This window comes from Pezoporus flaviventris, unplaced genomic scaffold, assembly GCF_033815535.1.
Source record: "Pezoporus flaviventris isolate CSIRO_AGI_PZ_B2104156 unplaced genomic scaffold, CSIRO_AGI_Pfla_v1 ptg000025l, whole genome shotgun sequence".
In the NCBI taxonomy this organism is placed as follows: domain Eukaryota; kingdom Metazoa; phylum Chordata; class Aves; order Psittaciformes; family Psittacidae; genus Pezoporus; species Pezoporus flaviventris.
Window position 1 is genome coordinate 5,934,667 of NW_026892573.1, and position 247,027 is coordinate 6,181,693.

General features: G+C 42.2%; 6 protein-coding genes, 2 long non-coding RNA genes and 2 other non-coding genes across 12 annotated transcripts; 5 read left to right on the forward strand and 5 right to left on the reverse strand.

The window, feature by feature from the left end:
- The first annotated feature begins 270 nt into the window (after nucleotides 1-270).
- GTF2F2 (general transcription factor IIF subunit 2) lies at nucleotides 271-96,820 on the forward strand. Of its 2 annotated transcripts, XM_061457328.1 has the most exons (9): nucleotides 280-527; nucleotides 10,317-10,390; nucleotides 10,859-10,877; nucleotides 12,613-12,757; nucleotides 20,537-20,575; nucleotides 49,883-49,964; nucleotides 83,526-83,625; nucleotides 88,851-88,994; nucleotides 95,958-96,820. In XM_061457328.1, the coding sequence occupies exons 1-9, from the start codon at nucleotides 462-464 to the stop codon at nucleotides 96,075-96,077; spliced, it is 789 nt and encodes a 262-aa protein (XP_061313312.1). In that variant the 5' UTR covers nucleotides 280-461; the 3' UTR covers nucleotides 96,078-96,820. The 2 variants fall into 2 exon arrangements, with proteins under 2 accessions (XP_061313313.1, XP_061313312.1); XM_061457329.1 differs by lacking the exon at nucleotides 20,537-20,575 and having other exon boundaries at nucleotides 271-527.
- KCTD4 (potassium channel tetramerization domain containing 4) lies at nucleotides 39,243-40,933 on the reverse strand. The gene has a single exon (XM_061457330.1). The coding sequence runs from the start codon at nucleotides 40,752-40,754 to the stop codon at nucleotides 39,981-39,983; it is 774 nt and encodes a 257-aa protein (XP_061313314.1). The 5' UTR covers nucleotides 40,755-40,933; the 3' UTR covers nucleotides 39,243-39,980.
- A 7,648-nt stretch (nucleotides 96,821-104,468) lies between the features above and the next one.
- On the reverse strand, nucleotides 104,469-104,604 carry LOC133271789 (small nucleolar RNA SNORA31). Its single transcript, XR_009744259.1, has one exon. It is a non-coding gene; the product is annotated as a small nucleolar RNA SNORA31 (small nucleolar RNA).
- Nucleotides 104,605-105,289: 685 nt separating this feature from the next.
- TPT1 (tumor protein, translationally-controlled 1) lies at nucleotides 105,290-110,403 on the reverse strand. The gene is made up of 6 exons (XM_061457331.1): nucleotides 110,233-110,403; nucleotides 109,809-109,882; nucleotides 109,221-109,411; nucleotides 108,378-108,483; nucleotides 106,915-107,031; nucleotides 105,290-105,517 (listed from the first exon to the last, which is right to left on the reverse strand). Exons 1-6 carry the CDS (start codon nucleotides 110,258-110,260, stop codon nucleotides 105,515-105,517), a joined length of 519 nt encoding a protein of 172 aa, XP_061313315.1. The 5' UTR covers nucleotides 110,261-110,403; the 3' UTR covers nucleotides 105,290-105,514.
- LOC133271788 (small nucleolar RNA SNORA31) lies at nucleotides 105,577-105,706 on the reverse strand. Its single transcript, XR_009744258.1, has one exon. It is a non-coding gene; the product is annotated as a small nucleolar RNA SNORA31 (small nucleolar RNA).
- A 3,763-nt stretch (nucleotides 110,404-114,166) lies between the features above and the next one.
- Nucleotides 114,167-116,744, forward strand: LOC133271745 (uncharacterized). The gene is made up of 2 exons (XR_009744229.1): nucleotides 114,167-114,443; nucleotides 114,474-116,744. It is a non-coding gene; the product is annotated as an uncharacterized LOC133271745 (long non-coding RNA).
- Nucleotides 116,745-134,422: 17,678 nt separating this feature from the next.
- On the forward strand, nucleotides 134,423-146,118 carry SLC25A30 (solute carrier family 25 member 30). 2 transcript variants are annotated; one of them, XM_061457334.1, is made up of 10 exons: nucleotides 134,423-134,444; nucleotides 137,415-137,493; nucleotides 138,535-138,682; nucleotides 139,375-139,469; nucleotides 139,742-139,827; nucleotides 140,759-140,858; nucleotides 142,553-142,673; nucleotides 143,213-143,351; nucleotides 144,250-144,330; nucleotides 145,090-146,118. In XM_061457334.1, the coding sequence occupies exons 2-10, from the start codon at nucleotides 137,430-137,432 to the stop codon at nucleotides 145,126-145,128; spliced, it is 873 nt and encodes a 290-aa protein (XP_061313318.1). In that variant the 5' UTR covers nucleotides 134,423-134,444; nucleotides 137,415-137,429; the 3' UTR covers nucleotides 145,129-146,118. The 2 variants fall into 2 exon arrangements, with proteins under 2 accessions (XP_061313318.1, XP_061313317.1); XM_061457333.1 differs by lacking the exon at nucleotides 134,423-134,444 and adding an exon at nucleotides 134,462-134,570 and having other exon boundaries at nucleotides 137,394-137,493.
- Nucleotides 146,119-147,654: 1,536 nt separating this feature from the next.
- COG3 (component of oligomeric golgi complex 3) lies at nucleotides 147,655-180,920 on the forward strand. The gene is made up of 23 exons (XM_061457344.1): nucleotides 147,655-147,842; nucleotides 150,559-150,705; nucleotides 151,243-151,304; nucleotides 153,006-153,171; nucleotides 153,957-154,031; nucleotides 154,153-154,245; nucleotides 154,536-154,661; nucleotides 156,983-157,063; nucleotides 157,272-157,315; nucleotides 157,518-157,644; nucleotides 158,089-158,180; nucleotides 160,610-160,749; nucleotides 161,992-162,152; nucleotides 164,495-164,600; nucleotides 167,512-167,636; nucleotides 169,239-169,328; nucleotides 171,178-171,298; nucleotides 173,505-173,593; nucleotides 173,693-173,827; nucleotides 175,001-175,076; nucleotides 176,689-176,816; nucleotides 177,698-177,796; nucleotides 178,775-180,920. Exons 1-23 carry the CDS (start codon nucleotides 147,681-147,683, stop codon nucleotides 178,802-178,804), a joined length of 2,475 nt encoding a protein of 824 aa, XP_061313328.1. The 5' UTR covers nucleotides 147,655-147,680; the 3' UTR covers nucleotides 178,805-180,920.
- A 19,287-nt stretch (nucleotides 180,921-200,207) lies between these two features.
- Nucleotides 200,208-212,202, reverse strand: LOC133271390 (uncharacterized). The gene is made up of 3 exons (XR_009744120.1): nucleotides 212,072-212,202; nucleotides 203,348-203,761; nucleotides 200,208-200,626 (listed from the first exon to the last, which is right to left on the reverse strand). It is a non-coding gene; the product is annotated as an uncharacterized LOC133271390 (long non-coding RNA).
- Nucleotides 212,203-226,159: 13,957 nt separating this feature from the next.
- On the forward strand, nucleotides 226,160-230,430 carry CBY2 (chibby family member 2). Its single transcript, XM_061458175.1, has 2 exons — nucleotides 226,160-226,698; nucleotides 229,148-230,430. The coding sequence occupies exon 2, from the start codon at nucleotides 229,263-229,265 to the stop codon at nucleotides 230,346-230,348; it is 1,086 nt and encodes a 361-aa protein (XP_061314159.1). The 5' UTR covers nucleotides 226,160-226,698; nucleotides 229,148-229,262; the 3' UTR covers nucleotides 230,349-230,430.
- The last annotated feature ends 16,597 nt before the right edge of the window (nucleotides 230,431-247,027 follow it).

The following is a 247,027-nucleotide window of genomic DNA, read 5'->3' on the forward strand; positions in this document are numbered from 1 at the left end:
TCCTTACTTTTGTGACACCTGGGGACACTGTGACGCTCTGACCCCTTTTCCCGGAGCCACTCCCATAGCGCCATTTCCTGCCCACAGGGAAGAGCACTGTTACGGTGGTGTCTTCCTCTCCAGGCTGCTCCTCCCGTTTCTGTAGAACGTGTTGCTGCCATTCTCCAGCATGTTCAGATAACCCTTCCTGTAAAGGGGGGGGCTGTAAGAGGGCTGGGGGCAGTAGATTTTGTCGCCGACATGTCGAGGCCCTCCTTGCCGGCGACCGCGCCGGGGCGGGGACTCAAACAGGAGCCCCACCTCTCTGCCGCCGTGCTCCGCGAGCCGAGGAGGTTTGTTCGCCGCAGGCCACCGTCTGCCGGGGGTGAGCTGCCGGGTGGGTACAGCGGCCGCAGGAGCCGGAAGAGCTGGTCGCGTGTATCGCCCGCGAGCCCCGTCCTGCGCCTTATCCCGGCCCTGCCATGAGCGAGAAGGGCGAGCTGGACCTCACCGGGGCCAAGCAGAACACCGGCATGTGGCTGGTGAAGGTGAGAAGCCGCCGGTGCAACCCTAGGCCCGGCCTGGCGCGGCCTGTGGCGACTGAGCCTGTCTCACCCCCCACACACTGTGCTCGGGCTGCGGCTGGCGGGTCCCACGGAAGAGGCCGGGTAGCAGCGCGGAGTTGGGCCGTGCCATGCCTGGGGCGCGACAGGAGCTGGGCTTGCCCGTGTGAGGCTTCCCTGGGGCTGAGTTGCCCCGTTTCCCGCCTGGTGGGCGAGGGACTGGGCGAGTAGCGGGACGCGGCGTCTTCCTGGGCAGCTGCCGGGGTACGCAGATTCACAGGATGGTTTGGGTTGGAAGGGGCCTTGAAGATCAACTAGTTCCAACCCCCCTGCCTTGGGAAAGGATACATCCCAATAACATGGATTTCCCCAGGGAAGAGTGGGCTACCTTTGGGCTGTCCTTGGCTTGGGCTTTAGTAGGGGTAATAAAAATGGTACTAGTTTTCCTAAAACTCTCGGAGTTGGTGAAAGTTTGAGTGCTCCCAAATTCACATTTCGGTTAAACAAACAAACAAAAATACCCCAAAGAAAATAAACGCCTTTGTCTCATCACTACAGCTCACCTCGTGCTAAAGAAGTACAGCTATAGCAAAGGTGCTATGAAAAGGTACAAAAGTCAAAGCACCTATCTGGTGCAAGGCCATGCTTGCAGCTACTGACAGCTTGTCAGCTCTCCTGCGTGGAGGGACTTTCTATCAGGATGTCTTGGCCCCTTCTGCTGGACACAGCAAGCACTGGTTCAGAAAAGAGGAGACTTAACAGCTGAGGGTGGGGAAATATGTGCCCTATCTCCCTTCTTGTCCTCTGTAGATTTGCCCCTATTTTTCTAGTCCTGTGTTTGCTGTGTCTGAGGAGAAGCAGTAGTCTCCTCCTCTTCCTGTTTTGGGGATATAAGGAACAAGCTCAGACCATCAACTTGAAAGACTGTGGGGACATGGTAGTACTCAGCTACTGGTCCAGGGTAGTGAAGGGCTGTGACACAATCATATATCAGCTACCAGAATATCTTATTGTGGCCCGTGGAAATGGTGGGCAGTTTCTGACTTGCTTTGCTCTCTAAAAGTTCTGGTTGTGGGTGGGTCGTTACATCTGGCTTCCTCTTTTGTACTGACACCTGAATGTCTGGTTTTGTAAAACCATAATGAGCACTCCATGGTGCTCTAATTGTAACAGCTTATCTAGGACAGTAAAAATGAAAGCTGACAGCAGAAAGCTGCAGAAGTATATCGAGACATACCAAGTGACAGGATGATAAATGGCAGATGAAATTCAGAGTAGAAAAGTGTAATCTGGTGTGCACAGAGAAAAACTATCCTAATTATACATACACAGCAATTAGTTCTCAGCTGGTTGCTGTCATTCAGAAGGAGGTTTAGGATTTCAGTAGATGTGGATAACCCCTAAGAATGTTGTGTCAGATGAGCAGATTCAACATTAGGCATGATTGCAAAAGATACAGAGAACAAAAGAGAAAATATTGCGCTACCGTGTTTCCTGTATCTTGAATATTGTGTGTAGTTCTGATCTTATCTTCCCCGTTGTGGAAGTTATAAAGTGGACATCTATAACCTGTATAGAAGCAGTACAGAGAAGTGCACCTGGGATGAGCTGAAGAACAAGGAACGGTGGCTATGGAGGAAACTCCTATATATGTTGTTACCTATCAGGCTGGCAAGATGATTGATGTGGAAAGCTTACAGAGGTCTGAAGGCATGAGTAGTGTCACAGGTGAATGAGGAAGAAGTGAGTAGGGAAGAGTCAGCTCGAACACAAGACTTAGGGGTGTGTCAGTTCATCTGATGGGACTCAAAGCGGTACCATTTTGCACAATATGTAGTTAAATTTTGGAAGCTGTGAATGTCAAAACTGCAGAAGCTCAGAAAGCCATTAGACAAATTCAGACAGGAAAATCATATTGAGAGATTAAAAGTAAATATGTGTCCGTACTCCAAGGTTTCCGAGTAAAAGATCCTATAAATTAGAAGAGCATGTTGGAGAAATACCTTTTCTTCTTATGTTCTCCTCTTCTGTGAAGCACCCACTGTTGACTGCATTTGGAGGCAGAGCCCTGAACTTGCTTGTCTTTTAGGCTGATACAGTTGGTGTTTCTTGAAGCAAGACAGGAATTTTTAGGCACGTCTGTGTTTATGGTTGATGCCACTCAGCACAGAGCCTGGGAAAGCTGGTCTAAAAGGGACACTTAAATATTGCTCTTCCAAGTAAGTGTTAATCTAATCCTTCATGCGCATGATCTGAATTTATAATTTGTCTGCCGCTTGTATAATAATGATGATAAAAAAATATTACAAAGTTGCTAATGTTAATAGCCGTAGCAAGGGATGTGTAGGGTTTTATCTTTTGAATTCCTTCAGACCTGAACTTGGAAACAACCGTCCTTGTTACTAGGACTTTCAACACATGCAGAGGCATGACAGTGTGTAGCACCTGTACTTTTTTTTCTTCTTCTTTATAAGGTAATAAGGCTGAAATTATCCTTTGTCTGAGGGAGAGAGCATCAATTCTGCTGGAATAAAAAATCTATCTTATTTAATTTCCTTTTAGCATATATTGTGCCAGCACAGGAAATATTCCAGAGAGGCTACTTAACAGGCAATAAAAAATGTAGTGATGAGTCTTTTAGAAGCATAAGCAGTAAAAAGAGGTACCAGCAATTGCGTTGCTTTAGTACAAACCCAGAAAGCAGCACAAATATTTTTTCTGTGTTTTCAGTGAAAGCTAAGATAAGGAAATATTATAAGATCTGTTGGTTATGTACTTGTGATAAAGCGAAGCCCATTTAGTGTTAGCCATTAGAATTGGTTGTTTGTTTTTTTTTTATTCCCTGTGTGGTGGTTTGGGTTCTTTCTTTATTTATTTAATCTGCTGCATTGATCTATATTTAGAAAGATGATATTTTTATATAATTTTTTTGTGGGGATGTTCAAAGGAAAATGAATACATAGATAACTGACATCAGCCTTACTCAGTTTCTGATGTACATACTACGTATGGATCGCTATATAGAGAAAGAACTGATTAAATTTTGCACAGAAAATTGGAAGTGTTTTTTTTTACAGAGAGGGCCTGCTTTGCGTTTTTTGTTCCAAAGGCAGATAGAAAGCTATGAATAAGCTGAAAGATGCATGGAGCAGGGGCCCTCGTGTCATACCCTACCTGCAGGGTGCCTGGTGTACTGGAGCCCAGGTGTTTGTGTGATATGAATAGCAAGTAGAAAGCAGAAGTGTGAAGAGGTCTTGGAGTGATGCTATTTGGTACGTCATATTTCTTCTCGTGATTAAATTGTATGGGTTTCTGAGAGAAGAGTGTTCTTACCTACAAATCTCATAATAAAAGCCTTGAAAATGTTTAATAGTCTTTTAGTATGTGAGGTGCTCTGTCCACAAGGAAGTCTTTCTGTGGGTATATATTCTTCAAAATCCTGCTGTGGGATCTTTGAATATTCTTTCTGCTCTTTCTGTGAAAGCTGGTCACCCTTGTTTTCTGTATGTTCTTTCAAGGAGTATTAAGAGCTTGAAACCCAACTGTTCTCCAGATGTTAAGCTTCTATTATGCTTATAAATGAGTGGCAAATTAAGATATCTGCAGTGTGTAAGACTAGTCATTCCTGTGATTGTTTGCGCCTCTAGTGTGGTTTTGAGAGAGCCATCTGGTTTTAGCAGAAGTATCTCTGTATAGATGTAATCCTTTGATCACAGTCCTTCATATCCCTTTTTCTTCCCCTGCATAGCCCTTGACTGCAGGTAGGCCAGGAGAGACATTATTAATTGCATTCTTTGATACCATTTCCCATGCAGCTGAAAGAAATAGGACTGATCTGCAACCTCTTAATCTGAAAAAAATCCCTGTCTGACTACATTATTAGTCATAGTCAGGGATTTGGGTGTCTTGAACACGAGACCCAAGTTTGTAGACCAGGTCTACTGCGGGCTGGTGGAGCTGCTCTGATGAAGGGAAAGAGTGGTTTTGGTAGAAGGCTTGCCAGACTGGTCAAGGATACTTTAAACTAGATGTGCTGGGTGGGGGGGGGCTTCATTCCATCCCAACGCACCCAGTCAGTTGCCAGCACCTATAATAAATGCTTGGAGCAATGTAGAGATATTCCAGCCGCTCCATCCAATGAGCCGGCTTCAGTTGGAGCTCGGCTCAGATGCCTCTATACAAACACCCATAGCATGGGGAACAAACAAATGGAATTAGAGATGTGGGCACATCTGCAGGGGTATGATATAACAGGCATCATAGAAACATGGTGGGATGGCTCCTATGATTGGAGTGCTGGAGTGAAAGATTACAGGCTCTTTAGAAAAGACAGGTTTGGCAAGCGGGAGGGGGAGTTGCCCTTTATGTGAGGGGTAGGCTGGAGAGTATGGAATTCTGTCTGGGGACAGGTGAGCAGTTAACAGAGAGTTTGTGGGTCAGGGTTAAAGGGAGAACAGCCATGGGAGACATTACTGTGGGGATCTGTTACAGACCGTCTGACCAAGGAGAACCTGCGGATGAAGCACTCCATAGACAGATAGGAAGAGCCTCACACTCACAGGCCCTTGTTCTCATGGATGACTTCAACCACCCTGACATCTCTTGGAGGGATGGTACGGCCCAGCACAAGCAATCCAGGAGGTTCCTTGATTGAGTGGAAGACAACTTCCTTCTGCAAGTAATAGAGGAGCCGACAAGGAGAGGTGCCCATGCTTGACCTTGTGCTCACCAACAGGGAAGGGCTCATTGGAAATGTGATGTTCCAGGGCAGCCTTGGATGCAGCGATCATGAGATGGTCGAATTTGAGATCCTCAGGACAGTGAGAAGGGTGTGCAGCAAGCTCACTGCCCTGGACTTCAAAAGAGCAGACTTTGGCCTCTTCAGGAACCTACTTCAGAAGGTTCCATGGGATACAGCCGTAGAGGGCAGGGGGGCCCAAGACTGTTGGTTGATATTCAAGGATCACCTGCTGCAAGCTCAGGAGTGTTGCATCCCAACTAGAAGGAAGTGCAGCAGGAGGGCCCGGAGACCTCCTTGGGTGGATAAGGAACTGCTGAGGAAAATTTGAAGGAAAAAAGAGGCTTATAAAAAGTGGAAGCAAGGACAGGTGGCCTGGAAGGAGTACAAGGATGTTGTCTGGGAAGCTGGGGACCAGGTTAGGAAAGCTAAGGCCCAGTTAGAATTAAACTTCGCTAGGGATGTTAAGGATAACAGGAAGGGATTCTATAGGTATATAGCAAATAAAAGACAGACTAGGGACAACGTAGGCCCCCTCCGGAAGCTATCAGGAGAACTGGCTACCCTGGATTTGGAGAAGGCTGAGGTTCTTAATGACTTCTTTGCCTTGGTCTTCACTGGCAAAGGCTCTGACCACACTACCCAAGTCTTGGAAGGCAGACACAGGGACTGTGAGAATGAAGACCTTGCACCCACTGTAGGAGAGGATCTGGTTCATAACCATCTTAAAAACCTGAATGTACACAAGTCCATGGGACCTGATGAAATCCATTCGTGGGTCCTGAAGGAGCTGGTGAATGAAGTTGCTAAGCCACTGTCCCTCATATTTGAAAAATCATGGCAGTCAAGTGAAGTTCCCGATGCCTGGAAAAAGGGAAATATAACCCCCATTTTCAAGAAGGGGAAAATGGATGACCTGAGGAATTACAGACCACTCAGTCTCACCTCTGTGCCTGGCAAAATCTTGGAGCAGATTCTCCTGGAAGGCATGCTAAGGCACATGAAAAACAACAAGGTGCTTGGTGACAGCCAGCATGGCTTCACTAAGGGGAAATCCTGCCTGACCAATCTGGTGGGCTTCTATGATGGCACTGTGGAACTGATGGACAGGGGTAGAGCAGTTAATGTCATCTACCTGGACTTGTGCAAAGCATTTGTCACTGTCCCACACAACATCCTTGTCTCTAAATTGGAGTGACATCAATTTGATGGATGGACCATCAGCAAGTTTGTCCGATGACACCAAGCTGTGTGGTTCGGTTGATACGCTGGAGGGAAGGAATGCCATCCAGAGGGACCTTGACACACTTGTGAGGTGGGCTGATGCCAACCTCATGAAGTTTAACCATGCCAAGTGCAAGGTCCTGCACCTGGGTGGGAGCAATCCCAGGCACAGCTACAGGTTGGGCAGAGAAGAGATTCAGAGCAGCCCTGCGGAGAAGGACTTGGGGGTCCTGGTTGATGAGAAACTGAACATGAGCTGACTTCAGTGTGCACTTGCAGCCCAGAAAGCCAACCGTATCCTGGGCTGCATCAAAAGGAGCGTGACCAGCAGGTCAGAGGAGGTGATCCTGCCCTTGTGAGACCTCACTTGGGAGTATTGTGTGCAGTTCTGGTGTCCTCAAGATAAAAAGGACATGGAACTGTTGGAACAAGTCCAGAGGAGGGCCACGAGGATGATCAGGGGACTGGAGCACCTCCCCTATGAAGATAGACTGAGAAAACTTGGGCTTCTCTTCTCCAGGCTGAACAGCCCCAACTTTCTCAGCCTGGAGAAGAGAAGGGTGCGTGGAGACCTCATAGCAGCCTTCCAGTATCTGACGGGGGCTATAGAGATGCTGGGGATGGACTATTCATTAGGGACTGTAGTGACAGGACAAGGGCTAACAGGTTAAAACTTAAACAGGGGAAGTTTAGATTGGATATAAGGAAGAAGTTCTTTACTGTAAGGGTGGTGAGGCACTGGAATGGGTTTCCCAGGGAGGTTGTGAATGCTTCATCCCTGGCAGTGTTCAAGGCCAGGTTGGATGAAGCCTTGGGTGGCATGGTTTAGTGTGAGGTGTCCCTGCCCATGGCAGGGGGTTTGAACTACATGATCTTAAGGTCTTTTCCAACCCTAACTATTCTATGATTCTAAGTCAGTGATTTTAATAGCATGCGAGTCCTTCAGTCCTTGTCCACTCATATTTGGTGTGTGTCTACCTGGCAATATAAATTAGATAGAGATTAGGTGCGAGCACATAGTACTATTTCTATTGAGTCAGTTGGAGCACATGTCATAGCATTTATCTTGGCTTTAGAAAGAAAACGATATCTGATCTGGCATGAATCCAATAGAAAATCCACTGTAGAAAATTATCACTTTGAAACCTGTGGGGAAAAAAAATCTTTGTTGATTGATTGTGCCAATTCATGGATTTCTGTTGTGCATTTGTGGTGTATTTGACCCAGTGTTAGGACTTTATGGATACCTGGACTGACATTAAGTTTGGCTGAGCAGATGGAGGACCTCCGGATTTTTCTAGCTATTCCACAGCACTTCATAGGGTACTGTGAGACCAAAAAAAGTGCTAAGCACTGGTACTGTGATGCTTTCTGAGGTTGTTTTTTTTTTTTTGAAGAACAGGTAAATGTAAGTTGCTGTTTGTCAGCGAGTTCTTGGAACAGGCTCTTTGCCTTCTGAGCTGTGCAGTGGAGCTTAGCTTATTTTTTTCTCAATACAAGACTATGATGTGCCTCTTTGCTATTTGAAACAGCAAATGCCACAGGCATAGCTTAGTACTTTCTCACTGTCTGTGTCTCACACCATTTTTCTGTGTGGGCACAGATGTTTTCAGTAGCTGTGGACTGTGTGAGCCAGAATAAACTTTTCTGTACCAGTAAAGAACATTGCTGCAAAATTACAGATTGTAAATTTGTCCTGATGTGTCATGAGCATATGAAGAAAAAAGTTAGAAAGTTCCTGTCTGGAATACTGTAGTATGTGGCGTTGGAACAGTAAATGTTTTTTCTTTTAACAAGTCACTGTTTTGCTAGGCACTGAGACTACTGTAGGTCTTTAAGATGATCTCACAACAACTGCTGCATCTTTATTAGAAAGAAAGAGGTTAGAAAGAAAGAATAGTAGTTTCTCTTAGGCTGCGTTCAGCTCTTTCCTTTAGAAAACAATCTAGGTTTCATATCACTTGAACGTGTTACATTTAAACTAGATGTGAGATTGTCCCGTATTGCCTCAGGTCTGTATTCCATCCCTTAATGGGCCGGAGTACTTCTACGTCTAATAGCTTGTGTGTATGGGAAAAACTGCTCCAGTCTCACATTGTGCTAATATGTCATGTCCAGTCTTTATAAACAGCCATCATAGAAAAGACAGCCAGAATTGCTGAACGGTGGAGATGGGGAAACTGTGATCTGCAAATCCATGTGATCTGCAAAACACTGCACTCTGTGCTTATAACTGATTGAGCTGTCTTCTTGCAAGGAAAGGTAGACAGGGCTACAACTTGATGGCATGCAGTGAAGGGCAGTAGATAGACAAGTTCCTCATTGCTCTGAGGATAAACTACTTGAGGCTTGAGGTGTCTCACTAGGGCTGGATGCGTGGACATATGAGCTGAGTTGGGACCTCCTCTCTGGGCAGGCCACCTTTTGAACTGTGCACTCATACAAGTATTGAGGTTTATAGGTGTTCATCAGCAATAGCACCTTATATCAGAACAAACACTTATCATTTGATTTCACAGATAAATGTCATTTTTAAACTTGTCTGTAAGGAGAACCAGGGTAACTCTGTTGAGCATGGGACACATTCTTCAGGCATTACTCTGTCCAGAAAAAAGAAATGCTGTTGCTGCTGCACAGAGCCGTGCATGCATCATCACATCTGGGACACATGTGGGAGTCTGTAGAGCATGAGCATACATGGGCATACGGCATGGCGGCAGCAGCAAGGTGCTGAGGCTGGCTGTGGAAGTGCACTGGCTCTCGGGGTGCACTTTACGTGGCAATAGTTAGCTGGTACATTTTTGGCCAGAGATTGAAGAGGTAGGCTGTGATTTCACCTAACAGTACATTGATGGGAAAAGAAGAGAAATGGGTCCACTTGAAAAGACAGCTTCCAGCTTATTGGTTGGTAAAGGAGGTGCCTGTACTGTCCATTATGAGCCCCGGTCACCCAATGCTACAGACACCAAAACCTTTGTAACTGAAGGAATTTGTGTGGTGTTATGTCCTTGCAGCTTGGACAGCTTTTATTTCTTGAATGTATGAGGTTAAGCAGGGCTGCTTGTTCCTGTCCCTGCACTGACCTCTGCTTTGTGCAGCCATATCCTGGCCTGCATCAAAAGGAGCATGACTAGCGGGTTGAAGGAGATGATCCTGCCCCTCTGCTCTCATGAGACTCCACCTGGAGTACTGTTTGCAGTTCTGGTGTCCTCAACATAAGAAGCACATGGAGCTGTTGAAGCAAGTCCAGATGAGGGCCACATTGATGATCAGGGGCTGGAGCACCTCTCTTCTGGAGACAGGCTGAGAAATTTGGGCTTGTTCAGCCTGGAGAAGAGAAGGCTCTGCGGAGACCTTAGAGCAGCTCCAGTACCTAAAGGGGGCCTCAGGAAACCTGGAGAGGGACTTTTAACAAGAGCCTGTAGTGACAGGGCAAGGTGGAATGGCTTTAGCATGAAAGAGGGTAGATTTAGATTAGATATAATGAAGAAATTCTTCTTGAGGCACTGGAACAGGTTGGCAAGAGAAGCTGTGGCTGCCCCGTCCCTGACAGTGTTCAAAGCCAGGTTGGATGGGGCTTTGAGCAACCTCGTCTAGTTGAAGATGTCCCTGCTCCTTGCAGGGGAATTGGACTAGATGAGCTTTAAGGTGCCTTTCAACTTAACCTATCCTGTGATTCTGTATTGTCTACTATATTTGGTTCATATTGTAATCTGAAGTGGTCAAGGTAAAAGCATTTAAATATATACACATACACACTTCATACAGAATTTTAAAATCTGCTTTTTTTGAGATCTGTCTTCTTTTCTTAGGTCCCCAAATACTTGTCACAGCAGTGGAATAAGGCTTCAGGAAGAGGTGAAGTGGGAAAACTAAGGATTGCCAAGTAAGCCTTTACGGTACCTTTACTGCTTGCATTTTATAGAAGTTACCTGTGGCAAAGTAGATTATGTTGCATCTTTTATAATACATAACTCTGTTTCTTGCAAATACTGTGCATGTTTCTCTGATACCTGAATGGTACCTGCTTGTGTAGTGATTATGAAAATAAATTATATGAAATTATAGTGGGGAGTGGTTATGTGGTGTTTGATTTCTTAAACTCAAGAAATATGCGCAACTAGCTGGAGAATGTTCTTTAACTTACATGTGCTATTTTGCTGCTTCTGTTCTCACCTGCTGACTTTTCCCATTTATTCTTGGGCATCAGCATGACAAAAATAAAAGAATACTAAGCAGCTCAGGAGCAAAGATGAGTAACAGAACTAGAATTTGAATTTGCTTTTTTATCAGGGAAGCTAAACTTGTGGAATTAGATTATGGAAACTAAAACATTAAATATTTTCTTTTGCAGAAATCAAGGAAGAACAGAAGTAAGTAATAATTGAATACAGAGGCTGTGAATGTGTTACATTTTGAATTCTGAAAATTTGTTTAGAACATGCTAGTTTCTATTCAGTTTATTCATGCTGATTTTCTATTTTATGATTAGAACATGCTGGTCACATATTTTTTGCTACACCTGTAATGACGCATTGTGCCAGAGAATCAGGAGGTGCAAATTCTACACATATGAGCTCTGTTCCTGGATTTTTTTTGGTCTCTCTTCTCTAAGTTTGTTTACCCATCTGTAGCAGCAGTCTTATATCACCCTTCTCTAAACATTTTGAGATGTGTTAGTGCAGAAGGCTGTCAGAACTAAGAAGGATGACAGTAAAGCAAATGAAGTTGAGATGGAAGGTTTGCAATTTCAGAAGGTATTCTATTATATATTTGGAATTTGGTCCTACTAAATATAAAGCAAATTGAAGATTGTTCTGCATGCAAAGGTAACTGCTTTTATTAGCAGCCTCAGTGAATGAGAGTAACTTCCTGTATCCTTTATAGGAGGTATGGGAAGTTTCATTAGTTAGAATTACTTCAAATGCCACATAGGCCTCTAACTGCATTGGAAGAAGCTGTGGACAAAAAAAATGGCAGGGAAGCAAGCTGCATTTGCTGTTTGATTACCTGGCCAAATTCTTTTCAGAATGAGTGGAGAGAATTCTACTGGAGGTTTGGATGTTTGGTTGGTCTCTTCTATGCTAGAATATGAGCCAACCTTCCTGATTCAGTGAGCTCCACACCAAAATCTTGATGAGAGCCACAGAGCTCATTTTGCAGTCCGTGTAGAGCCATGGGGTGAAGAACCCCATGAGAAGAGGTGGCTTCCTAGGGACTCTGTTGCTGCATGGCAGAATGGGGCTATAGCAGAACTTATGGGAAAAGTACATAGCCAGCCAGAAATAGCCCCCTTTTTCTCTTATAGCAGTTTCTCCCATGTGAGAATCATAGAATGGTTTGGGTTGGAAGGGACCTTAAAGATCATCCAGTTCCAACCCCTCTGCCATGGGCAGGGACACCTTCCACTAGACCAGGCTGCACAAAGCTCCATCCAACCTGGCCTTGAACACTGCCAGGGATGGGGCAGCCACAGCTTCTCTGGGCAACCTGTGCTGGCACCTCACCACCCTCACAGGGAAGAATTTTTTCCTAATATCCAGTCTAAGTCTACCCTCTTTAAATTTAAAGCCATTCTACCTTCAGGTGTCTTGCTGTGTCCTGCAGCTAAAGATTCTGGCTACCCAGTCCCTCCAGTACTCCTCAGCTCCTGTATTGGGCATACAATGTAAACAATAGTAAAAGAACTGTATTTAAGCCTCTGCATGTGATTCAGGAGTCCTCAGACTAATGACACTTGCGGTACATTAGCAATTTTTTTGGAACTCAGCTGTCTCTGTGAAACATTTTAAAGCACTTGTACTGAACAGTGTCTGGAAACCTATCATACTTTACATTTTAATAAGTAAAATCAAATTGTTCTCTGATTTCAGGAGGAAGTAATTTACAATTTTTTTAAAAGATGAGTAGATTTTAGTAAGTATATGAAAGCTTTGAATTCTGTGTTTCAATAAGAGATCAATATAGTAAGACTCTTATCCCACTTGTTATGTTTTTGCAATTAAAATGTGCTATACTACTCGGGTTTTCTTTCTTTTTGTTTCCCATAACTTGTAAAGCTGAGTAATTGAGTCTGTTTAGTAACACTGTGGTAATTGTGACTGTTAGGTGTCATTTACTTTGAATGAAGAGCTTGCAAGTATCAATGATATTGGAGGAAAACCTGCTTCAGTCAGTGCACCAAGGGAGCATCCATTTCTTTTGCAAAGTGTGGGAGGACAGACCTTAACAGTGTTCACAGAAACTTCAGTAGGTAAGTTAGAATTCAGCTTATTTGTTACAGTTCCAGTATGTTCTGTGATTCTGTGACAGGGTCATGTTACACTGTACAGTAGGTTTAGCAGACTGCCTTGTGTGTAGTTCTTGTGTGCTGTAAGATTTTCTACTGAAATTACATGGTTGTGTTCTGGATGTTCTGAGACAGAAAGAAGGTGTCTGCAGAGCATATCTCATTGTCTGCAAAAGGTATCTCTTAAGTTTCAAGCACTTAAGTTATGGTGTCCCTAGAAGACAAATAATAGTAATACTTTCTGCTACTTCTGTCTTCTGTGGGGCAGAAAGCTACAACATGACAACCTTCTGATTTTTTGATGTCCATAGGCTGGCAAATAATTGCTGTAACGGCAGTGTGACATTTTATCAGATAAATGGGGGAAGGAGAATTGTAACTCACAGGACAGAGCTAGAATACTTAGTAAGATTGACCACCTCCTTTTAAAAATCCATTTAAAGATTTAATGGCTGAGCACTGAGATATTAAACTACAAATAGTTTGGCTGTCTCAGTTGTGTTTAGAAAGCCGAGCTCTTGCATATTTAGAAATGCAAGCTTTTATGCTACAACTCAGGCACTTTTCATTTGTTATCATCCCTTTACCTGAAACTAATGTAATTGTGTTACTGGTTTCTCACTTAAAAAAAATTTGTATTTTAGAGTGCGCGACTTGCAGCACTAAGAATACTGGAGTTTATAATTCATAGATTACAAATGTGAAAAGATACAGGGAGCAAGTTTTCAAGAATGTAGCAAACAGTGCCTCATCTTTTTCCAGTTCTCTGTGCCTTAACCTCAGAATGCTTGACAAGGGAAAGAGATTTTAGGTGTGAGGATGTATTTAACATTATTTGGTGACTTTTGCATGTTTGATGCAAATCTCATGGGGTTTTGATTTCCAGGACACCTTTTGATACAAAATACTGCTTCAAAAACCTCTGATGATAACTTAATCTGCAGTGGGTGCATATGCTTAACTAGAATGTGGAATATTTGTCATCAGTTAGAATGAAAGTCATTAGAATGTTATGACAAGAAGTTGCCCATTTATTTCTGGTTTACCATCTGTAATACCAGTGTCTCAAAAACTTTAGGTACTTAGAACCTGTCCAATCTTTATGTAATCAACTAAAAATTTTGCATTTCTTAGCAACTAGAAAAAGTTATTCAAGGACCATGGATCTTTTGAGTAGAAGTTATTATATTAATTGGGAACAAAGGGTAGTTACTGACATTAGAAATGTTTGGAATGAAGCACGGAACAAGCATATACCCTGTCAAAATTGTTTTTGCTTGAGGTTAGCAAGCATCACATGCAGTCAGTGAGTTTTCATGAAACTTGCTTAAATGCAAAATGCCTAAAATGTGTTGCTGTTGTATTAAAGCTGGCATTGGCAGCACAATCGAAAATAAACTTTAATGTGCTTTTCTTGCGTGACTCTTTTTGGTTGTAAAGATGAGTATGACACAGGTACTCCAAATTCGTCAAATTTCTTGCAGACACCATGTTCCTGCAGCCACACTCTTGTGTTTAAATGTGTATTGGCAATATGTTTTGAGCTCCAAAGCCAATTTCAACAAGTTTTGTAGTGAATTATGGCTAGTGTGAAGAATCTGGTGTCTGAAGAGTGAAACAAAACTATATGGCTATCCCAACTGAAATAAAGTCTGCTGCCCTGTTTGATGCCAGAAAGTCCACATGGAAAAAAACACTATAATTATATCAAGCATGCAAAAAAAGACTCAATAAAAACTTGCACATCTTTGTACATCAGTCAATCCACAGTAAGAAGGAGTCACAGGAAATTGAAATTCATTAATTCTTACGTTCACAGACAAGTATTTTTTTTCAAATTAAAATTAGTGTATTTTTGTGAAAGGCATTTGTAATCTGGTTCCATTTTCTTTTGCAAAGTGCACCATGTTACAATATCAAGATGCCAATTTGAACTGTGGGCCAAAGATTAAGCTGTTTTGGAACTGCAGATGGCATGGCTAGTGCTGCATCTGGAAGGATGTGTTTGAGGGATTATGCAAATGAAATATGAATAAAAAAAGTGCTTCATGCACTGCTGACCTCAGTCAATACCCTTCTGGAGGACTGAACCTAAAATGGAGCAAATGGCGTAAATCAGTTGGGTTTCTCCCGTAAAGGGTCTCTTTGGTGGTGGGTTTGTTGGATTGGTTTTGGTTTGGTTTTTTTCTTCCCTTTTTTTTTTTTGAGCACATTAAAAGCCCTAAGATCTATTCAGTGTGCTCTTCTCTAATCCTGGGATCCTTGTGTTATAGTGGCCATCTTTTTTTGATGCTGTTTCAGAAAATGAGTGAGGGCTAACAAAGCTGCCTCTGAAATATTTTGTAATCTTGGAAGATGCTGCAGGGAGTTTACATATTCTGGATAATTGAGCACTTCACATTGACTCGTCAGGTCACTTAGAGCAGGCAAAAGAGATCAGATTTGACAAGCAGTTTAATTTTTCCTGCATGATGTAATTTCTAGACTTCTGAATGTATTTTCTGTGGGTTTTGTTTTGTCTTAGCTGAACTTGCTTCTAATACCTGTTGTAGTTGAAAGAAGTCCTTTCGCTCTTACATCGTAAACCTCTTAACCTCTGGTGGTCCTGTATTAGTTAATGGACAGCAGCAGTCTCTTTTGAGGTGCCATTTGTTGTGTCCGAAGTGTAATGAATTGCAGTTTCTTGGTCTTCTGCAGTGTGTAGTAGATCTAGGCTAATATAAAGCTGGGTAAAGTGGATTCCATCCCAGATACTATTAAAAATCTGGTCTATGCTGGCTTTTGTACGTGGTGCACTTTCTGTTTAGACTAGCTGTGGGGTTTCTCCTGTTTCTGTTTCTCTTTTGAAATAGCTCTAATGAATAATACAGAGTACAGTACACTCCAAAAGTAGTAATTGCAAAATAACTGTCTACTTCCTTTGCAAGGCTGTTTGCACATGTGAGACATTTTTGTTGTCTTCATTGCTGGGCAAATGACTAAGACCTGCCATGGTGTTCCCGAGCATCAGTTTAGCAAAGCTGGTGGGAAGTGTGGCTTCTGCAGAGGCATCCAAAGCGCAGTTGTCTCTTGCTGTCTAGGTCTTGCTGTCTAGGCTGGTTTCAGTATTATTTCAGCATTAAATATGAACTACATTCTGTTCCATAAACATCACCATATGTACATCAACAGTTGCTATGCAACAATGCTATTTGTGCTTCTAGTCATTTTGTCTTATCTTTGTCATCCGCTATCATAGCTGTAATTTTTTGGGTGGGAGGAAAGCAGAGCATTTTGCATATATTTCAATATGTTGTATTGAAGAAAATGAATTTTTCTTATGTGTATGTAGCTAAGAACTACCTAGGGGCCTGATACAGGATATGTTTGGTTAAAATTGTGTTTTTTTTCTGAGCTTCCTACTGGCAGACACCCTGGCATAAGGAAGTGCTATAATTTGACAGTTTCATTCTTGGTTGAAGGAATGGGAACATGCTTTTGTTAAACATTTAACAGGAAACTTTTCTGATTGTGGTTATAAATTAATTCCCTTACTGTTTTAATTGCCTGTTGCTTAATTTTTCTGCCAGCAGGTAGTTTTGGATTACTGGGTCTAAATATAAATAAAAAATGCAGCTATGTTACAGATAATGGTACAAGTTTCTTACTGAGCTAGTTCTTAGACAAAATGTGCTACTAATGTGACTTGGGAAAACACAGACCTTGGCAGGCAATTGCATCTCTAGCTGTAAAGGACTGATGGGTGGAGAGGAAGGTTTTACACTGTAGGCACAAATAAAGTATAAGCTATTTCTGTAAAGTTGGGTGAGATGACTCATTTTATTGAAGTTTTGAATATATTTTCACAACTCCCACTTCATAAGTGGGATTGCCTTAATGCCTCTTTCAGTGACTTTAAATTCCTTCATGCTCATTCCATCGTGTGGAAAGCACAAAATGTTCAGAGAATTCCATTGACAGAATGACTAGCAGGCCTTTGTTTCTGAGCAGCATTCATGCATGGATTGTTTCACTGTTTCATGCTTCACAGAGGATGGCTATCTCTTAACATTGCATCCTTCTCCGGTTTTCTGAGCCTTCTCTTTCAGAATCTCAACTCATGAAATTCAAATATTTTTGTATTCTTGTTCAGTAATACACATAACTCTGCCTGTATATCTTAGAACAGCTCCTTTATTCCCATACTCTTTGAATCTTCTTGCCTTGTTTTGGGTTGATTTTTTTTTTTTTTTCCTTTATACAGCTTCTCATATATGAAAGATCCTTTTCTGAGTTTGTTTATCAATCACACCTACTGTGTAATGTGCAATGTGCAATTGTATTTCAGGGAAAATGAATATTTGGAGGGTTTTATTCTGTATTTTGTATATTTGTATTTTGAAATATCAGATATCATATTTGTATTTTGAAATATCAGCCATTTAAAGAAATGTGAAATGAAGAAACACTAAATAAAATCCCAGAAGGATGTTTCCTTCATTAAAGCAGTTACTCCTTTAATTACATTTAACTATTTCCAGTAAAATATGTAGTGCTCAGAATCTTGATGCTGTGTAATGTTACTTCCAATCGTATTAGATGAATGTTTGACTTCTGAAATTCCTCATCAAACTGCTATTTAGGAAATAAACATCCCTCCTTCATTATTCTGTCATCTTAGCTCTGCCTGCTGAGGGGTTTTGGTATATACCTCTCTATATCAGCAGAACTTTCCAGGTGTCTCTGTTTGTTCAGGCTGTCCCTTAAGCACACATTCCACTTCCAAAATGCTCTGGGGTCTTACTTAATGCTTGTTTGTTCCTTTATGTACTTCAGTCTCTTATGGACTGTTAGCAAAGGAAAACTTAACAGCAGCCTCATGATCAAAAGAAAGAGAAGCAACAGCAGCCTTTCAGATCTCTGGCATTTATGCAGATTTCCAAATATTTCTGAAGATCATAAAGAAGATGCAACCCATGATCAGAAAAGCAGAGTATGACTCAAGCTAATCTAATTACAGACAGCGTTTTGATGGGGCAAAATTCCATATATATTATTGTGACATATGGTCCATTTAGAAAACAACTGAGACTGCTTGGATCATCTTTCTCCTCCATCTCTAAAAGATTGAAATTATATTTATTTACTTCATATGGGTGTTGCGAGGTTTAACAAATTACTGCAAAGTGCGTTCAGCTGGCTGGCAGGGGTAAGCTAATTTTCTTTTCATTTTTGTTATTAAAGATATAGGCTGTTAATTCTTGTACAAATTTAAACAATTGAGATTGGATGCACAAAATATATGGTATGTTAGAATGGGCTCAGTGTGGTAGGAATAGAATTGGCTTTCTGCCTAATTCACCTCCTTAAAATTTCTTTATTTCTTTAAGTCTCACTGATTGTGATAAATTCCCTCCCCCCCCCAAGAAAAAACAACCCAACCCTACAAGCAACAACAAAAAATATCCCAACCAACTTGCTGACATTTATCTGTGAATCTTGCATGTTGTGGAGGAGGCTGAGCAGCTGTAATCTGCATTGAGAAAATATATTTAATAGGCAATAGTACAACTTCCTTCACTTTCTTCATTGTATTAGTACAGAGAAGATTTTTAAAGCAGAGACTTTTTTGTTACGATTGTGACCTAGTCATAACAAGACCAAATTGTCCAATGATGAGGAAAAAACCACCACTTTTTTGCAAGGCTTAATTTTTGTCTGTTTTTTTTGTCTCTGCTCCTCTTGAGGGCAGATTCTGTTGATACCAATGAGCAAGCACATGCACTCCCCCTGTAGACATGATATACATTTATTTTTATTTGAATCAGAGATGCTGTTAGCAATTTTGAAGTATGATGTCTTATGCCGTAGCTTTGGTTAGGCAGCTAGTCTTTCACTGAAGCAGAATTAAAAAGAAACAGTTTTGAATCCAGCTGCTTCTTACATTTCAGTTCAGTCAGTATCTTAGTGTGTTTGCATATTCTTCATTATGTCCTCTTTGCTTCTTGTGTGTGTACTAAATGTTTCCTTGATTAAGTTGCAACTCAGTTAGGATATTGGTTAGGTAATAACATTATGCTTTAAGTGTGCTAAATGCACACAAAAAATTATGTCAGTGAAAAGATACATGTTTTTCTCTACACAGGCTATCCTGCATGTGTGTCTGAATGTTGGCAGGCATCTTAACTTGCTTTGTGAATCCTCATGGGTGGGAAGAGGCCATATAATGATGTTTTCTTGTTGAGAAAGCATGTTGCCTTCAGCTACTAAGACAGCTACTGGTAAAGAAAGAAGGATCTGTGAGATACTGCTTTTTCTGTTTGCATTAGTCCTCAGGCTGTCAGCCATCTCAATGAGAAAACAGGGCTACCAGCCGTGAAAGCCAGAGAATCAGTGGCATGAAAAAGGTTTTGTAAAATATTTCGTGTTTTCAGTTCTGTTAATACCCAGCTTGTATATGGCAGAAATGATCAAATGAACTGAACTCAAAAATTACTCTCTGAGTTAGAGCAGTAATTCACTCTTGCCTGTAAGTAAATAGTCTGTAATGATAGCTGTGACATGTCTGAGTTGAAAGCTAAGGATAAGTATATTTCACCATTTTTAAACTGTATTTCAGATAAGTGAAAGTGTTCTTCTTTATTCTCTACCTTAGAAGATGTGTAAAAAGGAGAAATACAGGAAGAGTAGTCAAATTTCAGATTGACAGATTTATGTAGGGGTTTAATTTCATAGGGCTTGGTAAGTGTTAGAACTCAGTTTACCAAAATATATCCACCGGCTGCCATTTCTTGAAATGTGAGATTGGAATTTCATGCAGAAAACTGTTTCTGATTCTGACTCTGCCATTCACCCGAGTGATCATCTTTTGGCAAGTCATTTTTCAACGCTTGTGTCTCTTTTTTTTCTTCAATGCATACTTATATTCTCTGCCCTGTGAAACAGGAGATGCTTTTGATTATGTGGGTTTATTTCCTAACCTGCTGGGCTATAGTACCATTTGAGGTCAAATGATAAGAAAGAGAATCATAGGATCACAGAATGGTTTGGCTTAGAAGGGACCGTATGATCTTCCACTTCGAACCCCCCTGACATGGGCAGGGACACCTTCCACTAGACCAGCTTGCTCAAAGCCCCGTCCGACCTGGCCTTGAGCACTACCAGGGATGGGGCAGCCACAGATTCTCTGGGCAACCTGTGCCAGTTCCTCAACACCCTCACAATAAAGGATTTCTTCCTGATGTCTAATCTAAATTTACCCTCTTTAGTTTAAAAAACCTATCACTACATGCCCTTGTAAGGGAAAGATTGAAGAATACTTATCTGCAGAAAGGGTAGAGAAGAGGTTGGTCAAGTTAAAAAATTCACCAGTGCCAATTAAGAGCATTCTTTTGCAGAACTTTGATTTTTTTTATTTTTTAAATACCCCAAAATAATGTTGATCTGTCCAGAGTGTGATAAATGGATACTATCCATTGCTTAAGCATAACCCTACTACTGATTTTGTATAAATGTGTAACTTCATTCTTGAATGAGGTGTAATAGAGTTCTCTCATTGAAGTTGTGAATTTGCGTGCTAAAGATGTTTATTTTTTTGTTCCCGTTGGCAAATTATCCTTCAGAAAACAAATTTATAAACATCAGTCAAACCTAGTGATTGTGATTTTATCATCATTTACCTTTCTTTGCTTTGCAACCCACTTTGTCATTTCACATAATCAACATAGAAACATTTCCTTTTTTGTTCATTTGTTCTTTCTCCAGAAAGCCAACCAGAAGAAAAATCTGAAAGCAGCAGCACTGGTGAGTATGGACACTTTCTTTGCAACACTTGAGAAATTAATTATGACTGCAGCTTTTCAGTTCTACTTTTCAAGAAAAAGGAGTCTTTTTTTTTGTTATATTTGTAGGGTAGAATACCATAAAATTGAAACATGACTTCATAAACTGATCATCTGCTGTGACTAAATGCTTAAATTACTTATTTTATTTAAACGAAGGGGAATATAATGATGAGGGAGAGATTTAGAAATGTAATGTTCTTTCGAATGTTATATTATTTTCTTTATTCCTCAACTTTTTTATTTTTTCTAGGTTCATTGACTCTGTTTTTAAGTTTGAATTCTTTCCTCTCAATTGGAAAGTCTGGCAAATTTCCAGATCTTTTATTATTTGATCTTAATTGCACAGGCTGAGCAGGCAGAAAAAAAAAAAAGATAGTGTTCTAGTATTGTACTTTATTCAGTTTTTCTAATAAAAATGAAATTCTTGTGAAAGACTTGTCAGTTCTTCGGAAAGAATCAAAAATGGTTAGTTCCCTGATATTGCCTTCCAGTTACATATTAGTCAGTCCAATGATATCTTTGGTAGAGTTAAAAATTCTAAGGGTGTTTCTCAAACTGCCGTTGCTAGAGTAAAAGTGTTGGGATTTTTACACAGCTCAGAGTAGTAAATAAAAGTATTGCCCTTTGATTGGTATTTTTGTGTAAAATGGGCAACATGCTTATTTCATGTAGGATAGCAGCCTTAGGAATCTAAATATTTTATTTCAGGTCCGTGCAGGCTTCCTTTATAGCCACTGAAGGACATCGTTCCAGAAAGTCTTATTCTAACGTAGGTATATCTGAGTGCAATTCCTCAGCAGCTGGAGCAAAGCTCTCTTTGAGGCTCTGTGTTCCTAGCTCGCTGCTCCCTTCTCTTCTGCTAAATCCTTTGGGTTTGCATTACTGAAATTCCCCGGTAGGTACACAACAGCATGAGAATCTTACAGTGTCAAGTAGTATTTAACAAAAATCCCCTTTTCTGCTTTTATTAAAAAGGTGTTTCAAAAATAACATTAACGTACTAGCGCAAGTAAATGCCAGTGTTAGGAAGAGCCTGTGAACCTGGGAAACTAGGCACAGCTAACACAAAATATATAGACAAATCTCAGTTTTGTTAGTAGAAGGATTACCTCTGATGCACGCATATTAAGTAGTATTGAAAGTGGGCTGGCACTCGTAAGTGGTAATGGCAGAGGCAGCAGATGGACTGGGAAGAGTCTCATGCCTTTCTTAAAAAGCAGTTCCTAAGCAGAAGAGTAATGCTGGTGGGTTTTCAAAATGTCTTCTTGAAAGTAGTTTTTTGGACACTTTAACATGGAGATACCTGTTTTTTTAATATTTTTTATTTGAATTTCATTTCAGCATCAGATATTGTCAAAAGTGTATACTTTGTGTCTGCGAAGAGTAGGGTTTGGGTTTTGTTTTATTTAGGATGGAATTCTGTATAATATTGAGATTCATTTTATTACACTGGCTTAAACATAGCAAAACACTGGTGTTAGAACTGTTATAGCCTGTAAACTTGTACTGAATCCACAGTGTGTTTTATAGCTTGCCATTTTCCCAATTACTTATTAAAATCTGGTCACTGGTTATATGTTAATCATGGTGCAGTTTTAGGGTTATATAGGGCTATTTCTAGAGATTAGCTTTTATCCCACTTGAAACCTGAGACTCACTGCTGTGGGATGTCTCAGATAAAACAGATCTTGAGAGATTAACTGCTAAAATGAATCAGAATTTTGACACTTACATTGCATTTCTCTGATGTCCCTTAGTTGTAGGGGCACACCCTGGTTTTGCTTTGCTTGTGGAGTTTTTATTCTGTTTGGGTTTGCATTTGAATGATTGTCTGCTCTTCACTCTTGGTGTCTCTTTGTTCTGCAAATACTGTGTAAGATGGTCACGTGTTTAGTTGTTTGTATTTTTGCTTCGGTCAGAAGAATGAGTTACTGTATGCTGGAGTCTATTTAAATGTGCTGACAAGATTAGTGCTAAACCCATTTGATGGAATCTGGCTGGTTGTGGATTCAGTTTCTGAGTAAATGGTAGGTGGTTACACTGCAGCATTTAAAGGAGGAGTCTTGGCCATCAACTGCACTTCTTTGCCTATTCTTTTTTTTTTCTGAAAATCATCATGAAACTCAGATGACATTTTCCAAACTGCCTTTCAAGTAATTCAGGTTATGGAGTGCTCCATTTTGCTGTTAATCTACTTTATTTTGGACTGCATAAGTACTTTGAGGCAAAGATGGTATCTTTTATGCATTTATGTAGCATTTAAGTATAAGAACACCCAGGTAACTGCTTTTGGGTATTACTATAATAAAAGTATGTAAGGTTTATGTGTAGTTTGGTAGTAGATAAAGGAGGTAAATGAGGTAAATAACAATCAGAAATCCTTTGATTTACATGCTTAAGAAGTTCCCCGACACTTTTGCATTGGTACTATAAATCTTCAGAATTTTTTATGTTGTGAATTGTTAGTATTAAATGTGACTAAATCAGATTTATTGTCACAATGGTTGTAAACCACTTACTGAAATGTGAGATAGTACCAGCACTGCTATTCTACTTGATACCATTTGGAGAGAAATGACGTGATCCTGGGTCAGTCCAAAGGTTGGCTAGCTGGTATCTTGTCCTTGGTGGTGGTGAATAGCAGATGCCTTGGGAAGAGTATAAGAATGATGTGAAAACATAGTGATACTTCCCCAGAATACTTCTTCTAGCCTTTAATGATTCACAGTTCAGAGAGATCCAGAGCCAGGGGTGATAGTGTTTTATTTAACAGGTCCTCATGGATTTTCCTTCTGTGAAATATCCCTGTTTGTTGAGCCCATGTAAACCTGAAGTATCCATAATATCTTGAATGATGCTATGGTTGTGGTCAAAATATTCAGGAATTAAGATAAACGTGGAACAAATTTACTGAAACTAAGTTTGAGCTCCTTTCGCATTGTTTTAGGTCACTTTTTCCATACAGATATCCTATTTGATTAGTGCTTATGATGAGCAGTGCTTGGTGATTCAGCCAGTATTCTTTAGTGCCTGAAGGCTGGTTTCTGTCAGATAGGAAAGGAGTGTAGCAAATTGCGCACTCAGCTAATGGAAAAGAGAAATGAGAATTGGCTTTGCTTGTTCCTATATGATAATGAGCAAGTGATTTAAACTAAAATATGTATAAGTAGTTCCTGTTTGCATATGGCTTTGCTTGCACCTGCCTCTAGGTGCTACTGGAGGTGACAGAAGTTGTGAACACCAGTCATTTGTGACAGTTAAAGTGTGACATGCTCCTCATCTCTCCCCAAATAAAAATACCCAGAAGCTGCTGTCGTGAGTCTGTGTAGTGTGTTAAGAATGATGTAAAGAAATGCCTTCTCACGTAAGAGCAAATGTAACTAGGTACTGTCCTTGTGCAAGTGCGTAAGTGAAAGTTGCACAGGCAGCAATTGATTATGTTACCTAACCTTTGAGAATGTAGTTTTGAAAGCACAGCATTGCTTTTGGGCGGGAGGGAGATGTGTGAGGAGGTATTATCCAGGTCTGTACGCAATGTACAGATGCACTTTCTTCTTTAAGAATGTGTGTGTCAGGCAGTGTTATGTGCAACCTCCTAGTTGAAATTCCTGAACCTTCTTCAAGCGAATTGAACTCCTGGTGAATCCAGATTTCATCTCTTGAAGTCTCTAATGTAAGTTTATAGCAAATACTGGCCTTCACTTCTTAATGTGCCTTAGGACAAGGTGTTAGTCTTTTCTTTTCCCTAAAGCTGCCAGTGAGTAGTACAAGTGCCTTCTAGTGAAGGGAGAGGCAGCACTGGAATAATTTCTGAATTTACTTTTATTAAAAGGAATAAATTATCTGAGCTGCTGCAGACAGTACAGTGTGAATCTAGTATTAAAATGTTGCCAGTTGTTAATGTGCACTTGCAGAGACAAATATACACTTGAATTGTCCTTAGATGACACTTGCTTCATTTTTTGATGTTGCAATCAGGTTGTTGTTTGTACATGTATCAGAATATTTGAAATTCAATGTAAGCACGTTGATAAACACTGAACTGCAAGCGGCAAAATCAGTGATTTTTTGTTAAAGGGACAGAGTTCTTACATTAGAACACAGGACTGTGTAAAGCTGCTAAGTGCACATTTGATTTTCTTTAAAGCAGTTAACATACTAATTTTACTTCAGAAGTGAAATTCTAACTGAAAAATTATCAGGAGGGATAAACCAGTAATTCTTAATTTAAACACTAGCTTGCAACTCAGTGTTGAAGATAACTTATTTATGCAATCTGCCATTTTCAAGCCACAGAAAGACTTTTGTCTTGAAATTATAATTTGTTTTGTTGGCAAGTAAATGCAACAAAGCTTAAAGTACAAGCTTCCTAGTAGTTTTCCAGGAGCCATAATGAGTAATGAGACTCCATTTGTAGCTGGTAAAACACACAAAGAAGCAACAGTTCCTGCTTTAAGGTATATGTACTCATTGTCTATCATGCTGGTTATAATATATATAATATATATATATATAAAGAATCATGGAGTCATAGAATGGTTTGGGTTGGAAGAGACCTTAAAGATCGTCTAGTTCCAACCCCCCTGCCATATATGACAAATATATATAATACATATATATATTAGATATACTGGTTATAATAAATATGGTGGAGAAACAGGGAAGGTGCACTGGTAGAACAGCAAAAAGGATATGGATTTAATGTAGGTCAACACTAACTGGAGTTAAATTTTTTAAGAACTTGCCTTTGTGTGGCCTTCGTGTTCTTAAATACTGGCTATTTATTTTAGTATACTGTAGGAATATTCTAACATTTATATTTGCCTGAGTGGCACTGATGTATGCATTGTCATGCAGCCTCTATCCTGAGAACAGTCCCCAATATAAATCAGTGGGAGTCAATCCCAGAAACCTGTGCTGTCCGTTAGTGATGTCTATGTCCAGCTTGTCGAAGTACTGTACTAAGCAGAAGCGTGCTGTTGGCTCATATCAGAGTTCTTGGTCTTCCCTTCTGGCTCTTGAGAGATCCCATGAATTTCAGCTGTGCCTGGCATCACAGATCATGACTCCGCAAATGGGTTTGTGTTTGTCTTCTGTGAGCTGATTATCGCAGCTCACCCACCTGCTAGTATGATCACATCCGATGGGTTCAGACCTTTGTAGTATTGCAAATTAGAACCTTGAGTGATGGATCAAAGGGGCAGAGGGAGATCAAATGCTTGCTGCATTGGCCCGTGCAAAGCTGGCATGTAGCTGATGTAAAACTAGCAGGAGGCATTTTCAAAGTAAATAAAAAGGTGGTTCTGCATTCAGGATATAATTGAGCTATTGAATTCTTTGCCACAAGATGTGGATGTGTAGGTGGTATTTGCTAAAGGCTTACGTGACTGACCTTAGGGAAATCAAAGAAAATCCGTGAAAGGGTACTAAGCTTGAGAGGACATCTGATTTAAGAGATCCCAATCCACAAAAGCCTAGTGAACACTGGGATGCGTACCCAGTGGAAGAATCATACATGGCTGCGCTGTCCTTAGGCTTCTTCATAGATAATTTGCTTTTGGCCACTTTGCTGGAGTCATGATGCTGAGCAAAGCAGACCTTTAGTCTGATCCAGTACTGTTACTCTCAGGCTCTGCTTCCCTCTGTTACACAGCTTGCATCAGGGATAGTTGAAGTATCTTTTTTTAACCATGGAAGTAACTTTTTGAGAGGGAAGGCAATGAAGGCAAAGAGCAACTCTTCTAATGTTGTGTGTATTCATTTTCTTCTGCCTTTGCTAGCTGCAGCTGCGAGAGCACTGGAGGCTTTAGCACAGTTGACTTGAGCTTTCTGTATGCTTGCGTATGGAAACAATCTACCAGAGCTCATTTTGTGTTCTTCCTCAGTTATAAGGCTTTTCCAGCCCCAGCATCATGCCAACGGCCATGGTGATAACAGGAGCTGGAATGGTGTGTAGCTGTGCCACAGCATATTGTCTTACTCATGGAGATTGTCTTAGGGATTTCTGTATGCTGTGAGTAAACTCTAAAGTCATCATCTGTGCTTGGCAGAAAAGTCATACAGAGATGGACTTTTATCATCATGTGAGAACGTATAAAAGAGACTGCATGTTAGATTTCTGCCCTATTGGGAAAGAACATTATTTGCTGTTCATTTTAGAAAATGTTTTGGAAGTACCACAAGACCTGGCAATACTGCAGGCCTTAGATAAAGTTAGTATTGATAACACTCTTAACCCACGAGTACCTTTTTCTCTCTTTAGCTGATTCTTACCAGCTTGGCTTCCAGGCTCCTCTGAAATTACCAGTTTCAGCACTGATAAAATGTACTACTTTGTCTCTAATACTTGCCAAAGGCTTTATTTAAGTAGTAGAGAGGTAATAAATGATTGGGTTTGGTGTTAGAGTTGCTTCTGTTTACATTTTTTTAATGCTTAGCCTGTTCATTGCTAGTTTGTTTGCTTAATTTTTCTTCCTAATTAAAAGAGTCTGTACCCACCTCTGACCTGTGCTTTTTTTCCTTTATCTGTTCACTATGGTACAACATCAAGAGCCTCCTTTGAGACAACAAGCAGCTTTCTGTGGAGCTGTGACAGTAGATCTGTAGCTCAATGTTTTCTATTAACAATTTTTTAAAAATGGGAATTTCTCTGACTTCTGCTGCAAAAAAGAAAATTGTCTTTCTGAAACCTGACATATGAGAAGCCAAAAGAGAATTTTATATTATTTATTTTCTTAATTTGTTTTAATGTAGTGCTTTCAGGATAATTAGATGTTACTTGTGTTATACACCCGCAGTGTTGCACTGTGTTGGCATCTGCCTTCTCCATGTCGTGGTTTAAACCCTAGTCAGGCAGCTTGTTCACTCCCAGTGAGTGGTGAAGGCCTGGAAGCAATTGAGGGCCCCCCCCCCCCGGGGCTCTCCCCTTCCCCGCTCCGGAGGAACGGGGAGGAGGATCGAAAGAGTGCAACTCCCATGGGTTGAGACAAGAACAGTCCAGCAACCAATGTACAACACAAATCACCACCGCTACCACCAACGACAACAATGATAAGGGAAAATAACAAGGGAAGAGAATACGATACCACCGGCCAAGAAGCGAGTCCCACCCGGAAGCCCGTGTCCTTCCGGGTAACTCCCAGTTACCCCCCACCCCGGCCATGACGTGCTGTGGTATGGAATACCTCTTTGGCTAGCCTGGGTCAGGTGTCCTGTCTCTGCTTCCTCACAGCTTCCCCTCCTCCCTGGCAGAGCATGAGCCTCACAAAGTCCTTGGTCAGGGTAAACATCACTTAGCAACAACCGAAAACATCGGTATCACCAGCACTGTTCCCAGGCTGGAAGTCAAAACACAGTGCTACACCAGCTACCAAGAAGGAGAAACATGACTGCTACTGCTGAACCCAGGACATTATCCACCCCTTATTCCATACCATTCACGTCGTGCTCAGATCCCACATTTTCAATACACCATCGCTCTCCCACATATATACATCCATATACACAAAGACCAAGAGAAAAAAAATCATTTTCTTAGTACATGGACCAATCCCTATAATACTGCCAAGTCCATTCGGTCCATGATGTCAGGTTCCATCTCTTGTAACAATCTTTCAGGGCAGGAAAGGCTGTGTGCAGTATTGGATCGTTGCCTGCTGATGCTGGTCGTTTCTTTACTGTGGAACTCATCTGGTTCTATCAAAGTCCATTCTCTGTTGGGATGATGGTTGGAGGAAAGTCAGGGCTATTCACTGGTGACCTGGAGACATCTAGTTGATGGGCTATAAAAGTATTACACAGCAGGCAACAGCATACAATTAAGTTCATTGGCTGTTTTCCCCTAAAATCAAAACCCCTTGAGGTATACATCAGACTTCCCCATCTTCCCGCATTACCCACCAAGTATATCCAGGTCCCTGAGCAAAAGCAATCCCACGAGTGGGTTTACATTTACCTGAAGCAGGAATAACCCAGACTGTCTTCCCCAGCAAATTCTTCATATGCACCACGGGAACTTTGTCCCCCTCTACAATATATAAAAGTTCTGACTGGGCTGGGCCAGCCCTGTTGACAGGTGCTCTGGTGTTGACCAACCAGGTGGCCTTTGATAAGTGTGTATCCCAATGCTTGAAAGTTCCCCCACCCATTGCTCTCAGTGTATTTTTTAACAGCCCATTGTACCGTTCGATTTTCCCAGAGGCTGGTGCATGGTAGGGGATGTGATATACCCACTCAATGCCATGCTCTTTGGCCCAAATATCTATAAGGTTATTCCGGAAATGAGTCCCATTGTCTGACTCAATTCTCTCTGGGGTGCCGTGTCGCCACAAAATCTGTTTCTCAAGGCCCAGGATGGTGTTCCAGGCAGTGGCATGGGGCACAGCGTATGTTTCCAGCCACCCGGTGGTTGCTTCCACCATGGTAAGCACATGGCGCTTGTCTTGGCGGGTTGTCGGCAGTGTGATATAGTCAATCTGCCAGGCCTCCCCATATTTATACTTCAGCCATCGTCCTCCATACCAAAGAGGCTTTAACCGCTTGGCTTGTTTAATTGCAGCACGTGTTTCACACTCATGAATAACCTGGGCAATAGTGTCCATTGTTAAGTCCACCTCTCGATCACGGGACCATCTGTATGTTGCATCTCTGCCCTGATGGCCTGAAGTGTCATGGGCTCACCGGGCCAAAAATAATTCACCTTTATGTTGCCAATCTAAGTCCATCCGAGCCACTTCAATCTTAGCCGCTTTATCCACTTGTTGGTTGTTCTGGTGTTCCTCAGTGGCCCGACTCTTGGGTACATGGGCATCTACATGACGTACCTTCACCACCAGGTTCTGCACCCGGGCAGCAATATCTTTCCACAGTGCAGCAGCCCAGATGGGTTTACCTCTGCGTTGCCAGTTGCTCTGCTTCCATTGCTTCAACCACCCCCACAGGGCATTTGCCACCATCCATGAGTCAGTATAGAGATAAAGTACTGGCCACTTTTCTCGTTCAGCAATGTCCAGGGCCAGCTGGATGGCTTTCACCTTGGCAAATTGACTCGATTCACCCTCTCCTTCAGCAGTTTCTGCAACTTGTCGTCCAGGACTCCATACAGCTGCCTTCCAGCTGCTTCCTACAGCTGCCTACCCATCAGTAAACAAGGCATACTGCTTTTCACTTTCTGACAGTTTATTATATGGTGGGGCCTCTTCAGCACGCATCACCTCCTCCTCTGGTGACATTCCGAAATCTTTGCCCTCTGGCCAGTCCCTGATGACTTCTAGAATGCCTGGACGACTGGGATTTCCTATTCGAGTTCGTTGTGTAATTAGTGCAGCCCATTTACTCCATGTAGCATCAGTTGCATGATGTGTAGAGGAGACCCTGCCTTTGAACATCCAGCCCAGCACGGGCAACCGGGGTGCGAGGAGGAGCTGTGCTTCAGTGCCAATCACTTCCGAAGCAGCTCGAACCCCTTTATAGGCTGCCAGTATCTCTTTCTCAGTTGGGGTATAGCTGGCCTCAGATCCTTTGTATCCCCGACTCCAAAAGCCAAAGGGTCGACCTCGAGTCTCCCCTGGAGCTTTCTGCCAGAGGCTCCAGGTAGGACCGTTCTCCCCAGCTGCAGTGTACAGTACATTTTTTACATCTAGCCCGGTCCGGACAGGTCCAAGGGCTACTGCATGAACTATCTCGCGTTTAATTTGCTCAAAGGCTTGTTGCTGCTCAGGGCCCCATTTAAAATCATTCTTCTTCCGGGTCACATGATAGAGAGGGCTTACAATCGAACTGTAATTTGGGATGTGCATTCTCCAGAACCCCACTGCACCCAAGAAAGCTTGCGTTTCTTTCTTATTAGTTGGTGGAGACATTGCTGTTATCTTGTTGATCACATCTGTGGGGATCTGTCTACGTCCATCTTGCCATTTTATTCCCCAAAATTGAATCTCCTGTGCAGGTCCCTTGACCTTACTCCGTTTTATGGCAAAACCGGCTTTCAGCAGGATTTGGATTATTTTTCTCCCTTTCTGAAAGACTTCTTCGGCTGTATCGCCCCACACAATAATGTCATCAATGTATTGCAGGTGTTCTGGAGCTTGCCCCTGTTCCAGTGCAGTCTGGATCAGTCCATGGCAAATGGTAGGGCTGTGTTTCCACCCCTGGGGCAGTCGGTTCCAAGTGAACTGGACACCTCTCCAAGTAAAAGCAAACTGTGGCCTGCACTCTGCTGCCAAAGGAATTGAGAAAAATGCATTGGCAGTATCAATCGTGGCATACCACTTGGCTGCCTTTGACTCTAGTTCATACTGAAGTTCTAGCATGTCCGGTACGGCAGCACTCAATGGTGGTGTGACTTCATTCAGGCTACGATAGTCTACTGTTAGTCTCCATTCTCCATTAGACTTTCACACTGGCCATATGGGGCTATTAAAGGGTGAGCGGGTCCTGCTGATCACCCCCTGACTCTCCAGTCTACGGATCAGCTGATGGATGGGAATCAGGGAGTCTTGGTTGGTGCGATATTGCCGCTGGTGCACTGTTGTGATCGCAATTGGCACTTGTTGTTCTTCGACTTTCAGCAACCCCACAACGAAAGGATCCTCTGAGAGACCAGGCAAGGTGGACAGCTGCTCACTTTCCTCAGTCTCCAAAGCAGCAATACCAAAAGCCCATCGGTACCCTTTTGGGTCTCTGAAGTACCCTCTTTTGAGGTAGTCTATGCTGAGGATGCATGGAGCCTCAGGACTAGTCACAATAGGGTGCTTTTGCCATTCCCTCCTAGTCAGGCTCATTTCAGCCTCCAGCACAGTCAACTCTTGGGATCCTCCTGTCACTCCAGAAATATAGATGGGTTCCACCCCTTGACAGCTTGATGGCATCAGGGTACACTGTGCACCGGTATCTACTAGAGCCTTATACTTCTGTGGGACTGATGTGCCAGGCCATCTGATCCACACAGTCCAGTAAATCCGATTGTCCCCTACGTCCACCTGGCTGGAGGCAGGGCCCCTCTAATGGTCGTCACAGCGTTGGACACTTAAGTCGTGGTGAAAGGGATTATTCTTTGTTATCACAGGAGCTGGAGTAAAATCAGCTCTTCCACTCCATCTGGGAACCTGCTCACCAGAGACTGAAGCCATAGCTCTCATGGGATGATCAGTCTTGGCCCTTGCTCCCCTCTTCAATTCACTCACCCATTCCTCCAAAGTTGACGTAGGTTTTCCATCCCACTTTGTCATGTCTTCTCCGTGATCATGCAGGTAAAACCATAGGGTAGCCTGTGGCGTATACCTCCTTTATCTTCTCTCTTGAACAATAGGACGCCTTTTGTTAATAGCTGAGACGTGTGTTGGTACATGTGAGGAGCTGGATAAATCAGATAGATCGTCCCTCAATTGTTCGAGGTCCTGGGGCAGTTTTTCCACAACTGAGATGATGGAAGGGGTGAGATTGTCTTCGAACTCTCAGAGTTTATGAACCATTTCATCCACTGTTAGTGGTACTATGTCATTCCAGGTTACTGTTGCCAATGAATGGGCATATGATGATGGTGCATTCCGTGTAAGTTTTCGCCACATGTGTCGTGTACATTCAACTTCATCTGGATCTATGGGTATATCCTCGTTATTTGGCTTGATGTGATAGATCATCTCTACGATGGCCGATTCCCTCAGAGACTGGATGCCTTTGCCTATAGTAGTCCACTTGGCCGAACGACTCATAACATCGTCCTTTTATGGAAACCTTTCTTTCACAGCTGTCAAGAGCCGCCTCCAAAGGCTGAGGGACTTTTTCTCTCTTGCAATTGCTTTGTTAATTCCCCCTTCTCTAGCAAGTGATCCCAGCTACTTGGCTTCTGTACCTTCTAGTTCGTGACCATCGGCCCCATTGTCCCAGCATCGGAGTAACCAGGTGATGATGTGCTCCCCTGGTTGACGGGTAAAATCTTTTCACATATTCCATAGCTCAGTTGAGGTTCGAGGTCGAGAAGTTACCTCTTTTTCTTCTTCGTCATGTGATGACTGGGAGGGTAAAAGGATGTCTCCTTCACAGGTTGAGCACCTGAGAAGGAGAAAAAATATGTGTAATTGCTAAGCACTCCTATTATATACCTCCCAAAGTATAAAGATGGTGACCACACTGGGAACATAAGCCAGATCAGTTTCATGATCAATGATTCTATTGTATTACAAGTCATTACCATAAAGTACAATGAGACAAAAACCTTAGCCCAAGCCCCACACTTGAAAAACACTAATACAGCAAATACCAGATGGAAGTAAGGTATGATATATTGAAACTGTGAGATCAAGAGGAACAACCTTGAGAGCCAATAAATCAGCATTGTGACGAGTGACTATTAATCTGGTCAGATCTGTTGTTATCTCAACCCCATCTCTGCTTCCTCACAGCTTCCCCTCCTCCCTGGCAGAGCATGAGCCTCACAAAGTCCTTGGTCAGGGTAAACATCACTTAGCAACAACCAAAAACATCGGTATCACCAGCACTGTTCCCAGGCTAGAAGTCAAAACACAGTGCTGCACCAGCTACCATGAAGGAGAAACACGACTGCTACTGCTGAACCCAGGACGCTCCATAAACCCAAGGCCCTCAGGTGGCGGTTATTGACACAGAGTTCCTCCGCCTTCCTCGTCATCATCTCACAGTGCTCAGATATTGTAGACTCTCTCCCCACACTGCTTCCTCCCCATCCTTGCTGCTTGGGGAATCCAGCCCTGCAAGCTTCTCTGAGTATAAGGCCCACAGCTTTAGGAAGACCCTTGGATCCTCATCTTCCTGGGGCATTTCTGTAGCAAGAACGCTTGGGCTTTTAAATCTCAATTCTCAGCTCTCTGGTGTGCTTCTGTGGCTGGTGAAGTGCCACCCCTTTACAGAAGACATCGAATCTCCCTTCAGGTGATGTAAGCAAGAAAGCCTGCCACCTCTTTTTGGCCCAGTTTTCCACATCTGGAACAAAGCTGCTGTTGAAGGCTTGGGTTGGGGTGGTGTCAAAAGGCAAAAAATGATGCATCCTAGGAAAGAGTAGAGATCTAATTTTTCAGGTAACTGAGATAAAACCATAGAATGGTTTGGGTTGGAAGGGACCTTAAGGATCATTGATTTCCAGCCCCCCTGCCACGGACAGGGACACCTTCCACTAGCCCAGGTTGCTCAAAGCCCTGTCCAACCTGGCCTTGAGCTTTGCCAGGAATGGAGCAGCCACAATTCCTCTGAGCAAGCTGTGTCCCAGTCTATCACCACCTCACAGTGAAGAATTTCTTCCTTATATCTAATCTAAATCTATTCTTTTTCAGTTTAAAGCATTCTCAGTTAAAGCCTAACCCTTGTCCTGTCACTACATGCCCTTGTAAAAAGTCCCTCTCCAGATTTCTTGTAGGTCCCTATATAATAAAAATATGTATATACAATAGCATATTTACATATATTAATAAATATGTATGTAGCAATATAAAATATTATCTATGGTATGTAATTTATATTTACATAATATTTATATATAATATGTATAATGCTTTAGGTGGAACTAGTGGAATCACCCTTTACTGTCCACAAAGCTGGTGGGTTCACGAACTCTCTGTAAACCAAGGTCCTGTCCCCCAAAGTCATTTATGTTTCACCAGTGAACAAGGCAATACCATAGTCATTTTTAATGTTATCAGAAGTTTACATACCTTCAGGATGGCTAAATTTATAACAGTCATCATCTAACTACTTGGTTTTGAAACCTTAACATGTTGAGCTTGCATGTCATTGTGTGCTAATAGTGTTTTAAATGAGTAGCTGCTGTGTACAGCTGTAATTATTGTACCCGCTTTGTGAATGATTTTGTGTCTGAAGTCAAAGAGCAGTATTCTCTTCTGAAGCTTAAAATGAACAAGTGTGGCATTAAGTGATAATGGCAATGATGTTGAACTGTTACCAGCAGAGATGGAAACAGCTTTTTGGGAGACTGTTGCTTTAGCTGTGTGTGGTACTCCTACTAAACACATTTTTAGGAAAAGACATCCACTGTCTAGTTCCACAGGATATTATGCAATTTCCCTCAGAAAGAAAGAGAGCTGTGCTTTCTTTTCCCGAGTGCTTGCTCATCTGCATTCTTCAGGTGTCATCATACATCTCCCTCCTACTTTCCCCAGTCCTTGCTGTGCTGCTTCTTTTCTGGCATTTTATTGCGAATGATGATGGTTTATAGCAGCAGTGTTCTGCAACGGTGTTCTTTGTGATATACCAGCAGAGAGGACTTGGAGAACGTCTATTTCAAAAGTAATTAAAACGCATAATGTTCATTTTCTGATCTTAAGTTTCTTGTGCCATATCGATGGCTTTTGTCTCAACCTTGTGAATTACGCAAGCCTATCTCTTCATATGAAAACACCTTCAGGTTTATAACTAGTAGTCTCTTCCCTGTCAATAGTAATTTCTGTCCTTTGTTGCAGGACAGGAGACAAAATAAGGGTTAGGCAATAATTATTTATCAAAGATGAAACAGTTCTAGCTGAAGAAAATAATACTTATTTTGTCATAGACCCAAGTTAACTTGTCCCCTTCGTCCCCAAGCCTGATTCATAAGTCAGCAGAATCAGGGCAACATGACACTTCTACCCAAATAAATTCATGGATGAGGCACTGCCATTATTAAATTGTAGTATTTGTTGCCTGCCCTTATTCTGCTTGTATACTAATGGGGAGAGGAGGAGGAAGATCATTTTCTTCAGCTGTTCTCATCTTACTGAATAGAAACCTTGTAATGCTTGTAAGAGGTGAAAATAACAGTACCACTGATTGCTGCAAATGATGATGTAATTTTTTTCCCCTTTAAGATCTAGAAAAATATTACCTACTGTAGAAAAGAAGTGACCAATTGCCACTTATACAGTCGTATTAAGTACAAATGTAAAAAGGCAATTAAAAATAAGACATGAGTGAAAATGTCAGTAACGCAATTACGACGCTGTGAAACACTGGTCAGTGGGTGAGCAGGTACTGAAGGTGTAGCTGGAGCTATAATTTGACCTTGTGCAGCCTGCATGTTTCACAGCATCAGTGCTACCTCCAGAAACCACATCTGGCTCTAGAAGTCATTGGGCAGTAAATGGCTGGAGACTGAGGAAGTACTTCAAGGGAATATCTTATATATTTTTTTTTCCTGGGTTTATCTTCTTACCTAGGCATCCCTAACAAAGCACAGTAACGTGTCTAGTGAAAGGGAGAGGTATGGTGAAAGAAAAGTGAAAAGTAGTTGTATGGTGGGGTAGAGGGAAACAAGATAAGGGGAAGGATGTGAGGGTCAAAGGATCAGAAATGGTGGTTCTACTCAGAGATGTGGGGGATCAGGGCATGGAAACAGTTCACAGTCACCAGGGGACGCTGGGCTAGACAGACCTTAGTCTGATGTAGTGCATCAACTCTTAGGTTTTGTCCTTATGTAGAAATAAACCAAATAGTTGGTACCTACGCCAGCGTACTGCCAAGTGTGATAGAAGAGCAGCTGACTTCTCCTCCACTGATGGAAAAGGTGGGTTTCCAAGTGTGGGTGTTTTAGTCAGTTTGTCATTTACCTGTATTTTTTCAAGGAATTCATAGGGGCAAGGATATTCTTTTTGTACTGCATGGGGGTCAGTCCTGCCTTCAGCTCCCTCTGTTCTTTCTGCTTGGTGGCTCCTTTTCTCAACCAAGAAAATGGTCAGGGAAGCAAATGGAGCTGCCCAAGCCTGGGAGCAGGTTAAAGTGCCTCCTTGGGGAAGGGGAAGGAATTTTTTATTGAAGATCATCAGAGAAATTATGGAAATTGTCATTCCTTGCTGATACTTGTAGGACTCTTCTGCTAGGTTCATTGTGATCCAAGTCTTAATGAGAGAAGGAAGAATAGAAGTACTTTGTATGCACATCATATTTGAAGTAAAGTTGTTCCGATAACTGTTAGTATTTCTGACTTAAGCACTTGGCTGTGAACTGTTCTTATTGTCATAGTATTAGTGCCTTTTTCTGATACACCCTACAATGGTGGAACACAAATAGCCACCTGAGTGACTGAACATATGCAAAGTATATTTATGTTATATTTAGTATATTTACAGAGTAAAAAGCAAATGTTATTCATAGTATGGAGGTTTTATGTGGTCATTTTGGTCATACATGAAAGCAACACACCTCCGTGCCCTGGTTTGAAAAACTACTGAAGTTTTTAGCTAGCTTGAAGTGGTATGGTGTGATTCATCATGGTTGTGGCTTTGTTCAGTGTGAACAGGGAAGAGAATGATTTTTTTTTACCCCTATTTTCCTTCTGTTTCTGCTGTGTGAATCAAACAGCAGAGTGAGGTGCCTTTGATCAGGGATGGCATGTAAAACTCTCAAACCCTGACACTTGTAGAAATGTATGAGTGCTCATGAAAATGGGAAGACAAGATTGAAGTTAGTGTTATAGCAGATGACTTTACCTGTGTGCCATAGATGTCAGGGTTATTCACACAGAAATAAAAAAAAATAAATCAGTGAAAAGTACTTTAAGGTAATGAATCATTCAGTTTTAAGTAACAAAAATAAAACAACACAGGAATTTATTTTTACTAATGCTTAGAAAACACTGTAACCTGGAACAATTACAAGTACATTTTTCACTTGGGGAAAAAAAAATGGTATCAAGTTCTCTTTCTTTTTCATAGGCTTAAGAAGGAAGCCGGTTCTCTGAGCCAAAGCCTGGCAAATAAAGATTTTCCCGTAAATCGTTGGAGAATAGCTATAGAATATTCTTAAAAGATGTTTCAGATTGTTTGAATTTTACCTGCAATTATGAGCTTGTGAATAGCTTATATTCCAAAAGCATTTTCTACAATAAATGCAGTACAATCAAATTCTCTACTGCTTTTTCATGAGTTAAGAGAGGAAATACCGGTAATGCTTTCGGATACTAAAGTGCTAACAGTTCCTTGATGTTTGCCATCCTAAGAGCCCAACTGAAAGGCAGGCAACCACAATATATTTTACTTAACATGTATTACTTATTTGAAAAAAACCCTGATTTTTGCAATTTTTTTTTTTTTGTACTTTTCAACTGTAATGATCTTTTAAATCTCAATCAAAGATCCGTTAAAAGTGAAAGTGATAACCAAAAGTGTTTAAGTGAAAATGGATGATTTGACATCCTAGGAGCAACAGCCTCCTCCAGACATTGTGCTTCTGCAGGCTGTGTACTTGACAGCGCTGGGAACATGCTTCTTTAAAACTTACAAATAACTTATGGACCTTTTTTAGATTGTCTTGCCACTTTTTTTCTTGCTTATGTAGACAGTTGTGTCCACAAAGGGCTTTTCATGTAATTGTTCCACGTTATAGTGTTTCTATCTCTTGACGTAGAATATCAGCAGGATTTTGGATTTCTTTAAGGGAATTTTCACATTTACTTTTCACAGAATTCCCACAGATTCTTGTATGTACAAGGTTAGTGGTTAATAAGGAATTTTTTGAAGATACCAATTTGAAAATAACTTGCAGGAAGCAAAGGAGGGGGGCTGACACATGGTGATGGTGTATGTGAAGAACTGTATTTTACTATGTCTTTTGTTTGTAGGTAGTTAATGAAATAGAACAAACTCAGAGAAGTTTTGGGATACATGAACAGCTCTAGAGCTCATATGCTTGAAATGTGGAGATTTTTAAACAGTTCAGTTTGAAAAAGTTCTACTTGGAACCACATCTTTTATGGTCTGTAACATGGGGACTGCATAGAAAAGTTTGTTGTTTCTAAACAGTGGGTTCATTCTGATGGAGTATTCTGGAAAGGATTTCTCCATTTGATAAAATCATATTGTAATGTTTCGGTCACTGCTGCCTGGTCTGGAGATACACTGTCCCTCTCTCAATTCATCTCTGTAAGGGACCTAGTTAATGACACGCATTAAATGTTACAAGTGAAATAGTATTTAATGTTGAAGGATAAGCAGACTTTGCATTTACATTCCCAGTCACTACTACTAAGGGTGGATTTGTTCCCCCTAAAAGCTGAAATGATACTGTTCTCAGCCTATTTTGTGTTAGCTATTTTCCTCGGTTGTCACTTCTTGCATGGAGTGTACTGCATTTTGTTGACATTCTTACTATGTCATTTATTTCTATAAAAGTTGATGTTTTGGGAAAGTTGGGGAACTGGTTGTTTTTTTTTTTCTTTTATAAAATTTCACTTGAATTTTGGGTTCATATGAGCTGGAATAACAGTTGGATTCAGTGATGAACAAAGCTTAAATTTAGAGTTAGTGCAGCTTCTTTCTGCCTCTTGTGATGATTTTTCAGTCTGCTTTTGCAGAGTGGCTGGTTTGTAACACTTGCAGTTAAATTAGATATAGTTGTTTCATAGAAGATAGTAAAGCTTTGTTTGAAATATAAATGAAAAGATTTGATAAATAGTGGAGATGGGGAGAAAGAAGGTACTTATTCTGTTACTTAGAGTGTAATGCCAGCAGGTGGTCTATTGAAAGCTAGTAGTACTATTTGCTTTTAGTAAGCCATTGTGGAAAGCAAGGGGTCTGTTACTCGACTGTCCGTACAAGCACAAGTGATTGGTAGGAAATAGTGACTTCAGCAGTATAGGATGTCATTACTGGAAACCTGTTACATGAAACTTTATGTCAAATATTTTTATTAGACATTTGAGATGTATATATAATTAGAAAATTTAACATTCTGTGCAGATTCAACTCATTTCCAGTAATAGAATGAATTCCCCCCTCCTTACATTATTTTGTTGGTTTACATGCTTTGGCAATTTTTATTAATGTAATAACACAGCCGTAAGTTTAGTTTTAAGTGAATTGAGAAATCATTTAACTTTAAAATCAAGTTGGTTAATCTTAAACCCTTTTTTGCAAATTCAGTACAATAGATTAGCATAAAGACTAATGAACATTTAAAATAATTTATTCCAGTTAAAATCCACTCTGAATTTGTTGTAAGCAAAACATATTTTAAGCCTGCTTATTATATGAAAATGCTTTCACTACTTGCTGTTCAGCAGAGCAGTTAGGTGTATGCATGTTAATCACCCAAGTACACAAAGATTCAGCTAGAGACTGGTTGAAAGACAGCATCCAGAAAACATGTATTACAAACAGCATAAAGCATTCAGTCTGTGTTTACAATGTTTAGCAGATAATTTTATTAAAGTCAGACATAACATTTTCTTTCAGCTTAAGTAAGCCAGAGATGGATGTCATTGTGAGATTTACATACCATTAGCTCACAGCAATTGATCAGCAGCCAGCTCTGTGGTACAAGGCTAGTTAGATATATTATCGTGATGCCAGGAGGCTGCAGGTCACGGAGGCTTACTGGCTGCATGCTCGTTTCCTTTGGTTTTGTGATTACTTGATAAAATGAAGTGCATCGCTGTGAACAATTGACCCTTTCGAACAATCCAGACTGGTCAGCAATCTGAATCCACATTTTAAAGCTGTCATTATAGCCTCAAACTTAAGAGTTTCCAGGGTGCAGACAAAGGTGTTGTCCTCCTTCAGTACCAGCCGTGTACCGTTCTCAGACTTTATGAAGTACTTGAATTGAATAATATTTGAAGATACAGAAAACTCCTCTGGAAATCCATCCAGCCTGCTTTTGGACACCAGTACAATTCTGGATTTTATTTTTGCAATGAAATCAGGAGCATTACAAAAGATTCTAAGTCCTTGTGAACGGTCGTGGCTGTCAGTTATTTCCAGGAAAGTAGTCTCCCGAGATGCTAGCTGTTCCTTCTCCCACTTTGATTTCACTGCATCCGAGAGTACCTTAAGCTGGAAAAAATCCGCTTCTTGTGCCAAAAGTTGATTTTCTCGAAATCCTTCTGGTAGAAGAAGTTCTCCATTTCGTAGGAAGTTGAGAATGTGTCTGAAAAGGAGTCCATCTCTGTCTATGAAGTAATGACCATCTGCATCAAACGGGCACATTATTTTACCATTTATGATCCCTTCCAGAAAAGAATCTGGATACTTGGTTAGTGTCTGTTTTTGTGTGATGTATAGATAGCCACCAACATTCAGAGTAATCAGAGACGTTTTATAGTCCTTGTCTTGCTCAGAGCCTTCGGAGTTGCTGTGTTTTTCTTCGCATTCATTTTCTCTTCTGCTTATTTTTCTCTCCATTATCAAAGCAAGGACAAAAAGCCAGCTATCTTGCTTTGTTCTTGTCAGCTTGAAAAAAGAATTTTTTTTTCTTTTTAAAAAAGCACCTTTATTAAGCTCCGGCACGATGTTGGAATGGAAATGCTGCTAGCATTGCTCCGACTGTCAGCTCAGCTTTGCAGTAGGTGGCGTATCAGCTGTGTATGCAGGGAGATATCAGGAATATGACTGTAAAGGAGAATTTGCATTTAACTATATAAGGGACGAATGATATCACAACTGTTTGTCTCTCTCTTTCTTTAAGAAGTTCACATAGTCTCAGGGGTTATTCACAGAAATGCACACTACTATTCTAAATGGCACCTTATTTTTAATATTTAAGATACATTTGTAGTATTAGCTGGCCAAATCATCTTTAGTACTTGCAGTGTTAAACAGATAGCTTCATTTATGTTTCAAAGGTTTTAATTTTCACAAAGCCTCTTTTCACATTTGTTTTGGTCCTGATTACAGTACCTGATGCATACAGCAGGACAGTATGTAAAGGAGAGGTGTCCCTGTCTGTAGAAGGGCGGGGGGGGGTCATCTATGAAGTGCATGGACATACACATTCCTCCTTTATCAGACATGTGCTCAGTGGTAAGATTTTTTCACAGAAAATACTCTGGAAGTTATGCTGAGGACTTGTTGGTCTGACTGGTTTAAGTTTGTAGTGAAATCTTCCATTTGCAGTCGATGGGAGTATCTGCACCAGCAAAGAACTGCAGCCTGATGAGGTTGTGCTTTATCCTTCTCTGTGCCATAGATAAAAATTGGTTTAGAGAGGGATTTACTCTTTATATTGGTGATGTTTTTTAAGTCACCAAGGCTATCTAGCATCAGTTTGTTCTTTCTCAATAGAAATAACTCAGCTGCCCTGCGGAACAAAGGGTTAGTGTGCCTGAAGATAGCTTTGAACATCAGATAACATTAGAGCTTAGCAACACTTGGTACAGGGAGGGGGGAAACATCGGCAGAGCACGCTTGAATCAAATTGCTGTTTTCTCTCCATGATCTGTGCTCTGAGCTTACTCTCTGCCTCTTGGAACAAGGTTTCCTTTAAACATTTGCAGCTTGGAGCAGGAAAGGGAAAGCTCCTTGCACATCTCTGTGTGCTTCCTTGTGGAGGGGGCAGGAGCTGCAGCATGTGTTCCCCAGCACGGGTGGAGCGAACATTTACCTTGGGCTGGACCTGGAGAGGTCCCACCGTTTTCAAGATGTATTTGTCACAGGTAGATGTTTCCTGTTTTGTGCAATTAGCAGTGAAAAGTGAGATTATTCTTCTGTAAATTCATCTGCTGTATTACGAAATACTCCTCCTGCTCCCACTGTCTGTAAGCCTGTTTATCAATACTGTAGAGTCATCACTGTAATATTTTATTAATTGATAACTGAAGATAGTAAAAATAAATGCACTTTTTTTATTTGCTGTTCTCCCTGCCCAGGGTATCCCTAGTACTGGTATGCAAAATTTTTCTGCTGCTGTATGTGGTATATTAAGCAGATATTATTCATTAGGTGTGATTTATCAGGAATTAGTCATGGTTTTAATTTTAACTCTTTGCTGTCATTGGTATGTTTAGTGTAACTTCAGTCAAAGACATTTCAGGCAGCTTCCGATGTTTCTGAGGATTTTTTCCTCAAAATTAACTCCTTTCACAATTATTGAGTGTATAAATGAGAAAATGAAAAAGCCAATTAGTTTCAAGTGTGATTTTTTGTTGGTTTTTTTTTTTTTTCACCATTATAGGAGGCATCCGTTCAAATTTAATTTACTGTCAAGTAATGGAAAATTCAGTTGATGTGCTTAGACTGTGCACAGTTACATATCTTAGTGGCTGTTAAACCCTAAAAGAATGATTTCTGTGGTGCTTTCATCTTGCACTGTGATCTTGAAATACTTTGAAGCTGAGCTAGGAATGTCCTGGCCCAAGTATATAGGGATTTCCAAGGAGAGACATGACATTTTTCATGGCCAGCTAAGCTGTCTACATTTTAAGAGACACCAGTTACAGAATCCTTAGTTTTCATGCTCATCATCTTCTCAGCGTTCTAACACTTGCAGTTGAAATTTTCCACTTTTGTGAACGAGTAAGCGTTCTTTGAAAGTTCATGTAAAATTTTAGTGGTTTGTATGATAAAATATTCAAAATCAATTTGATGTGGAAAACACTCTGTGGAGATCATGAATATTTACATTTAAACCTTTGAAACTTGAAAAATGTTAGAGCTGCTGTAAAATTTTCATCAGCACCAACCCATGTAACTTCCTTCACTGCAGCTGACAGTCATCAGTAGCACAGAATTAAAGCCTGGCATATCTTTGAGAAAATTTTCCACTTTTTGTGCTATACTACAAGACTTTTCCAAAGAGCCCTCATTCTTCCTGTGTACTTAGTGATACATATGGTATTGTGCCGTGTATAGTTTTAGTGGGGTGGTTCGTATAGCTCACTGTTCTCTGAAGGTGTAGCTGTGTCTAGAGGAACTGGATGTCCCTTTTTTCTGGCCTATTGTCCATGCACTGGAAGATCATTCAAAAGTTCATTTTGGTAAAGGTATGCGAGTATTTTTGTTAAAGTTAAAGACTTTGATCGTTCTTGTGCTCTGAGGGTCTCTGTGTTGTGTACCAGGCATGTGATAGCTGAGATATGCCCTGTACATCCCCGCTCTTCTTGATTCCCGCTTAGAGACAGAGCAACTTGCTGCTGTGTGCTGTCTCATACTTTGAGCGAACTGTCTGTTTCTGCCCTATCCAGCTGAAGTATCCTGCTTGCCACTGTTGGTAGCTAGCAATCCTGAAGTAACTGATGCTTCCCAAATTGTTGGTGTCACCTGTATGATGCAATGGCTATTCAAGCAAGGAATAGCGCTGGAATCCAGCAACTGAAAGGATATCATTTTGATTCCAGAATGAGTCATAAAATATACTTAGCACTCTTGCACACACTTACGAGACTGGCTGTAGTAGTACTCTTCCATTTCCAAGTTACAGCCTTTAGGCTGTGCCAGAGAGGACAGTCATCCAGAGAAGCTGTGGCTGCTCCATCCCTGGCAGCGTTCAAGGCCAGGTTGGATGGGGCTTTGAGTAGCCTGGTCCAGTGGAAGGTGACCCTACCCATGGCAAAGCGGTTGGAACTGGATGAGCTTTAAGGTCCTTTCCAACCCAAACCATCCTGTGATTCTAGGATTCTTCTTGGTCAGGCAAGCTGTGCTGGAGACAGTGAAAATGCAGTGCTGGTGTCTATCAGCTACACAGGAGAACAAGTCCAAGAAGGAGTGGGCTAAGCATCTGCCCCTCATTCTGTCCTACATGTTTCCTTTTGGAAAGTAACCTCACTCCTCCTCAACTTTCATCCCCTTCTTGTACCTCCTGCTCTGGAAGCTTAAGTACGCCATGGAGCTGAGGATTCAGGACTGGAGCACAGCACAGGAAAGTTGGTGCTTTACCAGTGTTTCAGCTTACTCATATGTCCAAATAGCATCAGCTTCACTGAGAGTCCTGTCAGTGGAAATGACCTCGGTTACAGAAAACAGCTACTTTTATTTATTACAGTATTAAAGGGTATGAGGAGAAATCTCAGGTATAAGAGGTAGAGAATTTTTGAAGTGTATTAGGAAGCTGTGCTAATGCAATCTGTTGGGGTTATTGAGGTAATTTGCTAGTCATAACAGAAAATTTGCCAGGTTATTGGACAATTAAGCCACTCAATAGTTACTGTCACACAGTGTTGGTAGCATAGGCATTTTCCTTCTAATAATAACTTCAGGATGTTGATTAACAGCTAGTGAAGACAAACTCTACACACTAAGTAAAATTGAAGATTTTCAAATCAGCAAGTCTGAAGAATTTGCGTTCAAGAGATTTAAAAGAGCCATCTAAGAAACTCTTATCAACAGTTGCCGCTGAGGTTTTTAACAATTTTTGAGCACTGCAGTCCTACAAGACTGAAAAAGCAAAAGACGTGCCAGTATTTGAGAGGTGAGTTGGGTGGGCCAGGTATTTAAAAACTAGGAGGGACTGTACAAAAACCAATAAAACATCAGACTTGGAAGTCAATCAGTTAAAAAATTAAAAGAGAGTAATATAATCATAGAATCATAGAATAGTTAGGGTTGGAAAGGACCTTAAGATCATCCAGTTCCAACCCCCTGCCACGGGCAGGGACACCTCACACTAAACCATGCCACCCAACGCTCTGTCCGACCTGGCCTTGAACACCACCAGTGATACTGTGGGTGGAGGTAGAATGATTGTGCCAAAATTTTTTCCCCTTTTCTTGATTGCAGTTTGTTCGGCAAAGCAGGTGATGCTTTTCTCTGTTAAATCTCTCACTATGTCTCATTTGTCATTTCAAATTAGAATACATACTGTATTAGTTTGCCTTTCATCTAACTGTACAGAAAATCTCTGCAGGCTTTAAACTGGCAAATGTTAGGCAAAGAATTACCATTAAAATGTTGCTGTGATTTGGTCCTTGGTCCTATTTATTTTTAGTCAGTGATCAAGGAGATAGTTCCTGATAAGTCTGGAGATGATGCAGGCTGAGGATGTAATCAGAAGGAGATACGTTGCTGACATACAACCATTTCACAGAATCATAGAATGGTTTGGGTTGAAAAGGACCTCAAGATCATCTAGTTCCAATCCCTCTGCCACGGGCAGGGATGCCTCACACTAAACCATGTCACCCAAGGCTTGGATAGTTGGGTTAGGATCATGTTTTAATATGACCAAATATAAGGTCAGGTCTACAGGAATACACTGTAGACACGCTTGCAGTACATGCGTTTGCAGGATGGTTAGGGCAGAGGCTCTGAACGTACAACTGAACGTGAGGTCATTGTTGTGAGCAGTGGTCAGTAGAACAAGTGTACTGTGTATCTTTGGATGCCTGAATAAGGGAGTGACAAGTGAAGACCAGGTGATCCTGTTCTCCAGCTGCTTAGGTACCAGGGAAAGAATGTCTGAGAAGGGCATCAGCTTCGAGGCTGCCCTTTGAATGGCTGAAAGGCGCCATAAAATGCCTCTGGTCTGGAAGATCAGAGCTGAAGTCTAGTGTAGGAAAGGTCTGCTTCTTGTCCAGCCATTACATGCAATAGCCAGGGAAGGTGCAGAGTAGTGTAAGTGGGCAGCAGGAACTACTGGGGCTTCTGACTTGGATGCTGGGAAGCACAGCCCAACTTCCACCTACCGAGGAGCTGGAGTCACACATGCCTATATCCTGTACTTTCTTCCAGTTTTTCCTGCTGCCTGGGAATTGTGTGTCCTGAGGCAGGTCTTCATCTCCTCCTTTGTGAGCAGCTGGCACTGCTCACAAAGAGCAGGAGCTGGTAAACTCCAGATACTGTCTCACAGGCTGTTTATTCTGGCTGTGAGAGACAATGTCTCAGGAGAGACATTAGTGAACTGAACTTTCTCAGGCCAATAAGAATGATTAAGAAGCTGAAAAATAGACCTCATGGAAGATTTAAAAAAACGCTATTTTAATTAGGCTTGATAAAGGTGGATATTCCACAAGTGCTTGGATGGGAAGAAATGCTTTCATAGCCGGCTCTTCAACTTTGCAGTCGATGGTCCAACAAGGCCTAGTGGCTCGAAGTTGGAGCTGGGTGCAGCAGACTAGAAAACTCATTAAAATCTCCAAGCCAGTCCATCTCTCTCTAAACTCCTCAAGCTGTAACCAAACACAAAAAAAACCCATCACAACGCCTGTTAAACTTTTTCTGCACAATTTCAGTAAATTTCTCCATTGCCTCTTTATTAAGGTTACCTTAAGCCTTTTAACTAAGTTCTGTTCATTTGGTGATGATTGTCACCAGGATTTGAAGCTGGAATTAGCATTTTCCTGACACATCTCCCTATCCCTGTTGCAGCTGTGGTCATGCAACAAGTGAAGACAGACCTAAGTTTCTGAACTTGAGTTTGGTGTGTGAGAACTAATTAGACTGGAAAGGGAGTAATGTCCATGTTCCCCATCTACAGTCACTCATCCAGAGGTTTGCATGCATCATTGCAGATTTATTCTGGTAAGCTCTCTGGATGTGTTAAAATGCCCAAGAGAGTCCAAGGAAAGTGGGACATAAACCTCGGCTTTTGGAGCATGGATGAGCTTTGACAGCAGACTAGCTTAGCTGCAAGATGTTCTTGGGAGACTGTGGACAGCCTTGTACTGTCAAGTGACTGGAACATTAAAAGCCAAATCTGGATCAGTAGTAATTAAAAGAGGGTATTAGTCAAAGACATCAAAGATGAGATATTACTAAGAGTAAGCATGTTTAATTGGCACGTTCATTTCCTAAATATGGTGTGGGAGCTGTCTGGTTCACTGATCCTGACTCTTAAAAATAACTTGAAAATTAAGCAAGGTGCAGAAACTCACAGCAGCAAGTTGGTGTTCAACAGCTGGCCTGGGTGGCTGAGGTGGTTAGAGGCTAGTTAGCCTTGAACCTGTACCACAGAAACTAGTGGGAAAATTGTCATGGAGTTCAAGAGGTAGAACAGATCAGAAATATAATGAATGCTGTCAAACATGGCTTTATATAAAGTTTTTTTTGTCAAACAGACTGAATTTTGTTTATTTTGGAGATCATGAGTTTAAAGTAACATCATGTTTGCAGCTTGTTTAGCATTTTGTAGTATTGCACATAATTTAGAATCTTGTGACATTCTGATTTATGTCTAAAAGAAAAATAGCAAGCACAGAACAAGATTAAAAACTGGCTGACAGTTATCAGAAACTAATTATGAGTAGGAGGCCACTTGGGCTGCAGTTTGAAGGGCTTCCTCCAAGATTAGCAAAAGGACAGTGTCCTTTAGTGTCACAGTTGACTCAAATTCTGGACAGGCAGTGAAAAACTGTGACAGGACTTGCATGGTGTGACTGGGATCCTTAATTCACAGAATCTGTTTAAAGACAATGCATTTTAACCAAGCCAAAGGCAATTATATACCTAGGAACAGGGAATGCAGTGCCCACGGGTAAAATGTGAGGCTTAGAGAAAACCTGAAATACTTGTGTTAGCAGTAAAATAGCCAGTCAGCTCTGTCAGTACCCAGATTGATTTTTAGAGACTAATTGATCTTTACCCAGTTTTAGCCGTGTAAACATGAAGCACAGTTATGGGACATAGACAGACCCACCACAAAAAGAATCCCCAAAACTACAAAAGCCCTACCAGTGCAGGGCAGATCATTGAATCTTAAGAGATGAGACCAATTTTTCCTCTGACAGTCTCCAGTCCTCCCTCTCTCAGCTGAATTCAGATATTTTGCTGAATAATCTTGAGATGGCTGACGTGAAATAAGAAAAATGCCAGCTCCTTTATCTGTTATTTTACCTCTGTATATGGTTATGGTAAGATCAGTACAATAGTGTTGTATCTTCTGGTGTCTTTATTCTGAAACCATCATTGCAAGGTCGAACAAGGTACAGAAAAGACAAAAGATCCAAAACTGGTTTAAATGTGGTGAAAATGCTTTGTGGTGAGATAATGCAGGAGCTTAAATTACTCCATTTATTGAAGAGAAGATTGAGAAGTGACTTGATTACAGTTTGTAAGTACTTTCAAAGGGAGATAACACCAGGTACTAAAAGGCTGTTTAGCACAGTATAGAAAGCCATAAGAAGAATCAACTGCTAGAAGCTGAAGTCAAATTCATATTAGAAATTAAGCAGCAATATTTGTACCACTTTCAGCCACAAATAAGGTTCTGTACGTAAGAAAGAGGATAACATTTATCTATCTGTAATACACAGGAAGTCAGGCAAATTTGCTAAGTTTGCCTTTCCTGACCATAAACTTTAGGAATCAGCAAAAGGTTTAATCCAGAACTACCTGGAGTGTGGCATTCTTACTCTTTTCAAGGCTTTAATTTAAATCAAACTAAGAAATTTTAGGTTAAATAATTTTAAAATACATGCTTTTGAAGTAATCACTCTCTGCGTTATTCAAGGAGAGCAGACTTTGATTTCCAGATGTAGTAATATTTCAGTCTATAAGTTAATGTTAAAATTAGTGGTGTCCCAGCATGCCTTGTGTTACTTTGATTCAACACTTCTAAGCATTTTTTAGCTTCTGTGACATTGCCAGCTGAAGGTGACAAGTGACAGTGTAGTACCCTACACTGATAGCACGATGAGACTCTGTTGGAAAGATATTTTAAATAGTGAGAGATAATCAAGCCATTAAAACTCATCCTTTCGTGTTTTCAGGGCTGTTCCAGAGGTGTTGGTTTAACAGATATTGCACTGGCTATGGCCAAAAGCAATGGATAAATTGCCACACACACGTACTCTGCACTAGAACATCATAATAGAAAAGCAGGTGTTTGACCACCATCGCTTCTCTCTTCCTTTCTACATGAAGTTGCTTCTAATTTTTAGGGTTTTCCACCTTTACAGGGTAGGCTGGTACTATTGTACCACTCTATTAGTCATCTTTGCTTTAGGTGTTCACATTGAATTACAGAGTGACTGTGTTACAGTGAATGTACAGAGAGCAGTATTAAATAAAACTTAGTATGTGCTCTCTGCAAGTTTTTATTTCTTTTCTCCAAGTGTTAGCATATGCAGTATAATTATTCTATTGCATTGTGTTCCTTTAGTGAACAGTTTGGGGTGTTTTTTATTGCAATAAGGTGAAAATAAGTTACTCTTTTTTTGAGGATAAGAACAAAATTAGTCCTTATGATATCTTCCACTGATTTTGGATACTTTGATGATTGGGTTCTCGTTATAGGTCATGTTTTTCATGGTCACTGACTGTATTCAATGCACATTTCCCAAAAACAGTTCCTAGGTAATCTGAGTGCATCAGTCTGAAGAAAGGAGGACCACACATCGCTCATTTCAGACTTGGTCTTTGTGATTCATTCTTAATATGTAAAACATCTGATGGCAAAATAAGGAAGTCTACAGGATACCAGCTGTGCAAGCATATTGCTTCAGTGTGTAAATAGCAGAGATTTTAGAACTTAATTTGAGGTTTGAGAACTTATGATTACATTATATTTACTAAATTCTTAATTAGTGAAAAATAATCCAAATGTTGACGTGTTGGTGAATCTTATTTTAATGTCCAGGTTTACTTTGTTTTTTTCATTCTAGATAAACTTGCCTTGGAAGGAATAGTGGTGCAACGTGCTGAATGCAGACCTGCAGCTAGTGAAAATTATATGAAACTGAAAAGGTAGGAGTGCTCTATGACAAATGGATATGTGATATCTGACTTGGATGCTTTTATTATTACCTTACTAGCGATGGATGACTTTAGTATTATCATGGCCTTACATAGGATTTATACAGGGTCAGAACTGTTCTTGCTTTTGGGGTGGGTTTGCGGTAGGGAGGGTATGAAGGCTGACGTGGGGCTTATACCTCCCTCTGGTATTGTCTGATGGGATGGTGTAGTGTTCTGCATTCCATCATGTGCAAATCTCTTAGTAGAGCACACATTGTGCTTTTTAGTACGTGAACCTGTGAATGTATAGCTGTCTTCAAATGAGATTGAAGCTGAATTTCCTGAGGACTTAAAGGTTTGCATTGGTCTGGTCAGGACATGCTTCTTGAGTATGAGTTTCTGTGTGGATTATCCAAATCTAATTCTACGTAATACTGTGCTATACTAGGAAAAACGCACCTCTGGAAGTATATTTAAAATGCCCCAAATAGGAAAGAATTCAGGGAGAAGTGCTAGACCTAAACTGGCATACTTGCTAGAAAAGGTAATGGCTGAAAATGTCAGAAATGGGATGGAAATCACAAGATATACATTTAACAGAATCATTTAGTAACTTTCGAAAATTTAATCTGATACATCCAGAATTTACTATGTGATTCATATATCATATGGATAATGAACTTGATGATGTTCTATAGTAATATATCAGAATTAGAATTTAATTGTGCATGGTATTAAATGCATATATAAATATTTTAAGCATGTGGGTTTTCATTAAATCACTCTTTTATATTGTGAATGTGTTGTCATTAGAGAAATACAAAGCAGGATATTTCAGGAAGAGCATTAGTTTATGTGACTAGTTTATGACTAGAATCGTCAAAAGAAATGCAGAAAAGGCAAAGTGATGTTTTCCCCCAGTTTCTGATCTGTTTTCTGTATATCATATGCTACATTTACAGTATCTTAGGTTTTATTAACCTCCTCTGTCATCTAAACTGCTCCAGTATTTCCTTATTTCATCTATTCAATTCCAAGACTTTATGTTCTAGCTATTGGCAAATCAGTACCATAAGTTTGCTCCTGTACAGTGAACTGCTTCATTTCAGACTGAGCTCTGTGATTGCTATAATGATTTTTGTCATCAGTGTGAAATGGAGTATGAAGCAAATGTGATGTTACTAGGAAAAGCCTCATTTCAATCTGGCAATTTTAAATTTGTACAAATATAGTCTGTGGAATGTATTTGCTTCATAATTATTTTAATCACAGGTTGCTTGATCCAAGTGCTTGTTTGCATTTTGTAGTTTTCTATTAGTTGATCAGATAAACTTCTGGTAAGGCCACAGCAGGAGACCAAAACAAAACTGATAGCTTTAATGACGCACTACCCAAACTTTGATCTTTTTTCAGCATTCTTTCTGTCACACACACATGCATGCAGCCTCTCCTCGTCTTTGATTTTGTGATGTTCAACTCCTACAGGAGCAACAAAGATACAGACATGAAAGCAGGTCTTGTGTTTGGAAGCAGCGGCAGCTGAAACCTGATGCTACTGTTGTTTTTTCGTTACTGTAGAAAAATTGTCAGGCTGTGTATGACTAGTTTCTAACATTCCATGTTGTTAAAAATTTTTTGCCTTTTACCAAAAAGTTGGGTTTTTTTTTAATCTTCTCTGGTGGGAACCAGCATGGGATTTAGCAGATCCAGCAGTCACAGGCTCAGGAGAAATTGGTTTATGTCCAAATAACATCTCTGGTATTTGAGTAGTAGGATCTAACTCTTCTTTTCACTCCCTTTACTCTCTCCCACCCTCAACATGCCACAGTCTGTATTTGTGCTTAGAAAAAAAAAGTGACAACACTGGAGATAAACCATTTAAGTTATAGAACTGTGTTATATTAAACCATTTTTATTCATTTTTCTGTTTACTGTTGTGCTTTACATGAGAGAGACTCTTCAAAGGGTGGAATTGGTAATATTGATTAAACAGCTAGTCTGTTGTGTAGGCTTTAAGTGCTACAGTAGTAAGTTGAGTTGGGTAGGAAATAAAATTAAAAGATAAATGCAATTGCTTCAAACTTTGAAGATCCAGAAAATGAAGTTAAGCTGCACACTCCAATAACTGTCATCATTTGTCTTCTGAGAGCTAGCAGTGACCAAAAGGGATTATATACCTTCCTGGTATTAAATGCAGATATGGATCCTGTCTGTTTTACTGTCTGCGTCTGGGCCAAGGATACCAGCTGATGGGTGCGTGGCGTGGCATTTGATTTCCATGCTGCTCTTCAGAGTTTCAGTGAGAGGACAAAGTGATGGTCTTGTGATGGGGCTGCCAGCCGTTAGGTGGGAGATATGTGTGACGTGGGGGTTTCAGGGTGGGTAATGAAAGTACAGGATTTGGTGACGTGTATGCGTGAAAGTGTTATAGAATATAGCAGACGGGAGGGGTTTCTCCCAGGGAGCAGCTTTTTATTTGGTTACAGGAGGTTGTAGATGGCTGATGTAGAACACTTTGAATACAAGGCATAAATGTGTGCCTGCAGATAACTAATCAGAAAGGTAAAACAAAAGTGATGTGACCTTCCCTTGGTATTTTCCATTTTGGAAGTTTTGTTGTTGGCAGGTTTATTTATCTTTTTCCATTTTCCTGACCTTCAAGTTATGTAAGGGGAATAAATACCACTAAACACCTGCTATCCTTCACTAGGAAAGCTCCATCCTATTGAATTTCCTGGAATTTTTTATTAACAATGAATTTGTTCCTTGTAGCACCTTAATGAATAGTTATACATTTGCTGGTGATGCTGGTGATGCAATTGCGGCTAGCTGGAAAATAATGTGTGGTTTCCAAGCACCTGTCCTAATTTGTGTCTTGTAGGAGTGGATCTCATGGTCCCCCTTAAAAATACTGGGATTGTGTGGTGAAAAAAATAGGCAGACTGTTCCCAGCTGCAGACTGTTTGACTATATGGTGGTCACAGAAAATACTGCTCCTACACTGCTCTTTCTGGTTGATACTTCCCCCCTAGCCCCATAAAGCCTGGCAGATGAAGGAAGATGGTGACATGTGAACTGTTGTAGCAGAGGGTGTGTGTCACAGATGTGACACACATGCATGTCACATGCATGGCTCATTGTACAGCGCATACTGTATTTGCACCAGTCTTGTGCCCTCACCATCTGAGTCACCTTAAGTATGCATCCTTTCCCTTCTGCCAGGCTGCCCTAGGTAGGCTTCATGGACACCACAGCCAGTCCTACCCGAACTAGACTATTTTCCTCATCTTACTTTAGTCAGCTTTCCACCATGAGGAGTCATTATATGTCAATTAATTTTGTTTTTCTGAGGCTCAGGAGACTTTTGTTTCCATTACGTTCATTCTGTGATGCCAGTGTTTAACCAACTTGGAGTTAATGACTCCCTGAAGAGAGAGGTCCACCGAGACGCTTGTCTGCACTGGGAAGGGAGAGAGAAGTTCCCCAAGCATTTGGCATTGTCTCTGGCTCCAGATGATTCAGAGGAGATGAGAATGAGATTTTGATACTTCCAAGGGCCTTTTGCTATGCACAGAAGATGGAAAATGGGGTCCTGGTATGCACCCCGTCTCACATTCTCTCTGCCAAATTACCTGTTTCCATCCTTGTACTGGTCCTCATATCTGTACTCTTCATCTCTCTGACGATAGCAAACCCTCTTCTTCCCCAATTCTTTCTCAGTCCCCCTTTCCCATGTTCTAGAGTAATAAATGAACTTTGAGAACTCACATTTCTTTACAGACATATTATATGGAGGCCACTAGAAGTCCTGACACTTGGTAGTCTGGGCCAAGCAAGTGAAATTTAATTAGGGCAGATGAGTTGCTCATCTTCTCTAAAATACTGTAAGAGTATTGACTGACAGCTCAGTATATTGCTAGAAATGAGCATTATGCCAGGATTGTTGGAGCAATCCCAGGCACAGCTACAGGTTGGGCGGAGAAGAGATTCAGAGCAGCCCTGCGGAGAAGGACTTGGGGGTGTTGGTTGATGAGAAAATGAACATGAGCCGGCAGTGTGCGCTTGCAGCCCAGAAAGCCAACCGTATCCTGGGCTGTATTAAAAGGAGCATGACCAGCAGGTCGAAGGAGATGATCCTGCCCCTCTACTCTGCTCTTGTGAGACCTCACCTGGAGTATTGTGTGCATTTCTGGTGTCCTCAACATAAAAAGGACATGGAACTGTTGGAACAAGTCCAGAGGAGGGCCACGAGGATGATCAGGGGACTGGAGCACCTCCTGTATGAAGACAGGCTGAGGAAGTTGGAGCTGTTCAGCCTGGAGAAGAGAAGGCTGCGTGGAGACCTCATAGCAGCCTTTGAGTATCGGAAGGGGGCCTATAGGGATGCTGGGGAGGGACTCTTCCTTAGGGACTGTAGTGACAGGACAAAGGGTAACAGGTTAAAACTTAAACAGGGGAAGTTTAGGTTGGATATAAGGAGGAAATTCTTTCCTGTTAGGGTGGTGAGGCACTGGAATGGGTTGCCCAGGGAGGCTGTGAATGCTCCATCCCTGGCAGTGTTCAAGGCCAGGTTGGACAGAGCCTTGGGTGATATTATTTAGTGTAGGGTGTCCCTGCCCACGGCAGGGGGTTGGAACTAGATGATCTTAAGTTCCTTTCCAACACTAACAATTCTATGATTCTATGATTTTTACCAAATACGCCCTACTAGCAAAAGAAAATTAATAATTTGACCAGCATGCCACTTCACATATATTCTTGTAGATATGCTTGGTTGCCTGTGAATTCCCTTTTAGAATGAGTATATATGCCTATATTAGTGCCTTTGCTGCAGAAGCGGGCACACTGCTTAAGTGCTATTCAGTTTATTTGAAGTGGGAGGCCATTTTTTACACAAAGCTGAGATTGCACCTGCCTGTCAGTCAGTGAAACCTTGATTTTTCAAGTATCGAAGACCAATTTCTTTTTCTTGAAGTAAGATTCAGCATAATACAAAAAGACGTTCCCTAGGATGTTTTGTGGGTAACTCATCCTTAAGTACAAAAAAAGATACTCTTTTCCATGTATTCGTAGATTTCCAATCCCAACTGTTCCTGGACAATAATGTGCAATTTGTAGAAAATTGTCTAATGATCATCTTCGTAAGGGTTAAGCTGTATTGGTAGGAGTTGTATTTTATATTTGCCTTATATTCCTGGACACCCACCATTTTTATGAATCAAGCAAATCACATTCTACTTGTGAAGAACAGGACTGCCAAATAGCAGGCACACTAGTGTTTAAGTTTCTTTGTCCATTTTTGGTCCATTTTTCACATTATTTGAAGAGAGTAACGGAGAAGAGCAAGAGAGAAAAATAAGGTTAAAGTGAGATGAGTTCAGCAGCACAGAAGGGTGGCTATTTCCCATTTCAGAGGTCAGGAGAGTTGCTTCTGTTGATTTGCGACCAAACCAACTTTGTGACCTTAGGCTCTTTTCTCTGTCTCTTGTCCTTTCCATTTTGTCTGTCATCTTTTACTGTTCTTACAAGTGCTATTCTGAGACTGGATTTTAATAGGTCTTTTGTAATACCATACTTTCTTGTTCAGTGATATGAAAATGTCCTGATTTTGGTCCCTGCTTCCAGCCATTATAATAATGCTAATAAATAAGGAATAACCTACTGGTCGTAATGCAGTGGATATTTTATCATGTTTCTCTTAAACCTGCAGCTCCATGCAGAAGGTCAACATGTCCTTTTTACCCTCCTGTTATTTTCAGCTTCTAGTAGCCAGGTGTATATGGGCCACTTTGGGGAGGGGAAAGAGGCGTGATACATTCTTCTTTTTGCAATATATTTTTGCAATGTACTATCATATGAATCACAATAGTTATGGAAACTGCTGCTCTCTTAAATTGTGGGAGAGATCATTGATCTGATCGTTTGTTCTTAGATTTCTTCCTTTTGCAAATGCCTGGAGACAGAGGACGTAAAAAAGTGGGCTTCCTTGCTGGCTGATTTATTATTCTCCTTTTATTTACCTTAAAATGTCTTTGTTACAGCATGGCGTGAAATTTGACTCCTTTCTGTCTTCTAAATATCCTTCTGTCTTTTAAATACCATAATTTCCAGGTGACAGGCACAGAATCGCAGAGTGCTTGAGGTGGGAAGGGGCCTCTGGAGGTCATCTGGTCCAACCCCTTGCTCACGAAGGGACACCTAGAACTGGTTGCCCAAGACTGTGTCCAGAGACCCCTGCATTTCTCTTGAATTGAAATCATGTGATAGGGTGCTGATGGGATGCTATCATGGTTCTTGATAGTGGCCCTACTGAATGTGTTCTGTGCCTCTAAGAAAAGTACATTGTTGAGAGGAGCCTAACATGAAGGTCATCTTCAGAAAGAAGAAAGATTCTTAAGGATACATATTTAAGAAGAGTTTATGGCAGATACTGCACAGATTTTTCTTTGTACGCTGGGGAAGGAAATCAGTAGTCATAGTTGGGAGTTCTCGTGGTCCTGTTTCATTAACACAGAGTTCATGAAACATTATTCCTCTTCTGCTGTTTACGCTGCTCCTTTTCCCCTGCCATCAGAGGTGTTGCATTGAATAATGTATCCAGTTTGCCTTTGTGGTAATGAGCCAAAAAGCATCCATTTACTTCTTACGTGCTGAAAGGGGCAAGGCTAAAAATAGTCGCCCTGGAATACATTTAGGTTTCAGTCATAGTCAGTTTTTTTAGGCTGGAAAAAGCCTCATTTGGAACCGGTACTCAGCACCTGAAGTTCTGCGTACTTGTATTTGCAGTAAATTGAAATGTCAGTGGCACAGTTCCCTTCTCTTGAAACCAAAGTCTTTGGTGTCATACAATGCTGGAGGTCTTTTTACCTTACTGGTACTAGGACTACAATAATTATAAAAATGGCTCTGCTGCTAAGGTGCTTTCCAAATGTCAATGAGGGGCTTGTTTAGTACTTAGGGATATCCTTCCTGTTCCCAGGGCAGCACCAATTACTTACTTTCCATCTTCTTTTCCCATCTGTAGTATGAAAGTCACACTATAATGGGTGAAAATCTCTGAAAGAGAGTGCAGTTTAAACTATCATGACTTACCTTGTGTTACTAGGCATACTAACCTTCTGTTCTTTTCATTTACCACTATATCTGACTCTGTCAATGAAGGCAGGATAACTACCTGGTATAAAAAAGGCCGTTTCTACATTGGTGTCAGAGTTTGGATGTAAATCTTCCATTTTCCGTGTTGCAGAGCAGAGCTCACCGAAACTTATGGATCTATTCCTGGCCACCATGCTAGATGCTGTAGTACTGCCGGTGTTCTGAGTTCTGCAAAACTGCTTTGGCAACTACCAGGCTGACGAGCTCAAATTTACACAATATGCAGAATGTCAGCACCACAGCACATCTTCTATTTTTAAGCAACTTTGTTCACATACTACTGATGGTATTTGCAGTTTCTGAGAGATCAGTAGATCAGTATTGTCCAGCAGTTACCCTGCTGCCAAGGAGCTCCAAAAATTGTATGATATCATTGACTGCAAAAAGTTATCCTTGTGTAAAAACAAAGATTAGAATAGTCAGATGGCAAGGTCTGGTGGTGACATTCTCTAAATATATCAGATGTTCATAGCACATAGTGAAGCACTGCAACCATCAGTTAGTATTCAGATGTGATACTGAATGTTTTCCAAAGAGAGGATATTGTGCAGCTACCTGCCAGTGCTTGAGTTTGGGACATTTTTTAAATGGCTTGGGAGCTGAATTCTGAAGAACACCATAAAATGAAAAAGAACAGTAAGTTACATTTTTTGAAGAGAAAGGTATAATGTAGGATCCTTGTGTTTAAGTCATCTAGAATCCTTAAACTCACTTTCTTTCACCTTGAATTACGCGGAAAGAAAATGAGACTGCAAGTATCAGAGACTAACAGATTATACGAAGTTGCAAATACAGTGAAGGAAGTGTAAGATCCTAGGGGGTTTATTTACATTTCAAATCAAGTGCAAATCATTTTCAGTAGTATTTTTCACAAAAGCTTTTCTGCAGAATGTTACTTTCCACAGCTTGAAAGAAGCAGAAATGGGTACAGAGAAACACTGCCTAAAATATTTCTTATGTACTTTCATGTGCATGCACAAATTTAACAATACTGAAAAAATTATGGTTTTCAACTTCCTTGTATTTTCCATGCCTGCTTTTAAATACAGACACATCTGCTTATGGCCTTAACAAAATATATGCTGCTATTTTAATTCGGTTACTATCACAAGGCCAACATGGCTTTGGGAGAATGAGATGGTGTCCCTTTGAAATGGTATTCTATCAGCAAAATGTGACTTAAATGTCAATGTCCACTCAGTTCCTTCCTTCCCTGCTGCCCATGTAGAAAGTTGAAACTGAGCAGATTTCTGACAACTACCCAAAATCATTAAGGTTTAGGGTCTGTGTTACTTCAGTTTACAATTTTGTTTGAGTTTGTTCTTGTGTAATGTGGTTGTCTTCTGTAGCATGCACATGTATAGGATAATATGCAAGGTCCTGCACCTGGGTCAGGGCAATTCGCAGTATCAGACTAGGTGATGAATTGGTCAAGAGCAGCCCTGTTGAGAAGGACTTGAGGAAATTGGTAGCCGAAAAAGTGGACATGACCTGGCAATGTGTGCTTGCAGCCCAGAAAGCCAGTCATATCCTGGGCTGCGTCAAAAGAAGCATGACCAGCAAGTTGAGGAAGGTGATTCTCCCCCTCTACTCTGCTCTGGTGAAACCCCACCTGCACTGCTGCATTCAGCTCTGGGGATCCCATCGTAAGAAGGACATGGAGCTGTTGGAGCAAGTCCAGAAGGAGGCCACAGAGATCAGAGGGCTGGAGCACCCCTCCTATGAAGACAGGTTGAAAGACTCGGGGTTGTTCGGTCTGAAGAAGAGAAGGCTCTGGGAAGACCTTATTGTGGCCTTTCAATATATAAAAGGGGCCTTTTAGAAGAAAAGACTTTCAGAAAGAAAAAGACTTTTTACCCAAGGCCTGTAGTGACAGGAAGAGGATAAATGGTTTTAAACTGAAAAAGGTTAGGTCTAGAGTGGACTTCAGGTGGAAATGTTTTACAATGAGGGCGGTGAGACACTGGCACAGGTTTCCCAGAGAAGCTGTGGATGCCCCATCCCTGGCAGTGTTCAAGGCCAGGTTGGACGGGGCTTTGAGTAATCTGGTCTAGTGGAAGGTGTCCCTGACCATGGAAGGGGGTTGGAACTGGATGAGCTTTAAGGCCCCTTCCAACCAAAACCATCCTGGGACTCTGTGGAAGTAATACATGGATATAAGACTGGACAACCAGTTTCATGCCTAAGGCAAGGAACTGATTTGTTCCCATGCAGTGAAAGCAGAGATGCCACGTTGCACAGGAGTTTTGGATATCTGTTTTTCCTTGGAGGCAACTGTTCCAGGTGGCTGTTCTGTGCTTTCCCAAATCCCCCCAAAAAGCCTGAAATGTCCAAATACAAATTTAAAATGGATAGTGTGGCATCTGAGAGTTATCAGCTCCTCCTGTTTCAGGAACTTGCAAACCATGAGTTTGGAAGGAAGGTATTGCGTAAAATGAAACTGAGAGAGATTATATGTTGTGTTCATTGTGAAATGAAAGTTTCCAGTTGAGTGTATGTAACACAGGAAGGCCACTAAATAGACAGAAAATGGAAAGGTGTGCTTATCTTCACCCAAGTTTCTGACCCACTGAAACACCGAAAAGTTCTGCACTAAAAGTGATTCTGCAGAACTGAATTATTATCCTGATGATATCCATATACATCATATCAGTATATATTGATGTATGTCACCTGCCCTATCAAAGTTTTCATTTTTTTCTCTTTGGAATCCATTGTCTTTTCTAAGGCGGCGTAATGTAGCTGTCTACAGACATTTCTAGTTGTGCCATCTCTGAACAATTTAGAAACCACTGTGTGCACGGGCCAGAACTTTCATTTACAAGGTGGAGGAAGGCAATAGTGAAACCTGCACCTGCAGACTGACCGAAGTGGGGAAGTTTTGGAGGGCAGACTGATCTTTTTCAGTTGCTCACTCTGTGTCTTTTCTGCCCCACACTTTTCCTTCTCTCATCCAGCGTTTTTACCTCACTGAAACTTTTAAGTGTGCCAGATGCTCCTACTGTTGCCAAGCACTGTTGAAGATTTGCTTACAGGAATTTAGGGTTGCCCTTTCTGACTCAGATGAAACTGTGAGTGAGTTTATCCAGGGGTCGTCTTCCTCAGCAGTTTTAAAATATAAAGCAGTTTAATTCTGTGTTCAAATATACAATGTATTCTATTGACAGTTTACATTTGATTTTACAAATAACTAATGCCAGGGATGGCAAACTTCCACCTTCATTAATGTATTAATCTGTCCTGGCAAATGTTTCACAGAATTCATTCTACTGCAAATCCAAAAACACCTGCCAGAAGTTAACAGGTACAGCACTATCTCACAGGTCCTGAACATGCTGAAACTGAGAGAAGTGTGGATAGACTGGGTTCTAACCACAGTTAATGCCAACAAAGTGTTTGCTTCAGTATTTTTGCAGGAATATCTGGCTAACCCATTTTTTAGTGCTAGTGGCAGAACCAGGAGGAACTGTATACTGTGAATTTTAATACAAATTTGAATTTGACCTTGACATGCTTGAGTTTAAGCTTAAGAGGGGAAGTTCAGGTTAGATATAAGGACAAAGTTCTTTACTGTGAGGGTGGTGAGGCACTGGCAAAGGTTGCCCAAGGAAGTGGTAAATGCTTCGTCCCTGACAGTTTTCAAGGCCAGGTTGATCAGAGCCTTGGGCAACGTGGTCTAGTGTGTAGAAATCCCTGACCATGGCAGGGGAGTTGGAACTGGATGATCTTAAGGTCCTTTCCAACAAAAAACATTCTATGATTCTATAAATTACTGTCCTGCTGTCCTGTCAGATGTGTGTATGTGCCTGAGTGCTGACTGAGACCTTGCCAAGGAGGAAGATAAGGAAGAAATAGTAATGAATTAGGAAAAGAAACAGCTCTCCAAAGAGCTTTCCTATGCTCCTTCTGCTCTTGGACTGTATTCAATCCTTGGGCTTTGCATAACACTCCCATGAACAGGCATAGTGAAGTCTGGGATTTTGCAGAGTCCATTTCTGTGAATAACATGAGGCTCTGGCTTCATGATTCCAGTATGCTCTCCAGTGGAGACACATTGGCTTCTATCCTTCTGCAGAATTGTTTATTAACCATGTTAGCTCAGGTTAGAATAAGTTAGGAATGTGACAACAGCCAGGTTGGATGGGACTCTGAGCAACCTTGTCCAGTGAAAGGTTAGAACTAGATGATCTTTAAGGCTCCTTCCAAGCCAAACCATTCTGTGATTCTGTGAAGACTCTAAATGTCAAAATATTGGCTATCATGAGTGCTTAACTTTTTGTGAACCCAGGCTCCTGTTAATCCGTAGACCATCATGACCATGACGATGCAATAGATTTAAAAGCAGTGGGAGGTGAAAAAATAAGTTGCAAAGTTGGTTTTTGAGGGGAACACAAAAAAAGGTTTAGTTGGGAATAGATGCAATGAGACACACTTTCTGGCTGTTAAGCTCATTTTTAAAAGTTCCTGTGTCATATCTGAAAGAAAGAAAAGAAAGGTTCCTAGCTTTCCAACAGCATTAACTATAGCTGTTTCTGAGGTTAAAGAAAGTCCTATGTTCAAAACCTGTTACAGGGCTGAACATTACCTGTATCGTAGTTCATTTCATTTTTCTAACTGGAAAACAGACAGGAGAAACAGGAGCACAAATATATCCAGGGCCAGATTTCTTTATGTATAAAAGGGGAAGAAAATCCCAGCTTTCTGGAATATATTTTGAATTGAGAAGTCATCTTGAAAGAGAAATTTCAGTGTATCTGATTGTAGGCAGGGAGTATAAAAACGTGTGATAAAAATAGCAGACTGTATGGTATGTGGATGCATACCTGGAGATGTACATGGTAATATCTGAAAGAGAAATATGCTTTAGGTTTGTATTTCTATAATAAATTTCAAAATAAAGACATAAAATATGATTTTCAAATTATATTTCAAATCATCCCTTTATTTTGAATTCTAATTTCAACTCAGACATTGGCTCCTGTTCTCACCTTTGGGAGCTGCTTAAAAAAATCAAGATCATTTAAGTACTTTGCAATTGGTGGCACATGTTGGAAAGGAACTTTTCAACAAAGTCCCTGAAAAGCAGGTATTCATGCTCTGTAGGAAAATGCAGGGAACCAGGACTGCATCCTAAAAGTCTCAAACTGATTAAAATGGTTAGAGCACTAAGAAATAGCTGTATTGCAGAAATGGCCTTTCAGTTGACAAGAGGTTAATTGATCAAAATCATTATTTTAAAAACAAGTGGATGTTTTCATAAAGCACTACTATGGGTATAGCATATTGAGGATTTTCATGCACAGTTCTTTTGGTATCAGAAGCAAAAGATACATTTTGTAGACTGACAAAGCATACAACTTCATGAGGTTAATTTGTTTATACTGTGTAAAATAAACTGCCCTTTGAGTCAGTATGGTAAACCAACTAGGAAAAACATTGATACTTTCATTTAGCACTGTTTAGTGGTTCTTTTACTGTGCCTAATGTCTTCAGAAAAACACATTTCAAATGTGCTCTTAAGTGTCAGTTGATCTTTGTTATTATCAGCATGATGCAGGAGCAGCATCTGTCTATGGGAATGCAAGTTATGATAAAATACAGCTAATTAAATCCCTGGAGGATTTATAGTCACACATGCTGTGAAACTGAATCATAGAAAGTTGGGTCTGTTCAGCCTGGAGAAGAGAAGGCTGCGTGGTGACCTTATAGCAGCCTTCCAGTATCTGAAGGGGGCCTGTAGGGATGCTGGAGAGTGACTCTTCATTAGGGACTGTAGTGATAGGACAACGGGTAATGGATTCAAACTTAAACAGGGGAAGTTCAGGTTAGATATAAGGAAGAAAGTTCTTTATTGTGAGGGTGGTGAGGCACTGGAACAGGTTGCCCAGCAAAGTGGTAAATGCTCCATCCCTTGCAGTGTTCAAGGCCAGGCTGGACAGAGCCTTGGGCTACATGGTCTAGTGTGAGGAGTCACTGCCCATGGCAGGGGGGTTGGAACTATTTGATCTTAAGGTCCTTTCCAACTCAAACCATTCTGTGATTCTATGATTCTAAATATTTCCTGTTAAATTGCAGCAGGATTAAAGTGTCTGCTTTAATATCTGTGCACCCAAACCCTTTTTCCCTGTATTTTTACCACAAATGTAAAGTAATGTGAAATACACTCTATTACTGCACTATCGACCAGGAGAGATACTCGGGGTAATTTGGAGAGAAACACCTACAGCATAGTTATGGTGCTGCGTAATGGAGTAGGAGTAATGGTGTAGGTTTTATAAATTGACACCTGAATCACCACATATGAGTAGATTATTAAACCTTAAATTTTATTGCTGTTTCTTTTTTTTTTTTAACTCTTTTTAGCTCATTTTTATATTAGAAGACAAATATTCAATGTAGTATCCTCTTGCCATGGTTTAAGCCCAGAAAGTGGCAAAGTGGAGGATAGGATAAAGTTTTGGGGAAATAAATAGGATTGTATTTTTATCCCAGTGTATGTACTAGGATTTCATCTGTATGAAGGAGAGCAAGATTTGTGAAGGCTTCTTGAAAAGCAGCTGTGTGGCCTAAACAGGGCACAGTCATTCATCTGATGAGAGAAAAGCAAACAAATCATAAACCTCAAACAGGTAAAATAAGCATTTCTTTTAATACAATAAAAAAAAAAACAAATCTAAAACTGTATGTAAGGAGTCACAGGTAGAGTGTTACTAGCTTTAGTGAATCCAAGCTGGTATGTTTTAGCTGTAGGTGCACAAATTAGGAAATAAAATGGCATACATGTTTTACTTGTGGTTTTATTTCTCTGAAAGGGTCGGTAAATTCAAATGAACTTACACACCTCAGAGACTTCTTGGACCCTGAACATCTGGGTGATGAGGCTGGAACTAGGCCCTTGAAAACAATATCCTCTCTTGTAGAGGAGTACAACCAAATTAAACGTATTGTTTAGTGATGTGTTGCAGTCTGTACATGGGCAGCTGTACAATTGCTGCTGTTACAGAGATAAACATGAGTAATGAAAATCAGGAAGTGCCTAATTATGCGTGAAGTAATTTGGAGTTACATAGATGATGGGCAGATCAATTTCGGAAACTAATGAGTGAAGCACAAGTGTCCTATATATCATCCAGAGAAGAAGCGGATTTATAAGCATATTTACTCAAATGTTGCATATGCTGTTATATTAATAAAAGAACAAACATAAGAGTTCAGGTCTGGGATTTAGGAAGCCTGGTGAATGCAAAGTAGAGATGTCCAGAACTTGCTAGAAAGAAGTGTGAAAGTTCTTGCAAAGTTCAGAAGGACCTATGACCTGGTTGGAAGGAAGGGAAACATCTAGTTACACTGTCAGCTTTGATGTTTAAGTGGGCCTTTAGATATATATAAAAAGTGACTGATGTACAAGACATTTATTTGGCCATTTAAAACCGAAAAGGCAAAAATTAATGTTTTAAATTTATGATGCACTACATCAACCAAATGGTTATTAGAGCTGTTAGGGCCTGATCCCTAAATCCTACCAAATGCAAGGAATGCAAGAATCAAGTGCAGCAGGTATTAAATCCAGCCCTTTAGTGCTGGTGCAGAATCCTATGTCTCAGCTATATTTTGTTGTCATACGCTACTTGGTTTTGTTTTTCTCACTGGCCTACCTCTACTGTCTAAGCAAAATACTGCTGTAATGGTGGGGTTTTATTTTTCTTGAAACAAAAGGCAAGGTTGAGGCCACCCACCCTGTATCACTGCCTTCAGAAAGATTAAGTGTTGCTTTGTCACCCAAGAGCTCTTTGGATAACCTGGCTTCTCATACTGGCTTGACAGTTGCATCTCTTCTCTTTATTAATCACTGTGAACACAAGCAAGTGGCCTGGACTTAGTTACTGTCTGAATGAAATGAATTAAACCTGGCTTTGTCTTCAGTTCTGAGTGTGAATTGAAGGTCCCTTGTGAAACGAATTGAGGCTAAAAAGTGTTATCCGCACTGAGCTCTCAGGTACCAGGCAGTTAGCACACACTTCCTTTTTTAGTTCTGTTAAGGCAAATCCGTAGTTTTCATTCAAAGTATAGGCATCTTTGTTACTTTAAAAAAATAATGTTTTGCTTTGATGTTGTTCAGAATGTTAAAGTAAAGAAAAAAAATGTTGAAGGTTTGACAGGATGCAGAAGTACTTCCAGTTCATTGCAGTATTAATAAAGAAGGGAGAGAAAAGTCAGGTTTAAAGGATTTAGCTATAGCAAGGCCAGCTGACAAGAGAATCATCTTGTTCATACATAGCTTCTGGCTGCAGTAGATAGGAGCTTTTTGGAAACAACTCTGTCAAAGTAAATGACTCAAAACAAGCATCTCGGAGCCCATCTCCAAGGAAGACAAAGCTGTAGACTTTTTTTTTTAAATAAACAAGATTACAAGAGAGAAATACTTGACTCCATCGATAGTTTCTGCTGCTCATTGAAATAGCCTCGAGGATGCCCTGGTTTGACTTTTGGATGGAGATTGAAGTACAATAGCATATTCCCTATCTCCACCTGAAATGGACATGTTTCTCCTAAGAACCCCCAGTTTATGAACAGAACTCTATCTGATGTACCTAATCTTCTGTGTGGAGTACAGAAGATTAGTGTCTTATGGCTGTCTGTTTGCCTCTCCTTTCTGCTTGCTGATTTTATGTTCTCCCCCATATTGCACCTTTACACCTTTTTGGAGAAATCTTTTATTTATGTAATTTTAGCTTCCTCATTGTATTAAAAAAAAACAACTCTTCCAAAAAACCTTCCGATTTTTTATGATATTTTTCTGCCTACATTTTTGTGCTTCATTTTCTCTCGCTTTAGGAGATAGGCCTGTCTGAATGTCTGTACAGGTGCTTAGGGTTCCCTACTTGAGACTGTCCTCATCAGGTGATGACTATGTTACTTTATCCTACTAAAATGTAGTAATTCTCAAACTTGTTTTTTGCTTTATTTTATTTCTTCTAGTTCTTTTTGTCATGGGTGTAAATGCCCAGCTTTCTCATGGATGTCCATCATGAACAAGTAATTTAATTTATCTGCAGTTTCATTGGGCAGCAGGAATAAATGTTTCACTTTGTAGCTCTTCTGCCTCTTTTTGGCTCAACTACTTAGCTTGCATGTTATTCCGAAGTGGTACCTCTGTGTTTATTTGCATGCTGTGGGCATGGCCCAGTGGAGTTTGTTAATACTCTGTGTAATATGCCCATATCCAGGAGTCATGACAGGCTTTGCATTTAGATCATCAATTTTCAGCTGAATTTTCAAGCAGGGAAATAGACACATGAAGAAGCTGACTAGTCCAGATTTGGCAAGTGAACTGATGGTGGTGTTCTGATGTCCTGACAGAAATTCATTCTGTAGCATGGTCACTTCCCAGCTTCAGGCAAAAACCAGGTTCATCTTATTTTTCTTACAAGATCTTTCTTCCCTCCAGGAGTCTGAAGTCAAAAGCCTTGCTTTTGAAATAATACTTGGCACAGAAAGTCTTCCTTTCAATTTTCTTTCTCTCTCTTAGACTTACTTCCCACAATAGGATTGAAACAATATATGCCTTTGTGTCCTTGTATTGGATCCCATCCTTCTGTTAAGAGGTACCTTTGAGCAGAAGCTAATTAAATCTACCACCCATTTTGAATGACATTAAAATCCTTTTTTTTCCTTCCCCCCCCCCCATCTACTGTAGCTGTTTATGACATTTGATTACTGGCCCCGTAATTAACATTTCTCAGGACTGTCATTTCAAGTGAGTGAGCAGAAATCACAACAATGTCTGATATGTGTTCTCTTTCTCAATTGTCAATTTTATTGAGTTGCAGCAAGCGTTTAGCACATGCAAATCTTCCAGCTATGTCTTACAGACCTGCTTGTAGCTATGCTGTAGTTACAAAGGAGAGACTACATGGCTGCTCACTTTTGGTGTGCAATAGAGGGCACACCTCATACCTTGCATTGCTTGAGGGGAGGGGAGAGTGCACTGTCCCTTCAGTTTTCCTGCTAAATTCAGCACATTTTGCCCGTGCTGTGGTACACATAATGTTACTTTTGATGCATTCTACATGTTTTATGCCTGAATTTAAGACTGTCTTTGGTGGTTCAGAGCAAAAACTGTCTCATCCAATGTGAGATAGAAATAATAAGTGGCTTAGAGAGAAGACTGTTAGAATGTGCTTCCTCAGCACAATCCTTGAGTCTCCAGCAGTTCATACCTCAAGGACTTTTGGGTTGTCCTGGTGTTTAAAAGCCATCAATACAGTTATTTTTTTAGGAATTTATCCTTTAGCATCCATAGTATCCTGCAAGAAGTTCCGTCACTTATTTACAAGTTGTGTGAAGAATACCTTTCCTGTGGTGTTCTGAGTTTTCCTATCTTACAGATTTAATGTGTGCTAGTTCTGGTATTCAAACCATACAATTGTTCTTTGTTTGTTGTCTTGCTGGACCAAATGATACTGTAGACCTCAGTTATGTCTTCATCTTGTCATTTTTTGCTTTTCCAGCCCTGAAGAGTCCTCCACTCTGTTTTCTCTTACAACATAGCTTGTTCCATACCTGTACAAATTTATACTAGGGCATATTAATGCCCCAATAGTTCGTTTCTTTGACTGTCCTTTCAAAAAAGACTGTCATACCTTATGAAATACTGTTTCATTAGTTGCAATATCTTACTGGCCTGGAAATAATCATCATTGCTACTGAGGATAATAAGAAAACTAGAATAATAATGCTAAAATCTCATCCTGGCTTCTCAAGTGTTTATCTCAGGTTCTTTTTTGTGATCCCGGTATATCAGATGAGCGTCTAACCATTGTGTCAGCCTGACGTTTTAGCTGCTTATGAGAAGACGTCTTGAGTATGAGCTGTCAGCGTTTCTGAAGTCATCTGGCCGGCTGCCCTGATGGTGGGTGGCATGAGGAGTCAGCTGGCCTGGGGATGCAGGGCTCTGACATTCCTGGGCAATTCACACAGCTGCCCTGCCAGAGACAAGGCACCATGTAGATGCTCTGGCAGCCCCTGGGCTGGAGTCTGGGGTAGCTTTTGTCATTTTTGTCACCACAGCAAACCATGGAAATGACAGGAGTTGCACTGATTTCAGTCAGCAGCTGCTGAGGATACTGGGAAGGCATATTTTGTTTTGGGAACATCATGTTTGGGTTTCCAAAACAAAATTTTGAAGCATTCCTGTTCCATGAAAACTTTAAATGTTGGCTTACCTCCTGATTCAAGGGTTTTTTCTTTCTTGAGAACACAAAAGGCGTGTAATAAAAATTCAGATTTCTGGCCATCTCTGCTTAGGCTCCAGCTGGAAGATTATTTCTCTTGTTTCCTACATGTTATTAGTAAGAAATCTTATTACATCTACGCTTTTTGCGTTTGTATTTCTCTCATCACTGCAATGACTGTTAGTGTCCCAGTGTGCTGCTTAAATTTTCTTTTGCCTAATTTGCTTGCTTTATTTCATTGCACAGCCTTCAAATAACCTGCTTCTCTGTTACACCCTTGACATCCTTGACATAAATGACAGTGCTTCTCAGTCATTCCATAGACTAAGCTATCGCTATTTGTCTTACAGTCTTCTGATTACAGAGTAAATATGCAGTTATGGAAAATACACATTCTCTAATGTATATTAGTAGAAGCAGATGGTGCAATCTGCTCATCGATGGAATTCAGTTTCTAAAACTGATTTAATCTGGTTTGGAGCAAATATCACTCCAGTACCGTCTGTCATGGAACATGTGCTAAGGGAGAAGTCCCATTTCAGGTTGTTTGTATTTAATTGCAGTAAGGTGTTTATTTCATGTGTTACACAGGGTATCACATACCAGAACACCTACTGTAAAGACATGTTGTTTCAGTGCATAAAACTACATTCTTTGTTATTTGACATTTTCATATATTACTATTTTTTATTACCCTGTCTGCATTACAAAGCTGTGTACTGCCAGTCCCTTTGGCAAACCTAGTTTTCATGCAGCCATTAATAAAATTTGCACTGGAGTAGAAAGGGTGGTGAATTATTTTCTCAGTTTTTGATGTGGAGAGGAATTAGAAATTAATTATAACAGTGTTTTGCATAAGTTGGCATTTTTCCCATTGTGAAAAATAAGTTTCCTATTTTCTTCAGAATGGAGGATTTTCCGAAATAGTCAAGGCCAGAAAAGCTGTTTGTGTTCTGCTTCTGCTAAGCCAGAGGCAGGAAAGAATACAGTGTGTAGAATGTTGTCTTCTTCAGCTCTGACAGATCCTGTAACCTCTAAAGCAGGAGCTACTTAGACTGAAATGGTTAACTGCTGTAGGAGTCTTGAGGCTTGGTATAGCTGAAGAAACGTACTAGCAGAGACAGCTTTCTTCTCCCCAGTTACACAAGCACAAAATGTTTGTGGCTCTAGATACAGGTGTTGCAAGCAATAAGGATGGGAAAGTGGTAGGTAATTTCATTCCGTTTCCTTCTGCACTGAAGGATGTGGGAGTCCTCCAAAATCTTGCAGAGTTAATAAAGGGTGTGATGAAACAAGTAAGTCTGAACAGTATTGCAGAAATAACATGATACAAAAGCATCCATTTGGAAGAAACCTTTACAATTCCTTACCTTTCTATGTAATTGCCTGACTGTTCTCTGCATTTTGAGAATTAAATATTTGCTACAGCTGCTTCTTTCTTTGAAGTGATTCTTTTTCCCTGTTCTTTTCTCTAGAGTGCCCTCAGCTCCTCTGAACTTAGGGCTAGAATTTAAAAATTGATCTCCCACACAATTTCAACACTGTCCACCAGCTCTAAAACTGTCAAATATCACTATTTTAACAATAAATGGTTTGCTTCCTGGTTCCCCTGGAGATGCTTATAGCTTTATTTTTGTACAAAGCCAGTAATTATACACAAGAAAAATTAATACACATTCTTCAAGGTGATAGTATTGTGGGGAAAGAAGGGAATTTAATACAAGACATGAGTGGGGAAAATAAAAACTGCCTTTTTGTAAAGCATTAAATATATGTGATATACCACAAGCATTCCTAAAAATATACCATGTATGCCACTGAAGAGAGGACAAATACCCAGCAGTTCACATTGTTCTGATCTGATCTGTATTTACTGCTGCATATTCTCTGCAGTATATATATGTAGTACAGAGTACTTCTCACATCAGTGTTAGAAGTTTTTAAAACATCTAGAGCTCTCAAAATCTCTAATCCCAAGGTAACTTTTTATAAAATTACACATTTATTAGTGCTTCTAAGTGTGGTGCCCTGACCTTGGTTTTGGCCATCAGATGCCCGCACAGCTGTTCTCACTCCCTGGCCTACCGAGGGCAGGGGGAGAAAATAAGACGGAAGAACTCATGGGTTGAGGTAAAGGCAGTTTAATGAAAGAAAACAAAGGTTGTGTGTGGAAGCAGAGCCAAAATGAAGGAGATGTATGCTCTACTTCCCATCAGAAGGCGATGTCCAGACACTTTGTGGGAAGCAGGGCCTCAAGATGCATAGCAGCTGCTTCGGAACACATGTGCCTCAATAATGAATACCCCTTTCCGCCTTTCTCTTAGCTTTTATTGCTGAGCACAACATCGTATGGTGTGGGATATCCCCTTGGTCAACCGGGGTCAGCAGTCCCAGCAGCATCCCCTCCCAACCTCTTTCCCACCCTCAGCCTAACAGCCTTTGTGGGGTGTTGGAGAGACAGCCTTGGTTGTCTGCTGGTTCTTGCTCATCAGCAGCCAACACGAGTGCATTACCAACACACTCCTAGCCGCTATCATAGAAATCAAAGAATCACAGAATGTTTTGAATTGGAAGGGACCTTAAAGACAATGTAATTCCAACCCCCTGCCATGGGCAGGGACACTTTCCACTAGACCATGTTGCTCCAACCCCCATCCAACCTGGCCTTGAACACTACCAGGGATGGGGCATCCACAGCTTCTCTGGGCAGCCTGTGCCAGTGCCTCACCACCCTCACAGGAAAGAATTTCTTGCTAATGTCTAATCTAAATCTACCTATCTACATTAAAGCTATTCCCTCTTGTCCTATCCCTACATGTCCTTGTAAAAAGTCCCTCTCGAGATTTCTTGCAGGCCCCCTTTAGGTACTGGAAGGGTGCTGAAAGGTCTCCCCAGAGCCTTCTCCAGGCTGAACAAGTTCAACTCTCTCAGCCTGTCTCCATAGGAGAGGTGCTCCAACCCTCTGAGCATCTGCATGGTCTCCTCTGCGTGGCCCCAGCCTTCTTTTCTATGTGGGCTGCTGTGGGGAGCATCCCAGCCAGACTTCGTATACTTAAGTTTTTGGTTTTCACACTGCTATTTGATATGTATGTGCACACTGAATTAAAAATTATGCAAGTTTTTGAAAACAGTTCTCTTTTCTCAGTAATAATAATTTCACAGTATATCGTACTTCATGTTTGAATTACTGACTAACAAATCCAGTTCCATGGGGGTTTATGACCAACCAATAAAACTGGTGTGGAACATTTCTTATTGTATATATATTTTTTTAATTGCAGCCTTAGGTGCAGAAAAACTGCACAGAGCAGGCTTTAAAATATAATAGTCCTGAAGCTTCTTTCAAGACTTCATGGGTCTTTTTTCTGCGGAGGATGTATTCAACCAAATTACACCTGCATGGAGTCTGCTTTCACACAGATCTTATGGACAAACCCAATTATCCAGCTTCCTGTTAGGGAAGCTAGACAACATTTGTGCTTCAGCCATTAACTGGTTGGAGAACTTTTCATGCCAGGCAAATCTATAATCAAATCTTTGAGGGGGTGTTATTTAATAACAGAATAGGTATGGCTGCACAAAGTCCGGGTCAGTTTCTTTGTGTTCACAAATAACAGGCACTCCTCTGAAAATCTCTAATTAAGAGGAGAATAGTAATGTGGCAGAGCTCAGAAGTGTATGGAGCTAAGTTTATTTCTTAACAAATAAGCTCCCTAGGGAGTGTTCAGAAGATAGTATTCTGAGCTACCAAGCTCATGTTGTTGTTTTCTCCAAAACAAAGACGGAGTTAGCTTTTAAATTCTATTTTTAAAATGCAGAATGAAATCTTACATTTTCTGGGCTCAGTTGCCTCAAAACCTTCTTGTGCCTCGTGGTCATCAGTGCATTTTTAAAAGAAAGATACTTTGTTATAACTTTTATAATTTTTGGTTTAAGGCGGTAGCAGAGCTCAAAGCTGACTCTTAAGCCACAGCCTCCAGATCCTGAAGGTATTTTCAAAGTACCGAGTGATAGGTCTTATCAGGGGCTAACCTGTGGCTGTGATGAGAACCATTCACACTGAAGATGATGCACAGAAGCCATGTAAGGCTTTTTAAGAAAATGACATTCATGTTTGCCCTCTGCAGCAGGGTTTCAAAGACCGGACCTTGGGGAAGGTGACTGGAGTGAGGCTGAGCGATGCAGGGCTGGTGTAAAACCATCCTTCACACAGCCTGGTGAGCGGGAGCAGAGGTCTGCAGCGGGTGGCCCCACGGTGGCTCTTCCTTCCCTGTTGCCATCACCTCCCGGCCTCAGAGCAGCCTGGCAGCTCCCACCCCTATTGCTGCTTCCTGGGCTCCCTCCACACGGCTGCTTTCTGCCTCTGGCCTCTCTGTGCTCTGCTTATTAGGGCATGGTCCCTGCTCCAGTGCCTGAGGGATGTCATAACAGCAGTTCTCAGGCGGAGGTGGGTAGGTACGTGGTGCATCTGGAGAGGGAGCTGGGGAAGCACTTGTTTTGCAAAATAAGAGGAGGTAAAGTGTAATTATTTTGAACAAATGCAGCAGAGCATCAGTGCTGTACAACTAGCAAAGAAGACACAGTTGGCCGAACGAATGATGATCAGACTTCATAAAAAAGCAATCTGTTTTCTGCTTTAACTGATACATCTTTCAGTCTGCTCTTCGGTTGCATTGCATTTTTTTTTTCCTGCAGCTTGCAGGAGAAACTGTTAAGTTTTCCAGTGGGAGGATAAACAAGACTGCTTTTTCTCATGGACTAGGGAGAAAAACAGGTTTCTTTCTCTAATGCTGATTTTGTTTGGATTAAGCACATTTTCAGAGTTCAGTTAAAACCAACTTGGTTCCCTTTGCTTGCAGGGAAGAGTGTTGGGTGGATTAAATCAGCAGTTGAATATGAGCTAATTCAGCTGTTTAGTGCAAGCATATGGTTAACCTATTTAACAGTAGCTGAAATGTACAAGATTGCCTTGTAAGCTATTGATGACAGTATACAGTTATTAATACATTGACCCATAGGCATGCACATAGCATGCCTATGACGGTTTCATTTCAGTACCCTTTGCAGCAGTTCCTCACTGGTTGATTACAAGTTTATTTTAACAAAAGGAGGTGAATGTCCTCAAAAAGGCGTTGTGCTATCTGGCATTTTAGTTCTGCAGTCTAAGGAAAGAATAGGCCGAGAAAAACTCATTGAACTTGAGGAATTGAGCCAGCTAGGTTTTCTAGGGAAGCAATCCAAATGTTTCCCAGATTGCCACAAACTGTTAAATTGTGTACAGTAAACTTAAACTGGAAGATGCCCAATGAAGCCAGATGCCATGGCTGTTTGCAGAGCTGTCAGGGGAGTGGCGAGGTATCTGGGAAGTGGAGTTGTAGGAAGGGGGGCACGTAGTCAGATGCAGAGTGCTGTCAGCTGTGACTCCCTGAAGACATTTTTCAGGAGAAGAGGAGAAGAGGTTCAGATTGAGGAGACTTAGCTGAGGTGCTGTAGCCTTTGGGTTTAGGTTTTTTTTCATTTAAGCACTTGTAGCCAACAGTCTGCCTCTTTCTTTCCAGTGTCTCTTTAGCTGTGAGCAGTTTCATTGCAAAGTTAATTGACTGAGCTTGTAAATCATCCACCTTTTTACCAGTAATTGAAGACATAGGCCTTTCAGGGCATGGTAAAGATGTAGCTTTTTCGTCTAGCAGACTTCTTCCTAAAATTCTCCTTTCTTGTTCCAATTAGCAAATTGTTAAACCCTTTCTAGATCTGCTGACACTGTCAAGAAGCGATTGGCTTTGTGTTGCCTGGACTCGCAAGTCCCCGTTATTTATATCATTGGTTTCAAAGCAGAAACAAGCACTGCAGATTAGTTTTGGCAGGAAAATGAAGATTATGCGATTTGGAGACCAAGTCTGTCTGTTTTACTTTTAGAAATAAGTAATAGTTGCAAATTTTAAATTCCTCTTCTAAAATCTAAATTGAAATAGTGTCTTACATAAAGCTGTTATGGAGAATTTGGGGGATTGAGAAAAAGGGGAGCAGGAAAGGAAACTGCATCTTTGAAAATGGAAATGTGAAAGGAGGCTTTATCTTTAAAAACATGATATAAAGGCATAAACATACAGTGATTCTTCATTATTTTTGTTCTTTTGGATCATGACAGGATGTTTTTCTATAAATGATAGAATCACAGAATGGTTTGGGTTGGAAAGGATCTTAAGATCATCTAGTTCCAACCCCCCTGCCATGGGCAGGGACACCTCCCCGAAGATGGTGTAATGTAGCAAAATTGAAATTATATCACTGGGTACTCTTCAGGTGGTAATTCACAGGAGAAAAATTTTGACTATCATTTCATGATAATGATGGTAAATTCTGTCTTTGAAACAGATAAATACCTGAAAGTAACTTCATTTTTAAAGATATTTATCTTGGTTTTTACGCTAGGGTGTCAGATTTTTTCATCCATCTTATCTCCTCAGGCATCCAAGTATAATATTGTTACTAACTGGTTTACAATACCAATGAAAATATTCAAGTTTTTCTTAAACAGGAAACAGTTTATAGCAGCAAGTTCCCAAGTACAGGTACATACACTTTCAAACACATTTGTATTGGTATTGGTTGGAGAGTGGGCAGCCCAGGGTAGTCAGGACAGACCCAAAATGTAGAATGTGGTGGTCCTCAAAGTTTGGATAAGAATGGGACTCCAGACTGCGTAATTTTCAGGAAGGTGTACTTGGTGGTGTAACAGGGTACAGGACTTGACCTTAAACACATTTTATCCCAGGTTTCTGTTCAAAAATCTCAGGGCCACAGGTGTCATTTTGTCACCTAGATCAAAACTCAAAGTGCTTGGCACTTGCAGGGTTTAACCCTTTCCTCCATGCTGTCAATTTTAGCAGACTGTATTTTGTTAATGATGTTTCATACTTATACATACTTTACTTATGTATTGGTTGGTTGATTTTGATTGTTGACAATTTAGAATAAACTTCCCTTTTAATAAGAGGCAAGAAATTTCCAAACACCTGGCTGCAAAGGAAGAAAAAGTCTTGAGCCAGATAAAACTATTCTATGATTCCTTACACTTTTGCCTTAATAATAATGAGTTCACATCTTAATAATGTTTTTGCCCGTATTTAAGCTCACTTGTATATTTTCAAAAAGTCTCACCCCCCCCGAAACCACGCAGTCTTTATTTTCTTTTCCAGCTTACCGTCTAAACCATCTACTAGGATAAGAAAGGGAGAATTGATGTTGTCAAGTTGTTTCTTGAAGAATCTTGTTTGATAGGAATAACAAAAATAGGTGTACATGCATAGTTAAAATTGTATGTGATCCTTTTGAAGAGAGTACCTCTGGGTTTAATTTAGGATGATAATCTTCATGTTAAAATTAAAGGGATGGGCTTTTTCTGTCCTCCTTAGATCACTAATGAGTCACTTTTCCTAGAGCTCCAGTCTTCACCCTCTCTAGTATTAGTAATGGGCTTGTGAGATTTCTCGTTCTTCCCTCGAAGCAAGGAATCGCTTTCCTTGGTTATTCATTCCTAGTGATATTTAAGACACAGACATCTGTGTATGTTGTGCAGCCTGTTGTACAGATGATGTTGAATGGTTAGCTCAGAGGTAGAGAGGTCTGTAGATTTTGGCGTACATGTTAGGCTGAACAAACCCAAAGGAAAGCTAAGACTTTTTAACCCAGTTTTTTCCCTTTCTTGCTGTTTTTCTGGAGTATGTTCACCGCAATCCTCCCTATCCAGCCCATTATGTCATGCTTCTCTTCCAGCCTCTGTGTCTCTTCCGTATCTTCTTCCACGTGAGACTGATGTGTGTCATGTAGATGTCATGCTCTCTTCAGAGCTCTTTCTGAAATTTCACCTGTGTTCCCATTTCTTCTGTCATGCTGCTTATTTCTTCTGCTTGGCCAGCACTGTCACTCTGCCAGTCTTATGCCTCATCTCATACCTGTGCTCGAGGTAGCACACACGCTCAGGACAACACAAATCCAAGTTTTACTTCACCTTAGTTTTAAACCTTTCTGTCACTGGAATGAACCACAAGTATAAACACCCTGGTATAAAAAGGTACTGTGTCCTGCCGTTTTATCCACTTAGAAATTAGGATGCGGTGCCCCATATAGAGTAATAGAGCAGGCATAGATGCACTTGTAACCCTGGCTTAGTTCTAAGAGAAGAGTGTCCCCTCTAGTTCTGCTTTTGTTTGTTCTTGATCTTTTTGCTTGTGTTGGGCTGAAAAATGAGCAGAACAGAGCCATTCATGGTGTGACTGTTAATAAGAAAATGTTGAAAGTATGGTAGGAATCAATAATGGAGGGTTTGTTTCCCCCTTGGTCACTAATTGATTGAATGTGATAGCCACAGGATAGAAAGGACTGCAAAATCCTGACATTAGCAACAACTACAGAGCTGCAGATCTCTCTGCTCTTCCAGAGGACACGAATTGTAGTAAGAAATGTTCATTTCTTTAATGAACAAGAAGTTACAGGGCAAGAGGAAACAGCCTCAAGCTGAAGCAGGAGAGGGTACTAGGAAAAAGTTCTTCACCAAAAGAGTTGTGTAGCATTGGAACAGGCTGCCCAGGGAAGTTGTTGAAGTATTTAAAAGACATGTAGGTGTGGTGCTTAGGCACATGGTTTAGTGGTGGATTTGGCAGTGCTTCATTAACAGTTGACATCAATAATCTTAAAGGTAATTTTCAACCTAAACTATTTTATGATTTGGTGATTCTATGACTAACTGCGCAAGGTCTTTCCGTTGACTCACAGCATGATAGCAGTAGAAGGGCCTTTTCACCCAGCTACAGGGTGATGCTGGGTTGACCCAAGTCCTTCTGGAAGAACAAGGAGAGTGCAGAGGCTGCTTTGCTTCTCAAGGGTAAATCGGTATCTGCACCCTTAAGGATATATGGTCAGGGACTCTTTTTCATCAGTATCAGACACTTTTAGAGGAAGTATCTATAGACACATGTGAGCTTGTTTAAAAATATATGCAATGTCAAGCAGATCTCATAAATTTCTTCATGGTAATTGCACTAGAGCATCACTTAAAATGTTTAAAGTTGAGATCACATAATAAACTTACTCAGTTATATCACTCCTAGAATGCAAAAGTCAGTCTTGCTTTATCTTTACATTATTTATCCTCAGAACCTCAGCCCAGAAGGTTTTTAATCATTTGCAGTGCTAAATTCAGAGAGGAAAAATGGGGGGCTTAGTGGTTTTATTCAATTATTTCCATTTTAGCAAACCAGAAAATAAAATGCATAAGAAATTGTTACTTATTGTTGATTTCCTATTCATGTCATCTCATCTTCTGTGCTGGAGAAAGGTATGTAGAATTGGAGTCTTCAGTTATGACTATGGTGCCTATCTCAATATTAGACACAAAATTATCTTATATTCATATGATTCATTGCTCAGCCTTCAACATATGTAGTTGAAGATGTCAACTTCAGAAAAACCTAATAGATTTCCTCAACATATAATAATTGCAGCACTTTTCTTGTAATGCCAGGATTTCAGGACTTAAAATTAGTTATAAATCATATTCTATATTAATAATCTGAAACATTTTGTTATTTAACACTGACAAATGCACTTCTTAATGCCACTTTCATTCAGCTTATCCTCTTCTCTGTCTGCCTGTCTAGTCTTTATAAATGGGGACAGGCTCACTTTGCTTTGACTGGGTGTGTGTGCTGGAGTAACAGTGTCTGAAGGAGAACAGTAAGTTCGTCTGCGCAACAGGCTGCAGTCATCTGCCTCCATTTAACACGAGACAGTAGGACTTCTTACAGTGAAACACAACACGCTGAACTGGCATGTTGCTAATTCTCATCTTTTAGAATATATGACAGATTGTCTAACAACAGATTGTCACCATTATTATTAGATAATGTATTTTTACTCATGTGGACATTCTGGTAATGTCCTGTGTTGTCTGTGGTTGGGCACTGCCATGGGGTTGTTTTAGCAGGATGTGCTAAAGTTCCCATTGTTCTCACAGAATTACAAAAACATTAAGTTTCAGCAGTCTCGTGGGTGTTTTCATCTCTTGCCCATCATCTGTTCACTTTTTCTATTACTAATACTCTTGCCTGGAAGAAGAGTCAGAAAAGATGCTACGTGAACCTCCGCAAGTCACAGTAGTCCAAACGAACATGAGAGAAGTAGGTGTGGAGCAATATTATTGCATTTATTTTATTAGCTTGTTTTGGATGAGATTTTGCAGGGTGTAGGTACATCTCATCATGTTTGGGATGTTTGGCAATATAAAAAAGCAAACAAAAAACTTGGTTGGCCATATCGGGTATCATGAAACTTCATGTAATGCAGCTCCAGTGTCTAGTTCAAGTGCAGAATTAGTGAGTAAAGGACTAAGAGAGCATTAGTCCTTTGTTTTCACTCCCCTGGGCTGGGAAACCCTGCAAGGAGTCAGAACAACTGCAGAACTGCGCAGAGCTGGAGAGCTTTGGGCAATGGGCTTGCTCTCTTCTAGTGCATCTCTGTTGCATGATACTGCACAGGGAGAAGCAAACCAACTTTTCCTTCATTGCAACAGTAGGGTTGGCTCCTTACTTGCTAGTACCGCGTGTAAACACAGCCAAGCACAGAAGGCCAAGCACACTGAAAACTTTTCAGTCCTGTGCATAGAACAATTTCTTTAGAAATGTCAAGTCCTAGCAGCATTTCTGATTAATAGCTGCTTCTGGTCTTTGCAACATTTGTTTTGTGGCAGAAGATTAATCACAGGAAATCATCTATTCTAAAGGTCTTTGGTTTATTTTTTATTTCTGGAAGATACATATATTTAAAAGCCTCTCCTGAGGCTTTTTCTCAGTTTCTTCTCCTAGGAATGTACATATTGCCTTCATCTGTCTCCCTTTATGAGCCTGCTGCATGTTGACAAGTTCTATAAAATTATTTCCAGCCTGTTTGAATGTTTTTTGCCCGTCTTCAGCTGGAGGCACAATGACAAATCAGAGTTGCAGTATAAAATGTATTTTGCTGGGCATGACTGTGGTGAATTCAATGCCTTGCTGGTAACTCACTGTATTTCAAGGCGGAAGAGCTATATTTGATCTTGGGGGTGGAAGAGAAAACCAGTGTACAGGCTGGTGGCTGCTGTCACTAATTTATTGGCAGTTTGAGGGAAAAAAAACAAACTGCATTTTCTTTTTATCTTTAGGCCAGATATTAGCATGAATTATGGCACTAGCTATTTCAACAAGAGTTCAGTGGAAAATCTAACTCTTTGGAGAGTTGTGTGTAGTTCTGAGCCATAACTAAGGCTTTTAACTGTCACACTCCTGCAAATCATAATAAATGGTAATAGGTAAAAAGCCACTGCTCCTTTAAATCAGTGTCACCAGTGACTCAGAATATCTATTGATTTTTTTCTCTTTATTCCTACCAACAGTTTCAATTAAGATTCACTCTGAGAAAACCCTGTATAAAACACTTCATAATATTTTGGTTTAATACTGCCTTTTGAATTCTGTGTAAGAAATGAACATTTAGAGGTAACTATTAAACACATTAAATCATTGATCTAAAAGGCTAGTATAATGCCCGATTCATAGCTTTTGTTATAAATGTTTGAGTGTATAATTACTAGGCTGTATAAATATATATTTCATCAACTTTTTTTCAAACAACAGCTATACAAATTTTAAAAGTCAATTATATTCACTCAGACATAATACTTTCTGAATGCAGGAGAATTACAGCATGGTTTGGGGAAAAAAGAAAGGGAAAAAAACCAAAACAAAACCACACGATATTTTTCCTTGCAAATAGTGTCTGTACCAACAAATCATGTGGACAAAATGATTACAGGCTATTTGTCTTTACTCTTTGTAATGCAGTAAGCAAATTTCAGTGCTTCAGCCGTACATGAACCATTTGCTAATTTGGGGTCTCTACCGCATTTATAGCACATTTGTCAGGCCCTTTACCTCTATGTGTGTGTTTTGGGGAGGCTGTCTCCAGATGGGCAGCAGCTGTCATTCCCCATAGGATTGTGTGACCATATTCTGCATGGAAGCCCAGTGGAAAGAAGGCAGCCTGGGTCTTTGTCATTCTCCAGGAGATCTTGAAAGCTGCAGAAAAAGAAACGTGAAGGGCAACCATTAGGGAGAAGAGCAAGATGCATGTGTACAATAAATGCATATTAATAAAAAGGTTTGCCTCCTGAGTCACCGTGCTTCCCATTTAGATTTCCATAGTGGCATGTGGCAGCTGCATTAATTGCTTGCATTAAAAGTAATACTGGGAATATAATACATTTTTAGCAGACTGTGTTTTCTAGAGACCACGTGAAATTTGTGAGTTGTGATTTGGAAACCTCTGGCAAGAAATCTTGAGGTACAACACTGACATATCTGAAATTTCTTTCAGAGATACGTACATTTGTAGCCAGTACCTTTGTTGGTTCGTACATGTAGATCTTTCTGAAGTCCTCTGCCATTTCAGAAACAAACTTAGATTGTCCATTTCCATTTTCACTTGGCAGGCTTCCATCCTGCTTCCTAAGCAGGCCGGTTGTTCTTGGCTTTCAAGATGGTGTGCTGGGGAGCTTCACATGTTAAACATGATTTCTTTGCCATCAACCTTTGGAGGCCTCTGAGAAGTGCATTAGTTGTCCTACACATTCAGTTTTATACCAGTCTGGAAATTAGCAGGTTAAAATAAAAAAGCTGGAACGCACATCCTGCATGGCAAGTGAAAAATGTTAAGAAATAAATTGCTGGTGTTCTTTTATGCAAAGAAGGATTAATTTCTGGAAGAGGCACTAAAACGGGGGTTGAAATTTCCTGTATTGTAATTTTAAAATGCCGGAACAGGACGAGACCTTCACCACTGAGTGGTGTTTGAAGTTCATGATAAGCTAAAGAGCCATCAATTGTTCGCATACTTAAAAATCTGATTTATTAAGGAGCTGGAGGGCATTTGACACCACAATTCTAAGGCTTTTCCCTCTGAGGACAGTCTGAGGTGTTCAGTTCAGGTGTTTCAGTGTTCTGGCGTTTCAGTGTTGAAGGGCCAATGTTCTTTGGCTGTTTTCCTGAAGAAATGGAGGATATTGTGAATCTGTATTGTAAAAGAGTAATGAATATAAAGCCTGGTGCAAGGAGGATCTAATCCTGCAGAAATACCACCACTGAAATCCTAGTGCTCCCCAAAATCTTGAGACCACCCGATGTATCTGAATATTGTTAGGAACCTTGTCTATTCCTACATGTGCTACAGGTGTAATAAGAAGGAAAAGCTTCACAAACCAAATAGCTAAATCTGGTCCAGGTGAAGGTGGTGCAGTGGCGTTGGAGGGGAAAGGAGCCCCTTCTGGAGCCACTGTCTCATGAACAGGAGCAATATCAGTAAGTAGGTTGGGCAGGAAATCTCCTTTACAGAAAGGAAAAATGTGAGAGGAGAGAAGTGAGATGAAAAATAGCAACAGTGGGGGAGAGGAGGGAGTGGAAAACTCCCCCGGTCAAAACAGTAGGAAAACTGGTGAAGAACTGCAAGAAAATATAATATTTTTTTTTAAATTTAAATATTTTAAAAGCCATTGAGACAAAAAAAATAAAATCAATGAAGTGAAGAAAAAGACTGACTTGGAGAAAAGGGACTGATTTAACTTTAGGCTGAGCCTCTTTGTGAAACATGAGTTTAGAAGACCTTTGGAAACCAGATCAATGAAATCTTTAAAATCATTTAATTATATTGAAGGCCAGAAGATAAACACTCATGATAAAAACTTCCACTTTTATTTGCCAGAACAGGAGTAAGACTTGTTCGCTGCTCTTTTACCTTCTCATTGATTTTCCTTCAAGCAAAGGAAAAACATGCTACATTTGGACAGAGGAAGACATTGATGTACCTTCTGCTGATTTAGAAATGTAGAATGCAAGGCAATGGTCACTTAAGGGCAATTAAAACCATAGAACAAATGATAAGTCTACACAGATTCAAGAGGAAGCAAGTTTGTGTGTGAGATGAAACTGCCAGCAGCTGTCCAGCAGTGCTGGCAATGAAGTATAATTAATTGGCTTTATTTCCAGTTGCTGCAACTAAAGAATTTATTTCTTCATTTACTGCTTACTTCAAATGCAATTTATTTAGTTTGTTCAGGTGTTAAACCAGAGCATGCTGAATTTAAATGTAGCTTTTGGGGTGCATTATATTTTTACAGAAAGACAAAAAACAAGCTTTTTTGTCTCAAACACTGTTTTTTAAGTACTGCCTTGTTTAGCGAAAATTGATTTTTCTGCCTGGAAGAGACACTTCTGGAAACACAGTAACTACACTGATGGTAGCATATTAATTGCATGTACCATAAAACTATATTCTCTGAAGGGACTTTGTCCTGTACCTTTCTAAACCTTGGTTTCTTGCATCTTCATTTCAAGTATTAGTTCTTGGAGTGCTAAACCTGAAGTAAACAGAGCACTCCTTCTACATGATCATGGATAAACTTTAAATTACATACAGGTGAGCTTGACAAAATGCGTTCAACCTGTGACCTTCTCAGAGTCTTTCCCAAAGAGGACTGAAGGTCACCTATTGTTAACTCTATGACTGAGACTTGATTGTACGTTGGTTTGAACCTGGGTGGATTTCCCTATCTTCATGGTTTTAAAAGTGCTCGTAAAACAGTAATTTGTGCTTTGTACTATATTTGTACTATAATGCCAGAAGAAAGGCCAAGATATTTTACATTAAAATATCAAAGAGAAGGTCATGGAGTCTGGTCTTTATTGTGCTCCGTGAGTCAGCAGGGATGGATCAAAAGCTGGTTCAGCCCTCAGCTGAGTCAGCTGGGCGATTCTGGGTTCATTTGGGTTGGATTAGATCTTTTTTAAGAGTAAGGGCTTCTCTTCCACCTGAGTGTTAGACTCTTGGACTGAAATTTGTGTTCAGACATGGTCACAGCTGCTTGGTTTTCAGCATTTCGGTATCCTCTATAATACATAGTGTCCTAATAATTCACAGTGTGCTCGAGCAAAAACAGTAGGAAAAACTTAATTCAAGAGAGTGCATCTGTTTTGCCTTATGATTTGTTTGCATCTGACCTTTGATAAGGGCTGGTTCATACTTGCAGATTTTTAGAATTATTGAGTGTGTTCCTGTCTAAACTTCTTATCAATTCTGTTTTTCTTCTCTTTTGCAGGTTACAGATAGAAGAATCTTCTAAACCTGTAAGGCTGTCACAGCAACTGGACAAAGCTGTAACCACAAACTATAAACCGGTGGCTAATCATCAATATAATGTAAATAGCTTTCAGCGTTTTCCCTTCTTCTCTTCGGGAGGAGTCTGGCTCAGGACTCACTGTTGGCCACTGTGTTTGGAAACACTCCCGTGTTATCTGGTTTCTCCCTGATTTGGTCTTCTGGGGATCTTCTTTCTGTCTCAAGACCAGTATCACCACTGGGGCTAAGGTCTGTCAATTCTGACAGTCCCATGTTACCAGATGGAGGGCAGACCAGCTTTACCTAAGCCTTTTCTAGTGACTTTATTACATTCTTCCTCTAGTGTTTGTTTTTTTAAAATGTAATTTTAAAGTTTGGGGATAAAAGGCAGTTCTGGCTCTGTGCTATGAGATGTGGAAGCACTCCTTTGAGCCAAATAAAATACCATACGGAGGTGGGTAAAAGGCTTGAAAAGAATCATTAGTTCCCAGTCCTTCGGAGGAACTGACAAGTAAGAAAGAGTAACAGCTGATAATTTTTCACAGTTTCATACCTTCACAGTACGTGTTATTAGCATCATTGGCTCTGTCAATATTACACCCACACTGCTGTTTCAGATCAGTTGATGTACATACAAACTATAATGTCCTTTTTCTTAAAGATCCTCTTTGAGTAATTTGTAAGTATGCATATATAATCCCTGTTACTGTTGAATGGGGGAAATGTTAAGTCATTCTGAAAACGAGTCACTCTCTTAGTCATTTAAACTTTTATGCTTTTTATTAAGATTTTATTTACATAAAACAAATGACAATACGCAGGATGATATTTAAGCATTATTCTGAAAGGCAGTCTGTTTCCACAGAACCCAAAATAATTGTTTCTTCCTCATGGGACTGTTTTGTAGTAGTTACTGTTCAGAGCCTGATCTATACATAGATGATCATACCAATACAACTATTTCAGCTAAGGGAATGACATTTAACCAAAATAGTCACACTGGTATATCCTGCTATGCAAATGCAATTTTATACGAGACTGTTACTCTCCTCCTTTCATTCTGGAAGAAGCCACAGTGATGTACAGCTTCTTTTTTTAGTGGGATATTATGTCATTTCCCTGACACTAGCATAATTACAACAGCATGACTTCAACCTGGAGATAATATTTCAATTTTCATTCCAGTTACAAACTGCTGTCATTGTATTATTACAGAAATCTAAGTCTTGTGTGAGCTTTAGGGGGTATAAGCAGGATGTAACCATGCTTCTTAAAAGTTAGGGTGCTCTTCTGTCCTAATTATAATGTTTTTATTGGCTACGTAGCTGTCCATGCTAATGGCTATCTGTTGACAGTGTGTTTACTTTTCATATCTAACTTAAAGGAGTTCTAGTGGGAAAAATCTAGTAGGAATTACTTGTACTTGAATCACTCTTGGCCTTGCCTTGACTCTAAAGGGCCAGGCACGACTACTCTCTACACCACCTTCTTTTTCATTGAGTCTTTTATTAAGGTTCGGGTTAGATGGCTGAAGGGGTGTCCAACCGGGAGAACAAGTCCATGAACTTTTTAAACCTCTTGGTTAATTTTTTTTTTCCTGCTGTTTTCAAGAAGCAGTTGCTTTCTTAACACTGGCTGCACTGCTGGTAATCGTATGACATGGTGGGGACAAGACTTCTCACAAGGAAGAAGAAAATATGTACAAACTACCACACATACTGATACATTCAGTCGTCTTCTGGGGAGCTTCTGAGGAAAAAATTAGTGTCTACTAAGTAAGAAAGAAAAGAGTAACATTTCCTGAACGAAGATGATAGAATACTAAATGGGGCTTAAGCTTATGTACCCATAAATGAACATACAACAGGAAGGAAGAGGGAAATAAAATACATGTAGATGGGAAATAGTAATAGCTTGCCTGAATACAAGGATGGGGAAAATGATTTCTTTTTTTCCCCAATAAATTGTAATAAGCCTACCATTTTATTGGAAGAAATTGCAATGCCAGTACAATATATGCCAGGATTGTAGCCTAGCTTTTCTTCTCTGGGAAAGTGATATGGAACTTCATTTTCTTTGTATGTGTAACTATTGCACATATATAAGTTTATAAGGTTGCGGTGTTGATATTCTTGCAGCTGGAATCCTTCTGCAACTGAATTCTTGTTTCTAATACAGCAGAAAAGTACTTTAGTGGTGCTGGTTACCCCTTCAGAGGCTTCTTTGTGCTTTTCCCCTCTTCCCACTCTCCCATACTGTAGAGGTTAGTATCTGTGCACCAGGAGATGGGAAAACCTTTCAGACTTATTTCGGGTGAAACTTCAGACTTAGTCTCACTTTTATATCACCTTTGTACTAGCTGTCTACCAAAGCAGTGTAGTACATCAGCTTCAGCATTAATGATACCTTCAGGAAGGCAATTTTGGCAGCTTTTCAGCAAGCTTAGCAACATCCTGGGAAGGTAAACAAAGAGAAATTGATTCCTGTATGAAGTCTTGCAGGGATAAACTCACAAATGCTGCACTCAACAGCCAGTTCTAAAATGGTCCTTCCTTGAAATCAAATCGTATTTAGATGCTTTTTATATTTAAAAACCCCGCAAATTTAAAGAAATCTTACTATGTACATGTGTTCGGTAATACAAGTCTCAAAAAGTGCTTTAAGCCTCCTGCATAAAACATCCTGATTGCTCATAACAAGTTCCAATGCAGCCTTTCATTTTTTTTCATTCCTGTTTTCTTTGCAGCATAGGCATAAGACAAAAAGAAGAAAACAGCAACATATACCATGCTTTTTTTCACTTCACAATGTGCTCCATGTTTTTTATGCAGCAGTGGGAGCTGTTGCTGGAGTTCAAGGAAAATGCTGGAGTGTTTTCTAATTAAAATATGGGCAACAGGGACACCAGCTGCAAATAACTTTTCAGCAAAGGGAGGGTTTGATATTCAAGTGTTTTTCTGTGGACTGATTTTATACATTAATCACAGAATGGTTTGGATTGGAAGCTACCTTAAAGCTCATTCAGTTCCAACCCCCCTACGACAGGCAGGGACACCTTCCACTAGACCAGGTTGCTCCAAGCCCTGTCCAGCCTGACCTTGAACGCTTCCAGGGATGGAGCAGCCACAGCTTCTCTGGGCAACCTGTGCCAGTGCCTCAACACCCTCACAGCAAAGGTTTTTTTCCTGATATCTAATCTAGAGCTACCCTCTTTAGTTTGAAACATTTCCCCCCCCGTTCTACCACTACATACCTTTATAAAAAGTGCCTCTCCAGCTTTGTTGTCATTCATTAATTCTTAATTAATTAATAATAGTAAAATATCCACATTACATTTGTACAGGGAATACAGACACTCTTCTTTGATTTACTGTACCTTGTCCAGAGAATGTAAAATGGAAGCTCCTGCTGGCAAGAGTGTGCTGAGGCACTAAAATAGGAGAGAAAGAATGCTGGGCCTTGCAATTTACTAGGGAAAAAAAAAAAGATTGTGTTTTGGTTAAATAGGCCACTTGATGTTATTTTCTGGGAGACTGTTATTTGTGTAATTAGGATTTTATACCTGGTCATGAAATAGTCCTGTCAGAGACCTAACCTCTGGGAGAGAATGTTGAGAATTTCCTTCTTGTTACTTTGCTCCTTTGTGTGGGAAGCATCCATTTTAAAGCAATTTTTTTCTCCTCATGGAGGGAGTTGTACTAGTAGCTAGTTGCTAGCTAAGCGCGTTTTCACTGTATGTCATTTGAAGAGGTACAAACTGTACTGTGGATTTTTTGTTGTTGTTCACAGAGATTGTCTTGAGAGTCTGGGTTTGTGTGGAGAGGTTGTATTTTTTATGACATACATACAGCTGGAAAAGCACACAAGTATTTCGTTGCCCAAGCCCATCTGAGGTTTTAAGCAGAAACAGAGAACTTCAGGCTACAAGTTGGGAACAGTTGCTCTGCATTCAGTTTAATGAGGTACATCTGTTTCAGGATTTGAACGAGAAGGTTGACTGGCCAGAGAGCTGTGAGGAATGGCAAAGGTGGTAATGGTCTTTAGCCATTTTGGGACAGATACCAAGATACAGGCTATTTTCACCGAGAGGGTAGGAGGGAGTTAGCTGGGAAGGAAACATAGGAAAAAAAAAATTGTGCCAAAAAGCTAATCTCTCTTATTAAAAATAAGATTTTTAGTATCCAGTAGAACTGTGATTTTCATTTCTAGGCTTCTTCTCTGAAGGTCTTCCTTCTGAGGATCAGGTTTGAGACGTGAGAGGCAGAACAACTCCCATACAAAATTATCTCACAGCCAGGCTTGTGTCCCTTACTGGTCACGAGGATCTTTTCTGCTGTACATTGTGCCTCTTCAGATTCACCCACACAGTGTGTCTGAAAGCACTTGATGGTTACATGAATTATATTGCCTTCTGGGTCACCTTTGTTGGTTCCAAGGAGCTTGATGGTTTTCTGGTATTGAGGGTGGTATTGGGGGTGGATGGGGTGATGTGATGGGAGATGTTGGTGATTGGGATTTGTTTGGGATGTGCTGGCCTGTGCAAATCTTGCTTCTGATGATTAATCTGAGGAAATGTTGGAAGTATTTTTGGAGGCAGTCTTGTGCAAACTGTAGTAGTTCAGTACTTTTTAATACTCATTCTGAAGTAGGGTGATGTGTGGCAACAAGAGGCCTCTGCTTGAAATAGGTTTTTTCAGAGCACTGTTTAACTTTGCATGTGCTGCTCAGGTTTCTCTTGAAGGGATACCATCTGCATGCTCAAGTGTGTCTTCAGTTGATGAAGTTTGGTTTTATATTGGTGGAGTGATTGCCTTGAATGCTGTTCCTGGAGCAGATGGCACAGTGTCCAAGGGCTGTTTGAGCATCCTTTGTGCAGGTGGTTGTTGTGATAGCCATGCTGGTCTGTGGGCTTTCTAGAGAATGTCATTTTGTAGGTTTGAAATTTGTCATTAAACTGCAGAAGCTGATACCAACAGAGGTGGAGTGAAAATACCATCTCAGGATGTATTCCTGTACTAATACTAATTCTCTCTCCAGGTTTGGGCACATGGTGCAGGCTGTGTTACTGAAGCTGGTTAAGGCAGAGATACCTATCTGAAAAGCTTAATTGTGCTGAGGACAAAATGCTTAGTTTTATGTTCAGAAAAGAACATTTGAATGCTCAGGAGAAAATTTTCCAGACGAAAAGCACTGAGTCATTGAACAGTGTTTTATGAAATAGGTTTTTTATGCCTTAATGTTCAGCACTGAGAATTAGACAGTGTTACATATGAATGTCTTTAAAGATGTGTTTTCCATTTGATAGATTGAGTATGAGAAGAAGAAGAAAGAAGATGGAAAACGGGCTCGAGCTGATAAACAACAAGTGTTGGACATGCTTTTTTCAGCTTTTGAGAAACATCAGTATTACAACATTAAAGACCTGGTGGACATAACCAAACAGCCAGTGGTATGTACTAGCTGTCTTGTAATATAACCATTTTCAGTAGTTCCTATTGTGTATATTTTCCATATCCAGAAAATAGTTTACTATGTATGCCTTTGAAACAGCTCTCTAAAACATAAATCATCGAGTTTTAAGTTCACCATCATAAGACTCTGTAGGAGTTGCAGTGAGTATGCTTTTTCTTGACGGAGGTGGTTTAGACAACCTAAATGGTTGCTTTAATACTAGAAACGAATTTCTGCACTGCTCTGAATGTCTCCCATGCTACTCCTGTCCTCACTGAAGTAACAGCCTCATTCTGTTACGGTTGGCAGTAAAGGGTGTGAGTGGTCAGCCCTTCCTTCAGTTTCTGAACTTTATCTTGGCATAGCAACAGGGGTTACTCTTTCTCTGTGGTTCTAGAAAACTGTGTTCCATGTGACTAGTATTAAATGCGCTCATTGTCCCTGTTAGGAGCTCAGGCATCATGTCAGCCGGCACTCCCAAAATCACTTTGTTTCTTTCACAAACAGAATAATTTTTAGACTAAGAGTTATGGGGTTGATACATGGGATTTATTTTGATTTTTTAAAAACATTTCTGATGTTTGTTTCCACAAACAGGAAAAGCTTGAAGACGTGTTTACGTGCTGGTTTTGTTATCCTGCAATATCTGACAGCCTCTTCATCTATGAACACTAACTTCCCAGTTCTTTCTCCCCTTCCCCCTTCTTGAGCAGACCAGGCAGGAGATGGGGGAGACAGTGACATGTGAAGTATGTTTGGTGCTTTTGATGTTTTTCACTGCTAACTTTGATGCCTGTCCTAAATTCAGCTGCAGTTTCCAGAAAACTTAAAGGGACTTAACTATGCTTGAGTCTAAATGCAACAATTTCAAAAGTTCTTAGGGCTAAGGCAGAAGAAGGAACAGTGACAACTGGATTATGGGAAAAAATATTCCTCTGTAAAAGAGGGGGAAAATGGAGATGTTTACTAGTTTTGTCACTTCACATTTAGTATGAAGTGGACCTGTATCAGAGTGTATCAGAGGATTTGTATAAGGTGCACAATCTGTTTGGTTAAGAAGCTGCACGAAGATGTTAACCCAATTCAAACACAGCAGGTTCATGGTGTTCCAGTACCTTGGGAGAAACTACCTGGATAATGTATTCGTGTCTTCTATGTCATTCATTTATCTAATGAGTCAACTCTTATCTGTGTGGCCAGAAGGTGTTTGGATCACGGGAGCTGAGAAGGAAGAAGGAATAGGAGGAAGATGTGGAGAGAGGGGCAAGAAAATGTATAGCTTTTTTATTTTTCTAAGAGATAGGTGTGACAGTCACTATGTTGATCACTTTGAATGTAAGACTCATAGAATAAAATCATAGAATTGTTAGGGTTGGAAAGGACCTTAAGATCATCTAGTTCCAACCCCCCTGCCGTGGGCAGGGACACCTCACACTAAACCATGTTACCCAAGGCTCTGTCCAGCCTGGCCTTGAACACTGCCAGGGATGGAGCATTCACAACCTCCCTGGGCAGCCTATTCCAATGCCTCACCACACTAACAGGAAAGAATTTCCTTCTTGCATCCAATCTAAACTTCCCCTGTTTAAGTTTTAATCCGTTACCCCTTGTCCTATCACTACAGTAAGTAGGTGCAGATTTATCCTGTTATCCCACCTAGCATGACTTCAGCTTGAAATAGTCACCCACAACTACCATTTAAGCCACGGGAGAACAAATGTTTTCTTCTTCCTGTGATGTGATTTACCTCTTAAATGTACCTGTCTCTGCATCAGCTCAGAGAAGCCTGTGCTTCTAACACAGATTTCTTCATTAAGCACCAAAAGTTGGGCAACATTAATCCCAATTTTTGTCTCAGTCGCTGCCCCAAAGATTAGATTTATAGGGTAGCTATTAAATTAGATACATAGAGCAAAATACCTCACATGAATTCTTCTATTACACTTGCAATGAATTTCTATGCTTATCTATGTATCTCCGCTGTCATCATATTTCCTGAATATATTCTGCCTGTAGTATAGTGGATCTGTGCTGGTACTTTCATCTCAGCAAATCTAGCCTTTTTGTTTTTTCTTTTTTTTAATCATTTTAGTAATAAAGACGTATTAGTAATAAAGACATATTTAGTAATAAAGACATATTAAAAGGAAATTGGAGACTAATTTGACCCAACATCACATGTGATTTGGGCTATATTTTTGCATCTGTGTTTCTTGAGTCTCTCTGTTGATGGCTAGAAGTTCTGTAGGGCTCCGGAGATTAATCAGACCATTAAGCCCCCCCTCCACTGAGTGCCATCTCAGTTTTGAGCTGTGTGTGGGAGTTAAGGGGTTTGTGTTCATTACCAGCCAGGTTTTTGACATAGGTGTTGGTGCCTATCCAGCTTCCACAGACCCTCTGAGAAAATAAAGGACCCAAATTTTCTTCCTGATGCCTTTCTTCAGCCAGTATGGTGATAAATTCAGAACTATCTTTCAGTGCATCATCTACCCCACATCTAAAGCTATCCTAATTTCCCGTCTGCGTTCCCATTAAAAACTTGTGTAGGGAATTGCTAATAGCATCCATTTCCATTTAAAAATACTGTCCCTCTGTTCCTGCCACTTAGCTGCTGTTTGCTCTGTGTGTGTGCACCACTGGTGCTGCCGACTGCAACCTCTTGTGTGCAGCTATGGGGATTTTATCTGAAAATGAAGTATCCATTCCTAATGCCCACTGTGACTTTATTGTTTGCAGAGAGCTATAGCTGACAAAAAAAAAGCCAAATGCCAGCAGGTGAACAGGCATCCGTTCCCCACACTGTACAGAGGCTGGCTGTTAATTAATCTCTACTGAATGCTCACTGCATTATTTTCTGTCATACTCTCTAAGATTGTCTGGGTATGTAATTTCTCCTCCAAGTTTCTAAATGTTGCAGTTATTTTCAGACATGAGGGAAAAAGTGCTGCTGCTGTCTCCTTGGCTCCCATTAAAATGAAGTTGTAGGTGCTTACCTCACTGCTCGATAATATTTAAAACACATTTGTCTAAGGGAATTAACATCCTTATTAGTGACGGAACAAATAAATAAGGTTGTTTTTCTTACATAATGGTAAATGTAAATAGTAAATGAAACCCTTGCTGCAGAGTATGTTGCATGTTACATGGGAAATTGGTGCCATCTTTATTTTGCGATCGTGAAATCACAAAGCGAGCCTAATCTGAACACAAACTGTTATTATATTTGGGAAACCTGGGTTTATTTGTTTTACTTTCTAATGAAAAATAAGAACTTGCAGTAGTAGTCAAATCTGTTGCCACCTACCCAGATGTAAATACTGAGTGATCCCTGGAAATAGTGCAGTAATTCTAGATTTGGACTTGATGGCTGAGAACATAACATGCTTTTTGTGTCAGCAATCAAGTGTTTGTGAAGAATGGAACCAGTGGTCTGATGTGAACTGTATTTTTCAAAATGGGGCAGATTGTTTGCGGCTTTTTTCTTGTGTTTCAGCTTTAAGTAATGGCTGTCCCAAATACAGTGGGGGTTTTTCCCTCAGAGTTTCAGAAGGGTTTTCAGAGCTCGGAGGTTAACTCCTCTCTCAGAAATTTTTGTCACCTAATTCTATAATAACATTTCCCTTTCTATGTAAAGAAATCATGAGGGAAGGGAAGATGCCTTAAATGTACAAACAGCTTGGATAGAGATTAGCTTCTGTGTTAGAATTATATCAACGTATTGGATCCCTTTCAGAGAGAAACTGTGGGCCCCTGGTTAGCACTCACCAGGCTCTAAAATTCAATATTTGGCTTTACTGGAGGAAGTGGAGGATATTTCTTGATGATATAGCATCAGACTGAGTAGTCTTAGTTTCTCCAAAATGTATAGGCCAACCTGGCACAGCACAGACCCAGGTGGAGGGTCCTGGTTTATGGAAAGAGAAGAGATCCCACAGGAAAATCGTAACATCCTCCAAACTCATCTCATCAAGCCACTTGCTCTCAAGTTCGGTACAGTACAGCAGGTTTATCTCTGATTTTTAATTGTCTAAAAGCTCCAACAGTTCCATCTTATGTGTGCACACAGAGTGATTTTTCGGGTTAACACTCTCTGCTGCCCTCCTAAAACCACTGCTGCTTGTTTCCCCCACAGCAGAGATGGCCAGCAGGAGATCCTCAGCTGGTGCAGTTCACAGACCGGGCTTGGAGTGCTCTCACTTGTGGCACAGATTTTAACCTCACTATTCACTTTAGGTTGGTTTTGTTCCGTTTTGTTAGGCTGCGGATTCAGAACTCTTGGAAGTTTTGTTCAGAGAGAAGCAGAAGTGCCTGGGGAATTGGGCCTGAAACCCAGTTGAAATTAAAAGTGATCTTTGTATAACTGGGTGTGCGATTTGGAGGTGTGAGCAACTAGTGAGAGTGAACACTGCTATCACCCAAAGATATTGCCACTGAACAGCAGGAGCCATGAACCGTGCAGCCGTAGCAGTTTCATTCTGCCTGAGCCCTGCAGCATCGTCATGCCTTGTGACCCAGCTTCCCAGATGCAGACTAGGTCTTTACACCAGCAACTGCATATCAATGTACTAAGGAACTAAGCGCAATTACACTTTTCCCAACTCTCGTTAATCTGTCTGTGTGGTCTGGAGCAGAATTTAACCTTGAATCTGGGTGTTCCTTCCACCCCCTCACCATCTTTAGAAGTGTCTGTCAGTGACACTACTGAAAGCTCCACAACCTCCATGGTCAGCCTGTTCCAGCGCTCTACCACCTGCAACGTAAAGAAGTTCTTCCTCACGTTGAGGTGAAGCTTCTTGTGTTTTAGTTCATGGCCATTGCTCCTTGTCCTGCCATTGGGCACCACTGAAAAGAGTACAGCACCATCCTCCTAGCGCCTGCCTTTGAGATATTTATATGCATTAATGAGATCCCCTCTCAGTTTGCTCTTCTCTAAACAAGCCAGTCTCCCTCAATCTTTCCTCATAAGAGAGATGCTCCAGACCCCTCATCATCCCTGTGGCCCTTTCCAGTAACTCCTTGTCTTTCTTGTACTGAGGAGCCCAGCACTGGACACAGTACTCCAGATGTGGCCTCACCGGGGTTGAGCAGAGGGGTAGGATGCCCTCCCTCACCCTGCTGGCCACACTGTTTTTCACCTGCTTTCATCACCTTTAAAAGATGCGTTGCACAACAGCAGTGTCATCAGACAGAAATGTTTGCGCACCAATTGCTGTCGTAGCGGGCACATTCATGAGTAATGACAGCATCTCTGCGCTAGTCGAGACGTGGGAAGCTGTGTTGAGCTGTACATTGTTCTCCTGCTGCCACCTGCTGGGGTCTGCCTTGTGCACCCTCGGAGACTGACGAGCCATCCCCGCAGTGCAAAATGAACTACTCCTGCGCGCAGCCGCTCTGCTCCAAGAAAAGAGCCTGAGAAACTGCTTTGTATGTGCAGTCTGATGGGGTCAGCTTTCTTCTTGACAAAGACCCCTCGTTGCTTTGATAGGTTTTCAGGGAGAATTCTGCTCCATGAGTCCACCTGGAGTCTTGTCATTAGTGTGGGATCTGGGGTTTTGCTGCTTTGTCAGTTTTTGACGTGTACTTGGAGAGCGAGTAATGATCAGTTTCTCTAAAAGAGACTTAGAGACTGTCTGAGAATGGGAAATAAATTAAAAGCCCAATTTTCCCACTTAGCAAAAAATAGGCAGAGTGTGAGGAAGAGACTGGGCAATCAGCCTTCCCTTTTTTCTTGTATCATCAACAAATACTTGCTTTTTTTGATGAGTTGAAGACGTTGCTATTTGAGCTTAGTGGGAGTGTAGATACAAAAGATACAAGGGTTCCAGTAACCCCAGGTCAATGTACGCACTCAAAAGAGGATTAAATTGCTCAGAGTAAAGCAATTATGAATGTAATGTGGGGATTCTTAAGCTGTGTCTGCAGTTGCCATGGCAATCTACTTGCATCAGTCGCCATTAATATTTAAACAAACAAGCAGGCAAACGGCTCTTTAAAATATGAAACAAATTACGGGTGTTTATTATAAAGGGTCAAGGAGGGTGCTATTAGCGAGCTGTCTGCTGCTGAAGGTTATACTGCTGGTGTAACTTGGGCTTTAATTCTCTCCCTAGCCTTAATATTTGAATATATTAGAAAGTTCTTTGGCACCTACTCAGCTCTCCTCTAAATCTTACCTAGTAAAATGCTTCAGGCTTTGCACAAAGGCATGAAAACCAACAGCTCCTGGCTTTGGTGGGGTCTCAGTAAGGCAGGGAGTTTCAAGATAATTCCAACCAAAGCAAGACAGAAAGCCAAGAGCTTGGAGGGATCCAAGCAGGAGGAAGATGTGTGAGATAACTTTGAGCAGCTTCCAGTACCGAAAATGGCTACAGGAAATCTGGAGAGGGACATTTTACAAGGGCATGCAGTGACAGGACAAGGGGGAATGGCTTTAAGCTGATAGACAGTAGAGTTAGATTAGATATAAGGAAGAAATTCTTCCCCATGAAGGTGGTACGGCACTGGCACAGGTTGCCCAGAGAAGCTGTGGCTGCCCCATCCCTGGCAGTGTTCAAGGCCAGGCTGGACGGTGCTTGGAGCAACCTGGTCGAGGGGAAGGTGTCCCTGACCATGGCAGGGTTTTGGAACTGGATGACTCTTAAGATCCCTTCCAATTCAAACCATTCTGTGATTCTATAACCTCAGTATTGCCTTCCCAGAGGCACGGAGAGCTTCATTTCAGCAGCCTGTGGAGCATCCACCTAGGGAGTACCTGCCTCTCTGTGCCCCAGCAGGTCTGTTGCTGCCAGGCGGTTGAAGCCTCAATCATTATCACACAAGTTTGTGCCCATCAGCCCACCTTGCTGCCCAGTGACATTTGATGATTATGAACCAAGTCGGTGTGATGGAGCAGATCATGAGATGCTCTGTAGGAGCCGTGGTGATTGCCTGCCTGTATAATGTGGATTTTTTTTCCTTTCAGATCTACTTGAAAGAAATTTTAAGAGAAATAGGCATCTACAATGTGAAGGGGACCCACAAAAACACATGGGAGCTGAAGCCAGAATACAGGCACTACCAAGGAGAAGACAAGAGTGATTAACAATGGCATTTACGAAGCAAGAGTGAATTAGAATGGTTGCACTGAGGGAACTGTGGTGGGTTTACAGGCAGGACTGAGCACAGCAGTTCTGCAGGTTAAATCAATGGCAGATGATACTTTGTTATTTTCCATAGCTTTGTTGGTTTTGTTTTTTTTTCTCCCAAGGGATATTTCTTGTATGTTTCTACAAGTGTTTTTTGTTTTGACAGGAAAAAAATATTTCTAGAATAAACTTGGTTTAGATTTATCTTTATTAGAAATCCTTTGAGTTCTGATCTTACTTTTTCCTGGTAGCTTTGTGGATTTTCCGAGCCTCAGTGACTTTGAAGGAAACTGTAGTAGAATAACCTGTAAGTTTGTGTGTTTGCATTCCAGCAGAACTACCTTCCCTTCTGCTGGGATCTGTCAGGGCTTTGTCTGCAAAGCTGCAAAGGTACACAACCCTTTGTGCGCTGTTTGGGTGGGTTGGACATGATGCTCCTGTTGGGATCAGCCTTTAGGAAGAACAGCCACAGCTGCGGTGCTCATCACAGTCTTAGACTTCATGGGAACAAATGAACACAGCTAAATGAGAAGGCTGTTTGATAGCCAGGTCAGTGACTCCTCCAGGTGATTACTGAGAAAAAAAAGTGAAACGTCTGTCTAATAAGTAAGTTCATCAAGGAATAGATTTCTGTTTGGTTTTGATGATGTTACACGTTTTATGTTGAAGCATATCAATAAAAGCATTGTTTTAACTTGTACCACACAATGTTCTACATTATTAACTGAACACAAGCTCTGGTAGTATAGGTATGACAGTTTTTATTGCTGGCTTTGCCACTGGGTTACTATGTGTTTTGGGCAAGATGGCTTGAGGTATTTGTGTCTCTGTTCCCCCATTTTCGGAATGCATGTTGCAGGGGTTGTCTGTTCAGCATCCTTTTCGGGAAGGAGCAGGGAGGCAGATGGGATGGGACTAGTTCATTTGATCCTCAAAGCTTTTAAGTTTAAAAAAGAAAAAAAGGCAAAGAAAACAGTGGAAACCCCTTGTTGATACACCTGTAAATGAAGCAGAAGGTGAGGTTTTACAGCACAACTTTCACATTCCCTCAGGTCCTTCAGGTGCGTGCATCCCTTCAGCACACACTAATAAAACAATCAGTCTGCATGAAAAGCTAACAGTCCATTACTGGTCCACTTGGAAGCAATTAAAGGTTTGGAGCACGGTTAGATGCCTTTAGAGGTCTGTGAAACAACCTTGATCCTTATGCACAAGTCACACATTATTGCTCAATTCACTTTTCTCTAGTATTGCTTGTGTGTGTATATATCTCTCCACAGGAACACTTCCTGCTGGTGCTCAGCTTCCTGTGGCATGGAGCAACCAGTTCCTAGAAGGTGGACTGTAGGAGGTGGACCGCTGAGAGTTTTGGAAGAGCAGGCCACGTTCCATGGATGTGTGCGTGCTTTCATAACTCATTGACTCAGTTCTCCTCAGGTTCTCCAAGCAGGACCCAGCTTGATAATGGCTGCAGGAGATACCTGAGGATGCCAAGAGGAACCCAGGAAGTCAGCCTTCACGTCTTGCTACGGTATGTGATGTACCCCCCAGCAACAGCCAAAGCCTGCACACACTGCTGTCCTCCTCATGCTGTTCAGGTCCTCTGGAGACTTGCATTCACAATCATGTTGGATGAGGACTTCTGCTTTCCATGTGCTGGGCTCCTCTGTTGGATTCATATCCTGTTTGAGCAGCTAAGGTACCTAAAAAATCTAGGTCAGCTTCTCCCTTACGTTGCTCCTCATGTGGTCTTCTAAAACCATGCAGGGCACGCAATCCTGATATAGTAATGTTGTAATTCAGTGCTGCAGGCAAAAATAACCGTGCTGTTTCAGAGGGAAAAGGCTGCCTTTAGAGGGATCCCAGCAGGATTAGCTTAGCAGGAATGTAGTTTTGGTTTTATTTGAGTTTACTGCTTCACAATTTGTGTTCAGTTGAGAGGGACCTAATCAGTCAGTGTGAAATGGCAGAAGATATAAGCGGAGTAGGTATTTTATTGATCTGCAGAGTGCCTTTGGACAGGGTAAACAGGCTCTACTTAGGAGCACTGGAAAGCGTGCAGAGCATGCTGGGGTTTATGGGTTTTACAAAAGACTGATTTTTTATGGGCATCATTACAAATATGGAGAGTGCTAGAAGTAAATGAGTTTTCAACCAACAAGCAACAGAAGGGTTGGGGAAAGCCAAGGTGCTCTGGTGTGTTTGGAGCCTTCTCTGGACTAGCACCAGGTTTCAAGATAAAATGGGGAACAGTGAGGAAACTGTATTTCACAAATGGAACTAGGGAATGCTATACTAGGATAAACTAATAAAAGCTATCCAGTGGACAGTCCAGCAACCAGGCAGCTCCTGAAGCACTCTTTTACCTGCCTCCTTAATTTAAAGGCTTTCTAGCTTGTTGGGGTGTGACTGGAATTTTAGCTCCAAAAGCAGCCACTAAATCCATGTGGCATGAGGGAAGGGTACAACTGAGCCCCCATAGATGCTGACCTAGGAACTGAAGATGCTCTCCTGTGCCAACATCAGGACCTGTGCTGTGTGTTCAAGCACACTGCTGGTTCCTGCCTTTTGGGAGCACATAGTAAGTGTGGAGGTGGAGTTGTTAGCTGCTGTTGGTAGGTCATCATCCAGCCTGCAGCCACGCCGAGGTCTTGCAGCACAAACCACCCTAGACAGAAGCAGCAGGGTAAACCCGCTGGTGTGAGCCCCATATTCTCCCTTCTGTGGTAACTCACGGCACTGTGGGACTAGTCAAATTTCATGCAAGGTTACAGTCACGATTGAGCATCTGGGGCAGCCTCATTTGGATCCAACACTTACCAACCAACAAAACCTCTCCAGCTCTGCTCCGCTGCTTGTGCAAGGGGTCCTTAGCAAGTGCTGTTGGCAGGATAGCAGGATTGCCATCTGCCAAAAGGGAGGAGGAGGAGGCTCATAGGCATTCAAGTCTGATTCCCCGGCCCCCACATTTGGATTAATTTAAACCCTGAACTCACAGCAGTGATGAACACTGATTCCCTGCTGGTCTTCCCATGTGCTGCTGTCTGTCCGCTTGTTCTTGAATATCAGTGGTCAAAACATCAGTCCACGTGTGAGTCCCATAGGCACGAGCAGAATTATCAGTGTGCTACATGCCATTAAATGAGACTAAAAGCCTACTCTCTAGCACCAGTACTTGGCACTGGTGAGGCCGCACCTCGAGTACTGTGTTCAGTTCTGGGCCCCTCACGAGACATTGAGGTGCTGGAGCTGGCCCAGAGAAGGGCAATGAAGGTGGTGCAGGGCCTGGAACACAAGTGCAATGAGGAACAACTGAGGGACCTGGGGTATTTGGTCTGGAGAAGGCTCAGGGAGACCTTATCATTCTACAGCTGCCTGAAAGGTTGTAGTGGGGTGAGGTCAGTCTCTTCTCCCATGTGACAAATGATAGAACAAGAGGTAATGGCCTCAGGCTGTGCCAGGGAAGGTTTAGACTGGGTATTAGGAACAATTTCTTCACTGAAAGGTTGCTCAGGCATTGGAACAGGCTGCCAAGGGCAGTGGTGGAGTCACAGTCCCTCAAAGTGTTCAGAAACTGTGTAGATGAGGCCTTTAGTGACATGGTTTAGTGATGGACTTGGCAGTCCTGAGGTAACAGTTGGACTTGATCTTAAAGGTCTTTTCCAACCCAGGCGATTCTGTGATTCTCCCAAATGCCCATTTGTGTAATGAGAAACTTCATACGAGGTAAGCCTAGGTGGTGCTGGCATGGACATGAGCTGTGAGGCAACCATGGCACAGCCACCCCAGTCGAGACATTGCTAGCTGCCATTGTCCCAATGAATGCTCCCTAAAAGCCATCCATGCTTTGAGTCAGCTGCGCGTTGTCTTCACCAGCTGCTTGGAGTTGGCTCCAGCTGAAGGTACCTCCTGCGTGCATCAGCTGAGCCCACCCACATCCTCATGTCTCTGTTCCAGGATGGCATTTTCATTACTGGCTATGTTTACTGACTCCTGACAAATCATTCTTCTCACTAACACAGAGCTGAGCTGTTGCTCTGGGCTCACCTGGATGGTGGCTCTGCTTCCAAGAGCTGTGGTTGGGTACAACCTGTCCCATTCCTCACATCAGCAAGAGGACTGGAGGACTTTCTTGGTTCTCCTAACTCAAACTGAGTGTGGGTACCAGGCTGCAGGGCCAGCCTTCTTAGGGAGTGTTTAATTATTCCCACAGGGATGACAAACTGAAATAGGAAAGATCAAAAAAGGCTCTTTCCTGAAGAGCTCAGCACCTACTGCTGCAGCAAGTGTCTTAAGGTTCACACCTCTTGTCTGGCTCAAGGTCAAACTCTTCCACCTTCAAATCTCAACAATCTCAAAACCTTTTCGAGCTCACTGCATTGGAACAAAGAATTGAAGTGCAGCCACCTGAGAGGGGCTTTCTGCTCCTGACAGTGTTACACAGGGGTCTGGGCTTCTGCAGATAATGAGTTTGCAACTACAGGCAAATAAATAGAAGGGAGAAGCTGCTGTAGTTTGTTTTCAATCTTGAAAGGAAAAGAATGACTGTTCCTTTTCCCCTCTATCCCATTAATTAGTTTTACCTCTGGAGCTCATTCATGAGTGGGATTTCTATAGGGACATGAGCACCTCCAGGAGGCAGGGGAAGCTTCCAGCAGCTCCAAGACAGGTAACAAAGTACCAAGCACAAGAGTAACAGGCAAGGGCAAAGGCTTGATTAAAAGCAATGAAGGAAGTGATGTAGGGTCCTTCCTCAGCCTCCTGGACCTATGTCTGCATCCATCCAACTGCTTCCACCAGTGCACTGGGGGTGAGAAATGAGACTGACCCAGCCTGGGCTTCACACATCTAAGTTTCTCCAGAGAGGCTCACATAAAAGCCAGCACGGATTCCTGAAAAGCCTCCCTTTGCCACCCAGCCAAGCCTGGAAGAAGCTATTTACAGGAAGAGACTATATATAGTCCAGCAATGGGAGAGGCTGCAAGCAGCAAGGGCTCTATCCATGCAGGGTCCACCAGCACAAGCACCCCCAGCCACATCTCCCTCCTGTGTGTCCTTCCCAAAGACTGCAGTAACCAAGGTGGCCATGAACACAAACCCCTTCTACTCATGTGCAGCTGCAACTTGCCTGTTCAGCTTAATACTCAGGTGGGTTTATGGGGGTCTGAAGACTTTAAGCCCCACCACAACAGATGAACTGGATGTGCTGCCAGATGGCTGCTGGGCCAGGGCAGCCCAAACCAATGGGTAAAGGGCTGCACTGACCCCTTAAATGCCTTTTTGTGGGCAGCTTGACCATATGGCTGCAGGAGGCTAAGAATCATCAAACCCTGACTCAACTGGAGGGGCCAAAGGTGCCCAGCTCAGGTACAGGCACTGCTGTAAGAAAAGGAAATGAACCTCAGCCCCTGAACTAGCCTATTCCAGTAGCAGCAGCAGTGTTTTGCCTGCTGTACATCCAGTGAGCAGGGAGGGAACATCCAGCTTCACATGGCCTTTTTTCAACTACACTTATTACAAAGAATTTGGGAAGTTAATCCTTAAATCCTTTCTGGACATATGATTTTTTGGACATTCCCTATAAAAATCCGGCAGCTGTATTGCTTTGGCAGTGCTGCCAGCCTGCGCACACCTTGCCGAGGAAAGGGGCTACGCTCTGAAATGCCAGCTCTGCTTCTTCGTGCTGCTGCTGCTGGTGGTAGTAGCAGACCAGGAAGCGAATCCCAGCTGTTGGCCCCCTGGACAGCAGGAGGCTGCAGAGAAACTATTGCTCAGCATTTTTCTCACCATATTCAGCCACTACCTCATCAGTGAGGCTGATATAGCCCTTTTTAGACTATTTTCATGCTCTTGGTTTGCTTTTCCTTTCTGCCGTAAGCAGGTGATGAATGCAGCTCTAATGGCTAGAAACACACATCAGCTATGCACATCCTCAACAACATCCTCCTACTCCTGCATAAGACACTTCCAGGTCACCAGCATTTGCTGGCCCGCAGCCCTGGCCACAGCCACTTGGCTGTGATCTTTCCTTAATAGCTCCCAACTACAACCAAAAGGCAGCCAAGGTGCAGGGGCCACAAACCAGCACAATTGTGCTCCTAGCAATGGATTTTGGGTGGTTTATGGCAGACTTCCAGCCTGGGCAAGGCTTTTTTTTAAGCCCTATCAAGACATTTATCTCTGAGCTAAATGAACACCTTGTTTAAATGCTGTTCTCCTATTGCGGGCCAGCAGCGATGAGATGTACTTGCTGGCTGGTGCAGGGTGAAACATCTCGGTTCACAAAAGCAGCTGCATCTGGGAAAGCACAGCCTAAGGTGGAGTGGAGGCACCTCACCTGCTCCAAGCCAGCAGCAGCAGGTCTGTTCCGTACATCTATTCATGTAGGACCTTCCCTCTACAGGTTCTCTTTCCTTGTGCCAAAGCTGAGGGCTGCAAAAGGCTCCAGAACTGCCACCCACCTGGTTTTAAAGCTGTCACAGAATCATAGAATGGTTTGGGTTGGAAGGGACCTTAAAGCTCACCCAGTTCCAACTCCCTGCCATGGGCAGGGACACCTTCCACTAGACCAGATGGCTCAAGGCACTGTCCAGCCTGGCCTTGAACACTGACAGGGATGAAGTCCTTCAGTTCAGGCTGAACTGAAGCACCAGGGTAACTTCTTACGATGCAGCATTTTCATCAATTCAGTAACTCCAAAGCTGTAGCATTACAGCAGCATGAAGCTTTGCCTTCTCCAGTAACTTTAGCTTTTCAGTACCCAGAAAACAGCTGCATGAAGAGGCACCAGAAGAAGGGGAACTGGGTTGCAAGGAAACACACCAGCTTCATTTCCACCTCAGAGCTGTAGTACAGACTGTTGACAAGTGTATTTACCAGCCACAGACCTCCCACTTCACAGCACATAGCAACTCCCACAAGGCATCGGATCTCAGTGTTCCCTCACCCTGCCTTGACTGTGGGCAGCTGCCACAGCAGCACAACCCAGACCACTGCTTGTCACCCCCACGGTTTGTCTCTGCCATCAAGGGTAGTTAAACCTCTCCTCCCTGCTGCCTGGCAGGCTTGGCACCCGAGCAGTGAGACTTGTCCATTTCCCTGGGAAACTGAAGGCAGCGGTGCACTGTTGGGAAGCATAGCCAGCAGCAAAACCACTTCTCTTGCAGCTCACTGGAGGGATGAACAAAAACACCTCCTGTATCTCAAGAGCCTCTGAAGTGACTTTCCTACAACAGGAGAGAAGAGAGACTTGCCATCATATGCTCCACCCTGTAGAAAAGCATGAGACTATGACCTACGCATTTGTACACACCAGTTCAACATCCCAATTAGCCAGGAGTAGCAATGATGGCTCACAATGTGCCCTAGGCCATTCAACCCAACAGCAAGGCTGTGCTCAGCATGCTTTTAAACCACCTGTTTTTCAAAGCACCTCCTCATTCGTACTCAACTGTCACACAACAATTTGCTTCAGGCTTGTTCCCTGTGGATCCCATCCTCACCAGTCAAGCCAGGGCAAAAGCCCTTTCCATTCCCACATGCCAGCTCCCTCCACTCAGTTTTGGATGTTTTAACTCACTGGAAATGGGAGCCAGGGATATTAGGGGTTGCATAGCAAGACCAGAGGCTGCATGGCCACGCAAGCACTGCCCTGCTGACACTAACTGTACTCCACTGAGAAGCAGAAGTCTCAGACTAAGCAAGTACTTGCTCTCCCCTTCAAGGCTCACAGCTTTTAACAGAACATAAGAGAACATCCTCACCTGGCCCCACTAAAAAACCCTCTGCAAGGAAAGAGAGTACGCTCAGTGATTTTATTTAGGCTGTGAACCTGCCTTTCGACCCCATAGGGTGAAGGCAGAGGAGCATCATTTTACATTGCTCGGATGACACCATTACTGTACCTCAGCCAGAAGTGCAGCTGGTCCAAGCCCCCTTCTTGGGAAGGTGAAAGATATGTAAATGAAGTTCCCACACAACTAAAATAGGGAGTATGTAAACTAGACAGGAACCTCTGAGATAAGTAGGCCACTCTCCCCTCCCTCCTCCACAGCCAGTATCTCACTCCTCCCAGCCTGCTGCTTCATCTGTCTCACCCCCTGCAGAAACCTAGCTCTGGCCAAACCTGACAAAAGGCAGCAAAGATGCCAAAACTCGGCAGTGGAAGCCTAAGAACTCACAGATGAACAGGTGGCAACCAGGTCATGCCCTCCCCTTTTGGCACCTTAACCTGTACCTCTGCCTCCACCACAGCAGAAAATCATGGGTGATTTGCAGCCCAAGGCAATATCCCTGTGCTGTCAGCAGCAACATAACCCCCCCAGCCCCATCTGGGGCTCTGCAAAGGCGTTTGTGTTCCTTTATTCAATCCAGGCTGCCACAAGTTCAGACAGGCAGAAAGCGCAAGGAACCTGTTACTGTCGCATCTCAGCAAGAACCAGAGAAGCAACCGCTGTTTGCTCCAGGTCTGTCAAACAGATGCACTTCCTAATGGGGAACACAGCAGGAACACCAAGTTATCAACACTCAGCTAAGTCTCAAGCCCAGACACACCTGCTGTGTACAAGCTACGACAGGGCCAGGCCATTCCAACATTTCTCTCACCAGTAAGTACAGAACACCCCAAAAATCCTGCAGTTTGGGAGTTCTCATTAATCTGCTCCTGAACAGCTGTCAGATACACAGGAGCCAATACCACAGCCAGCCTGCATTGGAAAACCCTCTCCTCACAGTGTTCCCAGTACCTGGGCTCAGAGGGAGTGCTAGTGTTAAACTCCTGCTCCATCCGTCCTCCTACTTTGATCCTGAAGTCGTACTACAGCTGAAAACAGACTCAAACATCCTTGTCTGACAAAGCAGCTCAACAGCACACATTCCATTCTTGGGTTTTGTTATTAATTTGGTATCTCTTCCAGAGGTCTCTGCAATCATGAAAGATGAAGGGGATCCACTCCATCATGATGACATTTCCTGGGCTTTGCCCGATTGACCTTAGCCTGCTCTTGCAGTCCAGTATCACAGGTAGAAGCTGCCTGAAGTCTGTCGTCAAGCCATAGTGTGCCAGGACCAGACTACGCTACTGACAGTACCAAATCCTGGAACACCTTGCTGCAACCTCTCCTGCAAGTCACCCTAAGAAACACATTAGACCAAAAGCCATCACCTAGAATGGATTTAAATGAGTTTTATTTTAGACAATCTACATGACAGATGTTTGTTGGGTTTTTTTCTTTAAAACAATGCCTCCACTCCAAATCAGGGTCAAAATAAGTGAATAAAGCTCAAGATGACATCAGTCCAGTTAGACATTGCCAATTCCTGGTGTTGTGCCGATGAAGAAGAAACAGCAGCCAGCTATGAAGACAGGTGATCCAAAACCATACTGTTTGATTTGTTACTGAAACAAGAGTAGCAGATGTTAGTTCAAGGTCACGACAGTAAGTTTCTATAACTTACTTGTGTATTCCCTAATTCAATCTGAGCTGCCATAGGCTGGCAGGCAGAAAGCGCAAGGAAGTTATTTTCGCATCATAGTGCAAACCAGAGAGCAACAGGAAAAGTGCTCGTGGTCTATCAGAGGATGCTGATCATTCTTCTGATCACACAGAGCAACTGGCAGCTGCTGAGCAAGCCAGACAGGATACTCATTCATACCCTTTTTGCTTGACACACCAAGTTTCAGGTTTCCTTTCAACTAAGGGCATATCCTAAACAAGTACTAAAGCTTACAATGTACATACTGCCTCTTACAAGAGCTGTACCAAGAAGCTGTCATAGGGTTTTTTTTGCCTCCCACTAGAACACCCTGCTACTATTTCTTTTACTCCATCCTGAAGGAGATGGAGATACCCAATTTACACATCCAAAAGGTCTGCCCAAGTAGGGGAGATGAACACAAGCTTCTGCATTGAAGAGGCACCTTCCAGGTGACCTAGGCCTGTTCCAGAGTGCAGAACAGGTATTATCTCCCCTCAGGCAGGCTGCAGGAGGTGGTGTGTCTGTTCTGGCCAATAAAAGCATTCCTTTAGTTGGGCTTGTGTTCCACACTACGAGTTGGTTCATCTTTACATGACCTGCACACCAGGAAGCCTCTAGGAGGCTTTACAGATAAATTTAGCTGGCTATAAACAGACTTCATGAGGCCACAATGACTGGGCAAAGCAAGCAGCTACCCCCCACTACCAGTCTACAGCAAATTCCATGGCACTCCAAATAAGCCTAAAAATTCAAGTGTTGTGATCCAAGGACTGTTTTGCTGCAACCACATTCCAACAAAGTCATTAAAGATAAAGCAGACAACAGGAGATGTCTGAGCTCAAACAGCTGGAGATTCCAGACAGTATAAGGTGAAGTACTTGATTATTACCATGTTCCCGAATTCAGGGCAATTTTTAAACACAGTTCTTGCATAACAAAAAGTGGCACCAGAATAAGCAAGAGGGAACCTGATCAAATAAGATATTTCACAATTAACACCCTGTCGTGGTGCATTTCAGAGAACATTGTCTTTAAATCACATAGTTACATCTCAGAAAGGCAATTCTTTCTGCATTTCTTAGCCATGAAGTCACCATGAATCACTGCAGTGAAACTACTTCCCATTCGGTGTAACTGAATAGCACGAGGGAAGTCTCAGGCACTGTGCGTAACACAAAGCACCAATTAGGCTGTACTGACTTCAACCTTTAAAGTTTAAGCTGGCAGCTACTGTTCAACTTTAACAAGGACACAAGAGAACAAGTGGTGCACTGAAAGAACTAATCATGTGGTTGGGCACATTCACCCAGTACTTACACATTTCTCAATTTCTAAGCCATCCTTAAAGAAAATCATATATGGGGTCACACCATCCTCACGGAAATCCAGGAGAGCCACCATACCATCTGGATTCATGTTCTCTCCTACAAAGAACTTCAAAGAAACGCATTACTGAGACATTTAATGAGCTATTACCAGGAGAAAGTGCCTTTTTACACAAGAAAGCTATAACATCTCCAAGTTCAATTTAAAACTCCCCCTCACCAGCTGCAGGGATTTTGCTTTCTGCAGCTTATCCATTTTAGTGCCACCTAGGTACCTCAGCATTCAGCACACCAGGGGGAAGGGATGCCATTCAGAGGTACCTTGACAGGCTTGAGGTGGGCCAGTGTGAACTTCATGAAGTTCAACAAGGCCAAGTGCAAGATCCTGCACCTGGGTCAGGGCAACCCCAGGCACAAATACAGGATGGGGGAAGCTGGATTGAGAGCAGCCTAAGAAGGACTTGATTGAGGGTGTTGATAAGCTCAACATGACTCAACATGCATTTGAGGCCCAAAAAGCTTCTGTATGAGGGCTGCATCAAAAGGCACGTGACCAGCAGGTCAAAGGAGGTGACTCTACCCTTCCACTCTGCTCTTGTAAAACCTCTCCTGCAGTGCTGAGTTCAGATCTGAGGCTCCCAGCACAAGAGGGAGACAGACCTGCTCAAGCAAGTCCAGAGGAGGGCCACACAAATGATCAGAGGGCTGTTAACACCTCTCTTGTGAAGACAGGCCGAGTTGGGCTTGTTCAGCCTGGAGAAGGTCTCCAGGGAGATATAAGAGCAGCTTTCAAGTACACAGAGGGAGTACAAGAAAGCCTGAAGACTTTTTACAAGGCAATTTTGTGACAGGACAAGGGGGAATGGCTTTAAACTGAAAGAGGTAGAACTAATTAGATATTAGGAAGACATTCTTCACTGTGAGGGTGATCAAGGCAGTAGAACACATTGCCAAGAGAAGCTGTGGTTGTCCCCCATTCCTGGTAGTGTTCAAGGCCAGGTTGGACAGGGCTCAGAGCAACCTGCTCTAGGGGAAGATGCCCCTCCCCATGGCAGGCAGGTTGGAACTAGATGATCTTTAAGTACCCTTTTAACCCAAACATTCTACCATTCTATAGTTTTACCACACTGTTATAAAGAGCAGAGTAAGACACAGCAGGTGCCAAAATTATACATCTTTCAAGTCTTAAAACTCCTCGGCTCCTAGATGGTGCTAGCTACAAATGCAGTTCTCTACAAGCATTGCAAACTGAAATGAAATACCTGAACACCCCAAGAAATTCTATGCTATTTCTTTTCTCTGACTCTCAAGAGTCTCTAATACCCCCAAAGAAGGGCAAGTTACATGTCCTGACTCCCAGAGTCCTCAAAATTCTCAACAAGCTAGTTCAGCCAATGAACCAACCACAGCTTGTATCACTGCCACACTACTGTAGGGATACATAAGTTTCATTACCTGGTAGTTTTTGAAATTCGCAAGGATGTGTTTGATTTGCTCTGCAGCCCCTGTCATGAAAGGCTTTACTCTCTCTGGCTTGTGTTCCTCAAGTCTGGCTTTGATTCTGGAAAAAAAAAAATAAATCTGAAAACATGTTCTAGTTTAATAACTCCACTGAACAGCATCACATCATAGCAGAAAGATTTGTTAGCAGTCAAACTGTCTGATTTTGCTGCTTTTCCCCCACCCACTCTTAAAGCCCCAAAATTTTAACTTAACTTTGTTAGTCAATTAGCAGAACCGTGCCTGACACTTGTATCAAGTTCATTTTACTTCCAAGCTAACAGTAGACAAAAAAAAATAGCAAACCATTTTCACAGCACAAACAGTACTCTCTCTCAGCATCACAGCCTTTTCTCCTTTAGTACTAACCCACTGAACCATAAGCAACAGAAGTTACACCTTGAATTAGCAAAAGTTCCATTCACATGTTATTTATGGGCATTTAAACTGCCAAGTTACAAATACTTCAGTAAGCTCTTCTTCACCACCTCACCCCCTTCCACATGAACACCTGGTACTGATAAATCCAAAAGAAAACAGTAAGATTACAAATAACATTCAAAGCACATGACGGGTCCTGTACATCAGCCAAGATAAACTCAGATATTCCACTATCAATTCTTTAGAGCTCCGGTTTTGCCAAATATTAAGACATTATTCAAGTTCACAGCAAGTTTGGTACCTGTATCAGAACTAAGAACTAACACCTACAAGAACAAAGTTCAACACTGTTTTCAAAATCTCAGCAACCTAAAACTTCTGCAATCACGTTTAAAGAAAAAGCCTGCTGACACTTACGCTTTCATGTAATCCTTGATGTACTTCTTGTAGGATTCTTTTGTAAAGCTGGTTTCTTGCAGGTGGTGGTTTATCACTATATCAACACCAGTTATGACCGTGGCTTCTGTTCCATCTCCCTCAGGACCTTCAGCAGAGGCATTGCCACCAATTAGAGAGTCATCAATTTGACCCTCTGTCCTGGTGACCATCTAGATTTAGAGACATCAAAAAACTTAACGGCTCTGCAAAAATCTTAACGCTACCGCTCTTACACATCTATGACCTGACAGCAGGGCATGACTTCAGAGCCACAGTTAAATGCAAGGAACCTGACTGCAGCCCAAGCACAGGCTTTTTAAGCCAGGCTCCTCTCCCAGCACCTGACATTCACTACACCACCAGCACTGAACTTTCACACAGCAACCGTGGTAGCAGCCGTCTCTGTCCCAGCCACAGGCACCAGGCCGGGCCGTGCTCCCCCCGCTTAGGGCCCCTCGCAGGGAAGCCAAACCCTCTCCCCAGCCCCAGGCTGGCTCTGAGTCACCGCGGCGAGGCCTGCCTTCCCTCCCCGCCATAGTCCTTTCCTGAGGTGGACAAGCTACTCACCTTCCCCTCCACTTCCAGGCACAGGCCGTTCGCCACCTCCCGGATCTTGTAGATGTCCGAGAACATCTCGTCCTCTGCGGGGGGACGGACACACACAGGCGGGCGCCGCCGCGTCAGCTTCCGCCCTTCGCGTCCCCGCAGCCGCCTCCCCTCACTGCCCTTTCGGGCCCCGCTCCGGCTGCCCGTCACCCCCATCCGGACCCAGCGCTCCAGCCCGTGCCGCACGGCCTCGGCCCGGACTGTACATTAACCCCCCCTCCCCCGCGATCGCCGGCGCGGCTCCCCTCAGTGCACATGCGCGGCACCGGCAGGCCCAGCAGCTGGGCGCAGGCCGCGGCCAGCCGCTTCTCCCCTCCCGCCAGAGCAACCTCCCGCCCTGCCGGCCCGCCCGGCCCCCTCCCCGGCGCGGGGCCGCCGCCCTTACGGCTAATGCAGTCCCGGTAGATGATCATGGCGGCGGCAGGCGCAGCGGCGGCGCGGTCTCTGCGCAGCGACCCGAGATCGGGCGGGAGCTCGGCGGAAAGGGCCGAGTCAGCGCCTGCCGCAGCTCATATAGCGGGCACGGCACGGCGCGTCACCGCGCACGCGCGCTCCGCCAGCTCCGCCCCGCGCGGCGCCCCCGCGCGGCTGTTTGAGGGGGAGGCGGTTGGTGGCCGTGATGGGGCGGCCCGCGGCGTGTCGGGCGGGTGTGCGTGTGTGATGGGGGTCGGTAGCGCAAACCGCCCCCCCGAGCCACAGCCGTGCCGGCGGGAGGCCTGAGTGCCCGTGCTGACGGGGCTAGGGGAGCTGCAGTGGAAGGCCAGCGCCTCTTTGCCCTCAGGTGAGGCTTGCCCTCAGGTGAGGCCGGGCTGTCGATGTAGCGGCCTGTGTTCCTTGAGTGGCAGTCTGCTAGGTCGCTGTACCCTGCTTCCTCAGATTTCTGAGTGCTCCACTGACCTGGGCATGAATCGCAGAGTCAGCTAGGTTGGAAAAGACCTTTAAGATCATCAAGTCCACCTGTTACCCCAGGACTGCCAAGGCCACCACTAAACCATGTCACTAAGGGCCTTGTCTACATGGTTTGTGAGCACTTAAAGGGATGGTGATTCCACCACTGCCCTGGGCAGCCTGTTCCAATGCCTGACCTGAAAAATTCAGTGAAGAATTTTCTCCTAATCTCCAGTCTTAAACCTCCTCAGGTGCAACTTGAGGCCGTTACCTCTTGTCCTGTGTCATGGTTTAAACCCAGTCAAGCAATTCGTTCGCTCACTCCCCCCCCTTCTTGCCCTCCCCCTGCTCCCGGAGGGACGGAGAGGAGAGTCAAAAAGAATGCAACTCCCACGGGTTGAGATAAGAACAGTTTAGTAACTAAGGTATAACACAAATCACTACTGCTACCACCAATGATAATAATGATAAAGGAAATGGGAAGAGAATACAACACCTCACCACCAGCCAACCAATAATTCACTCCCCAAGCCTGACCAAGCACCGACCCATACCTCTTCCAACCCTGCAGTCTCCCAGCTCTTCCGGCTAACTCCCAGTTACATCCTGGGCATGACGTGCTGTGGTATGGAATACCTCTTTGGTCAGTTTGGGTCAGGTGTCCTGTCTCTGCTTCCTCCTGGCTTCCCTCCTCCCTGGCAGAGCATGAGGTCACAAAGTCCTTGGCCAAACCAAAACATTGCTGTCAGCTCTGTTCCCAGGCTGAAAGTCAAAACACTGCACTGCACCAGCTACCAAGAAGGAGAAAAATGACTGCTACTGCTGAACCCAGGACATCCTGTCACTTGTTACTTGGGGAAAAGAGACCAGCCATCTCCTCACTCCATCCTTTCAGGTAGTTGTAGAGGTTCCCCATGAGACTTCTCCAGACTAAACCTCCCCAGTTCCCTCAGCCGTTCCTCATCATACTTGGGCACCAGACCCTTCATCAGCTTCGTTGCCCTTCTCTGGATCTGCTCCAGCACCTCAATGTCTTTCTCGTGGTAAGAACTGAACACAGGATTTGAGGTGCAGCCTCAGCAGTGCTGGGTACAGGTGGTGATCCCTGCTGGCTCTTCAGCTCTGGCATAAGCTCAGTTTTGAAGAAGAACCACTCTGAGCCTTTCTCAGACACCTGGAGAAGAGCTGCTGTGAGTCGCCCGCAGAGCTGGGGGTGGCACAGTGTCATCACCACTTACGTATTCCAATATGGCATTTCTTAAAATGGGTAAAACAGGTGATGTTCGGAAAAACCTGTGATGCTCCCTCTGTTCACAGCCTGATGAGGTATCGGCTGGCCTGACTGCCTTCTCCTGTGGTCTCCATCATCGGTAATGACTTAACTGCAGTGGGGCTGTCCTCACTGCTGAGGAGCTTGACGCCTTGTGAGGGTTGTGACAGGTACTAAATGCTGTGCCTTCTCCAAATAAATGATTTATTTTTAATAGGCAAATAATTAAGAAGCTCTTAGACTCTTCCTGTTATTACTGCCTCAGACTAATGAAGTTGGGTATGTTTGGAGACACCATTTGTATGCTTGTGAAAGGACTGGTTGGGACAGGTATATTTTTCATTACTTTTGCAAAGATAGAATCATAGAATGGTTTGAGTTGGAAAGGACTTTAAAGATAATCCATTTCCAACCCACCTTCCACAGGCAGTGACACCTTCCACTAGATCAGTTTGCTCAAAGCCCCATCCAACCTAACCTTGAACACTTCCAGGGATGAAGCATCCACAGCTTCTTTGGACAACCTGTACCAGTGCCTCACCACTCTCACAGTGAAGAAATTTCACTTATTTACAACGACTTAAAAATAAGAGAGATTAAGCCCAGCAGTCAGGGTCAAGATGAAAGGCAGAAGCACAGTAATACCTAGGCCTCTTTTCCTCCACTTGCACATACTTCACTGCAGCAGCCTGACACAATTGAAATAAATGTAGACCTCCCTTGAACCCTTATTCTTAGGGGACATGACAAAATACTTTCTAAAGACATTATGGTACCTAAAATGCTTAATGTTTCTAATGATCCTGGACTTGACAGAGACACTAGGGCACAGGGTACAATTCCCTGTCCCTCATCCTCCTCAGGCAGTAAATTACACAAGGCTTTCTTTGTGCTCACCTTTTATCTCCTCCTCCCCTGCTATCTCTTCCTTTGCTCCAGATATCAGTGCCCCCCCTTTTTTTTCTCAAGATCATCTAGCTGCTTACATAATCTTGATTAAATTTATCAGTCATTCTCTGCTGGTTTTCACCTTCAAGAAAAACCTTCCCCTACTGTTGCTATCTCAGACCTGAAGAAGGGACTTCTGCTCAAAAGCTTATCTGTTTTTTTTTCTAGTAGCAGCTAGCTTGATAAGAGCCCCTCTTTATACAAACCACATATCTTTAGCAGTGGGTTGAGTGACAGGGGAACATTTGGCTCCTTCTCATAGTGTAATATGCAGCTAAAAACATCCATTTAGTAGGTGTGCTTCAGTTTGGTTTTCATTTGAAGAGATTGTTCTAGAAAAAGGGATCTTCCTATAGTATCGAAACCTCTTACAAATTCAGCGGTTGGCCCTGTCTACTGGAGTCAGGGTAGAAACCCTTTGCACAAGTGATGAGACAGATGGACCTTCAGGTTGCTTTGCCTGTAGGTCTCTATTCAGAGTTGTGGCTGTGAAGTAGGAGGTATTACTTAAAAATGCGTCAGTTAAATAGGTCAAGGCTCCTGTGTGAACATCAATTTGACGTGAAGTTATGCTAAATCAATATCAAGTGGAAAAAAACCTTTAAATGAGACCAGAAGTGTTGACATGACAAGGTTTTCATCCTTTTAACCTGAGTGGCTTTTAAAATTGATTCAAACTCAGACAGCTCTGAATAAATCCCAGGACTAAATTAGTGATACTTTAATTGGTGTAGGTTTTGCAAGAAGCACTTTACTGAGGTACCAGTGCTAAAAATTTCCTGTGATGCCATATTAAGAGATAATTCTGTCATGTGCTGATATTAAAAATGCCTTCCTCCCCCTCCCCAAAATCAGCATCATTTGAAGAAACCCTGAGTGTTCCACACCTGCTTTCTGTGTCTGTGCAGGCAGCCCCTTCAAACATCTCTCATATCCAGGCAAGGTTAACACATTCCACAGTATTAGGATAAAAAGGTAGTCCCTCTGCAGCAGGGTATTTTTAGGTGGGAAATGACAGGTTATCCTGACAGTGTACTTCATCTTTGGAGACATGTGAATCCCCAAGCACTGATGAAAGTCCTGTGTTTTTATAGATGGGGTTTTTAATATCACTTGAGGTGGATTTTCTAGGCAGGTGTCCGCAGTCTCAGGAGAATCCTTTCTCATGGAAGACACAGGTCATTGTGAAGTATTGCAGTGTTACTCTCACCAAATATTAGCAACTGGGCATGATACAACTTTGTGTCTTGGATTCAAATGGCAGATGACAGCTGATACTTCACTGTTCTTTCTCTAAGTGAGCAGTACGTTTTCAGCTCATTGTGACCACTCCCACTGAGCTGTATCAAAAGGGAGGAGATCCTGCCTGCAGCCAAGTCTCCAGCCAGGTGCAGTCAGTGGAAGGAAATGAGAGGTGGGGCTTGGCTATGACCTAAGGGACATTCTTCTAACCTTTGTAAAAGGCTGCGAAAGTCACAGTGTATATAAGTGTATAGATATATTTATCTATATTTATATAGATATATATATCTATTTATCTCTATCTATATATATTTTAATCTATGTATCTCTATAGATAGATCCTGGTAGAGAGAAACTGGAAAATAGAAGTCTAAACAACCAAGTGAGACCTGGCACTGTAGAGAGGCCTGGCAGGGCAGCCTGGCAGTGCCCAGTGCCCTCTTCCCCAGTGCATCTCCTGACTCTTGCACTGGGAGAGAAGATGCACAACAAGCCTGTGATCAGCTTGTGTCTTCACAAATCTGGCTGGAATTTATGACTGAAACAGGAGCTGGGACTTCGTAGCCCTGCCTTCCACATATCCAGATGGAAACTGTAGTTCTAACTGCTTTTGTTCAAGTTCTTTCCCCACGGGGGTTAAGGGCACTAAAGAGGTCCTAAACCTTCTTATTATTAGGTTACACAATATAGCCAGCCTTTCAGTCCCTGGCAATCCTTGGAGATTTTTGGATGTTCAGCCAAAAGTCATTATTTGGATCTACACTGGCAGTGTACTAAGACAGAGTCCCAGATTACAAGATTGGTACTTGAAAGAACTGAACTTTGAGCATCAGTGTAGTTTATCAGGTCTGATCTATTCACAAATAGAATATGTCAGACTGGAATAGATAGATAAACAAATCCCCAAAGAATCACTTTTTAGGATATGAGAAAGGTCTTCAGCTCAGCAACAACCCCTCCTGCACTCAGAAGAAATGCAGGTGTTGTTACACTGACGTTACAGTATTTGCATTTCTTTCTGGTTCAGCTGGGTCCCTGAAAATCCTCTGCTGCTTCCTTGGCTATACACCCATAGCCCAGTTTTAGGCTGCTGGCTGCACTTCTTCAAACAGACAGAGAGGTCACTGCACAGCTACGAAAAGCCTTTTCGTCTGTGGCATTACACGCATCACTCCAGCTTACCTGAAACTCTGCCCGTGGGGGTGGATGTGTGAGGGCGTGCACTGCATATACCAGGGGATGCTGAGCTGATGCTATGCTCCATATGGGCGCTCTGATGTTATGCTCTTGAGTGCAGAGAGATGTCATCAGCTACAGACGCAGGACAGAGATCTGGGCAGCAGTTCTGCAGAAAACATCTGGGGTACTGGCAGATCCAAAGCTGAACCAGAATCACAGAACTATGGAATCATAGAATCTTTCAGGTTGGAGAAGACCTATAAGATTGTGAAGTCCAACTATAAACGTAGCACTGCCAAGCCCACCACTAAACCAAGTCCCTAAGCGCCACAACTGCATGTCTTTTAAATACCCCCAAGGGATGAGGACTCCACCACTTCCCACTGCCCACTTCCCTGGGCAGCCTGTTCCAATGCCTGACAACCCTTTCAGTGAAAGAATTCTTCCTGATATCACCTGTCTTACCTATTTTAAGAAAAGCCCATGCCATATTGGAATATATGTGGTGATGTTACATACAAGAAACTTCTGCTGTCTTAAAGATGTGAGGGGTTGAGCTCTATTCCATGCTGCTAATACCTCCTGGAGAGCTGACTCCACCTTTAGCAGCACACTTTGGAAAAGATACGGACTAATCAGCAGGGGTTCAGAAAAGCAACAGGAATAAGTAGAAGCAATATGATTTGGTTTATTTTGCTGTAAGAGAGTTTTAGGTAAGGCATTGGAAATGCTTCCCAGTACTGTCAATAGAGAAACAAGGAGTAGGCTATCTACCTAGTTCTCTGTCCCTGCAGGTTTTTGAGAACAGTCCAGAAACCTGCTCAGGTGAGGTCAGAAAACATGCTAGATCTACCATGAATGACATGGGTAACAGCTGATCCCACTCCACAACAGAGAGACAGACTGCCTCTAGACCCTTTCCAGCCCTCTTCTGTCTCACCCAGTGATTCTTAGATGAATTATGTGCTGTCATTTACACCTGTTTAGGCAATTGGTTATACAGTTTGGATAAAAATAATGTTCTTATATCACTATGAAGAATGAAAAAGAGGGCTTGGAAAAGGGAAATTGTCAGAAAGGAATGTGTTTGTTGTCCTGCATGGCAAGATGGGCCTGCATGGAAGCTTTAATCCTGGTAGAGCCCCTGCTTTAGTCCTATTTAAACACAACACAGTACAGTCCTTTGACTATGACTAGAGATATACTGCAGAAAGGGTTTCTTACATGCCACACCTAAGGGGAAGGATTTGACTACTTGTGCTTGCTGGGACACTTCTTGGTCTTCAGGCAGTAAACCTGGATGTCTCTTCAGAGAGATCTGCTCTTACAGCAGTTGATTTAGAAACTTACCCACAAACATAACGCTGCTCCCCCAAAAAACATAACCCCAAAACATATAATCCTGCTCCCTCCCCCCAGTATGTCAGCACCAGCCTGGCTGTTTCAGCTGCTTTGCAAAGAATGAGGGTGGAATTCATCCTATTTAACCTCCGCAGCAGAGATGGCTCACCACTAGATCCTTTTGCTAAGTGAGCTGAATCCAAGTTCTTACAAAGTAGCAAGGCCTGTTACTTAAGGGAAGGCAAGCTGGGTGTGTAGATGGAGGCAAGGCAGCAGTGCCCTCTCCAGCAAAGTCTCAGTCCCATGGTGCTCCAGTGAGGCCAGTGGAGCGGAAGGTCCAAAGTCGAGCCAGGGCTGGGATATGCAAGACACAGGGCCAGGCATAGCACAGCTGCAGCACGTAAAGCAGATGGGGAATGAGGAATGGGCCTGAGCGCAAACACAGCTGCTGAGATGTGAGGAAAGATGGCCCCACTGAGGCTGCTTCCAGCTCTGTCCCACACAGCTGCTGGTTGTATTGCAGTCTGGGCCAAGGTTACAACTTCTATGCACAGACACCCTTCTGAAGCTGAACAGCTTTTTTTTTTTTTTCTGAGGCAAACTAACCTCTGTGTTTGATTTTTCTCTTTGAAGACACTGAGCTGAACTGTAACCTCAGTTAACTTAGCAACACCTACACAAAAGACTCAAAGAAGACTAGACCTCTGTGTTTTCCCTCCAGATGTAACTCCACTCATTGGGGTGCCAGTGACATACGGAGATATCCCACTAGATGGCGGGACAGGAGCCGGTGGATGGCAAGCCAGGCTCCACTTGTCTTGGTAGGAGGTTTTTCCATTGGTGTTGGTGCCATGCTGTATCACCTGGAATGCCCTAGGACCAGCACACTTGATCTTTGGCCTGTAACTGATACAACCTCTCTGGGCTCCTGGCCAGTTGGATGCTGCACACAAATACCATCCTCTTTAGATAATTAGCATCCCCATGCGATGATCTTGGCTCTGTTGAGATTTTAACCATTAGAAGGGCTAATCCTGCCATGCTAAACTCACTCAGCTGCCATTTTGCAAACTGGCATTTGCTTCATGAATGTTTTGAAGCCTGAAATTGAGTTCTGCCATTTTAATGCATCACTGCATGCTTTTTAGTTCATTGTTATGCGGTGTAAGCTCTCAGTCTTGTCAATAGAGAAATAGTCATCAGAGCACGGGGCATGTTAATGGTGTTATTCCTAAAATTCTGGCACTGTATTTGCCAGCAGGTAATAAATAATGAACACAGTTACAACTATAAAGCAAACCCTGTTGCAGGTGTTCCAGAAAATGGCAGGAATGGCATTATAAGGAAATAGGTAGATCAACCTTTTGGTCTCCCAGTTGTGCAAAGCATCACTTTAAAATACTGTAGAGGAAAGGAGGCAACAGGACTGGAAGAATTTTGGAAAACAGTTTCCTAAATGGCAATCCATTAACTTGAGTTCTTAACACTTGTCAGCTGCAAAAATAAACCTGCCATTATTTTCAAAGATCCCAAGACAGATTGGTTATTTATTCTTTTCTGATAAGAATTTTGTGTCTATCATATTCCCCCAGTCTGTGAAAATCAAAAGGGACAGAGGATATGTTAGAGCGTTTGGAGGTATCACCCAGCTTCTGAGTGATTTAGAATTGCTCTGGCTTATATTAGTTTAGCAGCTGTGAAATGAAAGTTTTAATGGAAGGATGGTAGAAGAAGCTGTTTGATAATTGTCCCCCACAAACATGCTCTGAGAAGAAAATGCTGATCTGTTTATCTGTCTGTAGGTGGCTGATAATCTCAGACACTTCAAGATTAGGGTTGGAAGGGACCTTGAGAGGTCAATCAGTCTTCTTTCAGCATGGGGATTAGTTAGACATGCACCACTCCAGAGAGATGTTTGCCTACCTTGTTTTTCAGATCTCCTGATAGTGGAGATTTCCATCTTCCCCTGCAAAGCAAACACTTACTGAAAAAGGGGCTGGGGGATGGGTTCTCCCATTCCCCTGTATTATAAATAAAGGATGGATCATAACCTGTATTAAAGTGGATTTAGGGGTCTGTCTGTTGCTCAGATCATTATGGAGCTCAGTCTGGCTCATTCTACATGGACACTTGGCTGCACAGTTCCCATATGTATAAAAAAAATTTCTGTATTAGTTGTCAGCACTTTCACACAGGATGAAGAGGATGTTGCTCCTCACTGTTTGATTCCTTCGCTTGGGCCAATGGGCACATGGAAATCTATCTGCAGGGCCATGATACTGTAGGTAGAGAGGAGAAACAGAGGAGCCAGCCCATCTCATGTGTTTCTACCAGGAAGCTTTACATATGAAAGAAGCTTAGCAGTTTAGCTAATGGATACAATTTAGGGCACAGTTGCCTGAAGTGGTAATAGATACTTCTGTGAAAACAGAAGAGCAGTCCTCAGTGTTGATCACAGGACTAAACTATTACTGAAATGTTAAGAAAGAAATAGAGAATAAAACCAGAAATAGAGAGTAAAACCAGAAACATCCCTGCCATATATATGTCTGCATACACAAGCAGAGAGTAAATACATATACATATACATACACATACACACACATTTTGTATATAACTGCTGTATGCCTGAATATCAAATGCCATGTGCTGTTCTGGCCTCCCAGTGTTATAAAAGTAGTAACAGTACCAAGAAGAGAGGCAAAGAGCAAAATAATAAACTGTAACAGGACACAGCAGCTTTAAAAAGAGATAGCTGGGCTGGTGGGTATGATGGCAGTCTTTGAAATTAACAGTGACGCTGAGAAAGTTAAAAATGTCAATTATTCACTGCCTCTCAGCTATAGTTCTCAGGAGCTATGGGAACATCAATAAAACGATGAGGTTGCAGGTTCAGAAGAGGCAAATGAAGGTTCCTTTTAACATCCTGGGTATAGCTGTATTGTGGAACTTGTTCGAGGATGCCATGAATGCCAACATTTTAGACTATTGCAAAAGCAATTAGAAAGAGTCATGGAAAAAAATGCAGAAAGAGCTATTAAGCACTTCTAGCTTATGAAGAAGTGCTTCAGGCAAGGACTGCTAAAAACCAGGAAATTTAACACTGAAATGTTACCTTCCTATGCATAGATTTGTAGGTTTGTGGGATAAAGGGTTTGGAAGAGATCTCCCATATCCTTGAATCCCCTTTATTAATGTATCAATCACATGCAGCCTCAGGGAGAGATGTTCCTAGGAAGGAAGACGGAGAAAGAAGATCATGAGGAGGCTAGGGAATAATTTCTGGCAGTTTCTCTGCCCTGAAATAACCCTTGGCGAGCTATGGGGCCATGCTGAGGTGAGGAAGTACCACTGCCCACTCTGCCTCTCCAGCTCCAGCTATCCTAATTGCAGCAGCTGCTGCCCTGAGGATTTTTCCTCGTCTAATTCTGCTGTCTCATAGTTCTGACCTGGTTTTGACATTTGAAAGAGCAAGTGAAATCCTCGTGTCAGGCGGTTTAGCTGCTGTCAGTTTCCTTACTATTTAATGGCCGAGCCCAAATGCCCAGCCAAGGTGGTGTTGCATATCCCTGGGTAAGCGAAGGATTATGGAGGTACTGCAAGGTCAGGCTGTTTTGTTTCTGCTATGCCAAGAAATCAGTCCACCCTGTGCAGTCTTCTGGGCAGCCTCAGGCCCCCTCCATCTGTCTTATTTTTGAGATGTTCTGCAGTATGGTTCAGTCCTGTGTTCCTCTACCCGTGGCTCACTGGGCATTAAATGGTAACAAATTTCCCACCTAGGACATCCTGACATATGTGTACACCTCAACCCACAAACATTGATATGTGTGCAAGCAAACGAAGTGCATCAAGAGATGGAAAAGACATATATGTACATCCAAAGTTGAGCGTGCGTATTTTGATGTTGTAAATGAAGACCACAGTAGCCACAATGTGCACAGAGGGGCAGCCACAACATCTCAGGGCAACCTGTGCCAGTGTCTCACCACCCTCGCAGTGAAGAATTTCTTCCTAATATCTAATCTAAATCTACCGTTTTTCAGTTTAAATCTGCTGCTCCTTCTCTTTGCCACTACAGGCCCTGGTGAAAAGTCTCTCTCTCTTTCTTATAAGCCCCCTTTAGGCACTGGAAGCTGCTCTGAGGTCTCTCCAGAGCCTTCTCTTTTTCAGGCTGAACAACCCCAACTTTCTCAGCCTGTTTCCACAGGAGAGGTGCTCCAGCCCCCTGAGCATCTTTGTGGCCTCCTCTGGATTCACTCCAACAGGTCCAGGTTCCTCTTGTGTTGGGTCTTCAGAGCTGAGCACAGTACTGCTGTGGGGCAATCACAAGAGAAAGTAGAGGGGGAGAATTACCTCCCTTGACCTGATGGATTTTCCTAAAAGGTTGTGCCACTCTTCGATTTTCAAGAGTTCAACAGCTTGTGTGGGAACACAGTATGCACCTGGGACACAGCACATCAATTCCTGTGGGCCAGAACTGGCATTCACGGTCACTCTTCTCTACAGCAGCAGTCAGTGCGTAACCCTCCTGTCACAGATTCTCCATGCATGAAATGAGGCTACTGATGTTTATCTACCTACTGTGAGTGCTGGTGGAACAAATCGTTATTACTCTATGGTGAAACCAGGAAGAAACCCCACTGAATTAATTAATATATACAGGCGTAACTGGAGAAAAGAAGGAGGCTTGGGGGCATCTGCTCTTGCAGCACAAAGCAAATGATTCTTCACTGAGAATGGCATGAATATGGAAACTATGCAACAGATGCACTGTGCTGAACAAATGTATGTAAATGATTCTGCTTGTCTATTTGGTGTACTTCCTCACTATTCATGAGAGGTTTTGTGCTGAACGTCCACAAGAAAAGCTGAAGAGTTGGTTTTGGTTCCAGTGAGTGTTGCAGACATGTGTCAAGAGCATGCAAGGTATGGTGTGCTAGTGCTGCCTGGAGCTGTGGTCGGCCCCTAAATGTCAGGATAGAATTTGGCCTCTGCTTTCAAACTCCTCTGCAGCAAGACAAAGGGGTCAAGCCCCAGCCAGGGACCTAAGAGCAATGCCATGGAAACTGGGCCAGTTTTTTTCTATTAATCTGAGCTCATTACTCACTCCTTTGGATTTCTGCTGGCAGCCAGTGCTATTTAAAGACATGGCTTTTGTGCACAGCCTATACTCACATGCATCATATAATAAACACAGTCAGAAAAAAAGCAAATTCTCCGTTTGTTCATTGAACAGTTTTGCTGATGATGATCACGAAATGCACCATTTCAGATTCTGCATGCAGTCCTGATTTATAAGCGCTAAATTTGGGCTTCCATCTTTGGGGTTCAGTCCCTTTATTCATAACATGTACCTGCGGGCAGAAACTCTGACCACACAGAAGTACCTTGCAGACTTATGACTAATAGCTCAGAAGGGCAATATTTGGGATGAGATCCTTGATGAAGAAGGCTGAGTATTACAAAGCATGTAAGAATTGCAGCCTGTGCTCACAGTTGCAGAGACACAAACAGCAAGAGGCACTGCTCCAGCCACTTCTCATTACCAGTGCAATTTCATTTGTATTCAGGATTTTGAAGCCCTTTATTTGCCCTTTTACACCATTAATATGAAGGACCTACTACCTTAAAAACTGTAACTTGGAATAGCTATGGATTTACCAGGAGGCACAAAAGGGAGAAAGACAGGTTTGTGCTGTCCCCCCAGTATCTCAACTATACTGTTATCATCCATGTATCTATCTCAAAGAATTAAACATTATATTAACAGACAATGTCATCTACAATGTTAACACTAAGTAATAAGAAGTATTTTTTATATGAAAACTATGTGAGACTGCATATCCTGCACCCATGGACTTGCATATATAACTCTTGGAGAATGTACTAGTGGTCAGATAGCTTTAGCCTTTTAATTGTAACTTTAGTCTTTGAGAGGTGGTGAGCTTGTGACTATATGTGCTCACGTTCTGTCTGACACAGTAGTAATATTATCATAGTATCAAAGAATCATTTAGGTTGGAAAAGACTTTTAAAATCATGGAGCCCAACTGTTACCCCAGGACTGTGAAGCCCATCTCTAAACCATGTCACTGAGAGCAAATTGATTTCCCATCATGATCTTCAGAGTCACACCTTATGGCTGCTCCCTTATAGTAGCACCACGCCATATAGCTGCTGCCCCTACCCTTCATGGCCACCCCTCCTCTCCCCTTAAGATCTCCCCCAAGATCTCCCCTCTTGCCCACGCCTCACAGCCCATGGTTGCCCCTGGTCTCACCTCACGGCTCTCACCGCTCATGGCTGCCCCTCCTGTCCCCTCACAATTTCCCCTCCTGTCCCCTCACAATTTCCCCTCCTGTCCCCTCACAATCTCTCCTCATGACTGTCCCACCTCTCCCCTCACAGTCTCCTCTCATCCCTCATGGCTGCCTCTCCTATCCCCTCATAATCTCCCCTCACAACTCATGATTGCTGCACCTCTTCCCTCATGATCTTCCCTCATGGCTGCCCGTGCTCTCCCCACACAATCTTTCTTCACCCTTCATGCCCACCCCTGCTCTCCCCTCATGATCTCCCCTCACACCTCATGGCTGCCCCTGCTCTCCCCTCAGGATCTCCCCTCATCCCTCATGGCTGCCTCTCCTGTCACCCTCACAATCTTCCCTCACCCCTTGTGGCCACCCCTGCTCTCTCCCCAGGATGTCCCCTCATCTCTCATGGCTGCTTGTTCTGTCCCCTCACAACCTCCCCTCACACCTCTTGACTGCTCCATCTCTCCCACCATGACCTTCACTCATGGCGGCCCCTGCTCTCCCCTCACACCTCAAGACCGCCCCTGTTCTCCCCTCACAATCTTCACTCAGCCCTCATGGCTACCTCTCTTGTCCCCTCAGGATCTCCCCTGACACCTCATGACCACCCCACCTCTCCCTTCATGATCTTCCCTCGTGGCCACCCCTGCTCTCCCCTCACAATCTCCTCTCACCCCTCATGAACATTTATCAGAAATCTTTCCTAGTAATGAACCCAATTCTCTCTGTCTCTCCCTGCTTCCTTTGGTTCTGTATTTCATTCTATAATAACCTACAAGAACCTGCTAAACATCTCTCAGTCCTTGGAGCTGCATTTACCATCCCACCAGGATACTTAACACCAGCAGAGAATCCTGAACAAGATTTTCAACAGCACCTGTGCGGCGAGGAGACAGATTTATGAATATTAAGATGACTGTAGTTGCTACATTTTTTTATTATGTAGTTTCCAAGACAAGAGCTGTGAGTCACAATGCAATGTTTCACTTTCTGTGTGCTGGCAATTGACACTATGGCTTCATTTTGACTTAGTTGAAACACAGTTTTTTATGTTACTAGTGTACAGTGAGAAGAAATTAAGCCAAACAGTGAAGATTTACAAAATTTTAGATGTAATCCTTTTATGATTTCCCACTTATTTTTCAATGCTTGCTCTTCAAGGAAGTGCATTTGAACATTTTTAAGCTAAGAAGAAGAATGGTCTGAATTATTATTGTGTATGAGCATAGTTGGCGTAATATTTTAGCCGACGCATCATCATTATTGCCACTGTTATTATGAATTAACATGTTGAATATCTGTACTGTATTAGGGTACAGTAAGTTTGCATTCCTCAGGCAAGCTTTATGTTTACAAATGCTTGTGATTAATTTATAGTTAGTATAAAATACAGCACTATAGTTACTATAAAATACAGCAAAATACATTGCCAACAGTCATGATGCATTTGCTACAGGACCTTATGGATTCTCTACAAATGTATAAACAACTTTAATTTGCACTACTCTTCCTTGTTTTCTTGTGGTCACACATTTATTTTGTAAGTGCTGTACGTTCTTCTCTTTGCACTGCTTGCAGTAACTCAGACATGAATCCATTAATGCAATTACAGGAGTGTGAAGCAGAAGACTTACTTTTTAATACACCAGCACTGAGTGACCCCACAGTCAGGTCATGCTGCTTGCACTGGCTCCTGTCTGTGGTCAGGAGAGGTCTCTGGAGCTGGTTTTGGAACCTGGCACAGACTCACTCTGTCACGCGCTACTGGGGGGAAAGTTCAGACGTTCAAATCTGGGCTCAAAACACAGGCAGTGAGAGCTGAGATGCAGTTCTGGGAGAGGGGATTTATTACATATTTTGACCTGTTCCACAGAGCTCCTGACTGCCCTTTTGCCTTTTAAATTTCATGTTTGCAAGCATCAATTCAGGTATGAAGTAAGGTTGGGAATGGGGTGGCAAGTATCTCTATCTGTGGCTTTCAGTGATGGCAAACATATCCGTTTGAGATTTTAAAACTGAGGTACACTGGAGTCAAGATGGACCAGTGCATTAATATGAATAAAACCAGACAGTCTTCATTATCAAAAGTTTCTTCCCCTCTACTCTGCTCTCGTGAGACCTCACTTGCAGTATTGTGTACAGTTCTGGTGTCCTTAACATAAAAAGGACATGGAACTGTTGGAACAAGTCCAGAGGAGGGCCATGAGGATGATCAGGGGACTGGAGCACTTCTCGTATGAAGATAGGCTGAGAAAGTTGGGGCTGTTCAGCCTGGAGAAGAGAAGGCTGCGTGGAGACCTCATAGCAGCCTTCCAGTATCTGAAGGGGGCCTATAGGGATGCTGGGGAGGGACTCTTCATTTGGGACTGTAGTGATAGGACAAGGGGTAAAGGGTTAAAACTTACACAGGGGAAGTTTAGATTGGATATAAGGAAGAAATTCTTTACTATAAGGGTGGTGAGGCACTGGAATGGGTTCCCCAGGGAAGCTGTGAATGCTCCATCCCTGGCAGTGTTCAAGGTCAGGCTGGACAAAGCCTTGGGTGACATGGTTTAGTGTGAGGTGTCCCTGCCCATGGCAGGGGGGTTGGAACTTGGTGATTTTAAGGTCCCTTCCAACCCTAATTATTCTATGATTCTATGATCAAAAATTCAAAGTGACGACTATTATGCTTTGCCACCTTTGAGTCCTCACCCCAATAGGCACAGTCAGCTAAAATCAGCAGAGCAAAACCTATATGACCTCAGAGCAGTGTTTGAACATACACCTCTATATTTACAGTGTGATACTTAATGTTGGTGTCTCTGCATGTCTTTAGGTTTAAAGTGCGCTAGAAAGGATCATCAGCTCTATAAATTCAGCTGCATCTTTTGCAGCAGCACCTTAAGTGCAAGTACATGTGAAGTGTTTTAACATTACCTTGTCTAGCCTAATATTTCAAGATATGAGGTTAGACCCTTGGTTTAGGATGAGCAGTTCTTGGCATCCTGACAAAATCTGCCAGACATATTTTGAGCTTGATTTTCATTCAAAACTATTTTTGCCTTCAAATCTTATGCCCTGAGACCTTCACAAAATAATAATCAGTCTCCCACCACTGCTCTCTGAAATCTGAAAGCTCTGCCTTTCCAAGCATTTTCTCAGTGCACTCCTCACAAAGCTAAGAGAGATCAGCTAAAACTTTGAGGTAAACCTAGGTCCATTTAATAAACCTATCACTCATTAACATTTACATTGCTAGTTGCTTCAGGGCATTTGAAGTAAATGAAGCAGGGAAAATAGAGGACGAAATGAATGTCAGTGAGAAGCTCTAGGCCCAATGCCGTTGCCACTAGTCAACAAATGGCAAATGCCTCCAAACCCGACAAATGTGCTCTAGGGTTGCTAAAACTGTTGGGAGAAAGAGCACTGGATGTTGTGACCTCTCTGAACAATTGTTTTCTGGAGAACTGATATATTTTGCAGTGGACTTAGAGGAATTAAGAAAAAACAAAACGCAACACAAATCTGTCCAGCTGAGCTTTCTGGGTAAACTTATTTTGCTGAGGAATGTTATTTATGAAAATGCAAAAATGCTCTTGTTGTTTCTAACGCAAAGCAGCAAAATAAAATACAGCTTTGATCATAAAATCCCAATTTTTATTTCTCCTGCTATGAGATGTGCTGCACTTGTGACAGTGTGCCAAGTATTCTGCTCCTAATGCTGTGTTCCTGCAACACGTAAAGGAAATCTCGAAGGTCTCACTGCTGCTGCAGCTCTGAATCGTATCACAGTTGGTAGGGGATCACAGCATAGCACAGAGCTCCTGCAGAGCCTATGCGGGCTTAAGTAAACCCTTAGAACAGTATTTGTGGCAGGTACCCAGAAGCCAATGTCTGGCTAAAGCTTAGAGGGCTTTTCAGAAACAACTCTTCTGACGCTTGACACACATCTAGGTGTGTTAGCATTTAGATCAGAAAGACTGACACATAGCTATGTGTTAACATGGCCAGATGAGAGGGCAGCTCAGTCTGGGATCTATACCCTTCTGCAGTGGTGATGAAGGCAGTGGTTAAACTTAAGATCTCTTTTGCTGATTAGAGACTTGCTGAGCTAATTGGATGAGCTCTGTTCAGATAAACCAGATGGAGCTGCAGGAGTCTGCACACCACTGTGATTTCTCCCCACCTAGTATTTAACCACACAATTTAAATGCCTCTACGATGTGCCAGGTATTACAGAGAGAGTAAGATCATCTCTATCATATACTTCATTTCTCTTTCCACCTCTCCTGTTCCTTTCAGGTGCTGTACACTTCTTGATCAAAAGCCATCTTCTGGAGTTTCCCTGCTTCTGGAACTGCTTCTGTACTCCAAGATTTTAGAAATACAGAACATCCTGTTTATAATTGCCAAAATTCAGTGTTACAATGGAGTTTGCAGTGACAACATCAGAATCAACATCAGTGTTGTCATCTGCATATTACTGAGAAGCATTTGAAATGAAGTTGTATAGCCTCTCTAGTTACCACATTTTCAAACATATACACCTATTACAGACGCCTTTCAGGTGGAGACCATAGTTTCAGATATAAAAATAATAAAAACAGTGGATATATGTCTTCTGGAACCATATATATATATATATATATATATATACAGCTTCTAAAATCCAAGATGTTTCAGAATTACAAGAGCTGGGTTAGTTTCCTGTAAGATTTACAGATATTACAAACCTTCAAAGTTTTAACTCCGTCCAGGGTGAAGTATATAATCTACTGCTAAGTCCTACTCTTCAAACAGCCTGAAGGATGGCCATGCTGGGTCTTCTGATGTGTGACTGTGCAGTGCTGTGGTCTTCCAGGGTGCCTTAATACCTCCTCCAGGAAATTCAGCTCAACCTCCAGCCACTTTCCTTGGAATGTTTTGGCTGTCAGACTGATGAAGGCATCAGAAGTAGCTTTCACCAGAAGCAATTTCCTCTGGAACAAGCTACGTAAATGCCTTAATCCTCATGTCAACTATTACAGAACTGGCAGACCATCTGTTTTGAAAAGATCACTTATTCTTTTCACTTACAAAAAAGCTCTTGTCATTTCAGACAGTCTAGCACCAGTAAAAGCTTCTGCACAGTTTAGACATGCTTGTCCTGCTCATGTCTTATCTCAGCCTTCATTTGCACTATCTTCTCGCATCCATCTATGTCACTCTTAATTGCTTTTTTGCTTGTATTCTCTGTCTTCTTGCTGGCTTTGCACTTGAAATGAAAAGTTATTAAAATTATAGGCTGTGTTTTTGATTCTATAGGACTGGATTCTCCATGGCCTTATAGCTGAAACAAGGCCAACCCATCTCCTACATGAATTAGGCTCTGCATTTTTAGCTGTACTGTAGGAGTCCATGTGAAGTCCTTAGATGAGGTTTTACACATGGTCCAGCTGGTAGCCTTCAAGTATCTGAGCAGTTTCTGTGCCATGACCTTGAAGAAGGCTGGAAAATGTTGTTAGTGCATTGCGTGATGTCCAGGGAAGTCCACCTCCTCCTCACACTGCAAGCCAGACAGGAGGCCAGAGGTGTTAGCGTGGCATCTGTAAAGAAAGAGGCTAAACACACACACAGACACACACTGCTTTCACAATTAGTTCTACTTTATTTGCTCAAGCATGGTAATATATAGCATACAGATACAAGTCAAGCCATGAAGCCAAACAGCAACTACATCATTCCCAGTGACCATTTTCTGTCACTATAAATTCCATTCTATAAACAATCACCCCCCAGGCTATTTCCCAGCCTGATCTTGCACACAAACACTCCCTGGCTTACTCAAAACTCAGGTGCACTATCAGCAATTCTTCACCTTCTTCTTTGATTAACCACATAGGAGGAACAGGATGGCTTGCAGTTCCCACAGTTAGGAAGTGGCATTAAAGGCAGGATACATACTGCAACCCCTCAAATGCATTTGCTGTTCTAGGTAATTGTGTCTAAGTCTTGTGGAACGTTGAGTCATTCTAATAGTTTGAGGTTTCCAAAGGGAACCCACTGCACTGCTTCCATTACACTGGTGCTGGTGCCAATCTGAAGCCAGTTCAGTTCCATCAGTTGGCAAAAGCCTAGATTTTGATGGGCGCCTTCTGTAAACTTAGTGAGTTGAACCTGCTTGCGAGTCAGATTAGAGTTATCACCAGTGTGAGCAAAGGGCCAGAACCATGTCTAGGAATGGGAACGGGATGTTGGAATGTAAGTGAGCATCCTCCTTGCTGGCAATGATCTGCTACACTGGTGCTGCCATGTTGCAGAATACTTTTATTGCAGCTGTAAGGCGCATAGCTGTGGTCACTGCTGCTGCGACCTAAGGCACGAGTCCAAAAGCCAGCATGCAGTAAACCCTGTGTGGGGAAGGATGACTATGGGAAATGGAGGGAGGTGTTTGGACACATCAGCTGTCACGTTTCTGTAGAAGCTCAGGGTGTCTATCACTGCAGTGTGTGCCTGTCCAGCCCCTGAACCATCTCTGCTTTCCCACTCTATTAGGCTTTGTGAGTGGAGATGCAAGCTCCCACCTGCGGCTGCTGCTTTGCAGTGTCAGCAAGGAATCCCACTGCACACTAAATATACTGACTTGTCCAAGATATGTTTTTCATGACAGTTGTACATATGTCCTTTGTGTCAAGGACAAAATCCTACAGCTGTTTCCCCCTGCTGTGCAGAATAACCCATCTTGCTCAAGGTTAACAGCAATCAGCTCATCTTGGCCAAACACAGTGTTAATTCTGGGACCCTGGTGTTGTCATGCCCGTGAGTCAGCAGGTTTGCAAAGCAAGGAAATACTTCTTCAGAAAGCACCCTGTCTTTTCAAAACCTTTTAATTTCAAAAAACTTTGTGATGATACTTAAATGTTAATTTTACAAAATTTTGTAATGTACGTTTTTAAATTGAAAAGGAAGGAAATGGCATTCAAATCCTGCTAGGAAAAGCTGGGTTACCCAAAGCCAGACTGTGGTAAACAGAAGAAAAGATGGATTATTTGGGTAATAATTTCATGCAAAGTATTCTATAGGTACTGTGGGAAAATGATCAGAATTTAGGAATCAGGAAAGAGAACAGTGAGGCTCCTTTAAAAACAACAGCGCTGAAATTTTGAATTTTCCTACATAGGTATGTCTGTGTTTTGATCAACCTGAATCCTGTCCTTGAAGGACATGGGCTTGGGTCACCTGCCACCCCATGTCACTGTCCATTGTCTTGTATGAGTCACATTTCTCTTGCTGTAGAACTATTTCAACTGCAACTCTGCTTTCGTAGGACAGTCAAGTGTAAATATGTATTTCCCCCAGCAGGTATTTCCCACTGCCAATCAAGGGGTGTACTTAAAGTGGTAGAAACCATACCATACATACCATGTTCTTTGGCGTCACACTGACCTCTCTGTCCTTCATTCAACACTGAATAATCTCCTCTTGTGAAAAAGGTTAGGTCATATCTTACACCACGTGCTGCCTGTTTTTTAGTTGGGCATAGAAACATGTTTGCTTTTCCTTGAGTTGCACCTACTAGCATTCACATTGGCATCGCTTCTTGCAGCTGCTACTTGGTTAGCTGCAGTGCCATGTTGGACAAAAGCTTCTGTGAAGCAATTGTACCTGATTTTTATTTGGCAAGTGATCAGAGGACAACAGCCAACTTCTCAGATCACCTGTTGAGGCTGGAAAGTGTTCTATAGTAGTGAAAGGCCTTCTGTAGCACTTTCCTATCTGAGAACGGCTTTTCGTTTGTTCATTCAAATAACATCAACACCATGACATATATAGGGATTATTATCTCTGTAGAGAGTATCAGAAATGAACAGAAATCAATTTCCCAGGAACTGCGGGAAGATTGCAACACTTCCAGAAAATTTTGCCTGAATTACAGGTTTACATTTATTAGAATTGTCTTGCTGGGAACTCATGCTGTGTAACTCTCTTATCCACTCAAAGCCTGGAACTGTTCTCAGTTCCTTCACCCTCAAAGCCAGGAGCTGTCCTCCGTTCCTTCACCTTTTACACATTATAAACAAATAACATGGTCCTTTTATACCCACAGAACTAGGATATGATAAAGACCTTTGGCTCTTGCCAAGGCCAGAGCCCAAATCAGATTACCAGAAAACATTAACAAAAAGGCTACAAAATAACATTTACTGTTATTCCTGCATTGGTTGCTTTCTCATTGAACTCTGCACAGCAGAGTCTGTTACCAAGGCAGAAACTTCAGTCTTGATGATTATCTTTTAAAAAATAAACAAGCCTAGTTCTCTCGCTCTTTCCTTGCAGATTGTGTTCTGTATCCCAAGCCTTATTCTCCTAACTCCACAGCCCGCCTGAAATGCATCACAAGTAGGTGGATATGGCTGCAGCTGAGGCTTTACCCCTGGCAAACATGATGGAGGAACTATTTGATATGTCTTGTAATTTTACACATGCCAATAGCATGTTGAGTGTTTATTTTCTTCCAACAAAGTCATCTGCCGTATGACTGGGTGTCAGATTAACTCCTTCTCAGACAGAAAGTGCAAACACCAAAGATGAGAAAGCTGTGGCGGGGCAGGAGGGGATTGGCTCCCATGTGGCAGACTTGCTTTCATCATGCAGCCAATAGATATGAACAAAGCTAATTAATTGTGTGACTAACAATCATGAAAGTTTCTGAGGGACAAAGGAAACTCTCCAGTGGTTACAACTAGTTTCAGAACAACAAGGAAGTTTGAATAATGCCCATAACCATCTGGGTCACTTCACTAACCATTCATTTAAGCAGCATGTCACTGAGCCAAACTGTCTTCACTGCTGCAGAGATCAGCTGAGAAATTATTTTACATTGTAAGTAGTAGTGGAAAAGGTCAAACAAGAATCAGTGCACAAAAAGCAGAGTTCTCTGGCAGAATTGTTAGAGGGTGGTTCTCTTTCGCTTAAAAACTGTGTGTGGAAACTCAGGAGTGGTAAGGTTAGTGGTCTGGGAACTAATTAATTAAACAGGGGCCCCACACAGCCCAGCAGGAAAGAACTGGCCTTTGGACAAAACTGTTGTAAGACTGTGCAACCAGTAGCATACCGTTAGCTCATGCATGGTTCAGAGACATGTGAAAAGATGCTGAGCACTAAAGTCAACTGCTGACATGGCACTGATGTCAGGCTCAAGGCAGCCTGCCAGAAATAGTCTATTGGCTGCTGATAAAAGCATTACATATATTGTAGTATGAATCTGGCTGAAAAGACAAGAAAAGAGGTTGTTCAGAGGACTCATCCGAAAGTCACTAGAGGTAACAAAAGTTAGCCTGAATTCCTTTGTACTCAGAAGTACAGGGCTGAGTACTAACAGGTACTTATAAAATGTGATCAGGTGGAAGCTGCAGTGTGGGAGCAGGAAATGGTTTGCATCAGAGATAATCCAAACGGGCTGCCTGTGTAAGGAGCTGGCCAAACTGCAGGAACAATTTAAGGTCAAACTGGAACTGAAGTCCTTAAAGGGAAACAGAAATTGGGGAAGTCAGGAAACAGAAGTGGCTGTCCTGCTGAACCACTCAGCGTTAGAATCAGTTCAAATGATCTCTGTGCAAAAGGAAGGAGCCACTCAAAGTTTACCCCAAATAAGAAACTAGCTGCTGGAGATACAACACTTGGAAACTACTAGACAGTTTTTTAGGAGTTTAGGAGGGGTCTGAACACGAGTACAGACTCTGAGCTGTGAGTTTGTACCTACCTTCCAAGAAGCCCATCTGCAAAGAGAACTTTGCCACACTGCAACTGAAGCACAAGCTCCGTGGGCTGCCCACACTGTAACAACCAAAATGAAAACTTCTGGGAGGTCTGTGATGGACTTTGGTGGTTGTATTTTCAGTACATGTATGAGATGTAGTGAAATGTATTTTCACTAAACATATGAAGCATTTCCAGCACACTGGGACCCAATTTTTAATTCCTTATGTTTTACTGACACATGAAAGTAAGGCCACAGCCAGCTACTTCATGGGAGCTGAATGGGCATTAACCCCTTCCTCCACCAGCCAGTAACCTTAAATAAAGTTTCTCAGTTACTAGCCTTGCTCTGAGATCAGTGAGGAGAGTAGTACTGCAGGATGCTTTGACCTTTTGGGGTAAGGCATGCCATCCAGTTGCAAGGCAGTGGAGTGACAGTGGCAGCAGGGTAGACCCTACAAGTAGGTCTGGCATCTCCTCAATCAGAAAGGGAAAGTGCTGAGTTGCCAGAACAGGTTGCCTTTGGGGGCAGAGGAGGAGCTAACTTCAGCTACTTCAGAGGGAGTCCTGGGCTCTGACCCAAGGGAATTGACTAGTTGCCCGTTCATCTAGCCTTGGTGGGCTGGTCACTGACACCTGTACCACAGCTGAGATCCGCCCTTTTGGGTAGCCCCTCTGCCACCATCAGTGTCCCCCACCATCAGTGTCCCACTCTGAGCTTTCTGGGTGGGCATTGGATATATATTTACAAAGCAATGTAAAGCCGAGTGCATAATTTCAGCATTGGTAATGCAAAGAAATTGCGTTAGAATTGCACAAAGCTGCATAATTTGACTAGATGACCTCTGAAGGTCCCTTCAAACCCAAATATTAAATAATAATAAAAAAAAAAACTTGTGGAACTATATTGTCAGAAATAGTTAACCGGGTATTTTAAAGAGCAAAGTAGTTATTTAAACCCACCCTGCCCCTTTCTGTTCCTTCTCAGAGCAGATATCCAAGTTTCCTGTACCAATTTAAGGAAGCTTAACCCAGATACAGCTGGGGTGTCTCTAGGCAGCACGGGCAGCCATGAAACTGTACACCTAGGGACAAAATAATGTCGTTATAGTTAATGATGAGGAGGAACCCTTAGGGGTGAGCATCCTGTTCACCAACCGAGGAGCACTGCAATGCCCAACATTCGTAGCACAGTCTCCCAGGTGGCATTACTAGTGGAAAATACCACACTGTCCCGGACAGCCACAAATCTCGAAAAGCCAGCAGGGAAGGGAGGCTCCTGACGGGAAAGACGGGGGATCAACTCCTTCCTCCTCTCACCTCCCTGGTTTATTACAGGCTCGACAGCACCCTCAAATCAATTCCCCTCCGCGGGCCCTTTAAATCCACCCCTTCCACGCACACAGGGCTCCGGCCTTCACCGGGTTGTTGCCTCAGGCAAGCCCGCCCAAACGGCCGAGCTAGGCGGGGCCGGGCCTGGCCGTGCCCCGCCCCGCGCTCCCCAGCCACCGCCCCTCCTGACGGGAGCAGAGCAGCGCCTTATAACCGGCAGCGGCGGGGTGGTGGCTGTCGGCATACCGGCACGTGGGGAGGGGAGGCTCGGCTCTGGCGGTGAGTGCGGCGAGTGCGGCGGAGGCAGCGGCTGGCTCCTCAGGTCGCGGGTGCTGGTGAGGGTCATCTCCCGGCCGGGTGCAGGTATGTATTTGTGAGCTTCACCGAGCGCTGCCTCTGAAGGAGGGCGAAGGTTTGCTGAGCTTTGCTCGGCACCCTCCAGGGCCTTCCATCACCGAGCAGTGACATGCCGCTTCCTTTTTTTTCCTTGTTTTCCCCTCCTGATGAAGCTGTGCTTCGTTTCGTAGGTGGTCGTTCGTTAAAGGTTGTTTGGTCGGTGCAGTGGCTATTCCCTCCTCCCTTCGCTCCTTCACAGGTATCTTTGGGTCACTGCTCTAGCTGTTTAAAAGTAGGCTGGCGGTGCTGCTCAGGGAGGCACTGCTGCAGTGCATCCATTTAGTTGGGAAGAGATTTCACTGGCTTCCTTACTTGTAAAACAGCCGTTATTTTGCAAGGACTTGCCACGAGGGCTGCTAGCTTTAACCCTAGCCTTTTTCTTCCTGATCATACTTCACTGCTTGAATAAGAACTGAGCTGTGTGGCTGCAGGATGATCCATGCAGTTAAAAAGTATTCCTTGGATAATTGTCTTATATATGCATGTTTATATTGCAGGTAATAACCTTTTAGGACTAATAGTTCATTAGTGTAAGCCTTTTGTAACAGTCAAATTAATTTTAAATAGCTGAAATTACTGTAAACTGGAGTATACTGTGGCTAGTATGCTAGCAATATGTTTAACAAATAAAGAATTAGACATATTTCTTTTAAAGTCTGTTTCCTAACAGGGAGATACCTAAATATTTGTCCTAATTGATTCATTCTTCTATGGAACTTTGGCTCTTGATTTTATTTCAGTTACATTGCCAGTTGAAAGTGATCAGACTTGCTTCTAATTTTTGCAGTGTGTGGATGATTCTCTGTATTAATTTAACCCAGTGTCCCTTAGGGAGAGTATCACTTCTGTCATCTTACTGATGACAGTTTTTTAATAAGACCTGGTTTTAATAAGACCTGAAGACCTCATTCTAATGAGGGTTAACTTTTAAGTAGTTTGCCAGTTATCTAATATGGAATCCTTCAAAGGAGATAACTTTATCAGAGTAGGAAAGAAGTTCTGAGTAAAAAGCAAAACGGGAATTCAGAAAATAAGGAGGAAAAGATTCTTTACTATGAGGGTGGTGAAGCACTGGAATGGGTTGCCCAAATAAGCGGTAAATGCTTCCTCCCTGGCAGTGTTCAAGGCCAGGTTGGACAGGACCTTAGGTGACATGGTCTAGTGTGAGCCTATGTCAGGGGGTTGGAACTACATGATCTTAAGGTCCTTTCCAGCCCTAACTATTCTATTGTTCTATGAAAATGAAACAGCTGAGGTGAAAGAGCAGAATTGTTTGCTGATGTAAATTTTCTGAGATTATGTATATATATTTAAATGAACTCTGCCACTCTGCTTCAAGCCTTTCAGAGGTACAAACCTTGACAGTGCTATGTAAGGCCCTCACCTTGGGATGCATTAAAGGAACAATGTGCTGTAAAAATTCTGCATTAGGGTGTCCTACACATGTATTGAAAGTTCAGCCAGCATTAGTAGTTCTGTGTACAAATGGGGAACTTTATTTGGTGGTGTTTGTATGCTTCTGCATCATGCCAGTGCCCCAGAATTACTAGTAGCTTTCATTGCCCAGCAGAGTGAAATAAAGATGCAGATATGTATCTTAATTTTAGGATTGTTAGTGTTTGATGAAAGTTTGTTAATGTGTTGAGGGAGGAAGGTAATTGTATTTTAAATTTTGACAAGTTTCTCAAGATCACATGCATGGCTGATAGTGGGGAAAATGAGCTTGCCTCTCTCTCTGTTAATTAAATGATCTGCCATTAATCATGGCAGGACAGGAATACAAGGAACTTGGAGGTGGAAGTGTCCTCCCTCTGGCACAGTGTCATACCCGTGTGGCTCTGCTGCTTTTGCGTTGCAAAGCTGGCATAGTCTAAGCCTGTGGCTCCTGATCTTTGTACTGTGCTCTTCTTGGCAATGTAGTGGGTGTCCTTACTTGCCTTTTCCTCTTTATTTTTTTATTTTTTTTTTTATTTTTTTAATTATTTTTACATCAGTGGTGATCTTGGCTGCAGCCTGAGGAGTAAGATGGTTTTGTGTGTGCTTGGTGGTTGAGTATTTGAAATTGTGCTTTGAGCTGTGATGGGTTTTTTATTGATTGGCAGCAGATAACTGTAGAATCCAATGTGTAGAGGAGGATATTCTAGAAAATGGGGAATGGGAAGTATTTGCATTATAAGAAGGGGAAAAAGTAAGCTGTGGAGAGGCCTACTTTATTTTGGGAAGGGCAGTTTTGTATTGGCTGCACTAGTCTGGTTTTGCAGTTCTTGCCTCTTTTCTAAGGTAATGGGATTATTTCAGCATCTTTAAAAGGCTGTGCAAGAGGTAATTATGATTTGTGTCACTTTGTCAAATTCACTTAATTGACTTCCAAGTTAGAGCAGCCTTTATTTACTGTAAAAGGCCTTATGCACCTGACGACATGAAAATAGTGTAATGTTCACAGGAATTAACATTGTGAACACTGGTAGCTGAAATAGGCCTTAATGGAAGCAAAGTGTTGTGTACACCCTTATTTTCTGACCAACTGTAGGAGCTCAGTTCATGTTAATGTTAACCAGAAAAAAAGGAATAGAAGTTTAGTAATGACTTGTAAAATTTCATTTGATTGTAGAACTTGGTCCACCTAATTCAGTTTGGCAAGAGCTGTTGGAGGTTATTCACTGCAGTGCTCCATAAGATCATGTCTGGGAGACTAACTACTTTAACCTTTCATGGTGAGGATAGTGGTGGCCCAAATACATAGTAGAGACATTGATTAGTGCCCAGATGCCTTTGTATAGTATTACTGACTTTAGATTATAAAAGGTAGTAAATGCTTTTATCCTTGGTGTGCTTGGAAGGTTCATCTTAAATGGACAAGACACAAAACTTTATTAATTGTTGGCTTATGTATTTATATAACAGATGTACTTACAGAAGCACTGTCTTATTTTGCAGAAAGAATAATCAACAATGTCAGCACTAAACTGGAAGCCCTTTATCTATGGAGGATTAGCATCAATCACTGCAGAATGTGGTAAGCTTTTCTCTAACTATTTAGAGAACTTCCACTACTCAGTCTCTTTTAAAAAACAAGCTTGGTTCCATGTTATCAGTAGTATATGGTGGCCTAAAGCATAGGAGGCTTTTTCCTTAATACTGACTAAGGAGCTGCTCAGGACTTTGTTAGTGTCAGAACATTTCTGTCTGTAAACTCTCATCCATTGTGAGTCTTGTTTATACACAAACTTTGCCTTTGCATTCTATTATTTGGTGTTTGATCTGTTCGTGGATGGTGGTCATAAGTACACCCAGCTTTTGTGTTTTATTCTTTTATGAATAATGTTCAGACTTGAGTTTGAAGTGTCTCTTACTTGACTCGTTTGAATGGGGCCAATGATGCCAAGAGCTTTGTGAGAAAGACAAGCAATTCCTAAAAAGCCTTGCTTGTCTGGTAAACCTCATTAGAAAAGATGTAGTTAATCCTGACTCCTGTTATTGTTTAGGTGAGTATGGAATGTTGAGGTTGTCTCTTTCCTAAAGATAAGCTTTAGAGGAATAGGCTTCTAAGCCCCTTTCATGAGGGAACATGGAGAGTGTGAACTTGACATAGCAGCAGGCTACAGGAAAGCAATGACAGAAATGGGTGCTCCTGCTATTGCTTTTTTAGTTTCCAGGCTGGAATCTCTATAGCTAGCCTATAGAATTTATTTCTTTGCCTTCAATTAAATGTTCTTCAAAGATGTTGGTAGAACACACATCCAAACTCTGTACTTGATTGTGATTGCAGAGTCTATTCAGCATGGCTATTTACAAACAGACAACATCGTATTTCCTAAAAATATAATGAATGTGAAACAAACATAGGAGGTAGGGCCTCTGACAAGCTTCTAGAAGAAACAAAGTGACATAAAATGAAGCACTTGCTTAAAAGAAAGTCTTGGTAAGAGACTTTTTTCCTATGGGAGTGTTCTTATGTATTTTGGTATATAATAAAGGTTTTACATCATATTCTTTGTGTTTGGTTAGGTAAGTACTCAATTAATTTTCTCATTTTCTTTTTTTTTTTTCCTGTAAGGTACTTTTCCCATTGATCTGACAAAAACACGTCTCCAGGTTCAAGGTCAAGTTAATGATGCCAAATATAAAGAGATCCGCTACCGTGGAATGATGCATGCACTAGTCAGAATAAGCAGAGAAGAAGGATTGAAAGCCTTATACTCTGGGTAAAACTGACTTGCAGTAATGGTTTATGAGCAGTCTATTGATAAGTATGAGCCCATAGTATGTACATTCTTGGGCTTCAGAATTACAAGGCTTTTGGTTATCCTCAATCTGGAAGTTGAAAGTCCAAGCTTAGATTCCTTCAGTGTTTGTACTCTGCAATAATATTTCATCTTGACATCCCCCCCCCCCCCCCCCCAAAAAAAGAAAAACAAACAACAACCCAAAACCAAAACAACAAAACCTACTGGGGGGGGGGGTGTGTGTGTGTGTGAGGGAATAGCAAAGCATAAAATTGTTCTGTACAATGCTGCTATGGTTGTTCCATCTCATGAAAAATTGAATTAAAATTTGTGTATAAATGGACATGCTTATCTTTAAAGCATGCAAGATGATGGGGAAAGATGTAATCTGCAGATTATATTTCAGACAGGCTTGCCAGCTATTTCATAGATTACAAGTTGAGGCATGCTCTAATAGTAATCCTTCCATAGTTCATTCATGTTCTTGCAGGCTTTAGTTAAAAGAACCCCAAACCCCGAATCTTTTGTCTATAGTGAATTTAAATCATTGATTTAAATCTGGTAAAGATATCTGGTATTTATCTTTTATTCAGTTTTGTGCTCTAGAAAGTATTTGCTCATCAGTCTTTTGCAATTTAGAGCGTAAATATTATCATTACCTCTTTTTACAGGATTGCACCTGCGATGCTAAGGCAAGCTTCATATGGAACTATAAAAATAGGCACTTACCAGAGCTTAAAAAGAACATTTGTTGAGCATCCAGAAGGTGAGTGGGTTATTTCAATTTAATTAGGGACTGATTTGCTTGAAGCTGGTTGTTTCCACTTGGTATTTTTACTGTAACAGTTTGAACAAGTCTACTGAGAATGACTTTCTGTGTACCAATTAAAGTGAACCAGCAAGGAAAATTTGTCAGAATAGTTTGTAAGGCTTCTGTAATTGGTATTCGCTCTGCTTAAAGGAGGGGTGGCATCATCCTGCCCTGATGCAGCTAAAGCTTCGTAAATCTGCAGCTAAACTTCTTTGTTTATGGAATAGATGAAACCCTGATGATAAATGTTCTATGTGGTGTTCTTTCGGGAGTAATCTCATCATCTATTGCCAACCCTACAGATGTCTTAAAGGTAAGTATCTAGAGTTCACCTGTACCTTTTTTGTCCTTGAGGAAATGCAGAATCTCCTGATGAATAAAAGATCAATAACCCTATTTATTCTCATCTCTTGACTTTTAAAAATGAGTAACATCCTGAATTCTTGGAACCTCCTTTTGGTCTATACTAATAATTTTGAAGTATGCACCAGGAAACTGATGGCTTGGGGGGGGGTAGTTGGATCCATATAACATTTTCTCAGGGTGGAGAGAGAATAATATGGCTTAACTTTTATGCTATGTTGTGTGTGGAAGCCACACTGCATATTTCATCTATACTTCTTGGCAAGATAGTTATACTAGGATGTTGTAGAGCTCAGACGGATTGATGGTATTTAACTCGCAAAACTGTAGCATATGACTTACATGGCTGCCTTTAATGAAAAAATTAAAACTATTTGAAGTGTGGGAACAATTAGTTATTTCCTAAAATTACGTCCATGTACCAGCTTACTTGTCACCAGACTTGTTCTTGGGAACCTGACATGGTAACTATCAAATACCTTCTTAGAAATCCACAGGGTTGAATGCCGTGGTTTTCACTAGCTGAAGCCTTAATCTTTTTAACCTTCCATTTTAACATATTCCTGTGAGAACGCTGTAAAGGACATCCGGCAGAACCCATCTGTCAGTCTAATCTAAATGGAGTAGTGTGCGAGAACAGAAATAGAAGTGACTTAATGCAGCTAAGAATTATACCATGCACTTGTTCAAAATTAGCAGCTGCATTTGGATAGTTAAGTCAAAAAATTGCATCATAGTTGTGATAATGTCAGCTATTAATTTTTATTCCAAGAACTTGAATTTACTAAAAATGTTAACTTAAAATGTCAATAAAACTGTATTAAGCTATTGTTGCAAGTTTGAAAAATATTTATATTCTGATTTTTTTAAATAAATTGCAGATCAGAATGCAAGCCCAGGGTAGTATGATTCAAGGAGGAATGATGGGTAACTTCATACAGATCTACCAAAAGGAAGGCACTAAAGGCTTATGGAAGGCAAGTTTGTTGAACTGTATTCTACCTTTTGAGCATATGTTCTTGCTCAACTGAATTTCATGTACTTCTACAGTATTCTCTATTAAAATATGGAGAAGCTAATATGGATGTAGTTTGTTAGGACAACTGCATTGCTGGTGTCTTTGTGTTCAAAGATTAGCCACTTAGTAAAGGGGAGATAAAAGGAGGCTTAAATTAGGGTGACTGGCTACAGGACTAGTTTAGCAACACTTTGCAAGACACCCCTCAATCTGTATGCTCTGCTTTTTCTAAAACATGCTAAACAATATTTAGAAGGGAAGGCACTAATAATTATCCTGTCTAGCTCAGGAATTCTTATACTCAGTCTTGTAGGTTGTCTCTTATGCCAATTACAGCCAGTGAATGTATAACAACTGAAGATCCAAAATGTGTGATTGTTCTGAAACAGCTGGAAAATAGAAATGTTTTTCTTGGTGTGCTTTTCTCTGCAAAGTTTCTTGATCTCTATTTTTTCTGTTCATATTCCTTATTCTGTCAGTTTTTCAGTTAGCATTAAGGGACACAGTATCATCCAGTTGTGGAGGTCATAGCTTGATGTTGATCTAAGAATTTGGATGATAAGCAAAGGTGGGGTAGCATACAGGAACTGAAATTGCCATGCAGTGTGGATGCTAGACAGGGACTTGTCATCAGAGACTGTAGTGACATGACCATGGGTAATGGGTTCAAGCTTAAACAGGTGAAGTTCAGGTTAGATGTTAGGAAGAAGTTCTTTAGTGTAAGGGTGGTGAGGCACTGGAACAGGATGCTCAAAGTGGTAAATACTTCCTCCCTGGCAGTGTTCAAGGTCAGGTTGGACAGAGCCTTGGGTGACATGGTCTACTGTGAGGTGTCCCTGCCCATGGCAGGGGGGTTTGAACTAGATGATCTTAAGGTCCTTTCCAACCCTAACCAGTCTGTGATTCTAAGTGTTCTATCTATCAATTTGAATTTGTGGGCTTTTGGAGCACACACACATCTGAGACTTGTGCTAATTAGCCTTATTTGTATTAACAGTGTTCTTAACACATTCATGGTGTGTTGCTTTGTATTACTAGAGTGTCCTGGTTTTGGCTGGGATAGTTTTCTTCCTAGCAGCTGGTGCAGTACTGTGTTTTGGCTTTAGCCTGAGAATTATGCTGGTAACACTTTTGAGTTGTTACCTAGTAACACTTACCCTGATCAAGGACTTTTCAGTCTCTTATGCTCTGCCAATAAGAAGGGGTACAAGAAGCCAGGTGTGAGCAGAGATGGAATCACCTGGCCCAAACTAGCCAAAAGGGGTATTACATAGCATACAATGTCATGCTCGGTATATAAACTGTGAGGAGTTGGCCAGGAGGGGCTGATTGCTGCTCAGGGATGGGCTGGGCACAGGTCAGTGGGTGATGAGCAGTTGTATTGTGCATCACTTGTCTGTCTTGGGTTTTATTCCCCTTTTTCTTATTTCTATTAAATCATTTTACTTCAATTATTAAACTGTTCTCATCTCAGCCCATGCGTTCTACCTTTTTCTGAGTCTCCTCCCCGTCCCACCAGAGGGCGAGAGAAGTGAGTGAGCAGCTGTGTAGTACTTTAGTTGCAGGCTTGGATTAAACCATGACAAAAGCTAGTGTTTGCTGCTGGCGCACAAAGCTAATTTTAAACTTCACCTGTATGCTTTCTTTTGCCAGGGAGTATCATTGACAGCACAGAGAGCTGCTGTTGTTGTAGGAGTAGAACTGCCAGTGTATGACCTTACCAAGAAGCACATAATTATGTCTGGATTTATGGGAGATACCGTATATACTCACTTCCTGTAAGTCTGCAAAACTGTTTGCATAGCTCATTGTTGGTTAGGTCTCATTAGGGGGGTTCAGTATTTTGATTTGTCATCTATATATTTAAATATACAAGTTTAAAATATATATTTAAATATACTTCTGATGTATTTATACTTTTTAATGCAGTAGCATCTAAAATAGTAGCATATAGCATGGTATTTAATTTTATTTAGAATTTGGATTTAACTTCCTTTTGAATATGGGTATTTTTTTTTGTGGGTGGTCCAAATCATTCAGCTGTGCAAATAGAAGTTAGAGGAAAGTTCCAAATATTTGCTTTTGAGGCACAAACATCTGTTCAAGTGTCCAGAGATTGTATATAAGAGCTGTGTAGCAAATCTTCAAAATTATGCTTTATAGTAAATGAAAAATAATTTTTCAAATTTATTAGCAGATGTAATTTTTAAATAAATCATTAAGTGCTCATTATTCCCCCTCTCCAGAAAACATGCAGTATTTCTTGCACATCTCTAAATGTGCTAGATCAAATTTCATTAAACCCTTCTTTTGCTAGCTCAAGTTTTACTTGTGGGTTAGCTGGAGCCCTTGCATCCAACCCAATTGATGTTGTAAGAACACGCATGATGAATCAGAGAAGCCAACAATATGGGGGACACTCAAACTACAAGGGTACTTTGGACTGCTTATTACAAGTAAGTAGTTAATTTATCAACTTTAGTAGGAAGTGGTGCCATTGAGCAATGATTTTTGGTATAGAGCTCAAAATTGTTCTAAGCTTCCAAGTAACTTAGGTATGCTTTTTGCCATAATCCTCAAAAGGACTACATTGCCAATAACACACTGGTGTGAAAAACATCTACTGTCTTGACAGAATGGCAGTATATACTGCAGGCACCCAATTTCTTTTGGTGCTTGTATAGGGCACTGTCTCTTACTTTACTTTGCAAGATGTAACATTTAATATAATGATAGGAAATGACTTCATAGGTCAGTCCTTGAAGAACATCTTCTGGGGGGTCGGTCGTTTTCTCTGCTTACTGCATATTGGAGAGGCTAGTACAGCCAAAGCCATTATCAGTGTCTGATTTTGATTATTTTGGCTTGGGTTGTTTAAATTCCTAAACTAGGTATGAGGTTGGAGCATGACAGCCTTTTACACGGAGAAGAGTGGCTGGACAGTGCTGTTTCTATTGCAGAACAAGTTGCACTGTTCAGTGCAATTTTGTGAAGTTCATAAAGCAAAATGGAAAATCTCAAGTGGGTACCAGATGTGAGCTGCAGGTCTAAATATACATTGTGTGTGTGTATGTATATATCTATATATATATACACACACCCCATCTGCAAGGGAATTTATAGGGGTAAAAAAAAGTCCAGGAATGTAATTTGGACAAATCTAGGTTGGGTACTTAATGACCTGCATCTTAACCTACCATGGTGATGTGGGCTTCTCTAATTTTAGCTTTATATAGTGAAATGTTTTTGTCTCCTCACACAATATGTTTAAGAGATGCTGCCTAGGTTTCTCACTAATAAGAATGAATTGTTCTTACTGTGTGGTGTTTTTTGTTTTTGTTTTTCTTTCCCCAGACATGGAAGAATGAAGGCTTTTTTGCTCTATATAAGGGGTTTTGGCCAAACTGGTTAAGACTTGGTCCTTGGAATATCATTGTATCCTTTTCAAAGGTGTGCAAAACTATGAAGCTAGCAATAAAACAGCAGGTGTTGACAGTTTCACAGACTGCTCAGTGTGCAAAGTGTCACGTCAGCACAAATATTCCTTTTGTATGAATGGAAAATTGGGTAGTTAGTTTTCTTCATCAGCTGCTGCTGGTCAGAGTGAATTTGTGATACATGTAGAATGAATATTGGAATGTTATCTTGCAAAACATTTTTCTGTTCCTCCAACTTCATACTTATCCATTTCTGTGGTTTGGAGCCTAGCTTTAAATAAAATTGCCCAGATAAGTTAGGAATGGGGGCTGCTTCCAGAACTGGGGGAAATGGTGCTTAGCCATGAAATCTATTTTGTTTATCTTTCTCACACAATTTTCTTAGTTTCAAGAGCCAGCTGATCAGAGCCTTGGGAAGTGAGTTGGTAGTAGTGGTTTTTACCATGAGCAAACCTACTTTAGCCCATCAAAGTTAACTGAGCAAAGACTCTTTCAAAGCTTTCACAGTGTTCTCCTGCCTCCTCAGTCTTGTGTTTAAGATCCTGAGGAATAGGTATGGGAAAGTGATTGGCATCACCAGCCTTAAAAATTTCATTTCTTTGTCTAGTACTGTGTAACAAAAATGGCCAACCAGCAGGACTGCATAGGAGGCAACAAAATGGAGCAAAGCTTCACACAGATGCAGCTGTACTGTAGTGGTGAGGTGATGCATTTTCCACATGTGAATATGAAAGTTTTCCTTAATCAGCTGTCCCAGTTCTTTCTAACATACGAACAGCTGAAAAAATTAGACTGACATGCTGAACTGTATCCTGAATTCTGTGAGTGTACTGTTTGAGTTTAAAGCAACTTGTAAGTTGTCTTGAGTATTTACTCTTTGTTGTCGGAGATGCTGGCCAGAGGAAGAGGTCACTGTGAGACTCTTGTGAATGACAAGAACCTGGAGAAGTGGTTTCAAGGCTGACTGGCTCCTGTAACAATAGCTTGCTTATGTGACTCTGGGTGATGTGCACGGTTTTCTAGACAGAATCAAATATGGTGGCATTCTGTCTGTCAGCTGTGTAAGTTTACTTGAATGTGAAGGTCTGTAATACAGCTTTATGCTGTTGAGACTTAGATGCACAATGTTTTTAAGAGGCAGAGAAAGATAGGTAGTACCACAGAGCTGAGTTTCTCCTTCCATAAGGGTATGCAATTTGACTGTGGTAGTTTATAGTTTCAAAGTAACTGGAAGTGTCACAAGATGCCTTTTCAGGCTTTCAGTTCAGTAAAATACCTGCTGCAAGATAAAAGTCTGCTTCTGGTTTTAGAGCTTTCTGTGTTCTAAGACTTTAGATGTTGGCATAAGTTGCTGTAAATGATCCAGTTTCCTTTGAAAGCATGGTTGCCACAGCTGTCAGTTTTGTATAGCTGCAAGTGTTCTCCCATATATTCTTGATTTTTATTTTTTTTCAGCGTGATTCTTCAATGTATGCATATGTAAATTCACAAGTAGGAATGAAGTTCAAGCAAGTCCATGCTTATCTGCATGTCTTGCAGAGAAACTTTCTATGCCTTTCCTGTTGTTGGGAAGAGCTATTTGTAATGGATGCTGGGTGTTATGTATCATCTGAGATACAAGTTTTACACTGAGCAGTTCTGGCTGTGTTATATAGGTGCCACAGGAAAAGAACCAGGCCCCTCCAAAGGTAAATCCACAATAAAGATCATTTTCCTTGTTTAAGATAACACCCAAACCCAGAACTACTGAGTACTTCCATATATGCAAGTAAACACCATGTAGAAATCAACCAGTTGTAGAAAACAACTGCCTTCAAGCATTACCTTTTGCCTGAAATGAGTATCTTAAACTTCAGGACCATTAACTAAACAATATATTAAGGTTCTTAAATGCTGCTGGTGAAGTCCAGGCAAGGAAACATGCAATTATGTCAGTCATGGTGATGGTTCCTCTGTATTTACAGAGGATGGCAAAGTGGGATGTATAGCTTTGTATTTTTGTATCATTGTGTGTATCTCTTAAACATTTTTGGTTAATTGTACATTCCACTTAAACTGTTATGACTTCAAAATTACTATATTCTCATAAGATCCACAAATGGATTTCTAAATGCAGAAAGCACTTTCTTTCCTGAAGTACAATGTTTTTCTATGTGTGGTGTTATGCTCTGTCCAGTGGTTTTCTGTACAGCTTTTCTGTGATTTAATACAAATACTTGTAGAAATTTTTGTACACTATGTAAGCGAAGTGTATGGGTTTTGTAACCTTATTACAAGTTTTCAAGTCATTGTGTGATGACTCTGAACTGCTCACTTGGGAGTGACAGGGTGGGAGTGTGGAATATGCTATACCCGTTATACTGAAGATGGACTAAACCTAACTGCTGAGCACTTAAGGTGTGAGAATGGTGAAATGAAGTTATAAAGTCCTAGGATGGCTTGGGCTGGAAAGGAGCTCAAGATCATCTGGTTCCAACCCCCTTGCCACAGGCACAAACAGCTTCCACTCGACCAGGTTCCTCCAACTGTGTCCAACCTGGCCTTGAACACGGCCAGGGATGGGGCAGCCACAGCTTCTCTGGCCAACCTGTGCCAGTGTCTTGCCACCCTCACAAGTCTGAACACATGACCTCTCTTACTGTCTTTACCTGATGAAGAGTCTCTAATACCTTCTAGGTCCCCTTCAGATACTGGAAAGCTGCTATGCGGTTTCCACGCAGCCTTCTCCAGGCTGGACAGCCCCAACTTTCTCAGCCTATCTTCATAGGGGTGATGCTCCAGCCCCTGATCATCCTCGTGGGCCTCCTCTGGACTTGCTCCAGCAGTTCCATGTCCTTCTCACATTTCCAATCTCCTACCCTTAAGTAGTGGTTCAGGATCTCGGCTGAAGGTGATTGTTGCAGGCAGTGCCTTAAGCTCTTTTAACTCACAGGTGATTTTGTTTGGGGTGGGGAGCTGATGCCCAGGTGGAGCGTGGGTTGCCTGGAGCAAGGTGCCATCGCTAGGGCTGTCCTGCGGCCTCGGGAAGGAAAGCCCCTGGGTATGGGAAGGACGAGCACCCGCCCGCCCCTCCTTTCTCCAGGCCGCCGCCGGTGTCCCTCAGTCCCGGGCAGCGGGAGGGCGGCCGCTGCCGTGCGGTGGCCAAGCCCGGGGATGCGGCAGCCGCTTCGCTCCTCCCCGCCGGCAGGGGGCGCCGTCCCGGCCAGCTGATGGTCGCTGACGCCCTTTTCCCCACCAATGACGCTACTGTCACGCGACGCGGAGGGGCCGCGCTGTGCCTCCCCGGAAGCGCTGCCGCGGTGTTCCGCCGCGCCCAGCCCGGCGGCCGCTCACCCGTTCCCCGCCAGCATGGCGGAGCTGCCGCCCGCGGAGCCGGCGGGAAGGGACGTGCTGGACCGCTTGAGCCTGTGGGACCGCCGCCCACAGCCCGCCGCGCCGCTCAGCGACCGACAGACCGACTCGGTGCTGGAGCTGAAGGCGGCGGCAGAGAACTTGCCGGTGCCGCCCGAGGTGAGGCGGCGATGCTGCCCGGCTGGAGAGCGAGCGCGCGGGCGGGAAGCGCCGCAGTGCCACGTCGCCAGGCGGCCGGGGGTGCTTGCGAGGCTGCCGCTGCCCGCCGGTGACCACGGGGCTCAGCAGCCGTTTGCGTTCCTGCCGGGTGTCAGGCCGCAGGGCACCCGGCGTTCCCCTCACTGCGCTTCCCCGGCCCCCGGGAGGATTCGTCCTTCCCACAAGGGCCTCCTGCCGCGGTGCGGGCGCCCGTCCTGGCTGGCAGGGGCTGGTAGGCAACGATCAAAGTTTTCAGCCTAAAATCCACAGGGATTTCCTTGCCTAGCCTTATAGCTTACATCGGTTCATCGGAATTCTTTCTGCTGAAATAGAGCTACCATCGTGATCTTCTGTGGCTTTCATAGAATCACGGAACGGTTTATGTTGGAAGGAACCTTAAGGCTCGTTTAGTTCCAACCTCCTGCCATGGGCAGGGGCACCTTCCACTAGACGAGGTTGCTCAAAGCCCCGTCCAACCTGGCCTTGAACACAGGCAGAGATGGGGCAGCCACAGCTTCTCTGGGCAACCTGTGCCAGTGTCTCACCACCCTCATAGTGGAGAACTCTTCCTAATAATAGTTTTGGTTCTCTTAATTTGATCCTGATCAATACATAGCTGCTGGCACTAGTGTTATTTCCAAATACCACTTACAGATGATTGAGCAAGACATAAAAGGCAGGAATAGTGGCAAAAGCTTAATAACTTGTTATTACCATGGAAGACATGGTCTTCTCTTCAGTTATAAAACATTAGACTGATGATTATTGATGAGTACTCTTTTGTCTGTAAAGGGAAGTGGAGCAAAATGTTTGCATTCATTAACTATGTTTTTCATGGGAGGTTTTGTATTTGAACAGGAACAGTGTTCCTAGGTACAGTGAACTAGATACAGTGCCATAAAATCAAAAAGTTGGCTCTCGTCAAGTTCTGAAAGGTCAAAATAACAAAAGAGAAGGGGGTAAAACAGTTCCTCCCTGAAATGCACTTGTTTCATTTCATGCTTCCTGGTCTGTTTTTTTTGTGTAAGTTGTATGTATCTGTACTCAAGTAAATATTGGCAGGTATCCAAAATGATTGTAGAAGCTTATGCTGCGATCAGAACAGGTTTTTAAGGATCCAAACAAACTTTGCAAGAAGGCAGGTATTGTATTTGCTGTATAGGACAACAGGGATGCCAAGACATTGAGTAATTCAGCTGGTCTTGGCCTCTGCTGAAGTGGATTGGGACAGTGGTGACTTAGCTGTTCTGAAAAAGCAGGCTCTGATGTACTTGTCTTTTCCTCAGGGAAAAGGGTTTTTCTTGTGACTGTTTTCTCAGTAGTAGTCACAAGAGAAACCCTGGCTCCCAGCTAGGGATCCTGCCTGTTTTGGGGGCCAGGAGAGGGAAGAGAGATATGCTTAGATATTTCCTAATGTCTAATGAGCTCTACCATCTTTCAGTTTAAAGCCATTCTGTCTTGTCTTATCCCTACATCCCTCCATAAAATGTCCTTCTCCAGATTTCTTGCAAGCCCCCTTTAGGTACTAGGAGAGTGCTGAAAGGTCACCACAGATCCTTCTTCAGGCTGAACAGCCCAACTCTCTCAGCTTGTCTCCATAGGAGAGGTGCTCCAACCTTCTGAGCATCTGCATGGCCTCCTCTGGACTTGCTCCAACAGGTCCATGTCCCTCTTGTGTTGGGGTTGCCAGAGCTGAATGCAGAACTGCAGGCGGGGTCTCACGAGAGCAGAGTAGAGGGGGAGAATCACCTCCCTCGACCTGCTGGTCATGTTGTTGGTGATGCAGCCCTCATACAGTTGGCTTTCTGGGCTGCAAGTGCATGTTGCTGGGTCATATGGACCTCCTCATCAATCAACACCCCCAAGTCCTTCTCAGGGCTGCTCTCAGTCCAGTCTCCCTCAGCCTGTATTTGTGCCTGGGATTGCCCCAGCCCAAGTGCGGGACCTTGCATTTGAAAGAATATGAAACACAGCGAATAGTGGCAGTATTAAGTCTTGGTTTATCTCTGAATATCTGGTAAAAACATCTTGACAATTCCTGTGCAGTGGTGTTGCCATGCAGTGTAGAACATACATGGCATTTCTTTTTTGCTTCTGCATGCTTTCTGAATTCTTCTGTTCTCAGATACTTTTCTAGTGCATTTCTGTGAGTATAGAACCTGACATAGTAGCTCATCAGTATGTTGTGTACATAGACTCATAGAATAGTTAGGGTTGTAAGGACCTTAACATCATCAAGTTCCACCCCCCTGCCATGGGCAGGGACACCTCACACTAAACCGTGTCCCCCAAGGCTCTGTCCAGCCCAGCCTGGAAAATCACCAGGGATAGAGCATTCACAACTTCCTTGGGCAACCCATTCCAGTGTCTCACCACCCTCATGTACATTCAGTTTCTTTTTTTACACAAATATGTAATTATATGAAATTCTGTATAATATTTTCTAACTTTAACTAAAAAAAACCAAACAGTTGTTAGGTGCTTCTGAATATATAGATATGGTAGTTGTCGGTGTATTATCATATTGGTAGATAAAATGTTCATTGCATTTGTTTCCTCAAAAGTAGATGCCTGTAACTTTCTCAGGTTGAGGCTTTGGGCTGTGTTATTGTAGTAGAGCTGAATATACTAATTCTTAGTAAGTTCTCTAACAAAGTTTGTGGGTTTTTGTGAGCAGCTTCCAATTGAAGATTTGTGCAGCCTGACGTCTCAGTCGCTGGCTGTTACGCTGACGGCTGCAGTGCCAGAATCCACAGAGGATGTCCTTTTGAAAGGGTTTGCAGTACTGGGGATGGAGGATGAAAGAATTGAAACAGCACAGCAGGTAAGTGATGCTGAAGAACCTCCAAGGTGCAGTAATCTTCTTCATAGAATTTGTGAGATTCTGTGTCTCTTGCCTAACTTTTGGTGGGTTTATTAAATATTTGGGGATGTTTTCAAGGTGCATGAAGAAACTTGGAGGAAAAATCCTTAAGTCTTATCTCTTAAGTGATAGATACTTTTCCCATTTTGAGTGGAGTCTTTTGTGAGAGTAAGACACCCCTTCAGTAAGGTGGTGTTGCTCACAATATGAAAGAATCTTTGTGCCCCCTCCCTCCTTTCAACGTGACAGCCTTGTTCTCATGCAGATAAAAACAGATTAAATTAGTCTTTTCCATTTGAATTTAGCAAGGGAATAGAATATGTTTCAGTTGGAAGTAACCTAAAACAAAGAGTTATAGTTTATTTCCTTGATTAATTATTAAGTTCTGAAACAGCTTTTATTTTTAACAAAAGCTCATCTTAATTTCGTAGATCTGATTTTATTTTTACTTGACTTCATGTGATGTCTGTATTTTTCACACCATAAAATCTCTTCTAGTTCTTCTCCTGGTTTGCTCAGGTACAAACACAGATGGATCAAGACGAAGGTGCCAAGTACAGGTACTTGTTCTTCCTCAGTTCCTTTCACTGTGAGCAGTTAAAACCTTGAAGGGCTTAATCTCGTCCATATAATGTTAGCACACATTTGAGTTCAGCTGGCAGGGAATGGGGGAATGTTTTGGAATAGCTGGAGCTTTCCAAGGCAATATGCACCACTCCCAACCTGAAGGCTATTGCCCTTGTGGCAGAGAAGTCAAAAGGGATGCAGATTTCTTTCTGAACTGCCCAGTATAATAAAACAGATTTATATTAGTTTGGCTTATAGACAGGGCTGTAGACAAAAGCAGTCTAAGAGCTTTCATATGCCTTTTCAACTACTACTGCTGCTGCTATTAAACTGGCATCCTCTGAGGGTGAGACTGTGTAAGCAGGTGTGGTTGGTAGTCATTTATGCTCTCGCCGTTTGGTTCCCCAGTGACTATGGCTGTGATTCTATATATGCATTCCCTTCATTCCTTGACACTTTGCTCAACTCCGATTTTGAGACTTGGCATTCCCAGCTGTTTTTGTCAAACTGACTTTTCTGTCAGGCTCAGAAGAACCCTTTCCCACTGACTTGCACAGTTACTCCTCAAGAGTCTGAAGTACAGGTGAATGGCTTAACCAAAGCTGCTGATGGCTTTTATGGAAACTGGCTTGTGCTTTGAGACTCTACAAATTTGCCCCTGGCCACAAAGAGATGCTGCTGTATTCCCCTCTTCTGTTTTAATCTGCTTTTCTTTGGTCTGTCTCTTATTCTCTTGCTCTGACGTTTAAGGACGTGATGTTTCTTAAAAGCAGAGGTTTAGGCATAAACTAAGCCAATGATCATGTCATTAACAAGCTAAAAAGAGTAGCACCCTTGCATTTTGTCAGTTGACATGTTTGTAATAGCACACAAAGGTGCTTAAGTGTGCCATGGACATGGAATGGTTTGTAGGAAGGCCAATATATAATTGTTTGCAGGAGGCCAGAGGAGGAGGAGGAAAATTAATAATTTCTTTTCCTGTTGTACACTAAAGGGTTGCACATGACTACAGAGAACTGGTGCTTTATATGTGGTAAAGTAGAACTCATAAGTTTTAGCTGACATCCAAGAGCAATTAAGTTAAATGATGTTTTGGTCAGGCTGAATGGTTGGCATGTATTTAGTGATCATTTAGAGTTTATATCTGCATTGAGCCTTAGACAAACTGGGTGACATTAGATACTGGATCTATTTCATTTAAACCTCTTTCAGTCCTCATAGTAAATTTTGAATTCTCTGGATAATTTCAGCTACTTTAGGAAAATAAAAGTGTTTTCTAAATGGAAACTGAAAATTGTATAGAGGAGGAGACCCAAATTAACACCACAATTAGAAGCAAGGCAGGCAGAATTTGGCTGATGACAGTAGTCAGCAGTAGTCACTGTGTTTGTGCTGTCCATTTAGACAGGCTTCATGTGCTCTAGACTAGCTGTGGTGCATGCTGCTGCTTTCTGGGTAGGCTTGATATAAGAAATGTTAGGGAAATGAAGTTACTGTGGTGACTGTTCCAAACCCTATAGCTCTGTTATTTCTGTAGGTCATGAAGCATCTGCTTATTGTGCACTCTTGCTTTATGCACGTTGTCCTTTATTCCTAGAGAGGGAAAGGTAGTTGCAGTTCCCTATAGGCAGCTGAATTTGCAAATAGAGAAAGTGAAATTTTACTCCTGTTATCTGTTGATTCTCTTTTTCCAGACAGATGAGGGATTACTTGTCTGGCTTTCAGGAGCAGTGTGATGCTATCTTGAACGATGTGAATAGTGCCCTTCAGCACTTGGAGTCACTGCAAAAACAGTATCTTTTTGTGTCCACGAAGACAGGAACACTGCATGAGGCCTGTGAGCAGCTTTTGAAAGAGCAGGTAATCTTTGATGGGTGGATTACTGGGAACTTAGAAGATACCATAAATTAAATTTGCTTATTCTCAGGCTGGGAAAAATTGTGAGCTGTGATGACAATGCCTCTGTTTGCTTTGGACCTCATTTTTGGTGTGTTTCATCTGCAGCTAGGCTGTCAGGTTCTGTGCAGTAAAATGTCGACTATGTGTTGGTGTACACTGTAATCAAGAAGGATAGCCAGTTAGAGGAGCTTTTGTAACTGATGCCTGACAAGTGCAGACTTTGAGATTAATAATTCATATAAAATGCAGAAGTATTTTGAGATGATTATTGCAAGAAGAAGGATCTAAATGACAAGCTTCTTTCCCAGACACTTTCCTCATAAACTGCTCCAACAGTATAATAAACATGTCTTTTTAGCATGACTGGATAAGGGAGAACTTCTTAAGTATCCAATCCTGAAATACAGGATTTCTACAGTTCTCTATAACACTGATGACAGCACTGCTGTTTTTATGCAGTGTTATCTGTGGAATGCTGACCAACATGTAAAAAGTGTGTGCTTTTAAATACACTATTGAGAGTAATGTGTCTTTCTCTGGTAAGAGAGAGCAAGAGAACACTGCTGTATTCTGCATCTTTTATTGCACTTATTTAGTTTCATATTACCTACAGCTAATTAACACTGGTGTGTGCTGAGAGCTGAAAGGGAGGCTGAGTAATATATATATATTTATATACATAAAAAATATATATTTGAGCTACTTCCTAGGTTGCTGATTTTCTTTTATTTATTGTTTTTTAATAGTCAGAACTAGTTGACCTGGCTGAAAACATCCAGCAGAAACTTTCTTATTTTAATGAGCTGGAAAACATCAACACAGTAAGTATTATTTCACTGTTAATAGTCTTAGAAAATGAAGGTGTATCCATCTTTTGAAGTTTATCACCAGCACTAAGTTACTTGGGTTTCTTACAATGATGCTTTGTCTTGTTTTCCAAAGAAATTGAATTCCCCTACGCTGTCCGTGAACAGTGAAGGATTCATTCCCATGCTGGCTAAGCTTGATGATTGTATTGCATATATTTCATCGCATGTAAGTAATGCTGTATTGGTTTTGGTTAAATTTTAATAGCTTCAAAACTATGTCTTCATACTATTTTTGTGGTGTTCCCTCCCCCCTACCCCTCAAAATGTCCTGTCTGCTAAATACAGTAAGAAAGCAATTATGATGGTTTATAAACTTAAATATTTACTGAATATATTTAACATTCTGCTAATTTTTATAAACTGCTACATTTCTAGCTAGTAAAAAGAGTATTTTAAGTATTGATAATTTTTTACTTTTATTGTTCATAATTAAAGTGGATTTTTTATTTCTTTCAGCCGAATTTTAAAGATTATCCTGTATATTTGATAAAGTTTAAACAATGCCTTTCTAAAGCTATGCACCTTATCAAGACTTACACTGTGAATACATTGCAGAACCTCACAAGCCAGTTAATGAAAAGGGTAAGGTGAATCTGTAAGTGGTAACTCGAGCTGTCCTGAAATGTCTGTTGTAACACTGTACAGCTTTCTTCTCTTTTTATTTCCTGGAGGCTGGGTGGTGCGAGCAGTTTTGTTTGAAAACAGGTCAGTCCTTTTCCACAGTGTTTGTGTAGATTGGCCAAGTTCCAATTGAATCTGTCAGAGAACTAGTGATCCAAAAGATTTTAAAATAGTAGTAATTAATAAGTCCTGGAAATTGAAGATTGAGAAGTGGGTGATGAGGTAGGTAGACGGTAACCTCAATGAAGGCCAGAGGTGGATAAATGACTGTTAGGGGGGGGCATCAACCAGCAGGCCAGAGAGCATGCTTTCCTGAACCAGTTTGTGCACTGAATCAGCTCTAGTGCATGCTGCTATCTCTGTTGCCAGATGGGAAGGCTGCACAAGAGAAAGATAGGTACTGTGGGATCTGTTTTGGAGTTGGGTAGTTAGAGACAGAGAAGTTGCAGGGAGTGCTTAAAGTATACAAGAGCTGGGTGTCATAGGATGAAAACTGTTAAAGCACAAGTCTAACTTATGACATGAGTCAGTATTATATTCCAGTAAGTATTTTTGGGTGTTCTTGGTCATCTAAATATTTTTGAAAGGTTTGTGTAGCTGCAGAGAATAGCTGTGACAGGTTCCTACCAGTTTTGGTGGTATCTTTTGGTTAGTTTTAAAGTGTTGACAGAGAAGTTAGAGAGTCACAGGGAAGAGTTGGGTGCTTTACTCCCACTCACTCCAGTGTGATTTAGTCATAAAGGTGCGTAGGGAGGTTTTTTTGTTTTCATTAAAATGTTAGTAGTCTCATGCTGCAGTATTTTGGCAGAAGAGAAAGCAGAGGGAAATGTCTACCCCCTTTTTTTTTTCTCCAATTAATTGTTCTGTGCCTCATGCGCAGTCCTGTTACAGGCAGACTTGTTGTGAGGGATAATCAGTGAAATACAAAGATGCTAGAATTGAGAACTGACAGACATAAAGGAAGGGGACTTTAGACAATCTTACTGGAAACTTGTGAAGGATACTCCTGGAGTGATGATCCTTGTTAAATGGCGTGAAACATTTTTCATGTTTGGTACAAAACTAAAGAAAGCAACATAGTATGGTTTGATGCCAATGGATATTGATGATGAAGCTGAATTCAAGCAGAATTGAACATCTCTCATAATAAGCACATCTACAGAAAGAAGTGACTTGAATTGCTGCTTTGCAGTTTTAAGTCAGGGAGAAGACCTCTCTTAGGATTTAGATGACCTCTTTCCCATCTACGTGGGGATTTTGTGGATGTTTTGCACATTTCTCTCAAATATCTAATGTCTGCTTTCTGACATGAAAGCAGTCATTAGATCTGGATATGCAGTAGTGGACCAATGGTCTTTAGTTGTGATCAAGCATTGAGATTTCCTATTGCAACACAACAAGAGGTCTTGTCAGGACTGGAAAGGGACTGATGAGATCTTCATGTTCTTTGTTGGTTCTCACATGTGAGTATTTGGGGATTTGATCTGTATTTGTAGAAAGATGATCAGAATGCTCAAAGGGCTGAAAAGAGGTGGGGAAGGCAGAAGAGTTTTCGTGTCCCCACCTTGTTTCAAGGGAAGGACATCTGCTTTTCATTTTGTCATCAATGGGGATAAGAGGAAAAAAGCCTGGTGGCTAAGCTGGGTCTCTGCTCTGCTTCATTAGTACTTTAAGTCCAAGGGGTCTGCCTGGTTAAGCTTGGGAGTCCGAGGGGTAACTGCCTCAAAACTTGACGTTCCAATTGAAGCTTGAATGTGAGCTGAAACTTAGCTTCTCCATACTGGGACTCACTTTTACTGGCATGTAAAAGGGGATTTTTTTTCCATTTTAGTACTACAGATTAAGGAGCCACAATCTGTATCAGATCCAAAGAAAATTGTTGTCTCTAATGAAGAATCATAGAATGGTTAGGGTTGGAAAGGACCTTTAAGATCATCTAGTTCCAGCCCCCCTGCTATGTGCAGGGGTACCTCACACTAGACCATGTTGACCAAGGCTCTGTCCGACCTGACCTTGAATGGCATAATTATTGAAAACATTACTTTTGCTGCAGACTGTTGGTTGAAACTTCTGTTTGGGTTTTCTGTTGTTCCATCTGGCTTTATCAGAGTTCTGAAACGAGAAAGCTTTTCTAGGTAAAAAATGGCAAAGTGCTGTTCTACTGTCAGTAGAAGCATAAAGAATCAGTACCCTGTTTCAGAGCCTAATATTTCAGATGTTAACTATTAGAGGCCAAATACAGTGTTTTTCTTTTTAACCCCATTACTCATCTCTTCTTTCAGGATCCTTCAGCTGTGCCAAATTCTGACAATGCCTTCACGCTGTTTTATGTAAAATTCAGAGCAGCTGCTCCCAAAGTCAGAGTAAGTAGGGTGGTAACTAATTGTTGAAAAGGAAACTATGAAAATGGGGTTTGAATTGGTTAGTAGTGTGAATGCAAGGATTGCATACTGTGCAAGTGTGAATGTCCAAAGATTGCATATTGTGTCCTTAGGAAAAATACTGAAAACTGTTTTCCAATTAGTAGAAAAATTGTTTACTGATAATACTTTTTTTTTGTTTATTGAGTAGACACTTATTGAACAAGTAGAGCAAAGATCTGAAAAAATGCCAGAGTGAGTATGTCTACACAGTTCATTTTCAATTCTAAGTTTTGAAAATCTTTTAATTCTTTTAAGTACTATTTAACACATCATTTGTTCAAAAGGAAGTTTTAAAAATTGAATTTATTACCCTAAAATAGGGTGTTAGTATTAATTTTATGTTTAATAGGAAATGAGCTTTGGGATGCAGTTACTGTTTTAATTTCTTTTCTAGATATCAACAAGTTCTCAATGAAATCCATCAATGCTACCTTGACCAGAGGGAGCTTTTGCTTAGTCCAAGTATCGCTAGCACTGTTACAGAATTAACCAGTCAGAACAACAGAGATCATTGTGCTCTGGTAGGTAAAGTAATCGTGTGTTGTGGTGTTTTTGTTATGTTTTAATCCCCTCCTCTCCCAAGTAAAATGTACTTATTTAATAGTTGCTTACCTGCAGAAATGTCACTTTTGTTTGTGGTTTTGGATCATTAAAATTTTACTAATACTTAGTAAAACTACTACCAGCCTCACAGAGGAGCATAAAATGTGGTTACTTAAATTTCATCAGAACCAAAAAGGGACAGAAATTGCACAATGAACTTTTATTTGGTTAGTGACATTTTTTCAATCCTTAATTTTATAGTTGATCTCAATTTTTAATTTTGCAAAGCTTCCATTTAAACAGAACTGTAGTAGTAATGATAATACAATATATAATATAATGATAAAATATACAATAATATCTGTAATAACTCCTGTGCTAGGTGCCAGGAAAACAATTTAATTTTATTTCTGTGAATACAGGTACGGAGCGGTTGTGCCTTTATGGTCCATGTATGCCAGGATGAGCACCAGCTTTACAATGAGTTCTTCACAAAACCAACACCAAAACTGGAGTAGGTGGTACATGCTGGTTTTGTTTTACTGCATGTTGTGTTTACTGTGCTGTGATATAGCAGACAATGTTATATGGCAAATAGGGTTGTATTGAAGCGGTTTGTTAAGAACTAGCAAGAAAACAAAATCCCCTTACGTGTCAGAATTTGGTATTCTTTTGTTTTTGTTTTTTTTAATTCAAGCAAAGCTGGTAGTTTACTTGCTCCATAAATAATCTATGTAAATGCTCTGCTGGTGGTCTGAAAGGGATAAAGACAGAGTTACTTTGGAAATAGGTGTAAAAGTTTACAGTGCTACAGCTCTCAGCTGGTTTTGTACTGCCTCTGTGCCAGTGGTTTGCATAGTCAGTAGCAGAAATGCTTTTCATTTACTTTCGTGTAAAATTAAACTGATGAATTCCAGCTGTTCTTCACCAAGGATTTAGAGTTAGTGAGCTGCCCTTATTGTCAAGGAGTATTCGCATGTGTCTGTATGTGGGCTGAACAGAAGGCAGGGTAGCAGGCACCTGACAAGAACAGTACCTGTATATGGTCTGCCTGGGTCTATAAGAGGGACAAGTTGTTGTCTTCACATGGTGGTGGCATTATAAAAGTATTACAATTTTTTTTGCAACAGACCTGTAATACTAGAGCAATTGAGTGGGTTATGCCCCTTCTCCAATTGGTTGGCATGTTTTATAATTATATTTAATTTTGAAATTAGTGCAGGTCATGTTCCCTTTCTAAATATTTATGTTCATAAATAAAGTATATTCCTATTAATGTAACTAAAACACTAGTTTTGAGTTTGTATTATCTTAAAATTAAGTGCAGCATGACTTGAATAAGTGTAACCTAGAAAAAATACTGCCTACTACCTTCCCTGTCCTCTAAAGCTAAAGGAAAGCTGTAAACACATACTAGAAATAAGCCACAGTGGCAGAGTAGTAGCAGTCTTTTCTGAGGAATTGAGGTCTTGAGTGGGACATGCTCAGGATTAGAGGTGACTTAACTACATTATCTTAAGAACCAATTTAGCTATCTCAGTGTAAATCCTGAAATAAACATCCCTAATTGTTAACAGTGTAAAATGCTGTTGAGACAGAAGTTTCATCCTTATTGCACTTCACACCAATAATGAGAAGAGGCTTCGGATTTTTTTTTGAATCTTGATGGAAAGTAGTTTTACCTCCTTTGTAAGAACTTGCTTCTCTTTTTTCCCTAAATCTAAGTAAAGTATTTTGAGGAAAATGATTCAAATAGTTTCTACTTTATTAGATTTTTCTTAGCTACATAATCAATAACTTTTTTTTTTTCTGAAATGCTGTGGTGATCTGAAGTCATAATAGCCGGGTATCTATGTAGAGATAAAGGAGTTTGCAAAAAATCTAGCCAAGAGTAGAGATCTGAGATTGAGTGTTGTATTTAGTAATAAGGCTGTTGAAGCTTTCTTTGTTTCTGCTTATAGCATGGGGAGTTGCTGTTTCATCAAGTTGTTTGTATACCTGTAGAATACAAGAGAGACCTCAGAATGTTTCTTCTGTGAACGTTCTCTTGTGAGCATTTTTAGTCCACAGTCTGAAAGGAACTGAAATGTTGTTGTCCTGTTGCCAGACATTCTTTGTGAATTAGGAAAAAAAATTACAGTGCATTAAACTTGACAACTGTACCACACTGTAAATACTTGCTTATTCTTAGTGTTTATATTTCCAAGTCTAACCGGTGAATTACTTGAATTTTCAGCTACTGGCAGCAGCATTATTAGCTAATCTGTGATTAGTAAAGGGAGCATTGAGAATGGCAAAAATGTCTAGAATGAATGTTACTGGTGTCTTAACCAAAATATGCATCACTTTGTACAGGAAAGAAAAAAATCCAAGTAGGATTCCTGGTGTTTCATTTTGCATTGGTATCATAACTTCAGTTAGATGGGAAAGCGTGTGCTGCAGTGTTGGAAGTTGTTACAGAAAAGGTTACCAGGGTTCTCCCCTTGTGTCCCTCTTCTAGTTCTAATAAACTATTGAATACTTGTAATCAGGTGAACCTTTTCTCAAGGGGAAATCTGGGATATGGTTCAAAGCTCAGCAGGACATATCTTTACACAGAAGCCAGGTAAACCAGTTTGCAGTATATTCCCTTTTTAACAGGTTGAGTTGTTTTTTGTTTTGTCTTGGTTAGTTGGTTGGTTGTTTTCTTTTAAAATGAATTAAAAACTATGCCACCAGTTTAAGCAGTTAGTATCCTACATCTCTTAAAAGTCTTTGTAGGATATCAGGGATTCATGTTTTGAACAGTCCTTTCTAAAGTCTTCTATTATACTGTGTTGCATTTTTTCCCCACTCTCCACTAAAAATCTTTGCTATAAAGTAATTCATGTTTGTGATTAAAATTTCATTTTGGTATTGCAGGATCCTGAAAGTGTTTTGCTTTGTTTTATTTTTTCTTCATAGTGAACTCTTGGAGAAGTTGTGTCTTTCACTTTATGATGTCCTGAGGCCAATGATCATCCATGTCATTCACTTAGAGACACTTTCCGAACTCTGCGGGATTCTCAAGAATGAAATGCTTGAAGATCATGTACAGAACAATGGTAACTGATAGATGGAATCTGATTTTTTTAAGTTTCATCTCAACTGATAAAATTCTTAAATTCTGTAGGGGAAAAAAAGTCCCAGATTTTTTTTAACAAGTCTTAAACATGTCAAAGATGAGGTTAGGTTATTTTAAATAAATCATGTTTTTTCATTTATAATGAAAGGTCTGTATTACTGATGTTATAGAGCCCTATTTTCTCTAGATTGTACAAATGCAAGCAAGCAACCATCCAGTGTGTGTATGTGCACCGGGTTTGATTTAAATGAACTTTTCATATGAATGAATTGCTTTGCTTGGCCCTGCTAATGCATCATCCATGTGGGGCTTTCTTCATGCATGACGATAAAACAAAGGAATGCAAGCTTGATTTTTTCATTCTTCTTGACTTAGTGTTTCCCAGACTAGAAATTGTAATTTCAACAGAGGAGTTATGTAGCTGGTAGAGATTTTTGAGTTTTGGAAGTGATCAGAGTTCACAGTCTCATAGAAGTGAGCTGAACATGAGAAAAAAATCTGGTATCTCTTTCCTTTAGTATGATTGGAATTATTTCACAATCTTAACCTTGCATCAAGCAACAAACGGAAATCATTCTTGGCTGCTGGTATATAGCACAGCATAACTCTTTCTCTCTGAAGCTGTGCCAATGTCATGAAAAATTGCTCATTTTCCTGGAAGCAGAATTGTAACACTCTTTGGAATGAGATAAAAATTGGTGACATAATCTTGCAGCTGATCTTAAGAAGTGACTTTCTACTACTTAACCTTAGGCTGATATGATAGTTCTTAAGTTGGACGTGAGCTGCTTTGGATCATCTGTTCTGGTAGGTAGATGAGTTAGCTTGTCAGCTCTCAGCAGTCACACTGCAGGCTTTGGTTATGATAGAACCAAAACACATTGATTTGGTGTCCAGGCTAAAATGCCACTTGACATTCCCAGGTCTGAAATAACTATAAAGCTTATTTCTAACATGGCATCTGATGTCATCAGTGTGAGACTGCGTTTTCACAATCTAATGAAAATTTGGGAAGATGAAGTGGCTGAAGTATGGAGTTCAGTAATTTCAGTAATTTTGTCACAAATCTGTCTGCATGATGCCATTGCAAAAATAGTCTGACTTCCTCTGCAGCAAGGCAGTTTTGTGACTGTTCTATATGTGATGCTTCAAACTTCTGTGTCTATAAGCTTGTTTTGTAATCAAATTAACAAATTTGTGCCTTTTTTTTAACCTTTGTCAGCTGAACAATTGGGTGCATTTGCAGCTGGTGTCAAGCAGATGTTAGAAGATGTACAAGAACGCCTTGTCTATAGGACTCACATTTACATTCAGACTGATATCACAGGCTACAAGCCTGCTCCGGGTGATCTTGCATATCCTGACAAGTTGGAAATGATGGAGGTATAGCATCAGCTTTTTTTATTGTCCTTAATTCATTTACTTTTTATATGCAGCATATACAGTTGTGCAGTATAGTGCTTTGCACTTGTGGTTTTCTAGTTCTCAGATGTATTATGTGTTACTGATGCTATCAAGCCTGCACCTACTGATTGAGTTATGACCCTAAACTAGATGTCAGAAAACACTTTGTCAAACTCGGTAAAATTGGCAATAGTTCTCATAGTTAACATTTTTATCTAATTCTGAATCTTCTGCATTTCCTCTCATAACAGTAAATTTTCGTTTAATTTCAGAAGTAGTAGGTATTAAGCAGTGTATTTTCTAGTTGAGCTGGAGTTGAGGACAGCTTATTGACAGAGTTGAAGCCTTAGACAGGTATAGTTAGCTGCAAGTTTATTTTCAAAATTATTGGTTAACTAATGTTTGGTGCGTCTGTCATATGCTATGCTCAAACAGTATGAGGGGAGACTTGCTTGTACCTTTTAATAATTTAATATGGCAGCAGTGGTTTCCAGTAGCCTTTTTCAAGTTCTTATCAGCTATTTTTGTAGTCATTCCAAGCCCTTTGAGTCAATATTCCTGTTGAAAGGAATCAAACTGATTCTATTTACTAATTCTACTTTAAAAGGTTAATACTTTATTGATGACAGATTTCAAAATGAAACTACTCACAGAAATAAAAAAGTGATCAATGAGAGACTTTAAGTCTTTGACTAGAGCAAACTGCATTTGATATGCAGCTGAAAAGTATTATTGCATAGAAAGGTTTAGTCATAATAAAGACCCTTCCCAAAATAAAAGTTGTCATTCACTTTATAATGAGAAGCCCAAGCTGTCAAAGGATTGAGATGACCAAGAATGGCAATTCCAGCATGGATTGTCAAGATCCAGATTTATTGCTCTATTCTGCTTTCCATCTGTCTGTCAGAATAGTTGATGGTGCTTAGAAAATTGTACGACTTATGGCAGCTGACCAGTTGGTAGAGAACCTGTTATTTGACTTCAGGATCACTACTTGTATAAAACACAGAAGCTTCATAGCTATATGTATACATATATGTGTATTTTGGTGTGTTCCATTCTTGCCTGTAGACAGACAAACACTGAAAGAAACTTCTTAGTACTGAGCACATGTTGCAATAATCTTGTCATAATACATCTCTAAAGTTTTTATTATGTTACAGTTTATGCTTTGGTGGGGACATTCATAGCTTTTTTAGGAAAGCATTTACGAATCCTGAAGCTAGTGAGTTTGTAGGATACTTGACCTTTATACTGGAAGTATAAGGACTAAAAAGCTTTTGAAGGAAAAGCAAAAATAATAATTGAGAAGTAGCTAAGTGGGATCTATATGTTGAGAACAACTAGTAGTCTGAAGTTTGACCAGTATTAGCTTTAGGAGTGCAGATTTGTTTGTTTATTTGTTTTCTAAAATGGTGTGAATAGAACTGGATAAAAAATGATTGCGAGAACATTTTAATGTTAGTTGTAACTTCTGTGGGCAAGCAGTGCAGGTACTTAGTCTGTACAAGACCTTATTTTCTAACTAGGGTCCTCTGGCTGTTCAGTTAGGAGGAAGAAGAAAGGGAGTTTTCCATTCATTCTAAATTGAGAAATTATGCTGCTCTTCATATGTCCTCAAAAAACTCCAGTTTTTGCCTGGTTTGACATTCATTTTTGCTACTTGATTGCTTTTAAACCTTACAACCTTGCTATTTAGAGAATAAATGAATTATTAAAATGATAAAAGCACAGGACAGAAATATTTCTTGTGCTGTTCTGCTCAAATATTAATGCAGATACTTGCCCATTCTTGCTGTCTCTCACTCCTTTGAAGCAGACCAAGCAGTGAAAAATGTTGAAGTGTGGAAATGTTGAGTAATGTTAGAGGAAAGCTTTTTGTTGAAATCCTGCAAGGAATAAACTAGAGAGTACTTTGGGGCCATCTACATATATCATTTGTAGGAATAAAGGCATCACAAGAATTACATGTATGAAATTTAGGTGAATATTGAATTGGGTTCCCCTATTTAAGTTTCTCTTTCTAGGTGACTTTGGTGGTTATTATTTAGAGATCAGTAAAACAAGGCAAAATGGAAAGAGCAGTGCTTTAATCAGATCTGTGTAATATTTGTGAATCTTAAATTGATACTGAAACATTTCTGCTACTGTTTTGGAAACATCTATTTCTTTTAATGTCTTTGGAACACTGGGGAGCTGAGTGTAGCTGACTCCTGTTGCAATTTAGTGTGCTTTTCTCTGTTGCAATCAAAGCAGCGTAATGTTGCTTAAATTAAGGATGAAAAAAAGATTACAGTTTTGTGGTATATCTTCCTCTGCAGCAAATTGCACAGAGTTTAAAAGAGGAGCAGAAGAGGCTGCCATCTGAAGCTTCATTTTCAGATGTCCGGCTAGAAGATCCCGAGTCCTGCAACTTAGTTAAATCTGGTATGAAATAGATCTCATGTTGTCAAATTAATGCATAAAGCTCATGGAGAGCAGGTATTAACTTGAATCATCAATGAGAAATTTTCATGTATCTTAAAGGGTTATTTTCCTAGAGAGGTTTGTGAGAGATTTTGAAAGTAAACTTTGTCTCAGGGTTCTTAATAACTTTTTTTTTTCCTGAATGGGAAGAACTTAATCTTGTTCTTTGTGTGGCATTTCTTTGTGCTTCCAGTGCAATCTGTTCTGTGAAGCAACTACTAGTATATCTGACAGCATCTATTTGTACTTTATATAAAACTGAACTGTGGTATTCTCTACTGCAGAGTAGCCCTACCATCAAGATGCATGCCTAAGGATTCCTCTGTTTGCTAGCTGTACTAAGAAGTGCGAAGAGTGGTTTGGTGTGCCAGACACGTCTCCTAAATGAATGCTTTCAGCATCTAGGAGTGTCTTTGTTGCGTGCCTTTACCTGGGAAGGCAGCTTCTTCCTTTGAATGCATTTCCACTTACTGAAACTAGTCAGTAATTTTAGTGGTTTACATTAATTCAGAATATAGTCTTTTTAAATATGTGACCTTTGTGCCTATAAATTACAGTGAACTGGAAGCAAATTCCAGGAAACGTGACTCTTTAAATTTCAGTCATTTGAGTGTTGCAGCCCTTTAAATTTTTGTCTAAGAGCCATAAATAATTTCTCCCTTTACTTTTAAATTGTTCATTATAGTGTTATTTTTCCCAGCATCACCTTTTTCAGCTCTTTGTCAGTTGTTTCTCCTATTTCTTTTGATTACTCGGTATTTTCTTGCTTTTGGCTTGCCAGGCCTGCAAAGGTCTTTCTGGCTGTTTCTAGCTGGACTCCATAAATCATGTTGAGGGTGGAGCTCATCTTGCTTCAAGACAAGTGTGTGGCATTCACAAGACCTGTAAATCCCACCTGCATTCAGGAGGTGGAAGGAACCCGTATGGTGTAATGTGAAGTTAAGTGTCTGAGATAATTGAGATTATTTGCCCTTCCAAGGTGCCTCTCCCATTTAAGTGCCTGCTGCAGAAGCTGAAGTGACTAATAAATAGCCTAGGACCCTCAAACTGACAGCTAAGGTCTTACAGGACTTCTAATTACTATGACAATGAATCTATTGTTGCAAAAAGGTAGAAAGATACTGCTAAATTATTTTAGACCATTCCTTCACTGGTGACACAAAAACCTCACAAGTGCGTATTCTGTCATTAGGTAAAACTTAAAATTTTACCTGTGTGAGTGGTTGCTAATTAGAACCAGAGTTCTGATGCTACTGGCTAAGATGTTTCCCAGGATTTAGGGACAAAATGAAAGTAAGACAAGCCTTTTGTCCATCACATGTTGTGCAAATCCGTTTTGGGTATACGGAATTACTACAAAGGTTACCCAGGAGGAGCACTTTCTTATCTTTACAACTCCCTCATGACAGAATTGGTCTTGCCATTATTTTTTTTTGTTACTAACATGGTGCTCAAACCATACACTTTCTGAAACTGTTTAATCCATTTTTAATCCAGGATTATCTCCAGCAGAAAGGAAAGCTTCAAGAAGTAAGATTCATAGGATCATAGAATACCAAGTTGGAAGGGACCTTAAGGATCATCTGGTCCAGCCTTTCTAGACAAGGATGACCTAGACTAGTTGTGTCAGCACCCTGTCCAGCCAAATCTTAAGCGTCCAGTGTTGGGTAACCCATCACTTCCCTGGGGAGATTATTCCAATGGCTGATTGTTCTCACTGTTAAAAGTTTTCTTCTTGTGTCCAATCAAAATCTCCCCAGGAGTAAGTTGTACGCATTATCCCTCGTCTTTTCCATATGACTCCTTGTAAAAAGGGTGTCTCCATCATCTTTATAGCCTCCCTGTAAATAGTGAAACACGGCAATAAGGTGTCTCCTGAGCCTCCTTTTCTCTAGGCTGAACAAATCCAGTTCTCTCTGCCTTTCCTCATACAACAGGCTCCCCACTCCTTTGATCACCTTTGTGGCTTTTCTCTGAACCCTCTTCAGCCTATCTACAAATTTTTTTGTATCATGAGGTAGTTGGGACTAAAAAATTGATTGAATGGGTTTTTCTTCCTTTTTTTTTCTTCCTGAGCAGCTCCTGTAGTTGCATGGTCACTAGCCGTTTTTTATCTCCTATGGTTATTTTCCTCCAGTAATTTTTTTTATCATTTCAGCTGTTGAGCTAAGCTGGGGAGGGTGCGCCCTTGGAGACAGGCCTGTAAAACTAACTCATTAAAAAAGGTCGAGCCAGGCCATGCCTGAGAGCAAATTCATCTCTTTCACGCCATGTGCTTTCCACACATGAGAAATCTAGTACTGACTTCTCAGAAGTAAAAAAAGCCAAGCCAAACCTAACCTCTTTGCATGCAATAAAGTATGTCGTCTTAATGTGGAGTCACGGTAAAGTGTAGTTGGTACGAAGCATTTCCTGTGAAGTCAGGCTGAGAGAGTTGGACATGTTCAGCCTGGAGAAGGCTCAGGAGAGACCTTGGAGCAGCTTCGAGTGCCTAAAGGGGGCCTTCAAGAAATCTGGAGAGGGAGTTTTTACAAAGGCATGCAGCGACAGGGCAAAGGGTCATGGCTTTAAACTGAAAGAGGGGAGATTTAGATTAGACACAGGAAAAAATTCTTTGCTGTGAGGGTGGTGAGACACTGGCCAAGAGAAGCTGTCACTGCCCCATCCCTAGCAGTGTTCAGGGTCGTGTTGGGTGGAGCTTCGAGCAAACTGGTCTAGTGAAAGGTGTTCCTGCCTGTGGCAGTGGGGTTAGAACTTATGCTCTTTAAGGTCCCTTCCAACCCAAAGCATTCTATGATTCTATGATATTGCAGTTGTCTTCAGTTAGGAGAGATGGTCAAGTTTTTCATGTGTGTGTTTTACTTTTAAACAGGTTCAGCAGAAACCCTTAATCCCAGGCACCAGACCACGATTTCACCAGCAGATCTGCATGGAATGTGGTATCCTACTGTCAGAAGGACTCTAGTGTGTCTCTCCAAACTGTACAGATGTATAGATGTATGCAAAAATTTCTTTATCTATTTTTTTATTAAGTGAAGTGTGCGGTACCATGTCTAAATATTTTAATGTAAATTTGGAATGGACAGTACTGGCCTCTGTTATCTTTTTGTTGCCATCTTTATGTAAAACAAGTGAGCTGACAAATTTAGGTCACCAACACAATTTTATATTTGTAGAATTAGAAAAAAAGGCACTGGTTTTACATCTATTGCTTTTGCTATTACAGAAATACTTCATTGTCTGATGCTCAAGATACTTATCACACCAAAGTTGCGAAGTGAATGGGGCAAGAGAAAATAGGAAGTTCTGGGTCAATTATAGAGAATGATTTTATTGCTGAAATTACTGGGTGAATATGTTTCTTGCTATGTGCTTTGCAGGACATCAGAGAGTGATGTTTCTGGTCTAAAAAATGGTGGCTCTACTACTCACATATTTTGGAATTCTTTTCAAAAATTTTTGTGGCACATCTTTCCACCTTCCAAAATGTGGGAGACATTTCCAAAGTTTAAGCCAGTAGGAATCTTCTATAATAGAAACAAAAGCAGTGTTTATTTCAGAAGTATTTTGAGATTTGCCCTGTAGAATTTGATTTATGTCTGTCACCTAAAAGCAGAAGTCTAGTAAGACCCTGAGATACGTAACGCCAGTGTTTTTACTTTTGTGTATGTTGTGTCTTTATTAGATACGTCTAATGCATTTCAAAATACATGTGTTATGTAAAACTGCTACCAAGATGCTATTTGCTTAAAAAGCTGGGAAATACTAATACTTTGTTGTTTAATATATCAATCTCATTAAAGATAAATGAGTGTTTGCCCTTGTTTTCAACTAGACCTTCGGAAATGAGGTCATTTTTGCATTGTTTGCCAGGCTCATTTCTAGTAGTGTATCTGCATAGGGATTTATTTAGTTTTTCTCTGAGATATTCTAGTAGAGCTATTACATCTGGCCTGCACCTTGTAGACAGGAGAAGACATGAATGAAGTGACGCTGGCAAGTCTCAGGGCAGTCAGGGCTGTTAGGTACTGCGCTGGAGCGCTGGTGGCGGCGAGCTGTGTTCCTACAGCTAGCTCAGCCATGTGATCTAGTTGCAGCTTAATGAGTTACTCCATGTCACTTGGGCCATGGCAGCTGTTATGTTTGTTTACTAACCTTGTGCAAGCGTGAAGTAATTTGAGTTTGCTTGAGGTTAAGCTCAGTGGAATGATCTCATGTCTATTGCATGTGTAAATTGGACACACAGATAGTTACCCTCACACATGAAGTGTCTAGTCAGGTTACCCAGGGAGCATCATTCATGCTGTTAGCTGTGAATGCTTGAGGTATCACTGATCATGGCACTCTCAGGTCCAAATTCAGAGACAGAGAGTGAACAGGGTATGCTTGTTCATACCTGTACCCAGGCTAACTAAATGCTGTAGCAACCTGTTATGTATGAATATTCCATCCTCCTCTTATTGCAGTTAGATGTGTTTGTAGCTAACTAATCTAGACTTTTATGTGCTGGTAAGCGCATCTTTCGTAAACTACAGCTCTTAAATTCTGTTTTAAGCTTTGCTAACATCTTTTTTTGGTCTCATTTCCTTTTCCCTGCAGAGGGCAGTGTTTCAGGGATTATCTCAAGAGGCCTTATCTGCCTGCATTCACTCACTGCTGGGAGCTGCTGATTCTATCAGCAGGAACAAGGTTAGAATCTGTGCTTTGGGTATGATTTCTTTTTCTTCCCCGGCCATATATGTATAAAGCCATGAAGCAGTTGTTCAGAATTCAGTGAAACCATATTGCTCTGCCCCCAGAGACCTGATGGATTTGCCAGCTTTTAGTTATGGTTAATGTATTGTAAAGCAAATATAATGATTCACATGCTAGCCTGTCTGAAAAGGTGGAATACAGATTCTAGCAATTGTATTTACAGGCTGCTCTAACTCATGTGATCAATCAAGTGGTACCTAAAGAAAAATTTCTGCTAGAAGTCTCTGCTCCCTGTATGCTTTCATTGCCTGTTACTCTTTTCTCTTTCTCTCTGCCTCCATTGTTTGAATTTTCAAGTGTCTTTTGAAGTATTAAATTCACTGGGAAGATTTGTTAAGTGTTGTCTGCTCAGAAGTGTCTGTTATTAAAACATTTGGTCCAGTGTGTTGCTCAGAATTCAGTGCAGTTTCATCAAGTCATTGTAACTTTAAGTGTTGCCTTAATAGCTGGACTAAACCTTTTTTCCTTTTGTCACATTTCCTTTAATACAAATACTGTAGTAATTTCCTAAATTCCTAACAGCCAGGAAGTGAATTTAATGGGAAAAAAAGAAAGTCATAGTATAATCCAAAATTGGTGGATTTGTATTAGCGTAAATATTTAATGATGAAAAAGGTTTTAGTTGCTTTTAGAAATGAAGAGCTGGTTTGAAGTGTGTCTTTTGAGTGTCCTTTAGAAAGTGTTAAACATACTATCTTTAAAAAGAAATTCAAATCATGTTTGCTTCTAGCTTGAGCAAAAAAACATTTCATGTGTAATTGATTCAGAGTTCTACTGTAATTATCCATTTCAGCACTGCATATCAGCTCAGCATTGACCTAAAGTATTGCATAGGATGAAAGTCATCCTGCAGTGAACCCTAGATAGGTTGTATTAGGACTAAGATCTGTTCCACTTGATTCTTGCTGCATGTTCATTTAACATTGTCTGGTGAAATTATGTATTTAAAACTAAAAAACCCACAAACTTAAGAAACCTTCCAGCACTTACATTTAGTAAACAGTTCTAGTTGTTCAAACTGCAGATTTAAATCTGATTTCTTCGTCACTGTCTTATATACCGTTATACCAAAAGAAGTTCTCTTCCAGCTTGCGAAAGCAAGTTTGAATTCTTGGGTCCTCCTCATTTACCTCAATGAGCCATGAACTTCAAAGGTTAAAAGCAGCGTGCAGTATAAAGCACATAGCTGAGATACCAAGCAGTGCAAAACTCATTGTCTTAGTGGTGTGAACTTGGCCTTGTTTTATTCTTTCTATCTTTGCTGTACTGTTTAGAAATTAACTAAGCTTTGTGTTTAATGGCATGAGAAAAATGCCTTGTAGGACCTTTGCACAAGAGCACCGTTAATCAAGGTTATTATAGAAACTGTTTGGCTTTTTTTTTTTTTTAAATCATCGTAATGAGTAAAAAAAATTTAGAACCTCATGTTTTTTGACTATAAATTATATGAATTACTTGAAATAATTCCTGGCTATTATGAAGAATAAGTTTGTAGCTTTCAAATAATGGATACCTGTATTTAATGTGGACATTTAGTAATACGTAATCTGTAATCTAATTCTTCTAAGAAATGTAAATAAAGTCTGCTTCTGTAGAGCAATGTGTTGGGAACAGACACAAGTGGGATTTGTTGATCCCAGAGTGTAGTAATGGCACTACAGGCTAATGGAAAAAGCTTCTTAGTAAGATTATTAGTATTAATTTTGTTATAGGAAGTAACTGATAAAAGTGAAGGCATTGAAATAATGCTCTTGTAATGCATGTTCTTTCTCTTGTGCTGTAGACCCAGGTTGACGGACAGCTTTTCTTAATAAAACATCTTTTGATTCTTCGTGAACAAATTGCTCCTTTCCACACTGATTTCACCATTAAGGAAATTTCCCTGGACCTTAAGAAAACTAGAGGTACTAAACAGTTGCTGGCTACAGAATGGGATGGGATTGTCCTCCCTGAATGTGCCAGCAAAAGTTCTGGGTTTATTTTATGTTCACTTGCAATGATCTGTACGCTTGTTCTAATCTCTTGCTTTGTTCTTAGCTTCTCTGAAAATAATAGAACCATTCCCCTATTGAGGGTTATTCAAGATATGTCTAACAAATGCTTTATTCATGTATGAAATGTGTCTGCTTTTTGCTGCTGACCTAACTTATTCAGTCTTTTTTAAGAAGACCTAAGTAATGTACTGTTGCACAAAGATGTCTTTCCCCTTTTCTGACACTTTAAAGGAATATCTTTAATTACCATTCTTTAGACCTTACTGTGAGTTTTTGTTTTGGAAAAGGATTTCTTATGTTGCAAGTTCAGTAAACAGTATTGCTGGATAGTTTTATGTAGAAACCACGTCTGTTGTCCGAAGGGAAAGTAAAGTAGTGCCCATGGTCATGATTTTTAAATTGTGCTATGGTTTCTTTGTAAAAGGCAGGAAAACCCTCTTAAATACAAAAGTGAACTGTCATGCACTTGTCAAGCTTGTAAGGATATTGGGAAGAATAATTGAAAACATGTCAAATTTCTCTTCTTCTATTCCAGAAGAGAAAGCTGAAGAAATAACTTTTCTTTCCTGCCATCTAATATGCTGCTGTTTTAACTCTGAAGCAAACAATTCTTGCACTAACCATTTCACATGTTGCATTTGAACATCAATGAAACCTCCTACCTGTTGAGTAGTTTCTAGTTGACTGGAGGTTGAAGGGTAAATACGTCCTTTTGGTGTCTTGTCCTGGCTGACACACAAGTTTGTTCTCCATTTTCATTTAATTGAATAAATTTTTGTGCCAGCCAGTGTTTTGCAGGCGGTAGTGGTAAGTAATGGAAAACCACTTTATTTTGGGGATGGCAGTGGTGTTGAAAAGATGTACATTGTGTTTAATTCTGAAGGGATTTCTTAAGGCTAGTAGGGCTTTTATATTTGGGTTGAATTGTATAAGTGCCTAATAACATGACTAATAGGAGTTTTACTGTGTCCTAGCCAAGCTTTCTGCACATAGATTTAATTTGGGATTTGTAGACAAAGGGACACTGCTTAATGTAAAACTAATGTAATGCTAAGGTTCATGTAAGTGAAGTGTACAGTGGAGAGAAATGACTTTTACACTGACTAGCTCATATGCTTCTGATCAGAACTTAAGCTCTTTGTGGAATCAGTGAAGTTTCTGGGAAATAATTGAGAGCAAAATGAACCTTTGTCTGCAATTTCCTTTAACTGCATAGGAGTGCAGATTCTTAGTTCAGTGCAAAACCTACATGCCTACATGTCTGGTATTCCTTTTTTGTTTAATACCTTTGGCAGCATTTCTTTAACTCATCTTGTTTCCCTCACATTGTTTTATATAGCAAGAAGTGTGCAAATTGCTTTTGAAATTAATAAAAAAACAAAGGCAGATGAATGTGTAGGATGATAAATGAATGTCATTAAGCAATAAGCCATACTGAAACTGTATTGATAATTTTACTTGTTTCCAATTTGATCAAATTTCAGGTTGACAGCATCCTGTTAACACTATAGGAATAATGTCAGATTCTTGTGCTAATTGCAGACATTGTTACTTTTCCTTCTTGGGACTCCTGTAGAGACCACAAAACATGAGTGTATATCAACCTTGGTCTTTTCTTGTTTAGTCCTAACTAAAATAACTAGGCACAAAGGAAAATAATGCCAGTTCTAAGTTACTTCATGCAACCGTATTTTGTTGTCCCAGGCAACCTGGGCCAAATTCTGCAATATTGTTCATAAATGCTTAACTACACAGCTTATGTAAAAGTCTTTTACTTGTAGATATAAAGGGAATAGAGCTCACACAGTTTGCATGCTGATAACACTATAGCTGGTATCAGTCATTTGTTAGGTTCATGTAATGTATTTATCTGGTTTGACTGTGCAGCTGTTAGATTGAGGTTTACCATTAGGGGCAATGAAAAACTAGTGGATCAAGCTTTGTGTGCTTCTGTGCGTGTGCACTTGTGCATCCACACCTAGCTACAGTGCAGTCATCAGTGTGATAGTCCTAATCATGCTAGGCCATTTTTTAGGTATAAATGAGTGATTAAAGTTTTTAATTCCTGGAAGTGAGTCCCATTGACTTACAGTGTGAGTGACTTTCTGATTCACAGATGCAGCGTTTAAAATCCTGAACCCTAAGGCAGTTTCAAGATTTTTTAGGCTGAACAGCAACAACGCCTTGATACAGTTCTTACTGGAGGTAATATGGAGTCGTACTGCATTAAGAAAAAATGGGTCATTTAAGCGGGTGGTGATCTTTGGCAGATAAAAAGGAGAGAATTGTTGTCTTCTGTTCAAGGGTACCCCAGAAATCAGAGAACACTATATTGACTCTAAGAAAGATGTAGATCGTCATCTGAAATCAGCTTGTGAGCAGTTTATTCAGCAGCAAACCAAGCAGTTTATAGAACAGCTGGAGGAGTTCATGACGAAGGTACAAACATGTTGTATGTTCATTAACCTGACTGAAATACTGGTAGGGCAAGTGAATTAGTATTAAATTGGGTATAGGAGAAGCTGCTAGTTTTGATTAGCTGTAGATGCTGGCATTTCCTATTATAAGGTCATGTTTCCTTATAAATTCCAACAGTAATTTTCTGGGCACCTTTGAGATTAATGGATTAAAGGAACATGACATAGTTTGTTTTTGAAAGCATCCCTTATGCTCTTTGGTAAAGAAGCTTTAATGTTTCATTGATTTGAAACAGTTGGCAGCAGTTTTTCTGTTTGCAGAAAAACTACCTTGACTGAATTTGTAAGCCTTCAAAAAACAAAAATCTTGGGTCATGTGGGTTTTTGAGGGAGGCCTTAGGAGTATGGCTGTGAAGTATGTTTAAATGTTCTATTCTCAGCATATTTTACACCAGTGTGGTGCTTGCTGAGCAGGATTTTCCTCCCCAAGTCCTGTTTGCAGCAGAAGTTCCTGATAAAAGTTGGTCAGAAAGACTAGGCACCCTAGGGGTAGGAACAGAAAGATGCCTCATTACAATTCTTTCTAGAACCTGCTCTAGAGCCCAGGATTTCTAGGTATCTTGAGAAGACCATGCAGCAGGATCTATTCTGGAAAATGGAAAGTGTGATGTGGATCCATATGTACTGAAAATAAGTGGCATGACGTGTCAGAAACTGGGGCTACAGCATTGCAGGGACATTACAAATATCCCAGCTGCTGTTTTTTGAGAATTTAGAAGATTACAGCACTAAAGTTACTGATGTTTGTCATGCTGGGGTGCAGGGTCAATGGTATGTCTAAAATATAGATGGGTAACTGGTGAGATTGACAGATTGTTCAAGTGATTCAATGATTCATTGGGAATATGGGGCATTTGACTGACCTGCTTAAGTATAAATCTCATTTGAGGTTTTGTATCCTTAGGTGCCTAAGCATCTTAGTAAATTTAATCCTTTTTTGAATTTCACTTTCAGGAAGTGATCGTGGTTGTAATTTTGGGTTGCATTTCTGTCAAGCTGCTTCCCCTGTGTAGAACAGAGAGAACAGGGAATACTGCAGGAGAGAACAGGGAATACTGCAGTAGAGACTTGTGCAATTGTTACTTGGTCACTTTGTTGTGTAAGAAACTAATTTTGTTGATTGTACTTGTTTTAGGTAACTGCTTTAAAAACAACAGCTACTCAAGGAGGTCCGAAGTACAGCCTTTCACAGCAGCCTTGGGCGCAACCAGGTATTTTCTTTGTTCTCATTTACTTCTTTGAAACTTCTCCTGAAAGTTTCTCATCAAATGGAGAAAAAGACCCTTTTCCATTCACCATTTCTGGTAGAGCAATATAAGCTGCTTTGTATGGGGCCTGAGTATTTCAAATGTCATGAGTCTGTGTGCCCTGCTTCTAAACCACAGGAATCTGAAAAGCTGGCTAGATTAATTTGGACTGTGAGACTGTGATTGATTTGGAAAAATTCTAAGTACCTGAGAACTGTCTGTCTTTTTTCTTGAAAATCCTGGCTTCCATTTTTACCTGTGTGCTACTTTAAATGTCTTAAGATATCTCTAAATCAAAACCTGACAAACTTCAGAATATGTATTTAATTGGTGCACTAGAGGAATGACTTGACTATTCTCAAGCTGTGATTGTTCTTGCATGGAAACAGCATTTCCGCAACTGCATATGCAATATGCTTAAGGAATTATTTGATTACATTATGATAAAGCTTTTGCTTTTGTAGGAAAAAAAAAAAAAAAAGAGTCTGCATTGAAGCTTTTATTGTCTGTACATTTGGTACCTACATCCTTTTAATTTTCCTGTCACTGAAAAGATGGAATCCAGCTTTGTTTCCGTTTCTTAAGAATTCAAATGTGATTGCTTTGTAGGAACACTTGGAGTAGTTCAGGTGTTACTGGGTTGTTTTGTTCTTCACATTACAAAGTTGTGCTTCTGGGTGATGCTGAGAAATCTGCTTATTCCAGTTCATACATTGGAACCTTCTGTTGCCTCATGTTCTTAAAATGCAAAGCCTTCCATGTTCATTCATAATTCAGTGCTGCTTCATGGGTCAGGCACTCTCAAGGACTAACTTGAGCTTCTACTTAACATCTTCTGCTTTTGCAGGAGTATTTTTAATGTTTATTTGGAGATAATTATGTGTGTAGAGGCATATCTAAGAGGCTTCTGCTGTTTCTTTGCCTGGGAAGCAGGAGTAGTCAGAAGATTAGATACAGTAGAAACTGAGGAAAAAACCCACCATAATATGCTAACTTTGATACTTTAAAGCTACAAAATGTATTTTTCCCCTGCCCTTTAAACGGAGATCTTGTAAAATCATTAAAATACCTAGCAATAAAGAAAGAAGGTCTTGTCTGAGAGAAGATTCCTGTCTGGTTGATTAAAAATCCAGATGGCTGTGCAGCCTTCCTTCTTGCAGATGTGGCCTGTAGTCAGTGAGGAGAATTTGTGTTATGCTGTTCTCTTTGCTAGCACTGTTTATTTCCCAGGCAAGTTTTCTAGGGAGGGGCCTATGCAGAACTTTGTTGGTGTTGGAAGGCTGTGGCTTGAGGAACCTCAGGAGGACGTGATAGCTTGAAAAAATAGGTTGGATGCATTTTCTTCAGGGAAAGAGAGGCTGGTGTGTTCAGTAGGTCCCAAAACAAAAGCCCTGTTTGGTGTGTTATGGTTGTGTGATGGCTCGATGCTGCACATCCCAGTCACCCCGTCTTTCCCTTTCACTCAGACCTGTGGTTGTGATCAGCCCCATTGAAGTGGAGGTGATACTCTGGAGTGTAGCTTTCAACTTGCAGAATGCCATTTTAGTCTATTAAGCATATTTTCTTTTGCTTTCAGCAAAAATCAACGATGTGGTCTCTTCCACTTACAAGACAATAAAAACAAAGCTGCCATCAACATTGCGAAGCATGTCATTATACTTGTCCAATAAAGATACAGAATTAATTTTGTTTAAGCCGGTTAAAGTGAGTATTGCTAGATGTACCTCAGCATGATTTCCTGTAGGTGATGTGCCCTCATTTAGTTAAAGACTTTAAACACGTTTTGTGGGATCATTCACCCTGTATTTCTGTGTATGTGTGGTTGTATGTCTATATATATACCATATCTATATAAATGTATGTATGCATATAAGTATATATATGCAGGTACACATACAGACACGTATCTGTAGAATTATTCTAGGCTACCAGTCCAGCCAGTAACAAATAGCATGCACTTGTAGTAGTGAGCAACTATTACAATCACTGTGGAGTCCCTGATCTGAGAAGCTTGTTGAAAAGTCACATGATAAAAACCAAGTTTTATAATGGTATGTTTACCTTAAAAAAAACCAAACAAAACAGACTTTGTCCTCCTCTCCACTGTACGCAGCCTGCATAACTCATGTTACATGTGACTAACTGGTTCTTTTCATTCTGTGCATCTTCCATGTGGTACCATAAGAACTACTATAAAGAAAATGAGCTCTGTCCCGTCCGAAACCAGTATAGCTTGGTCAGTTATGCATGGATGGAAGCACTGGAGGCAGAGAGCATGATGCAGATTCATTACTGTAAACCCATTGAAAGAAGAAAACTTGAATTTTAAGTTGCCAGGTTAAGTCGTAGGACTCAGGTTTTCCAGCTTAGCATGTCGTAGCTGAAGTTTTTATCTTGCAGCCAACATGAATTCATTGTAGCTGTTTTGGGGCTTGCTTTAGAAGAAAAGCTCTTAAAGCTTGACCACTTCACCATACCTGATCCACTTCAGTAGCTATTCCGTGTACACTGTGCTTATTCTGGTTCATGTTTGAGATGAGTGTTGTGTTTTTTAATATTGAGTTTTTTCTTCTTTCCTTGAAAAGAATAACATTCAGCAAATGTTCCAGAAACTCCATGCTTTGTTAAGGGAAGAATTTAGTAATGAAGATCTCCAGATCATAGCTTGTCCTTCAATGGAACAGGTATATATTGAAACTCCCTGTTTTATCAGTTGCTCTTTCATGTGACTGGCTCTGACTTTTTCAAACATTCATTTTATCATTTTTAGTATTTTCCGTGTTCAGAATCTTTATTTACTGTTCCGCTTAATCCTGGATGATTAAACACAGGGCTTTATCTTAACTCTAGGCTTTCAACTAAAAGGAAGTTTTGTTTGGGTTATTTTAATGAATATCCCTTTGAGGTTTTAAACTGAAGGTGGTGATTGATGTTGCTGGGGATTGAGTTGTACAATGAGTCTTGCCATTTCTGGGCATTGTCTTTTTGGAGAGATAGGAAACTAGTGAATAGGCTTTAAAACAGCCTGTGGGTGTGAAGGCAGCTTGGCTTTTGACAAATACAAAAAGCAGCAACTTTTATATTTGGGAAGCATGAGGAAGAATTACAAGGGTTTATTTGAAGTAAATTGCATTGGGAAAATATGCAGATGTTTATGGGAATGTAACCCTACATGATAAGCTCTTTAGTCTCAGAGATGATTGGGGTTAAGAAATCTCTGTAGTAGGATGCTCTGACAGAAGCCAGGTAGGTTTTAAAAAATCTTGCTTCGACCTTAGTGGTCCAGGGAATGTGAATAGAATTGTGATTATCCTAGGATGCCAGTATTTAAACAGAAAATCTGGTTTATGGAGTAGACTACCTTGCCAGTGTGCATATTTTTTGGAATTGCTTGACAGGGCATAAAGTCATCTTAGAAACTTTGACAAATTAGGTTGTGACTGCTGAAATAACTAGTCAGCATGGTCAACAATTGTGTTTTAAAAAGCCTCTGAGCAGGCATTTGACTGGCAGTTTTGGCCAGTTGTTTTGTAGCTGTCTTCTTGTGATATGTCCAAGTCTCTATGTGCTTCCTAGGAATCCTGTTTAAAGGTTAAAACATAAGGCATCAATTCTGAAACTTAGCTGCTGTGTCTAATACAGGCTTTCCTTTTGTCTTTCAGGTGAACTTACTCTTATCGATGTCCAAGTAGCCCAACAGTGAGGCTGCTTGAAAAATCTTCAGCTGAATGCCAGCCAGTGAAGGAAATGCAAAGACATTTGCTTGAAGTAAACGAAGGATCCCACTGTGCAGTTCAGTCTGCATCAACACTATCCAGGCTGCTTAACCTTGTTTTAGGGAAAAAAAAAAACAAAACAACAAAACAAAACAGTTTTATTGATTTGTTAAAGGTTTTCCTGTTCATTGGCTTGAGACTTTGGGGAGAGAAAACAAAACCAAACCCCCTTTTCTGATCACTCTTATGAAAGCTTAGTTACTGCTTTATCCGGATGTTTTCAAAGTTGAAATCCCATTTTTTTTAAATGTAAAAGCCTTTCCTTTTTTTCCTTTAATAATCTGACGTATGCAGTGAAAAGTTACACTTTCAAAGACACTAGAAATAAAGTGCAGAGAATCAAATGGGAGCAGTAATAGGTATTTGCAAAGCTTGGATATAAGCACATTGGTGTGACAATTTGACTTAAGCAAGCATGCTCTGATTTTCTTTAACTCCCATGAAAATCCTGGTAATCCACCATATGCTTGAGCATAATTCACATGTTCTTAGTTGGGAAAACTTATTTCCCGCATGTGAAGCATTTCTTGAAACGCTGGATGTGCTCTTTTTCTTATACTGATTGGGAGCTGTGAGGTCTGACCTAAAGTTTCATGCTCGGACCTTCATCATGGAAGGAATCTTAGATCCTTGGGATTTGCAGTGAAAAGCTGTGCAATATAACTTCTGTTAGTTCTGAGGGAGCTGCATGTTTTCAGATGCTTTACAGCAAAGCTTAACGTGGAGGTTCTCAGGTACTTAGGTTAGAGTTGTGGGCTTTTTCCTTACCCAAGATTAAGCGGTGGTGTCACATAGTTTAAAGTGGGAACTGAAACGAACTTTCACAGCCTTTGTGTGCTGGAGGAAGTGTTAATAAGAGGGTTTGGGGATGACAGAAATTGAATGTGCAGGCCTGTCATATCAGCATTGTGAACAGAGGGTAAGGACTTGGTAACCAGTAAACAATGCACGCTTTTCAGTGTGCATCAGTTGGTCATTATTGAACACTTGGTCATTAATGGAATGAAACACTTCAAGCAGCTTTTGGGTGTCTTGGTGTGTAAGTCTTCATTGTGCTGCACTGCAAAAGAAAAATGTGGTGATTTAAATGGCAGACTTTTAACTTGCTTATAAAACCTGTTCTGTACTTTTAAATATGTCGAAATTTCCATGCACATTGGTGGTGTTTTGATTTAGGGATGTTCCTGTTATAAATCACATGGCTGTACACTAATGTAGGATTTAAACCTACCATGAGAAGTGTTGCAGCAGTGGTGCTGTGAGGTACGTAAATGGTACTGATAGAACCTTACATGACTCCTTAAAAATTAACTAAAGGAACTAACAAGGAAGATAACTTGTCCTTTCGTTTTTACTTGTAGAAATACAGGCTGTAAAATAATGTCCAGTGCATTGTAATATATGTATATTTGTTTTTTATAAAGTTTTACAGAAGGACTACATGGTCACTGTACAGAGTTATGTCTGACTTAATACACACGTTGTACAGGTAGGGCATGAAGGGTAACTCGTTGCAGTAGTCACTCTTGTGCTTGGGGTCTTTTTCTCTTTTAGAATACCCAGATAGCTCTAGGACAGCTGATTGAAAGATAAGAAGAGCAATCAGTTTATACAGCCTGTTTGCTAAATGAACATTTGTTTAAACATGTACAGTTTCAGATATTTACGTTTACAAATAGTGTAAATACTTTCAAAAGATTAATTTAAGATGCTTTATATTATCTGACTAGAAACTTGCTGTTTTTAATTTTTTTAAAATAAAAATGTTGCCTCCTATTTTGGTCCAAGAGTAAAGCTATATTCTGTATCCTGAGGCTTGTCTGTCAAGATAACTGTAATACAGAGACAATAAACATCCTGTAAGCACAGGCAGTGCATCGCTGAGGAGAAGTGTTCTTTTTTTAGCAGTAAGAGAATTGACATTTTTGGCACAGATGTATACCTGAGTGCTGAATGTACAGCTAATTGTTAAAGTAACGCCTCTTTATGGTTATAATAAAAGTAAATTTGTATTTTCTTTACTGATAAATGATCTTGTGTGACTAAGCGGTCTCTTGCAGTTTTGTGAGGGGGAAGAAACTGTAATACAAGAACATATTTTAACATAAGGCTTGGCTTTTACTTAGAGAAAACTTGAGAGCTGGTGCAGAAGGCACAAGTATTTGATAGCTCTGCTCGTGTTACCTGGTTACTCACAGACTCTTCCACCTATAGTTTCTCATTACCACATGCTGTTCCTCTGGCTCTTGTAGAAGCACATCATCCAGAGGCTTGTGGTTGTCCTCTGGAGTGTCAGTGTGAAGCTTCCCTTCACCCTCTGGCTTTGACAATGTCATTTGAGTGAACGAAGGAAAAAAACTCCTTTCTTGTGGAAGTTGGCTTCTCTCTGACCGGTACAGGGCAGCAATGAGTGACCATTGATTGCCTGCTTGGTGCCTCCTGAAAAGGTTTGTCCCTTTTGGATTATATATCTCATTGTCCTGGGTTCAGCAGTAGCAATCATGTTTCTCCTTCTTGGTAGCTGGTGCAGTGCTGTGTTTTGACTTTCAGCCTGGGAACAGAGCTGATAACAATGACGTTTTGGTTTGGCCAAGGACTTTGTGAGCCTCATGCTCTGCCAGGGAGGAGGGGAAGCCAGGAGGAAGCAGAGACAGGACACCTGACCCAAACTGACCAAAGAGGTATTCCATACCACAGCACATCATGCCCAGGAGGTAACAGTTACCTGGAAGGGCTGGGACTCTGCAGGGTTGGTGGAGGTATGGGTCGGTGCTTGGTCGGGCTGGGGAGCGAGTTATCAGTTGGCTGGTGGTGAGATGTTATATTCTCTTCCCTTGTTATTCCCTTTATTATCATTGGTGGTAGCAGTAGTGATTTGTGTTATACCTTAGTTACTAAACTGTTCTTATCTCAACCCGTGGGAGTTGCATTCTTTTCGATTCTCCTCTTCATCCCTCTGGGAGTAGGGGGAGGAAAAGAAGGGGGAGAGTGAGTGAACGAGCTGCCTGACTGGTTTTAAACCACGACATTCATAAATGAAGTAAATGTCAGAGCAGCTGGCCAGACATTCACACTTCTTTTTGTTCAACAGTGGTGCCCCAACATAGCTTGTGCTGTGCTGGGTGCTGTTCATCATCCATCTTCACCAGCCCAGGAATCTCTAGGTGAGAGCCAAAGCAGGCTCGCATTGGTCACATTTGGTAGAAGTAGTTCCCTAAATCCAGTTCATCAGCTGTAGGAAGAAAGCCATTTCCTTCAAAGTACTGCAGGTTCAGTGTATAACCCCACTGCCATCCATCAAGTGCCTTCAAATGAGATGAGCTTAGTGCTACAAGGACTTGATGTACAGGAAGATAGGCATTGTGAGCTTGAAATAAGGAGCTTTATTTTCATCACAAAGTGACTGTTAATCACCTTGGTGAAGGAAAAGTTCTGAAATGCTGATGTAACTGCTTCCTGCAGGTCTTAATAACTTAATTTCAGTATTTCCCACAGATAGAAGATACTGAAACACAAGGAAGTGATATCACTAAGAGAGGGGTTGCCAAAAGTATTACAACACTGTCTGTATTTTGACAGCAGGCTCCTGAGCTGAATCGTTTTATACTGAAGAACTTCACTTTGCTTTCCGTCCACCTAAGTTGGTGACTTGTCTCTGGGTCTTTCAAATACAAAGAGAGTTCCTGCAAAGCGAAAAGCAGAAATCTATGAGGAGCAGCAGTGGGTCTTGAGAAGTCTGAATTTTAGGGATGGAGGAGCAGGTGCTAGTGCTTCATGCTTCTGCATACTGACCTTGGGTTGTTGCCACCTTTTTGAATAGCTGCCCCAGATGTCTTCATTAGCAGTGCGTTTGTAGCCAGGGGGAGACTATTGCTATGAGGGTTGTCAACATTTGGTTTGTGCCTGCATCAGGATAGACAACTTGAATCCTTCACTCTGAGGCTACAGCTTCAAAGCAAGCATGAGCTCCCGGTGTAACGTCTGACCTGTGTTTCAGAGCTGACCAGTCATATCTGCATCCAGTGAAGGATGGGGATGCACAGCATTAGGCTGGGACAGTTGCAGTGGGTGGCCAGAACAGCATTTCCACCTCCAGGAAAGGGTGAGAGGTGGGAAACCTGAGTTCCAACGAACACCAAAGTTTTTTGACACTCCTCTCCCCAGATGCTTGTTTCAGGTTAAGTCAAATGTTGTTTAGATAAAATCAGAAGCTTTGTGTGTGTATAGACATTTAATATAAATGTTTTGAAAAGAAATAGTGTTTCAAAATGAATTTGTGAGACTTACTGTTCTTACCCTTCAGCGACAGCATTTCAATCTTATCTAAATGCTTTCCTGGAAGGGAATTTCATTAAGATTCACACAGGCAGGAAATTTGCTTTTGAATGAAACGGTGATTTTTCTGCCTGAAAGCTTCTGACCAGCCCCATGCAGCAGCCCCAAGCTTATCTCCACTGGGTGGTTTCCCTGCTGCTGCTGTTCTCCACTTTGAGCTGGCACCCCATGATGAAACGGATGTGATTGCTATGGCTGGTGAACAGTAAGTCAATTTGATCCTGAGCCATGATTTTAATGGTGATGTGGCCATTAGGTTTCATGGTGGGGGACTGGAAAGGAGGGCTGTGAGCATAGTGGCTGAAGTCATGCCACTTGCAGCGTTTCTGGCTGGCCTCTACCTGGTCCAAGAAGATGCCAGTGCCAGGGCTCCAGGGCAGGCCTGGCAAACACAAAGCTGAATGGATCTAGAACCAACAACTTCCCAGTCCCAAATGCCAGATTTGTGTGCAGTTGAACCAAACATCTTATTTTTGACATCAAGGAGACACTGCTAGGACCTCATTTATCAGGTCAGGGAGAGGTTTGTGGAAAATGTTATTGGCCTACAGTAAAAGCACACTACAGAAATTGGCTGGCCCCTGGGGGAACAGTGAGTCCCCAAAGGGCAGAGAAAGTCCTCATGGGCTCTGAAGCATGTTTGTGTGAGTCCCCCTCTTCCTATTGTGAGTCAACATCTGGAAGTCCCTGGTCATGGTAATTTCTTTCGTTCTGACAACCTTTATGCTAAAAACAGGTCCTTGTGTGTGTGTGTGGTGCTGGGTACAGGAAATGGCCTCGACAAACTGCAAAGGAGGAAGAAATGCAGTGTTTGGTGGAAAACAGCCTGTGTTTCTGGCATACAAATCCAAATCAGTGCTCCCCATCTCATGACAGCTTGGGCAGGCAGCTCTGGGTGCTGGAGCATCCCCCAGCCATGGCACGCAGGGAGTTTTTATCATTCACGGAGTGTGTTACATCAATCTTTTCCTGCCTAAGCATGAAGAAGTTGATTCTCACTGGGCTATGAGAGCTGCTCAGGCTCCCCCAGCATCACCACATGCTGCAGCTCAGAAAAAAAACAGCAGGAAAAAAGGATAAAATCTAACATTGCAGCTCTGATGTGCTACTGCAATGGAGGTGGACAAGCCTGAACGGGTCCATATGTGGGACAGACAACCTACTCACAGGATTTCTGTTTTCCTCTCATCAAAGCTATCTACTATCTTTGTACATATCAGAGCGGTCACTTAGCATTGCCCTTAATTTACAAGTGCTGGGAAAGGCCATAGCAGCTTCCCTCAGCTCAGTGGCAAAGCATCAGCCAGTACATGGCTAACGCAGATGGCAAGTGTGTGGTCCGGTGGGGTCAGGAGAGACCTACGGTGAGGTCTGTGATGGTTGAGTGCTTCTAGGGATCACCTCGGAGCCAGGATGGTTGCTGCGTGATGCATGAAACGACAGCACGACTGTAGGCGAATGGTGGGATTGCAGGAGTCTGATGAAAGCTTTATTGCAAAAGCTATTTAAAATCATTTGTAACGGTCAGTTAAGCATTTAAGATGTCCATTGAATACTCTCAGCACAGGGAGAATTTGTAAAACTAAGATGGGATTTACTGATTCCTCCAGATACTGGTTTTCTGAAGGGAAGCTTTGGAGACTGGGGTTAGGGAGTCCTGGGAACAGGAGGAAAAAATGTCTGTCCCTCAGGATAATGGCATCTTATAGGATCAGGAGAATGGCAGTGCTGCAGAAGCAAAAGTAAGGTGATGGGAGCCAGGTAGGAGTGTGGGAGTAGTTCCATGGGAATACCTGCCTGGACACAGGAGACAAGGATAGTCTGCCCCAGGCTTTCCTCTCCCCACAGTAGTAACCAGCCCCAGAGCATCACCAAAACATCACAATCTGTACTTTCCACATAACCTTGGCGGTTTTTTTTGTTTGTTTTCTTACTTAAATCCTTTTAAAAAACTGAAGAAAACTCATCCTTCACTTCTGTGTTTTTGCAGTTCATGTACAAGGCTCAGCTCTTCTTATGTTACGTTATTAGCTGCTCTCTGATGATATAATTTGCCAAGGGCTCTCTTTCCATCAGACACACAAGTAATTTATCCCGCAACACACTGACAAGTGAAACAGAAACATTTCTTTGCTAACAGCTTAGCTCCCAGCATTATGAGGGAGCTGGGTTTAATGCTTTCTCATAGGAATAAGGAGCATTACTCCCTGCTTCTCTGGGAAGAGTGGAGAAAATCTAGGAGAGGGGGGAAGCGGGGAGACCTTGCTCTTCCCGTTTAGCACCATCGTTAGGAGCAGCAGCAAACTGTCAATGTGCACAAAGGTTTTGTCTGTCGTGGGAACTCGAGGGGCTTGGCCACAGCAGCTCCCCTGTGGAGGCATTTCATACGTGGGAAGTGGCTGACCCAGCTGTAGATGCAGCACTGATTTATATCCTGAAGATGCACACTCCTGCTCTACGGAATAGCTGGGAATTACCTCCTGTTTGTGAGGGACGGAGGGGAATGAAAAAGCAACAAACCAACAATTTTGTTCCTGCTTTCATTTTTTAGGCTTTTTATGAGGCTAAAAAGACATAGGGTCCCAGGCAGGAAGATTTGCTGCCCCTGTATTTCAGGAGGGGAGAGCTGTATAATGGGCTTCTATATAGAAAATAAAAAGCCAACCAAACCTCTGACTGTGTCATTTTCTTGCACATCTGCAGGAACTGCAGTGCTGTTTGGTTTGGGAAGGGAGAGGAGAGGCAGGGGAGGGCAGAGAGGAGTGTGCTGCAGGGGGTGAGCTGGCAGGGGGTCCCATCCAGCCCCCCACAGTCTCTGCTGTGTGGCTGGGTGCCCTGCTTCACCCCACCTGTGTGTTGTGTTCCGGGACTGCCACTCTGGTCTCTCAGGTTAACCCTCAGGTTGCAAGGCTGGTGGGACCAATTGCTGCATGCCATGTATGCTGCTGACCCCTGCAGAGCCAGAACACAGACCCTGCCCAAAAGGCTCAAACCAGGTCCACTGCCAAAATTGCAGAGACGAAGCAGCTGGTGGCTGCTGAGCCCTCAACTCTAGCTGCTCCTCATCAAGCTATTCAGTGCCTTTTAAGGGTTCTACAGTGAAAATGAGCTCTGTAGGGGTTCTCAGGCAAGTATTGCCTTGGCACCACTGAACCATCCCTCTAACATTTTATTCTGGCTCCATTCAGTGCTGCTGCCTGCTCAGCATGTTCTGCTGGGAGCAGATGATGGATCTTCCTTGCCAGTGGTACCATCATAGGACTGACATGAGGATGCCTCAATGCTTGTTGGTGCACATGGGCAGCAGTGCAGTGCCACAAGTAAGCTCCCACCAGAAAAATCCTCTGGGGCAAGAGTGAAGAGGCCTAGTGATGGGGCTGTTTTCCCAGCAGAACCTGGGACTGGTCTCCCTCAGCCAATTACCATCCCAATGGTTACTCCTTGATGCTGTACCTCAGCTTGGCTTGGGAAGAGTTTGAATGGGAAGTGACATCCAGCTCTTCCTCCACCTTCACTCATCAGTTCTTGTGTGACAGCATCAAATGCTTCCTTATATCTCCTGCAGCAAAAGACTTGAAGGGCACACTTCCCATCAGGAGCAGTGGAGCTGGTATGGGGCATCTCGGTGCACCAGGGTCCTCCTCACCCTCCAGCTCCCTCTGTCACATCCCTCTCTGCTGCTCCCATGGGATGACTGTTCTCCTTTTCTGCCAGGAAGAAGTTTCACGTTACAGGCATGCTTATGGCTTACAGGTAGGGTCCCGTTTTGCTGGGGCTGTTCCCTCAGACCCACCACTGTTGTGACTCGCTTTTCAGGGTGTTGTGGTTTAAACCCAGCCAGACAGCTCATTCACTCACTCCTCCCCTTCCTCTCTCTTTCTTTCCTTCCCCCCCTCCTCCTCCCCCTACTCCCAGAGGGATGGGGAGGAGAATCGAAAGAATGCAACTCCCATGGGTTGAGATAAGAACAGTCCAGTAACTAAGGTATAACACAAACCACTGCCGCTGCCACCAATGATAATAATGATAAGGGAAATAACAAGGGAAGAGAATACAATACCACCCACCGAAATGAGCCCAACCCCCAAAACAGAGCCCGTGCCCTTTCAGGTAACTCCCAGTTACCCCCCACCCTGGGCATGACATGCTGTGGTATGGAATACCTCTTTGGCTAGCCTGGGTCATGTGTCCTGTTTCTGCTTCCTCCCGGCTTCCCCTCCTCCCTGGCAGAGCATGAGCCTCACAAAGTCCTTGGTCAGGGTAAACATCACGTAGCAACAACCTAAAACATCGGTATCACCAGCACTGTTCCCAGGCTGAAAGTCAAAACACAGCACTGCACCAGCTGCTTAAGAAGGAGAAAAAATTGACTGCTACTGCTAAACCCAGGACACAGGGGCACTACAAAAGGTGCATTTTGCAGAGCCTTCTGTCTGGGTGGTCTCCTCAAGGGCAAAGGAAATGCAGCATCAGCATCATTAATCTTGTAAAAAGTCAATTGGGCTTAAGTCTAAGCTGTTGTCATAAAGGCAACCAAGCCAACTACATTTAATGTAACACTGGAACTCCTTTATAGTATTTATATATATATCATGTCGGGAAGCGTAGGCTGTATTTAAATATCTGTGCTCCCAAATAAATGCTGTTGGCATGTTTACGGCTCCTTCTTAAGAGCTCCATGGAAAGTTATAGTTTTACATATGAAAATGGGAACAACTTTTTAATTTGGTCTTTTTTTAAGATCCTGTGAAGCACTGAGGAAGTGGAAAAAACAGCTTTAGGCCTTTTTAAAATCCCTGAAATTTTATTTTTTTAAAACTATTTTTAAAAAGCAGCTCCCTTTAAAAAAAAACACCAAACTTTTGAGAAATCGTTTGAGAAACAAGACACGCTCAGTTTTTAAGGCAATCCTGATATAGAGAAACTTCAAGGGAAATGAGCATGTTCGCATTTTGGAAAGAGAAAATAACCTGTGTTTGCAAAGCATTTGTGGTGGAAACATTCATGATTAGCTTTTCTCCTCCCTGATTGGACAATCCCAAGTACAAATACAGGCTGGGCAGAGATTGTATTGAGAGCAGCCCTGAGGAGAAGGATTTGGGGGTGTTGGTCGATTAGAAGCTCAACAAGAGCTGGCAGCATGCTCTTGCAGCCAGAAACCAGCTGTATCCTGGGCTGCATCACCAGCATCGTGACCAGCAGGTCGAGGGAAGGGATTCTCCCCCTCTAGTCTGCTCTCAGGAGACCCCCAGCAGTTCTGCTTCCAGCTCTGGGGACCCCACGCAAGAGGAACATGGACCTGTTGGAGTGAATCCAGAGGAGGCCACAAAGATGCTCAGGGGGCTGGAGCACCTCTCATGTGAAGACAGGCTGAGAGAGTTGGGCTTGTTCAACCTGGAGAAGAGAAGGCTCCAGGGAGACCTTACAGCAGCTTCCAGTGACTAAAGGGAGTCTAAAAGAAATATGGAGAGGGACTTTTTACAAGGGCATGTAATGATGGGATTGGGGGGAGAGAATGGCTTTAAACAAGATGGAAATAGAGACTTCTGCCTTTGTGGCTGAGCACCTTACCCACTGAGAGGAGGGGTTGATGGCTGCAGTATCAGTGGATCTGACTTCTCTTGAATTTCTGGCTTGTGCTGTGGATCTGCGAAACTAGTGGGGTTTTTGTTTTAAAGAGTGTGCATTTTTTTCCAGGAGACACAAGTCTTCCTGCAGCTCAAGAGGCTTTGTGCCTGAGTCACTGACACTGATCACTTCTTTTCTCATCAAACAGATCCTGTTTTTTTTACAGTCAAGCTTCAGTCTCTTAAAGGGGAGAGCCTCTGCCCTTCGGAGAAATTTTTGCTCCATTATCAAAGAGACACTGTCTTTTTCTCCCCTTACAGCTGCAGGAACATTAAACCGCCTCTGCAGCGCATTTTTCTGGAAGCCCCGTGCCTGTTCTGAAAGGTGCCTCACCAGAAAGCTGCAAATCCTGCGGTGCCTGGCTCTAAAGCTGCAGCAAGAAATCCCTGGTTCTGGGGAGGAGAGGGAAACATGCTCTGTGCGACCCTACTGCTCCAAGGTGCACCACTGGGCAGAGGTGAGGAACCCTCCAATGAAGCCGATCCCTTTCTCTTCTGATTTTTGCCTAGGTGAATTCATTTCATGCTTGCCTCTGGTGCTGGAGTGATGCTCAGTCCGACTCCTTTTGGCTACAAATAGCAGCGACAACTCTTCAAACTCTTACCGCAGACAAGGTTGCCCCAGCAAGAAGGAGTGCCCCTTGTTGTACTGATCCCCGATGGGCACTGCTGCAAGGTACTGCTCCACGGGAAGAAATCACCACTGAAATTGTGCTCATCGTTGGTAACTTCTGGTTTCTCTCCCTAACTGACCAGCTAGTCTCACCTCACCCAGGTAAAGGGCAGATGCCAACCCATCATCCTCCTGCTCTCCTCCCATGGACAGAGGCTTCTTGTCCAACTCCAGCCTTAGACTCCTGGGCAAGCTTGACAGGCTTTTTGCAAGGAAGAATTGCCAATTAGCTCCTATGCATTTGAAGTGACATCTCACAACTTTGTGTGCAGAGGCTTACACAGAGAAAGGCTTTGCCATCCATTGTTTCCCTTCTGCCTCCTCTCCCAGGGTCTCAGGACTTCTGTGCACATCTTTGTGTCTGGGCCCAGCTTCAGCAGGAGAAAGAGCCACCATAACCTTGTCCATCTCCCACTGGTCCTGTACAGTCTGGTGGAGGGGGCAGACACACCTCCCAGAAGTCTGTTTGTGCAAGGGGAGAGGTAGACATGCTGGTTAGGCACAGCATCATCCATTCACAGAAACGCCAACTGATCTTCAGTGAGATCCCAAGAGCTTGGGAAGCTGCATTTCTTCCTTCTGCTTGGCACCTGGCACTTCAAATTTGAGAGGGAAAAGATGCTAAATTAGCCTGAACATTGTCCCATGCTTCCAAATATTAATAAATGATCTCAGAATAGCAGAGAACAAGGAGAGGAGAAGCTTACTGATGATATTTAGGGTGGTTGAGGCAAAGGACTGCCTGTGAAGAGTTACAGAAAGACCCTTGTGGCACCAAATAAAACGGTAATGGAATCACAGATGAAATCTGATGTAGATAAATGTAAAGTGATGCTCATGGGGAAAGACAATCCTAGCTTTACGTACAAAATAATGGGTTCTGAGCTGGCTATTTCCACTTGGGAGTGAAATCTTCAAGTTGTAATAGATAGCTTTATGCAAATGTCAGTTCAACACTGAGTAGCAATCAAAAAAGCAAACAGAAAGCTAGACATTATTAGGAAAGGAAGAGAGAGCAAAACAGAGGAAATCATTATGTTGCTGTATAAATCCCATCTCTTGAATGCTATTGTGCAGTCCAGATTCACCAATCTCAAATATGATACAGAAGAAATAGAAAAGTTACAGAAGAAGGCAATTGAAGATGATCAAAGGCATAAAAGGGCCTCCATTCAGGGAACAACTGAATAGATTAAGACTTCTTATCTTGGAAGCAAAAATGACTGAAGGAAAAATATGACTGAGTTTCGTGATGGGAAGAGTGGCGTGACTACGGAACAGCTGTTCACATTATTCAGTGCTCTTCAAAGGAAGAGAGTGATCATCACAGGAATCCATCAAGTGACAAGTTCAGAATAAACAGAGGAGGTTTTTAGCTGCGGCACTCCTTGCCACAGGGAACAGCGGATGTTTAAAGTTTGTGTTGGTTCAATAGGGTGTAAACTAATCTGTGGAAGAAATATCCATCCAGGACTATTAAATGCAGAGATGATATCTACAGTTCAGGAGGTTCCTGAGTCACAGACCATTGGGGAATGGGGAGTATTCTAGGAAGTATAAACACACCTTTCTTCTATTTTTGTACTGCTTCCTGCATATCTGCTGGCTCTTGCCCATGGCAGGATTCTGTGCCAGGTGCAATCTGTGGGCTGACCCTTTGACATCATCCCTATGTCCTGCATTGCACACCAGGCTGTATCTCCCAGTAAGGCAAAACAGCTTAAATGTAGCCCGAGGTGTTTGGTGCTGCTGCCTGCCACCATTTCTAAAACAGCCCCTGCATCACAGAGACAGAGCTGCTTGGTGGCTTTCCAGCCTCAACATACCAAGCACAATTCTTAGCTTAAAAACTCTTCACCAACACCCGCAGGCAGGTGCATCCCTTCTTCCTTTAGCTCTCAAAGCAAAAGCGTCTGTAGGCCAACCGTTTTGGAGCATGGATATGACATGGGACAAAGACATGACCCTTGTGGCTGTTGGTGGGACCCCTGAAGCAAACCTTAGTGACTGAAGGAAAGAAGCAACCCACCTGAGTGCTGGCTGCCTTCACCCTGGTGGTGGCTTTGTCTCAGAACAAGGATGTTTTATGGCAGTCAGCCTTCCCCCAGCCTGGCCTGGATCATCTTGGGTTTTATTGTTCATTGATAGAGAATGCATAATTATGAACAATGGGAGAATGAAAAAAGGAAAATGTTCAGCAGTGTCTTGAATGGTTGGTCCAAATCTGAGTCATTCACTCAAATGTTCCCCCAGTAAATTAAAAACAAACACTTGGACACTCTGCTGACACAATATATAAGTGCCTCTTCTGGCTGGAACCTCACCACCTTAATGACAGACCATTTTTTGTCCCTGTGCACTTCTCCAAGGTTGCCTTAAAAGTCATGTCTTGGCTGTTTACCAGCTGACAGACACAAACTGGGAGCCTTGATTTGCACCTCCTTTCCAGCTAGAAATGAGGATGAAGGATAGTGACTATTATAAGGTAATCACACCCTGGAGGAAATTCCTGAGCTCAGGTATCTCTGCTTCCCAGATCAGGGTAATCCCCTTGGACTTGGCTAGCCTTTGGCAAAGCCTGTTGAGCTGGGTCAGCTTGTCAGTCTCTGCATTTGGGATCCTGCCCTATTTCTGGAGGCTGCTGCATTGCTAAAGCAGCCTCATGTCAACGTTGCATGCTCAGCAATGTGGAGGTGAGGCTTATTTTCTGACCATTTTCACCTATAAAGCCTAATTTAAAGTAACTGTAAGGACAAACTCTACTCTTATTGACACCCGTGCTATTTTGCAGCAGCCCTGAAGGAGTAATGAAACAGGAGGACAATCAGACATTAGGCTGGTCAATTGATCTTCAGGAGAGAGAGCACAAAGGGATCCATTACACACACTGAAGCAACGCTCACATGGTGACTGTTATGGGAAAAAAATCCTCACCCACTTCTATTTCCCCTAGTTTTCCATTAGGAAAAAAAAAAAATCTTTGGCTCTGTAGGACAGGGAGGGAGAGCCTTGAAGGCAGAGTGTGAACTGCAAGTAGGCAAGGGCAGGAATCTTGGCTGCAATCTGGGGAAATCAGGTGTCTTCCTCTCCCTCTTCCTCTTCCTTTCCTTCTTCCTCTCCCTCTCCATCCCCCTCTTCTTTTTCATTTTCCTCTTACTCTTATTTTCTCTCTCTTTCTTCCTCTCCTGTTGTGGCTACCTCTCTCACCCACTCCTCCTCTCCCCCTACCTGTCAGTGGCTGGGGCACCCTGCAACCCCAGCAAAGGGGGTGACCCAGGCCAAACCCCAGCCCAGTTCCCAGCACATAGATTGGCCCTGTCCCACTGTCCCTGGAGGGAGCTTTTAGCCGCATAAAGGCAGACCCTTGGTACCCCATGGCCACATGCCTCATGCATGCAGCATCACGGGTGCAGGCTCCTCACTCCTGCGATGGCCTTATTGTAATGTATTTGTGCTGAATAATACATATTTCTTGTGAAGAAAGGTGGTTATTTCTGTGCAGGGGGAGGTTGGCAGCTCTGAATACTGAACAGCCGCTTCCTCAATGCAGTAGGATTCAACCTGGTAATCAACCCTATTAGCGTTAAAAGGAGCTGTCTAAATGTCAAGCCAGGTTCAATAAATAAGCACTAACACATTTAGAAATAGCTTAGAAAGGGGAATTAAAGTTTTGCTGCTAATTATGTTTCTTATTTTAGATTTTCTGTCAATTCTAGCTCTTCCATTCAAATGAGACACTGCTAAGATGAGGGAAATGAGATGGCCTGAAAGCTGGAGGTTGGCAAAGCTGTTCATATATAATAGAGCACACCCCTCTCATGGACCAGTGGAAGCACAGTAAAAATAGGGCCATCAGACCTTTCAGTTAGGTACCTTCCAGCCTTCTGTTATAGGGTGTTCCAGATCCTCTGGTACCTCTTGATCCTGCCAGAGTCAGATGAAGAGTGCAGGCTCCCCTGACCAGCTGAAGGCATGCAGCCCAGGATACAGGCAAGCAGAAGCAGGGAGCGTGGCTTGCTGGAGGCACATTGTATAAGCAGCTACAGAAATCAGTGCTGGTTTTGACAACTGACCATACCCCTCCAGACCCAGCCACCTCTAGCGCTGCCTGGATGGAAGCAGCTCACCCACGCCTGGTGCTTTGATGCTGTAATGACATAGAACTGACACTGATGGCAGAGGCTAATCCAGTCTGCCCCATAATGTCCCCAGTCAATCATGCAATATTCTGTTATTGGAAAAACTCATTTTTGCACCTCTGATGGTAATCAGTGGATGCCCTGAAGCACAAGGCTTGATAGTCTGTGTAATTTGCAACCTAGCTAAGTGCAACTGCAGATGTTAATCCTATTTATACAAACGCTTGACAAGCAAAAGTAGGGATGGAGGGATGAGCTGCAGGAGAAGGCATAGAGCTGGATTTCCAGGAATTCTCCTGCAGGTGTCAAGCTGGTACAGCCCCAGTGATGGAAGACCTCGTTTGGAGTGGGCAAAGGGAGGTAGCACAGGCAGCAACTCTGCAGTTGTGCCCCTCCTTTGGCCTGGTATCTATTCTGGAAAATGAAAAAGCAGACCTCACCATGAAGCACGGCAACCATTCTCTACCTACAAATGTGTGTCAAAGCCTGTGAAAATAAAAAACTAAAAAAAAAAAGAAATTAAAAAAGGGAAAAAAAAAAAAAAAGAAAAAAAACAGGAAAACCAAAATCCTCTTCTGTCTGCCCTCTCCCCTTTTTATTCCAAAAAGAAAGGAAGTGCTTTGCGTCCTAGGTCTTTCTTCCACAGCCTGATTCCTCTGAGGACTGCAGATGTCCAGACAGAAGAAAAGGGGGTTTACCTTGTCTGCACTATCTTGTCATCAAACTTTCAGTGGGCAGGCAGGAGTGCTGCCTTGCTGAGCCTATCTCCGCTCTGCTCTCTGGAGTCAGCTGCTCTTTGCTTTGCAGCTTTCATTTTGCAATTTTGCTAAATCTCTTCTCCTTTAAGTTCTGCTTCTAAATTATATCCACCTCCCCTTTCAATGCCCTACCTGTCTGCTTTTACACTGCCATTCATGCTCTGCCTCTTTCATACTCCCTATTCTTGTTTTCCTCTCCTTTCTGGGGTCTGTCCTCCTTAGTTTTTTGTTCATGTCCCCACAGCTATTGATATTTTTTCCTTCTCTAATATAATATTTCTTGCCCTCTTTCTCAGATTCCCGATTTTCCTTCTTTCATCCCCTTTTCCAACTGTTTTTTTACCAAACTACACATTTTTCTTGCCTCCTGGGGTCACTGACACTCCATGACATACCAGCCTGGGCTCTGCAGGAGCTCTCACCTGTCAATGACAATGGTCTCATCAGGAGGGAACCCAGCATTACAGGGATCCAGCTGCCCAGCAGCATTTCCAGCCACAGATTTCCCTGTCTTTACTCCTCTCCCAACAACCCCACAACAGCCAGCACCTGCACCCTGATATGTTACTGCTGACATCATCCTTGTCCAATGAAATAGCATCATTTCGCTGGTCTTATTCCAGGTTTAGCTAATCTAAACCAAACACCAAAACTCCCCCAAATTCCAACCAAGGAAACCTCAGCTCCATGACTATTTCAGTAAGAATTATACCTCTGGAAAACACAGTTAGAAACTACATTGAATTTGTCGTGCTTTGTGGTTACACTGCGTTCCATTGTTTAGAACAAGGCTATGACAGCTTGGCTCTGTTGCACATTTCCATAACTGCAGGAGACCACATTGTGGCCAAGAGTCCCCATTTGCTGTGATTCCAGCTGCAGGATCTAAGGACAGCATCAAGGATGGTCTGGCAGGGAACAGTAATATCCTTAATTGTATCCATTAATATAGATGGAAAAGAACAAGTGAGCATTTGAGCATTATTGCTTTCTTTCACACCTGAGAAAGAGCTGGTGCGGTCAAGAACACATTTTCTACCCCAGCTGTATACTGTGATTGGTCTAATAAAAACATGTTTCATTTCCCTACAAAAATCACTTTTCTGGGCACATTACAGCCATAAAGGATGCTGTTTTCTATTCCTGGCGTCCTTTAAAAGACCAGGGTTTGCTGCTTATATTAGTGAATGCACCAGGCACATGATACAGCCAAGTGAGCACTGCTGTAGAAGTCTTCACATTATAGTTTTCTAAGCTTGATCCTCCATGCACTTAAATAGATTTTACATAGTACTCCTCAGACACCCCAGCAGCTGCTTCAGGTTTTCACCAGTTTAAGAAGATTAGGACTGGGCCCAACAGCCTGTGTGCCTTCCAACAGCCTACGTGGTGCAGGCACTTTTACCTCAGTGAGCTCATATGTGTGTTTCCAGAGGACAAAGGGCAGGACTGGGATCCACAACTGGGATGTGTGTAAAACTGATGGCTAACTGGGCACTGACTTAAATGGGCAAGCAAACTCAGATGAAACCAGGCAAAACTGGTTTAGGATCTGGTTGTGATGCACATGCCAGCAAGTGGCATTTGGTCCTTTTGGCAATTCCAGAGACCATGTACAGAGGATGGTTTGGTCAAAAAAGTTGTATTAAAACCAGAACCTTAATGCCACTTATCTTGATCTTCTGTGGGGTTAAGGCTGCTCCTGCCACACACAGCCTCCGAGCTCTTATCCTCCTCCTTTCCTGTTACTGAAACAGCCTAAACATCATGTTTTAGTTATAAAGTGAGTTTAGTGGATGGAAGGGTGGGAGGGGAAGGGGGATTAAATTTACTGCTTCAGTGACTGCAGATCTGAAATAAATCTCCGATTCAATGATAGATCAATAACACCAAGATTGGGTTTAAATTATTAATAAACTATGAGAAACGAGGATAATTATTCTATGAGTCACAGCTCTCCAATGTACTGCACATTTTTTCCCTGAGACATCTGCATTGAAGCACACTCTGACTATCTTTTGGCAGAAAGCTGTAGCCAAGAAGTTAATGCTTTTTATTTTGCTAGCTAAGCATTTCATAAACCCTCATGGGCTGAGAGAGCCTAGTGACAACATTGTGCTTCTCTCACAGAGAAACCCGTAGACCAGGATCCCCTAAAACAGTTAGGTATCTAATGTGCCCTTGGGAATCAATGTGATTGATTTGAATCACATATGTGAACGGTCCAGAAAGCCCTCAGATGTCCTTTTGAACCCCTATGGCTGGAGATGGAGGAGTTGTGCTAGCCTAAAAGGAGATGCTGGCCTTGAAAAGTGACCTTGACCTTGGATGGGTGCAGAGGCCGGTCTTGATGGTGGCATCCTGGAGGGACAACCTCAGGACTGCAGGAGGCAGGGAGGGGAGGAATGGCTTTTGCACACTGCTGGCAGACTGGAGTGACAGCCCCATGAAAACATGTGTGAGCTTCAAGTGAAGTACATTCCCCCTTTTCAGGCAAGAAGAGAAGGATCCATTATCCCAAAGAGACCTATTAAAATCAAGAAGCTGAAAACTGGAATATTACTCCGTTCTGGGTTGCAACCATCTCTCTTGACCAAGACAACCCACACTGACACAGTATGGGCTAGAGATGCTGAGTGCTTCTGGGCATTGTCCCACTTCAGCAGGTGTCAACCCTCAGCTTCGGTGTCGATGCTTAGGGTGGTGATGGAGAGCAAGTCCAACTTCAAGGGGCAGCTCACTGCAAAATCAGCACATCCCTGCTCTTTGACAGAGCGGGCTGGGGTTGTGGGGGCTCTTGATGCTTGTCAGCTGCTGGGGTACCAGCCAAGGTGCTTTGCCTTGGCTTACCAGGAGGGGACCTTACTTAAGAGAAGAGGAACAGAACTCAGGATATTGGTAGCAAAAGGCATTTATCCGTATCAAAACTGCTTCAACTGAGTCAACTGAATGAAAAAGCTTACCTTGTATTCTTTTTTTTTCTTTTTTAAATTAAATTGATGCCAAAACCCCATTTATTTTTAAACAGAAACTTAGAGTTCTGAGTACTTGAGATGTTGGACAGGGCTGCTTTAAAGGAACTTACTGTCCTCTGCAAATGACTTTAGGTGACCCCACTCCGATGGGTGATACCGCATCCTGCTGCACCCTACACAGTCTGCGGGGGCACCCCTTCTTTACCACAGCACATCCAGCAGCAACTGGGGATTTCCATACCCTCTGCCACCCTCTCATTTCTCCTGAAGTTGTCTGTCAAGGTATGAAATCATTCTGAACTGTGGGAAATGGGGGGAGAGGACACCTCCTCCCAGCCCCCCCAAAGGGATATCATAACACTAAGGAAACCTTAGTATAAAATGAAGCTGTTACTTCCAGGATGGGATGCAGTTGACATGCATGGAATCTACCCAGTGATAGTTCCCCAGGCAACCCTGCAATCCTGGCATATGCTAAGAGAAACCGAATGGAGGATGGAGCCGGCCAAAGGCCCCTTGGCCAGGCTCAGTTACACTCCCTGCAGGAGTAAGAACTTGAGGCACCATGTGCTGATCAACCACACAGCAGCTGCCAGACAAATAAACTAGGTCTGTATTTGTAAAAGCAAAGCGAGAGGATTTTACACCCATCAGTAACAAAGTGTGTATGACCAGAGTCACTCAAGCTCTATAGGCATAAAGGTTAAAAGTTCAAACCCGTGCTACTATGGAGAAGCCTGGACAGATACAAGGGCCTCCTACGAGGTCAGGGTGAACAACCACTGACAAACAAAGAACTCTTAGCGGGAGAGGAGGCTTTGTCCCTGTACAGGTAGATTAAGAAACAGAGCTAACGAATCTGTAATCAGGAAAGACTACCCTTGAAGCCTTGTACAGCACATGGACATTGTCAGCATACGTCTTGATGTATCGGCAAAACATGACTAGGGTGTCCTTTTGATGGAAATGATGTGACCTTTTGCAAACTAACTGAACACTCTGTACATGATGGGAGGGTTACAGGGAGCTACTAACCTGAATCAAACTGTATAAATATGTGGAATTAGGAAAGGGAAAGCAGAGAAGACTGCACTGTAATTTCTGGGATCAGTCGACGGTCTGAATTTGTCTTCTCCCCATAGGGACACTTATTGGATAAGAAAAGAACTTTATCTTATGCTAAATAAGTAACTCATGCTAGCCGTTTTTAGTTATTATAGTCTGGTTGTGTATCACTCGAAGCTTGCTTTTTACAGACAGTCCCTATCACTGGTACTGTTGGTGCATTTCCCTGAACAAGTCAGACAAATTGTCCTCTGATCCTGCATGAGTGTTCAGTGAAGGGTCCCTATAATGGGACCCTGACAGACTGGTTGGGCACAAGGATCTTAGCTTCCCTGGGGGCCTGATAGAGCAAACAGTATGGGCTGTGAAAATCTCCTCCCCCCACACCCGTTTCACAGGACACTGAACCTACATCATGGAGCAATCAAGGTGTCCAGCTGCTTCTATCTGTGTAAGGCAGGGAGAAATTTTTGATTGCCCTATGATATTCAGAAATAATAATGATAAAACCAAGATGCTGAACAAACTGTGGTTGGAGCCTGGCTTGATCTGGTTCAAGGGAAGGAGTGAAGGACTTTTGATTTATTTTTTTTTAATTTGTTTGCATTATTAATCCAACAAGGCCTTTACACATCACTGCTTTTTTATTAGTTACCTATGAATTATAAAGGATTCTGGGCACAGCACACACAAATTAATGTATTCATGGATGGAAACTTTTGAGGAGTAGGGGGAGCAGTGATGCTCCGGTGCTTCCATCATGTGTTTGCTCTCCCAGCTCTGCTGAGGTAGTGAAACACCATCATCATCACCTTACATGTGAGGAGCAGAGCCTAGTAAAAGCCCATGTGCAGGTTAAGTGGGACAGGTAGCGAACCCGAAGTCATGGACGCCCCTGTTGCTGGGACTAGGAGGCTGGTGGGTGACTTAGGTTGCTCCACAGGTCAAGCTGGTGTTTGCTCAAGGACAGAATGTGCTCAGACCAAGCAACCTGCCTGACCATGAGGGGCCTGGGTGCAGCCCCAGCGATGCATGGGCAGATGGCTGCACCTCAAATCATGGCTGGTCCCTGAAGGACAGCTCTGTGAGGAGCTGGGCTGTTGGGTTTCCTCCAGTTCCCACTGCAGCAGCTCTGCATCTCAAGGGAAGGCACAAACCTCTCAGATGGGTTGGAAATTCTTGTTTTTCCTGAATTTATGCAGTGATTTTCTGTTAGCCTCGATACTACAACAGAGGTTTTACCTCAGACCATAACACTTTGGGGAAGAAATAAAGCCTGCACTCTTCCAGGCTACAAGTTATGAATTTATAACCCTATCATGAAGAAAAACCTTTCTGCATGTTCATGTAGCAATACAACAGCCTTCCCTTAAGCAGCTGCTTATATCCATTTCCCTTAGTGCCAAGCATGTTACCTGTGATAACATCTTTAAGGAAAAAAGCCAAAACAACCCTCAAATATTCATATTTGGAATGCTATCAATGAACCGAGTGCCACTCAAAGTACACTGCAGAAGAACTTGACCTTTATTCATCTCTTGAGCAAGTGTGTCTTCTCTTGAGCAAATTCTCTTCTCTTTTCTCCCCATCTTTCTGTAAGGAAGACCAGGTATTGTTTAACATTTGTATCGGACAGCTGAAAGGAGTGAGCTATGTCCCCGGACCATGTAAATCCACATTGCTGCAGCAGCATTGGTAGTGTGAAAGGCGGTATTAGACTGATTTACTGTGACCTGGGAATCAGACCTCCCTTTCCCCTACAGCTGGAACAGCAGCCTGCAGAATAAAAATCATACATCGCAGCAGCCTCGAAAGATGCTGCATCTGACTAACAGCAACAGAAAATAATAAAAATGCCCTCTGCAGAGGCCAGCAGCATCTCTTTTAATGTAGAAAATGTTGAGGGTCCCAAAGACAACCGCTTAGACAGACATTCCTTCCAGTTTATTAATAGCAAGGGCACAGTGGCAGCTGACAGGCTGTGGATGTCTCAGGCATACTGTAAATCTCCAGTTGTTAGGTGTTCCTGCTGCTCGCCCACGTATGGCATAAATACAGCCTAACATGACTGAATTATATAGAAAAATGTTACCAATTACTCTCCTTACTTGGATTCCTTCGGCTTGAAGCCAGTGGGCTGCGCTGAGGGGGGATCTGCAGCTGATGCTGGAGCGGAGGACAAAGCTTTCTTTAAAAAATAATAATAAGAAAGATCCTCTTTTTGCGCAGAACAGTAGGATTTTTCCCTTGCCCTAAGATTTCTTGCCATTTCATTATTTTGTATTTCAGATAAAGCCTTCCCACTTTAACGAGGAACATTTTTCCCCATCGGTTTTAATGGTATAATAAATTGCGTGCAAGCAAAGAAAAAGCTCCCAAAAAAAAGGATCCGTAAAAAAGTTGCAGGAGACCGAGGCAGGCTTTGCAGAGAGAGAGACAAGAGTTACAAGCTAATTTACTTTGCTATTCTGTTCAGGTTTCATCTGTAAGCAGCCTGGGTCTCCTGCCTTTACTGGCTCTTTGGGAGGCCATATTCCCATGGGTGTTTCACCTTCTCTGCTCATGTTGGTGCAGCTGCACAGGGGCAATGGAGGGTAGCGAACTGAGGCTGCCCCTCTGTGGGAAGGTCATGATGCTACAAGAACAGGGAGGACACTGGTAATTTTTGCCTGAACACCTCATACAGGCAGTTAGAATCATAGAATCATAGTTGAAGTGCCCTGAGTGGTTTGCTGTCAGAGCAGAACCCTTCTCCTCCAGGTTTGCATTAATTCAGTAGCCACAGCCTGCATGTTTCCCTCTGCATGCAGAGCACAGCAGACCTGGGGGCTGTTACAGCCCCCATCTCCTAGGTTAATTGTACATATCAACTCAGCTGAAATGCTCTATCAAATAATGCACTTATGTAGCCTACCTTAGTGCCTACATCCCAAGAGGTGTTATTTCCAAGAGTTCAGAGAGGACACAGGGAGAGATTTAGGGCAGGCATATGCAGAAGGTGGTGGGAGAGAGGAAAGGCATCTGTGGGCATGTAGAGGTCTAGGGAAAGAGGGTGGACATGGAGACATTTGGGGAGGCAGTAGGGTTGCAGAGGAGATGAGGGGAAAGAAAATGTAGAAGAGTAGGAGACAAGGAAAATAGAAGAGGCATGGCTGTGAGAGGGAGCAGGGAGCCAGAGAAAACATTGAAATGAAGGTTACTGCTCAGATTGCATGAACCAATCTTACGAAAGACAAAACACTATGAAAAGAGATTGCAAAAGGCCAGAGAGGGCCCGTGAATCACTGTAGTGTACAAATTCTTGAAGATGTATTAACTGTTTACTCTAGGCTCCTGAAGAGGCATTCCCGTATTTGATTTTCCTTGGTAAATCTACTTGTGTCTAAATACTAGCCCTCTACTAAAACAGGCTGAAAGAAACTTCATGTTTCATCTGAATTTTAAATTGCAATGTGGAAATCAAACAAGCTGTCCGGGATAATGCTGAGACAGGTTTCTGCATGCATTTGCTTCCAGTCACTTGTAGCTGTTTCAGATGCTCAGCCTCTTGCCAGGGCATATTTGTCCTCAAGGATGCAGCTCACGTGTATGCCTGCTAAGAATACTTGATTTCCAAGTGGAAAGCTCTTAAAAATAAATCTTACATGTGCAAAAGAGTCGATTTTCCTCATTCTTTGGAGCTGGCAAATTTGCATTGAGAAAAATGCAAAAGTGAGCAGAAAACATTTCTGATGGCCAGCCCCGAGGAGGACCAATGCATGAATTCTCTAGGAAACAGGTAACTCTTTACTTCAGGGATCAGCCTGGCTCTTTCACGCTGGCTGTGCATTTCTGGCTGTGCCAAGGTGGGCTATGCTGGGGGCTCTGCTGTATCAGGTGGAATGCGTGCTCACAGCATGATCAAAGAAGAAATAGGGAAAAAGTCCAATCTTTCCTCTGGAAGCCTGATTTATACTTAGGAGAGAGACAAGTTGTCCGTCTTGGGACCCAGTCTGAAATCCAATCTCTGTTGCAGAAAGCCAGACTGTTCCCCATGACTGCTGTGTGGTCCCTTTCTAGTGGCTTTTGATGGGTCCACTTGTCCCTTCCTCACCCACTCAGGGGGATGGCTGTGACCCTGTCCTGCATACAGCCACAAATCACATCCTGGCTTGCAAACAGAGGAGGTGGGCTATGTCACCACAGGAAGCCAGAAATAAAATAGAACAAATTCTTGCCATCCTTAAAAAAGTCATCCCCCCACAACATGATTTAGAGGGTTTTCCTCTCCATGGATTAACTACATTTTTGTCCCACCTATCTGCCTCCTGTATTACTTACTGAGCTCTAAAATATTGTTAAAAGCAGGTTGTATATAAATATATATATTTAAAATGTAAACATAGCTTGAGATATTTAATAAGAGACATAATCATCTAATATTAGTTTGCTGGCATTTACATGACCAGAGCAACTTGGATCCAGACAAAACTAAATCTTTGCACTCTGAACACCTCAGAAAGTCAGAAATGCTGCCTAAAACGGAGGGGCTGTCCAGGCTTCACTCTGCTTCTGTTTAAATTACCGGTAAAATCCCATTTTTTCTAAACCAGCACCTTGCATTTGTGCTGAGCTCTCTCCATGGTTGGGATTCAGGCCTGGTGCTCCTTGAAACTCACTATTTTTGCCCAAAACATGGTACAAACCAGCCCAGCTGCCCACAGGACTGCAGCACTTGCTGGCAGGCAGGGAAGGGCAGGCACATGCTTTTCCTCAAAATCCATCACCATTTTAGGTGCCCAGGCATGGCACTCATATGTAACCATATGCAAACAGAAATGTGTAGAAAAGATCAAGTACAGGCATCTTATTGTCTCTCCTTCCCCCTAATAGATTGCTGAAAAATACCTGCTAGCAGCTTATTTTTCTTTGAAAAGTCTCCATAGGTCTTCCAGGAGACTTCTTCCCTCTGTTCTGCAGAGAAAGACGAGGAGGCTCCTTCAGACTCTGCATCCCAGACAACCTCTGTGCTGGTTTTCCTAGCTGACTCTTTGTTCAAGCATGCGAGATTAGTCTGCTTAATATAATCTTGTATTCTCTGCTTAGTGAAGGCCTCTTTAGAAGCAGTGTACTCCGTTTCCAGCCTTTTCATATTTTTCACTGTGAGAACAGAGCTGGAATCTGATGACCCAGTCCCATGGGGAAATATTTTTGGCTGGTACTGGTTACCGCCAGACCATGACAGCTTGCGTCCATTAAACATATCTGCAATGCATTAAGGAGATGAGAATCTTCAGCAACAGGCAAAGTCAATTCGTTGTTCTGGTAACAAAGAAAGAAAGGAAAATCCCATTAGTCATTTACTCCTGAAGGGCATATTGATTGATGTAGTTAAAATGTTCACACTAAGATAACCTTATTAGATTGAAAATCACTTTCTTTTCAAGAGGATCTACTAGGCTTCAATTCAACAAAGCCATTAAACAAATACCTGGTATCCAAGGCATACCCAAGTCCCATTGGTGAGATTTTCTTAAATAGGTTCCACCTAACACTTAAATGCCAAAGCTTAAGATAGCGACAAAGGACAGCATAATGCCTGTTTGTGTTCAGATAGGCCCAAAGTTGAGCAACCAAATACCTTACATCGTAACACCCAATAGTCCCTCTTCTCCAGTAAGGCTGTCTGAAGATTGCATCAGTGATTTCGTTATTAACCCAGTTTACTTTGGCTATAAAATGCTGTACAGCTGAAACTTACTGTATGCAGGCTGAAACAAGCACTTTATATTCATTTCTAGCACTCAGACAAATTATTTTGGACATTTTATGCTACATGCTGATGAAGAGAAAAATAAAAATGTACAGTGGAATCTGTCTAATTGGACCTGCTGGTGTCCATCTGACCATGTCAATTAAATAAAGACAAACAAAAAGGAGCTCTCAAAGGACTCGCAGTGAATAAACCCAGGGTAAATACCGCATGTTTTTTCTTATTGCATTATTCTGTATAGTGGTGTGTCTGAAACATAAACTAGCCATAAAAAGCAGCTCGCCCTCCTGTTTGCAATATCTAGTTAATTGTGTCTGTATCTTCCCTTCATCCACTCAGCTTGTTTAATGTCAAAAGAGAAAGGAGGGAAAAGTAATAAGGTTAGTTTGGCAGAACTAGAGCTTCACAACCTCCTCTTCCCCTATGAACCTCTGCCTGCCAGTTCCCATTGGGCATGATGCTCCTCTGCTCTGACCGCAGAGACAGCTCTTCACAGGTGTTTTACCGATGCAGGAGGCCCAAAACCTTTCAGTGCTCTGGTTGCCAGCTTTGGGGCACCCATGGACCACCTCCAGTCTATGTAGTTGTCTCTGTCCACACAGTCAGAGTGGTGTCTGCCAGCTGTCAGACTCCATGGACATGCACACAAGTGAGCACCACAGATGAGCAGGGGACCACTCCATGGGACATGCTCCTCACCCCTTGGATGGGCTTCCCCAGTGCTACAATTTCTGAGTAGCAAAAAACCAAGCAGGAGCAGCACAGCACCATCCATGGTGAAGATGCTGACAAGGTGAGGACCCAGCCAGCACTGTTTCTGTGGTACTCTGGCAACGGTCATCTCTTTTGACTTGTTGTGTACTAAGCATCATAGGTCTGAGACAAGGTGGCTAGTGAGTTTTAATCCACAAGTCTGACCTAGTTTAGTTTCTTAATACAAGTGCCTGACAGCATGAACTCAAATGCTACAGAGAAGCACATGTATAGGGTATCAATACCTCTCTCTGTCAATCAAACTTCTACATCTCATTAAAAGAAATCACTGAGCTGGTCTGGTAAAAGCCATATTCCCTAACTCTGTGTTAATTCACATTAAGGACTATCTTTAATTCTTGTCTTATGCTTTTCTCAGGGTAAGTTTTTTCAGTTCTCTGGAACTTTTCTTCTGATCCAGGACTTGTGAAAACCAATACCAATGATCTGGAGAGATCCTAAAGGTTTCTCTTTTACTACTCTTTGGTCTGGGCTAGCTATCTGCATCTGATTTTAAAGCACTTAGCTTTACCAGTCGCAGTCTAACACTGCATCTTTTGTTGCTGGGGCAGAAAGTATCTCATTATCATGTAATCTAATTGTGTTGCTTGATTATTATCTCTGGAGAACTAGCTTTGGAAAAGTTTGTCATTTCTGCCTTTCATGAACAACTCTGTCATTTCTCTTGTAACAAATTAATGTTAAGATTCCTTTGCTTCTTCATCATACTTTAAATGACATACTTTGAATGACACCACCATACTTCAATGAAATCTCTGATGTCATTAACTCTACTCATGGTTGTACTGCTGTCCTTTTGCAAAATCAGGTCAGCTAGATCATGTGCATTGAGGCTTTGTCTGGTCAGATTTTAAATCTCTCCATAGACTGAGATCCTACAGCATTTAACAACCCTCATGCTGAAAATAGTTTTGTTAATATTTAATTGGTACTTCCCATACTCCAGTACGTGTCAGTTGCTCCTTATCCCCGTGTACTGCAGCTCCGAGAAGAGTCTCAGCCTCTCATTTGTCAACTACAGGCAGCAATGAGATGTATGTGAGCATTTTCTCCTCCAGGCTGAAGAGTCCTGGCTTTCTCAGCCTCCTCTTATGCATATAGACTCCAACCTCTACATGTCTTGGTGACCCTTTGCTCCAGTACACCCATGTATCTCATAATGGGGTGCCCCAAAATAGACACATCACTGCAGATGTGCCTCAGCAGTGCTAAACAAAGTGTAATAATCATATCCCTCCCGCTTGGGTTTGGAAGTCAAGTCTCACCCAGAAGTTTTGGTCACTGCTTCCTCTAATCAAGGGCTGCATTCATCTCCCCGCTTTGAAGTCTTGTAACTGTAATTTGCCTTGGATCACAACACATGGATATAGGCAAGCTCAGAGACTGCTCTGGGTCAAGTCAGTGCCATTTTCACAACATCTGCATGTCGGGGGCCATCCTGGCCCCCCGTCTGTGCCTGGGACTTCTCTTCATCTCTGCATGTCTCCTTCATGCTGCATTTCACCTAGGTAAGTCGCCGTGCACCATCACTGCTTAAAACTGGCTGCTACCCTTGAACTTTTCCTTTTAATAAATGTTTGAAGGACATTTTATGGTGTATTCTGAATAAGGCTTTTGAAAACTTTTCTCTTGCAAAAATAAGGGATTTGAATTAATAAAAGCACGACTGAAATGAGCACTTTTCAAACCCAGCAGAAGCATGCGAGTTGTGAACATGCAGGCTTAGCTCACCTGCCTGGTTCTGTGCAACAGCAGCACCAGTGCCTAGGGTAAGATCTCATCCTTAACGTACAACTTGTCTAGGTTGCCTGATCACCCTTCCTATCCTTGACTTACCACTTCTCTTCCTGTAGTGGAGAGTTATTTCAAACAGACTTTTCCAGGCCAGGTTGAACGGGGCTTTGAGCAACCTGGTGTAGTGGGAGGTGTGTGTCTCTGCCTGTGGCAGGTGGGTTGGAACTTGATGAACTTTAAGGTCCGTTCCAACTCACATCATTCTGTGATTCTCCCTGTGCCACTCTACACAAAACCACATAGCTGACCCTACAGAAATCATGTATCAGGTGGGTAAAGCCTTCACGACACACAGCTTCTGGCTCTGTGCTTGTACCTTGCCTTCCAGGCTGAGCCATCATGCTCATCAGGACAGTCCTACTGAGCAATATGAGTGACAGTAGCTTTTATAGGACCTTCTCTTGGCACTGAGTACATCAAGACTACACAAGTCCTGGATGAGCAGTTTCCCCACAGTCTGAAATGCAGTGCTTGAATGTTCATGTTGAACTTTTCCAGGAAAATGAAGAGGATCAGATGAAGTGTTTTACTGAATTCTAAATATGGGGATTTTTTTTGCTTGCATGATTGCTTTCATCAAAAGAATACTCGAAACAAAAAACTTGTGGCAAATTAGAGGGATGAAATGCCACTTTGAAAGTGCCAGAATTAAAGATTTTTGCTTTGGAAGTGTGCCTCCCCCTCTCCATCATGAGCCATTCTGGGATTTTGATATCCAAGCATCACATTTGTCACTTGGCCTGATACATATTCCATCACAAAGCCCAATCTTTTTTTGCAAAATGCAAATAAACATTTTGCTAATCTGGCCAGATAGGATTGCCACACAAAGAAGAGTGCTCTTGCTTTTGTAAGCTGGGGAGTAGTATTAAATAGAAAAATCAGTCACATCAAAATGACAGGCTTAAAAATCTAACAGATAATGATAAGCAGCCCATTACAATGTTACAGGAGATTGTCCACTAAGTATTCACAAACACATCTGTAGCACAATGGCACATCTTCTCCAAAGCCATATCTGTCCCTGACATCAGAGCTCCCCATAAAAAGCAAGTGCATTCAAAGCAACATTTATTGGCTATTTCATCTGAAGCTTCACTTTCTCTGTAGCTCTTCTGTTCTCATAATAATATGCTGAAATCTACTCAGAATATTTTAATCTTATAGAAATAAAACACAGCTGAAGTAGTTGGAAGGCGAAGGGTTCATGAGGCAATTTCCTCTGATTCATTGGGAGACAAAGATAGAGCAATGACTGCGTTTGTGTTAATAACAGTGGAATTGCCGTTACCTCCATATTTCTTTGGCTGTTGCTGTCATGTCCCATCTCATAACCCCCCTGCTCTCAGCCATGGCCAGGGTGGATGTGTCCATGGGAGGTCATAGCAGGACCTTCTGTCATCTCCATTCTGGGGCACTGCCCTGAGCTCAATGATGCTTTCTAATTGAGATGCCTGGCCCCATTTGGGTATTTCCATCACAGCTGCCAGCTTCACTATCAAAACCTTGTTTTCCCTACTCTGAACAATCCCATCATCCCCCATTAAAAATCAATCTGAATTCACCATTTCTATGACCATGGCCCTTGGGTTGGAACACCTGCTGGGTGCAAGGAATCCCAGGAAAACATTGTGAAGCTGAGAGCTACTTGTGGGACTGTTTAAACCACGACAGGGACCCAGTATCCCAGGCAGCTCCAATGGGTGCTGCAAACACATGGCTAGAGGTGACACCTTCCCGTGGGATCATCCCAGGGGAAATGTTATTGTTTGCACAGCTTTGGCTCCCCAGGCAGCAGCAAAAGGCAGAGAGTGCAGTGCCATCAAATGAGGATTAAACTCCATGCTGTACCACAAAATGTCAGGGAAATTAATTCCAGTCATAGGCTGCTTGTACATATCCCAAAAGGTAGAGGAGTGCTATGTACACAAGGTTAGAGAGACTTTCATACATAGACATTGCAGGGGAATTTCCACAGCACAGTGGGTCTGGTGGGAAAACTATGTAAATATGAGTTTAGTCAGCCTCTGCTTTCCTTTGCTGTCTTCAAGATATTTGTAGGGGGTATCTTTTCCTCTAAGCAATGCCTGTTTGATCCTACAGGAATTATAATGTCTGGCTCTATAGCCCAATGCAACAAACGGCATCTGACGGTGCCTCTGCTTTGTCTATCTTTATGACTTTGTGGTAGGACTTTACAATGTAATAGCTGATCTCAGGCGCTGCCTGACCCACAGCCCAGGAGGGACTGTGGGCCCCAGTGAAGGGACTCTGTTGCTGCAGTCTCCCTGTTTTGTTGGAGCAAAGGGGCTTGCTGGCACAATTAGTGCTGTTGATGTGCAGAGCTACAGCTTAATACCACTCGCCAAGGGCACGCTGTGGTTGTGGGAGTCTACACTTCCTTCAATGTTAAAGAAGCAGCTGTGTGTGTGTGTATATGCATCTATTTACAGATCCAAGGAGAGCAGCTGACTACTTTCCTAATAGTGTGCACACACGCCTATTATTATTATGCACATATACTTTTAATATGTAATATAACACAATGTAATATTACATATATATAAACATTTATGGCCTTTAATTGCAGAATGAGGCCATTAAAAGCAAGCAAATTTTTTCACCTATTTCTGCCGTTGCAGTTGTGTCCAGACTAGATCTCCAGATTCCAAGTTATAACCACTAGTTTTGTATATAGAACAGTCTCCTAAAATAACTATTTGTGCACTTTGTACTTTCAAAGACATTTGGAAAGCAATTGCTTGCTGTAAATCACACAGAAGACTCTTGAGTGGTCTCCCGTTGTGCAGCCCTTACGCCTTATTACATCCTACCATTCCTGTAAGAAGTGGCAGAGCCGGTAATACTCATCTCAGCAGTGTATTTCAGTTGGAAGTGCTGCATTAAAAAGTCTGGATCTCACCATAGTGGTGACATCGGCTCCAACCAAGGGGCTGCTTACCTCTCTGTAACCCGCAGTGGCCATTAACAGACTTATAGGAAATAAATATACGGCATATATGCGATGATCTAGGTCCTGGTGATTTCACTCAGCCTCAAGGTTATAAAGACTGTGCTACTTCTGCAGGTGCAGGGGTGAGATTCCTCTGCTTGCAGCCACTAACGCTCAAATTAAGAGTTTTAAACATTTATTCTGTTAAATCAGTAACTTCTACTATTCTTTTGCATTTGTAATATAGAGGCATAAACAGCTTAGGAGGGGCATGCAGAATCATACTCCCAGCCTCCACCGCTGGGATTTTAAAATAAACCTGATTTTAGCAGGTGCCGTTTCCTGGGCCACAGAGCATACAGGACTCATGCTGTACACACAGCTGAGGAGCTACAGTGCATGAATATGCTTCAGAAAGCCTGGCTCTTCAACAGGATAGCAATTACACGACGCAGTAAAATGAAGCAGCTCCAGCTGTAAATCATGGTTATTAGTGTATGTTCTGGGATTTGTGTCATGAGAGACAAGTACTAAACTGAAGTTAGATTGTCTGAAAGCACAGAAATCCCTGATTAACATTGCCAGTGCTTCCGGCTCTTTCAAGCTCTGGAAGGCAAAAAGACTCATCTGACAGTGCCGACAGAGATTTACTGGGTTTGGCTCAGGGTAACAAAACTGAAGTTACTGCTGTTGTGGCTTTGATTTCTAACACTGCAGCAAACTGCAGGTAGAAACATTCTGTGCTCATTTCGGCACACAGGACCTGATCCTCTCAACCCCACAGGGGTCTTTCAGCAGCAGAGTCCCTGCTGCTTCACATTGCACAGAAAGAAGCCCATGCACTGCTGCCTTTCACCCTGCCCTCTGCAGAAGTCAAACGTTTTAGTAGAGATCAAAATAGCACTTCTTACAGGTGGCAAATAATGCATAAGTGATCCTTTAGCCCCTAAACACAGAGCTAAAGGTAGTAGTCAGGATGCATCCAATGAAACACCAGTGGTGTAAATTTGCAGCAATACCGAGTAAATAAAGTTACTGCAGGCTTGGAGCAGAATAAATCACAAAACCGCAGGCAGTTGTGCTGAGAAAGAGCTGAGAAGCTCTTTGATGTCTCCTCCTTCCCTTGGCAGAACAAACTGCAGTTACGCTATCCAACTGAGCCTCTTCTTTATGCTATGCTTTCTAAAGTGTGCAACTAGATACATAAACGTTGTGGAAAGTCTCAGGAAATGACACATATATTCATGAAACTGCCTAGTAAACTACAAATTCTGAAGTAGAAATTTATGAAGGTGTAATTTGATAAAAATAATGAAAAGAGATAAATGAATATGAACATTGTTTATGAAGAGAAAACAGAGACTGGGAAAGAAGCCAAGAGCCAGTGGTGTCAGCACTGACCCTGTTGAGGCACAATCCTACCAAATTCCCTGAAATCCATTTGTCCACATGCTATCCATTGGTGCTTTGGCAAGAGGCAGCCTGCAAGGCTGCGATGTCCCCAGATGCCATTTGTAGGGTCTGTCAGATTGAGGGTCGGGACGGGGAAAGAGGAGGCACTGACTCAGCTCTCACCAGCCCTCAGCAGATTCTGGAGAAAATATCTACCTTCTTTTTAATTTTTAATTCCTTTTTTTTAGTTAAGGTATCACAGAATTATCACAGAATCACAGAATGGTTTGGGTTGGAAGGGACCTGAAAGATCATCCAGCTCCACCTGCCTGCCACAGGCAGGGACACCTTCCAGTACACCAGGTTGCCCAAAGCCCTGTCCAATCTGCCCCATCTAGGATGGGGCAGCCACAGCTTCTCTGGGGAACCTGTTCCTGTGCCTCAACACTCTCACAGTAAAGACCTTCTTAATGTCTAATCTAAATCTCCCCTCTCTCAGTTTAAAGCTATTTTTCAGTTTAGAGCCATTCCCCCTTGTCCTGTCTCTACATGCCCTGGTATGTTATACTGTGGTCTGGCTAGCAGCTTCTCCCACATTTCAAGGAAGTCTGATTTAAGGGAGGTCTGGGGAGGTCAGCCCTGTATCTCTCCCCTTCCCAGCACTCACCCTTGTGTTTCCACCACCGCCTGCTGCCAGGAAGGGGACAGCCCTTGGGGCACCCTGAAACTTCCTCCTTCTCCCGCCATAACCCCCTTAATGTGCCAAGGTTTTTCATGCAGGAGTTTGCTTTTCATCTCACAGGTGAAAGGGAAAACAGGAAAGGAAAAGCAACAAGTAAACATGAGTGTAAATGGTAACGCATCGTCTGACACTCACAGCAGGGCCACAGAAAAGCTTCCTCCCTGTAAAACCCTGGACGTCACAGGCATTCCAGGACAGGCTTACCTCTCTGGGCAGGAGAATCCAGGAAAGCAGGAGAGGACCCTTTTACGAGGGGCAGACAGAGACCTGCTGCCAGGGAGGTGCCTAGGACACCCTCTTGGTCCTCAGTGGCCCTGAGTGTTGGTGGAACGTTTCCCCTTCCTGTTCCATTGTCACATTGTCCTCCTTTTAGGGCCAGCTGCTGATGTCATGGTTCCCAGGCTGTAACAATAGGGAAGGCAGGGAGATGGGTGCTGCTGCCAGCTTGCCATCCTTCCTGGAAATTTCAGCAGGGCTGTGGGAGCCTGGTGCAGGACTGGGGGATGGAGGGAGCAGGGACTTGCTGTGGTGGAGGATGTGCAAGGCAAAGTCCAGAGAAGTCAGGACTGCCTGGCTTGCTGGGAGTGGAATGCTGATCTGAGAGCTCATCACAGGGAAGGATTGGTACTGCAGTACCTGAGGCATCTTGCCCAGGCAAGCCCTGAGAGGAGACAGGAGAATTTCCTTTCTGTGTTTCCCCTCAGGGAGATCCTGGGTCTCTCATGCTTGGACCCATCCATCTTCATGGTGGGCAGTTTCTACTCAAGGGCTCCCTTGCTGTTGTTTTTTTGCTGTGAGCTGCGCCCTGAACCTTCTCTGGCATGAGCTGTCCCCACGATCCCCAGCACACCATCATGCTCACTCCACGAGGCTGCCAGAGTGAATTAGTGACCCCGCTGTCTTCAAAAACAGCTCTCCAGTTTGGTGGGTTTAGGCCTTTTATATATATACCTTTTTACCCTCCATCCAGGGGTGAAATTAGGTTGCTTTTTATTCTGGCAGCTGAGTATCTGAGCTGAAAGGCCTTGGGATCCTACAGAAGTTGCAAATGCCAATGACTCAGGCAAAACCTGCCTTTTCCTTTCATTCAGAGATTTCTTGGAAGGAAACCAGGTTTAAAGTGAGTGCTTGTTTAAGTACAGCTGTGCAATGTACCGGTGTCATCTGGAAGTCATGACTGCATCTCTGCTGCCTCCAGCTGTGTTCTACTCTTTGCAACCAGTTCTTTTGAACCCTTCCATCAGATTCTGCAGCATATTTTGCACACTGGTGACTGTGCTCATGGTGGGGCTGGGGTATGACCTTACAAAACACATGAAGAGGAATTCACCTTGTGCTCAGTGGTGGTGTCTTGGTGTTGGTTTTTGTTTTAAGGGAACAAATGACAACAGGTGAAGCAAAAAACCTCATGACCAGGTCAGCAGCTGTTGCTGCAGAGTGCTTTACATGCCCTTCAGCTCCACGATGCAGCCTGGTTTTCCTCCTTTGCAGGGCCAGCGGTAAAAACTGAACCAAAATGTCAGTGAGTTTGACCTCTGCATGTAGTCTGAGAAATCACAGTTGATAAGTTGGTGGCTGGAGGGCTGGTGGGGCTGGTGGAGCTTTCCTCCTCCTGGCTCCTGCTGTACAGGGCAAGGAGAAAGTACCACATGGTGGTCAAAGATGTTTCTGGAGCCAGAGGCGATGCTCACCTCCTCTTCTGGACAGCCATGGTTTTGATTTTCACCCTGTGACCCCAGAACTTCCCTAAGGGCATTCAGCTGTAGAAGTTTCTCATGGAATGGTGCTCTCAGGTGGTGTCTGAGGCTTGTCTTCCTGTTGAAAAACAATGAGTGTTTTTGTGGAGGCAGGGGGCATTCTCTAATACACAGCAATTTAAATCAAAATCATGTATTGTACAGTACAAACCTCTAATATACTATAGATTTTATAATTGACTCAAATTTCTCACTAAGAAAAAGTCAATTCCTGCATGGCAGGGCAGCCAGAGGAAAAAATGCTTTAGTCTGCTCAGCAGACAGGGACCTATTTTTAATCCTAAGGCCCTCTGTTAGTTCTTACCTATTTAATGTAAAGCAAGGATTTACTACACATACAACTTAATCCCCTTTTTATATTTGCATAGAGATCTCAGAGTGTGTGTATGAACAGTTTTTGAGATAAGAGAAGGAAGGCCTCAGGAGTCAAAGTCATTATTTTTGCATGAAGTATTTAATGCTAAACATAAATATTGAGAGGACTGAATTCCCATGCACTTACAGACTTCACTCTCATGCTCCTGAGGTTTTTTGCTTTACATCCAGTTATTAAAAGCCTGTTGTAAGTGAATGAAAAAATTTTACAGGAAGCCTTTATTGCAAAGACACTGAGCAGGCTTCATTTTGCAGTTGAAAGGAGAGACAGGTTGTAGACAAAACAGAAACAAAGGTAGTATGCTTCTCACCTCCCCCAAAAGAGCATGGAGAAGCTTTGTCAGGCAGTGGAAACCCGGCCCTAGAAAAGGACTTTCTCCAGTGATGACCTCTAAGGGGATTGAAGGTGGAGTTCCTGTGGTGCACATTCATCAACCCCGCTCATTGTAATTCGCATGATTTACATCCTCACAATCATGATTAGGTGGTGAAAAAAAACATCTACATGAGGGTTGACTTCAAAAAGCGACATTCTTTGTCCAAATCCAATCAAGCCCCGCGGCAGGCAGTCCTTTTGATTTAGCATTAATTTTAATATGTGTGGCCCTGAAAATAACCTCCTGGCTTTGGAAACCTTGGAGAAAAGACTGTTGGGTAAGTGCTGGGCAGAATATTATGTCTGAGAGCTGTCATTCCTTCCTCCAGAGGCAGTTTTTCTGGCATGAAGGATGAGATACTGCACTGATGTGAAATCGATTTAAAAAATATAGTCATAGGCAAGTTGGTGGGGAAGTTTACTTCTCCAGAAGTTAAAAGGGGTCCAGAAACTCCACCAGAATGGCTCATGGAGCTGTTGTGAGCTCAACAGTATAGTGCAGTGAACAGCAGACTTTTGCTTTACTGGGGGTAATGTAACTGGATTATTTTTTGTTCTTCTGCTTCCAATGGATGTAATAAGATTGGCAAGATCTATCTTTGCATGTAAAATCCCTGACTCACTTCTGTTGACAGCAGGCTGGTTCTTGCCTGATGACAACTGGGCTCTTCATTGTAAATCAAAGAACAGGAATGAGAAAACATGTGTTTCAGCCTGATCTTCACTCTTAAACTGGGGCAAAACAGGAGGGTAAAACCCAGGCAGCATCTCTCCATCATATCTTTCTACACTGCCTTGCTATATCAAACTCCAAAAGCAAATCTTGACCAGCACTAATGAGCAAGGGCAGTCTGTGGTCAGTCATCCAGGCAAACGGCTTATGGGTATGGAGAAGGAGGAAATCAGAACAGATGTCTTGTTTACCTACTGCAGGTTGGGAGAATGAGTTTGAACCCAAAACTTGGTTGGGCTCCATCTGACATACAAATGAACAAGAATGCTTTTATTAGCATGCTACGTATCAAAATTAAGGAACTGTTCTCTCCTAATAATGTCTTTGAAACCATTAACCAGTCACTCTACGCCGCTGACAGCATTTTCCTACGCTCTTGAGTGGCTCTCACGCCCTACAATTTTTCTCCTGTGAACAAAACACTGTAGCGCTGACTGCAAAGGAAGGACAGATACCTAATTATAGGTCTTGTTATTAGTAGTCTGGGAAATAAAAAGTCTGCAGTTCATATAGTGTAGAGAATGATGAAGCATCTCAAATCACTAATGTGACTTAAAGTGGGATCTATGTGGAATTTCACATTTCCCCCCCCCATTAAATCCATGTGAAAGCCTGTTTGCAGCAAGATTTGGGAGGCTTTCTGTTGTTTTCCGTGATTTCTGCCAAAACTAAACTTTGAATGTTTTCCTGATGTCTTTATCCCATCAGTCTGTCAGTCAGGCTCATGCTGTCCTTCATGTAAACCTAACAGGGCAATCTATAATCCGGTGTGCAATAGACATCTTGAAGGAAAACAATGTTTGACAACACCTCGAAGGCTGGAGATCTTGCTGCACCCAGGCACATCCCAGCAAGTTTCTGGGACAGGTTGTCCCTTTGATGCCCTTCGTGCACACTTGTGGCTGATCACATCATCGCATGCTCGTTGTCCGCCGATGTAGCTAACATGGAATGACCTTGGGAAGGGACAGTAGTGGGGCTGTTTCCTGTCAGCACACACCTCTCTCCCTGCTAGCAGTCTGCTTTATAGCTGTGTTCAAACCAGATATATTGTTTAGATTAAAATGGGGAGGGGGGAGGGGGGTGGTGTAGAGAGAGGAAAAAGAAACTGTCCAACAGTAAAGACGTAAAGTAAGGGGAAACAGGCATTTCTTTCTGTATTGCTGAAGGCTTTGTAAAGATAACAAGCCATTAAACTTTATAGCCAAAGCCTCAGGGTAGTACTGGTTTGGGGTTTTATGCTGCAGTTGCCTGCACAAGTTTTAGACTGCTTTTGACAGCTCTCCTCCCCTCCTGCACTTTCCTCCCTTCTCCCTGCCCATTTCTGTGATGTATTTGGTCCTTTGAATAAATTGCATCTATTCATTTCTTGTGGGCTTAAATCCAGTGCCTGTCTCTTAAGGACAGTCCATCAGGCTGAGTTAACCTAATTTGGTGATGGTGTAAAGCACATCTGGGTTTGTCTCTTTTCTGTGGAAGTTCCTAGAAATTTTCTGTGCTGGTACTCATTCAGTTAATGAGCACTGTGTCTTTATGGCCTGAAATACTCGACTCCAGAGTCCCTGTTATGTGACACATGGTACTCATGGAGATAAATCTTTGGATTTCTCCATGATTATAATCTGGGCAAAAATAGTCAGGAAAGGGTCATTTCTAATTCCAGACTTTCCAATTTTCAGAAGAAAAAATACAGATCCTCCAACCCTTTTTCCTTCTCACACCCTCTCTTGGGACCATTATATCCTAAGCTAGTTCTAAACTTCAGCTGCACTGCAGAAGAGACACAGCTTATAATCAGCAAATTATGACTTGCCAGACATAGCAAAAGGTTAGAAGGATGTGGCAGCTGAACCCACCTAAATATTGGAAATCCTAGTCCTCGAAAGCTTTGTGGGAAATCCAGGGCAGTTTCTCAAAAGAGGAATAATGTGTTCTTGACATTGCTAATGAGCTGGTGGCTCTGGGATTCTGAAACAGCTGCAAATGATATAGAGTTTACCAGGAAAATCAAAGATACGAAGAAAGCTGTAAGTAGAGAGGGAGTGACAAAATTATGTTTCAAGGATTCTGGTTCTCCTTGACATAACACGTCAAAAGCTGGAAATATCCAGGCAGGGGCTGTAAACAGCTTTGACAATCTGATTGATGTGAGCATTAACTGAAGTTACAACATAAAATATATGATCCTGCAAATGCTTATTTTTCCCCATGAAAATGATTACGACAAGCACTTTACGCAGTGATATGTATGTGAACTTGTACCTGTGGTTTCTCAGACACACTGCAAAAAGATACCAGTATAATGAAGAGCCGCTATCTCTGTAATTTATTTTATATGTATATGCAAGTGACAAGGCATTTAAAACACATTTCTTTTTAATAAACTTTGTGGTCCAACCAGATTTTAGTTAAACTCTCGTTACCCACATCTGCCTTTTTTTTACTTAGGAAGTTCTTCAGTGATTCTGTTGTTTGGCGCAAAGAAAGTTGTTTGATGGTACTTCTCAGGTACTGGTGTTTTATATTCATAATTTGGAGGAAACGCTGCTTCAGATTTCTGTGAGTATCTGTCCTTCCAATGTTAGGTATTCTTCCTCCCTACGATCACAGATATCCCACAGAAGGATACAGTTTCACTTGATACTAACATTCACCTACCTCTCAGAAGCAGTTTCCTTAGCAGGCCCCGCAGAAAATCTTCAGCTCAGCCCTAGCCATCACCCAGGTATATCTGTGCTTTGGTGGCAGTTGTGCATCAAAGATGATGTGATTCAACAACGAGGCAAGCCATTACTGGTCTCATTTGCTCAAGTGTGCTTATCGCGTTTGAATTTTTTGCCTTTAAACAGTACTGCCTGGGGATTCCTGAAAAGAGATGTGAGGGTTATGTGTAGGTGTAAATGGAGAATGGCTGGAGATGGTTTCTAAAGGCTCAGTGTTTAGTGCGGTGCAGCTGGTGGAAAGAGGGAGAAATGGAAATAGTGGCTGGTAACAGAACTGTAAGGGCTGCTACTAATTACACTGCCCAGAGGACATGGAGGTAATCTAGCTCCAGTCATCTATCTGCTTTTCTCTTCTGAGACGGAGTTGCATGAAGTAGATGCTCATAGTGCTATCTTTTGCTCCCTATACAAGAAGAAAACACATTCTGGGGAGAAAATCACAGAGCAAAAGTGATTATGACAAAACCAAAATAAATAGTTAGTCAGATATCTCATTATTTGTAAAGATAGTATCTGCTGCCATCGGAAAGAAAGTAAATTTTTCTGTCTCCCAAGGGTGAGAAGGAAATTTGACTTCTATGAAGGTTCAGAATCCAGATGTCAAATACAAAGAACCCCTCTTCTTTTTTTCTTTTTTTTTTTTTTTAGTTTTTAAACTGTTTCTGTTTTTAGCAACTTTTATGATTTTGAAGCCTTGGGTTATTGACTATTGGGTTAGCGAGGCTGAACCTAGTCAATAACTCTGTGGAATACAGCAGATAACAGCTTCTTTGATCAATCAGGCAAAATAGATAAAGATGCACTGCAAAAAAAATTCCCTGCAAGCCACAGAGATGTATTTTTTTGTCATTCATCAGTTCTTGAGCTTAGATTTGCAGAAATTAATCAGCATTGGTGTGCAAGGTGAGGGAGATATGGGCTGATGGCATGCACCTTGTCTGTAAGTTTGTAACAGGCTTTGGATCAGTCATTTCAGATGAGTCTTTCCAGGTCACCAGAGTGCCCCTTTCTGCCTCTGAAAGGTGGTGTCAGGATGCTGTCTTCTTATTAGTGTCAGGTAGAAATCTTTGCTAGAAATAGGAGGACAGTCTCCAGGTACCTTGTTAGATATTGAAGACATGACAATCGCAGTGGCAAATACTACAAAGCATTTCATGGCTCAGGAAAGACTATGCTGTCTCAAAAAAAAAGGCTTTGCAGAGGTTCTGCAGCCAGGGAAACTGTTCTTTTCTGTGTAGTTCTGAATAAACATGCAGGCAGGCACAAGCCTAAAGAAGCAGTAGTACAGCTTTCTGCAAGCTACGGACTAATAACTACTTGGCTTTAGATAGGAGCTATTGACTGTTATGTCTTTCTATTATAAGTACAGGAACCAGTGTCCTTGGAGTTCGTCCATTCAGCAGAGAGCACCATGGTACTTGGTCCGTGATAACCTGCAAAGCTCTGACACGTATAAACAGTAAATCATATTCCTAACGCTCTCTCTGTGCAGAAAGTGACTTGGTAAGATAGGAAGAGTAACATCAGCACAATGTGTAACCTCAGTGTCTGTATTATGCAAACCAGTGTTTCAGTTAACGGGCTGACTGCCACATACTGTATGCTTATCTTGTGTTGAAAGTCCAGGTGGCTTGTGGTTTCTACCACAGTGCTCAGGTTAAACACCATACAAAATATTTTAATGGGAATAACGTATTTCTGCCACCTCATCCCTGCTTACAGTCAGAAGGAGATGAGCTGTCTTCACCCCAAGCAGAAGAAGCTTATCTTTGCTTCTTGCACAACCAGCACTGCTCAGACCGGGAGTGATGTCTGCTTCTGCCTGCGATGGCTGGCAGCTCTGTCACATAACATGACTTATGTTGTTGGAGGCACCTTGCAGGAGAGACGGTGTCCTTTATGCTTTAAATCAAATATCCAAAGCTTATGTATACATACATAAGTGAGCCTGAGGGACTCATGTGTGATGGAGTTCTGCAGCCCAGGGCTACCATATCAGAAACCTTGCACAAGGCGTGGTTTGCCATTGCTTGAGTGCACTGGAGAAGAGCTGATACAGAAAGACCACCGGAGGAGAATCAAGGAGATGTACAAACTAGTAGCACATGACTAATGTGCAGTTGCATGGTTGGAACCTTACACTTGGCCCCAGAAGAAGGATCACCTCAAATACCTTTCCCATCAGTTGTGGTAGCAATCTGACTGCAGTTTACATTTAGCAGTGAAGGACAAGCGTACAGCTGTGTCTGAGGAGTGTTTCTGCCCATCTCACCACATGCCTCACCCCATCTAAATCGTTTTCTCAGACTGCTCACTGAATTGTTGGCATTACAGTAAGGTGAATATCTTCAGGGAATTTATCTCTTCACCTAGCTGAGATCTGGCTTTGACTGAGATCTGTGTTTTTCTAGTTCTGGATGGTTAAGAGTGAATGCCCTACACCAACTGAAGAACAACAATACCAGTAAGAAGTAGAGTAATATTTTTAAAGCCCACTAACTCCATACTTGCTTCTGCTGAAGTACACCTTGCTATGGAGCTTATGCCACTGATGGGGCTGTTCATTTGAGTGAAGCAAAAGAGCAGGGACATTATAATTAATAATGCTTAGCAGGAAACAAATTATTGTGCTTGGGGCAAGAAGGGCTAAAATTGTTCTTTACTATTTTTTGAAGAATTAATTGGTAGTAGGCAAAGATTTGCTGTGTTGAGCCAGCAGGTGCTGCTTTATGACTACATTAATGTTAATGATATCCTCCGGACACATATGAAGACAGTTTAACATATTTCTTTCTCACCACATTTCTCTGGGTGGATGTATGTTCTGGTTCCAATTATTTGCTGTGTGCCAGTACAGCGCTCTTGGACAGACAGTGACCCCAGATTTGCACAGAAGTTTACAAGTAGTTTTATAAGACCAGGTAACTTTTGTAATTGCCATTCACACCAGGACAGACTTTGCAGATTAAAGGTTGAGGGAAATGGGTAAAAGTGGCTGCATAACGTTTCTAAAATTGCCCGGTTAACTGTTCCTAGGTGTGCTTAACAGCAGTACCGAGGATCTAACTGTCTACTCTCTTCTTTTATCACTGAAACCCCTCTTCTTCTGGCACACTATTAAAAAAGTACTCTGGCAGTGATTTAAACCCTGAGATGAGCAGGTGTTAAAATTGTGTTGCCCTCATGGATCTAACGATAACAACATCTTGCACTGTAAGGACTGAGAGTGTTGTATGCAGCACTGTTTGCACAGCGATTCACTGGAAGAGGTTGCCCAGAAAAATTCTGGATGCCCCATCCCTGGCAGTGTTCAAGGCCAGGTTGGACAGGGCTTTGAGCAACCTGGTCTAGTGGAAGGTGTCCCTGCCCATGACAGGGGGGTGGAACTGGATGATTATTAAGATCCCTTCCAACCCATTCTATCTATCCCTCCCCATCATTCTATGATTCTATGAATGCTGCTTCGTGAGTTATAGGAATAGGAGAAAGAAACTAGGAGCAGCAGTGGCTGGGGAAGACAGAGTTGATGTTCAGAGTACCTGGTGGAGAAGCTATGGTGAAGAGCTACTAGGAAACCCTGTCCATCCACCAGATCCAAACCTACTGTTTTGGGGTCTCCAGGTTCCTTGGTAGTCAGCACATGCTTGTGAAAACCATTGACAGTACATCTATTTCCTTACATCATACGTGTCTCCCTATAGCATGCTTTTGTGTATAAAATAATGACTTGTTATTGCTATTGCAAATGCACTCTGTTTTATTCAAATTGCAGAGATGGTACTAGTCCTGTTGGTGATGTGTAGAGGTCAATGTGGTTGTATATAATCAAATCTTCTCAATTAATTTCTTTAAAAACATCTGAAAATACGCATGCATAAACACATGTCAATTGAACATTAAGGCTCTAAAGTCAAACAATCAAGAGACAGGAATTACCTGAGCTTGCCAGTATTTCTAAATGAGACACGTCTTTCTTCCCTGGTAAGTTTCCATCTTGTTCTGCCATTCAATCATCTGGGTTAACATCTGAATGAATTTTTTACGTTGCTTTCATGTAGCACTGTTCATAGGATAGTATCTAGCAAACCCTAATGGGATACTAATTTTTTAAGATCTTAGCGTCCTCTTCTTTATAGCTTTTAAAATAAAATGAAATGGTTAGATTTCATTTAAACAGATCCTTATTAAAGTAGAAGCTAGCCTGATAATGACTTAAATTGGTGCTACGTGGCCATCACATGCTATTTGATAAGCATTCCATTATAATTAAGAAGTGGCTAATAGACAATTAATATACAGGATTACACACTTTGCTAATTAGATGATTTTAATTTTTTTTGTTAGATTGAAATGTACAGGACCCCATAAATCACTGTTAGAGGTTGTTTAATAAGCCTGAACCCTCAATTTTCTCCCTGTCAATCAGGAATGGAGAAGCCGACTCTTCCTCTCGCCCAGAGAGACTTGTCAAGTGGAAGGATCGCTGTATTTAAAATGACCTGAAACACCCTCCACTCCCAAACCTCGCATCTATTCACAGGACATTGCAGCTCCAGTCTGTGCTCTTGTGGTCTGCTCTGTTCATCGAGACTCAGCTCCTGCCTATTGAGACTCAGCCCCTGCCCTTGCACATCAAATGGGATGTTCCTTAATGTTTCCCTCTCCCCACACCTTTTGCAGTCTCTTGCTTGATGTCTGTGACAGACAGGGATTTTGCACATGGCTTTTTGTAAGCCCTGAGAAGAGGGCTTCTGTTTTCAGCATGACTCTTTCAGCTCTGTCCAGCTGACCCCATTTAGGTGTCCCAGACCATGCAGTAGTTGTTGGCTTGGCAGCATCACCTTCCCTTGCAGGGTGCACATGTGAACCAAGCTGAGCTGGAGCGCTCTGCTAGGGTGTGAGGCTCTCTTTTAGCCACTTCATTAAGGAGGTTATCTACTGCAGATTCCTGTGTGGTCAGTGCGGAAAGACACATCTGTGTCTTCAGGAGGTGGCACATCATGTCCAACAGTAGTGTGGGCCAGAGAGGATTTACCTCCAAACCGTAGACAACTGCTTTGAGATGTCTACATGTGATACCTACAAGACAGTGTTTAAGCTGTCCTGCAGTCAGCAAGACCTGATCAGTGCAGTAATGAAGGACAAAGCATCACCTGACTGACAAGCCACCAAGGGCTCAAGTCTGTTGCCTGAACACCAATCCCAATTGCTGTTTGGGGTTTGTAGGTATCAGAGACGAGGTCCAATGGATTTGACACAGCCTGATGGCAGGTCTGCCTCTTGGGGTGGCCCCTGGAGGCCACACTGGATACCCCATGGTCACACATGGCATCCCTCTGAATTGTCCTGGTGTAAGGTGAGACCAAAGAGCTCCTTTGGGTGCAATGTCAGCTCTGCCACTCCACCACCCTTGGTGAGCATGCCTCTGCCCTCACAAAAAAAAACAAGTGCACCTATCATCACTACTTCTAGTATTTTCTCAACAATAAACAACTAATGGGCAGTTTCAGTAACACTGTGCTCTGTAAAGTTCAATTAGACAGAAGTAGGAGACTGACACAGTAATTGGGCTGTATTTTGTGGCAAGGCTCACAAGTGGTATCACAGAAGCACAACTCAAAGGACATTGACAGGCAATGGCTTAGAGTTGACCAAGAGCCTGCGCATGATTTCAATACATTTTTCAAAATATTCATAGCTGAAGTAGAATGAAAGCAAGGTAGGAATGAGATCTGAGGTGGGACAACACAAAGCCTGACACCTCTGAAAGATGTCACTTACATGTAAAAGTCAAATGGTTTGCTTCAGCTTGTAAACAATGTGTGCATTACTAACATAGGGATAAATAAGAGTGAAACATAAGACTTCTTTACTGTAATGCTGTTCATGTTCAAAGCACTTAAGTAAGTGTAAGTAAGAATAAATCTCTCTTAACAGCTTGTGTCACAAAGTCAATATCCCAACCTCACTGGGAACACAAGGAAATGTGGACAGATGATTTACTCCACGTCTAAAGTGAAATTAGGACCAGAGGCAAGGTATGAAAGTAAGTATGTCCATCTTCCATTTCAGCTGTCAGCTGACCAAAGCATCCTGACTGGTGTAGGCATGAGTATGCAGTTTGGTGCTTTGCACAGCATTGCATGTGTGAGGGTTACACTGAGGCACACTGGCAGCAGCTCTGTGATGGTGTCCCTGGAAGCACAATTAGTCCACATAGATGGTGACATCAGTGTGTCCCTCAAGCCATTTAACTGTCTGAAAAGAACCTGCTCTGGAGGTTTTCATTACTGATTTCCACACTGCTGAACAAGTGCGATCATCTGTTCCTAGGCAGAATATGATGCTGAGGTATCACCACCTCTCCTTCCAGACACTTCATTGCCTTAAAACCTAAGAAAACATTGTTTTTACTTCCCAGGCAGTCACTGAGATCAGGAGATATATCAAAAGAATATTCAAGATCACTCAAATACGCAAGAATCTTTTCAGTGGCTCAGTAGGATTTGCATCCAGGCTTAATGCCCTGGAGAGCAGTGGATGAGTGTGCAGTGAGAGCAGCCTGTTCTGACAAGAACAGAAACTGGCATTTCAGAAGCACCAATGTGTTTGGGGTGGTAGAAAGTGGCAGTGGATGCCTTTGGTGTTATCCAATAAAGATTTGGGACTATAAGACACTCAGAAAAAGAAGATGATCCAAATTCAAAGAAACATGCTTTTACAAAATAAATAAATAAAAATAATAATAAAAAAGCCAGATTATTTTGATTGCAGGCACTTTAACAGGCCTTCTAAACCCAAAAGTAAATGAAGGAAAGGGCTGAACTTTACTGTTTGTACATGCCATCATTCCCAATGGGAAGGAGGCTGGGATAGGGTCTCCAGGGTCCTTCTCGGAAGATCTTCATGGCAGCAGTTCAGACTTTGCTCTCTCCCTGCACTTTGCCCTTCTAACCTGTCACTGGATGGTGACCTCTTGCAGCTCAGCAGGGAGAGAAGTTTCCAAACTGGAGAATATTAGAGTGTGTGTTGGATCATCCACTCTCTGCCACTGGATCTGTTCCAGAAACAGATGGTCTCTAGGAGAAAGGACAGCAAGGTCAGCTGAACAGCCTGGTGTAAGGTGTGCAGGTAGAATGGGGAATATGACTTTGGTTCCGATTAATATTTATTTCTTTGTATAGTGAAACAGTAGCGTGAATCTGTGGACAAAGCACTCAGCTGGGAAGTTAGTTCAAACCCTTCTTACACAGCAGGGGTTACTTGTCACTTGGCAGGGAGGGGAACACACTCAGCATTATTTCTGCCTTTGTAATCCTGTGAATGACATCTTGGTCCTTTTGAGAGTCCAGCTCAGAAATCAGTGTTGCCGCTATAAAAATTCTGCAGTGAACTGTTGCAGCATTTGCACTTCTGCTGTGCACGTACACACATCTGATCATGTTCACTAAACCTGATCCAAACATACTGGTATTTGAAGTCCTAATTTTCAGCAAATAAATGACTTGCCAGAATAACTCTGTTCAGCTTTAAGGAAAATAACTGTATAAGAATAGGCAAAAGTACACTGTTAACTTATTTCTCAGCAGCTCCTATTAAGCAGGCTTTGTCTGTTGATCAGTCTTATGTTGCACTTGCCTCCATTAACTCACTTTCCAGCTAACTCTTGGACCTGAAGTTGTTCATCAAAGGTCTGTTGCAGTGGTCCATAGCCTCAGAAGTTCAGATCAGCCATTCCAGTCACCTCTCCTGAAAACTGGCTGCATCCTTAAATTCCCTTTTGATGGCAAACCAAGCACAAGTACCCCATGATAAAATCTTTTCCTTTCTCCTTTGAGGACATTTTCCTGTTTTCCTGTGCAGGATCCTGGAGCTTGAATAAAGGAGAATGCTCCCTGAGGAGTTGCCACAGTAACCAGCGATGTTTTTATTTTTTGTCTAAGACTAAATATAAGCAAGGGAGAAATTACAGAGAAGAATTTTATACAAGAGTTTATCATCTTTAACACCAAAGCTGAACTGCACTTCCAACTTCCTAAAGCAATAGCAGTCACCTTGGGGCTGATGCCAAGTTGGTAATTTTCACTGGATACAAAATTAACTGCTGCATTTATTATTCAAGAGCCCTGATGAGGGAAAAAAATCACATCTGAAAGATGTACCAAATAAGAAAGAGAATGAGATCATTAGTAATGTAAAGACGTGGAAGTGAGAATAGTTGCTACAAATAATATCTAAACTTGTAATGCATGAATGTCCTGTATATTCTATTTTCTTCTTAATAGGGTTCAGTGATCTACTGCTCTTGTACTTGTAGTCAAAGAAAAACTTCAAATTCATGCTGTCCTTAGAAAATAACTTCAAGTCTCACAGCTCATACAAGGAAGTGATTTTTGAATGTATCAGAATCAGTCCAGCAACAAACATAATTTGAAGATTCGCAATGAAAACAAAGTTTGTTTCAAGAGGGTGTGATAGAGAAAGGATCCACCCAAACTGCTCTCAGTTATGAGCAACAAAGGCAGATGGGGAAGTCTGGGATCAGGAAAGGGCATGAGAGCTGAGCTAATAGAAAAGTCATTTCCATGAAAAAAAAACAAAATGGGCAACGCTGAGAAAAATCAAAGGCAACCCTGGGAGGCCAGCAGGGAGGGAAAACAAAAGTGCAAGGAGGGTGTTCAGGAGCTCCCAGCCCCGGGGAGAGGTGTCAGGGGGCTGGTTCTAGAGCACTTGCATCACAGTGGGTCCCTTCTATCCGCAGCTGCACACCCCAGCTGCACCCAGACACCCCAGCAGAAGCAGGACCTCAGACCGGACTGCTTGGCAGTGGTGCTGGCAGCAGGAAGACCACCGCCCCAGCTGAGCAGGTGAGCGCACACCAGCTGCTTACTTTAGTGCTGCTGAATTACCCAGCCAGGCATGGTCTCATGTGGTTTCCCCCCCCAGCCAGCTGTCCTCACCACCCACCCCAGCTGTCCAGCATCTCCCAGGGCCGTTTCCTTCTGAGATGAGGGGTAAATGATGTGGGAGGTGGGAGAACTTGAAGCATCTCTCCAAAGCCAGGATTGATGACTCCCCTGCAGTGCAAAAGAGCTGACAGAGCCTCTGTCAAGTTTAATTGTCCCCAACATAATGTCCTTCAATGCTGTATATGTTATACATCTCTGTTTATCTTGAAAACATGCCATCTAAACACTCTAAATGTGACTTTAGCAACTCTAGCTTCTTGCCCATGATATGCAGTGGCAGGTGGGTCTGGGCTTATCATGCTGGATGTTTTCTCCTCCTTCTTTGGATACATAGAGGTAGGTCTGTGATCCCTGAGCTGATTTACCTCCCCATCTTGGGGCTGTTGGTAGAAATGACGGGACTTGACACTGCAAGGGAACGGGATACGCTGGAAAGGCTGCAGGGGAGTGGGTGCAAGAAAAGGAGTGATATATGGCTCTGAACATGGTGTAAGTGCAGACATAAACCTCCTGAACTGGGAGTTTTGGAGGAAATCCCTTTTAGCAGAGGAACAAAACCACAAGTCTGATGTGAGATAAACCAGCTGGTGATGTGGAAGACAACCCTGAAAGTCAGACAGAGATCCTATTGAAAAAAAATCAAGTGTTACTGCAAGCAGACCTGTATTGAAATTGCTTTTCCCTGCATTAAGGGATTTTGGATTTTAAATGTAAACAGTAATTTTCTGAGCTTTTGGACAAGCCTGGGAAGGGGGTGAATGAAGGAGCTACGGATACTGGCTCTCAGAAGTAACTTGGAGGAGCCCAGAGGTGCAGTGCTGCATGTTGGAGATGGCAGAGAAAGGGACAAGCAGCAGGTTTTGGAAAGGAGAGGGCAAAAATAAGATGGGGAGGGTACACAACGCAATGGCAGAGCTGGAGGGTGTAAGGAGTTTGTGCATGGTGGTCACTCTGTGCCTAATGAATGGGGCGGGGATACAGGGGCAAAATGCATGAAGGTAAAACTCCTTGCAGATGGAAAAGGAGAATGGGGTTTCCCAAGGGAGAGGAGGGCAGCTGGGGGGACCTCAGAGAGAAGTAGACCAAGGTGAAATTTGACAGCCAACTTTTTTTTTTAACTAGGAAAAGGCACATTTGTACTTAGAAACCCTGTACATAGAAACACTGCACAGAAACCCAAAGAATTCCAAAAATTTGGTTATAAAAAATAGTTCAACCTCAATTCAAATGACTTCACCATGAAAGCCACACCCATTTAGTTTTGATAAATACTGAAGAAAATAAGATTTTCTTCTGCTCATTTTTTTTTCTGTTTTTCTTTTTTGGTTGCTTGTTTTTGTTCATGTAAGAAACCCCTGAAATACTTCATTTGCTCAGGTTTACTCATGTTCAGAAGGTGACATAAGCCATAATATTTCATGTAGAGGGAAGGAGGGAAGAGGGTTGTGCAGCTAAGTCTGAGTTTTTTGTGACTAAAATAGAAAACATTGGAGGTATGGCCCCACAGAATGGATTTTAAAGAGATGTTTTTTCCGATGAGGTGAAAAAGAAGCAGTAGGAAAGATGAGCAATCATTACTGCAAGGCTAGAAAGCAAGAAAAGTAATGGAGCTATCAAAGAATATAAAGAGAGATGGGATAGATGAGATGATAGATGAGAAAGAAAAATGGGGAATTATCTGTGGGTTGTGACAGTTTTTGGACCATGGTGACCATGGTTTTGTTGTCAGAAAAACATGCAAAGAGCAACAGAGCTCTCCCTGGGCCCAGTGTCCCAGGCTGTGGTTTGGAGTTTTAATTATTTGTGCATCTTGTGACACTCAGTGCTCTTCCTGTTTACAGTTCTGTGGATTTTAAGATCAAAAAAGCACAACTGCCCCTGTATTTTCATGGTATGCTGCTAACACGGGCTACTACTGAGCGTCAATAAGAAAAAGCTGTTCTCGAGGCCAGTTTTACCCTGTGATCCTTTAAAAATATTTTGCTTTGAAAACTTGGTTTCAGCTTCATACCGGATTTTCATTCATGTGCCTACCGATCATTTAGGAACAGGCTATTCTGAGGTGCACGATATTCTCACATTTTACTCCTTCACATTTCTGTAAAAATGAGGTAGAGGGATAAGAGTCCCGGGTTTTATCCCAAAGCTTGTGGTGCTGCCATAGAGCTGCTTTATCTACCAATGCCAATTTTCTCACCTTTTATAAAGTAAGTTTCTAATGTATTCCTTTCAGAGTCAAAGAGGTGACGGAGCCGACTGTGGGAACTGACTTACTTGTTGGTGTACTTTAATTTTGAACTTGAATTTTGTCACTAACGCTGTGCATTTGTATTCCTTTTTCTTTCAGTCCTGATCACATTTCTCCAACCAAGCTGTGTCACCTACTCCTTGCCAGAGGAGTCCTGGAAGTCCTGGAAGAAGTCTTTTCACACAGTCCTCCTCAATTTCATAAAGAATAGGCCATGTCTGCTTTTGATCTGATGAACCAAAGCATGCAGCATGCAGAGCCTGAAGTGGAATGTATTGCCCCATGGATGAAAGTGAGGGATGATATGTTTGTCTTTGTTGATGGTAAATGGGCGAATGCGATCTGCTGCCAGCCATCCTTTGATTCCCAGAAAGTCTTTAGCAAGAAGGCACAGCATGAGTGGAGCCTCTGGGAGGAGAACAGAGCACTCTGGGAGGAAAACCAAGTCCTCCGGATAGAAAACAGGATGCTCTGGGAAGAAAACAAGGCTCTACAATGTCAGCAGTCGCAGAACAAAGCTGGCCAGGTTATTTGCAGTGATGCCATTCAGCAAAGCCTCCAGAAGGAAAATAAGCCATTCCCATTCTTCCAAGAGAGGAATACAAGCTTTCAGCTCAGCCCAAGCAACAAAACGCTCCAGGCATTCCAGGAAAAGAAAAAAGTCTTAGAGGATTTCCAGCAGGATGACAGAAGAGTCCACATCACCTGGAAGGACCAAAAAGCCATCACAGAGAGCAAGGATGCCAGCTCAGATCTTCAGAAGGACACTGGCACCATCATAGTTCATGAAGAGAACAAAGATGGCAGCTCAGAGCCTCAGAAGGACACTAACACCATCACAGTCGATGAAGATAGCAAAGATACCAGCTCAGATCTTCAGAAGAACACTGGCACAATCACATCTGGGGAAGAAGGTCAAGCCCCTGAACAAGAGCACAAAGCTAAAAAGAAAAACCCCACTGCAACCCAGGATAAGACCAAGTCTGCCCCAAGCATGCACAGCGAGTATGAAATCCTCCGGGCCCTTCAGGACTTACACAAGCTCCTCGACATTTTCCTGAAAGTGAACCATCATATCATTAGGGAGAAACAGGGCTGTCACATCCTCTATGATGTGGACAGAGCCTTCCAAGAAGATTACAATAAACTGAAGCTGCAGCTGAATGCTGTGAAAAACACTGTGTCAGATATTAGGGCTCAGATGGAAATGTTGGAAAAGGACCTCATTGCCATCACTTGCCCAATGTATGAAGAAGCAGGACTGAACCTGGCACCTGAGTATCAGTTTGGAGAGATGTGAAGCTAAGATCTCCTAGTTCCATTTCCCATAAAGCTTCTCTTTTTGCTCCAGGGAGCCTAATAAAATCCCATTAAAGACTGAAGACACCTGGGGTACATTGTATCATTCTGAAACTTTCTTACATTACTTAAAAGTATTTCACCTTCTGATTCTACAGTGGGGGTGACTGCCATGAATTTGCCTAGTGTCAGGAAAACAATTTTCAGCATTTTTTTTTTATGTTTCTGATAATAAGGTCTAGATTTTAAAAAGACAATTAATGCTTTTTGCACTCTAATCAAGGTACTTTATGTTCGCCTTATTTTTTAGAGGGATGTGCCCTTCCTGAAAATGAGCGTCCCAGCTGTGAACTGAATTTGGATGTTGATGGTCTCCTTCTTTCTTATGGCCGGCCAAGTTCAGTGGCTGAACTGTGTCTTCTGACACACACCAGCCTTCCCTATTTCATATAAGGCAAGCAGTGGACCATGGAAAATGCAGTCTCTCACGTGAGACAGGCCCATGAAAGACAATGGGACACAGAAAACCACATTATATGTGCTATATATACACATATATGTGTACATATACATTCTAGCTGTCTCCTTTTCCCAGTCCCACATTCCCACTTAAATTATATCTTTCCCTTGTTTAAAGCTCTTCCTCAAGAAAGAATCCGTATCTTGCCTCAGCGTATAATAGAACCATAAAGCAAACATCTCCCACCAGAACAGCATGTCCTCTTTTGCCTTGGTTATTTGTAAATTGTCTTCATAGTTTTGTACCTTAATTAGGCTTAATTCTTCTAGAATTGGCTTGTTTTGGTACACTTGAATAATCCTACTGATTTCAAGTGAGGAGATTATTTGCTGTTAAATGGCACTTTTAGGATGCAGTGTGTATAAGAAAGACAGCTTAGTGGTTTATTTGTGGCTCACTGCTAAAACAAAATTCCTGTAGACTTTGGTGGTCTTTTTACACCAAGTCTTCTTTGTGGCCAGGGATCAAATGTACCATTGTCTGCAAAAATTCATTTGCAGTTAATGGAGCTAACAGCTTTCTAACTTGGAGGAACACTGATATTTCTAGTGGTACCAAAGGGCATGCAAAGGGCAGTGCCCTGACCCTACACAGCAGAAACCCCTGAGCAGCTCTGTGAGTCTGAGCTGTCTTTCTAAAATCTTCCATTGGACTTGGAGAGCTGAAAGCAGGACCACATGTCCCTCAAGAACTTGATGTCACATGCTGGGTACTTGGCTAAGGCCTATACCTCACCAGTGCTGCTCCATCACCCAGTGCAGACAGATGGGGAAGGGCTGACCTCCTCTGCACCTTGCGCCTGCTGCTGCTAATCTTAGGACTTTTACACCTTGTCCTTGCAGCACCTTTTTTTGATATGCTCATGTTTAAAAATGTGGTCTGCTCTCACTTTTGTGGCTAGAGTGTCTGGAAGTGCATTCTCCTCTGTCTTGGACATCTTTAATGCAGTGCAATTTGTTGCAATCTTTCAGGCAGAATACAGGAATCTTTAGGTAATCCAACAAGACAGGCACAAAGAGACTTCTGAAGAGCAATTGTAGGAGCATTATTGTAAATCAAAACTAAGGTTATGGTGAGGTTTACCTCTTGAAACAGGACCCAAGAAACAGGTTGTCACTCTAGTTTATAGGTGTCTTAAGTGATGTGTCATCAAACTACCTAAAGGATGAATTATCTTTCACCTTGTATTTCACTGAGACGACACCAGGACAAATACCAGTGATGACTCTTTACTTCAGAGACTTAATACAAGGGTTATTTTCTTCTTCTGTTAGGTCTTCAAGATGTCACTCTGTTGCCTCTATAGTTGCTTTGGGGGCAATTAGTTCCAATTTAGACATACAGTTTGGAGCTCTCTGAGTTAGAGGGGACATACCCTGCTCTCTAAGTAAGGAGCTTGATGGTCTGAACAGAGGAGGTTCTTCAGCAGCTGGTGTAGTGGCACAAACTCAGGAGCACGTGCTGCCAGTCCCAGTCCCTGCCTTCACTCTCTGTGAGATGCCTTCATTAAGCAGCTGACTCAAATGTCTCCATTGTGAATTAAATTATTACTTTGTGAATTAAATTGAGTTACTTTGGGCAGAGCTTAACTGTCAGGAGCACATGTAGGAGCCTCAGTGGAACACGCTACTTCCCCCGAATGCTAACGATGTGACTCGAGGGAATTAGGTTTTGTGAGCCCTTCATGCTTTGATCACTGCTTTGGATCTTTGGTCTTCCTCGTAATAGAAAATCTACACCTGGTGTATGTTTTTTGTCATGTCTTATGAAGAAATTGAATTGACTCATGCCTTTACGGTTTCTCAAGTCTGTCATATGCTGAGATAACAATGTCCATAATAACTGCCCAGTGCTTAGTCTTGCAGAGGGTTGTGCGATAAACTCTCATAATCCCAGAAGGTACCAAGTCTCCAGTCTGCACTTATTTGGTTACAAGCTGGACCGGGTTGGTGACAACAGTGGAAGATCACTTCTGGGTGGTGGTAGAAAGGCAGATGATCACCAGGATTTTTCGGTCTACATGACTATTGCTGATCTGTTACTCAATGTTGAGGGCACAGATAGTGAGATTTGACTGAGTTGCCTGCACGGTGACAGAGGACTGCAAAAGGACAGTCCTAAGCACTGCCCATTCTCTGCTTTGTTCCATTCCCCCAGCGAGTGGCATTAACCACTGCAGTGGGGACCATCACAGTATCCATCCAGAGTGGGTACTGGTGAGGAGGCCTGGCCTCACAGCTTTTGCAGTCTATTTAAAGTACAAATGGAGGAAAAATGCAGCAGTAGGTATTTACAGTTATAACATTTAGGCAGGTTTGGGAAAAAATGGGGTAAGTTGAATTTTTTTTCCCCTAGCCTGTTCATTTGCAAGTCTCTGGAAATTAATAGTTACTATGGATTGGAATGTATGGATGTCATTCTTATAGTGCATAATTTATCTTTTTCAGATAGACAAACTTTCTGGCTCTCTCCTTATTGTTTCTGATTAGGTCCTTATTTTTGCACTACTCATTTGTCAGTATTATTTTTGGAAAGCTATTTTTTTGGCAAGGTCACCATCAGCCTCTTACTTCCCTGCAAACTGGATTATTGCCTGTATCTGGGTTCCATGCAAATGCTGACTTTCCCGTTCTCCTTTCTTATTAAGCACTCTAATACAGCTGGTTTTGTAGTGTCTTCATATGACCCTGGCCTTGGCCTTTTGTGCTTATCTTAGCAGTCCCACCCCAACCTCCTATCCCTAAATTGTAATTTACTAATTTTTTCAAAGTGCTTTGAGCTTCCTTGAGCTCTGGTTTGCTCCTGTTAACTGCTCAAGACAGTTTTAATAGTTTTGCCTATGATTTCATGAAGTCAGGGGTGTTCTTCAGAAGCTGTGGCACTGGCCAAACCCATGCTCTCAATGATGGTGCAGGCTGTTTGTTGGGGTTCTCAGCAGCCCAGTTTGGTTTTCCAGTGTCAGTTCCAGTTCAGCACAGAATTAGCCATCAGCGTACTTTTAAACGCAGGGTAAGGCGGAAGTTGTTCAGTAAACCTTTGAGCTGAAACAGGACAAGTCACCTTTTTTTGACATTCAAATTTGAGTACAGACTACTCACAACATTCATGCAGTGAGGTGCGAAGAAGAGGAGAAGCAACTCTTCAGATGAGTGAAGAAATATTTCCCATGGAGGTCATTGGCTGATTTCAAAGCTAACAAACAGCTTCAAAACACTACCACCATCCTCTGAAGCAATATTCATCCTGTCTACAAGGGGGTGGAGGCACTTAAATGGAAGTGGTAATTGACACCTGTAGCCACTTGAGGTGGCTTCTGCAAATGATGGAGGAAGGCAGCCTTGCCAGAGGCTTTCCCCATTGTCTTCTAACTTTTCAGCCTTTCTATGGGTCTGGGTTAATAATTGTTTTGTTCTTTCAGGTGCAAAAGGTAAAATCATGAAACTTGCAGATTTTCAGAAAAATATAGTTGATGGAAATGTTTTCTAAATGCAAATTGAACATCTTTCTTTTGATCATGGGCTATGCCAAAGCTCTAACATACATCTTGGATCTCAGGGCAGTGTCTGGAGAAATTATGGGATTCTAATATGGAATAATAGATTCTTATCAAGACTTCTAGCTTTAGGAAATTGTTTAAGCTCCATTCTCTGTGGCTGTTTCTTAGAGGCAGCTGTGACCAAAGGATTCCTAGTTTTGGGAAAACCAGCTCACCAGCTCAGAACGAAGTTGATTGTGTAAATTGAGCACTAAGATTCAGCTTTGACTTAATTTTATTCTGTAAATAAACATCCCATTAACATTCATCTGTTAAAAGTCAGGTAAATACTTTCAAAACCTCCATTGCTATGACAAATGTGACTGTATCATAAATAGTGACCGGGTGGTGGCATGGGAGGACATCAAAGTGTAAAGTGCAAAACATGTTTTAGAAAGCAAAGAAGGTGTTAACATTTAATTACGACAAAAGGGACCTTGTCTGATTGTTTCAGACAGACAGTACTTCCATTTGTGTGTACTGTTCGCATTATGCAAAATGCTTTCTCTGATCATTGTCTCCAAGATCACTACTAATTATAGCTCATTAATTCACTTAAAAGCCAAAAAACATTTCATCTGATGAAGGTCATATATGCCCAAGCCTTTTTCTTAATGTATTTTTATTTCAACAGGTTATTTTGTAAGTACTCATCATCCCTTGGTCTAGCTGGTACTCCACTGCCAGTATTGTTAACGATTATACTGCTCAGAAGAGAATGATAAACCCTGTCAGGTTTTCTAAATTACTCTGAAGAGTATGAAAAGTTTTAAGTGCTCTTAACCCATAGCTATTTTTAACTATTTTAAATAATCAGAGATTTCAGGGGCACTGCAAAAGAGCACTCCACAAAATAGCAGCTAGTGGATTGGAACAGGTTTCATTGATACTGAAAGTACAAAACTGCCTCAGCTGGAGGTCAGAAACAGGTTCCTTATGTATTCTTTGACATCCTGAAAGGTGAATTGTAACACTGCTAATTTAATTCTTCAAAAAGTTATTTTCTATGGGACACGTGTAGGGAATATTTAGAGGTAGTGCATTGCTGTATGTCTCCAAGATGGAACAAGCAAGGAGAAATTACAACTCTTCGAGGTACTATCGGACTTGTATGCAACCTTCCAGTGGTCTGCTATTCCACCTAAGTTCCTTATTTGTAGGAAATCTGCACCATATGTGCAAACCCTTACTGCTTGGCAGAAGCTAGCCTTAGGCATAAAATTGCATGCCTGTAAATAACTAATTGTTGGTACAACAAATTACCATATGCCACACTAAAGCTGGCAGTCTAATTTCCAGTAAAACCAGTATGTGTGTTAATGCTGCATTAAAACCTTTTTACAAGAACAAATAAAAGCAGAGTCTTGCACCAAGTTTCAAGTATAGTTTATTGCTTGCAAATCTGAGACAGTCCAGTGGTTCTCCATGTATCAGATGTCACAAGCCATGTCCTCATTCATATCCAATATTCCAAAGACAGCGTGAGGTCATGGGGACTGTAGATACAACTGATAAATATGCCTGATATTACAGGCTCTCCTCGTGCATCAGAATGCAGAAAGTCTGTTTTGAATGTACATTTTCTCAGCTATCGTGGGCTTTCATCTTCAACTGGATTTTCCAGTGGTGTGGGTGTTGGGCAAGGAATGGAGGCCCATGCAGCTTTGACCACCTCCCACATACCTAGCTGTCAGATTAAAAAAGCGAGGTAATCCCACCGCGCCAGGCCAGAGCTCTGACCAAGCAAGAGTGACGTCTGATGAGGACATGATGGGAAGGGATCTCGAGCTTTGCTGTATTCAGTATTGCTGCCCTGCCCAAAGCTTTGCTCAGGTGCAGTCTGAGAGACCTCGAGGTCTTGGCTCAGACACAATGTGAGAAATACAACACACAAGTACAACCCTCCTCAGGAAGGCTTAACACCTCATGTGCTCTGCTAAGATGGGGAGGAAGCAGCAAGTGACCCTGCTAGAGAGCTTCGCTAGACCTGGAGCATTAGATTGGCCAAGACTACTCAAGAAAATACTGTATTCTGGCATGGATACCAGCTGCTCTGTAAGGGGAAAGCCCAGACTCCCAGGAATAAACACAGAACAGCGTGGATTCATACAGTCCATGGAGCTGTTCTTCTCCAGGCAAATAAATAGCCACAGCAAAGCATGTGTTGCATGACCACATTATACATTATACTTTTTTTATAACATATAATCAAGGTTTCATCTGGTCTGGTTTTCACAAGATTCAGATGCAAAACTTAGATTAGCCTTCAAAATTATCTGTGTTTCTCTCCTCTTTACAGGCCATGTCACAGATTTGCTCTGCCCCTCTGCCCATGATGTGAAATGATGGTTATATCTATTTCCCCATCTTATTCCTAATATCTCCTCAAATCCTTGCCCATTCTAATCTCCCAAACCCAAAGAGCCTTACCTGGGACAAGTAACTTCACAGCCCAGAAAGCCAACTGTATCCTGGGCTGCATAAAAAGGAGCATGACCAGCAGGTCGAAGGAGGTGATCCTGCCCCTCTACTCTGCTCTTGTGACACCTCACTTGGAGTATTGTTTGCAGTTCTGGTGTCCTCAACATAAAAAGGACATGGAACTGTTGGAACAAGTCCCGAGGAGGGCCACGAGGATGATCAGGGGACTGGAGCACCTCCTGTATGAAGATAGGCTGAGAAAGTTGGGGCTGTTCAGCCTGGAGAGCAGAAGGCTGCGTGGAGACCTCATAGCAGCCTTCCAGTATCTGAAGGGGGCCTGTAGGGATGCTGGAGAGGGACTCTTCATTAGGGACTGTAGTGATAGGACAAGGGGTAAAGGGTTAAAACTTAAATAGGGGAAGTTTAAGGAGGAAATTCTTTCCTGTTAGGGTGGTGAGGCACTGGAATTGGTTGCCCAGGGAAGTTGTGAATGCTCCATCCCCTGCGGTGTTCAAGGCCAGGTTGGACAGAGCCTTGGGTGATATGGTTTAGTGTGAGGTGTCCCTGCCCAAGGCAGGGGGGGTTGGAACTAGATGATCTTAAGGTCGTTTCCAACCCTAACTATTCTATGATTCTAAGTTACTGTACCTCACATAACACACATGTTGAAATCAATTCTTTTCTGAGGGATGAGGCTCCTGAGGAGCCTTGGATGTGTGATGCTTTTTCTGGTATCTAAAACTGGGCTTGAATTTCAAGTAATTTCAGGAAGTTGCTTGAATGCAGGACTGATCAGGGATATGTCTGTCCGGTTTAGTAACTTTTGGCAGAGGAGAAAAAGCTTGCCATAGATGATGGGTTTTCCATCTTGTGGCAGGCAGAGAGCAGTAGGGCTCCCAAGGCTGGCTGGGCTGGGCAAATGCCCCTTCACCACATGCTCACAAAAGGACATTTCGATTTCATTACATATTGCCTATCCAGAATGGAAATCTTTTTTAAAGAGGATTTTTAGAAGACACACATTATTCTAATCAGATGCCTCTGTGATCTTTGCATCAGAGAGGCCAAGGATTGTTGGCAAGCTTTATTGAGTATGACTTAAATGCATTAGATTAGAAAGCACTCAATTTAGCTGGTTGTTTTTCTTGATTTGCTTGGCTACTCCAGCTATCTCCCCCTCCCGCTCCTTTATTATGATGGAGATGCCATAAGGCTGGCATGCAGAAAAGACTGCATGTCAGCATATTCAGGGTCCTAAAGGCGAGCTGCATTTGTGATTGCATAGCGCAATGATGAACAGAATTCCATGGCTTCCTAATTAACCTATATAATTTATCTTCCCACCATATGGTAAATTGGAAGATAAATACAAGAGAGGAGTAATACAAGGCCTCATTTTCAGAAGGTCAGCCTTGCAATTTACACGGCCTTTTTCCACCTGGGATTGAAAAGCAAGAACTGATAAAAGTGATGCCACTTCCAGCTCTTTGCTGGGGTAAAGTGAAGTGGGGAGAGATGCAAATATGCAGGGAAGTGTTTGGCAAGTGCAGATATGGAGGTGTAATTTTTACAGGTGAAAAAAGTCATCAGGCAAAAGGGAGGGATAGGCATTGCTCCATTGAAATGTTTCCTCTTCATAATTCAGCTTTGAGATTTCTGCCACTGCAGCTTGGGGTGAATCTGTAGGGTGGGTGCATCCACAGGGCTGTTGCTCCAACATGGTGGCACTTGAAATAGCTGTAGTTCAGAAGCACACAGTGGAAGACAGCTGTGCTACACCAGTAAGACCTGCCTTCTCCTTTTAAACCTTTTTCTTATGCCTTAGGAGGACAGACTTGCTCAGATGTGGAGCTGTGCTAATTTCTTTGAATAAATGTTTCGGATAGTCAGGTGTGGCTGAAGTCCCTTGTGGTTGTCTGCACCCAGCTGATGTAGATGATGGGTGAGAGATGTGATGAGATCTGATGTGATGTAGTGTTAGAAAAGCTGGTGTCCTGAGATCCCATATGGACTGCAAGGGGTCTTTCCTACTGAAAAGTGTATTGGTTCTGGCCCTGCAAGAAGCCATTTGCAGGGTGTGTGAGAGAGGGGGGATTTAAGCAAAGGACCTGATGACAAGCCCCTTTCCCAGGACTTGCACCCTCCTGGTGAGTCAACCATCAGTCCCCAGTCCTCCACAGCATCCACCCCCTCCCCTGAGCTTCCCACTTACTTCCCTTAGTAAGAGCTCTGTGCTGTTCAGCTTCTTTGATGGAGGGAAGAATACAGATTCCAATACAGAAAGGAGTCAATAGGGAGGGAGATTGGGCCCATCCCCAGGACTTGCTCCCAGCCCGGTGGCTGTGACACAGGGGCAGGCAGCACACCCTTCCCCTGGGAGAGATGGGATGAAAGCAGAGACCAAAAGGCAGGTGCCTGATAAGGTTGTTTTTTTTTTTATAGTGGTTTAATAAAATATACCCCCTGTCACCGAGTGTCTAGGAAAGGGATTAAAACACATGCAAAACAAACTTTAGTGCTTGACATGCCCTGGAAGTGGGCAAGGCTCCTTGGCAACTGCTTTTTTGGTCTACAGGAAGTGACTTAACTGTCTGCTATACCCAGCCTTGGAGAAATGAGCCTCACACCCAGAACTGGAGCATCACTTGGGATGACCTTGTTTAATGGTGGATTGTTCATCTTCAGCTATGGCTTTCCTTTCTGCCTGGCCTCTGGCTGTCCTGCTAGTAAGTTAACCAGTATGTGCACCCAGTAAATACCCCCGAAAACACTATGGCTGGAGGTGTCTCACTCATCTGGGGAGACAAGAGCCCTCTTGCTCCCTCAGCACCATGCACTTTACCATCCCACATCTGTGTTGCAACAGGCAGTGACAGTGGAAACAAGGCATTTGGCAAATATATGTATCAGAGCTAAAACAAAGAGACACAGTTCATGCCTGGTTAATTCTTTTTCTGATTTGCCTATTTCCAATATAATTCCAAATTATTCCATACATATATGTTGAGCATATATATACATGCATACATGCACAAACACACATATAATTAATTTCCAGATCCTTTAAAGGTGTCCAGAAATAAACAAATAATGCCCTCTTACAAGACAGGTTTGGTGGATATTTACAGAGGATAGCAATATGCTCAGTTATGCAGCAATAAGACTGGTAATGGACAGCCTTGAAAACACAGTCCAAATAATACTTACATGGTACTTTCAAGCTTCACAGTGAGCTGAAAACACAAATAAATCCTGTGAACTGAGCGGCTTTGTAGCACTGCCTGCCTCTTTGTAGTGGATTGCGAAGGCAGAAATGCCACCATTATCAGCAACTGGATCCATTTTTTCACTGAAGAAAGAAATCAGCAACTTGAGCTCAAAGCTGAGGAGTTTTCAAGTTTGAAGGAAGAATTAGGCATACCCTTGAGGAAGGCAGTGGGGACCCACTATAGCTACAGCAAAGATCTCCAGCGTGGGTGCAAGGAGTCCCCTCTCACCATGGATGACCAGTGGCAGCTCCCAATGAGATCTTGTTTCCTTAGCTCTAAAGGCAACCACAGTAATTAGCTTAGATGTAAACACCTGTATTTTAAACTATAAGGCTGGATGAGGGACCTCTGATTCCTGTGCTACATGATCTGCTGCTGTGAAGTGTGTGAAGTCCATCTTTCTGTATAAAGAAAAGTTAAAACTAGCAAAAAATTAAAGAGGTTCCACACTACAGTTTGTTTCCCTTTGATACAGGAAGAAATAGCCTTAGCACAGACACATTATTCCCTCCTGAAGATGTTTTACAAACCATTCTACTAATATTTGAGTATTAAATGAGTATTTAAGGACTCTGCTGAATCAGGACCTGAAGCAAATATGTTCAGTCCACAGAAAATTTAGCTGGTAAAGTAAGAATTAAAAGAAATATGACTCGTCTGTTTTTGTGTCATCTGTGACAATGGTTAAATTGACCCCTGTGGTGTTACATTTCACTAAAATAAAACTTGCAGGAGAGGTAGCAAGAAAATGGTCATGAGTCAGTGACATACGTTCATTGCTTGATCCTTTTTGGCTCCATGTGCACTGGCAAGCAAGAGCTCTGCCCAACCCCACAGTTTCCCACAGGCTTCTGGGACTGCTGCTGCTGCTAATGCTGAAAAGTGTTCCTGCATGATCCATGTTTGCAGTGTTATTTCCTAATACGCAATTTGCTTTTAGGTAGAAACCATTGGAGAAATTAAGTTGTGAGCAACCAAGCTTGAAGCAATACAGCAAATGGCACTAAAGGTTCCTTGCAATCTGGTACACCTTTCAGAGCAATATACTCTAGTTTAAAGGGCAGGTGACAAAAAATGTCTTCAATGAGCTCTTCCCTTCTGCTTTATCAGCTCAGATAAATTATAACATCTCCTGCACTCCTTTCCCCTCAGAGTAGAACTTCTATTTTAAATTTCATACTCTGCTGGAAAAAAAAAAACAAACAAACAAAAGTAAATGAAGAATAAATCTACTGGGGAAAAGAAAATGATGGAGAGTAGCTCCAGTGACTTATGAGCATTAGAGGTGTTCACTTGATTTCATAGGTATTACAGTTCTGAAGTGGTCAGAGCTACCTTGCTGTATTATAGTCACTGCAGTTCAGGCATGAAGGTTTGGCTTCCAGTTTTCACTTTAAACTTTTAAAATATAGAATAAAAAAAAAAGAAAAAAGAAAAAGAAAAAGTAAAATCTCAGATAATAGCATATTTCCTGGACTTTGGCCTGCCAAAGCAAACAGCCCACACTGGGGGCTCAAGCGCCATTCATCCGAGTAAGCAGTAATGTGGGGACAGAGCACTGAACATAAAACTAGAAAATCATGTCATTCCAACAGAGCTTAAGTTTACTTTTGCTGCAAAGTGTGACCAGTACGAAAACAGAGGGCACCATAAGCAACAATCCTTTCAGATACCCTCATGTCTTGTTTTCTCAGTGGTGACCTTAGAAAGCTATTGAATGTCCTCCTAAAATGCATGCCGTAGCTTAGCAAGGAGTTCGGAATTCAGTGTGAGAGTACTGAGTGAAATCAAATGGCCCTTAGTTCTGCCAGGGAGCCCAGACTAGATGATTTGTTCCTTCCTCGTCCCAAAATTTATGAATTTTGTAGAAGCAGTGGCTGGCACTAGGAGCTTAAAGGCAGGAGAAAGTCTCCTGGATTACTACCATGATCCAGCCCTTTATAGGGAACCAGAGACAATCTGCCTTATAGAGAGTGGCAGAAGTTATCTCTTTATAACTGCTGCAGAACTGGGAGAAAGGGAGAGGATATTCCACACATCAGACTCCAGGAACAGCAAGAAATGCTTCTCTGAGGCTGTGTCCTTTAAGATGCATACAAATTTAAACATACTACTCAGATAACAGCTTCTCAAACATGTGGGGTTAGGAAGATGCGATCCAAGCAGAGAATTGTGGTGATGATGTCCCTGTTGGACAAGGAAGAGCTTTTCCTGCCTGAGAGTCCTCTATACCACCAGCGTGTGATAAGGCAAGCTCAAGCATAACAAGTTGGGCCATGCAGTACAGAAATCATCCTGATCCACCCCTGAAACAATGTCTCTCTTACTCTTTCTTTGGGCCCCTGCAAATTTTTGATGCCATTGGTGGAGAAGGCTGATGTAGGTATATACACTGGCTTCACTTTAGGAGGATTTTGTAAGAACTGAGCAAGTTTTATCTGGATCCAAATGGCAAGTTTGTAGTGGAGATCTCAAGCTCAAACATGGTCAACATTATCCCTGGTGAAAGCAAATAGGCACCTTCTAGGTGCAAGACCTCTCCTAACACAGAAGTCTAAAAGCAGTCAAATGGGACAGATGTTAAATGCACCCATTTCTGCCTACAGAAAGTAAAGGGAGCTGAGAATGGGATGTTCCTGTGGAGATGACTGCTCTGTTTGTACCCCATGCTAGGTGAGACAAATCCCTGGCCCTTCTAGCCCAGTCAGCACCATGCTATCCCTCCAGATTAGCTGCAGTGATGGAAAGCTGTAATGGTCCCCCATGTCAGCACACCACAGACGTGGGTGAATGAATGCATTGTTCACTGTCCTCACATGCATACCTTGCAAGTCAAATCAAGGAAATAATCATTACTTGTAAAATTACTGCAAACTGATTTTCCCATTAAAATTTCATTAATTTTTTTTTTTTTTTTTTGTCTCCTGACTGTGCTAAATCCCATACTTTTAAAAGCATCTCATTCTATTATGTTTCCATTAACACTAGCCACCACATTAATAGGTTGAATACACAGGTTGGTACATTTATGCTGCTAATGAGCACCACCCTCCCCTTCTCAAAACATAGTTATGCCATGCAAAATAAGTACTACAGCTAATGCTTTGCATTCCTCCCACGTATGTGTTTTAAAGACATCAGCAGGGTTTCTAGTTAATCTCAAAGGTCTCACCTGTGTTTGGTTTGGAAACAAAGCAAGACCACATTATTATTTTCTCCATCTGAGCACAGTCAGGGCCTGGCTGACAAAAACCGAAGTGTCACATTTTTGCAAGCTGCTACTTTGTCATCTCCTCCATGCTCTGAGTTGTCCATGGACAGAGGCTCACTCTGGTGCCCCTCAGTATGGCTTCCTGAGCAGGGTTTCTGCAGTGCGTCCCTGCCCTTGGATGGCTGCAGTTCTCCAGGAGGGCTTCTCTGCTCCAACTTCTCCTCCAAAACTGACTTTTTCCTGCTGAAAAACAACAGCCTCCATATGGAGGCAGAGGTGAATACAGTGGCTCGGAAATTCGAGGGAGGGAAATTCATGAAGGACATGCCTTGCTGTGACATGGTTGGCACCGGTGGGATTAGGAAAAAGCCCCTCTGCTCTGCACAGTCCTTCCCTGTTGGCTGTACAATGAAGCTTTGCATGCCTGCCTCTGGGGGGTCTGGCCCCCCAAAATGCACCACAGGGTGACTGGAGTGAAGGGTAGTGGGAGGATGCCTGAGGAGAGAGTGTTTCGCCATGTACCAATGTTGAGCATCTGAACGCTCATTGCACTGGCTGCTGACTGTGTTACAGGGCTTCCTCTGTCCCCATCTCCAGAGGACGTCAGCCATCGCAGGCCCTGGATGCAGGCTGTGGGCTTCTTAGTTCAAAACACATAAATGCACCCCTCTAGTGTGCTGCTGAGAAAGCATCCCTTCATGGCCCATCCCATTGGCATGAGAGGCAGCTTTTAGTGACATGAAGATTCTGTTGGACAAGGAGCCCCAGAGTGACCACGATCACCCCCTTTATGCGCAGATCACGTAGAAAATAATCCCGTTTAGAAAACTGCTCCTAACAACCAGAGGAGCATGGGAGACCCGAGGGAGACGTGGTGCTTTGGCGTGCCAGCACCATTCTTGGCAGCACACCCACTTGCTGCAGATTCACACTGGTGTAAATGGGACCAGAAGCTGATGGATTGCTTCAGCATCTTGCAAAACATTGTATAACCCCCAGGGTTGGATGGCCTTTGGAAAAGACCCCCTTTGCTCAACCTTGCTGGCTGTGTGGGTAGGATTAGAGAGCTAACAAAGCAATCAGAGACAGAGGCAGCCCCCTCTGCTTCTCCAGTTACTGTGCAAGAACCAGTGTTTACTTTCTTCTACTTTCCTAATTAGGGGGAGAGAAAAAGCAATATCCATGCACTCTGTCTCCTGGGAAGAGATTGAATGTAACTTCAGGAAAAGATAGAGTTATCTTTTTTGGGACCCAGGCTAATCTCCCTTTTCCACAGGGCAGGGATTAAGGTTAGGGTTGTAGGATTTGCAGTTTTAATCAGAGGCGCCTTGACAACTTTCATTGTCTGCTCCAGATTACTCTGGCATCTCCATATCCTCCCATCCCTCTGAATAATGAGGAGCTGTGGACTGAATCCTATCTTACTGATACTGCTGGACTTTTATGGTTTTATGGAAATTGGCAGTAACATAGGCTGCCGCCTCTTTTCAGAGAAAAATGAAGGTTTCATTGGCATAGAGCTCTTGCCCTGCTGCCTTCAATGACCCAAATGATTTGGAGAACTTAATGAACTACTGGTGGAGAGAACAGCAGGTCTGGTCCTGCCTGACATGACTGATAGTTGATAGATGGCCCAGAGCAACAACAGACCAGAGCAGCTCTTAGCAGTGGAGTCTCTCTCTCTGACCTCAGTGCAGGTTTAAGCTCACAGTCTCAGGAAGCCCAAAGGTTTAAGGGAAAACAACCCACCATTCTTCAGGACTATATGATTAAAGAAATTGATGAAAGGTTATAGGGGGTTTGTTTTGTTTTGTTTTACCTGTGAGAGTAATGTTGTTAGTAGAGGCCAATGTATTTTGGCAAACCACTAGTTATTTACATAGAATGGAAATGAAATCCCATTCCTCTTACTGAAATAGAAACAAACATACCTGGAATTTTTCTGGCTCAGAAATCCCGTTCTGGTGAGTTCTGTGACCAAAAGAGTTTTGTCTCTGTCCTTGCATGGCCAACTTGCCATTGCTCCATAGAATTATTGCTGCCAGTGCCCTCATGGGGCAAATCTAAGGAATCAGCTCATGCTTGGGCAATCAGAAACCCCAATGACCCTCATTAACCAACAATGACCAGACCTCAAAATGAAGGTAATTGTCTTGGTTAGGAATTAACACAGTGGCCACCTACCAGACAACAGAAAGAAGCTTAGTTTTTATTTCAGCTGCGATATCCGGGAAGAAAATGTGTTTAGGCTAGTTGCAAAATTTTTTTTTTTTTTTAATTAAAAATGTGGGGGTTTTCCCAGCTTTTTTTTTTCTTTTTTTTTCTTTCTTTTTCTTTTTTTTTTCCTGAAGAAGGTATTTTGTGGTCATATGTTGATTCTGACTGTGTTTTCCCATTCTGCTTTAGTGAAGTTTGAGGTGGACTGCCTGGTTATATCCTTGAAGGAGGGAAACAAAAGGGAGAAATACAGAAAGACTTGAAAGCCTTGACCTTTTCAATCTTCCAAAGGACCTTTTCAGTCTGTTTTGACCTATTCCCCTAAGCCATCAGAAACTAAGGCATTTCTTCTAATGGGAAAATTAAAGCAGATTTCAGAACTTCAGAAATTCTTGTGACACCAAAGTGAATTGCCACCCTCCTGCTGTCCCTCATGCCTTGCACAGCCATATGGTTCAACCTGCCCTGCAAATGGTCTTCAGTCATCTCTCGCCTGCTGACCACCACATACCCCCTTAATACTCATGAAATGAAAACTTTAGCTTATGTTTAGCAGGTCTGTCCTGAAGACAATATGCAGCCCCCAAAAGGAGTTGAAAAGAGGATGTAGGGGATCCCTTTGTGTGGGAGGTAGAGTGTGAGCATGGGAAAGAGCCTGGCTTGGAGCTCTTAAAGGCAGAACACACACAGATGCACAGCAGGACCCAGCAGCTGAGGACATTCCTGGGTCCAGTTGTCTAGACATAGGCATGGTGAATAAAAACACCCTTTCACTTTGGGCTGGGTGTGAGGGCACCTGGTGTATTCCCTGTATTCTCTGAAGTGCCCTGATATGGCCAAAAAGAGCCCTAAGAAGCTGTCATCATGCTTCCTCGGAGAAAAAACCTTAAATTTGCACAAGATTGTCTTGTAGCTGTGCAAATTGTTTTGGATTAATCTCAGTCACGTCAGTGGTCCTGTCAGGGTGATAACTGGCCTTTTTCCAAATTCACCTGTACTGCTTGATGCAGGACTCATCAGCTTTCAGTCAAAGCTGATATTTTTATAAATAAATCTGGAAGTAAATTGAGTTTACATTCAGTCTCTTTGTCTATAATGCAGTTTTCATTGATGCAATAAGTTTGCAGAATGAATTTCTTCTGAGAGTCTTCATTATATTTATTAACAAGAGCAAGGCTATTTCACTGGGGCATTTCCACCATAGCATTTTACATACAGAGACATTTTAATCCCTTAGTCGCTCTCATTAAACTTAGCAGCTTAAAAAACATGTAAAAACTATGTGTCAAAACAGTTAAAAAACTATGTGAACAGTTTCAGGCATGAAGAATTTACCACTTGTTCAAAACCACTCATATCCCTCCTGAATCCACCCTTGTTTTGTCTGTAGCTCTAGGAAAACCACTTCTTTTTTTTTTTTTTTTTTTACAGATGTCTGCAGCCTCCTGCATTACCCTGTCACTTCCAGAAAATAGGATTTCTCACCTGCAGATGGTGAGGAGAGAGG

Coding starts and splice junctions, on each gene's coding strand:
- GTF2F2 (XM_061457328.1), top strand. CDS start 462: ATGAGCGAGAAGGGCGAGCTGGACCTCACCGGGGCCAAGCAGAACACC. Junction 528..10,316: donor CCGGCATGTGGCTGGTGAAG/GTGAGAAGCCGC, acceptor TTCTTTTCTTAG/GTCCCCAAATACTTGTCACA. Junction 88,995..95,957: donor ACATAACCAAACAGCCAGTG/GTATGTACTAGC, acceptor TTTTCCTTTCAG/ATCTACTTGAAAGAAATTTT.
- KCTD4 (XM_061457330.1), bottom strand. CDS start 40,754: ATGGAGAGAAAAATAAGCAGAAGAGAAAATGAATGCGAAGAAAAACAC.
- TPT1 (XM_061457331.1), bottom strand. CDS start 110,260: ATGATCATCTACCGGGACTGCATTAGCC. Junction 109,883..110,232: donor CTACCGGGACTGCATTAGCC/GTAAGGGCGGCG, acceptor GTCCCCCCGCAG/AGGACGAGATGTTCTCGGAC. Junction 107,032..108,377: donor CGAATTTCAAAAACTACCAG/GTAATGAAACTT, acceptor GTTTCTTTGAAG/TTCTTTGTAGGAGAGAACAT.
- SLC25A30 (XM_061457334.1), top strand. CDS start 137,430: ATGTCAGCACTAAACTGGAAGCCCTTTATCTATGGAGGATTAGCATCA. Junction 139,828..140,758: donor ACCCTACAGATGTCTTAAAG/GTAAGTATCTAG, acceptor AATAAATTGCAG/ATCAGAATGCAAGCCCAGGG. Junction 143,352..144,249: donor CTTTGGACTGCTTATTACAA/GTAAGTAGTTAA, acceptor TTCTTTCCCCAG/ACATGGAAGAATGAAGGCTT.
- COG3 (XM_061457344.1), top strand. CDS start 147,681: ATGGCGGAGCTGCCGCCCGCGGAGCCGGCGGGAAGGGACGTGCTGGAC. Junction 154,246..154,535: donor TTGCATATATTTCATCGCAT/GTAAGTAATGCT, acceptor TATTTCTTTCAG/CCGAATTTTAAAGATTATCC. Junction 158,181..160,609: donor AAACCAACACCAAAACTGGA/GTAGGTGGTACA, acceptor TTTTCTTCATAG/TGAACTCTTGGAGAAGTTGT.
- CBY2 (XM_061458175.1), top strand. CDS start 229,263: ATGTCTGCTTTTGATCTGATGAACCAAAGCATGCAGCATGCAGAGCCT.